The sequence below is a fragment of the Ranitomeya imitator genome, chromosome 6, assembly GCF_032444005.1.
Source record: "Ranitomeya imitator isolate aRanImi1 chromosome 6, aRanImi1.pri, whole genome shotgun sequence".
Lineage (NCBI taxonomy): Eukaryota > Metazoa > Chordata > Amphibia > Anura > Dendrobatidae > Ranitomeya > Ranitomeya imitator.
Genome location: NC_091287.1, coordinates 320,354,888 through 320,642,057, shown reverse-complemented (window position 1 = coordinate 320,642,057; position 287,170 = coordinate 320,354,888). Strand labels below are relative to the sequence as shown.

Sequence of the window (287,170 nt, the reverse complement as noted above, 5' to 3'; positions counted from 1 at the left end):
GTGGTCACAAGTGGTACTTCGGCTGATTCTGTCTATGGGCTTCCGTTGGTGGATGTGAGTGGTACTGCGGCTTCTGAGTTTCCTTCCTCAGGTGATGAGGTTAAGTCGTTAGGTGCTGCTCTATTTAACTCCACCTAGTGCTTTGATCCTGGCCTCCAGTCAATGTTCTAGTATTGGTCTTGCTTCCTCCTGGATCGTTCCTGTGGCCTGTCTATCCTGCATAAGCTAAGTTTTGCTTGTGTTGTTTTTGTTTGCTATTTTTTCTGTCCAGCTTGCTATATTGGTTTTTCTTGCTTGCTGGAAGCTCTGGGACGCAGAGGGAGCACCTCCGTACCGTTAGTCGGTGCAGAGGGTCTTTTTGCCCCCTCTGCGTGGTTGTTTGTAGGGTTTTGTGTTGACCGCAAAGCAATCTTTCCTATCCTCGGTCTATTCAGTAAGTCGGGCCTCACTTTGCTAAAATCTATTTCATCTCTGTGTTTGTATTTTCATCTTAACTCACAGTCATTATATGTGGGGGGCTGCCTTTTCCTTTGGGGAATTTCTCTGAGGCAAGGTAGGCTTATTTTTCTGTCTTCAGGGCTAGCTAGTTTCTCAGGCTGTGCCGAGTTGCATAGGGAGCGTTAGGAGCAATCCACGGCTACCTCTAGTGTGGTATGATAGGATTAGGAATTGCGGTCAGCAGAGTTCCCACGTCTCAGAGCTTGTCCTATGTTATTTGTAACTATCAGGTCACTTGTGTGCTCTTAACCACCAGGTCCATTGTGGTTCTGAATTACCTATTCATAACAGGGCCCCTGTGAAGTTTTTGGAGCAATTCACTGTCCATTACTCCGTTGTCCATTTTTAAACTTGTAACAAAGATATTTACACAAACAATAACACTTGTCATTAGTATCTCCAAGCTTTGTAGCGAAGGGGAGTCTGATTCTGGGTGCTACGTGTGGACCTCCGCAGTGCAGGGGCTGTTATGGGCCTAACAGGGCCCGCTAAGTTTGCTATCGCTGGTGTAGTGCACTGTCTTCTAGCTACACTCCTAGTGAGTCTGGGCAGTACTGGCACGTTGGAGTTCTCAAAACCACTACTACTACCGATGGGCATGGCAGATTCACCATTAGCGGAGGGAAGACTTGCCGGTTCAGCAGTTGGCATGGCATCTTCTGGTGAGGTCTGTTGTGATGGCGGATCGGGATGACCTGGCTCCACATCTAGTTCTGGCGGGGTCAGTTGGCAAAACGTCAGGACAGGTACCACGATGGCCTGATTTATTTGCGTCCAAGACTGGGGAAAGTCACCAAGAACAGTGTGTATCATCTTTTCTCCTTCCGCGGCCGGAGTCGTCCCAGGGTCGGCTTCCCCATCTCTCAGTTTATCAGGGCATATCTTAAGGTGGTCCCTGGATATTGCCGTTGAGGCTTCCCCTCCATCTTTGCTGATGAGACAGACCTTTGTATTGTCGAAATCAGATGGTAGAATGGTATACGGTTCCGCTTCCCATTGGTCATCCAGCTTGTGTAGCCTCCTCTTCCGTTTGAGTACTTGCTCTCCAGGGGACAAGGGAGCCGCAGGGGCATGCTGGTTGTAGTCCCTTTCTTGTTTCTGTCTGGCTTGGGCAAGGCTTCTTTCCACACATTCCTGTACTTTGCGGTACTTTTGCTGCCTCTCCGTATGCCAATCCGCATCGGGTGAGATATCTTCGGGGGTCAGGACCCCCATGTCCAGGTCCACAGGTAACTTACTAGACCTCCCTCGCATCAGGCATGCTGGAGTGCAATTGGTGGAATTCACTGGGATGTGGTTGTACATATCCACCAGGTCTGGCAACTTTGTGGGCCACAAGTTCCGTTCCTCCACAGGTAAGGTCTTCAGCAAGTCGATCACTACCTGGTTCATCTTCTCACACATCCCGTTGGTTTGTGGATGGTACGACGTGGTTCTGATCTTCTTACACCCGTACAGATCACAGAACTCCTGGAACACCTCCGCCTCAAATGCTGGCCCCTGATCGGTTAGTACCTTCTCCGGGTACCCATGGGGTCTACAGAAGTACTGCTGGAAGGTCTTGGCAGCTGTCCTGGCCGTTAGATCCTTGACCGGCACGACTACCAGGAATCTGGAGTAGTGGTCCACGATGGTGAGAGCGTAGGTATAGCCTGACCGGCTGGGCGTTAACTTCACGTGGTCTAACGCAACCAACTCGAGCGGTCGTTTGGTGATGATGGGTTGCAAGGGCGCCCGTTGGCTGTCACGATCCTTCCTGCGTAGGCTACAGGGGCCACACTCTCGACACCACTTCTCAATGGCTTTCTTCATGCCAATCCAGTAGAATCTCCCACGGAGTAGCCTCTCCAGCTTCTTCCATCCGAAGTGCCCCGTCCCATCGTGGTATGCCCCCAGGACCATGGGCACATCTTGTCTTGGGAGCACGATCTGCCACACCAATTCATGAGTGCGTGGGTCGATGTTCCTCCGGCACAGCTTTCCATCGTGAATAAACAGCTTGCTCCTCTCCTTCCACAGCTGTAATGTCTCTGGTGGATCATCCGGGCCGGGATGCAATCCTGCCTGCGTCAGGAGCTCTTTCACCCGACGGACCACAGGGTCACCATCCTGGTTCTCTGCCCACCCATGATGGGGCAGAGGGTTCAACGGGGCGCCCTGTTTACTCTTGCTCCTATTCTCCACCTGATGAGAACACTGAGTCGCCTTGGGGCGATGGAAAGCAGGCAGTTCCACTTCTTCAAATGCTTCTGGGTCTTCCTCCGTTTCGGGCAAGTGAGGCATGCGTGACAATGCATCGGCATTCGCATTCTTGTGCCTTGCCCGGTATTTGATGGTGAAGTCGTAGTTGGACAACCGGGCCATCCACCGCTGCTCCAGGGCACCGAGATTTGCTGTGTCCAAGTGCGTTAATGGGTTATTATCCATGAAGACAGTGAATTTCGCGGAGGCCAGGTAGTGCTTGAACCTCTCTGTCACGGCCCAAACGACGGCGAGGAACTCCAGCTTAAAGGAACTGTAGTTGTCAGGGTTCCTTTCAGTGGGACGAAGTTTCCTGCTGGCATAAGCGATTACTCTCTCCTTACCCTTCTGGACATGGGGTAGCACGGCTCCCAGTCCCACATTGCTGGCATCCGTATACAATACAAATGGCTGGTCGTACTCAGGGTAAGCCAGCACCTCTTCTCCCGTCAGCGCCGACTTTAAGCAGGTGAACGATCCTTCCAGTTCATCGTTCCAGTCGAATGGGGCATTTTTGCCCTTGGGTTTCTTGGATTGGCCCACCAACAGGTCTTGCAATGGCGCGGCCTTCTTGGTGAAGTCCTTGATAAACCTCCGGTAGTAACCTACCAACCCGAGGAATTGCTGGGCTTCATGGAGGTTACCGGGCTGCGGCCAGTCCTTGATCACCGTGACTTTGTCAGGGTCTGGGGCCACTCGTTCAGTACTCACCACTTGGCCATGGCCCAGGTACTGCACTTTGGGTTTTAGCAGATGACATTTGGACGGTTTCACCTTTAAGCCAAAATTGGACAGAGCTTCAAACACCTCGGCTAGGTGCTTCAAGTGGATTTCATAGGTCTTGGAGAAGACAATGACATCGTCCAGATATAGCAACACTATTTCAAATTTCTTATGCCCCAGACAGCACTCCATCATCCTCTGGAACGTTCCAGGAGCATTACACAATCCGAAAGGCATGTAGTTGAACTCGCAGAGGCCCATCGGTGTCGTGAAGGCCGTCTTTTCCTTGTCTGCCTCCGCCACGGGAACCTGCCAGTACCCACTGGTAAGATCTAAGGTAGAAAAGTAGTTAGCGGACTTTAAGGCAGCCAAGGACTCCTCTATCCTGGGTAGGGGATATGCCTCCTTATGTGTAATGCGGTTTAGTTGCCTATAATCCACACACATCCTCATGGTGCCATCTTTCTTCTTAACGAGAACTAATGGGGCTGTGTTATGACCTGGTGGTTAGGAGCACCCGGAATGACCTGATAGTTAAACCTCATACAGGACGAGCTCTGGGATGTGGGAGCTCTGCTGACCGCAAGCCCTAATCCTATCACACACACTAGAAATAGCCGTGGAGCGCTCCTGACCAGACCTAGGCGCCTTGTCACAGCCTAAGAACTATCTAGCCCTAGAGATAGAAAATAAAGCCTACCTTGCCTCAGAGAAATTCCCCAAAGGCAAAGGAAGCCCCCCACATATATTGACTGTGAGTAAAGATGAAAGTCACAAACGCAGAAATGAAACAGGTTTCAGCAAAGGGAGGCCAGACTTACTAAATAGACAGAGGATAGGAAAGGTAACTTTGCGATCAGCACAAAAACCTACAAAAGACCACACAGAGTATGCAAAAAAGACCTCAGCACCGACTCACGGTGCGGAGGGGCCACTCTGCATCCCAGAGCTTCTAGCTAGCAAAACAAAATCATGATAACCAGCTGGACAAGAAAACAGTGAACAAATAATGACTATCAGGAACTTAGCTTCTGCAGGAGAAGGCAGGTCACCAGAGAGATCCAGGAGCGAACTGAACCAGTGCAAAAACATTGACAGCTGGCATGGAGTAACGATCTGAGAGGAGTTAAATAGAGCAGCCAACCAAAGGATAAACCACGTCACCTGTGTAAGGAACCTCAGAAGCAGCAGCTTCGCTCATAGCCACCAGAGGGAGCCCATAGACAGAACTCGCCGAAGTACCATTCACGACCACAGGAGGGAGTCCGACAACAGAATTCACAACAGGGCTGCCCAGGGGCTACAGCTGTCCCTCACTACCCCAGCCTCTTTCATCTCTCGCAACATGTCCTTGGCGCACTGATAATGAGCTGGGGGCACAGGATGGTACCTCTTTTTTATGGGCGGGTGATCTCCTGTGGGGATGTGATGTTGAATCCCTTTTACCTGCCCGAAATCTAGAGGGTGCTTGCTGAATACCCGCTCATACTCATGAACCACCCTGTAGGCCCCCTGTTTCTGGTGAGACGGGGTAGAGTCAATGCCCACGTGCAATTCCCGGCACCAATCTTTTGACTGTCCTGCAGAGCCATTGTCCTCCGCCGGTTCGGACGGAACCAAGGGCCCAGGTGCCTGTATTACATTATTACTAACAGTGAACAGCTTGGCAAGTGTGGCGTATTTGGTCAAGTGGACTTCTTCCTCCCCACAGTTAAGGACGCGTACTGGCACCCTCCCTTGGCGGACGTCGACCACCCCTCTGGCTGTCAGGAGAGTAGGCCTGTTATCTGAATACACCGGCTCTACCAGGGCCTGATAATTTTTACCCCTAAGGCCTATGGCTGCCCGACACCATATTAACATTTCACTCCTGGGGGGTATCGCAATGGGGTTTGAATCACTCACTGTGACCCGGCCAATTTCACCACCAGTCAACTCCACCTGCTGTCTCTGCATCAGAGCTCTGATCTCTTTCTGCAAGGCACGCTGTTCGCTGTAACCAGCTGTTTCGGCTACCTGCTGCAACAAGACAATAACTTCTGCAAGACAATTTTCTATAACATTAGTACTGATAGTCATCATGGGGTTACATTCACGTCGATCAATATCAACAATAACAATGCCATGGGCCTCCAATTCTACCTGCCCCACTTTGATGGTGACCTCCTTATACCCCACTTGTGGCAGTGGCTGACCATTACTAGCTATGATGGTGAAATCGTCTTCGGGTGCCACGGGTAATGTCGGTGTCCTCCCAATAGCGTTTATAGAGGACGTAGGGCATAGTCGTCACCTGGGAACCGGTGTCCAACAGAGCGTTCATGGGGATACCATCGATCACGATGGGGAGAACTGGTCGCCCTCCGACGTATTTGGCTCTCCAATGTTGCGGGCCTGATCGTCCTATTCCTGGGGGTTGGCCCTTTGCCCCAGGGGTTGCTTGTTTAAAGGACAGTACCTTGTAAGATGGCCCACTTGGTGGCAGCGGCGGCAAATCGGTCGTCCATCCCGATGAAAGCGATCGTCGTCTCGGCCTCTGGTCGACGGGATACTCCTCTGTCGCTGCCAGGGGACATCCTCCGGTCTGGAAGCCAGCTGGATCTTCTCCTTGGGGGCCTCCTGTAGGGACTGGACGGTCCGGGCTAGGGCAGCAATGCTCTTGGTCAGCTCTTGCATCTGGAGGCGTAGTCCTGCAGGGGAGTCGTCATCCAGAGTCTGGGTATCGGCCTCAGCAGAGACGGGTGTATCTGGCGCCACCTCCTGGTGGTACGTGAGGGCTTGACGCCTGGGGAGTACAGCACGGCTGGGCTGTCGCTCTGGGAGCGCTTGGATGGCTTTATCTTTGAATTGCGCAAAGGTCAGGTCTGGGTTCTGCATGGCTAAGAAATATAACTGAGCCCTTTGGTTACTGCACAGGAGCCCCTCGATGAACCGCTCTTTCAGGAGTTTATCTTCATCTTGCATGCTGCTGGAGTCACTCTGCTTGATGGCCCGCAGTGCATCCTGAAGATTGAGGGCATAGTCCCGTAAGCTATCCTGCGGCCTCTGCTTGCACCCATAGAATGTTAATTTAATTTCCGTAGCGGTGCAGGTGTCAAAGGTGGTTTTTAGCTTTGCAAGGACCTGCTGTGCAGTTTTCTTATCCGCGGCGGGCCAGGACTTCGCATCTCTCAAAGCCGCGCCAAAGAGCTGTCCAGTTATCATATGAACCTTCTGAGGCTCTGTCAGGGGATAAAACCGAGCAGGCTGCAAATCCCCTCTTTAAAGTCAGTGAACGTGTGGGCTTCTCCGGAGTATCGCGGGAGCCAGGTGGCTCCTGGTAGGTAAGGCATGGAGAAGGGCATTTTGGCTGTTGTCGCTGCAGCAGTGTCCAGCTGGCCGATGGGAGCGGCAGGCCCCGTGGCTTCCGGCCGTGGTACCAGGCCCGCGGCTGCGTCTGCAATGGCGGATTTTGGCGGCAATTAGCAATACACAGTCTTTGCAAGGGATCACAGTTCAAGTACAATTCAACACAGTTCCAAGGCAAACATGATCTGATTCTTTCAGGCTTAAGTAAATCCTGTTTGTGACGCCAAGTTGGAGCACCCCCAGACAAAGGCCACGAGTTCTCGATACCGGGCCCCTCAGTCTCTGTATTGGGGTCGTCATGGTGGCTAGACCCGGTCCGTGACCCTGCTAAGGGGCGCCCAATGAAAGGTGATGGTGTGATGCGTGGTGCGAGGCACGATGAATGACAAGGACACAGGGTTGCAGTCTCTTTACCTCTTTACTGAAGGCTTTGGGATCCGCAATCCAGAGCACTGCTAACAGGGCTGGCTGAGACCGGCCAGTCCAAAGGCACATCCAGAGTTTCCTTTGCAGGTGGAAATCAGTGCCTACCCACTAGCGCCTGTGTGTTGTAGTCCTTCCCTGCTGAGCACCACGGGATAGTCCTCACAACTGTTGTGTCTGTGTTCGTTGTTCTTTCTCTCTCTCTTTGTCCCCCAGATGATATGGTTAGGACGCACCCGTATGACGGGTAGGCCTGGAGTTATTCTGGGACCCTAGAGACGCCCCTCTCCCACAGTTGCCTCCCTTGTCTGCTTAGGTGATTTAGGTGAGACAGCTGGCCCAAAGTATTAATGCATCTCAATAGAGGGATAAGAGAAGTTCTGAGACCATTTTTTTTTTCTGCAGTGTTTTTTGTCTTTCTTTTCCCCTTAATCTCTGGGTGGTTCAGGACACAGGTGTAGATATGGACATACAAGGTCTGTCCTCTTGTGTGGATCATCTCACTGCAAGGGTACAAAACATTCAAGATTTTATGGTTCAGAATCCGATGTTAGAGCCTAGAATTCCAATTCCTGATTTGTTTTCTGGAGATAGATCTAAGTTCCTGAATTTCAAAAATAATTGTAAACTGTTTCTAGCTTTGAAACCCCGCTCCTCTGGTGACCCCGTTCAACAAGTAAAAATCATTATTTCTTTGTTGCGTGGTGACCCTCAAGACTGGGCATTTTCCCTTGCGCCAGGAGATCCTGCATTGCGGAATGTAGATGCGTTTTTTCTGGCGCTTGGATTGCTTTATGATGAACCAAATTCAGTGGATCAGGCAGAGAAAATCTTGCTGGCTTTGTGTCAGGGTCAGGATGAAGCGGAGGTGTACTGTCAGAAGTTTAGAAAGTGTTCTGTGCTTACTCAGTGGAATGAGTGTGCCCTGGTGGCAATTTTCAGAAAGGGTCTTTCTGAAGCCCTTAAGGATGTCATGGTGGGATTTCCCACGCCTGCTGGTCTGAATGAGTCTATGTCCTTGGCCATTCAGATCGATCGGCGCTTGCGTGAGCGCAAAGCTGTGCACCATTTGGCGGTATTCTCTGAGCATAGGCCTGAGCCTACGTAATGTGATAGGACTTTGACCAGAGCTGAACGGCAAGAACACAGACGTCGGAATGGGCTGTGCTTTTACTGTGGTGAATCCACTCATGCTATCTCCGATTGTCCTAAGCGCACTAAGCGGTTCGCTAGGTCTGCCACCATTGGTACGGTACAGTCTAAATTTCTTTTGTCCGTTACTCTGATTTTCTCTCTGTCGTCCTATTCTGTTATGGCATTTGTGGATTCAGGCGCTGCCCTGAATTTGATGGACTTGGAGTTTGCCAGGCGCTGTGGTTTTTTCTTGGAGCCCTTGCAGTATCCTATTCCATTGAGAGGAATTGATGCTACGCCTTTGGCCAAGAATAAGCCTCAGTACTGGACTCAATTGACCATGTGCATGGCTCCTGCACATCAGGAGGATATTCGCTTTTTGGTGTTGCATAATCTGCATGATGTGGTCGTTTTGGGGTTGCCATGGCTACAGGTCCATAATCCAGTATTGGATTGGAAATCTATGTCTGTGTCCGGCTGGGGTTGTCAAGGGGTACATGGTGATGTTCCATTGCTGTCAATTTCGCCTTCCACTCCTTCTGAAGTCCCTGAGTTTTTGTCAGATTACCGGGATGTATTTGAAGAGCCCAAATCCGGTGCCTTACCTCCTCATAGGGATTGCGATTGTGCTATTAATTTGATTCCTGGTAGTAAGTTTCCTAAGGGCCGACTGTTTAATTTATCTGTGCCAGAGCACGCCGCTATGCGGAGTTATATAAAGGAATCCTTGGAGAAAGGTCATATTCGCCCGTCGTCATCACCGTTGGGAGCAGGGTTCTTTTTTGTGGCCAAGAAGGATGGCTCTTTGAGACCTTGTATTGATTACCGCCTTCTTAATAAAATCACAGTCAAATTTCAGTATCCTTTGCCGCTGCTATCTGATTTGTTTGCTCGGATTAAGGGGGCTAGTTGGTTCACCAAGATAGATCTTCGAGGGGCGTATAATCTTGTGCGTATTAAACAGGGCGATGAATGGAAAACAGCATTTAATACGCCCGAGGGCCATTTTGAGTACCTGGTTATATGCCATTCGGGCTTTCTAATGCTCCATCTGTGTTTCAGTCCTTTATGCATGACATCTTCTGAGAGTACCTGGATAGATTCATGATTGTACATTTGGATGATATTTTGGTCTTTTCGGATGATTGGGAGTCTCATGTGAAGCAGGTCAGAATGGTGTTCCAGGTCCTTCGTGCTAATTCCTTGTTTGTGAAGGGGTCGAAATGTCTCTTTGGGGTTCAGAAGGTTTCATTTTTGGGTTTCATTTTTTCCCCTTCTACTATCGAGATGGACCCTGTTAAAGTTCAGGCCATTTATGATTGGACTCAGCCGACATCCGTGAAGAGCCTGCAGAAGTTCCTGGGCTTTGCTAATTTTTACCGTCGCTTCATCGCTAATTTTTCTAGTGTTGTAAAACCGTTGACTGATTTAACCAAGAAAGGTGCTGATGTGGTCAATTGGTCTTCTGCGGCTGTAGAGGCATTTCAGGAGTTGAAGCGTCGTTTTGCTTCTGCCCCTGTGTTGTGCCAGCCAGATGTTTCGCTCCCGTTTCAGGTCGAGGTTGATGCTTCTGAGATTGGAGCAGGGGCTGTTTTGTCGCAAAGAAGTTCTGATGGCTCGGTGATGAAACCATGTGCCTTCTTTTCTAGAAAATTCTCGCCTGCTGAGCGCAATTATGATGTTGGCAATTGAGAGTTGTTGGCCATGAAGTGGGCATTCGAGGAGTGGCGACATTGGCTTGAAGGAGCCAAGCATCGTGTGGTGGTCTTGACGGATCACAAGAATTTGACTTATCTCGAGTCTGCCAAACGGTTGAATCCCAGACAGGCTCGATGGTCGCTGTTTTTCTCCCGTTTTGATTTTGTGGTTTCGTACCTTCCGGGCACTAAGAATGTGAAGGCTGATGCCCTGTCAAGGAGTTTTGTGCCTGACTCTCCGGGTGTTCCTGAGCCGGCGGGTATTCTCAAAGAGGGGGTAATTTTGTCTGCCATCTCCCCTGATTTGCGGCGCATGCTGCAGAAGTTTCAGGCTGATAGACCTGACCGTTGTCCAGCGGAGAAACTGTCCCTGATAGATGGACTAGTAGAGTTATCTCTGAGGTTCATTGTTCGGTGTTGGCGGGTCATCCTGGAATCTTTGGTACCAGAGATTTGGTGGCTAGATTCTTTTGGTGGCCTTCTTTGTCACGGGATGTGCGTTCTCGTTCTCGTGCCAGTGGGTTGCTTTTGCCCTTGCCGGTCCCGAAGAGGCCCTGGACGCATATTTCCATGGATTTTATTTCAGATCTCCCTGTCTCTCAAAGGATGTCGGTCATTTGGGTGGTTTGTGATCGCTTCTCTGAGATGGTCCATTTGGTACCCTTGTCTAAATTGCCTTCCTCCTCTGATTTGGTGCCATTGTTTTTCCAGCATGTGGTTCGTTTGCATGGCATTCCAGAGAACATCGTCTTGGACAGAGGTTCCCAGTTTGTTTCGAGGTTTTGGCGGTCCTTTTGCGCTAAGATGGGCATTGATTTGTCTTTTTCTTCAGCTTTTCATCCTCAGACAAATGGCCAAACCGAACGAACTAATCAGACTTTGGAAACATATCTGAGATGCTTTGTTTCTGCTGATCAGGATGATTGGGTGTCCTTCTTGCCGTTGGCTGAGTTCGCCCTTAATAATTGGGCCAGCTCGGCTACTTTGGTTTCGCCTTTTTTCTGTAATTCTGGTTTCCATCCTCGTTTCTCTTCAGGGCAGGTTGAGCCTTCGGACTGTCCTGGTGTGGATACGGTGGTGGACAGGTTGCAGCAGATTTGGACTCATGAGGTGGACAATTTGACATTGTCCCAGGAGAAGGCTCAGCGTTTCGCTAATCGCCAGCGCTGTGTTGGTCCCCTACTTCATGTTGGGGATTTGGTTTGGTTGTCATCTCGTCATGTTCCTATGAAGGTTTCCTCTCCTAAGTTTAAGCCTCGTTTCATTGGTCCGTATAAGATTTCTGAAGTTCTCAATCCTGTGTCATTTCGTTTGGCCCTTCCAGCTTCTTTTGCCATCCATAATGTGTTCCATAGGTCGTTGTTGCGAAGATACGCGGCTATGGTTCCCTCCGTTGATCCTCCTGCCCCGGTGTTGGTCGAGGGGGAGTTGGAGTATGTGGTGGAGAAGATTTTGGATTCTCGTATTTCGAGACGGAAACTCCAGTACCTGGTCAAATGGAAGGGTTATGGTCAGGAAGATAATTCCTGGGTTTTTGCCTCTGATGTTCATGCTGCCGATCTAGTTCGTGCCTTTCATTTGGCTCCTCCTGATCGGCCTGGGGGCTCTGGTGAGGGTTCGGTGACCCCTCCTCAAGGGGGTGGTACTGTTGTGAATTCTGTTATCGAGCTCCCTCCTGTGGTCATGAATGGTACTTCGGCGAGTTCTGTCCATGGACTCCCTCTGGCGGCTGTGAGTGGAGCTGCTGCTTCTGAGGTTCCTTCCACAGGTGACGTAGGTTATTCTTTGACTGGCTGCTCTATTTAACTCCACTCAGATCGTTACTCCATGCCAGCTGTCAATGTTCTTGTACTGGTTCAGTTCGCTCTTGGATCTTTCTGGTGACCTGTCTACTCCAGCAGAAGCCAAGTCCCTGATAGTTATTATTTGTTCATTGTTTCCTTGTCCAGCTTGCTATTATGATTTTGTCGTGCTAGCTGGAAGCTCTGGGATGCAGAGTGGCACCTCCGCACCGTGAGTCGGTGCGGAGGTCTTTTTTGCACACTCTGCGTGGTCTTTTTGTAGTTTTTGTGCTGACCGCAAAGATACCTTTCCTATCCTCTGTCTGTTTAGTTAGTCTGGCCTCCCTTTGCTGAAACCTGTTTCATTTCTGCGTTTGTGACTTTCATCTTATCTCACAGTCAATATATGTGGGGGGCTGCCTTTTCCTTTGGGAAATTTCTCTGAGGCAAGGTAGGCTTTATTTTCTATCTTTAGGGCTAGTTAGCTCTTAGGCTGTGAAGAGGCGTCTAGGGAGAGTCAAGTACGCTCCACGGCTATTTCTAGTTGTTGTGATAGGATCAGGGGTTGCGGTCAGCAGAGTTCCCACTTCCCAGAGCTTGTCCTGTGTGAGTTTAACTATCAGGTCGTTCCGGGTGCTCCTAACCACCAGGTCCATAACAGCCAACCTATAATTAACTGTCCTGCCGTGTTGAAGTAATGCGTAAAGTCTCTTACTTTCTCGGTGCTCCGGCCACCGCTATGCGCCTCAGAAGGATGTTGCCTCGGTCTCACGGCACGACTCCTACTGGCTCTATCTCCTTTACACTGTGATGCCGCTTCTCACTTCTTGTTAAAAATCGTTATTGCGCAAAAATATCTAATCAAGACTTAACCAGGTGCGTTATTCTTAAAAGAAAAATGTCATGATATCCTGAAGAAAGTATAGTGGTTTATTAAATTATCCACCATTGCATGTGATCTGTGTTGAACATATATAAACGTCTCTTAGGAGGGTGTGGGGGCTTTTGTCACGTGGGACGGTCACCTCCCTGCCTACACATTCATTCTCCATGGACAACAGATGAAGAAGCAACAGCTGATAACGGAAGCCATGATGACCTTCGAACTTCACACAGACAGATGACTTTTACCATTCAGGACCTTGGGAAAGATGAGTAACAAGACAAGCACTGATATTTACACATGGACACTCTGTTCGTAACTGTTTAATCTACTTTATGTTTTGCTGCAATGGTGGATAATTTAATAAACCACTATACTTTCTTCAGGATATCATGACATTTTTCTTTTAAGAATAACGCACCTGGTTAAGTCTTGATTAGATATTTTTGCGCAATAACGATTTTTAACATTGGCCTAGCCAGCCAGTTTTGATTTTTTTGTGCTATTTTTGCATGAATTTCCTTCAATCTTGCACACGGGGGGAGACAGACGAGTTCCGCTACATTGTGCAAGTTTTCAGAAATTTCACTCCAAAACTTCAAGTCACAAAGAACTCATACAAGAACCTACGAATTACGGAGACTTTAACAGGTGTCAGACGGATTGACAGCAAGCACTGGTAGTGCTGAAGATAGAAGTGCTGAAAATAGCCGTGCTGAAGTCCGGAGCCCAGCGTTGTACAGCAAAGGGATTACAAGCTGAGATTTCAAGGTAAGACAAATGGATTTGATTAATTCATATGCTAAATCAAGTTAGATAGAATTTGTAAGTTTGTACGGATCTAGCTTAGAAATATTTTGGTCTAATTTATTTTCAGAATGCAGAACCGCGAATTTGAAGTTAGATTCTAAGCTAATGTCTAGGAAAAAAGAAAAAGAGCAACTGAAAAATATTTTACATATGGTTTATGTATTTAACGAGTTTGTGACAGAGAAGTCCAAAAAAGACAGTGTAGAAAGAATTTCTAAGGAAACTAATGATGTTCCCAAGATTGACTGCAATGGGAAGAGTGAGGAAGATGTGACGCACGTATCTGAGATGACGATGACCACCCAAAGTGACATTGACTTTGTGACTCAGGATGAAAAACAAGATGGAGGAAGTGTAGGAGTCATGACAATTGACAAAGATGATCTACGAGGGACAGATGTACAAGGGCCACTAAAAATAGAAGACGACTCAGAGTCCCAACAACTCCAACCTAATTCTAGAAAAATCTTGCTAAAATTATGCAAAATCATTCCAGCATATGATGACAAAATCCATGTGTGCAGAAATTCAGAGATATTTGAGAGTTTTGCTGATAAGTTTGATTTGACTAATGTGCAGAGAAATAATTTGTTTAAAATTTGGATTCCGGGAAATTTTATGAGAAGATTTTCATTAGAAATGCAGAATGATGAGTTCCATGAAAATATGACTGATGTAGAAAGATTAAAAATTTTGATTTTCTGTGGATTAAAAGAAAATTATCCAGATCTTGATATTCTTCTAAAATTGAAGATTGGCCGGGAAGAATGTACGTTTACTTTTATGGCCATTTTTGAAAGGATTTATAAATTGGTCTGTACGAATTTGAATCAACAATCCATGATAAATTGTTTTGTAAACAAGTTTAAATTCTTAAATCCTGTATCTCGTGTTATGGCGTCACAGAAAGATTCATTATACGAATGCGCAAAATCCCTTGATTTTTCTAGAAAACACGAGAATCTTGAAAGGAAAACACATTTTACTAAGTTTTTGAAACCAGGCAGAATTCAATCTTATCAAAAGCCAAAATCAAAATCTTCAAATCTGATCCAAAATCAAATCTATGAAGTACGAAGAAAATTACATATTTGTTACAAACCCTATGAAACGATTCAGGAATCTATCAAAGAAATTCCTTTGAAAAGGTTAAAATCTGAAGGCTCAGATCTGTCGGAAATTGACAGATGGAAGCAGGTGAGTATCCCAGGGGGAGCTCAGCTGAACACTCCATTATCACAGCAGCTCTTCAAAGAGTCCATAGGGTTAAAAATGACCTTATTAAATAAAGCATTTCAACAGATTATCGACAATGAGCTAAATTTTGGGATAGGAATTGGCTAAAAATGTAATTATATTATATGATGAGTTATACAATGTATTATTTATTAATGTAATTATTCTATCTCTATATAATTCTGCAGTTACATATATTAATATAATATACAGTAAATACTGTAGCATATTTGTATAAGTAGAGATTATATTAACTGCATTTTTATATATATAGTGAAATAATTAAAATTTACTCCAGTAAAAATATTTAGAATTATTTTAATACATTTATTAAATATATACATATGTATAAGATATCTAAATTATTTTGTTTTGAAAAAATATGAAATTAACCTTTATCTTTCATTTTCCCTTAGAATTTTATTTTCAAAGCAAGGATTGAACAAAAAAATACCTGTTTCATGAATTTATATCCTATTCACACAGGAAGCTATATTAACTGCATGATTTTTATATATATTTAACACTTAAAATAATTACTAATAACCTAAAAATGTGTGTACTACATGTTTTTCTGTAACATTATGTTTTTTCCACTGCATGGTGCATGACGTGACAGCTGTGAGTTAAGGGATATCATATAGCCTTGTTTTTTAGTTTTAGGAATTTTCCTCTGCTTTACTTGCAAATGGATTCCTGTACTGAAATAGCGTTGGAACATTCAACTCGGGTTTCTTGTAAATGGAGGAGTCCTTTCTATAGGTTAAAACATAGTGTTAGATAATATTTGGGGAATATTCAAAGGAATATTAGAATACTAAATTTAATAGATTACAATGCGCATTGATTGATAATTAGGATACAATATTTTGGGTTAATATATGTGTATTCTTTGTATGTGAAATATGTAGTTTGAACGTCTATATGTGTGTCACATGTGACAGATGACAGAAGTGTATGGGCAGCTGCTAAGGGTGAATCCAATGTAAGAGTGACCAGAGCGTGGTATGTGGAATGTGGAATGTGTATGCACAGTTTGACAGAGGCCTCATGATTTATGGTATGTTTGAAAAAAAAAAAAAAAAAAAAAAAACACCTTGTGTCAATGAGAAAATAAGATTCAGTTAAATTATTAGAATATTAAGATATATTTAAATATTATTATTCAACATATATTTCTTTAGTGATTATTATTTAATAAGTACAATCACACATCAATATGTTTTATCAAGAAAATATACATTTAGAACATTTTCTCAAATGATAATTTTTTCATATTTCAGTGTTTTTTATATTTACATAGATGAGTACACATCTTCAAACAAATATATGGCACAAGTTGATATGACAGTTATAAAAATAATTATTTTTCACTTGGGTTTTTACAAATTAATTTTTTTCATGAAATAATATTTTTTGATATTAAGGGGGAAATGTGTTTTTGATCTTGATCACATCATCACATTTCATCAATACCTCTTCTTCACACATTTTAATAAAGAAGAAATATTAATAAGGTATTATTGGGTACAATAACAATAAATATTATAAATATCATTTTTTTCTCTTATGAAGATATTATATGCAAAGTTGCATAATTTCAATATTTTGGTGATCCAAGGTTATGACAACATCTACATGAGGAAAATATAAAGGAAATGTGTTACTGAGAAATAATCTCAGCATTTGTCATCAACATATAAAGGTCTTATTCTTATTTTTTATTCTCATTTTTATTTTTAATTTTTCATTTTTTTCATCAACAAATGAAGGCCTTATTTTAATTTTTCATTTTTAATTTTTTCTTCATTTTTATTTTTCATTTTTATTTTTTCATCTCAAGAAAAAATCAATATTTAATAAAGTAATGTCTACAAGCATATTGCTTTATCAAATATAGTGATCATATGGTTTACTTATTTTGGTTCATGGCTATACATACTTACATATTATTGGTCTACTGAACATAAATTAATAAAGTTTTAATACTAAATATCAGCACTTGTTACATAAAAGACACACTGACATCTATGGGTTCAAAAAGAAATTACACCTATGACATAAAAATGTCCAATCACATGAAGAATATGGTTAATAATATACTATCATTTATTATTATTATTATTATTATTTTATTTTTCCAAATATAAACTCCATTTTAATATCATTTAATAATGATATGGATATTATTGATTACGCTGTGATATTATAAGTTAGGGAAATTACCAGATTTGGTATAGAATAGGGAATGAAGACTTCAATCAAGATACTGACGTTACGTTAATAAAGATTTTCATATTTCTAAATTCAATTGATTCTTAAAAGTTGCAAGAAGAAAAGCCGTTATCCAGAAGTTCCACAAGGTAACAATGCTATGATTTCTGAGTAATAATAGACTGTGTCAAATGCAATTCATGTCACTACTGACAACAACTACAGCATCCATCACTGACAACTGAGTACAGTATCAAAGATGAACTGTGTTATTACGTTCTTATCACGTTCCAGTGGTTTCCTATCACCTATAAGACTTCCATGAAAGCTGGTGAACACTCAGGTAATTGTCAGGACGCTACAACCCTGACATGTGTCCTGTGCACTAAGGACTGGTTATGGTGCTATGTTTGGCAAGGAAGAGTCAATGTAACCCTTGCTGTGCTGACCAAAGACGTCACATCTGTCCCAAGACCAGTGCGGATGATTTGAGGATTCCAGATGATTTCCAAGGCGAGCCAATGTAAGTCCAGGTCTCTAAAGGTGACACTGCACAGATATTAAAGCGACATTTCATCTATGAACTTTGTTTTCTTATCAACATTTGAATTTATGGACTTTGATTGACACATGACACACAGTCTCTACATATCTACATGCTATCATCTATTACAAAAGACTTATAATAAAGATTGTTTTAAAAGAACCAAGAAGACATCAATATGAAGACCAGATGACATCAGATGACATCAGACCTGAGATGCTTCAAGTAGATATAGGGAAGTATAATATATATTTTATATGAATATTAGTCACGGCTTACCATAACATGAATTTACATATCATTATATTATTGAGAACATATAACAATATTATTGATATTACTATTTATTACATCATTTTGTCAAAGAAGAAAGTAGATCTTATTATTATTTTAATGTGAGGGTTCCAATCAATGTCTGTCACCCTCAAAAGGGGGAATTGTTAAATATTAATTATTCTTATTTTTATTCTGTACCGAGCACATGGTTTCTTGCTGACACTATCAAAAGCTATTTCTGTGTATGTAGCTCAGAGTATAAGTTAACTCCATATACAGATGACATGTGATCTGTGTTGAACATATCTAAACGTCTCTTAGGAGGGTGTGGGGGCTTTTGTCACGTGGGACGGTCACCTCCCTGCCTGCACATTCATTCTCCATGGACAACAGATGAAGAAGCAACAGCTGATAACGGAAGCCATGATGACCTTCGAACTTCACACAGACAGATGACTTTTACCATTCAGGACCTTGGGAAAGATGAGTAACAAGACAAGCACTGATATTTACACATGGACACTCTGTTCGTAACTGTTTAATCTACTTTTATGTTTTGCTGCAATGGTGGATAATTTAATAAACCACTATACTTTCTTCAGGATATCATGACATTTTTCTTTTAAGAATAATGCACCTGGTTAAGTCTTGATTAGATATTTTTGCGCAATAACGATTTTTAACACTTCTCCACAATCAACTTCGGGACAGGTCCTCTCCCGAACTCTCCCGGGCTCTTTCCAACCCCCAGTTTTACCAGAGTGTGAAGAGTGGCCTACTAGATAGAACCACTCCCCCTGGTGGCCGGAGTGTGAAGTGTCATGTGTGTTTGTGATACCTGGTCAGAACTCCTTTAGTGCCATCAGACGTACTATCACTCCCCTTAGCGGCAGAGTGTCATACTGCAACGACCAGATCTCTGTGGCACTGCATATGCACAGCAACTGGATCCTAGCCTATTAGTAAGGGTACCGTCACACTATACGATTTACCAACGATCACGACCAGCGATACGACCTGGCCGTGATCGTTGGTAAGTCGTAGTGTGGTCGCTGGAGAGCTGTCTCACAGACAGCTCTCCAGCGACCAACGATGTCGAGGTCCCCGGGTGACCAGGGTAAACATCGGGTCACTAAGCGCAGGACCGCGCTGTTATGAATAGGTAATTCAGAACCACAATGGACCTTGAAGTTCAGAGCACACAAGTGACCTGACAAAAACCACAAAACATAGAACGAGCTCTGAGACGTGGAAACTCTGCTGACCGCAATCCCTAAACCTATCAAACCACACTAGAGGTAGCCGTAGATTGCGCCTAACGCTCCCTATGCAACTCGGCACAGCCTGAGAAACTAGCTAGTCCTGAAGATAGAAAAATAAGCCTATCTTGCCTCAGAGAAATTCCCCAAAGGAAAAGGCAGCCCCCCACATATAATGACTGTGAGTTAAGATGAAAATACAAACACAGAGATGAAATAGATTTAGCAAAGTGAAGCCCGACTTACTGAATAGACCGAGGATAGGAAAGATAGCTTTGCGGTCAACACAAAAACCTACAAACAACCACGCAGAGGGGCAAAAAGACCCTCCGCACCGACTAACGGTACGGAGGTGCTCCCTCTGCGTCTCAGAGCTTCCAGCAAGCAAGCAAAACCAAAAAAGCAAGCTGGACAGAAAATATAGCAACAAAAGTAACACAAGCAGAACTTAGCTTATGCTGAGCAGACAGGCCACAGGAACGATCCAGGAGGAAGCAAGACCAATACTAGAACATTGACTGGAGGCCAGGATCAAAGCACTAGGTGGAGTTAAATAGAGCAGCACCTAACAACTTAACCTCATCACCTGAGGAAGGAACCTCAGAAGCCGCAGTACCACTCGTGACCACAGGAGGGAGCTTGATCACAGAATTCACAACAGTACCCCCCCCTTGAGGAGGGGTCACCGAACCCTCACCAGAGCCCCCAGGCCGACCAGGATGAGCCATATGAAAGGCACGAACAAGATCGGCAGCATGGACATCAGAGGCAAAGACCCAGGAATTATCTTCCTGACCATAACCCTTCCACTTAACCAGATACTGGAGTTTCCGTCTCGAAACACGAGAATCCAAAATCTTCTCCACTATATACTCCAACTCCCCCTCCACCAAAACCGGGGCAGGAGGATCAACAGATGGAACCACAGGCGCCACGTATCTCCGCAACAATGACCTATGGAATACGTTATGGATGGAAAAAGAATCTGGAAGGGTCAAACGAAAAGACCCAGGATTAAGAACCTCAGAAATCCTATACGGACCAATGAAACGAGGCTTAAACTTAGGAGAGGAAACCTTCATAGGAATATAACGAGATGACAACCAAACCAAATCCCCAACACGAAGTCGGGGACCCACACAGCGTCTGCGATTAGCGAAACGTTGAGCCTTCTCCTGGGACAAGGTCAAATTGTCCACTACATGAGTCCAAATCCGCTGCAACCTGTCCACCACAGTATCCACACCAGGACAGTCCGAAGACTCAACCTGCCCTGAAGAGAAACGAGGATGGAACCCAGAATTGCAGAAAAACGGTGAAACCAAGGTAGCCGAGCTGGCCCGATTATTAAGAGCGAACTCAGCCAACGGCAAAAAGGACACCCAATCATCCTGATCAGCAGAAACAAAACATCTCAGATATGTTTCCAAGGTCTGATTGGTTCGTTCAGTCTGGCCATTTGTCTGAGGATGGAAAGCCGAGGAAAAAGACAAATCAATGCCCATCCTAGCACAAAAGGCTCGCCAAAACCTCGAAACAAACTGGGAACCTCTGTCAGAAACGATGTTCTCTGGAATGCCATGTAAACGAACCACATGCTGGAAGAACAATGGCACCAAATCAGAGGAGGAAGGTAATTTAGACAAGGGTACCAAATGGATCATCTTAGAGAAGCGATCACAAACTACCCAAATGACTGACATTTTTTGAGAGACGGGGAGATCCGAAATAAAATCCATAGAGATATATGTCCAAGGCCTCTTCGGGATCGGCAAGGGCAAAAGCAACCCACTGGCACGAGAACAGCAGGGCTTAGCCCGAGCACAAATCCCACAGCACTGCACAAAAGAACGCACATCCCGCGACAGAGAGGGCCACCAAAAGGATCTAGCCACCAAATCTCTGGTACCAAAGATTCCAGGTTGACCAGCCAACACCGAACAATGAACCTCAGAGATAACTTTATTCGTCCACCTATCAGGGACAAACAGTTTCTCTGCTGGGCAACGATCAGGTTTATTAGCCTGAAATTTTTGCAGCACCCGCCGCAAATCAGGGGAGATGGCAGACACAATTACTCCCTCTTTGAGAATACCCGCCGGCTCAGGCAAACCCGGAGAGTCGGGCACAAAACTCCTAGACAGGGCATCCGCCTTCACATTCTTAGAGCCCGGAAGGTACGAAACCACAAAGTCAAAATGGGAGAAAAACAGCGACCAACGAGCCTGTCTAGGATTCAACCGTTTAGCAGACTCGAGATAAGTCAAGTTCTTGTGGTCAGTCAAGACCACCACGCGATGCTTAGCTCCTTCAAGCCAATGACGCCACTCCTCGAATGCCCACTTCATGGCCAGCAATTCTCGATTGCCAACATCATAATTTCGTTCAGCAGGCGAAAACTTCCTGGAAAAGAAGGCGCATGGCTTCATCACCGAGCAATCAGCACCTCTTTGCGACAAAACAGCCCCCGCTCCAATTTCAGAAGCATCAACCTCAACCTGGAACGGAAGCGAAACATCTGGTTGACACAACACAGGGGCAGAAGAAAAACGACGCTTTAACTCTTGAAAAGCTTCCACAGCAGCAGAAGACCAATTGACCACATCAGCACCCTTCTTGGTCAAATCGGTCAATGGTTTAGCAATACTAGAAAAATTACAGATGAAGCGACGATAAAAATTAGCAAAGCCAAGGAACTTTTGCAGACTCTTCAGAGATGTCGGCTGAGTCCAATCATAAATGGCCTGGACCTTAACAGGGTCCATCTCGATGGTAGAAGGGGAAAAAATGAACCCCAAAAATGAAACCTTCTGAACACCAAAGAGACACTTTGATCCCTTCACAAACAAAGAATTAGCACGCAGGACCTGGAACACCATTCTGACCTGCTTCACATGAGACTCCCAATCATCCGAGAAGACCAAAATATCATCCAAGTATACAATCAGGAATTTATCCAGGTACTCTCGGAAGATGTCATGCATAAAGGACTGAAATACTGATGGAGCATTGGCAAGTCCGAATGGCATAACTAGGTACTCAAAATGGCCCTCGGGCGTATTAAATGCAGTTTTCCATTCATCGCCCCGTTTAATACGCACAAGATTATATGCACCACGAAGATCTATCTTGGTGAACCAACTAGCCCCCTTAATCCGAGCAAACAAATCAGATAGCAGCGGCAAGGGGTACTGAAATTTGACCGTGATTTTATTTAGAAGGCGGTAATCAATACAAGGTCTCAGCGAACCATCCTTCTTGGCCACAAAAAAGAACCCTGCTCCCAATGGAGATGACGACGGCCGAATATGACCCTTCTCCAAGGATTCTTTTACGTAACTCCGCATAGCGGCGTGCTCAGGTACAGATAAATTAAACAGTCGACCCTTAGGAAACTTACTACCAGGAATCAACTCGATAGCACAATCACAATCCCTATGCGGAGGTAGGGCATTGGACTTGGGCTCATCGAATACATCCCGGTAATCAGACAAGAACTCTGGGACCTCAGAAGGGGTGGATGATGAGATAGACAGAAATGGAACATCACCATGTACCCCCTGACAACCCCAGCTGGACACAGACATTGATTTCCAATCTAATACTGGGTTATGGACTTGTAGCCATGGCAACCCCAACACGACCACATCATGCAGATTTTGCAACACCAGAAAGCGAATATCCTCCTGGTGAGCAGGAGCCATGCACATGGTCAGCTGGGTCCAATACTGAGGCTTATTCTTGGCCAAAGGCGTAGCATCAATTCCTCTCAATGGAATAAGACACTGCAAGGGCTCCAAGACAAACCCACAGCGCCTAGCAAACTCCAAGTCCATCAAATTCAGGGCAGCGCCTGAATCCACAAATGCCATGACAGAATAGGAAGACAAAGAGCAGATCAAAGTAACGGACAAAAGAAATTTTGACTGTACCGTACCAATGGTGGCAGACTTAGCGAACCGCTTAGTGCGCTTAGGACAATCGGAGATAGCATGAGTGGAATCACCACAGTAGAAACACAGCCCATTCTGACGTCTGTGTTCTTGCCTTTCAGCTCTGGTCAAAGTCCTATCGCACTGCATAGGCTCAGGTTTATGCTCAGATAATACCACCAAATGGTGCACAGATTTACACTCACGCAAGCGTCGACCGATCTGAATGGCCAAAGACATAGACTCATTCAAACCAGCAGGCATAGGAAATCCCACCATGACATCCTTAAGGGCTTCAGAGAGACCCTTTCTGAAGATTGCTGCCAAAGCACATTCATTCCATTGAGTGAGCACAGACCACTTTCTAAACTTCTGACAATAAATCTCTATCTCATCCTGACCCTGACACAGAGCCAGCAAATCTTTCTCTGCCTGATCCACTGAATTAGGTTCATCGTACAGTAATCCGAGCGCCAGAAAAAACGCATCAATATTACATAATGCAGGATCTCCTGGCGCAGGGGAAAATGCCCAGTCTTGAGGGTCGCCACGTAATAAAGAAATAATAATCTTAACTTGTTGAACTGGGTCACCAGAGGAGCGAGGTTTCAACGCCAGAAACAGTTTGCAATTATTTTTGAAACTCAGAAATTTAGCTCTATCTCCAGAAAACAAATCAGGAATAGGAATTCTTGGTTCTAACATAGAATTCTGAACCACAAAGTCTTGAATATTTTGTACTCTTGCAGTGAGAAGATCCACACATGAAGACAGACCTTTAATGTCCATCACCACACCTGTGTCCTGAACCACCCAAATGTCTAGGGGAAAAAAAAGGCAAAACACAGTGTAAAGAAAAAAAAATGGTCTCAGCACTTCTTTTTTCCCTCTATTGAGAAGCATAGTACTTTGGGCCTCCAGTACTGTTATGAATAGGTAATTCAGAACCACAATGGACCTTGAAGTTCAGAGCACACAAGTGACCTGACAAAAACCACAAAACATAGAACGAGCTCTGAGACGTGGAAACTCTGCTGACCGCAATCCCTAAACCTATCAAACCACACTAGAGGTAGCCGTGGATTGCGCCTAACGCTCCCTATGCAACTCGGCACAGCCTGAGAAACTAGCTAGTCCTGAAGATAGAAAAATAAGCCTACCTTGCCTCAGAGAAATTCCCCAAAGGAAAAGGCAGCCCCCCACATATAATGACTGTGAGTTAAGATGAAAATACAAACACAGAGATGAAATAGATTTAGCAAAGTGAAGCCCGACTTACTGAATAGACCGAGGATAGGAAAGATAGCTTTGTGGTCAACACAAAAACCTACAAACAACCACGCAGAGGGGCAAAAAGACCCTCCGCACCGACTAACGGTACGGAGGTGCTCCCTCTGCGTCTCAGAGCTTCCAGCAAGCAAGCAAAACCAAAAAAGCAAGCTGGACAGAAAATATAGCAACAAAAGTAACACAAGCAGAACTTAGCTTATGCTGAGCAGACAGGCTACAGGAACGATCCAGGAGGAAGCAAGACCAATACTAGAACATTGACTGGAGGCCAGGATCAAAGCACTAGGTGGAGTTAAATAGAGCAGCACCTAACGACTTAACCTCATCACCTGAGGAAGGAACCTCAGAAGCCGCAGTACCACTCGTGACCACAGGAGGGAGCTTGATCACAGAATTCACAACACCGCGCTTAGTAACCCGATGTTTACCCTGGTTACCAGCGTAAGAAAATAAAACAGTACATACTTACATTCCGGTGTCTGTCCCTTGCCGTCTGCTTCCCGCACTCACTGACTGCCGGCCGTAAAGTGAAAGCACAGCACAGCGGTGACGTCACCGCTGTGCTCTGCTTTCACTTTACGGCCGGCAGTCAGTGAGTGCGGGAAGCAGACGGCAAGGGACCTGACGGACACCGGAATGTAAGTATGTACTGTTTTTTTTTTTTTACATTTACGCTGGTAACCAGGGTAAACATCGGGTTACTAAGCGCGGTCCTGCGCTTAGTAACCCGATGTTTATCCTGGTTACAAGCGAACGCATCGCTAGCGATGACAGCGGGAGATCCAGCGACGAAAGAATGTTCCAAACGATCTGCTACGACGTACATTCTCAGCAGGATCCCTGATCGCTGCTGCGTGTCAGACACAGCGATATCGTATCGATATCGCTGGAACGTCACAAATCATACCGTCGTAGCGACAAAAGTGCCTTTGTGTGACGGTACCCTTACGCCATGTGGCGGGCTGACCAGCGCTAACTGTAATGCGTCCCGTGTGAACAGAGGCCACTACTTACAAAGCCATCAGAAGGCTTATGAAGGTGGTTCCCCTTGAAGGACAATGGGACTAATAAAAAGATCTTGTGGACTTTCCGATTATCATCAATCGCACTCCATGTATATCTAGGCTTAGAAGTATGCATTTGGTGCCGGTTAATCTATACCATTTGTTCCCACAGCTACAATGTTTATGAAGGTGGTTCCTCTTGAAGGACAATGGGACTGATAAAAAGATCTTGTGGACTCTCCGATTATCATCAATCGCACTCCATGTATATTTAATTATATGGTTGTTATGTTCCCATTGTGCTGCCAGCTGTATCCGTTTCCCCCTCCCCTTCCTCCCCTTTCTCTGTCCCCTGTTTATCTATGGATTTCCTGTTGGCTATTAGATATCTCTCTATATATTTGTTACTAGGTTTTCATCTACGTGTACACTCCTCCCACCTATATGGTGGTGTTTGGGTGTCTAGCTTATTATTTTGCTATGTTAGCACATCTACGCCTAGTGGCTGGATTAGACAGCTGAGGGTCTATTATTTGGGGTGTTATCCTGGTAGGGGGCTTAATTTGAGAAAATGGGGAGGTTGGTACGTGGGTGATGTGTGTATACTAGCTTTGGGCATCAGTTCGCATCTCTGGCCAGCCTCGCATACCCATTTGTAACTCCTCTTGCAAAATGGATAATAAAGATAACATAAAAAATGCCTTTTCATAATTAGAATCATTCGTGTGCATGTACCCGGTCCCGTAGATACAGGTCTGTTGCTTCTGGCAGGATCTTTGTTTCCTCTACGTTGGTTCTGAAACATTGATACTCATCGGCGTGGGTTCTCCTTCCTCCCCCTTTTTGTGGGCTATGCAAAATCTCCTTACTGTCATTTAATTTACATGGGCGGTAAAACACCCCCCCCCCTTCTTTTTCATGTTTAGATCTTACTAGACCTTCTCGTGTATGGCCGTGCCCGTAAGGGGGCATACCCATCTGACACAGGTGCCATTTTATATATCATTTGCCTCTTAAAGGCTTTATTTGATTGGCACTTTGGCCACCTATGATATGGGTGGAGGTTGGATGGGGACGGTCTCCATCTGGACAATATTGACTCTCTCTTACTGAGCAGGGACCCATTATAGGACCAGGCTCCCTTGGGGCGGTCGCCCATATGGTCTCTATACTTGCGTTCAGTCATTGCCGGTCGCCATTCTTCATATTTGCTTGTTTAAACCTTTAAATTCCATGCTTCTCATGGGGTTCGCTAAATGAATATTGACTTGTTGCAATTTGGACAAGCTCTCATGGTATGGATATACCATATCCACACTGTATTAACAGCGCTCATAAGTAGTGTTGAGCGATACCTTCCGATATCGGAAAGTATCGGTATCGGATTGGATCGGCCGATATTCAAAAAATATCGGATATCGCCGATACCGATACCCGATCCCAATGCAGGTCAATGGGTCCAAAATATCGGAATTAAAATAAACCCTTTCTTTCCTTGTAGGTTCATTCTACATGAAGGAAAACAACTAAGAATAATGCAGGATGTATTTGGGGAGGTGGCGGAGACATTAAAGTCATAGAGGTTTATCCCAATAAAATAGAATAGCATTATTTTTTTTTTTTTTAAAGACGTTCGGAGTGACAAAGATATTGAATATGTAATTTTTTATTTTTTTTAATTTTGTCAGATATTGATGTTTCACTATTCCACGCCCTTCCCCTTCTTTTTTTTTACTTTTCCCACACTTTCATCTTCTTCATCATCAGCATCTTTGACATCAACTTCTTCACCTTATTCATCTTCTTCTTCATCTTCTACCTATTTTTTTTTGTTTATTACATTCTTCATATTCATTTTATTCAACTATTATTATTCTTCCTATTCTACTTCTTCATCATATTCTCATTTGTGACAGGCATTCCCGTAGTTGTTATCTATAAAAGTTTGAAGATTACACCTTCCGTTCTGCCAGTCACAAAAGTTACATTTGTCCGCGTTCAGTTTGGCCTGCAGCATCAGGCTTTATCCAGGAAAACCACGAGGAGGAACGGACTCACCCCCATTCACTGCTTAGTCTTCTTCTGCATATAATTTAGATAATATCTTTTGCTCTGATATTAAGTGTTATGCTTAATGTTCTTCTGCTCTTTGTTCTGCAGCCTCTTGTTCTTCTGCTTCTCGGTCTTCCATGTCGTCGTCTCCAGGGTCGTCGTCTCCAGGGTCGTCGTCTCCGCCGTCGTCGTCTCCGCCGTCGTCGTCGTCATCGGGGTGGTCTTCCGGGTCGTCGACTTTAGGGTCTTCAACTTGGAAATGTAGCAGAAGGTACAAGAAGGCTGAGAAAATGCCAAGAACCAGCTGATGGAACTGGAACTCGGATGGCTACCCGAAGGTTCAAGAGCCTATGGAACTACCGAGGACCAGCTGACGTTACTGGAACCCGGTTACTAAGCAGGAGGTACCCGTGCTAAAAAGCACTACCAAGGACCACCTGATGTTGGTGGAACTTGGATACCCAGAAGGAGGCACCTAAGCCAAAGGCTCTGCCCGGAACCAGCTGACGGTACTGGAACCAGGATGGGGAGCAGAAGGTACAAGAGCAAAAGACACTGCCGAGAACCAGCTGACGGTGCTGGAACCAGGATGTGGACCAGAAGGTCCACAGGAGAGGAGAGAACAGCTAGGCCGCGAGGCAGCCGCAGTTACCGAACCCCAACAGTCGTACAGGGGGAGCTTGGCCTACTGGCACTACAGAACCAGCCTTGACTACCAATTCACGCAGCCCACATAGGAAGCTCCTAAACTGGAGGCACCCTGGAGTTGGCTAACCCGACCACAACACGACGGGGCAAGCATAGGCGTCTTAGTGAGCTTGACACTACCCGGAAACAGCTGACGGTGCTGGAACCAGGCTGGGCATGAGGGAGTACCCGTGACAAAAACACTGCCGAGAACCAGCTGGCGGTGCTGGAACCCGGATGCGTTGCCCCAGTGTGCAAGAGCCAATGGCACGACCGAGGACCAGCTGACGGTGCTGGAACCCGATTACTAAGCTGTAGGTGCCTGTGCTTAAAAGCACTACCAAGGACCGCCTGGCGTTGGCGTTGGCGGAACTCGGATACCCAGGAGGAGGCACCTAAGCCAAAGGCTCGGCCCGAAACCAGCTGACGGTGCTGGAACCAGGTGGTGGACCAGAAGGTCCACAGGAGAGGGGAGAACAGCTAGGCCGCGAGGCAGCCGCAGTTACCGAACCCCAACAGTCCTACAGGGGGAGCTTGGCCTACTGGCACTACAGAACCAGCCATGACTACCAATTCACGCAGCCCACTTAGGAAGCTCCTAAACTGGAGGCACCCTGGAGTTGGCTAACCCGACCACAACACGACGGGGCAAGCATAGGCGTCTCAGTGAGCTTGACACTACCCGGAAACAGCTGACGGTGCTGGAACCAGGCTGGGCACGAGGGAGTACCCGTGACAAAAACACTGCCGAGAACCAGCTGGCGGTGCTGGAACCCGGATGCGTTGCCCCAGTGTGCAAGAGCCAATGGCACGACCGAGGACCAGCTGACGGTGCTGGAACCCGGTTACTAAGCTGTAGGTGCCTGTGCTTAAAAGCACTACCAAGGACCGCCTGGCGTTGGCGGAACTCGGATACCCAGGAGGAGGCACCTAAGCCAAAGGCTCGGCCCGGAACCAGCTGACGGTGCTGGAACCAGGTGGTGGACCAGAAGGTCCACAGGAGAGGGGAGAACAGCTAGGCCGCGAGGCAGCCGCAGTTACCGAACCCCAACAGTCCTACAGGGGGAGCTTGGCCTACTGGCATTACAGAACCAGCCTTGACTACCAATTCACACAGCCCACATAGGAAGCTCCTAAACTGGAGGCACCCTGAAGTTGGCTAACTCGACCGCAACACGACGGGGCAACGCATAGGTGTCTCAGTGAGTTTGACAGTACCCGGAAACAGCAGACGGTGCTGGAACCAGGCTGGGCACGAGGGAGTACCCGTGACAAAAACACTGCCAGGAACCAGCTGGCGGTGCTGGAACCCGGATGCGTTGCCCCAGTGTGCAAGAGCCAATGGCACGACCGAGGACCAGCTGACGGTGCTGGAACCCGGTTACTAAGCTGTAGGTGCCTGCGCTTAAAAGCACTACCAAGGACCGCCTGGCGTTGACGGAACTCGGATACCCAGGAGGAGGCACCTAAGCCAAAGGCTTGGCCCGGAAACAGCTGACGGTGCTGGAACCAGGTGGTGGACCAGAAGGTCCACAGGAGAGGGGAGAACAGCTAGGCCGCGAGGCAGCCGCAGTTACCGAACCCCAACAGTCCTACAGGGGGAGCTTGGCCTACTGGCACTACAGAACCAGCCTTGACTACCAATTCACGCAGCCCACTTAGGAAGCTCCTAAACTGGAGGCACCCTGGAGTTGGCTAACCCGACCACAACACGACGGGGCAAGCATAGGCGTCTCAGTGAGCTTGACACTACCCGGAAACAGCTGACGGTGCTGGAACCAGGCTGGGCACGAGGGAGTACCCGTGACAAAAACACTGCCGAGAACCAGCTGGCGGTGCTGGAACCCGGATGCGTTGCCCCAGTGTGCAAGAGCCAATGGCACGACCGAGGACCAGCTGACGGTGCTGGAACCCGGTTACTAAGCTGTAGGTGCCTGCGCTTAAAAGCACTACCAAGGACCGCCTGGCGTTGGCGGAACTCGGATACCCAGGAGGAGGCACCTAAGCCAAAGGCTCGGCCCGGAAACAGCTGACGGTGCTGGAACCAGGTGGTGGACCAGAAGGTCCACAGGAGAGGGGAGAACAGCTAGGCCGCGAGGCAGCCGCAGTTACTGAACCCCAACAGTCCTACAGGGGGAGCTTGGCCTACTGGCACTACAGAACCAGCCTTGACTACCAATTCACGCAGCCCACATAGGAAGCTCCTAAACTGGAGGCACCCTGGAGTTGGCTAACCCGACCACAACACGACGGGGCAAGCATAGGCGTCTCAGTGAGCTTGACACTACCCGGAAACAGCTGACGGTGCTGGAACCAGGCTGGGCACGAGGGAGTACCCGTGACAAAAACACTGCCGAGAACCAGCTGGCGGTGCTGGAACCCGGATGCGTTGCCCCAGTGTGCAAGAGCCAATGGCACGACCGAGGACCAGCTGACGGTGCTGGAACCCGGTTACTAAGCTGTAGGTGCCTGCGCTTAAAAGCACTACCAAGGACCGCCTGGTGTTGGCGGAACTCGGATACCCAGGAGGAGGCACCTAAGCCAAAGGCTCGGCCCGGAACCAGCTGACGGTGCTGGAACCAGGTGGTGGACCAGAAGGTCCACAGGAGAGGGGAGAACAGCTAGGCCGCGAGGCAGCCGCAGTTACCGAACCCCAACAGTCCTACAGGGGGAGCTTGGCCTACTGGCACTACAGAACCAGCCTTGACTACCAATTCACGCAGCCCACATAGGAAGCTCCTAAACTGGAGGCACCCTGGAGTTGGCTAACTCGACCGCAACACGACGTGGCAACGCATAGGTGTCTCAGTGAGCTTGACACTACCCGGAAACAGCTGACGGTGCTGGAACCAGGATGCGTTGCCTATTAAAGATTGTCTTCCTAGAGCCCCAACTAGCGGTGTTGGAGCAAAGGGTAAGCAGGGGGAGCAGAGTGTAGGCCGAAGCCTGCACTGGAGGCAGCTTTGTGTCTGCGTTGCGTTTGCAGGACACTTTGCCGGCTACACAGTGGGGGAACAGCTGGCGTTGCTGAACCCCACTGACACATTGGCGGGTGTTTTTCTCTGTGCAGCTAGCACTTCCGGGCAAAAACTAGCGGTGTTAGAGCCCAGGGGCAGCAGGAGGAGGAGAGGAGCAGAGTGTAGGCCGAAGCCTAGTTGAACCAATTTCAAAGGAAACCTTTAACCCCCCCTCAGGTGTTACAAAGTACAAGAGCCACACCTTGTGCAGCATTAATGCTGCACAAGTAAAAGGTTGCTCTATTAATTTGTCTACTTGCACACGCTGAATGAAAGACGTACACTATTTAGCCCATTATACTGTCAAACAGTAGTGGAGGCGTGACTTGTCTTTTTAAGGAGACGCAGCACAGGTGTCCCAAATAACACCTTGGTGCTTGGCGCAGCTTCCTGAGCATTGTTATTTGCTGTACAGGAGTCTACGCTCTTGTGTTATCCCTTGGCAATGCCCTGTTAGCGCTGCCCGTCTTATGACCTCATTTCATGCTGGCCGCTGCGGTTAACGATGGCCATAAATCCCAGACCCACAGTGCCTTTTTATAAAGTCACACTGCGGTGCTGGGATTCGTGGCCTTGAGCAGTAAATTTTTTCGCCGCTCACACACGTCCTTACACCTGCTTCAGACTGGGCGGCCTCTGCTGATCCCTTCTCGCATGCCGCGGCCATGAGGCTGCACAGTCTGAAGAAGGTGGAAGGAGATGAGTGACGACAGGCGAACATATGCACTGCTCGTGCCCATAAACCACACCCTCGCTGACAAAATAAATAAGACACCGAGGGGCGTTGTTTCTAGCAGGGCGGACGCACAGGCGCAGCCAGCGAACCAATGATGTCAACAGACAGGCAGCGCTACCAAGGGTGGTGCTGAGTATCATTAGAAAGGAAAGTCACAACTCAGGGACAGTGGAATGGTCTCAATGAGACACATTTTGTACGTGTTGAGTTCCACGTGGGCAAGTAGAAAAAGTCAGCCACCTTGTACAAATGCAGCATTACTGCTGTACAAGGTGGCTGTTATACATAGAAACACCTGGGGGTGGGGGGCAGGCTCCCTTCAATTTCAGTTCATGTGCCTGTGTGGCGTTTGCAGGTCACGTTGCCGGCTACACAGCAGGGGAACAGCTGGCGGTGCTGAACCCCACTAACACATTGGCTGGTGTTCTTCTCTGTGCAGCTAGCACGTCCGGGCAAAAACAGGCGGTGTTTGAGCCCAGGGTCAGCAGGAGGAGGAGAGGAGCAGAGTGTAGGCCGAAGCCTGCACTGGTGGCAGCTTTTGGTCAGTTGTGCCAGCGTGGCTTGTGCTGGACACGATGCCGGCTACACAGCAGGGGAACAGCTGGCGGTGCTGAACCCCACTAACACATTGGCTGGTGTTTTTCTCTGTGCAGCTAGCACTTCCGGGCAAAAACTAGCAGTGTTAGAGCCCAGGGTCAGCAGGAGGAGGAGAGGAGCAGAGTGTAGGCCGAAGCCTAGTAGAACCAATTTCAAAGGTAACCTTTAACCCCCCCTCAGGTGTTGCAAGGTACAAGAGCCACACCTTGTGCAGCATTAATGCTGCACAAGTAAAAGGTTGCTCTATTAATTTTGCTCCTTGCACCCGCTGAATAAAACACGTACACTATTTAGCCCATTATACTGTCAAACAGTAGTGGAGGCGTGACTTGTCTTTTTAAGAAGACGCAGCACAGGTGTCAAACTTTACACCTAGGTGCTGGGCGCAGATTCCTGAGCGTTGTTATTTGCTGTACAGGAGTCTGCGCTCTTGTTATCCCTTGGCCATGCGCTGTGAGCGCTGCCTGTCTTCGGACCTCATTTCATGTTGGCCGGTGCGGTTAGCGATGGCCATGAAACCCAGACCCGCAGTGTCTTTTCTTTAAGTCACAGTACGGGGCTGGGATTCGTGGCCTTGCGCACTAATTTTTTTCGCCTGTCACTCATGTTCTTACACCTGCTTCAGACTGGGCGGCCTCAGCTGATCCCTTCTTGCATGCCGCGGCCATGAGGCCGCACAGTCTGAAGAAGGCGGAAGGAGATGAGTAAAGACAGGCGAAGATATGCACTGCTCGTGCCCATCAATCACACCCTCGCAGTCAAAATAAGTAAGACAACGAGGAGCGTTGTTTCAGGCAGGGCGGACGCACAGGCGCAGCCAGCAAACCAATGATGTCAGAAGACGGGCAGTGCTACCAAGGGGGGTGCTGCGTGTCATTAAAAAGGAAATATACACCTCAGGGACATTGTAATGGTCTGTAATGAGACACATTTTGTACGTGTTACATTCAACGTGGGCAAGGAGAAAAAGTCAGCCACCTTGTACAAATGCAGCAGTACTGCTGTACAAGGTGGCTGTTATACATAGAAACACCTTGGGGTGGGTGGCAGGGTTTCCCTTTAATTTCAGTTCATGTGCCTGCGAGGCGTTTGCAGGTCACGTTGCCGGCTACACAGCAGGGGAACAGCTGGCGGTGCTGAACCCCACTGACACATTGGCGGGTGTTTTTCTTTGTGCAGCTAGCAGTTCCGGGCAAAAACTAGTGGTGTTAGAGCCCAGGGTCAGCAGGAGGAGGAGAGGAGCAGAGTGTAGGCCGCAGCCTGCACTGGTGGCAGCTTTTGTTCTGTTGTGCCAGCGTGGCTTGTGCTGGACACATTGCCGACTACACAGCAGGGGAACAGCTGGTGGTGCTGAACCCCACTGACACATTGGCGGGTGTTTTTCTCTGTGCAGCTAGCACTTCCGGGCAAAAACTAGCGGTGTTAGAGCCCAGGGTCAGCAGGAGGAGGAGAGGAGCAGAGTGTAGGCCGAAGCCTGCACTGTTGGCAGCTTTTGTTCTGTTGTGCCAGCGTGGCTTGTGCTGGACACGTTGCCGACTACACAGCAGGGGAACAGCTGGCGGTGCTGAACCCCACTGACACATCAGCTAGTGTTTTTTCTGTGTAGACAACACTTCCAGGTGGCAACTTACAGTGTTGAAACCCAGGGAATCAAAGAGGAGCAGAGTGTAGGCCGAAGCCTAGTTGAACCAATTTCAAAGGTAACCTTTAACCCCCCCTCAGTTGTCACAAAGTACAAGAGCCACACCTTGTGCAGCATTAATGCTGCACAAGTCAAAGGTTGCTCTATTAATTTGTCTACTTGCACACGCTGAATGAAACACGTAAACAATTCCGCCCATTCTACAGTCAAACTGTAGTGGAGGCGTGACTTGTCTTTTTAAGGAGACGCAGCACAGGTGTCAAAATTTACACCTAGGTGCTGGGCGCATCCTCCTGAGCGTTGATATTTGCTGTACAGGAGTCTGCGCTCTTGCGTTATCCCTTGGCAATACCCTGTAAGCGCTGCCCGTCTTATGACCTCATTTCATGTAGGCCGGTGCGGTTAGCGATGGCCATGAATCCTAGACACACAGTGTGTTTTCAAAAAATCACACTGCGGGGATGGGATTCGTGGCCTTGTGCAGTAAATATGCTCGCCGCTCACACATGTCCTTACACCTGCTTCAGACTGGGCGGCCTCAGCTGATCCCTTATCGCATGCCTTGGCCATGAGGCCGCCCAGTGTGAAGAAGGCGGAAGGAGATTAGTGAAGACAGGTGAACATATGCACTGCACATGCCCATCAATCACACCCTCGCTGTCAAAATAAGTAAGACACCGTTGGGCGTTGTGTCGAGCAGGGCGGACGCACAGGCGCAGCCAGTCAACCAATGATATCAGAAGACGTGAAGCGCTACCAAGGGGGGTGCTGCGTATCATTAGAAAGGAAAGTCACACCTCAGGGACAGTGGAATGGACTCAATGAGACACATTTTGTACGTGTTGAGTTCCACGTGGGCAAGTAGAAAAAGTCAGCCACCTTGTACAAATGCAGCATTACTGCTGTACAAGGTGGCTGTTATACATAGAAACACCTGGGAGTGGGGGGCAGGCTCCCTTCAATTTCAGTTCATGTGCCTGCGTGGCGTTTGCAGGTCACGTTGCCGGCTACACAGCAGGGGAACAGCTGGCGGTGCTGAACCCCACTAACACATTGGCTGGTGTTCTTCTCTGTGCAGCTAGCACGTCCGGGCAAAAACAGGCGGTGTTTGAGCCCAGGGTCAGCAGGAGGAGGAGAGGAGCAGAGTGCAGGCCGAAGCCTGCACTGGTGGCAGCTTTTGGTCAGTTGTGCCAGCGTGGCTTCTGCTGGACACGATGCCGGCTACACAGCAGGGGAACAGCTGGCGGTGCTGAACCCCACTAACACATTGGCTGGTGCTTTTCTCTGTGCAGCCAGCACTTCCGGGCCCCAACTGGCATAGTTAGAGCCCAGGGTCTGCAGGAGGAGCAGAGTGTAGGCCGAAGCCTAATTCAACCAATTTCAAAGGTAACCTTTAACCCACCCTCAGGTGTTACAATGTTGAAGAGCCACACCTTGTGCAGCAGTAAAGCTCCACAAGTTAAAGGTTGCTCTTTAAGTTTTGCTCATTGCACACGCAGAATGAAAGACGTACACAATTTTGCCCATTGTACAGTAAAACTGTATTGGAGGCGTGACTTGTCTTTTTAAGGAGACGCAGCACAGGTGCACATAAATAACGCCTTGGTGCTGGGCGCAGCCTCCTGAGCGTTGTTATTTGCTGTACAGGAGTCTGCGCTATTGTGATCCCTTGGCCATGCGCTGTGAGCGCTGCCTGTCTTCTCTCATTTCATGTTGGCCGGTGCGGGTAGCAATGGGCATGAATCCCAGACCCGCAGTGTCTTTCAATAAAGTCACACTGCAGAGCTGGGATTTGTGGCCTGGCGCAGTAAATATGTTCGCCGCTCACACATGTCCTTACACCTGCTTCAGACTGGGCGGCCTCAGCTGATCCCTTATTGCCTACCACGGCCATGAGGCCGCACAGTCTGAAGAAGGCGGAAGGAGATGAGTGAAGACAGGCGAACATATGCACTGCACATGCCCATCAATCACACCCTCGCAGCCAAAATATATGAGACAACGAGGGGGGTTGTGTCGGGCAGGGCGGACGCACAGGCACAGGCAGCCAACCAATGATGTCAGAAGACGGGCAGCGCTACCAAGGGGGGTGCTGCGTGTCATTAAAAAGGAAAGTCACACCTCAGGGACATTGTAATGGTCTGTTATGAGACACATATTTTGTACGTGTTTAATTCAACGTGGGCAAGGAGAAAAAGTCAGCCACCTTGTACAAATGCAGCAGTACTGCTGTACAAGGTGGCTGTTATACATAGAAACACCTGGGGGGGGTGGGGGCAGGTTCCCTTTAATTTCAGTACAGGTGCCTGCATGGCGTTTGCAGGACACGTTGCCAGCTACACAGCAGGGGAACAGCTGGCGGTGCTGAACCCCACTGACACAATGACTGGTGCTTTTCTCTGTGCAGCTAGCACGTCCGGGCAGAAACTGTCGGTGTTTGAGCCCAGGGTCAGCAGGAGGAGGAGAGGAGCAGAGTGTAGGCCGCAGCCTGCACTGGTGGCAGCTTTTGTTCTGTTGTGCTAGCGTGGCTTGTGCTGGACACGATGCCGGCTACACAGCAGGGGAACAGCTGGCGGTGCTGAACCCCACTAACACATTGGCTGGTGTTCTTCTCTGTGCAGCTAGCACGTCCGGGCAGAAACTGGCGGTGTTTGAGCCCAGGGTCAGCAGGAGGAGGAGAGAAGCAGAGTGTAGGCAGAAGCCTGCACTGGTGGCAGCTTTTGGTCAGTTGTGCCAGCGTGGCTTGTGCTGGACACGATGCCGGCTACACAGCAGGGGAACAGCTGGCGGTGCTGAACCCCACTGACACAATGGTTGTTGTTTTTCTCTGTGCAGCCAGCACTTCCGGGCCCCAACTGGCGTAGTTAGAGCCCAGGGTCTGCAGGAGGATCAGAGTGTAGGCCGAAGCCTAATGCAACCAATTTCAAAGGTAACCTTTAACCCTCCCTCAGGTGTTACAATGTTGAAGAGCCACACCTTGTGCAGCAGTAAAGCTCCACAAGTTAAAGGTTGCTCTTTAAGTTTTGCTCATTGCACACGCAGAATGAAAGACGTACACAATTTTGCCCATTGTACAGTAAAACTGTATTGGAGGCGTGACTTGTCTTTTTAAGGAGACGCAGCACAGGTGCACATAAATAACGCCTTGGTGCTGGGCGCAGCCTCCTGAGCGTTGTTATTTGCTGTACAGGAGTCTGCACTATTGTGATCCCTTGGCCATGCGCTATGAGCGCTGCCTGTCTTCTCACCTCATTTCATGTTGGCCGGTGCGGGTAGCAATGGGCATGAATCCCAGACCCGCAGGTGGTGAAGAGACAGATGGCTGCTCTCCAGTGGTCTGTGCCTGAGAGGATGTGGCACTAATTGAAGTCAATGCGTTAGCTGCCATCCATCCGACAACGGCTTCAATTTGATCTTCACGCAGCAGCGGTGCACGGCGCTCTCCGACAAAGCTGCGCATGAAGGACTGTTCCCTGCTGAAACTGGGTGATGATGAGTCACCGGTGCCCGCAGCAGGCACAGAATCACCACGTCCTCTCCCTGCTCCTCTCCCTGCTCCACGCCCACGCCCACGACCCTTACTCCCTGCCCTCTTCATCTTGGTTGACAGATAAAGATAAGCAGAAAAGTACTAAGGCCTTAGTGTGCTTATTCCTGAAATGCTCCTCCTAACAGGTGTAAGAAACACTAATGTTGTAAAGTGTGGACTAGACTTTATTATTGATAAAATGTGGCCTACACAAGTGTTAAGTGGTGTTTGGTGAACTTTACTTTTTTTTGTGCAGATCGGGCTACAGAGCGAGTTTAACTCACACGGAGACCGTGCAGACAGCCGTAAACGGCGCTGCAAGGCCCAAAAACCCTCCTCTAGGTTATCCTATCTAGTGTTTTTCCACTATTTTGCTGGAGACGGGTGGAAAGACACTAATAGGAAATTGTTTACAAAATTTTCAACAGGCTGCACTAGTTGAAAAAAAAGGACAAGTTATTTAACGGTATGAGGCAGTGACAAACCCTGAGCTGAATACAACGGGCTGTGGCTGCACACAGACTACAGGGCGAGCTGCGCTCACAGGGAGACTATGCAGACAGCCGTAAACGGCGCTGCAAGGCCCAAAAACCCTCCTCTAGGTTATCCTATCTAGTGTTTTTCCACTATTTAGCTGGAGACGGGTGGAAAGACACTAATAGGAATTTTTTAAATAATTTTTAAACAGGCTGCACTAGTTGAAAAAAAGGACAAGTTATTTAACGGTATGAGGCAGTGACAAACCCTGAGCTGAATACAACGGGCTGTGGCTGCACACAGACTACAGTGCGAGCTGCGCTCACACGGAGACCGTGCAGACAGCCGTAAACGGCGCTGCAAGGCCCAAAAACCCTCCTCTAGGTTATCCTATCTAGTGTTTTTCCACTATTTAGCTGGAGACGGGTGGAAAGACACTAATAGGAATTTTTTAAATAATTTTTAAACAGGCTGCACTAGTTGAAAAAAAGGACAAGTTATTTAACGGTATGAGGCAGTGACAAACCCTGAGCTGAATACAACCGGCTGTGGCTGCACACAGACTACAGGGCGAGCTGCACTCACACGGAGACCGTGCAGACAGCCGTAAACGGCGCTGCAAGGCCCAAAAAACCCCCTCTAGGTTATCCTATGTAGTGTTTTTCCACTATTTGGCTGGAGACGGGTGGAAAGACACTAATAGGAAATTTTAGAAAAAATGTGCAGCAGGCTGCACTATGAGCACAAAAGGACAATGGATAGAACTGTGTGAGGCAGTGTGAACCCCCCCTGAGCTGAATACAACCTGGTATATGGCTGCACACAGACTACAGAGTGAGCTGCACACACACACACAGAGACCTTGCAGAACGCTGTTAAAACAGTGCTGCAAGGCAAGAGCAAGGTGAACTGAACAGTGAACACAGCGTTTGCTAAATTAGCCTTGGAAAAGCAAAATAAAGCAATTAGCTATCTCAACTGGCCCTCAGTTAGAACACAGCGTCCTGTCCCTAACTGAAATCACAGCAGAGTGAGCGCAAAATGGCGGCAGCGTTTTTTATAGTGCATGGTGACATCATTTCAGCAGCCAATCACAGCCTTGCCAGTACTTACATGCCCACCATGCTAAACAGGATGTGCCCACACTTCCATTCATTCCTCATTGGCTGCTGCGTGCAGTTTGAATTCTGGGAACTTCCGATTCCGGTATCCGATACGCGGGAAGTATCGGAATTCGGTATCAGAATTCCGATACCGCAAGTATCGGCCGATACCCGATACTTGCGGTATCGGAATGCTCAACACTACTCATAAGCGATGCATCTTTATTTTGCTATCTGCATATGTACATTTTTTTCATCAAGCCTGCATATCCGGCACCCTGGTTTTTGGACATAAGCGCGGTATAGGGCGGTGCTGTGACTACTTACGCTACTACGTATTATTTGTATATTTATTGTTTTGGGTTGTGTCCCAGATCTTCATGGCGCATGCCTGGGCCTCCTCTCCATGGCAACCTTTACGCCTGCGCACAAACCTTGTGGGTATTGCAGACTAATCAGTGTCCACTCTATGGACTGTTGCAGCGCGTGCACGGTGGAACGCTGTGGATAGGAGTGAGTAGGCTGGTGAGCAGGCGCTTATCGGCGCCCTTTATATGCGCATGTTCGGAAGTTTGCCTTAGAACTGCACACTAGCGAGTTACCGGAACGCCGCCGCAGCCTCACAGGTTATACTTACTTTTGTATAATTATGCCTGACACTTAAGGGGCATGTTTGGGAGATTGCATTCACATCCCTCCCCTGACGAAGACGCTCCAGTAGCGTCGATATGCGTTGGGCCTCCATCCCCCCTTTGTGGACCCCCTTTCTTTCGCTCTTGTGTGCCTGCTATTTTGATACTCCTCCTGAGGGCATATCCACTCACTTTTACCATCGGTGCATCGGCTCTTCAGTGGGTAGGATTTTGCCTCGTATTTGGTAATGTATAGTTTGGGGTGTCAGTATTAAGGAAGGTAACAGGCATACTATACCATCCATTTGCGTGGTTTAGCATTTGATTGATTCCTTTAGGACAGATATGTATATCGATTTTATGCCTGCTGTTTTATTAGGGAGTGCCGGTTATATTTAGGATCTGTGACATTGGGGACCTGGTCAGCTGGCAGCACAGGGCATTAAGTATTTGTACTGTTATTGCATTAACTTGCTTGCGGATTTGATGTCCTCTGTACTGTTTGCACATATTGAGTGTACTGTTACATTGATCCTTATTAATGTGTCTTGGGTGATGTGGGTTGGTCCGTCTAGTTTTTAAATGTTTTTAATTGTTTGTCTCCTTTTTTGCCCCTATGTGTAGTGACATGTTGTAATAAAATGTATTACATATGGTTGATCCGATAATCTTACTCCTGTTAATAAATTCCCCTCAACAGTTGGTCTGTCTGTTCCGTGGTGACATACTCAACCCTGCACTCTATTACACTTGGCGTAGTCGGCAGGATGTCACACGGTAGCGCGGAAAGGGCAGACCAAGCAGTTGGGGGAGGCACCAGGTCTAGCATCTCCCTGAGAGCCATGTTAGTTAACCTGCCAAATTTTTCAGGGAGCAATGTCATGTTGTGGAGTTGGACGGAGCGCATCCGAGGGATGATGCGGATGCATCCTATGACACCGGCTCTGCAGGCGGAAATAGCTGTGATGGCCCTAGAGGGGGATGCACTGGACTCTGTTATGCTCAGACCCCCCCAGGCGAGAGATACCCTGGACAAAGTATTACGTATACTTGAGGAGACGCATGGGGACCCCACTGACGTAGGGGAGCTGCGCATGCGACTGTTCCGCCGGGTGCAAAGAGAGGGGGAGACCGTGACGCAATATATGAATGCACTGCAGGAACTTCATACTGCCATTATAAGGAAGGATGGCATAGGTGTGGGGTCAGTTGACGTTGTGCTGCGAGACCAACTGGTGACAGGTGTGCGAGATGTGTTGATGAAACAGGCCCTGCGAGAGCACATGCGCGTAAAGCCAGATATGACCTTCTCTGAGGTCGGGAGTGAGGCACGCGAGCAAGAGCAATTGATGGTAGTGCCAGTGGGAAAGGTATGGAGCGGGGAGGTAACTGCCCCTCAATGGGTTGAAGACTTGAAGAAGGAGGTTAAGCGAGTCTGTGAGGAAGTAGCTGAATATAAGAAGACCCCTGCTGCAGAGTGCTGCCCTCCGGTGCGAGAAAGAGAGACCAGCCCCCAAAGTGAGACTAATGCCTCTCGGCGAAGAAGAGACTGCCTACATGCTACAACTGCGGAGCACCCAGTCAAAATGAAGAGGAGGCGATATGGACCCGAGACTCCCAGCTGAAGATAAGAAGAATCTGGGAGGAGATTGAGAGTCTGGGGAAAGACCTTACTGCCGTTTTGGGGACCAGTGGCATACCCCGAGGTAACGTACGGAAGCCGCCAGAAAGAGACAGAGGAGAGGTGCGCAGCATGAAGAAGGTTTCAGTTGTGGCCCCAGAGTGTAACTCCGTATCCTGGGGTGAAGCGCAACCGCAGATGAGAGATGTCCCCCGCCGAGGTCCACGATCCAGACTGAAGCGCCCTCCAGACAGACGCAGACGTGAGTGCTGGTCGTGCAGAAGTGAGGGACACATGTCCAGAAATTGCCCTACCCGAGAAGAATGGTGGCAGAGATCCGCTCACCCCTCTGAGGATCCTGCTAACTGGAGGGAACGTCGCTCCTGGAGAGAATGATATGGCAGGAAGAGAAGAGTTCCACCTAAGGCAAGACAGTACCACAATATCGGACGCCAAGGAGAGGTGGAGAATGTGTCAAGCATCTCCGGTGGAATGACTGCACTGTCCCAAGGCGTGAAGGCGAGCCTGGTGGATCTTCAGCCTGGGTCTGAAGGTTCTGCTTGTGAGACTCAGCCCGGAAGAAAGGAAGGGACGTTCACTCGAGAAGACCACCGAAGTGCTTTACTACCTTGCCCAGCACGAGTTCCCGAAGAAGGAGAGAAAGTGCCAAGTGCTCCTGCGACGCTCGTTTTCGAGGTCCTCGTCGATGAGAAGGAGGAACCACTAATATCATCCCCTGAGGTGAAGAGTGTGCTGGCTGTCAGCTCACAAGATCCTGATCAGACAGAGGAAATGGAACAGCTGTGTGAGACGGGGCGTGTGGCTGAGAAGCCCTGTGAAGTGATGCCCGCGGAGCTCGGCACGGATGACGAAGAATCCGACCCGCATCATCTTATTTCATCCGATTCTAGTGTTGACAAGAATGCTCCTGTCAAAGAGAGGGGGAGCTATGGGAGAAGAATTACTTGTACTAAGCCCCCAGACTGAGGAACCCGAGCTAGAAGCCCCTACGCAAACACCTGCTACCGGCAAGGCTAAGAAGAAGAAGAAAAAGAAGAAGAGGACAGCAGTTGTTGACAAAGCAGAGAAAGCATATCTCAACCTGACTGATGAGCAGCTCCTAGACCATTTAGTTTGGGAGTATGTACAAGAAGAAAGGCAGAAGGAGATGCGAGGATTGCAGGTATCTGACTCCCCTCAAAAGAACAAAGAGAAGCACGAAGAGTCCTCGCCCGTGGAATTGCGAGCTTTAAGGGAGGGGGAATGTAAGGAGGTTGCTTTCCCTGCTCCTTGCCTGGAACCACTTAGTCAGACAGCTGGGTTATTGGGGAGAGGACTTTCTACCCTGGACAGAGGGGACCAGGTGACTGCTGGGAAGAGAGAGGGGTGTGGTCAGAAAAAGTGCGGGAGAGTAGAGAGAGGGCAGCGCGCCAAAGAGAGGGCAGGCTGCAGCCCCGTGCTCCCCTAAAAGTAGTGCTCCCCGTGAGGGCACTGAGGCTGAGATACCCACCATAGTGAAGGCTGTATGTGAGGGTGTAGACTTGGAAGCCTCCTGAATCAGAGAAGACTCTTCCCCTGACAGCACAGAGACAGTGACTGGTGACCGCAGTGACAAGCAAAGATCCCTGAGTGTGATTTCTGCCCAGTGTGTGTGACATCGTTTCATACAGAGACTCCTGCAGCAGTGACTGAGACTGTGCTACTTCCTGGTTCCAGTTTCACTTTGAGAAGAAAAAGCTGCAGAGGCTTAACCCCGGAGTTTCCAGTTTCCAGGAAACAGAGAAGAGACTTCAGGATCTCAAGCCCTGCTGGTGACTGTACCCACGTTGGAATAAGGACCCTCCAGTCAGGACCTCCCTGGACTGATAAGTTACAAGAAAACTCGTTAACCCTTTTGATTCCGCTTAACTGTTTATTGTTTGATTTGTTTCTATTAACCCCCACTTTACTCCCTGCGAGGAGAATCTTACTCCTGTTAATAAATTCCACTCGACAGTCGGTCTGTCTGTTCCGTGGTGACATACTCAACCCTGCACTCTATTACATATAATGCACCCCATTAGGCAGAGTCTATTTAGTATAATGCATTTCTATAGCCAGACTCGATAGTATATTGCACCTCCCCCCACAGGCAGACTCTATAGTATATTACAGCCCCCCACCACAGGCAGACTCCATAATGCACCTCCAGGCAGACTCTATAGTATAATACAGCCCCTCTCCTCTCCTATCCCCACCGTAAGCAGACTCTATAATGCAGCTGTCCTCCGTAGTACACGCCTGAACGAGGCAATCTTACCTTGCGCAGGCATGTACTATGGAGGACAGAGAATGAACATCAATCCAATATTGCAGCCAGCATGCAGCCAGCGGGTAAGGAAAGGGTGAATCAAACACCTGAAAACCCCGCCCCTATGGCTGAAGATTGTTCCCTAAAAAATTCAGGTGACAGAGTCCCTTTAATGAGGTCATCGCTGGTCATGGACGCTGCACTCATTCTCAACCTGGATGATCACATCTTGGCACCGTCCAAGTTGGAAATTATTTATCGCAGACATGGATTACGGCGTGGGACAGAACATTGGACAGGTGAAAGATATGGTTGTTTTTTATTTTTGTTTTTTTTTTACAGGAGACGAGGGCTTCAGGGGATTAGGTGTTAAGGTTAGTATAATGTGATTTTTTTTATTGTATTCTTAATTTTATACTTGAATACAACTCTCAACATTGTCCCCTGCTTGAGATGACTGCAGGCAGAACAGGGGACAATGATGTGAGCTGCCTTCAGCACCCGACATCAGGGAAGAGTGTAAACAGTACTGCTGACACCCAGTATGTTACATTACATTGATAACACACAGATCTCTTAGTATGTGCTGGACATTTTAAAAACACTGACATCAGTGTATATTGCTCATGGACACGTGGTTGGTGGAAACGTGTGCACAGACCCAATTACTTGAATGTGTCTCTACATGTGTGTGTTTCCAGTGTGAAAACTGTCATTACACATAATGGACACACTGACGTGTGAAGGACGCCTAAAGGCCCCTTCACATTAAGCGACGCTGCAGCGATACCGACAACGATCCGGATCGCTGCAGCGTCGCTGTTTGGTCGCTGGAGAGCTGTCACACAGACCGCTCTCCAGCGACCAACGATTCCGGTAACCAGGGTAAACATCGGGTAACTAAGCGCCGGGCCGCGCTTAGTAACCCGATGTTTACCCTGGTTACCATCCTAAAAGTAAAAAAAAAAAAACAGTACATACTTACCTACAGCTGTCTGTCCTCCAGCGCTGTGCTCTGCACTCCTCCTGTACTGGCTGTGAGCACAGCGGCCGGAAAGCAGAGCGGTGACGTCACCACTCTGCTTTCCGGCTGACCGACGCTCACAGCCAGCACAGGAGGAGTGCAGAGCACAGCGCCGGGGACAGACAGCGGTAGGTAAGTATGTAGTGTTTGTTTTTTTTTTACTTTTAGGATGGTAACCAGGGTAAACATCGGGTTACTAAGCGCGGCCCTGCGCTTAGTTACCCGATGTTTACCCTGGTTACCAGTGAAGACATCGCTGGATCGGTGTCACACACGCCGATCCAGCGATGTCAGCAGGAGTCCAGCGACGAAATAAAGTTCTGGACCAACGATCTCCCAGCAGGGGCCTGAGCGTTGGTCGCTGTCACACATAACGATTTCAATAACGATATCGTTGCTACGTCACAAAAAGCAACGATATCGTTAACAATATCGTTATGTGTGAAGGTACCTTTATTCTGTTTGGTGCTGGTCAAAAAATGATCGTGTGTATTTTTTTTATTCTTTAACAATCTAAAAGCAGGAAGGAATGAAGAGCTTCCCGCTGGTCTTCAGGATTTCCCAGTTGCCATGCCTGTGATTCTCTGCACACGGACACGTATAGATAAAGTTGTCTCAGTAGTGGATGCAGCGCCACCTTGTGACCATGCAGTGCAATAGGTAAAGCGCCTCCTGTCTGGGGGACAGCGCAGGCTGATGACGCAACGGGAGAGAACCACGCCTGTTTCCGCATCAACTTTTGTATTCTCCGAGCTTTATTGCTTGTCTACACTGATGGTTTTGAACACAAATAATAACAGCAGTAAATGCGCGCCGCCGCTGGGATTTGGTGACTAATTACTATGTTATGAGTAACACATAGACGTGTGGGACAGGAGCTGCACCGGCAGAGGGCAGGGCTATGTGCTGGTGACCGGACGCCGGAGCTGCCTCACTATGCTGAGCTACGGACGTTGTGCACAGTCCTATGTGAAGTGTATGTACGCCATAGCTGTGCGGAGACCACGCAGTGGAGGTGAGAGCTGTGCGGTCAGGACTAGCGCATGCGCAGCTGCAGTCCACCGCATGGCCTGCAATGTTTGCGACCTGTACTCCCTAATTTGCGCTACAGTGACTATAATGGGATCTGTAACTAACATGCAAAAGCTGGAGATCGGTCCTGGCCACACTAAAGGGCATGAAGAAGGAAAACTAGTCTCATTAAAGGGGTCCTCTGACCTCCTGTGTGAGGGATCATCAGATCACATGTAGGGGAAGCCAAACCTGCGCTGAGACTGTACTACATGGCAATACCCCTTTAATTTTAAAGGCATGACTGGCAGGAAAGTGCTGCATGCAATGTTTTCCTGTCCCATCTAGATTGATAACGTGCAGACAATGGGGACTAGAGATCAGAACACCAGATCTCACCAACGATGTCTCTACTTTATTTCCATCATCTAATAATTATTTCTATAGCGCCAACATATTCTGCAGCAGTTGCATTACAGAGGAGACTTGCACAGATGATAAAGACATATACAAACACATAACTCAGATGCCAAGAGGAGTGACGGCCCTGCTTGCAAGCTTACAGGCTATCGTCTCGGTGCTACCCCCGATTGGCAACCACATGTCTGATTAAGGCCGACTGATTTTCATCCTTGTATCTATTTTTTTTTTTACGGCTGCGTGGCATCCGTCTTCATACATTGATTGATATTAAAAAATGTACATTATCGCATACAATTTCCTAGGTTTATAATAACTAAAATGTATCTGTAAAAATCATATGCCAATGGGATGGTCCGTGTGGGATCCTATTATTATTATTATTTTATGCACCCATAGACTTGAATCGGTGAGTTTCATCCAAGATTCGGACCAAGAGAACATTTGTTCATCTACACAGCCACTTTCAGTAACATAGGCCTGTGTGATCAAAACTTGGAAACCACACGTCCAATTTATATGTTCGTCTGTGTGAGCCCTAAAGAGGCTGATCAGCTGCAGCATTCTCATTCTGTCTTGAGCATAAAGAACAGATTCAGATGGAACAAGAAGGATGCAGTTGATCAGTGCCTTCTGATTGGCTGCAGCAGTGTCATGATGCCCCCTGCCAGATGTTGATTCTAGTAGACTGGAGAGGATGCACTATTTTCTTTCCCACACTGGCCCTATTAAAGTGGTTTTTCATGTACAACATGTTTCTAACCTGCCATCACTATCAGATCATTGTGGTCTTTGGGTTTGTGTAAGCAGGAGATGTGCTGCCAATAGTGATGTTCTATGCCAATTGAATTGTGGTTGGCCTGTCCTAAACATTGTGTTTAAAAAGGCCACAGGTGACCAGGCTAATTATGCCCTAAGATTGGCTGAACTACTCATTAGTTTTGGTGTGGCTGGCTGATTATGTAATACTAGATTGTGGCCCGATTCTAACGCATCGGGTATTCTAGAATATGCATGTCCCCGTAGTATATGGACAATGATGATTCCAGAATTCGCGGCAGACTGTGCCCGTCGCTGATTGGTCGAGGCAACCTTTATGCCATCATCGTCGCCATGGCAACCATTATGACATCTACGTCGATGCTGTGCCCGTCGCTGATTGGTCGAGGCGAATTCGTGGCAGACTGTGCCCGTCGCTGATTGGTCGAGGCAACCTTTATGACATCATCGTCGCCATGCTGTGCCCGTCGCTGATTGGTCAAGGCCTGGCGGCCTCGACCAATCAGAGAGCCGGGATTTCCAGGACAGACAGACAGACAGACGGAAAAACCCTTAGACAATTATATATATAGACTAGATGGTGGCCCGATTCTAACGCATCGGGTATTCTAGAATATGTATTTATGTATGTATATAGCAGCCACATAGTATATAGCACAGGCCACGTAGTATATAGCAGACAAATACTAGGTGGCCTGTGCTATATACTATGTGGCTGCTATATACATACATATTGTAGAATACCCGATGCGATAATACAGGCCACGCAATATATAACAGTGGCCACGCAGTATATAACAGCCACGTACTATATAACACAGCCCACGCAGTATATAGCAGCCACGCAGTATATAACACAGGCGATGTAGCATATAACAGGCCACGCAGTATATAACAGTGGCCACGTAATATATTGCACAGCCCACGGAGTATATCACACAGCCCACATAGTATATAACACTGCCTATGTAGTATATAGCAGCCACGCGGTATATAACACTGCCCACGCAGTATTTAGCAGTGTGGGCACCATATCCCTGTTAAAAAAATAATTAAAATAAAAAATAGTTATATACTCACCCCTGGGATCCACCGAAGCTCCGGCGATACACGCGCGGTTGCCGCCATTTTCCATTCCCAGGATGCATTGCGAAATTACCCAGATGACTTAGCGGTCTCACAAGACCGCTAAGTCTTCTGGGTAATTTCGCAATGCGTCGCCGGGAACAAAAGATGGCGGCAGGCACGAACGGCTCGGCGGACTACGGAGGGTGAGAATAGCAGGTTTTTATTATTTTTAACATTACGTTTTTTTTACTATTGATGCCGCATAGGCAGCATCAATAGTAAAAAGTTGGGGACACACAGGGTTAATAGCAGCGGTTACTGAGTGCGTTACCCACGGCATAACGTGGTCCGTTACCGCCGGCATTAACCCTGTGTGAGCGTTGACTGGAGGGGAGTATGCGGGCACCGGGCACTGGCTGCGGGGAGTAAGGAGCGGCCATTTTCTTCCGGACTGTGCCCGTCGCTGATTGGTTGTGGCTGTTTTGCCGCAACCAATCAGCGACTTGGATTTCCATGACAGACAGAGGCCGCGACCAATGAATATCCGTGACAGAAAGGACAGACAGAAAGACGTGGAGTGCGGTGGATTTCAATAATATTGTTATTAGACCTTACGGTCTGTCTCACCAGCACCCCGATCTAAATTTAGAGTGCAGGCCAAATTAGATATATTTATACAATGAATATCCGTGACAGAAAGAAGGACAGACAGAAAGACGGAAGTGACCCTTAGACAATTATATAGTAGATAAGTAGTGATGAGTGAACGTGCTCGGATAATGTGTTATCTGAGCATGCTGTGGTGCTAGCCGAATGTCTTCGGCATGCTTGAAGAATATGTTCGAGTCCCCGCGACGGCATATGTTGCAGCTGATCGACAGCCACGACACATGCAGGGAATGCCTAAGAGCCTCGAGGTCTAGAACATATTATTCAAGTACGTTCGCTCATCACTAATTATAGGTAATTTGCTTAATAGATGTTGGGGAGAAAAAAAGGATTGATTACAACCGTTCTGATCCTTTGTTCAGCAGAGGAAATAAGTGACCGACAGGTGTCTAACAGCAGCCTATTCCCTCCTCCTTAGACATCTGTTTTCTCTTGTGTCCCAGCCTTTTTTGTATAGGATGTCACACGGACACAGTCTAGCATTTGGCAGTTTTCACAAGTCTTGTGGATTGAAGGCCGCAAAATAAATGCAGATAGATCCAAGTTTTGTCTGATTTACCACGTATCCTTGAATAGGTCTGTGATATGAGTGGAAAGGACATGGATGCCATCCATATTGTACATGCGTCCTGTCCATTACAAATGAGGTGTGTATGAATTTAGAATTGCTTAATGCCCATTCAGACGTCTGTGCAAATCTGTCCAAGATGCAAAATTGGCCACGGGTCTCCCAACCCAAGCATAGTAACATAGTTATTAAGGTTGAAGGAAGACTTTAAGTCCATCTAGTTCAACCCATAGCCTAACCTAACATGCCCTAACATGTTGATCCAGAGGAAGGCAAAAAAAAACCCATGTGGCAAAGAGTAAGCTCCACATTGGGGAAAAAAATTCCTTCCCGACTCCACATACGGCAATCAGACTAGTTCCCTGGATCTACGCCCTATCAAGGAATCTAGTATATATACCCTGTAACATTATACTTTTGAAGAAAGGCATCCAGTCCCCTCTTAAGTAATGAATCACTCATTACAACATCATACGGCATAGAGTTCCATAGTCTCACTGCTCTTACAGTAAAGAATCCGCGTCTGTTATTATGCCTAAACCTTCTTTCCTCCAGACGTAGAGGATGCCCCCTGTCTCAGGTCTATGATTAAAAAGATCATCAGAAAGGTCTCTGTACTGTCCCCTCATATATTTATACATTAAAATAAGATCACCCATTATTCTTCGTTTTTCCAAACTAAATAGCCCCAAGTGTAATAACCTATCTTGGTATTGCAGACGCCCCAGTCCTCTAATAACCTTGGTCGCTCTTCTCTGCACACGCTCTAGTTCAGCTATGTCTTTCTTATACACCGGAGACCAGAACTGTGCTCAGTATTCTAAGTGTAGTTGAACTAATGACTTGTATAGAGGTAAAATTATGTTCTCCTCATGAGCATCTATGCCTCTTTTAATGCATTCCATTATTTTATTTGCCTTTGTAGCAGCTGCCTGACACTGGCCTCTAAATGTGAGTTTGTCATCAAGCATGACCGCTTCATAGAAATATCGGGAGAGCACTTGCCATTCTGTGCAATGCGGTCCGATCTTGGATTGATTTGCACAGATATCGGAATGCTTCCTAAACTGACTATGCTTGTGTACATGTGGATCAGAGATTATAATTGTGCTGTATTGTTCCCGTCAGACAGAGATGTAATGATAGATGTGTGTTGTATGTGGTGTGGTACAGTAGTGTGCGATCTGCTTTATTTTACAGCTTGTAATGTGTCGCGTAGATCAGCCGAGCGCACACATAAGAGGACGGTGTTTTCAGCCGTGGGAAAGAGACTCTACTTTGACACTCATGCGGTTATTCAAATCCTGGAGGCCCAAGGTAACTTAATCCGCATGGCTTGTCCTTGTACCCCATATTATCTTTCTTTAGACATTTTGCTAATTACCTCATGTTTGTTTCTCTTAGGGTTCACAACTCAGCAGTCCGAGATGATTGTATCAGCTTTGCTTAAAATCCTGAATGCCAATATGGACCTCATATATCAGGACATGGTTTCCAAAGTACAGCAGGTTAGCTGGAATGCCTTTGGGGCTAACATATGTAGACTGTTAAAATCCTCTCCATAAGGAAGAAAGTAAGTGAAATGTTTTCTTTTATTGCTACCAGGGTGAGTATGTAGTCAAAAGTGCAAGTTAGGGCCTGGGGCACTGTAACTTGTGACCAGGTAAGTGGAGCTGACCATAGCTATCAGCTGAAGGAACATTTGGCTGACATATATCTCATGTCTCTCTCTCTCAGCTCTTCAATATATGATCTTAAGGTACCGTCACACTAGACGATATCGCTAGCGATCCGTGACGTTGCAGCGTCCTGGCTAGCGATATCGTCCAGTGTGACAGGCAGCAGCGATCAGGCCCCTGCTGTGCTGTCGCTGGTCGGGGAAGAAAGTCCAGAACTTTATTTCGTCGCTGGACTCCCCGCAGACATCGCTGAATCGGCGTGTGTGACACCGATTCAGCAATGTCTTCACTGGTAACCAGGGTAAACATCGGGTAACTAAGCGCAGGGCCGCGCTTAGTAACCCGATCTTTACCCTGGTTACCATCCTAAAAGTAAAAAAAACAAACAGTACATACTTACCTACAGCCGTCTGTCCTCCAGCGCTGTGCTCTGCACTCCTCCTGCACTGACTGTGAGCGTCGGTCAGCCGGAAAGCAGAGCGGTGACGTCACCGCTCTGCTTTCCGGCCGCTGTGCTCACACAGCCAGTACAGGAGGAGAGCAGAGCACAGCGCTGGAGGACAGACGGCTGTAGGTAAGTATGTAGTGTTTGTTTTTTTTACTTTTAGGATGGTAACCAGGGTAAACATCGGGTTACTAAGCGCGGCCCTGCGCTTAGTTACCCGATGTTTACCCTGGTTACCGGCATCGTTGGTCGCTGGAGAGCTGTCTGTGTGACAGCTCTCCAGCGACCAAACAGCGACGCTGCAGTGATCCAGATCGTTGTCGGTATCGCTGCAGCGTCGCTAAGTGTGACGGTACCTTTAGGCATGTGTTTGTGTGTTTTCAACTGGGAGAGAGGAGAAATCTTCAACCGGACACCTTGTCTGCAGCTTATCTTAGAAAACAAAAGTAATTTGGTGTTGGAATACCAACTGTTATATGTCCTGACATCATGCATCAGGAGAGAGACAGGAGGTGAATGGCCAGTCCCACCAAAAAACAACAGATTCTGCCAATTTTCATCTTGAGTGTATGGGGGCCTTTATGAACTGGGACACTTTTTCCTGTGAGCAGAACAGTCCAAACCACCAGAATAAAAATTTGCCTTATATAGTCTTAAAACAACAAAATGTTGCCTCACTGGTGGTCTATCAATGTAGAGCGGTGACTGGAATATCTCCAGTTGTCAGTAGATAAGTCTTTACTAGCTACAACACGGTTCGTCAATGGCAAAGAAGGGGTTAAAGGGAACTAGTTATGAGATTAATATTGCCCGAACCCTAGTCAGCATGAAACGTACTCTGGCTGCGCGATGGAAGCATTTCGGGGAAAACATACTTTTGAACGTCGGCCAGCTCCTCCCTGCCGTACTCCAGCTGACTGACAGGTCTCTGCATAAGCATGCATTCAGACGTCTGTACTAATCGGTCCAAGATCAGACCACAATGCACGGACTGATCGCAGGTCTCCTGATCCAATGACCCGAGCTTGACAATTTGATATATTTCTAGGAAGCTGTCACTATTGGGTTGGGAAATCTGTGGCCAGTCCGTGCATAGTGGTCTGATCTTGGACCAATTTGTACAAAAGTCTGAATGCGTCCAACGTGTGTATAAAGTGAAAGACTTCTCAGTCAAACCCAGTGCATGATTCACTCTGTATGTGGTCCGGGCAGGATGAATCTCATTGCAGGATTTCTTTAATGCCAATATCCATAGTGGTATTTGGCCAGGAATGACAGTTTTCCTGGTGGTCTAAGATGGTGGTTGGGTTAATAGTAACATCCCTGGGTTCTAAGGTAGTGAAATGGTCAAGGGTAATTACAGTTGTCAGCAGGTCTTGATAATTCATGTTTTACTGAATAGGTTAATTAGCCACTGCTGTTATCTACAACAGTGGATGTGCTGGGACCTACAGAGAAAGATCATTTTGGTAGCCACTCTGCTGTTGGCCAGTAGAACATGAGCCTACCCTTTATTACGCAGAATACCCTGTGATGATATTTAATAGTTCTCTGAATATGATACACATTTACCCTATAGTCACATTTTATATGCTATTGAGCTTGTGATGAAGCTCGTTGAGGGTCTTTGCATTTCATTACAGGAGATCAGTCTTCAGCAGGTCATGTCACACATAGCCTCTACAAAAAAGGACATGATCATCTTGGAGAAAAGTGAATTTTCAGCTCTCAGAACAGAAAATGAGGTACTGTTTACTTAAAATATTAGGAATTGACTTGTATAATGCCTATGAAAATCAAAACAGGAAGGCTGTATGGTTGAGTTACTGTCTAGTCTAAGTCAAAATGTCAGATGATAGTCGGAGAATCTAACCAATACTGAAAACTTGTAGCTGTGCTTCCTGTTATAAGATTTCTTTCCTCTGTATCGAAATAAATATTCTCAAATATCTCTGGAATTAGAACATATGAGATTACTAAATTTGGGCAGCTGGGCTTCTGCTTTCTTAGTTCATGGCTGACTATGTGGTGACTAAAACTTCCATAAAGAGAATCTTTCACTGGATTTTTTTTATTTTATTTAAACTGACTAGTTCCGGAGTAGTTACACTGATTCTGGACTAGTTTTTCATCTGTGCCTTTTGTTCCAAAGTTATGTCCCCCAGTAATAAGGGCACTATCAGTATTTGGTCAGCATTTTCCATCAGTACTTGTAAGCCAAAGCCAGGAGTGGAACAGTCAGAGAAGTATAATAGAAACATGTCACCACTTCTGTATTTATCACCCACTCCTGGTTTTAGCTTACAAATACTGAGGTAAAATACTGACCAAATAATGAATGTGCTAAACAAAAACAAAGAGACAGGCAGCCATATGGTCCCATAAAAATAACTCTTTATTAGAATACATAAAAACACCAGACAAAGAACAGGGGTACAAAAAAGGAGGGATCCTGATGAAGGAGCTGCTTGCTCCGAAACGCGCGTCGGAGTCAGGCCTGCTTGTCCGTTCCCTGGACCCGTGTTGCCTGCTGTAGGTATGTCGATACACCGATAATGTATGCCAGAATTCCCTACGTGAGGGCACTTGCCCTATATATATCAGACTATTGATCGTTTACTATGTGATATGGGGAAGTGTTTGCTAGCACTGTGCTAGCACAGCAGCGCGGTCTGTGGATCGGCTTTCAGGTCTGCTGGTGCATTGCCATTTGTGCGTACCGGCATCCCCCCTTTTTTGTACCCCTGTTCTTTGTCTGGTGTTTTTATGTATTCTAATAAAGAGTTATTTTTATGGGACCATATGGCTGCCTGTCTCTTTGTTTTTGTTTAGCATATGTCAGTTGGCAGCTGGCCCCCATTCATCCATATAGCATATTTTATCTTTGTGAGATTTCACCCTATCTTACTAATATTGCCTTTCTAATATGCTGGCTTCAGTATTATTATAACAAATAATGAATGTGGCCTAATGGTGCAAATTTTCCCTTCAGCCAACTGGGCATATATACCACAGAACTTCTCTCTGGGTGCAACCGTGTTTTACTTGGCTCTTATCAGAGGTGAAAATGCAAACGCCCAGAGAAGTTCTGAGGTATACAGCCAGTTGGTTTGATGGAAAATTTGCACCATCATTACCAAAGAACATATCGTATTTTCCGGTGTATAAGACCACTTTTTAACCTCTGAAAATCTTCTTAAAAGTCGGGGGTTGTCTTATACGCCGGGTGTCGTCTTGTACGCCGGGTGCAGACACCAATGTGTATATGGTGGGTGGGCGGGAGTGGTCCCGATGATGAAGAGGGGGCGTCTCACAGGAAAGTGTGAGTGTAGTATCCCTCATTACCTCATTGTAGCTGCAGCGTGGGGTCTCTGTGCTGGGAGCGGCGGCGGCTGCTCCTCTTTGTGCCGCGTGGGTGCTGTGCTGTGGGGCGGCGGCTCCTCTTCGTGCAGCGTCGGGGCTCTGTGCTGCGGGGCGGCAGCGTATCTTAGTGCAGAGTCTGTCAGGGCTCCTCCGGCATTTCCTCAAAGCCCGGAGGCCCCGGCAGCTCCATTGCTGCGATGCGGTGGCCTCCGGGAAAATGGCCGCTGGGGGCGGCGCATGCTCAGATTCAGATCTAGTCCCGAGATCTCGGGAGACGAGATCTGAATCTGAGCATGTGCCGCCCCCAGCGGCCGTTTTCCCGGAGGCCACCGCATCGCAGCAATAGAGCTGCCAGGGCCTCCGGGCTTTGAGGAAATGCCGGAGAAGCCCTGACTGACTCTGCACTAAGACACGCTGCCGCCTCCCCACAGCACAGAGCCCCGACGCAGGAAGAGGAGCCGCCGCCCCACAGCACAGCACCCACGCGGCACAAAGAGGAACAGCCACCGCCACTCCCCAGCACAGAGACCCCACGCTGCAGCTACAATGAGGTAATGGGGGATACTCCACTCAAACTTTCTTGTGAGACGCCCCCTTTTCGTCATCGGGACCACTCCCCCCCCCAAAAGGCACATTAGTCACCGGCCCTATAAGACGACATACGGCGTATAAGAAGACCCCCGACATTTAAGAAGATTTTATATTTTAACTGGAAAAGTTGGGGGGTCGTCTTATACGCCGGAAAATACGGTAACTTTAGGACAGAAAGTACAGAAGACAAAAAACCCTGTTCCAGAATCTGCGGAGCAGTGGCAACTAGAGGAGGTACTCAGTTTATAATAAATTTAAAAAATCCATTGAAAGGTCCTCTCTAAAGAGGGTTATTCCTTGGTTGATTGCCAAGCAGTTGTTGGTATCTTGCAAATACATCCGGTATCAGGCATATGTCCTATTCGTATTAATAGGACATGATCTCTATGTATGCTGGCCATGCAGCTGAGGTATCCCATGTCAACAGTGCCTTGCACCTCCTTGGGCAAAAGAGAGAAGCGCTGGATAACACCTTTAATTGCTAGTTCTTTTATTTCTGATTATTTAGAACAGTTCTTCATTTACTAATTTGTTTTTTTTAGAGACTAAAGAGTGAGCTAGAGCAACTGAAGAAACAGTCAATTGTGAGTGTCAAATCCCATCTGCTCAACTTTTCAAATTCTGTTCTGATTTTCCATGTAGTACTCAAGCTCTTACATTTACAATATTATGATTCAATACAAAATCTAGGCAATACCACAGTCCTCACCAGTCACTGTTTTTGTATTTTCAGAACAATTTATGAAATAAAAGCTGAATGAGTACAGTGCTTTGAAAAAGTTTTCATACTTTGCCACATTTTTTCACGTTAAACCCACAAACTTAAATGTATTTAATTGGGATTTTATGTGATATACTGTAGCAACAGAAAGTAGCAAGTATGTGTGAAATGTAGAATCAGCTGTGGAGGATATCCACTACTAAAACATAGCTTTTAATAATCAACTTAAAATCTTGTACACCCAAATAAGACACAAACAACAAAAAAGTGCTCAAGTGAACCAGTGCTCAGAATTAAAATTTGGATTGATCTCGCCAAAGATGATGGACAGTAGTATACTTCCAACTGTAAATATGAGGTCCGGGGTTATGACGTAGAGGCAGGGCTGGGAACGTACCATCTACCCTGTATGCCCCTGTGTAACTCCTGTCCTCACAAGGACAGGCCCCAAGTGGACCTCACTATAGAGAACCGCCACACCAAATGTAAATGAGGGCAAATTCCTTTCTTCTCCTGGACATAAATCCTTCTCCTCCCTACGCATTTCAACTCCAATCACAGAGAATCATCAGGGGAGTTCAGTAGAGATGGGTGCCAATAGGCACAATAAGTCCAAGCTTCTGAGTCCTACATAAGAGACGCACTGACTTCCATTGCAGGGAGCATTGACTCCTCCTCATCGGCATCTTCTTCAAGGTCATCCCAATGTGATTGCTCCTCGCCTATATGCGACTCATACTCACCCTCTGTACATTCATCGGATAGCAGCGAAGAGGACTTCTCACCTAGGGGTTTAGATCTTCCCCACTTGGTTAGTTCGCTGACCCCTCCTATATCTGGAATTACACTGGAAAATTTGCAAAAAGACAGACGCACTAAAAAGCAACATGGCGAGTCTCGAGGACCACAGACGAAGAAATAACGTAAAAATAAGAGGAGTTCCGGAGTCTGCTAAACCCCCTCATTTGAAGAATTATATTCTCAAAATGATTCACAAATTCATTCCTGATGTCAGTGAACCGAACATTATTGAAAAAGCTTTCCGAATCAAAAGACCTGCGTTTCTCCCACAGGATGTGCCAAGGGACATCATTGTCTACTTTTTCCCGGCTTGGGTCAGGAGTAAATTATTTGATCTCCCCTCCGATAAGAACTTTCAGCTCTCCCCATATGGTCATCTATCATTTTTTAGAGATTTATCTAGAGACACTCTGAAAAAACAAAGAGACTTTTCATCCATTACACGGGAGCTTCGGAGGGCTCACTTTGCATATTCGTGGTCTCCCTCCTCTACTCTTACGATAAAACTTTTGTCTGGAAATGTACATGTTTGCAACATGTACATTTCCAGACAAAAGTTTTATCGTAAGAGTAGAGGAGGGCTCTAGACCCAGTGGAGGGCTTATCCTTTCTGCAGCAACACGGCCTGAATCCTCCCGGAATCTCCAAGCAACATGGCCTGAAATCTCTTAGAACCTACAATGGTCCTGCATGAACTGTAGTTTTGTTCTGCACACATTGACATTTACTTTCACAACACCCCTCACAGGTTATAGATGTACTTATTCCCAAAGATTAGCTTTAATACTGAGCCAGATATTTTGCCGCCCACATAGTCGCAGGATCACCATTGGGTGTTTCCGGACATAAGTTACTACATATCATACATTAAGCTAAAGTTTACAACAGGCCTTCGTATACTACTACCTACTAGTTAATCATTATGGTCTTAGATACTTATTCAACTAATCTACATAAAACTTTACCTGTGTCAGTTTAATAGCTTATTGCGTTATTCCATCCTAAACTACTATGTTTTAGCGAAACTGCACAAAGTACTTGTTATCTTATTATGTTTATACAATTCTACTGTATGATCGCCTGTCTCCCCTATTGCTAGGGGGTTTGTTTTTCCCTACCTCCATACCCCACCCTTTCCCCTCCTCCCTTTCCTAACCAATCCTTACCGGTTAAAGTTAAAATTCAATAAAATATTTTGAAAACAATAAGTCCAAGTATAAGTCCGTGCATATTATGGGTCCTGCAGTGGCTAGGTGCCCCAGAATGGAGGTGACTGTCTGTGTCCGCAGTCTAAGATAAGTCCTTAAGTCCTCCAGTCTTAGACTGCGGACACAGACAGTCACCTCCATTCTGGGGCACCTAGCCACTGCAGGACCCATAATATGCACGGACTTATACTTGGACTTATTGTGCCTATTGGCACCCATCTCTACTGAACTCCCCTGATGATTCTCCGCGATTGGAGTTGAAACGCGTAGGGAGGATAAGGATTTATGTCCGGGAGAAGAAAGGACTTTGCCCTCATTTACATTTGGTGTGGCGGTTCTCTATAGTGAGGTCCACTTGGGGCCTGTCCTTGTGAGGACAGGAGTTACACAGGGGCATACAGGGTAGATAGTACGTTCCCAGCCATGCCTCTACGTCATAACCCCAGACCTCATCTTTACAGTTGGAAGTATACTACTGTCCGTCATCTTTGGCGAGATCAATCCAAATTTTAATTCTGAGCACTGGTTCACTTGAGCACTTTGTTTTTTGTGTCTTATTTGGGTGTACAAGATTTTAAGTTGATTATTAAAAGCTATGTTTTAGTAGTGGATAGCCTCCACAGCTGATTCTACTTTGATCCAGAGGGTATGCTTATGGTGTGGCTATTCTACACTGTTGCTTCTTGTAGTGTATTTGTGAAATGTAAAGGAAATGATACGTGGCTTTCTAATTATTTTAAAAATTTAAATCTGAAAATTGTGAGATTTTTATTCTGTCCCTCTGAGTCGATACTTTGTAGGACCACCGTTTGCTGCAATTTCTGCTGCAATTATTTTGGATATAATTATATCGATCAGAGCTACATACAAAATTAATGCAGAAAAACTCCCAGAAATATATATATAATTAGACAATTGGAGTCAGAAAAACTGTTTGTAAGTAAAAAGATATAACGTTTATTAAGTACACAATATAATTAGTACCACAATAGAGGTTTTTTAGTACAAAATACATATAATCACAGAAGGGTCACTCTATAAGCAAAGGATCCAGGTAAAGTACCCAAGCATCCACACTAATATGTTAAGTCCGACCAGAGGTTCAAGTTCACACATATGTACATTCCAAATGATGATGCTGAACACTAGTTGTTCAACTAACAAATTGGATCATGAAAGTATCTATAGGATTAAACCTCACCCACGGTGGTCGTAGTGTGGATGTGGAAACGCCAGCCCCTACGCGCGTTTTGCGTAGGCTTCTTCGGGGGGCCGTCGCAATTTGAACCTGAACCTCTGGTCGGACTTAACGTATTAGTGTGGATGCTTGGGTACTTCACCTGGATCCTTTGCTTATAGAGTGACTCTTCTGTGATTATGTGTATTTTGTACTAAAAAACCTCTATTGCGGTACTAATTATATTGTGTACTTAATAAACGTTATATCTTTTTACTTACAAACAGTTTTTCTGACTCCAATTGTCTAATTATATATATGCAAGTATTTTGGAGTACGTTTCTATCAACTTTACACATCTAGAAGCTGAAATGTTTGCCCATTCTTCTTTGCACACTAGCTATAGCTCGGTGAGATTGGATGGTGTGCGTCTGTGAACAGCAGTTTTCAAGTCTTGGCACAGGTTGTCAATGAGATTTAGGTCTGTACTTTGACTGGCCCATTCAAACACATGAATATACATTGATCTAATCCATTCCATTGTAGCTATGGCAGTATGTTTCGGGATGTTGTCCTGCTTGATGGTGAACCTAAGTCCTAGTCTCAAGTCTTTTGCAGCTACTAACTGGTTGTCCTCCAGGATTGCCTTGTATTTCGCTCCAACAATCTTCTCATTTAAAGGGACTCTGCACAGAATGACTGTTCAGACTAAGTCCCGCCACTCTGTCCTAAACGGCAAGTCCAGCCATTTAAATATACTTACCTACCTGCTTGTTCTCCCTCAATCTCCATTACCCCCTCTCCGATTAACAGCTATGATTTCATAGAGCTAGATAAGGGTGGAGATAGATGAAAACCTAAGCAGATGGGAAGGTGTAGTTAAAGTATTGTTCCCTTTGTGAAGCATCGAGCGCCTGTACTTGCCTTGAAGAGTCATTCTGTGCTGACAGAGTCCCTTTAACTCTGATCAGCTGCCCTGTCCCTCTTGAAGAAAAGTATCCCCACCATGTTTGATGGTGGGGATGGTGTTTGCAGTCTGATGTGCAGTGTTAGTTTTCTGCTTCATAAAGCGTTTTGCGTTTAGCCCAAAAAGTTCTAGTGACCAGATAAAATCAGGTCACCTTTTTCTACATGCTAGCTGTGACTCCTACAAGGCTGTTTGCACACTTCAAACGGGACTTATAACTTGCGTTCTGAAATGGCTTTCTTCTAATTCTCCTACCTGAGCTGTGGATTTCTGCAGGTCCTCCAAAGTGACCATGGGCCACTCAGTTGCCTCTCAAATTAGTGCTCTCCTTCTTGTAATATCAGATTAGGTACCATGTCTTGGTAGGTTTCTAGTTGTGCCATACTCCTTCCGTTTTTGGATGATGACATTCAGTTCTCTGTGAGATGTTCAGAACTTAGGCTATTTTTTTATAATCTAACCTTGCTTTACTCTTCACACTTTTATCTCTGACCTGTCAGGTGTGTTCCTTGGTAACTTTTCATGATGCTGTTTGAGCCCTAATGTTCTCAAATAAACCTCTGATGCCTTCACAGAAGAGCTGTAGTTATGATGAGAATATATTACACCAAGGTCGACTCAATTTACTAATTGTGAATTCTGGAGGAAATTGGTCACTAGGAATTTTACTTAAGGGTATCTGACTATAGAGGGACGAATACAAATGCACATCACAATTTTCAGATTATATTTTTAAAATAATTAGAAACCCATGCATCATATCCATTACACTTCACAAATACTTTCTACTTTGTTTTGGTTTTTCACATAAAATCCCAATAAAATACATTTAAGTTTGTGGGTGAAAACAATGTGGAAATGTTCACGGGGTATGAATACTTTTTCAAGGAACTTTATACAGTTTTGATAAAGGGGGCAGAGTAGTTCCTTATGTGAAGACTTTTGAATCGCCCTGTGTCTTTCGACACATGTAGATTAATATTACTGTTTAACCCCTTAGTGACCTTGACAATTTTTTTAAATCTGACGTGTCCCTTTAGGTAGTAATAAATCTTGAACGTTTTAACATATCCCATTGATTTTGAGTTTGTTTTTTCGTGACACATCATTCTTTATGGTAATGGTAAAATTAGGTTGAGATGTTTTGTGTTTATAAAAATATCAGAAATTTGACAAATTAAAAAAAAATTGCAATTTTCAAACTTTGAACTATAATCCAGATAGTCATACCACACAAAAACATTATTAAATAAAATTTTCCTCATGCCTGCTTTACATCAGCACCATTTGTAAAATGTTGTTTTATTTTGTTAGCATTTTCTAAGGTTTAAAAATGTAGCAGTAATTTCTCGTTTTTTTTCAAGGAAGTTTACAAAACATATTTTTTAGGGACCTGTTCAGTTTGGAAGTGACTTTGGGGGTCCTATTTCTTGGAATCCCCCAAAACTGATACCATTTTAAAAACCACACCCCTTCACGTATGCAAGATTGCTTTCGGGTAGTTCATTAACTTTTCAAGTGCTCTTCAGGAAATAATTCAAAGTGGAATGACAGGATTGAAAAAGTTTATTTTTTACCTCCTAAAGTTTGATAACTTTTGAATGGGCCGCTATAGCCGGCAGACTCGAAGGCCGTTATTTGGCCGTGAATTGCCATAGCAAACATCAGGACCACACGATCAAGATCTCAGGGTGCCAATGGGGTTAAAGAGGGAGCCCCCACACTCTGTGAACCATATAGATGCCGTAGTAACTATTAACAGCAGCATTTAAGGGGTTAAACTACCATAGTCGGTGCCAACACTGATCATGGGTGATGCAGAAAGTTGTCAGCTATAGTATACAGCTGACTGATATAAGATTATCACCTGTCCGGGGATGATAGCGTCTTATATTGCTAGTCAGTAAAAAGACATATTGGTGGTCACTAAGGGGTCAGTATACATTGTATTCAAAAACAGGCTGCCCTTTGAGCATACTAAGAGAAATATTATTTATTTCCATCTTTTCATGATTTGTACATCATTAACATGTCTGTCGACCCTGTGAGTTTCCTAAATCAACAACTTTTTTTTTTCTTCTTGGTGCTGTAATTTTAATGTAGAGAACTTACAGTACAAGTTGGAGAATTTCATGTGCTCAGTTACATATAACCATATTCTTTTTTTTCTATAAAGATAACCACTTTGAAACCTCTGCAAACTATACATTCATATTCCTATTGGGGTCCATCTCCCTGAACAGACCCTCCGTGGTAAATTGTGAAGCAAGTGAGCTTGTTTTCTATTGTGGACTTTGCCTTTTTCCATACAAGAGATTAGTTTACTTTGGCTATGTCATATATTGTGAAAGCAAGTGAAAAAAATTGCAAGGTCAAAGATGAAGGCCCCATATGGATGATAAGCGTAGTGTCCGTCCGTACCTGGTTTTGTAAGATTTCTCATAAATTGCTTACATCAACTCCACAGTGACAGAATAATGAAATGATTGGTGTCCTAATTATTTTATACTGTAAACCCAATAAGCATTATTGGTCCTGACAAGCAGCCTTTCTTCACAAAACTACATATAAATTCTGGTCATGCTTATATGAGCTGTAGCAATACTGCTTCTTTACACTGATCCTTTTTTTTTTTTTTACCGTTAAGGATGAAATTACCAAAGTCCGCGCAAATAACAAACTAGATTTTAATTTGGAGAAAAGCAGAGTAAAAGAAATGGTAAGTATTGCCTGTGTGGTGTGTAAAATCCTTGAATTGAGCATAAGCTGTTTCTTGTAATGCAGGAATGATCTGCATGGAAATTCAGTTGCATATGATTATTTCAGTAAAATGTTCACTTTTTTTATTAAGCGTAATCCCTTAAAAGCTAATAAAACCGCGTCCTGCTTTATTATTGGGAAGCTCTAGGTTGGACCGGAAGCGATTTGTCATGAATACATTTTATTAGAAGGTAGCATGCAGGTTTTACAAATACGAACGCTACTCTACGTGGAAAAAGACAAGGCCAACTGTTGGGACTGAGTAGGGGACCCCGTGACGTAGCGGAGCATGGCCTTACACCTTGGTTGCACTGCTGGAGGAATAAGAGCGTACTCTTTTTGTGATTTCACTTGTGTTCAGCTGGGAATTTCTAATTTGACCAGAAGCCCTATTGGCATCCTCATAGTGTGATCTCATACAGTGCACAAATAACTATTGAGTAACAAAGTGTCAAAATAATTCTTCAATACAGTGTCATAAATATTAGTCCTGTTCGGTTCTGTTCGTTATCACAAAATTCTGCAAAAATATACTCTACAGTGCGTAACATAACCTTGGACAAAAACAAAATGAGGAAATATCTTGCAGTAAGTAAATAGCAGTACATGTAAATGATATGGGGTACTTGGTCGACACTCTTTTGATCAAAAAAGTGTAAAAGCCAAGGTGTACCCAACAGGATAGCCTCTCTATTAGACCGGGGCAGAGCAGGATCCAGGCCGGACTGTTTAGACACCTGGAAAGCTATATAAACTAAATGCACAGCCCAAAATTTACGGTGCATAAGTAGCCGTGCCACATGCTGTTACCGATATAATTATTATGGTGGGTGCAAGCATTGGCTGGCCGGTAATCTCTCACTGCTTTGCCAGGAGCATCTGATAAAGCCTGGAAGAAACCATAAATATCACACGCCTATGGCTATACAAGTTGTTTTTGTGGCTCTTTTTATTGCAAATAAGAAACTGCGTTTTACAGTATCAGCAAAAGCTGTGAGATTTCAGAAATCTCATGCACACACTGTTTTTTTCCTGACTGAGAACTTCAGTGTTTTTGAAATATGCAGAATTTCTTTTAGCGTTTTTTCAGTCTTTTTTTCACCCATAGAAAGCAACTAGAAAGTGCAAAAAATGCACAAAGCATGTTTTGCTGCTTTTTTGGTGAAAAAAAATTACTTTACTAAACATGTACTGTATACAAATCAAACATTTAATCCTCACCCCCGAAAAAAAAAAAACAACGCAAAGACCCAGCAAAACCTGTGTTTTGAACTCAGTGTTTTAGCTGTATAAAAAGAAATGCTGCGTGTGAACATAGCCTGTCTGGCCCTGATTGCAGCTATCACAACATAGTTGCCATTGCAGAGTGGCTGAATCAACAACACATGGCAAGAGTTTCTTTCATCTAGTGACAAAATGTCAAACTAAAATTAATCTATCTACAGAGAAGACCGCTAAGGCGCTATTTTTATGACTAACTCTCCTATGTTATTTTTTAAGGCATCTATTCATACATGTTCCAATTTTTCCAATAGTATGCCGACAATGAGCGGAAACTTGTGGAACATCGTACAGAAATAGTAGAAATGGTAAGTGCTGCATTTATTCATAATAAGCAATAACACAAACTTATTATATACACTCATCAGAAAATGAAGGGACCACATTAAGTATCAATTATAACTTGGTCAACTAATCTTCCGGGATCTCAGTCTGTCCAGTTAGGAAACATACGCGACTGTGAATCAATGTCACCAGCTTTGCTGCAAAGGAAAGTGCCAACAAATGCACTGAAGAGGATACTGTAAGACAACCTCAAAAAAGGAATGGGTTTACAGATGGTGGCCACAGATGGTTATCCTAATCCTTACTGACTGATCCCTCATGCCTTTGGCCAGTTTACTTGTCACCATTGGTAGTAGGATGTAGTGCCTGCAGCTTATTCAGGTTGCACAGGCAGTCCAGCTCCTCTAGGATGGCACATCCATACATGCCATCACTAGACTGATGTGTCTTCCAGCACAATCTCAAGAGCATGGAGCAAATACCAGGACATTGGTTGTTATACAAGCAGAGTTGGACTGGGCATTAGAAGAGCATCAGCCCATCAGGAGGTATTTTCTCCTTTTGAAAGTGCTTCTCCTGTTCCTCTTTGTACAGAGTCCTTACTGGTGTGGATGTTTCTGACCAAACTGTCATAAAAAGAGCCCATGAAGGCCCATCATCCTGTACTGCTACCTGAGCTAACAGTCCCGTGACATGCAGCTAGATTGACATTCACCAGAATTGACAGGTCCATCATTAACATCCCGTTCCGTTCCTAGATAAAAGCAGGTTCACACTAAAGACTAGTGACAGTCGTGAAAGAGTCTGGAGACATAATCTGGTATGATTAATTTGGCGGTAGGTCAGTAATAATTTGTGGAGGCATATCTTTGAAGAGTATTGAAACCTTCCAGGTGATAGCCAATGGTCCTGTGACTGCTGGTAGGTACTGGGATGAAATCCTTAGAGCTATTGTCAGACTTTTTGCTTGTGCAGTTGGACCCTGGGCTCCCCATTATGAAGGAAGTGCATGGTCTCATATGGTCAGAGTGTAGGAAATTCCTGGATGACAAAGGCATTGATGCCACTGACTGTCCTTCACATTCCCTAGACCTGCCTGAATCCAATTTAGAACCTCTGAGACACTATGTACCTGTGCATCCAACACTGTCAAGTAGAGCCACAGACTGTCTAGGAGCTTACAGAAGACCTGATCTAGGTCTGCTATGGGATCCACCAGAACACATCCTCTGTCTCATCAGGATCATGCCCAAATATTGTTTTGGAACACATTCAGGCATGTAGAGGCTGTACACACTACTGAGTTACATTATGAATTGCGGAAAGAAAATTGGATCTACCTCTGAAATTTTTTTACTTTGATTTTCATTGTTGTAATCCACCTATCCTCCATTCGTTATTAAATAGTGGTAAGTTATTGTGTATACATTTGTTGGAATCCAGCCCTCATTTGGATGATGACTTTGTTTCCAATCCACCATTGATTAGTAATTTTGTTCTCTGTGAATCTTACAAATTATATCAGTAACAATTTTCAACTTGAAGCGTTTGTTCAAGATCTGATGTGTCAACTAAGTGTTTACTTAGAGGGAACCTGTGAGCAGAATTGTGCCGAGTAACCCACGGTGTCAGGTCGGCACTGTTATACTGATTAAAATGATACCTGGGTTGATGAAATCCTTTTTTTTGGTTGTTTGTTTATTTTCAATTTTACATTAATGATATGCTCGTGCTTTGGGGCGGCCTGTGGGGGGGTCTACATGTGGTGCTCTGCTTAGCTATTCATCAGTATGGCTTCTGACAGGTCACTGATCCCTCACTGACCTGCCCCCTATTTTACATAGTGAATGTTATATATTGAAGAAAAATTAAAATCGCCTGCATCCGGCAGGCTCTTGTGGCAGCACCTGCGCTTCAATATGATCGCATGTGTAATGTGCATTTAATTGATGCTATAAATAAATTCATTAAAAAAAGTGTCTCAAAATGGCTCCAGCCGTGCCTGTGCAGTAACAGCTATCGGTGATCCGATAGATGCTACAGTGCAGACGGCGCCATCTTGCTGGAGAAGAAAAAGAAAATGGTCTCCACTAAGATGGTGCATGCCGCGTCTCCGCAGTGGCATCTATAGGCGATCGCCAATAGCTGTTACTGTGTCGGAGATGCCATCTTGGATGAGGCAATTTTTATTCTTTCTCTAGCAAGATGGCGCCGCCGGTGCCTGTGCTGTAGCATCTATCCGATCACCAATAGCTACTACTGCACAGGCACAGGTGGAGCCATTTTGATAACCTTTTTTTTTTTCGGAATACAGAACAGACCAAAAGTTTGGACACACCTTCTCATTTAAAGATTTTTCTGTATTTTCATGACTATGAAAATTGTACATTCACACTGAAGGCATCAAAACTTAACACATGTGGAATTATATACTTAACAACAAAGTGTGAAACAACTGAAAATATGTCTTATATTCTAGGTTCTTCAAAATAGCTACCTTTTGCTTTGATGACTGCTTTGCACACTCTTGGCATTCTCTTGATGGGCTTCAAGAGGTAGTCACCGGGAATGGTTTTCACTTCACAGGTGTGCCCTGTCAGGTTTAATAAGTGGCATTTCTTGCCTTATAAATGGGGATGGGACCATCAGTTGTGTTGTGCAGAAGTCTGGTGGATACACAGCTGATAGTCCAACTGAATAGGCTATTAGAATTTGTATTATGGCAAGAAAAAAGCCATTCAATCATTCAATCATTACTTTAACCCCTTCATGACCCAGCCTATTTTGACCTTAATGACCTGGCCGTTTTTTGCAATTCTGACCAGTGTCCCTTTATGAGGTAATAACTCGGGAACGCTTCAACGGATCCTAACGGTTCTGAGATTGTTTTTTCGTGACATATTGGGCTTCATGTTAGTGGTAAATTTAGGTCAATAATTTTTGCGTTTATTTGTGAAAAAAATGGAAATTTGGCTAAAATTTTGAAAATTTTGCAATTTTCAAATTTTGAATTTTTATTCTGTTAAACCAGAGCGTTATGTGACACAAAATAGTCAATAAATAACATTTCCCACATGTCTACTTTACATCAGCACAATTTTGGAAACATTTTTTTTTGCTAGGAAGTTATAAGGGTTAAAATTTGACCAGCGATTTCTCATTTTTACAACAAAATTTACAAAACCATTTTTTTTAAGGACCACCTCATATTTGAAGTCAGTTTGAGGGGTCTATATGGCTGAAAATACCCCAAAGTGACACCATTCTAAAAACTGCACCCCTCAAGGTGCTCAAAACCACATTCAAGAAGTTTATTAACCCTTCAGGTGCTTCACAGCAGCAGAAGCAACATGGAAGGAAAAAATGAACATTTAACTTTTTAGTCACAAAAATGATTTTTAGCAACATTTTTTTTATTTTCCCAAGGGTAAAAAGAGAAACTGGACCCCAAAAGTTATTGTACAATTTGTCCTGAGTACGCCGATACCCCATATGTGGGGGGAACTACTGTTTGGGCGCACGACAGGGCTCGGAAGGGAAGGAGCGCCATTTGACTTTTTCAATGAAAAATTGGCTCCAATCTTTAGCGGACACCATGTCGCGTTTGGAGAGCCCCTGTGTGCCTAAACATTGGAGCTCCCCCACAAGTGACCCCATTTTGGAAACTAGACCCCCCAAGGAAATTATCTAGATGCATAGTGAGCACTTTGAACCCCCAGGTGCTTCACAAATTGATCCGTAAAAATGAAAAAGTACTTTTTTCACAAAAAATTTCTTTTAGCCTCAATTTGTTCATTTCCACACGGGCAACAGGATAAGATGGATCCTAAAATTTATTGGGCAATTTTTCCTGAGTACACTGATACCTCACATGTGGGGGTAAACCACTGTTTGGGCACATAGCAGGGCTCGGAAGGGAAGGAGCGCCATTTGACTTTTTGAATGAAAAATTAGCTCCAATCGTTAGCAGTTTGGAGAGCCCCTGTGTGCCTAAACATTGGAGCTCCCCCACATGTGACCCCATTTTGGAAACTAGACCTCCCATGGAACTAACCTAGATGTGCGGTGGCCACTTTAAACCCCCAAGTGCTTCACAGAAGTTTATAACGCAGAGCCGTGAAAATAAAAAATCATTTTTCTTTCCTCAAAAATTATTTTTTAGCCCGCAATTTTTTATTTTCACAAGAGTAACAGGAGAAATTGGACCCCAAAAGTTGTTGTCCAGTTTGTCCTGAGTACGCTGATACCCAATATGTGGGGGGGAACCACTGTTTGGGCACACGTTGGGGCTCAGAAGGGAAGTAATGACGTTTTGGAATGCAGACTTTGATGGAATGGTCTGCGGGCATCATGTTATGTTTGCAGAGCCACTGATGTGCCTAGTAGAAACCCCCCATAAGTGACCCCATTTTGAAAACTAGACCCCCAAGGAACTTATCTTGATATGTGGTGAGCACTTTGAACCCCCAAGTGCTTCACAGAAGTTTACAACGCAGAGCCGTGAAAATAAAAAAAATATTTTTCTTTCCTCAAAAATGATGTTTTAGCAAGCATTTTTTTATTTTCACAAGGGTAACAGGAGAAATTGGACCCCAATAGTTGTTGCCCAGTTTGTACTGAGTATGCTGGTACCCCATATGTGGGGGTAAACCACTGTTTGGGCACACGTCGGGGCTCGGAAGGGAAGTAGTGATGCTTTGAAATGCAGACTTTGATGGAATGGTCTGCGGGCATCATGTTGCATTTGATGTGCCTAAACAGTAACCCCCCCCCCCACAAGTGACCCCATTTTGGAAACTAGACCCCCAAAGGAACTTATCTAGATATGTGGTGAGCACTTTGAACCCCCAAGTGCTTCACAGAAGTTTATAACGCAGAGCCGTGAAAATAAAAAAATCATTTTTCTTTCCTCAAAAATGATGTTTTAGCAAGCAGTTTTTTATTTTCACAAGGGTAGCAGGAGAAATTGGACCCCAATAGTTGTTGCCCAGTTTGTCCCAAGTATGCTGGTACCCCATATGTGGGGGTAAACCACTGTTTTGGTGCACGTCGGGGCTCGGATGGGAGGGAGCACCATTTGACTTTTTGAACGCAAGATTGGCTGGAATCAATGGTGGCGCCATGTTGCGTTTGGAGACCCCTGATGTGCCTAAACAGTGGAAACCCCTCAATTCTAACTCCAACACTAACCCCAACACACTCCTAACCCCAATCTCAACTCTAGCCTTAACCCTAATCACAACCCTAACCCCAACACAGCCCTAACCACAGCCCTAACCCCAACACACCCCTAACCCTAATCTCAACCCTAAACATAATCCTAACCCTAATCCAAACCCTAACCCCAACACACCCCTAACCACAATATAAACCGATAGAGAACAACAGAAGGTATACATGTGTAACCAATATAAATTTATTAAATACCCACATTACAATATATATACAACAATATGAAAAACACTATAACATACAAACATATGACTGTAGCAATACCCTATACCTAGGGGAGGAAATGGGATCGGCTGTGTAATATGAAAAAACCGATGAGACCACAAACCCACCCAACACCAGACACCACGTCTGTGGGTTAGAGCTCAAATACCAAAACAATATGCTGGGACCTCCCAGGAATAGTGTGTTGTCTAGGTGGTAAATAGTTGTGGCACATCCAAATATATAAAAAAGCCCACAACTAATAAAGTGCACATACACATAACAATGTCCACAAAGGACAAATGTGGGTGGATGCCACCAGCAGTACTATGCCATCTGCAAAAAGTACCACCTAAACAAATACAAAACCAATTCCTAGGAAAAGCTCCCCCTGCGGTATAGACCAGCCTATTACCTAGTGGTGGAATGATAATAATGCCCCCAAATGATAATATAAATGATAGTAGGGAATATCATACTAGGTTCAGCATATACCTGCAGCCATGGTGGAGTGTGGGCGGTAGTAGGGGTCCCGTAGCGCACCTCGACACGCGTTTCACTGCCCCCGCAGTTTCGTCAGGAGGTTAACGGGTAGTGTGTCTGTCCAGTCCTTTATACACCGCTAGTGATAACCCACCTCAGTGTCAGCTGCGTGTGGCGCGCCTCCGCCATGTTGCATTGCGGGGAGGAGAGCGGCGCTCAAGGAGCGCGTCACATGGTCACGTGATCCGGTCACTTGACCAGACCCGTAACCATGCCGACGCTACACCATGCAGAGCTGCCGCCCACCACACCGAGAGGCAGCGCATAAGCGGTGCGTGCTCCAGCCTCCAGTACTAATGCGGCGGTATGTATCCGAATCACTAAATAGAGGAAATGGTCAAATGAGTTTTAACTTAAGAGGGGCCTGTTGGATCAAAGGACTATCACCACTATAAGATGGCCTAATATGACACTACGCCAAAAGTGTGTTGTAACCCACATATCAAACATCGTACTCATACAATATGCAGTACATAATATACATGCGTATATGACTAGCCCAACATAGTCCTCATAGATTGAACAAATATATACATGAACATACTATTGCGCAATTTACATTCCATATTGTATATACAGTTAACCCCGATATTACACAGCGTAATTGGCCTCCGCTTGCAGTAATACGTATGGTGAGGGGTCCAGGTTGGCAACCACCATAGATTATCCATCTTGATATGAAGTTTGTTCAATCTGTCTCAACGGGGAATGTAAGGCAATCTTGTCATTGCATCATATGTATTTTCATTGAGGTTATGTTGTATCAGCTTGTCGAAGTCATCAGAATTTCCATAGCCATACTCATAGGTGACAGTTCTGCTAAGGATGAATATAATAATTATACATCCAAAATATAATATACATATCTCTAAGACCTTCCTCATGTGGTATATAAAGAGACTAAAAAGACAAAAGGACAACACATACATAAGACTAGACAGACACTATAAAAACATAAATTGTTCCCACATTAAAATTCGCGCTATTCACAAAAAGGATTTGAAACTCAAGGACTCATTGAGACCATAAGGGGTAACTGTATTGAGGCAGACAATCCATCTAGCCTCCTTTTTGAGGAGTTCACCCCTAACCACAACCCTAACCCCAACACACCCCTAAACATAAACCTAACCAAAAGCCTAATCTTAACCCTAATTCCAACCCTAGCCCTAATTCCAACCCTAACTCTAATTCCAACCCTAACCCTAAGGCTATGTGCCCACGTTGCGGATTTGTGTGAGATTTTTCCGCACCATTTTTGAAAAATCCGCGGGTAAAAGGCACTGCGTTTTACCTGCGGATTTACCATGGATTTCCAGTGTTTTTTGTGCAGATTTCACCTGCGGATTCCTATTGAAAACAGGTGTAAAACGCTGCGGAATCCGCACAAAGAATTGACATGCTGCGGAAAATACAACACAGCGTTCCCGCGCGGTATTTTCCGCACCATGGGCACAGCGGATTTGGTTTTCCATAGGTTTACATGGAACTGTAAAGCTGATGGAAAACTGCTACGAATCCGCAGCGGCCAATCCGCTGCGGATCCGCAGCCAAATCCGCTGCGGATCCGCAGCCAAATCCGCACCGTGTGCACATAGCCTAATTCTAAGTGAAAACCGCGGTAAATCCACAATAAATCCGCAGCGGTTTTGCACTGCGGATTTATAAAAACCGCTGCGGAAAAATCCACAGAGGACCAGAATACGTGTGCACATAACCCTAACCCTAAACCCTAACCCTAGTTCTAACTAAAAAAAATATATATATATTTTCTTTATTTTATTATTGGCCCTACCTATGGGGGTGATAAAGGGGGGGTCATTTACTATTTTTTTTTATTTTGATCACTGTGATAAGTTATATCACAGTGATCAAAATATACCTGGAACGAATCTGCCTTCCGGCAGATTCGGCGGCCACACTGCGCATGCGCCCGCCATTTTGGAAGATGGCGGCGCCCAGGGAGAAGACGGATGGACACCGGGAGGCCCGGTAAGTATAAGGGGGGGAGATCGATGCACGGGGGGGGCGTCGGAGCACGGGGGGAGCGAACATGAGGACGGGGGAGCGGAGCACAGGATGGAGGGGAGCGGACCACAGATCGGTGGGGTGGGGGGGTTCACATCAGTGTTTCCAACCATGGCCGATGATATTGCAGCATCGGCCATGGCTGGATTGTAATATTTCACCAGTTTTTTAGGTGAAATATTACAAATCGCTCTGATTGGCTGTTGAAAGTGAAACTGCCAATCAGAGCGATCGTAGCCACGGGGGGGTGAAGCCACCCCCCCGGGCTAAAGTACCACTCCCCCTGTCCCTGCAGATCGGGTGAAATTGGAGTTAACCCTTTCACCCGATCTGCAGGGACGCGATCTTTCTATGACGCCACATAGGCGTCATGGGTCGGATTGGCATCAGATGCAATATGCTAATGACCCTCGGCTCCTGCTCGCAGAAGAGCAGGAGCCGGGTGTCATGCGTCTGTGCTCCGATTCTCTCGCACAGGGAGGATCGGAGCACAGCTGCGGAGGAGGCGGAGAAATGACTTTCTCCATCTCCTCCATTGCTGGGGTCCGCTTAAAGCGCACATCACTCGGATGATATCCGAGTGGTGTGCACTGTCTCACTCGCACCCATAGGTTTATATGGGTGCGAGTGAGCCGCGAGTTTTCCTCGGTCCGAGACACTCGCAGCATGCTGCGAGTGTCTCGGACCGAGGAAAACGGCCGAGAAAAAGTCGGCTGGTGGGAGCGGCCCCATATGGTAATATTGGTCCGAGTGCAATGCGATTTTTTTATCGCATTGCACTCGGCCGTATTACGGTCTAGTGTGACCACGGCCTTAAGAGGAGACTTTGTGCCTCAGGCCTTCATGGTAAAATAGCTGCTAGGAAACCACTGCTAAAGACAGGCAACAAGCAGAAGAGACTTGTTTGGGCTAAAGAACACAAGGAATGGACATTAGACCAGTGGAAATCTGTGCTTTGTTCTGATGAGTCCAAATTTGATATCTTTGGTTCCAACCACCGTGTCTTTATGCGGCGCAGAAAAGGTGAACGGATGGACTCTACATGCCTGGTTCCCACCGTGAAGCATGGAGGAAGAGGTGTGATGTTTTGGGGGTGCTTTGCTGGTGACACTGTTGGGGATTTATTCAAAATTGAAAGCATACTGAACCACCATGGCTACCACAGCATCTTGCAGCGGCATGCTATTCCATCCGGTTTGCGTTTAGTTGGACCATCATTTATTTTTCAACAGGACAATGACCCCAAACACACCTCCAGGCTGTGTAAGGGCTATTTGACCAAGAAGGAGAGTGATGGGGTGCTACGTCAGATGACCTGGCCTCCACAATCACCAGACCTGAACCCAATCGAGATGGTTTGGGGTGAGCTGGATCGCAGAGTGAAGGCAAAAGGGCCAACACGTGCTAAGCATCTCTGGGAACTCCTTCAAGATTGTTGGAAAACCATTCCCGGTGACTACCTTTTGAAGCTCATCAAGAGAATGCCAAGAGTGTGCAAAGCAGTCATCAAAGCAAAAGGTGGCTACTTTGAAAAACCTAGAATGTAAGACATATTTTCAGTTGTTTCACACTTTTTTGTTAAGTATATAATTCCACATGTGTTAATTCATAGTTTTGATGCCTTCAGTGTGAACGTACAATTTTCATAGTCATGAAAAGACAGAAAAATCTTTAAATTAGGTGTGTCCAAACATTTGGTCTGTACTGTATATATGCATAAAACAATTTAATGCACATTACACATGCGATCATGTTCATTGCAGGCCCTTTTTTTTCTTCAATATATACAGTTGAAACCAGAAGTTTACATACACTATATAAAAAGACACATATTCATGTTTTTCTCATCATCTGACCTGAAATCAGAATAAACCTTTACCATTTTAGGTAAATTAGGATTACCATAATTATTATTTGCCAAATTCCTAGGATTACCATAATTATTATTTGCCAAATTCCAGAATAATGAGACAGAGAAAAAGTGTTAAGGTATTCTTACTGAAAAGTCAAAAGGTTACATACATTTTCATTAATATTTGGTATCATTAAACTGAATGACTTGGGTCAAACGTTTGGGATATCATTCCACAAGCTTCTCACAATAGTTGGTCAGAATTTGGGCCCATTCCTTCTGACAAAATTGGTGTAACTGATCCAGGTTTGTAGGTCACCTTGCTCGCACCGGCCTTTTCAGCTCTGCCCACAAATTTTCAATAGGATTGAGATCAAGGCTTTCTGATGGCCAATCCAAAACATTGACTTTATCCTTAACTTTGTTACCTTTTTTGCAGTATGCTCAGGTCATTGTCCATTTGGAAGACCCATTTCCGTCCAAGTTTTAACTTCCTGGCTGATGTCTTGAGATGTTGCTTCAGTATTGCCACATAATCTTCTTTTCTCATGATGCCATCTATTTTGCCACCCCTGTGTTTCACAGTCGGGATGGTGTTCTTAGGCTTCCAATCTTCTCCCTTTTTCCTCCAAACGTAACAATGGTCATTGTGCCCAAAAAGTTCAATTTTAGTTTCATCAGACCACAGTACATGTCTCCAAAAATTAAGGTCTTTATTCCTGTTTGCATTTGCAATCATTAAGATTAATGATTGCAAATGCAAACAGGAATAAAGACCTTAATTTTTGGAGACATGTACTTTTTATGTTTCTTTTGGAGTAATGCCTTCTTACTGGCAGAGTAGCCTTTCAGCCCATGTTGATACAGTACTCGTTTCACTGTAGATATTGACACAATCTTTCCAGTTTCTGCCATCATCTTCACAAAGTTATTTTTTTTTTGTCCTTGGGTTGATATGCACATGTTGGACCAAAACACGTTCATCTCTGGGACACAGAACCCATCTCCTTCCTGAGAGGTATGATGGCTGGATGACAGATGAATGAGGCACCTTGAGGTATCTTGAAATTGTACCCAAGGATGAGCCAAACTTGTGCAAGTCCACAATTCTTTTCCTGATACCTTGGCTGATTTCTTTAGACTTTCCCGTGATGCCACACAAATAAGCAGTGTATTTCAGGTGTGCATTAAAATACATCCACCGGTGTGTCTCTAACTCAGTTTTTGTTTTTTTTGGCAATATCTATCAGAAGCTTCCAAACACATGACATCATCATAGGGGCAGACCAGAATTGTGTAAAGGCATAGTAATCTTAGTGTATGTAAACTTTTCAGTTTGCAGTAAGTAATAAAAATGCCTTAAAACATTCTAAAATATTGGCAAATATAAAAAATGATGGTAATCCTAATTGACCTAAAACAGGAAAGGTTTATTCGGATTTCATGTCAGATATTGAGAATAATATGCATATGTGTCTCTTTATATAGCGTATGTAATTTTCTGGTTTCAACTGTATAATATTCATCATGTAAAATAGGAGGGAGGACACTGAGGGATCAGTTAAGTAAACAAGGCAGCACACTGCAGCGCTAGAACATGCAAACTTGAAAACACGAAATTTGAACTGCATTACTGCACTAGAAATATGAAAAATGAGAGCGTTTAGCGCATAAAAATGGCCAATTTTATGTGTACCTGGTAGCCCCTTTACGGCATCTCTCTTATACCAGGTCCTAAACTTGCCTTACCTCGCTGAGAATAAACGTCTCCATCTGAACGGGTACATGTGAAGCCTCTTCTTAGACTAAAATTCTCTCTCTCTGTGGAGGGGTATTGGACCTGCTGTAATTAAAAACCTGAAGCTAGGAGGCGGAGTGCACGATCAGAAGGCTAAAGAATACATGTCAAAAACCTGACCTGCACATCCAAACATAGACTAAGTGTGAACAGGTGCTGAACCTAGAGTCGCCAACTCGTATATAGTTAAGTAAACAAGGCAGCACACTGCAGCGCTAGAACATGCAAACTTGAAAACACGAAATTTGAACTGCATTACTGCACTAGAAATATGAAAAATGAGAGCGTTTAGCGCTACCAGGTACACATAAAATTGGCCATTTTTATGCGCTAAACGCTCTCATTTTTCATATTTCTAGTGCAGTAATGCAGTTCAAATTTCGTGTTTTCAAGTTTGCATGTTCTAGCGCTGCAGTGTGCTGCCTTGTTTACTTAACTATATACGAGTTGGCGACTCTAGGTTCAGCACCTGTTCACACTTAGTCTATGTTTGGATGTGCAGGTCAGGTTTTTGACATGTATTCTTTAGCCTTCTGATCGTGCACTCCGCCTCCTAGCTTCAGGTGTTTTAATTACAGCAAGTCCAATACCCCTCCACAGAGAGAGAGAATTTTAGTCTAAGAAGAGGTTTCACATGTACCCGTTCAGATGGAGACGTTTATTCTCAGCGAGGTGAGGCAAGTTTAGGACCTGGTATAAGAGAGATGCCGTAAAGGGGCTACCAGGTACACATAAAATTGGCCATTTTTATGCGCTAAACGCTCTCATTTTTCATATTTCTAGTGCAGTAATGCAGTTCAAATTTCGTGTTTTCAAGTTTGCATGTTCTAGCGCTGCAGTGTGTTGCCTTGTTTACTTAACTATATACGAGTTGGCGACTCTAGGTTCAGCACCTGTTCACACTTAGTCTATGTTTGGATGTGCAGGTCAGGTTTTTGACACTGAGGGATCAGTGACCTGTCAGAAGCCCATAGAGATGAATACCTAATCAGAGCACCACATGAAGACCCCCACAGGCCGCTCTGCAGCACGAGCATATCATTAACTCAAAACTGAAAATAAAGACTAAATAACAAACACAAGACGGATTTCATCAACCAAGGCAAGGTATCTTAAGGTATTTTAATTAGTATAACGGCGCCAACCTGACAGTGTCTGTAGGTTACTCGGCAAAATCCTGCTGACAGGTTCCCTTTATTTTTTTTGAGCAGGGTATGTGATAAAAGTTTACTGAAATTGTTAATGATAAATTCAGCCAGCGTTGCATATTTCAACCAGAATATTTCTTATTCATTTATGCTGGTCCACGAAATGATTAAATTTCTTTTCTGGGCTTTATGATAAAGCGAATTAAGAATATTATAGTTAAACACCCATTTGTACAAATTTTAGGGAAGTAAGAATGTATTAATTTGTTCAAAATAGCAGACTTTGCAATATTGTTTCACAATGCATTTAACCTCTTGCCTCCGCAGTCAGTTTTCGTTTTTATGTTTGCATCTTTCCCTCCCCTTCCAAGAGCCATAACATTTTTATTTTTCTGTTGACATGGCCATATGTGAGCTTGAATTTTGTGGCACTAGCTGTAGTTTTGAATGATACTATCAATTTTACCATACAATAAACTGGAAAGAAAGAAAAATATTATGAATAAGATGAAATGGGGGAATGCAATTCTTCCATTTTTTTTTGTTCTTTTTTTTTTTTTTTTTTTTATGGTATTCATTGTTTAACAAGTTACATAGTTGTTAAGGTTGAAGGAAGACTTTAAGTCCATCTAGTTCAACCCATAGCCTAACCTAACATGCCCTAACATGTTAGTGACATGGAAGCATGATGTTCCAGGTCAGTATGATTATGGTGATACCAAATGCGTTTTTTTGTGATTCTTTATTTTAAATAGGGGAAATACATGTGGGAGATTAATATTGTTTGTTTCTGATATTTTTAAAAACTTTTTTATCACTTTTTTATTTTAGCCTGTGGCTGTCAGAGAATAAATACATTCAAATAGCATGGCTAAGTGAATTGATATAGTTTACTTAAGTGACAAAGAAGTATACAGTACAAAGACAAATAAATTACATGATATCAAAAGATTTACAGCTATCAAAAGAGGTCATCAATTAAGACAAGTTTCCATTTAATCTTAGAATACCAAGCTTCAGAAGACTTGTTCAGGGTCCACTGTAGATGTCCAAGTAATCTAAACCCCTTGTCTCACACACACACACCAACATGTACATAATTGTGGCTTATAACCAATTTCAAACACTGAACTAATATCATTTATAGGGTATTAGTGTAGGTCATGAGCTACACCCTTTTGGAAAATGTTGTACTAGTTGATCATGGTGCATTTAATTGATTGGTTAAATTAAAAAAAATATTCTTACTATACAAATACTTACCCTACCAAATTTATAGATTATGTCCCCTAAAAACTTGCCTTCTATGGTATTTTTATGGGGTTGCCTAGTCAGCTGGTGCTTTTTGTAATGTGGTAAGATACATAATCAGAGTTTATCATGCTGTCCAGGTCATCAGGCTAAAAATTAGCACTTTCAAGTGCTTTGCGCTACTTCTCAGTGTCCTATGCTTGCAGCTGGTACATAAGTAGTTTCCTTAAACAGTCCTAAAAATGTTTTTATGAGAAGACCTTTGAAAAAAATCACTAACTATTCTGTCTCCGGGGCCTGTGGCTGCAAATATGGCTCTGTGAGATGCTGGATCTCTTCACCTTTCTTACAATTGGCGACGGTCACAGATAGCTTAACTCAGCTGCAGGCACACATGTTATCAAGAATCCAGAAGAGATTTTGATTTCTGTAAGATTTCTTGTTGAATGCATAAACAGCAGCAGGTAAAAAGACTTTCTTCAGACAAGCTGAAAGCACATGTGCCTCTAATGAAGCCAAGATGGAGACTGAGACACAGGGAGAAGAAGAAAGAAGTGACATGACATCCAGCAGAGGGAGACAGAAGGGACAAACTTCATGGAAAGGGAGGATTTAGCTATGCAAAACACAGGAACACATAGCAACAATATGAGAGACTGCAATACAGCATGTAAAATGTACAGGATACTGTGTAAAATGTCTCATTCATGGGACATAACGCTAACTCTGATTGCTATGGACTTTCCTACTGCTTCTAATTTTACTAGTTCATGTTGGTAACATCAGCTGACTGGGGACATTTACTGGATAAATGAGTGGACTGGCAAGTTTCATAATGTCATGATCTCTGCACATAAACAAGCACTGATTGACTATATGTGAGTTGGTCGGCGCTTGTGTACTGGACTGTTAACGTAGGCTGATGAGTACCGATGGGAGCATAACCATACAACATCATTTTATCGCCAGTATATCCCATTTACACAAGCCGATGGCCTGCCGATATCCTCTTTTTTTTGTTTTTATAAATGATCCAATCATCTGATGAAGTAGCGTTTGATATGTTTACGTGGGCCAATAATCTGAAATGAGTGATATTTACAAACTCTTATTCATCATTTGTTGGTTCATGTAAATGCATCTTAAAAAGTCATATCGGACATGTGCTTACAAAAATCCCAGTAATGTCTGACTTTTAAACGTAAGTTCTTAAATGTATGCCAAATAGTGATGGCCACGAGACTTGCTACAGCCGCGGGGACTCAATATTTTTCAAGCCCATCAAAGGCACTCTGTTAGCACCCGAGCATGCTCGGATAACACCTTATCTGAGCTTGTTCGCTCATCACTAATGCCAAATTCTAGTTCAGCACAATGAATCACACAATCTAATTTCATAGACTGTTTAATGAAGATTATTATTGCCGCACCTTGGAACGTGGCAGATTCAAAACACGCTTATCCGGTTTAATATTATCATGTGAGGAGGTTGCGGCCTGAGGCAGCACTATAATAAATTGATATGTGATACTTGCATTCCGTGTTGAGCTGCATTCCACATTTTCATGTAATGTAATATTTCATAGCACTACATTTTGGAGGTGATCTTGAATCTGATTCCTACAGTCTTTGATTGGTTGTTTGGCCCACTTTTCCTAGGAGACTGCTCCAGTTCTCCCAGGTACCAGATACGCTAGGTGCCTTCTCGCATCTTGAAGCTTGAGCTTTTTTGTGCATAGGGAAATCTTTCAGCGCAAGTTTTGAGATGAGTTCACTATTTTGCTAGTCTAATAACATGACATACAAGCTTTGCAGTTTAATTGACCTTCCATAATCACTTACAGGATAAGGATTTTCATAGGTTTCTTTTAAAGTGTTTTTATCTGATCTTTCATATAACAATTCATTATATAGCAAGGATATCCACAATGTGGTTATGAATTTACATGAAACCGCCGACTAGTCAACCCTTTATGAAACAAGTGTCTAGGAATGTTTTCTTGACTGATATCTGTCTAGAAAACTTGTATTTTTAAATATTGAATTCTGCAAAAGACACAGAAGAATAGTTAAATTAAAGTGACTGCTTTTGGCTGGTTGCATGAATGTACATATTGCAAAGCAGTACAAAGCAATGGATATCTGAAGCATAGTAATGTCCAGTGTATTTATGAGGAGTGCACCACCCCTGCCTCTCCCTTCTCTTCTCAAGACTTAATGACTTCTGTGTATCTGCATACATCCACACAGCCCATCAATCAGGGCCTTATCAACAGAGAGCCTGCTTTCTTTTTTTGAGAGCCCCTAGTAGTCAAACAGTCTAATATTTGTTGAGACTTGGACAAATAAGGGAACTGAATTGTTGAAAACTTGTGCTGTTTTTTGCCATAGCAACATACTGTAAACTCTTTAGGTTCATATAACATAAATATATTAGAATACAGATCTCCGAATAAAACTAAGGTGCCTATGGTTATGACTGTGAGAAAAACTACAACCTGCGAGCCTCATTCGGCCATCTGGCTGGTTCAGTCCGTCCCGCAGACCGAGACAGCTGAAGGGCTAAAATGGTGACCCAAGGGCCACACCATGCCCTTGCCCGCTGTCCATCCACCACTGCCTACTGTCACTGCTCTCTGCATCCTCTGGCTCCTTCATCCACCAATCGGCATGTGTGACTGAGACCGCAGATGTGATGACACCACTTCATCACGTCTGCTGTGCAGAAAGTCAACACATCGGAGACAGGAGCAGAGTGCTCAGGGAACTGGAGTGAGGTGAGTACGAGTTGTTTTTTTTGTTTTTTTTCACGTGTGTATGAGATGTTTTCATGTATATGGCTGGCTATTTGAGGGTTTATACTGTACTTCAGAGGCTTTGTTGGGACTCATACTGTATATAGGGGATTATGTAGGGGTCTCGCATTGTATATAGCATTGTATATAGAGAGGCTATGTGGGTTCTCCCCCCTGTATACCGAGGGCTATGTGGAGGCTCACATTGTGTACAGGGGGCTGTGTGGCACTCATACTGTATGTAGGGGGCTGTATGTGGGCTCTTATGGTATACTAGACGGTGGCCCGATTCTAACGCATCTGGTATTCTAGAATATGCATGTCCACGTAGTATATTGCCCAGCCACGTAGTATATTGCACAGCCCACGTAGTATATTGCCCAGCCACGTAGTATATTGCCCAGCTACGTAGTATATTGCCCAGCCAGGTTTGTCACAGTTTAAAAAATAAACATTATTCACCTTTCTGAGGGCCCCTTGTAGTCCACGGCAGCTTCCGGTCCCAGGGTTGGTATGAGCGCAGGACCTGTGATGACGTCGCGGTCACATGACCGTGACGTCATGGCAGGTCCTTCTCCCATACCATCTTTGCCACCGGAACCTGCAACGGAAGATGGTGGCCGGCGCGAGCGACTACGGAGGGTGAGTATAGCAGGTTTTTTTTTAAATTATTTTTAACATCACATTTTTTACTATTGATGCCGCAGAGGCAGCGTCAATAGTAAAAAGTTGGGGACACACAGGGTTAATAGCTGCAGTAACGGAGTGCGTTACCCGCGGCATAACGCGGTCCGTTACCACCAGCAACCCTGTGTTAGCAGTGATTGGTGGCGGCAGCCATGACAGGCAGCTGGCGAGACCAATCAGCGAATGAATATCTGTGACAGACAGACTGACAGACGGAAGTGACCCTTAAACAATTATATAGTAGATGGGGGGCTGTGTGTGGTCACAACAGTATATAGGGGGGCTGTGTGCAGGCTCATATTGTATATAGGGACATTAGCATACTTAATTCTGTTCAGTATAAGTAGTATACATCCCCCCCACAACAGTCACAGAATTTCTCGTGGCCCCTCGGGAAAATTATTTGCACACCCCCCTGATTTAAAACCATCTGGTTCAACACCTTTAGGTCAGTCTCTTAGAAAAGGCTGCTATGTTTTTAATGATCTACTATAATTTTGTTTTTTTTCAAATAAGGTAACTCTCTCATTTTGGAAGTGCTGCTGTACGCTGATTTTCTTCTTTTTTTTTTTTCTTTATTAGATGTTTCCTTGCTCCTCTATCATGGATTGCTTCTCCCTGCACAGATGAGCGGAGACAAACTTTTTTTTTTCTCTTGAGCCCATAATTTTATATAATATTCACATGTTGCGTTTTTGCTGCTTTTTTTATGCAAAGTTTAAGTTGCTTACAAAAAGCAGGTTTTGCTTAGTTTTTGTTGCGTTTGTATTGCTGCGTTTTTCTCGGGGTACATTTGTCTCTTGTGCATACTGATAAAGTTTAGTGCATGAAAAAAGAATCGGATTGAACTTCATCAGGTTTTAGCGCCAAAAATGCAGAACAACCCGATACTTGCGTTTTTTACAGCGCATTTGTAGTGGTTTTTGCACTACCCACTGCTTTTAATGGGTGAAAAACGCTGCAAAAACGCTGAAAGTGACCTGCTGCATTTTTCAAAAATGACAGTAAAAGGGCAAATTTTGATGTGGTTAAAAAACACGGTTCGTGTACAGACTGTAATGCACGTACTGACCGACGTCTCCCAGTCAGTGTGAAAAGTTTAGATCAGGAGACATGTGGCCAGTCCATGCAATGTAGTTCGTACACTGACTTTAATACACGGACATCTGAATGTGACCTAAGTCTCTGTGACATGTTTCAAAAGGTGTAGACTCCACCCTACCTCAGACGTACTACAACCATGGACTGAAGTAACATTTCTGGCTGAAGAAGCGCTGCCACTATTGATTATTTTGATGGCTGTTTGTAGCCACAACATTTCACGACTCCTTCCCACCTCCACCCATTTTGGCAGAGCTGACTAAAACTGACGTGAAAACGTTACGAGTAGCAAATTTTTTGTGCAACTTCATGGTGCAGGAAACGTTTGCTACTTTTCAAAGTGTTTTATGCCAGCTTTATGATGTAAACACTTTGATGAATCTGGGTCTATGTGTATTATTATTATTTATTTGTATAGCACCATTAATTCCATGGTGCTGTACATGAGACGGGGTTACATCAAAATACAAATATCACTTACAGTAAACAAAACTAACAATAACAGACTGATACAGAGGGACGAGGACCCTGCCCTTGCAGGCTTACATTCTACAGGATTATGGGGAAGGAGACAGTAGGTTGAGGGTTGCAGTAGCTCCAATGGTGTTGAGGTGTCCGTGTGGTCATTACAGGTTGTAAGCTTCTTTGAAGAGGTGGGTTTTCAGGTTTCTTTTGAAGGATCCAAATGTGGTGGATAACCGGACGTGTTGGGGCACAGAATTCCAGAGGATGGGGGATATTCGGGGGAAGTCTTGGAGGCGATTGGGTGAGGAGCGAATAAGCGTGGAGGAGAGAAGGAGGTCTTGGGAGGACCGGAGATTATGTGAGGGAAGATATTGAGAGATTAGTTTGGAAATATACGGAGGAGAAAGGTTATGGATGGCTTTGTAGGTCAGTGTTAGTAGTTTAAACTGGATACGCTTTGAAATTGGGAGCCACTGAAGGGATTTGCAAAGAGGGGAAGCAGGAGTGTAGCGAGGAGAGAGATTAATTAGTCGGGCAGCAGAGTTAAGGGCGGACTGGACAGGTGCAAGAGTGTTAGAAGGTAGGCTACAGAGGAGGATTTTGCAGTAGTCGGGGTGGGAAATGATTAGGGCATGCACAAGCATTTTGTAGAGTGAAGTTTGAGGAAAGGACGATTCTGGAAATATTTTTGAGCTGGAGGCAACAGGAGGTGGCGAGAGCTTGGATGTGCAGTTTGAAGATCAGGGCAGAGTCAAGGGTTACTCCGAGGCAGCGGATTTTGGGGACAGGGGAAAGTGTGATTTCATTTATTTTGATAGATAGATCAGGTAGGGAAGATATGCGAGATGGAGGAAAGATAATTAGTTCAGATTTGTCCACATTGAGCTTGAGGAAGCGAGAGGAGAAGGAGGAAGATATGGCTGATAGACACTCTGGGATTCTGGAGAGCAGAGAGGTGACGTCTGGGCCAGAGAGGTAGATCTGAGTGTCATCAGCATATAGATGGTACTGGAAGCCATAGGACCGTATGAGTTGTCCCAGGCCGAGTGTATAGATTGAAAAGAGTAAGGGACAAGGACAGAGCCTCGAGGGGAGGGACACCAACAGAGAGGGGGCAAGTGTGTATATTAACACACAACAATCAAGCCCTCACACAGCTTTATAGATGGAAAAATGGCAGCACTAACCAATTACTAAGTTCAGGTTTTCTATACCTTCTAAAATAGTAAACAAAGCAATAAATATTTGGTATCACTCTAATAGGACTGACTTCTAAAGACATGTTGTCACGTCATTTTTACTGCTCAATTATAGCTGTAAAAAGAACAAACAAACCAAAAAAACAATGGCTGAATTGTATGGGTTTTTTTCACCATCTTGCCACTCTTGAAGGTTTTTTTTTGTAATTTCCTCTTGCTCTATATGATAAAATGAATATTTTTCTTCCATTGCAAAATTCTGTGATGATATCGCAACTTTTTACCCTTTGTGTGTGTTTTAATGTGACACAATAAAAGCTATTTTTAATACCCGAGTGGTCACATTTATAGGATTTGTTTGTGTGCTGGTTATGACCACCATTTCTTTATTATTTGTCTTTACGCTGGCTTGCTGTCCACTTTGTAGGTGATATAAAATTAATGATGTCATTCAAAACTACAACTGGAACATCTGTAAAGTTAAGGCTATTTTAAAAAGAGGAGCTTGAAAAAAATGAAAACAAGAAAACTAAAATTGTCTTATCCTTAGGTGGTTAAATTCGAGCAATTTAGAGGCCAGTGAACATTTGAGTCCTGGAGTCAACAAATATCCTAATTAACTGCAGGGTGTGATTAGATTGTTTTGGCTTGTTACATTAGCAGTAAAAAAAAGAACTCCCTTTAAATATAAATTAACAAAGGGAGCAATGAACATGACAAACAGATCTTGTATCCCCAACCTTCATCACTGAACATGAACATACTGTGATCTTGTATGTCGGCTGCCTTTGACACAGTGGACCATTCCCTATTATTACAAACCCTCTCATCCCTTGGCATCGCAGACTTGGCCCTATCCTGGATCTCATCATACCTAACAGACCGGACATTCAGCGTCTCCCACTCACACACCACCTCCTCACCTCGCCCCCTATCTGTCGGAGTCCCACAAGGTTCAGTCCTTGGGCCCTTGCTCTTCTCCATTTACACCTTTGGCCTGGGACAGCTCATAGAATCTCATGGCTTTCAGTATCACCTCTATGCTGACGACACACAGATCTACATCTCTGGACCAGATATTGCCTCCCTTCTAACCAGAATCCCTCAATGTCTGTCCACTATTTCATCCTTCTTCTCCGCTAGATTTCTGAAACTTAACATGGACAAAACAGAATTCATCATCTTTCCCCCATCTCACGCGACCCCCCCCAACGAACCTATCCATTTCAGTAAATGGCTGCCCACTCACCCCAGTCCCACAAGCTCGCTGCCTCGGGGTAATCCTTGATGCTGATCTCTCCTTCAAACCACATATCCAAGCCCTTTCCACTTCCTGCCGACTTCAACTCAAAAATATTTCACGAATCCGTTCATTCCTCAACCATGAATCTGCAAAAACCCTAGTCCATGCCCTCATCATCTCTCGCCTTGACTACTGCAACCTCCTGCTCTGTGGCCTCCCCTCTAACACTCTCGCACCCCTCCAATCTATTCTAAACTCTGCTGCCCGACTAATCCACCTGTCCCCCCGCTATTCCCCGGCCTCTCCCCTCTGTCAATCCCTTCACTGGCTCCCCATTGCCCAGAGACTCCACTACAAAACCCTAACCATGACGTACAAAGCCATCCACAACCTGTCTCCTCCATACATCTGTGACCTCGTCTCCCGGTACTTACCTACCCGCAACCTCCGATCCTCACAAGATCTCCTACTCTACTCCCCTCTTATCTCCTCTTCCCACAATCGTATACAAGATTTCTCTCGCGTATCACCCCTACTCTGGAACCCTCTACCACAACACATCAGACTCTCGCCTACCATCGAAACCTTCAAAAAGAACCTGAAGACCCACCTCTTCAGACAAGCCTACAACCTGCAGTTACCACCGATCGACCAAACCGCTGCATGACCATCTCTACCCTCACCTACTGTATTCTCACCCATCCCTTGTAGATTGTGAGCCTTCGCGGGCAGGGTCCTCATTCCTCCTGTACCAGTTATGACTTGTATTGTTTAAGATTATTGTACTTGTTTTCATTATGTATACCCCTCCTCACATGTAAAGCGCCATGGAACAAATGGCGCTATAACAATAAATAATAATAATAATAATCTTTCGTCCCGCTATCATTTTTAGCTTTCAACTCCAACTTGTACAACGTGGTCTTGCAGTCGGTTGTGCAGACATTTACTGAAGTCATGCAGATTTTTCCTGACTCAAAGTCTGGAAGTACAACTTTTAATGGTGCCCACAGACAAATGTCTTATTTGAAAACTATATTTCTGTATTAATATGATATGAAGATCTAAGCTACAGACTTAATATTCTAGTCATAGCAATAATTTTTAATCACAATATATTACTTACGGCAGTAAGGGATTGATACCATGGTCAGAATCTAGTGCTTCCACGACTTGGGTAGACTGGCTTTCTTAAGGAAAGCCTGCCTGCTTTTAAAGAGTTGCCTTACAGTAATACTTTTTCCTATTTTTATATTGCCAGTACATTTTCTAAAGATTTTTATCCATATAATTTAACATGGTTTAATTTCAGCATTCCCAGCAAGATAGAGCGCTGACTCAAACCAAAAGGAAGATTGACACAGAATTAGCAGGACTAAAGACAATGTTAGAATCCAATAAACTTGATACCATCAAATACCTTGCAGGTAAGCTGGCTTTATTCCATTTATTAATTTATATTTGCTTTCCTTCTCAATGATAAAGAAATTTATATGAGCACTTACCGTATATACTCGAGTATAAGCCGACCCGAGTATAATCCGACCCCCCTAATTTTGCCACAAAAAACTGGGAAAAGTTTAATGACTCGAGTATAAGCCTAGGGTGGGAAATGCAGCAGCTACTGATAAGATGCTCCATATACAAATATGCCCCACATAATGCTCTATGCAGTTCATTATGGCCCCATAAGATGCTCCATATACAAATATGCCCCATATAATGCTCCATGCAGTTCATTATGGCCCCATAAGATGCTCCATATATCAATGTGCCACATATAATGCTCCATGCAGTTCATTATCGCCCCATAAGATGCTCCATATAAAAATATGCCCCATATAATGCTCCATGCAGTTCATTATGGCGCCATAAGATGCTCCATATACAAATGTGCCAAATATAATGCTATATGCAGTTCATTATGGCCCCATAAGATGCTCCATATACAAATATGCTCCATATAATGCTCCATGCAGTTCATTATGGCCCCATAAGATGCTCCATATAAAAATATGCCCCATATAATGCTCCATGCAGTTCATTATGGCCCCATAAGATGTTCCATATAGCAATGTGCCACATGTAATGCTGCTGCAATAAAAAAAAATGACATACCTCTCGTCGCTGCCCGCTGCTCCTCACCGCACTAATACGTCATCGCGCCATCTGACCTGAACCGTTACTGCAGAGGATGTGGATGGGGCGGCGGTGGAACGAGGAAAGGTGAATATGAAATACTCACCTGCTCCCGGCGCGGTCCCTGGCAGCTTCTCCCGGACAGATGGTCACCGGCGCCCACAGCTGCTTCTTCTGTTCAGCGGTCCCTTGGTACCGCTCATTACAGTAATGAATATGCGGCTCCACCCCTATGGGAGTGGAGTCCATATTCATTACTTTAATGAGCGGTACCACGTGACCACTGAACAGAGGAAGAAGGTGCTGGCGCCGGAGACCATGGACATGCAGGGACCGCGCCAGGAGCAGGTGAGTATTTGACAGTCGTCGCTCCCCCTCACCCGCCGACCATGACTCGAGTATAAGCCGAGAGGGGCACTTTCAGCCCCCAAAATAGACTTAAAATCTCGGCTTATACTCGAGTAAATACGGTATATGTTAAGTTCACGTAAAATACACAATATAGTGTAGTTTTGCTGTCAAAGGGAATCTGTCAGACTCAAGCCTCCTGAGCCATCTACATGGCATACAGATCAAATAAAGTTTAATAAAATGATACCTTGATGGCAGAGATCCAATGTCTAATTCCAGAAAAGTTTCCAAATTTTCTTAATATGTAAATGAGCAGTCAAGATGTATGGGCCGGACACTGATCTCCCTGAGAATTTGCTTTCAGACCTTATTTTAAATGAAATAGCTTGTTACCGAGACCTTTAATGACTGATATTTTGCTCTCATAATCACTCACAGTTCTTCAATGAGCTCAGAACTAACACAGTACAGCAGAACTGAAGTTTGTCTCATTACATTTGTGATGACACAGCATTTAATCTTAATTATCCAGATGTCTATTTTCACTAGGCCAGGAGAAATAGGCTATTGTTTGAATGTTGACTCTAGAATTGATGTGTTTCTTTTTCGGTAGGTCAAGAATCATACTAGTGTTTGAATGTTTGACTATTGATTGTTGTTTTTGAATTGATGAATGGCTGCTGTTTGTGTCTCATATCAGCTCCTACAAGTTATTGTCTGCTATCTTTGCAACACAGGGACGTACATGGGGTAATTGAACAATAGATGTTTGCTAATATGTTGATTACACAGCCCTGGCTGGAAGAATACAGATCTACTCCAGTGACCAACACTGAACACATGGAGATGTTCCGAGAAGCCAGGTTGGGACCATCCGGTCATCTGGCCACATGACTCAATGGACTGTCAGCTTCCTAAGCTTGTCTTTACCTCTTCTCTGTGGGTGCACTCCAAAAGCGGGGTGCCACTGGTTGGGGTAGTCTGCCCTGGAAGCTCAGAAGTGGCAGCTGCTTTAATTCCGGCGAGCCAGTGGGAGGATGAAACTGTGATTTGCACCATCTTGGGTATTTTTCTAGGACTGTTATATATGTTATTGAGCACCCACTGACCTCCGTGTCTCCACGCAGCTGCAATTGTCTTCTCTCTTGCTTTCAGCTCTGCTGTACTGCCCTTTCTTCCACACTAGCTCCATGGGAGATTTAAGCTGAGGCACTGCAAGAAGACCACTTCAGCTCCATATGTGTTTGTAATGAGACAAAGCTCAGTTCTGCTGTACTGTTAGATCGAATTGGTGAGCTGTGTGACTATGAAAGCAGACTGTCAGTCATTACATGCACATAAAAAGAAAAGCGTCCGCACACCTTTTTAGTATGAAATTAATGCATAGGAGCACAAAAGCACTGTGTGGGCCTGCTAAACATAAAACAATTAAAATAAAAAATACATATACTTGGTATTGCTGTGATCTATCAAAATATAAAATAAATTAGGCCATGTTCACACCATCCTTTTTTTCATGTGGAATCGCCGCGATTTTCCCGCTGCGGGTCCGCAGCTGTTTTCCATGCAGGGTACATTACAATGTACCCTATGGAAAACAGGAACTGCTGTGCCCACATTGCGGAAAATCGCGAAAAAAGCCGCACTGAATAGCCGCGGTAAAAAAGAAGTACCATGTCACTTCTTTTTGCGGAACTGCAGCGGTTCTGCACCCATAGACCTCCATTGTGAGGTCAAACCCGCAGTAAAACCCGCAGATGAAAAAAATATCTGCGGGTTTTCTGCGGTTTGTGGTGCAGAACCGCTGCAGTGTGGTTGCCCCCCTGTGCCCCAATCCCACCCCCCCGTGCTCCGATGCCACCCCCCCGTGCTCCGACGCCCCCCCCCCCGTGCTCCGACGCCCCCCCCCCCGTGCCCTCATCTCCCCCCCTTATACTTACCCGGCCTCCCGGTGTCCGTCCGGCCGTCTTCTCCCTGGGCGCCGCCATCTTGCAAAATGGCGGGCGCATGCGCAGTGCGCCCGCCGAATCGGCCGGCAGATTCGTTACAAAGTGCATTTTGATCACTGAGATAGGTTATATCTCAGTGATCAAAATAAAAAAAATAGTAAATGACCCCCCCTCCCCCTTTGTCACCCCCATAGGTAGGGACAATAAAAAAATTAAGAATTTTTTTTTTTTCCCACTAAGGTTAGAATAGGGTTAGGGGTAGGGTTAGGGTATTTTCAGCCATTTTAACCCTAAAAAACTTCCTAGAAAACACACAGACTCTGCATAGAAAACTGCATTAAAAAACGCATCAAAAAACGCATAAAAAAAACACACCAAAAAAGCACCAAAAAAAGGACCTGCGTTTTCTGCCAAGAGCTGCGGTTTTTAGTCCTGAAAAAAAAGGAGGGAAATCAGGAACGTGTGAACATAGCCATAACTGATCGGTAAACGGTGTAACGAGGAAAAAAAAAAAACTCCAGAATTAAGGGGTTTTTTTGGCCGCCGCAACATTGCACTAAAACGCAATAAGAAATTATCAAAACATCATATGTAACCCAAATTGGTATCAGTAAAAACGTCCGCTAAGGGTGCAAAAATAAGCCCCTTATCCTGAAAATGTAAAAATTCTACGGGTCTCAGAAGACTGCGACACAAGCAAAAACTTATTTTTTTTTTCTCCACCATTTAAATTTAAAAAAAAAAAAAAACTACACCAGCATAATAGTGGACTGTGACTTTTATGTATGTCATTGTAAATTCTTGATGTCATATAACTTTTTTTTTCTTTTTATTACAGGGTCCGTGTTTACATGCCTAACTATAGTTCTGGGCTTTTATCGCTTGTGGATGTGACATTATTTCCCGGCACAGATCAGAATATAGGACAGCCTTTTTCAGTGATGTGATGAGAATCATACTTTATGCTGTATATGACGATTTGATGGCATTCATTCGTATATTTAATTTGACAATGGTGACTGGGAACTTGCATGAACCATACAACATGGAGTGAATGTTAATGTTCCGTCCACTCAATAAAGAGGTGCTATGTATTCTTCTCATTTTGCTGCGGAATAACGTAAAGTTATGTATACTCGCATGAGACTCTTTCTTCTGTGGCCACAATATATCTATCCTTATTTTTTTCTGTTGGTTTGGCTAGCTTTTTCTTTCTGACATGGTATAATTAACAAAACTAAAATGAGTGGCTCAGCCATATACAATATATCAGTGGATGGTCCAGTTAACTGATACTAACCATGGTCTCTGTTCCACCAATTCAAAAAGAAGCAAAAAAAATATTCTCATCATGTTCTGTGAAATGGTGAAAACGCTGGTGGAACCACTAGCAGAAGTGGCATTTTTTATGGTGTATGTCACGTACCCACTTCTCAGCACATGACGTGGAGGCAACTGCAATCTATTTTTTTTTCTCAATTAACCCCTTTACTACCTTGTTTTTTTTTTGTTTTTTTGCTGCCTTTCTTCCCAGAGCCATACCTTTTTTATTTATAAAATGGCCATGTAAGGGCTTATTTTTGCGGGACGATATGTAGTTTTGAACGACACCATTAATTTTACCATGTAATGTGCTGGAAAATAGGAAACAAAATTCCAAGTGCTGTGAAATTGCAAAAAAAAGTGCAATTCCACAAATGTTTTTTGGTGTTTTTTTTTTAACTATGTTCACCAAATGCTAACACTGACCTGCCATTATGATTTTCCAGCAGATACCAAACATGTATAGGTTATTTTTTATTTAAATGGTGACAAAAAAATTCCAAGAGCCATAGTGTTTACATTTTTCATGATCTTGGGCTGGGTGAGGGCTTATTTTGTGCGCGCCGAGCTGACGGTTTTATTGATACCATTTTGAGATAGATAAGGGGTTTTGATTGCCTGCTATTGCACTTTATTTCAATGTTGCGGTAACCAAAAAAAGTAATTATTGCATTTTTTTTTTCGCGTTACTTATTGGATTAATTCTTTTTAGATTTTGATAGATCAGGCGTTTCTGAACTCTGCAATACCAAATGTGTGTATTTTTATTTTATTTTTTTTTGTTTGTTTTCTTTTGAATGGGGCAAAAGGGTAATTTTAACATTTTATATTTTTAATTTTTTTAAAATATTTTTAAAAACTTTGTTTTATATACTTTAATAGTTTCCTTAGGAAACTTGAAGCTGCAATTAGCTGATTGCTTGTGCTACATAAACTATGAGTGCTGGCCATGGGCGGTGCTCATGGCAGTTCGGCAATGACAACCACAGAGGTCTCCTGCAGACCCCGAGTTGTCATGCCAACCCATCAGCGCCCTGCGGTCATTTGACAGGGCCACCGATGGTTGGAACTAATGACGTGCATCTGGTTTGCACGGGTTAAAAGCCACTGTCGGAGATTGACAGTGGCATTTAATGTGTTAACAGTCGTGGTTGGATTGCGATTCCACCCGCTGCTGTTAACCCCTTTCCGACAATGGGCATAATAGTACGCCAGTGTCGAACTCCCTCCCTTTGAAGTGGGCTCCGGCGGTGAGCCCACATCTTTCCCGGCACATATCAGCTGTTTTGAACAGCTGACATGTGCCCGCAATAGCCACGGGCGCAACTGCGATCAACCCGCGGCTATTAACCCGTTTAATGCCACTGTCAAGCGCTGACAGCGTCATTTGACATGCACTTCTGGCAATCGAGCTGGAAATCCGCCCACCGGTGACCCCTGTCACGTGATCGCAGGTAACCGGTGGGTTGGCATGACAACTACAGGTCTCCTGGAGACCTCTATGGTTGTCACTGCTGGCTTGCTGTGAGCGCCACCCAGTGGTCGGCGCTCATAGCAAGTGAGTAATTCAGCTACATATAGGCAAACTGATCATCGCCTGTATGTAGCAGAACCGATCAGGTTATGGCAGCTTCTAGTCTCCCATAGAGACTATTGAAGCATGCCAAAAGTAAAAAAAAAAAAAAAATATAACAGTTCAAATCACCTCCCTTTCGCCTCATTCAACTGAAAATACCTCCGATCATGAAAGGGTTAAAGGGACTCTGTCACCTGAATTTGGAGGGAACAATTTTCAGCCATAGAGGCGGGGTTTTCAGGTGTTTGATTCACCCTTTCCTTACCCGCTGGCTGCAATATTGGATTGAAGTTCATTCTCTGTCCTCCATAGTACACGCCTGCGCAAGGCAAGATTGCGCAAGTACACGTGCGAGGTGGCTGCACGTGTACTTCTCGCTCTATTCACATTTATATATGTGATAAGTCATAAGAGTTCAAGATATCCATTCTTTGGACATGACTTTTGAAAGGAACGGTTAAATATTTTTTTTTTTACTTGAATGTATTTTGGGCCAAAATGTAATCTTTCAATAGAGTTTCAATTAATATTTTCGACTGTTTGGGTTTTACTTCTGTGCATCACGTATGTAGCTGGCTGAAGAATGAGTTAGCAGTGAAATCAGTCAGTCAGAACAGGATCCCTGTCCGATAGACTGCTGTTCAACATAGAAAATGTAAATGCTAAAATGAGTGTAAGCCTTTCTTGAGTTGAATCCAAGTTTTTATACATATTGTAATATAGCTCAGCTTTGCCATTGATAAAGTGGGTTACATTAGCCATATCATACACGTCATCCAAGTGACCAGATAGGTTATGGTCAGTGGCGTAACTTGAAACTCATGGGCCCCGATGCGAAAGCTCCAATGGGGCCCCCAAATGTTTTAAAGGGAGGGTGCCATGATTTTAGTTTTTGTATTAATAATTATTGATTATATAATAAATTATTTTTAATACAAAAGTAAATGTACTACTTTCATACTTTTTTATTTATTCATTTTTACTTTTACCACTGGAGGCCGCCATTTTCATTAGTGTGGGTGTAAGTGTCTGGGCACGACACTTGCACACCTCACTTACAGCAGCCATGGACATAGGAGCCAACGGTCGGACCCGACCGCATCTCTTTCATTGAGGCTGCTCCTCCTGCCTCTCAGCTGTGACTTGGGCACGCCCACTGAGCTGCTACATCACAGCTGTGAGAGGAGATCACGGCCATTTTGTTTTTTATTTTCCTCTGTCATTGCACACACAGCTCAGTGTGTGCGATCATAGCAGGAGCTGCCAGGGAGAAGCTGCTGCTGGGAAGCGAGGGTCCAGGGTAAGTATCTGCAGCCAGGAGCTGTGATTGCAGCCTGTACTTAGTATTACAGCACAGGCTGCAATCACTGCTCACTGCCGACCTGTTCTGAGCAGGGAGATCGTCACACTGCTCTGCCCTGAACATGAGTCAGCACTTCCTGGGAGAGGACTGAAGGTAAGTACAGAGTTTTTATTTTCTTAAGCATCTACCACTGCTACCTGTCCCTATATACCACTGCTACCAGCCCCTATATACCACTGCTACCGGCCCTATATGCCACTGCTACCTGCTCCTATATACCACTGCTACCTGCCCCTATATACCACTGCTACCTGCCCCTATATACCACTGCTACCAGCCCCTATATACCACTGCTACCTGCCCCTATATACCACTGCTACCTGCCCCTATATACCACTGCTACCTGCCCCTATATACCACTGCTACCTGCCTCTATATACTACCTACCACTGCTACCAGCCCCTATATACCACCTACCACTGCTACCAGCCCCTATATACCACTGCTACCTGCCCCTATATACCACTGCTACCTGTCCCTATATACCACTGCTACCTGCCTCTATATACTACCTACCACTGCTACCAGCCCCTATATACCACTGCTACCTGCCCCTATATACCACTGCTACCTGTCCCTATATACCACTGCTACCTGCCTCTATATACTACCTACCACTGCTACCAGCCCCTATATACCACCTACCACTGCTACCAGCCCCTATATACCACTGCTACCTGCCCCTATATACCACTGTTACCTGCCTCTATATACCATCTACCACTGCTGCCTGCCTCTATATACCATCTACCACTGCTGCCTGCCTCTATATACCATCTACCACTGCTGCCTGCCTCTATATACCATCTACCACTGCTGCCTGCCTCTATATACCATCTACCACTGCTGCCTGCCTCTATATACCATCTACCACTGCTGCCTGCCTCTATATACCATCTACCACTGCTACCTCTGTCCTGTGTAACTAATCTAGTCCTGTGCAGCTAATCCTGTCCTGTGTACAGTATCACACAAGATAGGATTAGATACACGGTGCAGCACAGTATCACACAGGACAGGATTAGATACACGGCTCAGCAGTCAGTATCTAATCCTCTCCTATGCACTCCTCTCCCCTTGCGTGTCTTTCCCCATTGTGGTTTATTATTTTTGTTGTGGGAGATGAGGGAGTCGAGGATTATGCGTTCGGTATGGTTTAAAAAAGATTAATAAAGGACTTTATTCTGGCCGAGTATTTACAATACATGTGAGATCTATGTGGCGGCATTATGGGTGATCTATATGGCGGTATTATGTGAGAAGCATATGGTGGTATGTGAGAACACTGGCGGTATCATGTATGATCTATATGGTGGTATTATGTGAGAACTGTATGACAGTATTGTGTGATCTATTTGATAGTATTGTGTGTGATCTATATGGCGGTATTATGTGAGAACATTATGGCAGTATTATCTTCAGAAAGCGGACCCATTCTATGGTGGTTCTGGCTGAGCACCTGCACGCGGGTCTGGGGTAATAGAGGGGACAGCATGACCTCCAGTTAGGTGCAGTCAGGGCTGGTGAGGTAGCTGAAGAGAGGGGTCTCATTTTTATCGTTACTATATGGCTACATTTCCTTCCCAGCGTCACCCCAGACTGCGCCTGTCGCCTCGCTTTCACACATTGCCAGGACAGGATGGGGAAGACAGGATCTGAGGAGGGGATTGGGGTCTGTATGCAAAGTCTGGATCAGAACAGGCCATCAATCCGCAGAAATGTTTCCTGGATTTCTGTGGAGCAGACAAGCAGATGGTCCATCCATGTGTATAAAAGACAGCGCTCTATGTACAATCCCTGGCTGCTCCGCGCACCGAACAGGGGGCCCCCATAGACCAGCACACTGCTCTCCTGAAATACTCTGTGCTGCTGTCACCCTGCTCCCTCCACCACATATCTCCCAGAATCCTTGCTGCCTGCCATCCTCGGTGACTGTCTACTTGTCAGTATAAGGCTGCCTTCACACTATCAGTATTTGGTCAGTATTTTACCTCAGTATTTGTAAGCCAAAACCAGGAGTGGGTGATAAATACAGAAGTGGTGCATATGTTTCTATTATACTTTTACTCTCATTGTTCCACTCCTGGTTTTGGCTTACAAATACTGATGTAAAATACTGACCATACTCTGCAGTCACCAACAAAATGGCTGCTCACTGGTTCCTGAATATCATCCTCTCTAATCCCTTAGCAAACACCCAGAAGGGGAGGAGAGGAGACATCACACACATCAGCAGACTCCGCCCATAATTACTGCAGTGCTGTAATGTGAGCTATTTGTACACTAGGTTTTTCTGAAATTTCAGCAGCTGCTCCCCCTAGTGTTTAAAAGTGGAAATTCCAAAACTTTTCAAATTATTTTTCATATTTTACTAAATTATAAACAAATGATAATATTTTTAAGAAAATGTAATCATTAATTCTTTACATTTTTACAACTTCTGAAAAAATTTTTTTTTTGATGGCACCTTCACTTTAAATCTTTAATAGCAATAGTCTTTTTTTCTATAGGCCAAAGGGACATTTAGGGCCCCTAGGCTCCAGGGCCCTGGTACGATTGCAACCCCTGCACCTGTTGTAGTTACACCCCTGGTTATGGTAATCACTATGTTTCATATGATCTGTTCCAAATACATTTCCATGAGTCAATAGGATATAACTTGTTTTATTCCTTTCTCCGAAGCATTGTCAGCTATTAGAGAAGAAAAGAATTCATGAACTCTATTTGCTACATTGTTACAAATATTATTCCATATACAGTATGTCCTGGTAACAACCAGTGTCCCAAAGTAAAACAACATGTTAGAACATTAAAGGGAACCTGTCACCCCGTTTTTTCAGATTGAGATATAAATACTGTTAAATAGGGCCTGCGCTGTGCGTTACTATAGTGTATGTAGTGTACCCTGATTCCCCATGTATGCTGAGAAATACATTACCAAAGTCGCCGTTTTCGCCTGTCAATCAGGCTGGTCAGGTCAGGTGGGCGTGGTGACATCGCTCTTTTCTTCCCCAGCTTTCCGTTGGTGGCGTAGTGGTGTGCGCATGTCGCAGTGACGAATCCACTGCGCGCACGTGAAGAAGCAGCGCGCGATCTGCGCTATTACCCCCTGTCATCGGTGGGGGCGGCCATCTTCCTGGGGCTGCGCGTGCGCAGATGGAGTGCTCTGCTGCACGGGGCTTCAGGAAAATGGCCGCGGGATACCGCGCGTACGCAGAAGAGATCGCGGCGGCCATTTTCCCAAAGCCGAGTTTGCATCTGGCGGGAGAGCCAGCGACCAAATAAAGTTCTGGCCCTCTAGCTCCGACCAACGACATCACAGCAGGATCCTGATCGCTGCTGCCTGTCACACTGAATGATATCGCTAGCCAGGACGCTGCAACGTCACGGATCGCTAGCGATCTCGTTTAGTGTGAAGGTACCTTAAGTCTGGCGTGTATTGAAACTGGAAATGCAATTCTTTTGGTTTTGAGATTGACATTTTTTGTAACTAATTTTTTTTTTTGTCCTAAAAATAGAGAACAATTCATGATGATCTGTTAACTCCTCCCAACATGGTCCATTTCTATTTTTGCTTTTTAGTTTTTTATATCAATACGGAACCTTATATATTACAGATTTTTAAAGAGATAAACCATAACTTTTATTCTATCTAAAAGTATACACAATCAATTAACTGTGCTGGCTTCCAACACCCTAATATTTGTCACCTAATAGACAAAAACCTACCTAACAGCGGAGGTTGGCACCCTAAACACAAATTGCGAGATTGGTGCCCCCGCTCCTCGATGGCTATCCCTCAGTCTCCTAGATATCCCTGTATTAGTGGGTCATGCAGACACCCATTTATGCAAACAAGGAAAAGGAGTGTATAGGGATTGCCATTTAGAGGACTGATAATGAGGTAGGCAAAATAATAGAAAAATGTGCAAAGACAGTGAAGACTACTACATAAACAAAGTGACAAGTGCAAACATTTGATCCCTTGCTGTCCTGTTCCCTGTAACTGTATGACCTACCTAAAGCAGAGGTTGGCTCCCTACTGGTCAGCGGATAGGCGCCCCCCGCTCTCATTGGCTGTCCCTTGAAATCCCTGATATCACTAGGTTGATAATACAAGGGCAGCCATTAACAAAGTGTGAGGTAAGTATACATACAGAACAATGCCATAAGCCGATGCCCTAATTAGCATTTAAAGCACAGGATAAGGGTACCGTCACACATTGGCATTTTGATCGCTACGACGGCACGATTTGTGACGTTCTAGCGATATATCCGTGACGTTCCAGCGATCTCGCTGTGTCTGACACGCTCCTGCGATCAGGGACGCTGAGAATCGTACGTCGTAGCAGATCGTTTGAAACTTTCTTTCGTCTAGTGTCCCGCTGTGGCGGCTGTTGTGAGTTCTGTTTTTGGGCTCCCTCTGGTGGTTACTGATGGTACTGGGTGACTTGTGTTCTCTGCGGTCTCTGGTGTCCACCTGTTCCATCAGGTTATGGGAGTTTCCTATTTAACCTGGCTTTTTTGTCATTTCCTCGCCGGCTATCAATGTAATCAGCGTGTCTTTTTACCTCTGCTCCCTGCGTCTGTTATCTTCAGGACAAGCTAAGTTTTTGATTTTCCTGTTCCACGTTTTGCTTAATTTTTGTCTTAGTCCAGCTTGCAGATATGTGATACCTTGCTGCTGGTTGCTCTAGTGGGCTGAAATTACTCCTCATGTTCCATGAGTTGGCACATGAGTTCAAGTAATTTCAGGATGGTTTTTTGAAGGGTTTTTCGCTGACCGCGCAGTTCACTTTTGTATCCTCTGCTATCTAGCTTTAGCGGGCCTCATTTTTGCTGATTCTATTTTCATAACTACGTATGTGCTTTCCTCTCATTTCACCGTTATTACATGTGGGGGGCTGCTATTTCTGTGGGGTGTTTCTCTGGAGGCAAGTGAGGTCTGTGTTTCTTCTGATAGGGGAAGTTAATACTTCGGCTGGCGCGAGATGTCTAGGAATCATCGTAGGCACGTTCCCCGGCTACTGCTAGTTGTGTGTTTAGGTTCAGGATCGCGGTCAGCTCAGGTTCCATCACCCTAGAGCTTGTTTTGTTTTTGTGCTTGTCCTTTTGTGATCCCCTGCCATTGGGATCATGACAGTATAGCCGGCCCTAAAAAAAAAAATTGCTCATCGTTTTGGCTGAAGTAGGAGGAAAAGTAGTCTGAGGAAGTTTTTTTTTTTTTTTTTTTCCCTTCCTCAGTGTTTGCTGCCTAGCCTTAATTGCAGCTTGGCTGCTTTTTTCCTCCTCTTAATCCTTGAATGGCTCTGACCTCAGCTGTTTATCATGGACGTCCAGAGTTTGGCTTCCAGCCTGAACAATCTTGCTGCTAAGGTTCAAAATATACAAGATTTTGTTGTACATACGCCTATGTCTGAACCTAGAATTCCTATCCCAGAGTTTTTTTCTGGAGATAGATCTAGTTTTCTGAATTTTAGGAACAATTGCAAGTTGTTTCTTTCCTTGAAATCTCGCTCCTCTGGAGACCCTGCTCAGCAGGTCAAGATTGTTATATCTTTCCTGCGGGGTGACCCTCAGAATTGGGCATTTGCATTGGCACCAGGGGATCCTGCGTTGCTCAATGTGGATGCGTTTTTTCTGGCATTGGGTTTGCTCTATGATGAACCTAACCTAGAGATTCAGGCTGAAAAAGCTTTATTGGCTCTCTCTCAGGGGCAAGATGAAGCAGAAATATATTGTCAGAAATTTCGGAAATGGTCGGTGCTTACTCAGTGGAATGAGTGCGCTCTGGCTGCAAAATTCAGAGATGGCCTTTCTGAGGCCATTAAAGATGTTATGGTGGGGTTCCCGGCGCCTACAGGTCTGAATGAGTCCATGACTATGGCTATTCAGATTGATCGGCGTTTACGGGAGCGCAAACCTGTGCACCATTTGGCGGTGTCTTCGGAACAGGCACCTGAGATAATGCAATGTGATAGAATTCAGTCCAGAAGTGAACGGCAAAATTATAGGCGGAAAAATGGATTGTGTTTTTATTGTGGTGATTCAGCTCATGTTATATCAGCATGCTCTAAACACACAAAAAAGGTTGATAAGTCTGTTGCCATTGGTACTTTACAGTCTAAGTTCATTCTGTCTGTGACGCTGATTTGTTCATTATCATCCATTTCCGTCGATGCCTATGTGGATTCAGGCGCTGCCCTGAGTCTTATGGATTGGTCATTTGCCAATCGCTGTGGGTTTAGTCTGGAACCTCTGGAAGTTCCTATTCCTTTGAAAGGAATTGACTCTACACCTTTGGCTATGAATAAACCTCAGTACTGGACACAAGTGACCATGCGTATGACTCCCGTTCATCAGGAGGTGATTCGCTTCCTGGTACTGTATAATTTACATGATGTCTTAGTGCTTGGTCTGCCATGGTTACAAACTCATAACCCAGTCCTGGACTGGAAAACAATGTCTGTGTTAAGCTGGGGATGTCAGGGGGTTCATGATGATGCATCTCCGATTTCTATCGCTTCATCTACTCCTTCTGAGGTTCCGGTATTTCTGTCTGATTATCGGGAGGTTTTTGAGGAGCCTAAGCTCAGTTCGCTTCCTCCTCACAGGGATTGCGATTGTGCTATAGATTTGATTCCTGGCAGTAAATTCCCTAAAGGTCGTTTGTTCAATCTGTCAGTGCCAGAGCATACTGCTATGCGGAATTATGTTAAGGAGTCCTTGGAAAAGGGACATATCCGTCCATCTTTGTCCCCTTTGGGAGCAGGTTTTTTCTTTGTGGCCAAAAAAGATGGTTCCTTGAGACCTTGCATAGATTATAGTCTTTTGAATAAGATTACAGTCAAATATCAGTATCCTTTGCCATTGTTGACTGATTTGTTCGCTCGCATTAAGGGGGCTAAATGGTTCACTAAGATTGATCTTCGGGGTGCGTATAATCTTGTGCGGATGAGGCAGGGTGATGAGTGGAAAACCGCATTTAATACGCCTGAGGGCCATTTCGAGTATTTAGTGATGCCTTTTGGACTTTCTAATGCTCCTTCTGTCTTCCAGTCTTTTATGCACGATATTTTCCGTGAATATCTGGATAAATTTATTATCGTGTATTTGGATGATGTTTTGGTTTTTTCTGATGACTGGGAGTCTCATGTTCAGCAGGTCAGGAAGGTGTTTCAGGTCCTGCGGGCCAATTCTTTGTTTGTAAAGGGTTCTAAATGTCTCTTTGGAGTCCAGAAGATTTCTTTTTTGGGGTATATTTTTTCCCCTTCTACTATTGAGATGGATCCCGTCAAGGTTCAGGCTATTTGTGACTGGACGCAGCCTACATCTCTTAAGAGTCTACAGAAGTTCTTAGGCTTTGCTAATTTTTATCGTCGCTTCATAACTAATTTTTCTAGTGTTGTTAAGCCTTTGACGGATTTGACTAAAAAGGGTGCTGATGTTACTGATTGGTCTCCTGCGGCTGTGGAGGCCTTTCAGGAACTTAAGCGCCGGTTTTCTTCGGCTCCTGTGTTGCGTCAGCCAGATACGTCGCTTCCTTTTCAGGTTGAGGTTGATGCTTCCGAGATCGGAGCGGGGGCGGTTTTGTCACAGAGAAGCTCCGATGGCTCAGTGATGAAGCCATGTGCGTTCTTTTCTAGAAAATTTTCGCCCGCTGAACGGAATTATGATGTTGGTAATCGGGAGCTTTTGGCCATGAAGTGGGCATTTGAGGAGTGGCGTCATTGGCTTGAGGGTGCTAGACATCGTGTGGTGGTCTTGACTGATCACAAAAATCTGATGTACCTTGAGTCTGCCAAGCGTCTGAATCCTAGACAGGCTCGTTGGTCACTGTTTTTCTCCCGTTTCAATTTTGTGGTTTCGTACCTGCCAGGTTCAAAGAATGTGAAGGCGGATGCTCTTTCTAGGAGTTTTGTGCCTGACTCCCCTGGAAATTCGGAGCCCACTGGTATCCTTAGGGATGGGGTGATTTTGTCGGCTGTCTCCCCAGACTTGCGACGTGCTTTGCAGGAGTTTCAGGTGGATAAACCTGATCGTTGTCCGCCGGAAAGACTGTTTGTTCCGGATAATTGGACCAGTAGAGTCATCTCCGAGGTCCATTCTTCTGTGTTGGCAGGTCATCCTGGAATATTTGGTACTAGAGACTTGGTGGCCAGGTCTTTTTGGTGGAATTCCTTGTCAAGGGATGTGCGTTCTTTCGTGCAGTCTTGTGGAGTTTGCGCTCGGGCTAAGCCTTGCTGTTCTCGGGCCAGTGGATTGTTGTCACCTTTGCCTATCCCGAAGAGGCCTTGGACGCACATTTCCATGGACTTTATTTCGGATCTCCCTGTCTCTCAAAAAATGTCCGTCATATGGGTTGTGTGTGACCGCTTTTCTAAGATGGTTCATCTGGTACCCTTGCCTAAGTTACCTTCCTCCTCTGAGTTGGTCCCTCTGTTTTTTCAAAACGTCCGTTTGCATGGCATTCCGGAGAACATTGTTTCTGACAGGGGATCCCAGTTTGTGTCTAGATTTTGGCGGACGTTCTGTGCTAAGATGGGCATTGATTTGTCCTTTTTGTCTGCATTCCATCCCCAGACGAATGGCCAGACGGAACGAACTAATCAGACTTTAGAAACTTATTTAAGGTGTTTTGTTTCTGCTGATCAAGATGACTGGGTTTCCTTTTTGCCGCTTGCCGAGTTTGCCCTTAATAATCGGGCTAGTTCTGCTACCTTGGTTTCTCCTTTCTTTTGTAATTCGGGGTTTCATCCTCGTTTTTCCTCTGGTCAGGTGGAGCCTTCTGATTGTCCTGGAGTGGACATGGTGGTGGATAGGTTGCATCGGATTTGGAGTCATGTGGTGGACAATTTGAAGTTGTCCCAGGAGAGGGCTCAGCAGTTTGCTAATCGCCGTCGCCGCGTGGGTCCTCGACTTCTTGTTGGGGACTTGGTGTGGTTGTCTTCTCGTTTTGTTCCTATGAAGGTCTCTTCTCCTAAGTTCAAGCCTCGGTTCATCGGTCCCTATAGGATCTTGGAAATTCTTAACCCTGTGTCGTTTCGTTTGGATCTCCCGGCATCGTTTGCTATTCATAATGTGTTCCATCGGTCGTTGTTGCGGAAGTATGAGGTACCTGTTGTTCCTTCGCTTGAGCCTCCTGCTCCGGTGCTGGTGGAGGGTGAATTGGAGTATGTTGTGGAGAAGATCTTGGATTCTCATGTTTCCAGACGGAAACTCCAGTATTTGGTCAAGTGGAAGGGTTATGGTCAGGAGGATAATTCTTGGGTGATTGCCTCTGATGTTCATGCTGCCGATTTGGTCCGTGCTTTTCATAGGGCTCATCCTGGTCGCCCTGGTGGTTCTCGTGAGGGTTCGGTGACCCCTCCTCAAGGGGGGGTACTGTTGTGAGTTCTGTTTTTGGGCTCCCTCTGGTGGTTACTGATGGTACTGGGTGACTTGTGTTCTCTGCGGTCTCTGGTGTCCACCTGTTCCATCAGGTTATGGGAGTTTCCTATTTAACCTGGCTTTTTTGTCATTTCCTCGCCGGCTATCAATGTAATCAGCGTGTCTTTTTACCTCTGCTCCCTGCGTCTGTTATCTTCAGGACAAGCTAAGTTTTTGATTTTCCTGTTCCACGTTTTGCTTAATTTTTGTAACACTAGTACACACGGCACTCAGGGCTTCTTGGCGGTGCTCAAGTTAGGTATCCAACCCGTCAAATGTAAGTAACAAATTACTTGGCACTCAGGAGATTGTGTTGCAAGATAAGAAATTAGTTTATTCAGTGCATCCAGTTCCAACTGTCCAACTTAAACGTTTTCGGTCTTAACAACAGACCTTCATCAGAAGTAGTTTTTATGGAATACTGAGAGTCTGGAGGAGGAGGAGAGGAGAAAGCGCTGTACGGGGCGAGATGCTCGCAGGGGCAGTAGCGCTGGGTGCTCAGACTGGTCCCGGGAACCTTGCGACCTCTGCAGATCGGCGCCGATGTCCTCTGAGCACCCAGCGCTACTGCCCCTGCGAGCATCTCGCCCCGTACAGCGCTTTCTCCTCTCCTCCTCCTCCAGACTCTCAGTATTCCATAAAAACTACTTCTGATGAAGGTCTGTTGTTAAGACCGAAAACGTTTAAGTTGGACAGTTGGAACTGGATGCACTGAATAAACTGATTTCTTATCTTGCAACACAATCTCCTGAGTGCCAAGTAATTTGTTGCTTAATTTTTGTCTTAGTCCAGCTTGCAGATATGTGATTCCTTGCTGCTGGTTGCTCTAGTGGGCTGAAATTACTCCTCATGTTCCATGAGTTGGCACATGAGTTCAAGTAATTTCAGGATGGTTTTTTTAAGGGTTTTTCGCTGACCGCGCAGTTCACTTTTGTATCCTCTGCTATCTAGCTTTAGCGGGCCTCATTTTTGCTGATTCAATTTTCATAACTACGTATGTGTTTTCCTCTCATTTCACCGTTATTACATGTGGGGGGCTGCTATTTCTGTGGGGTGTTTCTCTGGAGGCAAGTGAGGTCTGTGTTTCTTCTGATAGGGGAAGTTAATCCTTCGGCTGGCGCGAGACGTCTAGGAATCATCGTAGGCACGTTCCCCGGCTACTGCTAGTTGTGTGTTTAGGTTCAGGATCGCGGTCAGCTCAGGTTCCATCACCCTAGAGCTTGTTTTGTTTTTGTGCTTGTCCTTTTGTGATCCCCTGCCATTGGGATCATGACAGGTGGCATGATCGCATGGTGTAACAAAGGTGTGCACGATATTGTATATGATGTGCGCATAGTAACCAACGGCTTCTACATCGCACATACATCATGAAATTATCGCTCCAGCGTCGTACATTGCAAAGTGTGACAGCAGTCTACGACGCTGGAGCGATATTGTTACGATGCTGGAGCGTCACGGATCGTGCCGTTGTAGCGATCAAAATGCCACTGTATGACGGTACCCTAAGTGCCAAGTATTGATTACAGTAAGCTTAGGGATACTTAGGATTAGATGATAGTCATGAAACCTCAACAGGTTTCTCCATATTGGATCATCAGGAGGTGAGATATGTAGATGCTGCATGGTAGCCACGTGGAGATCTTCTGAATATATAGATAAGCCCCACAAAAAAACACAACTTCCTCCCACCATTAGAGGCTCAACACAGCGCTCCCCCCAAAAATTGCGTCAGAGCATGTATTATCAACAGCATACTAGATGGTATTTAACCCCTAGTCTTTTTACCGCTCTAGCATTTTTTGAAATCACAGATCCCCATAGGTAGAAGGGTGTCAGTATAATTACCGTCGACGATAAATACATAAGGCGTGTCCACTCTACTGCCGCGTGCGTTCCAGCTGGAGCGCATACTGACTTCCTGCATTCAGAAGATTATCCACTGTGCAAGTCCGGATGTGTGTGTAATCGCGATGCATGTCCACGCTATAGCTAAGATACAGGAATGCCCCCATTCACAGGTGTTATTGTAATGCGCATGTTGATGAGTCACAATGGTGGCATCAATATATTGGAACCTGGTATAGGTTCATTGACGATATTTTTGTTATCTGGCATGGCACCGAAATAGCTTTTGTTGAATTCGTCAGTGAACTGAATGGGGACACTGTTATCATGAAGTTCACTTGTGAATATGATAAGATCAATTTACCGTTTCTTGATGTCCGCATTCAAAGGGGAAAGGATGGGTTTTTGAAAACCGGGATCTACCAGAAACCAACCAGTACAAATAGCTTACTGCGATGGGACAGCCACCATCCAGAAGCCTTAAAACGTGGTATCCCTGAGGGTCAATTTCTAAGACTTAGGAGGAAAAGCTCGGACATGGATACCTTCATATGTCAATCAACAGACATGAGATTTTTGAATAAAGGTTACCCAAGGGGTTTAGTTGCAAAAGCATATAATCACGCTCTATCTCAGAATAGGAGTACCCTCTTGCACACGCATAGCAGAAATCCCACGGATATTCCTGACATCACTAGAATTATTGGCACTGTTGATTGCCAGAATAACAGAATACTAGGGATTCTCAATAAACATTGGGATGTCCTAACGTCAGATCCTGATCTGTCAGAAATTGTGGGACCATGACCAATGGTAACCTTTCGAAAAGGAAGATCCCTTTAGGACAATCTTGTTCACAGCTTCTTCAACAAATCAGCCCCAGCTGGAACTTGGTTGGACCAGAAACACTGTGAGTTCTTTAAATGTAGCAACTGCGTGAATTGTAAATATATGAAGCCCTGTAAGTGTATTGTAAGTTCCTCCAATGGCAAGAGATTCTTCCGTGATTTTTCCAATTGTAAGACTACTGGACTAGTATATATAGCAACTTGCAGTTGCCCAAAGGATTATGTTGGAAAAACCCTGAGGGAGTTCAGGCGAAGGGTTGGGGAACACATTGGTGACATCCGGCATAAACGTGACACCCCCATTGCTAGACATATTAATGATACCCATCAGGGTAACATTAAGGAGATCGTATTTAGTATCATTGAGGTGGTAAAAGAGAACCCCAGGGGTGGCAATTTTGACAGATTGCTCCTTCAAAAGGAATGTGCATGGATTCATAGGTTGAATTCGGTTACACCATGCCGTCTTACTGAAAATATTTCATATACATGCTTCCTATAACTTCATTTGCATATGTATACCATGGGTCTTTGATGTTTCTAGCCATTACCGGGTATGATCCCCACTATGATTGTTGGGGTTCACAAATTATTGTGAGGATCAATATTATTTTAATCAACATACTTTATAGGGATTATTGATTTTGTTTTTTGACTCTTTTGGTGAATAATATAGGTTTAAGAGTATGGTTTCTTGACCATTATCATCCAGGGTTTTGCCAATTTGCCCCTCTATGGCTATTATGCACTGCATTTTATATTCCGTTACATAAATTTCCTTCCTTTTTACTTGGAGCTTAACATCCCCTAATCATGCGCAGTACTATCTCTTTGGCTGCTGGCTTGCATTCCAGGTGGAGCGCTAGCTTTGAGGCCTCTTTGTTCTGGATCTCCGAACATACGCATTACAATAACACCTGTGAATGGGGGTGTTCCTGTATCTTAGCTATATGGCGGACATGTATCGCGATTACACACACATCCGGACTTGCGCAGTGGATAATCTTCCTAATGCAGGAAGTCAGTATGCGCTCCAGCTGGAACCCACGCGGCAATCGAGTGGGAGCGCGAATCTCGCAATTTGTGTTTAGGGTGCCAACCTCTGCTGTTAGGTAGGTTTTTGTCTATTAGGTGACAAATATTAGGTTGATTGTGTATACTTTTAGATAGAATAAAAGTTATGTTTTAACTCTTTAAAAATCTGTAATATATAAGGTTCCGTATTGACATATTTGACTCTTTGACCTTATAGGCATATATGAATACATATCTTTTCAGTTTTTTACTCCCCTTCTTCCAATAATCTTTTTTATTTTTCTGTCCACATAGGTGTATGAAGTTTTGTTTTTTTGGTTTTGCAGGACAACTTGTATTGACACCACTAATTTTACCATATAGTGTACTGGAAAATAGGAAAAAGTCCAATTGTAATGAAGTTGTCAAAAAAAAAACACTACTCTGACATTGTTCAGATCAGTATGATTATGGCAATACCAAACTTGTCCTCCTTTTATTTGTTTGAAGGATTAAAAAAAAAATTTTAAACTTATAAAAAAAAAAGTTTTGCAATTTATTTCCCAGAATATTTGACATTTACATTTTTAGGTTAATGGAGCTGTGCTGATGGCTGGTTTTGTTTTGGGGTTAGGTGACCACTTTTTTTATACCATTTTGGGTTACATTTTTTTTTTAAATTCGTTTATTAGTTGCAAAATAAATCATATAATACACACATTTGCATTTGTGTCCATCATTTTCCATTATATCTTGAAATGCAATTACTCTCATTACATTATCACTTCTAGAGTATTACAAGGGTAACAAATGGTGTATGTCGATCACTGGTATCTTGTTGTATAACCTTAACTAAACTAACTACGAAAAGAGAAAAAAAAAAGAAAAGAAAACGCCGCCAAAATAAAATTTCGTATAAATTTCACTCTGTAAGCAATGTCCCCAAAACCACGAACCCTACTTCTCACATGTATTCTAAATTATTATTAAATTATAGAGTGTGATGGGAGGAGTTCCATCTGCCCCATATTTTCTCAAATTTATCTGGACACCCTCTATTCTGATATAATGTCCGTTCATACGGAATAATTGAGTTTACTAGATCAACCCAAGCTCTAAGAGATGGGCAAGGACCACCCATCCATCGTAGCGCCAGTACCTTTCGCGCCATAAATAGTGTCTCTCGCAGAAGTATCCCAGTGTAGTGATCCCAGGCTTCCGCATCCCACACCCCAAATAAACAGGTCAATGGTTCAAGCGGTACAGGAATCGATAACAAGGATGTCAACAATGTTGTCACCTCTTTCCAGTAATGAAAAATAACAGGACATCTCCAAATCATATGAATAAAGTCCGCATCACTGGAATGACATCTTAGGCAATCTGATGACTGGAGACGACCCATTTTAAAAAGGCGGATCGGGGTCAGATAGGATTGGTACATAATGTATAATTGAGTCATCTTATTATTAATCGATGGGGAAACCTTGGTTGAAGATTCCAAAATATCTTCCCATTCTTCCCCTAGTGTATCTGGAAGCAGCCCCTCCCATTTCCCCTTAATAGAGTCTAGAATAGACCCCCCTCCTGTAGATAACAAATAGGTATATAAAGAGGAAATAAGTCCTTGAGGACCTTGCGAATTAAGAATTCCTATTAATGGTAGAGATGAAATAGCTCGACCTGTACCCATATTCCGCATGTGTGATTGAAAAGCTGACCTTAATTGTAAATAGCGGAAAAATTGAGACCTCGGGATATTGTGAGAATTTTGTAATTGTTCAAAGGAAATGAAAATCCCCTGGTTATGTATATGACCTACTGAGAGAACACCATACGATACCCAAAATTCCGTGGATGGGTGGCCCAATAGTCCCGGAAAATAACTGTTATTCCACAGTGGCATTTCCGTTGCTATATCAACAGATTTAGTTATTTTTTTAATTTGTCTCCATATTGATCGTGCCAACCGGAGCATAGGCAACAGACAAGGGACACCAACCCTCTCCAGCTCCAGAAACCCCAATGGACATTCGATTTGGGCGGAGTGGAGCAGATGGTTCTCAGAATTAGGAAGAGAGTTATTGGGCATCCATTTATTTATCATTTTTGCCTGCCCGGCAAGATAATATAAGTAAAAGTCCGGCAAGGCCGCCCCGCCCCCCTGTTTCGGTCTCTGCAGAGCAGATAATCTAAGTTTAGGCCTAGTCTTCCCCCATATGAAAGATGTTGTTAGGGAATTTAGAGTCGCAAAGAGGGATTTAGGTATTGGGACAGCACTGTGTTGGAAGCAGTAACTTAACTTGGGGAGCAGTATCATTTTGATCAGATTAATACGACCAGCCACGGAGAGCGGGAGTTTATCCCAAGTAGCAAATTTGGATTTAACCAGATCCAATAATGGGTAGATATTAAATTGTAAATCAAATTGACTATGTTGAGACATATAGATTCCCAGATACTTGAAGTTGGAGACTATGGGCAACGGCGAGAGAGTTTCGAGACGCGGCATTGGGGTATGAGAGAGAGGCATCAGGGCGGACTTATCCCAGTTTATATAAAGACCGGAGAATTTGCTAAATTTGTCTATAATCGCTATTACTTTTGGTAACGTATCCTCTGTTTGATCCATAAACACTACCATATCATCTGCATAGAGGCCAATAATGTCAACCCGATCCGCTATATGTATCCCCCTAATGTCAATGGAAGACCTCATTCGTATTGCCACAGCCTCAATCGCCAAGGCAAATAGAGCAGGAGAGAGAGGGCACCCCTGGCGGGTTCCCCTATGTAACAAAAAAGGCTCAGACATCAGGCCGTTCACAATCATACGTGCTCTAGGCTTCGCATATATTGTACCTATCCCTCTCAGAAATTTGTCCCCAAAACCGTACCTTCGCAAACATGCAGAGAGGAAGGACCACTCAAGGGAGTCAAAAGCTTTAGCTGCGTCCAGTGAAGCCAGTGCCCATCTATTATCTGCCTCTAGATAGCTATATTGGATGACCGACTGAACACGCCTAATATTGATGGAAGTACTTTTCCCAGGCATGAAGCCAGTCTGGTCCGGATGTATAAGATCTAATATAATTGTGTTCAGTCTGGTAGCCAGAATTTTAGTAAAGATTTTATAATCTACGTTCACCAAAGAAATTGGTCGGTATGATCCACAATCCAGAGGATCCTTCCCCTCCTTCCTGAGCACAATAATGTTGGCATCATAGAACGTTTCAGGCACAGACTCTCCTTCCCATATCCCCCTAAGTACCTTCAATAGAAGCGGTGCAAACTTATCCTGGTATTTCCTGTATAGCTCAATGGGAAACCCATCCGGTCCCGGGGCCTTCCCAGTAGCCATGTCCGCTATAGCGTGTTCCACTTCCTCCAAAGTAAACTCGGCCTCCATGAAGGCTTGTTGGGATGGGCTCAGTGTGGGGAATGTTATATCTGATAAGTATTCTAGACAGTCACCAACACCAAAACCGCTACTGGATTTATATAATGATTTATAATAGTCATGAAAACATTGAAGTATGTCATCCGTAGATGAGACTAATGAGCCATCGAGTGCGCAGATCTGCAATATTATATTGGCGGTGTTATGTTGGCGCACTAAGAAAGCCAAGAGTGTGCTGGCCTGATTCCCTAGTTCAAAGTAGGACTGGCGGGTAAAAAATAGCTTGCGTTTCGATTTAACGTCTAAATGTTGAGTATACATCCTCTGAGAAGTAAGCCATTCAGCCCTGTTACTGCTGGTCTGATTTGCTATATATGTGGCCTCCGAATCTTTTAATCGCTGCTCTATCTCATCATCCTCCCTCGCCGTCACCCTTTTAATATAGGAAATTGTAGAGGATAAGCACCCCCTCAAATATGCCTTTAGGGCATCCCAAAATAAACCAAGATTCTGGGGTTCTGGGTGTGTTAAAATAAAACAATCTAACTGTTCAATCGTCCTATCACTAGAATCTATTAATTTCAACCAGAAGGGATTTAATTTCCAGGATCTATTGTTATTGGGCTGCCCATATTTAAGTTTAAGAGTTATCGGACTGTGGTCCGAAATTCCCCTATTGCCATGTTCAACATCATCCACCCATAATGCCAAGCCACTAGATCCAAATATATAGTCTATACGAGATAAAGTTCGCTTAGTAGATGAGTGGCAAGTATACCCCTTAACCCCTGGGTGACTCATTCTCCACAAATCGAGGCAACCGCTGCCATCCATAAACAATGCCAGTTGGGAAGGGGACTGAGACAAAGGCTCCCCGGACACTGTGTCATCCAATCTCAATCTGTCCATGGAGTGATCCATGACCAGATTAAAGTCACCCATACAAACAACATTAGCATCCGGGTATTTTAGGGAGAAACCCAATGCCATACGGAGAACCGACATGTTAGCGGGGGGAGGGTTATAAATACACAATATCACATATTCACGCGAATTAAGAAATGCATGCACAAAGACAAAACGGCCTTCAGGATCCCGCCGTGCTTCTCTGGCCTCCCATTTAACCTCCTTGTGTATCAATAGAGAGACCCCTCTTGAATAACTGGTATGAAATGCATGGAGAGACCATTGCACCCACGGCTTTTGCATACATCGAACCGTGTCCCTAGTCAGATGTGTCTCCACTAATGCCACAACATGGGGATGATGTCTTTTAATCTGCGAGAATACCTTGACTTTCTTCTTAGGAGTCTTAATACCCCGTATGTTCCAGGTCATGCACACAATTTCAGACCCCATATATATAAAAGAGAAAATAATTGTATAGTATGTTATTTGGGCGTAGCCCACAGACATCACACAGAGCAAAAGGTTAATATTGGCGGCAACCGTACATATTAAACATCCAAACTTGATATATGAAACCAAACCAAACAAAACTGGAACAGTAGAGGAGCATGTTCCCATACTCCTACAGTCAAATAAAGAAGGGGATACCCTCACTGAATTCAGTGTCCGGTATTGTCGCCACCTTTCGCACCTATTCGAAGAGCTCTACTTATATTGCCATTAGATAAAGAACTTAGATTAGGAGTCTTTCACATTAGACGCCCCGTGCGACCGCAGCCATTCTGCCGCCTCTGCTGGATCTGTAAAGAACAAGGTGGAGCCCTCATGGACAATACGGAGCCGAGCTGGATACAGCATGGAGTAGATGATATTCTTATCCCTGAGTTGTTTCTTGATATCTATGAATCGTGCTCGCTGCTTTTGGAGTTCCATGGAGAAGTCCGGAAAGATTGATATAGTAGCATTATTGAATCTGATGGGGCCCTTCTGTCGTGCCAGGCGAAGAGTAGTATCTCTATCTCTGCAGTTGAGGAGGCGTGCCAGGAAAGGACGATGTGGAGTTCCAGGGGGAAGAGGTCTCGTTGGGACTCTATGGGCCCTCTCCACCGAGAATGTCGAGGAGAATCCATCCCCCAGGGAGGTCTTAAGCCATTCTTCCAGGAATTGTTCGGGTTGCTGACCCTCCGAGCGCTCTGGGAGACCAATAATCCGAATATTGTTGCGGCGTAGTCTGTTTTCCAAATCATCTGCCTTTTGCTTCCAAGCGTTTACGGAGCCAGCAGCTTTTGTTATTTTAGCCTCCATAGGAATGATGGTATCTTCTATATGAGACACTCTGGTTTCGACTTCCGAAATACGCCCTCTCATAGCTTGCATGTCGTGTCGCAAACGACCCACCTCTGTGTGCACATCCTCTATTTTTTCCGTGAGAGATGATCTAGTGAGGGTAATAGCCTGCATTAGCTGCTCGGATGCCTGTTTAAAGGTCAGTTCATCTTGGTCTCCCTCTTCATTACTATCAGAAGGACGGCCCTTGCGTTGGGTCGGTGCAGAGTTATTTCTGAGAGAGCGCACGTTATCAGGGGGATCATCCCTGGCATATTTCTTTAGCCTATCTGCAGCTCCTGCTCCCTTAGAGTGCTGCATGGTAGACAGTTAAAAGGGCCCCACAAATAGTCACAATTGTAGTTATGGATAAACCGAGCCCTGGTTCCAGGTCCCGTATAATGAGGCACTTGACTGTGTTCCAAAGAGGCCACTTTTCTGGCAGATAATGGGGTTTATAGAAGCAGTTCTGATAATCTTCACCTCCACGGGGGGGAGGGGGGGAACAGCAGGAAGAGGGGTTAATCCTCCTAGTATTGTGGTGCTGGTGTTAAAAGTATCTGTCTGATAGGGGGGGCGCAGGGCACACACACTACACCACCCCTTTATGTTTTCAAATATGTGCTCTCCTTTCCAGCAGCACCGCAGGTGTAAGAAGGAGCGCTGCTTTCCCTACTGCCAGGGTGCGCGCTATATTAATGGCCGCTGCTCCCCACAGGCACCGCCGTCCCCCTCAGGCCCCACAGTCACCGTACATCAGCGCAGCTCTCACCGCTGCTGTCCGGTTATCTCCGGTTCCAGGGAGGAGTAAGTCCGGCTCCCACAGAGGTTGGCGCCGCGCTCTGTGTCCCGCAGCGCGCGCCCTAAAGATGGCCGCTGCCACACGTGCAGTCTCCTGGCCGCCTCAGCCCTCGCAGCTCCCGGCACCTCAGATCACCGCAGCTGCCGCTCAGAGGGTCCACAAGGCTCCCACGATTGCTGGATCCCGGTCTCCGTCGGTACCGCCTGCGGTGGCAAGGTACTAATGGCAGGATGGGTTCAGGATGTACGGAGCTCTCACTAAGTGCGTCCTTCTTCTTCCACTACATAGCCACGCCCCCATTTTGGGTTACATTTTGATCTCTTTTTATTGCATTTTTTTGCAGCATTGCAGTGACCAAAAACAGCAATTTTGGTGTGTTTTTTTTTACAGAGTTTTCCAATCGGGTTAATTAATTTTATATTTTGATATGTTGGTCTTTTGTGGACATGCTGATACCATATCTGTGTGGTTTTTTTTTTGTCTTTATATTTAATTGGAGGGTTGTTTTTTTTAACATTTTTTTTCACTTTATAGTGTATGTGTTAGCTCGCATGATGGACTAGAACATGCAGTGATTTGATCACATGTACTATGTACCGCAATATTTCAGTAAGAGTCACAGTTTCCATTGAAGCCTGGCCACAGGCTGGATTTCATAGGAACTCTGATATAGCAGACACAGGAGTTTCCAACAGACTCCCTGCTTCCATAGAAACCCATTGGTGCATGGTGATCACTTGGCGGGGTGACTGGTGGGTGTATAGAATGACACTCCCTCATGACAGTGCACACTGTTAATGCTGCTGTTAGAGATTGACAGTGGCATTCAACAAGTTAATAGTTGCTGACAGGCCGATCAACTCATGTCTATTAGATTCAGATCCTGGCTGTGGCGAGCAGCTATTATCTGCCGGGTTTGAGGTGGCCTCCGGATGTCGGGAATGGATAAAAGGAAATTCCCCTCTACTAGGCATAACAAAGTGTATCAGTTTAGTCTAGAGTGTTTCATATCAGGTGATCGTATATTAATCTTGTATAATTAAAAAAATAAAAAACATTACACACTTTGGTCCTTGTGTTTTTTCTTAGCACTAGTACAAATCTTTGTGTATTACAATTGCAATCAAATTGTACTCCACCCACCCCCACACCCCATTACACATTGCAAATCAGGTTTATTTGCAAAATGTACAAACTTTCTACATTTTATTTGCAATAAACCAGTGAAACAAGAACAATTTAACTAGCCCAACACAACTACTATGACAAGTCATTTCTCCAAATTCAACACAAAATGCCAATTTTAATTACTACTGCAGATTCACAATTATTCAACACTTTCATGACCAGTATCTTTAGTACTTGATAGAGCACACCTTGTCGTTTATGTTCTCCTGCAAATGTGATGCATAGCCAGACACCAGATTCTGCTAGCACTCTTGAGGAATCTTAACCCATTCCTTATGGAAAATGGCCCCCAGTTCACTAATATTACAAGTTTGTCAAGAGAGTGGTCCAAATCATGAAGAAAAAAAATCATTGCCTTGCACAAACAAGAAAAATGATAAAAGAAAAAGTAAGCGCATTGAATGTTCCTAGAGGTACAGGTGGACACATAGTTTGCAAATTCAAAGTTAAGAAAATACTTGTGGTAGTACCTGGCTTTGGCAGAAAGAGGAAGCTATTATTAACTTGCACCATATTTCAGAGGAAACAGGTGGTCAAAAATCTTCAAGGGACTTCAAAAGCCCTGCACTAAGATTTGGTGGCAGTAGGCATTGGCAATTCAGTTTGCAAAGTAACACGCATACTAAACTGTGAAGGTGCCTGAACTCCAAGACTTACTGTCCCAAAACCACAATACTAGTCAGGTACAATATGGTCAAAAGCATATAAATGAGCCATTGAAGTTTTGGAACTCTCTTCTGTGGAGCATTGAAACCAAACTGTAACTTTTGAGCCTGTCAACCATACACTGAAAATATCACTCTGCCTACAGTGAAGTATGGCAGTAGTTTGATGATGCTTTGGTGCTTTTGGCTTTCTACTGCAATGGAAATTTGCAGTATGTGAAGGACAAATTGCATTCAATCAATTATCAGGAAATTGTAAGACAAAACTTAATTCCTTCTGTGAGGATGCTGAAACTTGGGCAACATTGGATCTTCTAAAAGAACAGGGATACCAAGCATAACTCAAAATCCACCAAGGCTTGATCTCAGAAGTCCAGGAACCTTTTGGAATTACCCTCACAATCGCCTGACTTAAATTCTATAGAAAATCTTGGATGGGATTTGAAAAAGGTGATTGAGAATGAAAATCCAAGAATAATAGTGATTTGAAGGCCATTTCCCATGACAAAAGTGGTTTCGGTTTCTCAGGAACAAAGACAGAAGCTGGTATCTGCTATGTATCACATTTGCAGCAGGTCATAGAAGCCAAAGAGTGCTGGGCTAATTGCTAAAGATGCTTGTCAAGAAATAGTTGAATAACTCTAAGACTTCAGTAGCCAATAAAGGTGGCATTTTGTGTTGAATTTGATCAATTTTGTTAACTGTGTTGAGTTATTGAAATAATCCATGTTTGCTTACTTTATTGAAGCAATAGGAAGTTTCTAAATGGTGTTAATAAACCTAATTTGCAATGGTAGTTGAATAATTTTGATTGCAACTATACCTTAATGTCGCCCACTACTATAAAAAAAATAACTTAAACCGTAACAGAAATACAATAGGATTAATCTTCAAAATTATTCTAGAAAACAATGCAAAGTTCCAAGTCTCCTAGTCTTGCAATATTCTCAGTTTTTTCCTCACAGACCTCTAGCGTTTACCTGCCCTGGCAAAAGCAGTGCTTTGAAGGCTTTTGCTGAAGAACATTTAGTTTGCCTACTAGATTGATTTTTATTTTGAGTCTACAATCTATCATTTGTTTTAAATATAGAACATGAGTTAATACTTCTAATGTCACTTTAACTTTTGTCTTGGAGAGGATTTGATGCTGCCTATGCTTCCTCTATATTCCCATTATCAACTACTTCTGTATGCACACTCTGTGAAAGTATTGGAGAAATTGAACCTGTGCACTCTTTCTCAACTACTCCCAATAGATGGGCCCCATCTCCCGTAGAAAAAGTCTTCCAAGCTCTTGCAAGATATTAATGCCAATGATTAACAGAATGCCTGTTAGAGCTCAGCACAGCTGGCCACCACTAACACTACTGCAAAAATATATTGTCAAACAGTTCAATATCCAGCCACGTCACACCAACCAGTGGCATTGGCAGATTCTTAGCCGCTGTCCGTATAAAATGTTTACCCAGCCCTTGGGCTCCTGAAAGTCATTCTACCTATTTTAGTGACCTCCTAAATCATATTAACCCCTTAGTGACAGAGCCAATTTGGTACTTAATGACCAGGCCAATTTTTGCAATTCTGACCACTGTCACTTTATGAGGTTATAACTCTGGAACGCTTCAACGGATCCCGCTGATTCTGAGATTGTTTTTTCGTGACATATTGTACTTCATGTTAGTGGTAACATTTCTTCGATATTACTTGCGATTATTTATGAAAAAAACGGAAATATGGCGAAAATGTTTAAAATTTTGCAATTTTCAAACTTTGTATTTTTATGCCCTTAAAGAGATATGTCACAAAAAATAGTTAATAAATAACATTTCCCACATGTCTACTTTACATCAGCACAATTTTGGAAACAAAATTTTTTTTTGTTAGGGAGTTATAAGGGTTAAAAGTTGACCAGCAATTTCTCATTTTTACAACACCATTTTTTTTTAGGGACCACATCACATTTGAAGTCATTTTGAGGGGTCTATATGATAGAAAATAATGAAGTGTGACACCATTCTAAAAACTACACCCCTCAAGGTTCTCAAAACCACATTCAAGAAGTTCATTAACCCTTTACGTGCTTCACAGGAACTGAAACAATGTGGAAGGAAAAAATGAACATTTAACTTTTTTTTGCAAACCTCTTAATTCAGAACCATTTTCACAAGTGTAAAAACAGAAATGTAACCATAAATTTTGTTACGCAATTTCTCCTGAATACGCCAATACCCCATATGTGAGGGTAAACCACTGTTTGGGCGCACTGCAGAGCTTGGAAGTGAAGGAGCGCCGTTTTACTTTTTCAATGTAGAATTGGCTGGAATTGAGATTGGACGCCATGTCATGTTTGGAGAGCCTCTGATGTGCCTAAACAGTGGAAACCCCCCACAAGTGACACCATTTTGGAAACTAGACCCCTTAAGGAGCATATCTAGATGTGTGGTGAGCACTTTGGACCCCCATGTGCTTCACAGAAGTTTATAATGTAGAGCCGTGAAAAAAAAAATCGCATTTTTTCTACAAAAATGATCTTTTTGCCCACAAATTTTTATTTTCACAAGGGTAACAGGAGAAATTAGACCACAAAAGTTGTTGTGCAATTTCTCCTGAGTACGTCGATACCCAATATGTGGGGGGTAAACCACTGTTTGGGCGCACCGCAGAGCTTGGAAGAGAAAGAGTGCCGTTTTACTTTTTCAATGTAGAATTGGCTGGAATTGAGATCGGACGCCATGTCGCGTTTGGAGAGCCCCTGATGTGCCTAAACAGTAGAAATCCCCCACAAGTGACCCCATTTTGGAAACTAGACCCCCCATGGAACTTATCTAGATGTGTGGTGAGAACCTTGAATGCCCAAGTGCTTCACAGAAGTTTATAATGCAGAGCCGTGAAAATAAAAAATATTTTTTTTTTCCACAAAAAAGATATTGTAGCCCCCAAGTTTTATTTTCACAAGGGTAAAAGGAGAAATTGGACTGCAATAGTTGTTGTCCAATTTATCCCGAGTACGCTGATGTGCCATATGTGGGGGTAAACCACTGTTTGGGCGCACGGCAGAGCTCGGAAGGGAAGGAGCGCCTTTTTGGAATGCAGACTTTGATAGAATGGTCTGTGGGCATTATGTTGCGATTGCAGAGCCCCTGATATACCTAAACTGTAGTAACCCCCTACAAGTGACCCCATTTTGGAAACTAGACCCCCCAAGGAACTTATCTAGATGTGTGGTGAGAACCTTGAATGCCCAAGTGCTTCACAGAAGTTTATAATGCAGAGCCGTGAAAATAAAAAATATTTTTTTTTTCCACAAAAAAGATATTGTAGCCCCCAAGTTTTTATTTTCACAAGGGTAACAAGAGAAATTGGACCCCAGAAGTTGTTCAATTTATCCCGAGTACGCTGATGCCCCATATGTGGGGGTAACCCACTGTTTGGGCGCACGGCAGAGCTCAGAAGGGAGGGAGCACCATTTGACTTTTTGAGCGCAAAATTGGCTGTCGTGTTTGAAGACCCCCTGATGTACCTAAACAGTGGAAACCCCCCAATTCTAGCTCCAACCCTAACCCCAACACACCCCTAACCCTAATCCCAACCTGATCCATAATCCTAATCACTAACCCTAACCATAATCACAACCCTTACCCCAAAACAACCCTAATGTCAACCCTAACCATAACCCTAATCAAAACCCTAAATCCAACACACCCCTAATCCTAATCTCAACCCTAACCTCAAACCTAACCCTAATCCCAATACACCCCTAATCACAACCCTAACCTTAACCCTAATCCCAAACCTAACCCTAATCCCAAGCGTAACCCTAATGCCAACCCTAACCCTAATACCAACCCTAATCCAAACCCTAACCCTAATCCCAGCTCTAACCCTAACTTTAGCCCCAACCCTAGCCCTAACTTTAGCCCCAACCCTAACCCTAGCCCTAAGGCTACTTTCACACTTGCGTCGTTTGGCATTCCGTCGCAATCCGTCGTTTTGGACAAGAAACGGATCCTGCAAATGTGCCCGCAGGATGCGTTTTTTGCCCATAGACTTGTATTGCCGACGGATCGTGACGGATGGCCACACGTCGCGTCCGTCGTGCACTGGATCAGTTGTGTTTTGGCGGAGCGTCGGCACAAAAAAAGTTCAATGAAACGTTTTTTTGTACGTCGCATCTGCCATTTCTGACCGCACATGCGTGGCCGTAACTCCGCCCCCTCCTCCCCAGGACATAGATTGGGCAGCGGATGCGTTGAAAAACTACAGCTGCTGCCCACGTTGTACACAATTTTCACAACGTGCGTCGGTATGTCGGGCCGACGCATTGCGACGGCCCCGTACCGACGTAAGTGTGAAAGAAGCCTAACCCTAAATTTAGCCCCAACCCTAACCCTAAATTTAGCCCCAACCCAAACCCTATATTTAGCCCCAACCCTAGCCCTAGCCCTAACCCTACCCCTAACCTAACCCTACCCCTAACCTAACCCTAACCTAACCCTACCCCTACCCCTAACCCTAACCCTACCCCTAACCCTACCCCTAACCCTAACCTAACCCTACCCCTACCCCTACCCCTAACCCTAACCCTACCCCTAACCCTAACCCTAATTTTAGCCCCAACTGCTGTTCTCCTGCCGGCCGGCAGATGGAGACAGATGGCGGGCGCACTGGGCATGCGTCCGCCATGTTCTTCTGCCGGCGGCCAGGAGGAGCAGCAAGAGGATCCAGGGACACAGGTGAGTATTGTAGGGTCCCCGAATCCCCCTATTTCTCTGTCCTCTGATGTGCGATCACATCAGAGGACAGAGAATTACACTTTACTTTTTTTTTTTTTTTTTGCGGTCGCCGGTAAACAGTTAATTACCGGCGATCGCAAAACAGGGGTCGGTAAAACCGACCCCGATCATGCTCTTTGGGGTCTCGGCTACCCCCGGCAGCCGAGACCCCAAAGATTCTCCCGGTGCCGGCCGGCGGGCGCACTGCGCATGCGCCCGCCATTTTAAAGATGGCGGCGCCCACCGGGAGACACGAGGAGCATCGGGGGAGCTAGGTGAGTATTGGGGGGCCACCTGGGACCCCTTTTCTCTGTCCTCCGATGTGCGATCACATCGGAGGACAGAGAAATTAAAGAGATCGCTTTTTTTTTTTTTTGCGATCGCCGGTAAACGGTTAATTACCGGCGATCGCAAATGCGGGGTGGGTTAAAAAACCCCCGAATCATGTTCTCTGGGGTCTCGGCTACCCCCGGCAGCCGAGACCCCGGAGAAAATCGGCCTGTGGGGGGCGCTATTGACTTTTTCCACAGCGCCGTTAATTAACGGCGCTGTGGTTTAAGTACCCTTAGCGGCCGCCGTTAAAAGGCGTATCGGCGGTCGCTAAGGGGTTAAGCAGCTCACTGTCACTACATTTATCCAGCGGAACACCACACCTCCCTGCAATTATTATTATTTATTATTATAGCGCCATTTATTCCATGGCGCTTTACATGTGAGGTGTATACATAATAAAAACAAGTACAATAATCTTGAACAATACAAGTCACAACTGGTACAGGAGGAGAGAGGATCCTGCCCACGAGGACTCAATCTACAAGGGATGGGTGAGGATACAGTAGGTGAAGATAGAGCTGGTCATGCGGTGGTTTGGTCGATCGGTGGTTACTGCAGGTAGTAGGCTTGTTGGAAGAGGTGGGTCTTCAGGTTCTTTTTGAAGATTTCGATGGTAGGTGAGAGTCTGATGTGTTGTGGTAGAGAGTTCCAAAGTAGGGGTGATGCGCGAGAGAAATCTTGTATGCGGTTGTGGAAAGAGGAGTTAGGCTACTTTCACACATCAGGTTTTTGGTTTCAGGCACAATCCGGCAAATTTGCTAAAAAACGGATCCGGTGTACATAGTGAAAAAACGGATGCAAACTGATGGACCGGATCCGTTTTTTAGCTGGGAGAGAGAGAGAGATTTCTCCATGCCAGAATCAAAAACAAAGCTTCTGGGCATGCTCAGTGTGTTAAAAACGGATTCGGTCGCTGGAAATGCTCTTTCACACATCAGTTCCATGCGTTTATTGCCGGAAACGTCCCTTCAGGCTTTTTCGCCGGACACAAAAAACGGTTGCAGGAGACGTTTTTTGTGTCTGGCAAAAAAGCCTGAAGGGACGGATCCGGCACAAAACGGATGAAGCGCATGTCCTTCAGGCACAATCCGGCAATAATACAACTCTATGGGGAAAAAACGGATCAGGCGTAAGAAAAAAACTGAACCAGATTGTGCCTGAAACTGCCGGATTGTGCCTGAAACACACACAAGGCACAATCCGGCAGTTTCAGGCACAATCTGGATCAGTTTTTTTCTGATGCCTGATCCGTTTTTTCCCCATAGAGTTGTATTACTGCCGGATTGTGCCTGAAGGACATGCGTTTCATCTGTTTTGTGCCGGATCTGTCCCTTCAGGCTTTTTTGCCGTTGCGGAGAAGTTTTTTGTGTCAGGCGAAAAAGCCTGAAAGGATGTTTCCGGCAATAAACGCATGGAACTGATGTGTGAAAGAACATTTCCGGCGACCGAATCCGTTTTTAACACACTGAGCATGCCCAGAAGTCAGTCTCTCTCTCTCTCTCTCTTTTTTCAAAAAACCATGCCCAGGAACTCAAAAAACATGCGCAGTACATAGAGCCGGATCCAGCTAAAAAACGGATCCGGTGCATCAGTTTGCATCCGTTTTTTCACTATTTAAACCGGATCCTTTTTTTAGCAAATTTGTCGGATTGTGCCTGAAACCAAAAACCTGATGTGTGAAAGCAGCCTAAGTAGAAGAGCACCGTCCCACTGTGTGTGCTGCTCCTGGTGATGATGGCTCCTGTCCTGCTGTCAGCTCCTCCTGCTCTTGTCCGCAGTCCCAGGAGAGGAGAGGGCAGGAAGGTGTCTGCTGGGAGCAGGAGGAGCTGCACCTGATAGGAGGAGCTTCACCTCCAGCATAAAGCAGTGTGTGCGTGCGTGCGTGTGTGTGTGCAGTGTATGTATGTGTGGTGTGTATAGTGTGTGGCATATGTAGAGTATGCTGTCTGTGAGCTATGTGTGTGTGTTTATGTGAATCACATGTATCAAATGAGGACTACTGAAGACTCTCAATTCTAAATATTTTTCTATCCACTGGCTAACACGGTACCAAGGTATATATCTTTCCTGTATGTATCAAATGAGCATTTTTTGTGCGTGTGTGTGTGTATAAGTGCGTGCCATGTGTGTATGTGTGTATATAAGTGCATGCCATGTATATGTGTGTATATATAAGTGCATGCCATGTATATGTGTGTATATATAAGTGCATGCCATGTATATGTGTGTATATATAAGTGCGTGCTATGTATGTGTGTGTATAAGTGTGTGCAATGTATGTGTGTGTGTGTATAAGTGCGTGCCATGTATGTGTCTGTGTATAAGTGTGTGCCGTGTATGTGTGTGTATAAGTGCGTGCCGTGTGTGTGTATAAGTGCGTGCCGTGTATGTGTGTGTATAAGTGCGTGCCGTGTATGTGTGTGTGTATAAGTGCGTGCCGTGTGTGTGTATAAGTGCGTGCCGTGTATGTGTGTGTATAAGTGCGTGCCGTGTATGTGTGTGTGTGTATAAGTGCGTGCCGTGTATGTGTGTGTGTATAAGTGCGTGCCGTGTATGTGTATAAGTGCGTGCCGTGTATGTGTCTGTGTATAAGTGTGTGCCGTGTATGTGTGTGTGTATAAGGGCGTGCCATGTATGTGTCTGTGTATAAGTGCGTGACGTGTATCTATGTGTGTATAAGCGCGTGACGTGTGTGTGTGTGTGTATATAAGTGCATGACGTGTGTGTGTGTATATAAGTGCGTGCAATGTATGGGACTGTGTATAAGTGCGTGCCGTGTATGTGTGTGTGTATAAGTGCGTGCCGTGTATGTGTATAAGTGCGTGCCGTGTATGTGTCTGTGTATAAGTGTGTGCCGTGTATGTGTGTGTGTATAAGGGCGTGCCATGTATGTGTCTGTGTATAAGTGCGTGACGTGTATCTATGTGTGTATAAGCGCGTGACGTGTGTGTGTGTGTGTGTATATAAGTGCATGACGTGTGTGTGTGTATATAAGTGCGTGCAATGTATGGGACTGTGTATAAGTGCGTGCCGTGTATCTGTGTGTTTATAAGTGCGTGATGTGTGTGTATAAGTGCGTGACATATATATGTGTGCATAAGTGTGTGCCATGTGTGTATGCATAAGTGTGTGCCATGTACATGTTTGTATGTGTGTGCCATGTATGTGCGTGTATAAGTGTGTGCCATGTACATGTAGGTATGTATGTATGTGTGTATAAGCATGTGGCATGTACGTGTGTGTTTAAGTGCGTGCATGATATATATATATATATTTTTTTTTTTTTGCATTATTCTAACTTGAATATATGTTATTAGTATTTGCAGATGGCTGAGTATAAACACACAGTGATTGTGTGTGAGTGTGTGTGTGTGCCATGCACATTTTTAAATACTGGCTGAACAGACTAGAGTTTAAATATATATACAGCCCTGCTGCTTATAACATGATACTATATCTGGACAGATTGATCTACTGGTGTTCTGTCCCCATCATTCTTCCTCAGACGGTGTAAAGAGGCCGAGAAACAAGAGCCAAACGACTTCAATATTGTCAATCACACGCATCGAACGGTCTGAACTCAACGCATGTAAATGGAACCAAAATGTTTGAGCGTCATTGTCACAGGGTCCTTCTCCGGTACCACACAATCACCAAGACCTTTATTTAGGCAAAAGTACGAAAGGTCCATATACGATCCACCACACAAAGGATAAAATATTCCAGAACACCGAATGCAGTTCAGTTACAGAATAAAAGTCCAACAATCCAGCACAGAGGATAACAGTCCATATACCTTTCTTTCTCTATCTGACGTACTGTCTTCACATCATGGTTCCACACAGGATCTGAATTCCCCCCAGCTCCTGTCCTCTCCTTATGTCCAGGAGTAGTCAGACAAGTTGGGGTGGTTTTCAGGCCTCCCACACCTGACAAAGGTGCCTGGTGGATTAAGGCACTACAGGGGGTCATTGTTTCAACAAGCTAGTTCAATATGTCATTAAGGGTACCGTCTCACAGTGGCACTTTTGTCGCTACGACGGTACGATCCGTGACGTTCCAGCGATATGCATACGATATCGCTGTGTGACACGCAGCAGCGATCAGGGACCCTGCTGAGAATCGTACGTCGTAGCAGATCGTTTGGAACTTTCTTTCGTCGCTGGATCTCCCGCTGTCATGGCTGGATCGGTGTGTGTGACACCTATCCAGCGATGCGTTCGCTTGTAACCAGGGTAAACATCGGGTTACTAAGCGCAGGGCCACGCTTAGTAACCTGATGTTTATCCTGGTTACCATCGTAAATGTAAAAAGAAAAAAAACACTACATACTTACATTCCGGTGTCCGTCAGGTCCCTTGCCGTCTGCTTTCCCGCACTGACTGACTGCCGGCCGTAAAGTGAAAGCAGAGCACAGCGGTGACGTCACCGCTGTGCTTTCACTTTACAGCCGGCAGTCAGTCAGTGCGGGAAGCAGACGGCAAGGGACAGACACCGGAATGTAAGTATGTAGTGTTTTGTTTTTTTTACGCTGGTAACCAGGGTAAACATCGGGTTACTAAGCGCGGCCCTGTGCTTAGTAACCCGATGTTTACCCTGGTTACCAGGGGACCGGCATCGTTGGTCGCTGGAGAGCTGTCTGTGTGACAGCTCTCCAGCGACCACACAGCGACTTAGGCCGGGATCACACATGCGAGAAACACGTCCGTGTCTCGCATGTGAAATCCAAGCTCTGGCACCGGCACTGTGGAGCGGAGCGTGCGGCCGCATAGCAACACATGGAGCTGCACGCTCCGCTCTGGAGTGCCGGCGCCAGAGCTTGGTTTTCACATGCGAGACACGGACATGTTTCTCGCATGTGTGATCCCGGCCTTACCAACGATCACGGCCAGGTCGTATCGCTGGTCGTGATCGTTGGTAAATCGTATAGTGTAACGGTACCCTAACATATTAGCAAACAGGTTTATTCACTGACCCTGTGGAGAGATAACAGTACAGGAATGTGGGGGCTGATATCAAATGGCAAATAACAGCAATTCATCAATTGGCAAATAACTCATCCTACAAGAGAACACCATGATAATCAGTAAAATATAAATAAACACAAAATGATACCCACATAACATATCACACCATCACAGTCATGATGCAATATGTGAGCATTAGGGGCCTCATTTTAAACTTTTGCCTAGGGCCTCACTTTGTCTAAAACCGGCCCTGTGTATGGGAGTTGCATTATACTGTATCGAGGACTATCTGTCCCCATCATTCTTCCTCAGCCGATGTAAAGAAACTCGGGAATAAACGTCAAACAACTTCAATGCTGTCCATCACGCTTGTTTAATGGCCTGAACTCTGCACCTGTAAATACAGCCAAAATGTTTGTGTGATGTGGAATATGTGAGCATTTGGGGCCCCAGTTTAAACTTTTGCTCAAGGCCCCACTCTCTCTAAAATCATCTCTGGATACTGGGATGAGTTCAGATAGAAACTATCATCTCATATAAATATCAAATTTGAGACTACACAGATTTGTTACCCTATTGTCATCTCATCATGAGGTGATGATCCAAAAGGAAAGAAGGTTGGTGGTGGCCCGTAGCTACAAGATAGGGGGCACCAAGTCCATTAACTTCTCCATAGAAACTCTAAATTTATGGAAAAGGGCAATGGCTAACAACCTAGACTTGAAAGCCCAGTTAATTCCAGGCCATTTGAACAAATTGGCAGTTTCTCTATATCAGGGAGTGAAAAATAGATCTCTTTGCATCAGAGACAACAATGTAGTTTCCTCAATATATCCAGCACTTAGAAATGTATGCCCTGTCCATTCCATGGCCCCTGTGGAAGATCCTGTTTCTTTCCACTTCCCTGCTAACTCGTGTCCTCTAGAATATGTGAGAAGATCAAGTAGATCAGATGCTTCTGGTGTACAGTTACTGGGATCCGCCAATTAAGGTTGGCTGTGCTCCCTTTCTGGTTTGTCAAACTCATTGTTAATTTTATTACTCATTATTTTTCAGCTGATGGATACATACCAAGAGATATGTCACTTGAAGGTAGACATAAGTCAAAATTAGGCCTTTCTTGCAAGACTGGCTCATATGACCTTAGATGCCCCAGGCCAGCCACAACCACATAATTATTTACTTTCCAGGAGGATTTGAAGACATCGTTTATCCCCAAAGGCTATTGTTGAGTGAATGTCCTTTTCACACAGAAGAAAAACAATAAAATGGACGGGACACCAAGCGCAATAGGGTCTTATCTGAGAGGGGAATATTGTGGTGCTCCTGAGGAAGAAGTTGCTCCAACTTCTAAATGCATAGAGAATAAACTGCTTGAACCCATATTGATGTTTCTTGAACATCCACATCAGCAATTTCGACTATCACCTTTGTTCTCCAACCAACTGAGAAAAAACTATGACATAGGTCAAAGATTCACGCAAACCATACTGGTCCCGTACTGTATCCATGGGTACCCATGCAGCAGTAGTATTATTATTATATTATTATTATACATTTTTATAGCGCCATGTATTAACATGTGAAAAGGGGGCAAATATAGACAAATACAATAAGCATGAGCAAAAAACAAGGCACTAAAGGTATGTGTCCACGTTCAGGATTGCATCAGGATTTGACGCAGATAAAATCTGCACCAAATCTGCACCTGAGGTCACTGGCAGGTCATCTGCCTTTTTCATGTGTTTTTTTTCATGCGGATTTGTGTGTGTTTTTGTAAGCTCAACAAAGATATACCAAAAAAAAAGGTGATGTCATTTCTTGTCCAACCTCTTAATTTACATACTCCATTGAAGAATAATGTTTACACACACAGACAGATGATAGATAACAGATAGATAGATAGATAGATAGATGATAGATAGATAGATAGATAGATAGATAGATAGATAGATAGATAGATAGATAGATAGATATGGGATAGATAGATATATAGATAATAGATAGATAGATAGCTAGATAGATATATCGATAGATAATAGATAGATGATAGATAATAGATAGGTACGATAGATAGATAATACCAAGCCCGATGTTTAGTATATCTATGTATCTATAAATACATCTATAGATAGATTATCCATCAATCTATATAATCATCTAAGGGGTACTTCCGTCTGTTTGTCTGTCTTTCTGTCTGTAACGGAAATCCCGAGTCGCGGCCGCGAATTGACCCCACCCTACTCCCCATCCCGGACCAACTTTTTTACTATTGATGCTGGCTATGCAGCATCAATAGTAAAAAGATATATTGGTAAAAGTAATAAAAAAAATAAACAATCATGCTATTCTGACCTTCCGTCGCCTCCGCAGCTTTCCTGCTCCTCCCGATGCTCTCGGCAGCTTCCGTTCCCAGAGATGCATTGCAAAATTACACAGATGACTTAGCGGTCTCTGGCAAAGACCGCTAAGTCATCTGGGTAATTTTGCAATGCATCTCTGGGAATGGAAGCTGCCAACCGCATCGCGAGGAGCGGGACAGCTTCGGTGGACGACGGAAGGTGAGTATATAACTATTTTTTATTTTAATTCTTTTTGGCTGTGTTATTTACTATGTGGCTGCTATATACTACGTGGCAGCTATATATTACGTGGCTGTGCTATCTACTGCATTGGCTGTGCTATATACTACGTGGCTGTGTTATATACTATGTGGGCTGTGCTATATACTACGTAGCTGTGCTATCTACTGCATGGGCTATGCTATATACTACGTGGGCTGTGTTATATAGTACATCGCTGTGCTATATACTACGTGGCTGTGCTATATACTACGTGGCTGTGCTATATACTACATGGCTGCTATATACTACGTGGCTGTGCTATCTACTGCGTGGGCTGTGTTATATACTACATCGCTGTACTATATACTACGTGGCTGTGCTATGTACTGCGCGGCCAGCCGCGACCAATCAGCGATTTTGGCGTGGAATTTAACCCCCACTCACAGTGCGACGTGCATACATACATACATACATACATATTCTAGAATACTCAATGCATTAGAATCGAGCCACCATCTAGTATTTATATAATTGTCTAAGGGTCTGTTTGTCTGTAACGGAAATCCCACGTCGCTGATTGGTCGCGAGCGGCTAGTGCGACCAATAAGCGACAGGTGCAGTTCGGCCGTGAATTGGTGCGGGTTTTAAACCACGCTTCGCTGATTGCTTGCGCCCGGCCGGCCGTGGCCAATCAGCGATATTGCAGCGGGATTTAAACACCACTTCGTAAATAAACTACATACATATTCTAGAATACCTGATGCGTTAGAATCGGGCCACCATCTAGTAGATATGTAATAGCAAGGCCGATGTTTATGAATAAACGTTTAATTTAAAAAAAAAAATGGGAAAAAAAATGGCGTGGGCTCCCGCACAATTTTCTGCACCAGAGGGGGAAAGCCGATGGCTGGGGGCCAATATTTGTAGCCTGGGAAGGGGGTAATACCCATGGACCCTCTCTACGCTATGAATATCAGCCCGCAGCTGTCTGCGTAGACTTTACTGGCTATAAAGATAGTGGGACCCCCCCCAAAAAAAGACGTGGGATCCCCCTATATTTTATAGCCAGAAAGGCTACGCAGACCGCTGCGGGCTGATATTCGTAGCCTAGAGAGGGGCCATGGCTATTGCCCCCCCCCCCCCGGCTACAAATACCAGTCCCCAGCTGCCCCAGAAGTGGTGCATCTGTCAGATTCGCCAATTCCGGCACTTAGCCCCTCTCTTCCCACTCCCATGTAGCGGTGGGATATGGGATAATAAGGGGTTAATGTCACCTTGCTATTGTAAGTTGACATTAAGCCGGGTTAATAATGGAGAGGCGTCAATAAGACGCCTCTCCATTATTAATCCTAGAGTAGTGAAAGAGTTAACAAAAAAAATAAAGACACAGCCAGAAAAAAAGTATTTTAATATTCTTAATTTAACCATACTTACCATACTCGATCACCTGCAAAAAATTAAAAATAAGTAACTGTATACTACCTGCCCACCGTAGTCCAATTAGTAACGAGTGTCCCACGACGATCTCCCCTATAGAACAGTGACATCGGATGATGTCACTGCTCTATAGACCCTCCAGTGACACACTGACAGGAGACAATGGCTCCTGCAGTGCATCACTGAGGTTACCCGAGTTCAGGGTCTCACTTTATGGCATTGCTGTGTGGGAACTTTCTCACATAGCAGTGCCACAAGTGAGACTAGGGACTATTTTTTCTAGTGGCGGAGGAATACAGTGCGGAAGGATACCTTCCTTCATTGTGTTCCTGGAACCCCTGGAAAGCAGTCACATCAGCTGATGCTGCTGCTCTCCACAGGAGATCGTCGTGGGACACTCATTTTAATTGGATTTCTGCGGATCAGGGAGTATAGTGTTTGTTTATTATTTTAATATTTTTTACAGGTGACACTGGCTTCGGGGATCAAAGTGACAAGTGATGGTGAGTATATAATCTATGTTTAATGTACTGTATGTCTATATGTATGTATTGTACTGTATGTGTTGTATGGTGTATGTTGCATGTTGTATGGTGCATGTCGTATGTTGTCACATGTCGTCACATGTTGCATGTCACATGTTGCATGTTGTCGCATGTTGCATGTCATCGCATGTTGTATGTCGCATGTTGCATGTCGTCGCATGTGGTCGCATGTTGCATGTGGTCGCATGTTGTCACATGTCGTCGCATGTTGCATTCACATGTTGTCGCATATTGCATGTCGTCGCATGTGGTCGCATGTTGCATGTTGTCGCATGTCGTCGCATGTTGCATTCACATGTTGTCGCATATTGCATGTCGTCGCATGTTGCATGTCGTCATATGTTGTATTGTGTATGTTGTATGTGCACACAGTGTAGACGAGTCCAGTCCTGCTACATCTGGATGCCTGACATCCAGATATAGCAGAGCCTGTAGATGATCGCCGAAGATAACTCTCCAGAGATCACCTACACTACAGCATTCTCACAATCAGCTGATCAGCTGTTTGCAAGAACCAGACTAGTGACCGGAGATAACTCCCGGTCATGTGCACGGCAGTTCTTGCGATAACATAAGTTATCGCGAAAACTGCAGTGGACGAGGGACTTCCGGCGGCGGGATAGGTGAGCCGGCAGACATGCGTAGTAAGCTGCATTTATGCAGTTTCTACGCATGTGACTAATCATTAGATGCGATTTTATCGCATCTAATAATAGTCTATAGTAAATTTACGGCGTGGCGACGGAGTGTTGCCGCTTTGTAAACAAACATGCTGCGTTCTGAAAAGATGCGCTGCATGTCCGTTTACGCGGGTCTGCCGCCTGCGTGTTTTAACGCATAGTGGAGACGGGATTTCATGAAATCCCCTCCACTATGCTGTAACGTTCAGGAAATACTGCATGTTTGACGCTGCGGCTCTACGCAGCGTCAAACACGCAGCGTTTCCTGAACGTGGAAACATATCCTAACAGGTACAGAAGAAGGGAGGACCCTGTCGGCGAGGGCTCACAATCTGCAGGGGATGGGTGAGAATACACTAGCAGAGGGTAGAGCTGGTTGTGCTGCGGTTCAGTAGGTTGAGGATCACTGCAGGCTGTAGGCTTGTTAGAAGAGGTGAGTCTTCAGGTTCTTTTTGAAGGTTTCTATGGAGGCGAGAGTCTGATGTGTTGGGGTAGAAAGTTCCAGAGTATGGGCTCAAACTCACTTGCGAGAAACTCGAATGAGACTCGCACGGCAATACCCGACACTGCACCCGGCACTCAGATCGGAACGTGCGCCCGCATAGGAATACATGGAGCCGCACGCTCCGCTCCTGAGTGCTGGGTGCAGTGCCGGGTATTGCTGTGCGAGACTCATCAGAGTTTCTCGCAAGCGAGTATGAGCCCTATGGGGGAAGCACGGGAGAAGTCTTGGATGCGGTTGTGGGTAGAAGAGATAAGAGGGGAGTAGAGAAGGAGATATTGTGAGAATCGAAGGTTGCGTGTAGGTAAGTACCAGGAGACCATGTCACAGATGTATGAAGGAGACAGGTTGTGGATGGCTTTGTATGCCATAGTAAGGGTTTTGAACTGTAGCCTCTGGACGATAGGAAGCAAGTGAAGGGCTTGGCATAGGGGTGGGCTGGGGAATAGCGGGGAGTCAGGTAGATTAGTTGGGCAGCAGAGTGTAGGATGGATTGGAGTGGTGTAGGGGTGCTAGATGGGAGTCCAGAGAGTAGGAGGTTGCAGTAGTCAAGGCGGGAGATGATGAAGGCGTGCACTAGTGTTTTTGTGGTTTCCTTGTCAAGGAATGTGCGGATATGGGAAATATTTTGAGCTTGAGAAGGCAGGAGGAGGCAAGGGCTTGGATATGTGGCTTGAAAGAGAGGGCAGATTCGACGATCACCCCGAGGCACCGAACATGTGGGACTAGGGAAAGTGAGCAGCCATTGACATTACATAGTAACATAGTAACATAGTTAGTAAGGCCGAAAAAAGACATTTGTCCATCCAGTTCAGCCTATATTCCATCATAATAAATCCCCAGATCTACGTCCTTCTACAGAACCTAATTGTATGATACAATATTGTTCTGCTCCAGGAAGACATCCAGGCCTCTCTTGAACCCCTCGACTGAGTTCGCCATCACCACCTCCTCAGGCAAGCAATTCCAGATTCTCACTGCCCTAACAGTAAAGAATCCTCTTCTATGTTGGTGGAAAAACCTTCTCTCCTCCAGACGCAAAGAATGACCCCTTGTGCCCGTCACCTTCCTTGGTATAAACAGATCCTCAGCGAGATATTTGTATTGTCCCCTTATATAGTTATACATGGTTATTAGATCGCCCCTCAGTCGTCTTTTTTCGAGACTAAATAATCCTAATTTCGCTAATCTATCTGGGTATTGTAGTTCTCCCATCCCCTTTATTAATTTTGTTGCCCTCCTTTGTACTCTCTCTAGTTCCATTATATCCTTCCTGAGCACCGGTGCCCAAAACTGGACACAGTACTCCATGTGCGGTCTAACTAGGGATTTGTACAGAGGCAGTATAATGCTCTCATCATGTGTATCCAGATCTCTTTTAATGCACCCCATGATCCTGTTTGCCTTGGCAGCTGCTGCCTGGCACTGGCTGCTCCAGGTAAGTTTATCATTAACTAGGATCCCCAAGTCCTTCTCCCTGTCAGATTTACCCAGTGGTTTCCCATTCAGTGTGTAATGGTGATATCGATTCCTTCTTCCCATGTGTATAACCTTACATTTATCATTGTTAAACCTCATCTGCCACCTATCAGCCCAAGTTTCCAACTTATCCAGATCCATCTGTAGCAGAATACTATCTTCTCTTGTATTAACTGCTTTACATAGTTTTGTATCATCTGCAAATATCGATATTTTACTGTGTAAACCTTCTACCAGATCATTAATGAATATGTTGAAGAGAACAGGTCCCAATACTGACCCCTGCGGTACCCCACTGGTCACAGCGACCCAGTTAGAGACTATACCATTTATAACCACCCTCTGCTTTCTATCACTAAGCCAGTTACTAACCCATTTACACACATTTTCCCCCAGACCAAGCATTCTCATTTTGTGTACCAACCTCTTGTGCGGCACGGTATCAAACGCTTTAGAAAAATCGAGATATACCACGTCCAATGACTCACCGTGGTCCAGCCTATAGCTTACCTCTTCATAAAAACTGATTAGATTGGTTTGACAGGAGCGATTTCTCATAAACCCATGCTGATATGGAGTTAAACAGTTATTCTCATTGAGATAATCCAGAATAACATCCCTCAGAAACCCTTCAAATATTTTACCAACAATAGAGGTTAGACTTACTGGCCTATAATTTCCAGGTTCACTTTTAGAGCCCTTTTTGAATATTGGCACCACAATTGCTATGCGCCAATCCTGCGGAACAGACCCTGTCGCTATATCTATTACATTACTTAGTTCTCTTAGTACTCGTGGGTGTATGCCATCCGGACCCGGAGATTTATCTATTTTAATCTTATTTAGCCGGTTTCACACCTCTTCTTGGGTTAGATTGGTGACCCTTAATATAGGGTTTTCATTGTTTCTTGGGATTTCACCTAGCATTTCATTTTCCACCGTGAATACCGTGGAGAAGAAGGTGTTTAATAGTTAGCTTTTTCCTCGTCATCTACAACCATTCTTTCCTCACTATTTTTTAAGGGGCCTACATTTTCAGTTTTTATTCTTTTACTATTGATATAGTTGAAGAACAGTTTGGGATTAGTTTTACTCTCCTTAGCAATGTGCTTCTCTGTTTCCTTTTTGGCAGCTTTAATTAGTTTTTTAGATAAAGTATTTTTCTCCCTATAGTTTTTTAGAGCTTCAATGGTGCCATCCTGCTTTAGTAGTGCAAATGCTTTCTTTTTACTGTTAATTGCCTGTCTTACTTCTTTGTTTAGCCACATTGGGTTTTTCCTATTTCTAGTCCTTTTATTCCCACATGGTATAAACCGCTTACACTGCCTATTTAGGATGTTCTTAAACATTTCCCATTTATTATCTGTATTCTTATTTCTGAGGATATTGTCCCAGTCTACCAGATTAAGGGCATCTCTAAGCTGGTCAAACTTTGCCTTCCTAAAGTTCAGTGTTTTTGTGACTCCCTGACAAGTCCCCCTAGTGAAAGACAGGTGAAACTGTACAATATTGTGGTCGCTATTTCCTAGATGCCCGACCACCTGCAGATTTGTTATTCTGTCAGGTCTATTAGATAGTATTAGGTCTAAAAGTGATGCTCCTCTGGTTGGATTCTGCACCAATTGTGAAAGATAATTTTTCTTGGTTATTAGCAGAAACCTGTTGCCTTTATGGGTTTCACAGGTTTCTGTTTCCCAGTTAATATCCGGGTAGTTAAAGTCCCCCATAACCAGGACCTCATTGTGGGTTGCAGCTTCATCTATCTGCTTTAGAAGTAGACTTTCCATGGTTTCTGTTATATTTGGGGGTTTGTAACAGACCCCAATGAGAATTTTGTTACCATTTTTCCCTCCATGAATTTCGACCCATATGGACTCGACATCCTCATTTCCTTCGCTAATATCCTCCCTTAAAGTGGACTTTAGACAAGACTTTACATAGAGACAAACCCCTCCTCCTCTCCGATTTTTACGATCCTTTCTAAACAGACTGTAACCCTGTAAGTTAACTGCCCAGTCATAGCTTTCATCTAACCATGTCTCGGTTGTTCCCACTATGTCAAAGTTACCTGTAGATATTTCTGCTTCTAGTTCTTCCATCTTGTTTGTCAGGCTTCTGGCGTTTGCGAGCATGCAGTTTAGAGGATTTTGTTTTGTTCCAATCTCCTCGCTGTGGATTGTTTTAGAAATGTTCTTACCTCCCTTCTGAGTATGTTTTCCTGGATCTTCTTTGTTCAAGTCTAATGTTTTTCTTCCCGTCCCGGACATTGATGGATAGGTCTGGTGGAGTGGTAGAGTGAGATGGGGAAAGATGATGAATTCTGTTTTGTCCGTGTTCAGTTTTAGAAAGCGAACAGAAAAGAAGGCCGAGATACCAGACAGACAGTGCGGGATTTTGGTGAGTAAGGAGGTGAGGTCAGGTCCGGATAGGTAGATTTGCGTGTCATCAGCGTAGAGATGATACTGCGAACGGTGGGATTCTATGAGCTGTCCCAGGCCGAAGGTGTAAATGTAGAAGAGTAGGGGTCCCAGAACTGAGCCTTGAGGGACACCGACAGACAAGGGGCGAGGTGAGGAGGTGGTGTGGGAGAGGGAGACACTGAAAGTTTAGTCTATTAGATATGACGAGATCCAGGATAGGGCCAAGTCTGTGATGCCAAGAGATGATAGAATCTGTAGCAGGAGGGAGTGGGCCACAGTGTCAAAGACAGAAGACAGGTCCAGGAGAAGGAGGACAGAGTAGTGTCGCTATACAGGGTATTATGCCAGTGATACTTGACAAAATTGTTGCATCAGTGCGGATGTAATGTGACATAACGTGATCACAAAATAACTTTCGCAAAAAGTCTAACCCTAATGAATTTCTTGTCACAAGTCACACACGACTTTTCCATCATGTAGTTCACTTGTGACACTGAAACTTTGTTGTCCTCTTAGACTTGGGCTATATGACAACTTTGGTTACAGGGCATAAAGTCTTCTTGAACAAGAGGAGAAACATAAAAATGAGTGTACGGTAATATGTCTGCAATTTGCACACCTTGCAATTTTCTGTAAAAATACAGCCAAATGGCAGAAAGGACACAAGCCACAGTCACATCGCAATTTACTCAAAGGTGAATGTGGCATCATGGATCTGGCAACCATAACTCCAGGTTTTGGTCGTTTCCATCACAGTCAAATTGTATCAAAGTGTTTTTTTGAGGTGTAAAAACATCTAGTTTTTCAAGCGAAAATCACTCTAGGAACCAATTTTGTAGGGGGCAGTTTGTGACGATGTTTTTTGCTTGAATCGTTTTCTGAAACATATTTTTTATCCAATTTGAAGTGTATTCTAATCGGCACTGTTTTCTTTACGTACGGGACGCTTTGAGGCCCGTGCTGCTGTTAAAAAATGGAGGACACACGGTCGGTGGAAACACACGGATGTGTGCACAGACCCATTCACTTGAATGCGTCCACGTGTGAAAACTGTCGCCACTAATACCGGACACACTGACATGTGAAGGACGCCTAACAAAGCGATTTTTTTTCCTTAATGAGGGGGAAAAAACGCACAACCCTCAAGTTTTTGGTTACGGGTTTGCTTAAAAAAATCTCTTTTAAAAAACTTGTTGAGAGCATAAACGTATGGTCACCTCGACGCCACGACATGCGACCAAAGTGACGGTGTCGCTGTCACCTAACCGCCACATCATAACTGCAACAGTCACTAGTCGCACAGTTGTTTTTTAAAGTCGCTGTGTAGCCAGTAAGTGAGATACTGAGTGACCTGGCAGCCACACTGGTCGCCCCTCACCCATATACAGTGCACCCTGGCATGACCAGTGACAGGACTGGGTAGTACTGGGCTAGTCTCTCCCTCACACTGCCTCCATCCTCTGTGTCACACGGCCGTGCTGTGGGCGGCTCCTCCCGCTTCCTGTGCCGTGTTATGTGCTCTGCTCGGCCCCAGTGTGGTTGTGTCTTGTTGTGTTGTTGTGTCTCATGTCGTCTCCTCCTCTGCTCGCCCCTGTAGTCGGGGGATCCCCGGGTCTTCTCCTCCCCCGGGACCCGCCACCCCGAGCCTGGAGTCCCCGGGACAAGTGCAGCTACCTGGGCCTGTCCCACGGTAACCTGCGGGTCCACTACAAAGGTCAGTACGGCACCGGGGAAAGTGGATGGCAGTCGGTTGGGGGATGATTCGAGGGATTCCGGGAATTTGGGGGGATTATTGGGGGCCTGGGGGTGTATGGGGGGAATAACCACTGCAGGGAGGAGGATGGGGCCGGAGGAGGGGTGCTGGCATACAGGGGGCTTGTGTTTACTAGCTGGCACATCTATACCGACGTCTACATAACAATGGAGGCTCCGCACCGAGCAGACGTGCTGCTACACGATCGTTCTCAGGGAGCCCCACTGCTGAGCTGCGGATCACACACCAGGGAGGGGGATGGGGTGTTTGTCAGGCTCCTGCAGTGCTAACCTCCCTGTGACTCACTACAACCCCCATCATCCTGATCCCAGCTGATGTGTACGGGCTGTCACTTGGCCCGCAGATGACTGACCCTACACTCTATTTTGGGGAATAGGTGACATCTGTGCGGCTATGTTTTTCAGGCCTCGTTCACACACACAGGCTTTGTTGTAGAGGGGGCATTTGCAGTAAACCCCATCTTCATTGTGTGATCCCTCCTCAGCTGTGATCTGCACATTACACAATCACATGCCTGTGTGGGGTGACTGCAGATTTGCTGTGTCACTATCCCAAACTAAAGATAATCCACAAAAGCTGTTTATTCTCCCATCCGAGCCCGTCACCCCCCTCGGCTGTGTGTCATCTGTCATCATCGCACATTGCGGTCACATATGTCTGATTTTGCTTTTTCTTCCTGTCCGGGCCTTTAATTCTGTGTAAGCAGTTAGAGGTATATTTCATATCTATGGATGGTGAAATATGTGATAAATTCCCCATCTGGACACGGATCAGCCCTGGTGGTCCCTGCGTATGGAAGACTTGGTGTGATGTCACTGATTTCATCATGGATTGCCGCAGAAAGGCTTGGGCCTGCGGCTCCTGAGTTTAGGGTCAGGGAAGGATTTAGTAGGCCCTTCTGCTGGGAGCTTGGATACTCCAGGCCAAGGAAATGTGGCTTCTGAATAATGACCCTATGTAGAGTTATGAGAGGTCAAGAGGGGCTTATGGAGGTCGATTGACCCCATGATTACATAGGCATTTGACTTCACAGCTGCCCCTGGTGTATTCTGGCACAATGTGGTGTTGGTAGATACAGCCAGATAACATCTCTGCTGTCAGAGAACTTTCCCTGGACAGGCTCTACACAAATGGCTGGGGTCCTGCTAGAAAGGAACTGTTGTCACCATAAAGCCATGTTAACCCTCTGCGTAACTCTGCGTTTTAATCACAATTTGGAGCAGTTAGGGATAGCGCATGGCTAACCCATCCTAATTTATTATCCGCCCCATTCCTATTTTAATATAGTTGGCCAATCTGGTGAAATAACTGGTTGAGATCATGACTTTTGATAAATGTTTATCGAGTTATCTAGGTTTAGAAGATTGAAAACAGATACAAGGGTATTCCAGTGTCTGGTATATCCGGAGGTTATGCCATGGATGTTTCATAGCTGCGGCTCTCTGCATAGTCAAAAATGGGACTTTGGAGCATTGTAGAGACAGGAGGAACGTGTTGATCAAAGATTTACGGCAAATTCGGTGGAGTTGTGACTTTGCTTAGACAGTTTTTCTTTGCTTGCAGATTTTCTGCACATCGTAATCACAACATAAGACAGTATTTACACTAATTGGGAAATGGCATTAGGTTTTGCCCATATTTTTGAGTTCGAGTCGGGAGATCCACGGCCAGGCCAGATATTGCTTTCCATACTCAGACCGTGAATGTCGGAGTGTGTAAAACCAGCCTTTGTCAAGGTCTGAGTTTGGGCCATGATTCATGGCCCGGATGCTTGTCTCTCTTGTCCCAAACTTGACAGCCTCAGACATTATTTATGAGCATTTTCGATTTTGTGCGAAATTCATGAACCTTGTGTGCATTTTTAAGAATTTGGCATGGAAAACGTCAACCAATACAAGAAAAAAGAAAAGTGACTTCAAGAGATCGCAAATAATGGATCGAGCCCATATGTCATTCTGTGTGGCTGCAATGGGTTTCAAGAACGCAACCAAATCCTTCAATATTGACATGCGAGTATCTGGAAATTATTGTTTTGGCCACCAGAAAAGGAGAAAAATGTCACAAACATGTGACCCAGACTCTGAATACATCCTTATATTGTGTTCACGCAAGGCCGACATGTATAGATTTTCTGGGCAAAAATCTGCAGTGTATAAGGGTATGTGCACACGTTGCGCAAAGGTGTGCGGATTTTTCCACACTGATTTTAGTAAATCCGCAGGAAATCCGCACTGCAGATTTACTGCGGAATTATAGCTGATTTACCGCTGGTTTTTTTTGCGTTTTTTTGTGCAGATTCCACCTGCGGTTTTACACCTGCGGATTCCTATTATGGAGCAAGTGTAAACCGCTGCAGAATCCGCACAAAGAATTGTCATGCTGCGGAATAAACAAAGCAACGTTTATGCGCGTTTTTTTTCCGCAGCATGTGCACTGCGGATTTTGTTTTCCATAGGTTTACTTGGTACTGTAAACTCATGGAAAACTGCTGCGAATCCGCAGCGGCCAATCCGCTGTGTATCCGCAGCGAAATTCGCGACATGTGCACATAGCCTTATAGGCTTGCCCTACATGGTGACTTTGGCCGCGACTTCTGTTGTGCAGTCAGAGTTTTCTGTGTCGCTGCTGTATCACAGTGCAATGCAAGTGAATGGGATCACATTGCCACCGCAAGAGCATTATGATAAGTCGTATAAAAAAAAGTCCAACTGCGTCAAATTTTTTCTAACTTTCTTGTCACTGTCTCAGTAACCTCGGGGTGACGAAGACTTGTATTGTTGTAGCGAAATTCGCATTGTAGCCTCAGCCTTACAGTAGCAGCGAAGTGGATGAGATAATACTAGTCGACACTGAAATGATTCTGGTTTTTAAGGTGTAGCAGCCAATCATACTAAATTGTACGAGGCACCCAACTTTTGCCAGTGAATCCTTTTACTTTTTTTCCCCAGTTTTTTTTCCAGGTTGCGTTTTGTCTGCAGGACAATACATGAAGCTCAAGGCAAAACTACCAAAATGCATGCTTGACAGATGGCTGTGACTATGGAATCTTCTTACAGTTTGTTTATGACCATTTTCTTCGGAGTAAACAACTCATACTTATTAGGGTACCGTCACACAGTGGCACTTTGGTCGCTAGGACGGCACGATCCGTGATGTTCCAGCGATATAATTACGATCTCGCTGTGTCTGATACGCTACTGCGATCAGGGACCCCGCTGAGAATCGTACGTCGTAGCAGATCGTTTGAAACTTTATTTCGTCGCTGGATCTCCCACTGACATCGCTGAATCGGCGTGTGTGACGCCGATTCAGCAATGTCTTCACTGGTAACCAGGGTAAACATCGGGTTACTAAGCGCAGGGCCACGCTTAGTAACCCGATATTTACCCTGGTTACCAGTGTAAATGTGAAAAAAAACAAACACTACATACTTACATTCCCGGTGTCTGGTCACGTCCCTCGCCTTCAGCTTCCCGCACTGACTGGTGAGCGCCGGCCAGCCGTAAAGTACAGCGGTGACGTCACCGCTGTGCTTTCAGGCTGTCCGGCACTCACTGTCAGTGCAGAGAAGCACAGCGCTGGGGGACAGACACCGGAATGTAAGTATGTAGTTTTTTTTTTTTTACGTTTACGCTGGTAACCAGGGTAAACATCGGGTTACTATGCGCGGCCCTGTCTGTGTGACAGCTCTCCAGCGACCAAACAGCGACGCTGCAGCGATCGACATCGTTGTCGTGTCGCTGCAGCATCGTTTTAGTGTGACGGTACCCTTAGATAATTACTTAAGCTCAGACTACGCCAGTAAAGTGCATGAAAATGGGTATAACGCCTTTAAACATCTTCTTCGTTGAGGGCTAAGAATTAGAACATAGTAACATAGTTATTAAGGTTGAAGAAAGACTTTAAGTCCATCTAGTTCAACCCATAGCCTAACCTAACATGCCCTATCATGTTGATCCAGAGGAAGGCAAAAAAAAAACCCATGTGGCAAATTGTAAGCTCCACATTGGGGAAAAAATTCCTTCCCGACTCCACATACGGCAATCAGACTAGTTCCCTGGATCAACACCCGATCAAGGAATCTAGTGTATATACCCTGTAACATTATACTTTTCAAGAAAGGCATCCAGACCCCTCTTAAATTTTAGTAATGAATCACTCATTACAACATCATACGGCAGAGAGTTCCATAGTCTCACTGCTCTTACAGTAAAGAATCCTCATCTGTTATTATGCTTAAACCTTCTTTCCTCCAGACGTAGAGGATGCGCCCTTGACCCTGTCTCAGGTCTATGACTAAAAAGAACAAATGGCTGTAGACTTCAGATGTTTAGCTCAGTGTGTCCACAACTCAGCCCTAGTTTTGGTTCCTCCTCTGTGACCTTCCTATTAATGTCCCATCATAAAGAGGTCATGGGAGCAGCAGATCGATGGTGTTAATCTGCCATTTTTAACCTAGCAAGACCTGTTTGGGTGGCAATAGTGTTTAGCTCATTAGAGCAAGCGAAGCTTGTCAGTAATTACGAGACATTTTACCCAAGCCTTGTATCCAGAATGGTCTGCACACCATAAGAGAACGCTCTCTAATGCTGCTGTTTGGTAATAAGGTCATGCACACAGACCAGATCCTTAGCAGCTCTTCTTTACAGGCTTTACCCGATAACGTGAAAATTGGAGTGATGGGAAAAGGGAATATGTCATATTCATATAGAAGGCCGATCTTTAAGACAGGCATTTTCGTCACTTACAATTATTGGCCTCTTCACACACTTTATGTAAACTTAGTACATGGGATTTTTAATTTTACTCTCCTTTTTTCCCATGGCTCCTGCATCAAAGTGTAGTGGATGAGCTGTTTTCTATCATAGGCAGCCTTAGAGTATGTGCACACAATAATAATCTTTATTTTTATATAGCGCTAACATATTCCGCAGAGCTTTACAGTTTTGCACACATTATCATCGCTGTCCCCGATGGGGCTCACAATCTAAATTCCCTATCAGTATGTCTTTAGAATGTGGGAGGAAACCGGAGAACCCGGAGGAAACCCACGCAAACACGGAGAGAACATACAAACTCTTTGCAGATGTTGTGGGAAACCATCTAACTTTTCATCAGAAAGATCCTTCTGGACACGGCAGTGTCTTTTGTCCTGAAGCCTTGTTTTTTTGTTTTTCCTTACTTTTTTTGGTTGTTTTTTTTTTTTTTTTTTTGCAACATTTTTGGCTTCCAACATTTAAAAAAAAAAAATATTTCTTATTGAATAATCAAATGAGTGACTTGCAAGAAGTAGGCGCCTGAAGATTGGTCAGGTCACTTTTTGTAACTGCTTCACGGCTTTGGAAACTTGAAGCGTTGAAAGAAGCGCCAACGACTATACATATAAACAGCAAGTTGTTTTTACATGACAGTGCATATAATCATTATTTTTAATGGTTATTTAGACGTCATGTGCACATACACTTGTATTACCATTCTCCCCCAAGTTACCACGTCCATAGATTTAGCTAAAGCTAGGTTTATGGTAGTAGCCATCAGCTAGCGTAAGCACTCAGTGAGACGGCCGTGTAATTTGGTCCGACTTTGGATCCCAATGCTTGGATTGTCCACTGTTCTCCAGTCCTGAGCGTGACAGCTACATAGTAATATAGAAGCTCTCATGCTCGGGTCGGGAGAGCCACCGGCTTGTCCGCGCATTGCTTTCCGATCTTGGTCCAATTTATTTGGCCATATATATATATATATAAACGTATATCGTGGCACAGCTGTAGTGGTGCTCAAAAGAAGGTTCCCACACCAGAATACTTATATAATAAATTTTGGCACTCAACTTGTAGAATGAATACGTTTTATTGGCAGTCACTGGTAAACGTTTCGGTCAATACAACAGACCTTCCTCAGTACACTCACTGCAGTACGTGAGAAAATAAGGCCAAGAGTATGTGGCTCACACCATGGATTGAAGAGGGTCCTAGGATGGACCCTATAGCTTACTATAGGTCAGGAATAACTTAATGGTCCAGTCTTGATCCTCTATAGAATGTGAGGATTCAAGTCCAAATAATTTGTCAGTAAATAGGCTTCAGTGCCTGTGAAATGATGGGACCGCTATATTTCCTTATATATTGCTCAGATCTAGGTGGTGGACCAATGTGATATCTCCGCTATTGGTGGTGGATAGCGGTATCGCTTGCCAGACGGGAACGCGGTGTCCGCCACTTGCTCCAGGCGAATTTTGTAAAAAATAGATTCAGCAAAAGCTGCCGCCGGATCCGTTTTTCTCTCACAGACTTGTATTAGCGACGGATGACCTCACGTTTCATCCGTATTCTCTCTCTCGGGTTAAAAAAAGGATCAGTGGTATCAGATTTTCACCATTTCCGCCGGATCCGTTTTTTTTTTTTTTTGTTTTTTTTTCAAAATTTGCTGGATTGTGCCTGACAGTAAAAAAAACCTGATGTGTGAAAGTAGCTTTAGCTTTGTTCTGTTCTTGTACAAGATTCCTCTTTTTTTGTAATTTTATATTTTCTGTTTATTAGTTTGTGTATGGTCTCATTTTACTTATCTGACCCGCATTCCATATTAACTTTATCAATATACTGAAATACTACACTGTACTATTGACCAGATATTATTATTTGTGCCTGATTTGTGGGGTAGGCCGGGTTCACACTGTGTTAGCAGCAGCCCGTTGAGGACATACGCTAACGGGCTGCTGTAACGCAAGTGCCGACGTTTACATCGCGCTAGCGCAGATAGAGCATCTGCTAGCTCTATCTGCGCTAACAGTGACTGACCCGGAAACGCTGCAGCCACTCAATGACGGCACATCCCATTGTGGGCGTGCACTAGCGATGCGTCCGACATTGCAGTCAATGGCGGCCTTAATGAACTACGTTACACCGCGTTTATGCCGCGGTGTAACGTAGTCTGTCTAACGGACCACCATAACGCAATGTGAACCCAGCCTTATTTGGATTATTATATCTATCTTGTTTCTTGATTTTTATTTTTATTTTAGTGTGTATGTGTTTGTTAGTGTTACTTAAATCATGTTTAATTATTGAATATTGGGTGTGCACTCATATGCTGTGCAGCGGTTTTTTTTCTTTCCTGTGTCTTTCATCTTTAGATAGTTTCTGTAGTACCCCTTTTTTCACTTATTTATGTTACCTTTATGGTGCCCACTATATTTTTCACACCAATGTAATATTAAGCGCTGCTTATGCTTATCATATTACTGTATGTCTCCTATAAGATGAATGCTGGATCAGGGAGCAAAATTGGACCAATAATGAAGAGGTGGTACACAATAATGTAAATCATTACTCAATGGACAATTTGCAATACTTTATTTCCCCAGGCACACATAGTATGGTAATTGGCTGTTTTTCCCAGTGGTGTACTTTCATGGAGGGAGTTATTAGCAAAAGGTATCTTTTACATGTCCACAAACTCTTTTGCATTAATAGTATTTGAGTTATATACCTTTCTTGCTTTTCCACATTTTGCAGACGTGTTGCTGTGTGATGACTTCACTAACCTCTGTTCCATTTACTGCATTTATACCTGTTTTCTTGTTGACCTATTGCCTTGTCTTTTTATTGTTACGCGTCTGTTTTTTTTTTTTTGTTTTTTTTTTTCACTCCTACCCTGAATTTTGCCATTGTTTCCTCCTTCTGCATTGCCATTTCAACATCAGGTCCATATGCCAACCAGTGATTGCTCTGAGAACCATAAACCAGTTAAGTTCAGACTCCTGATTGAGAGGCCCTTGTGTTTATGTACTTTTCTGCATTCGCATCTTTATGTACACTACTAGTGATGAGCGAATATACTCGTTGCTCGGGTTTTCCCAAGCACGCCCGGGTGGTCTCCAAGTATTTGTTAGTGTTCGGAGATTTAGTTTTTCTTGCCGCAGCTAGATGATTTGCGAATATTAGACAGCTTGATTGTCATGATATGTACTTTTGCCCTGTATTTGAATAATATGCCATTTGATGTATGTAACTGTTCTCTGGTCTATCTGTAATTTATGTATTTTCTTGGCTGGGAGTTCACCTGTAACAATGTCTCCTTCCCCCAATACTTGCAGCCCTAAGCTCTAATGTAATTAAGCTTTGTCAACATCACTAGTGGAGGAATAGCCATTCTTCCTCACAGCAGGTGGCTAGTCAAATGTACATATTACATAGACTGCCTGGAGCCCACCAGTCTAGAATCTTCTGGTGGACCCAACCATTGAATAGAAGGTGTAACCCCCTACCCCTTCATGGGCGGATCCCAGGAGCTCAGACAATCCATTCTTGAGATCAGATGTGAGTTGATCCTTGAAGGAGAAGGAGTGGGGATTCTTAGCTGAGGCAAGACCCCATGTCCATCTGGGACTGCGGAAGCGAACGGGGTGAGACTTGAGCTGAGGACATATCTCGTCGTTTGTGAGATTGTTTTGGGATCTATTGGACTCGTGTGGACTATTGCTTTGTTACCTGGCACAAGGATTATCAGGAGGTGCCCCCGAACCTGTTCCATTGGACTAATTGTGGACTCTTTAGATCTACCTGCATGTGTTATTCCAGCGTTCTTGATAATAAATCTGTTGAATCATCCCTCGGCCTTTTGTCCCTTCTTGCTCTGCCGTACACCCCGTCACAAACTGGTGGCATGCAGTGGGACCAGAGCAGAAGGAATGGAGGACAACGGCCCATCAACATCGAGAACCAGCACCACAGAGTACAAGAACTGGAGTTTGGGGAGCCTACAATCAAAGGCCCGGGAAGTAGGAGTCCGTTTTAAAGGACTCTCCAAGGAGCAGCTTATTGAGGCTTTGGAAGGAGTTCGCCTGCAAGATGACGCTGAGGAAGGATCCTCACAGCAAATGGAGGAAAGAAGGCGGCCGGAGGTAAATACCCAAAAAAGTCAGTGGGTTATGTGGTACGAGGAGGAGTTGGCATTGCTGGGAGAAGAGGCCACCATGGACGATAAGAGGGAGGCCATTCACAGAGCTCAGGAGAGGGAGGCCATTCACAGAGCTCAGGAGAGGGAGGCCATTCACAGAGCCGAGGAGAGGGAGGCCATTCACAGAGCCGAGGAGAGGGAGAGGGAGGCCATTCACAGAGCCGAGGACAGAGCTCAGGAGATGGCATTGCTGGAGAGGCAGATCACTTTGGAAGCAGCTAGAAGCTCCAGACAGACTGTAACCCCAGCACCCACCATGAGGGAACTCCCCAGAGTGTCCCGCAAAGACTTCAAGCCCTTTAATGAGGCTGCAGGCGACATTGAGGGCTTCTTCCGGGACTTTGAGCATCAGTGCCGATTAATGGAAGTCCCGGAAAGGGAGCGAGTCCGACATCTGGTGGGGCTCTTAGAGGGTGGAGCTGCCGCAGCCTATAGAGCTATGGACCCTCAGGGGAACTGTGAGTATGCGGAGATTAAATGGACTATTCTAGAACATTATGCTGTTACCCCAGACACTTACAGGACTCAGTTCCGTACTTTAGCCTGTGATGAGGAAGTGTCTTTCAAGATGTATGCCCACAGACTCAAACAAATATGTCATCGCTGGCTGGAGGCAGAGGAGGCCTTAACCTGGGAGACCTTCCTCCAGATCATCTTAAAAGAGCAGTTTTACTTCAAGTGCCCTGCTGAGATCCGGGAATGGGTGCGTGAGAGGAGACCAGCCACTGTGGAGGAAGCTGCAGCTCTAGCTGATGAGGCTCTCACCATCAAGCCTCAGTGGAGGGTTCTGTTGGAGGATGGAGAGAGGCCTACCAGCTCCACAACACCGGTGGCCCCCTGTTCTTCTGTCCCCATTGTTCCCCGTTCCTCTAAGCCACCACCTCATGCTGATACCCGTGTAAATGTGCCTCCAGTTGCTTCTACTGCGTTTTCTGGAATACGACGAGGAGAGGAAGTAGCAGAGCGCAGGTGTTATGGTTGTGGGCATCTGCAGGCCTCATGCCCAGCCAGCTCATGGAGAAGTCGTCCTCAAACCCCTACAGCACCTTCAGGTGGGAGCCGGCCTCCAGGTTCCCTTACCCCTCGCCCAAGAGGACGCCTTGGATGGAGTGAGACCCAGCAGAGATGCTATCGATGTGGACAGCCGGGGCACCTGCTAGTCAAATGTACATATTACATAGACTGCCTGGAGCCCACCAGTCTAGAATCTTCTGGTGGACCCAACCATTGAATAGAAGGTGTAACCCCTACCCCTTCATGGGCGGATCCCAGGAGCTCAGACAATCCATTCTTGAGATCAGATGTGAGTTGATCCTTGAAGAAGAAGGAGTGGGGATTCTTAGCTGAGGCAAGACCCCATGTCCATCTGGGACTGCGGAAGCGAACGGGGCGAGACTTGAGCTGAGGACATATCTCGTCGTTTGTGAGATTGTTTTGGGATCTATTGGACTCGTGTGGACTATTGCTTTGTTACCTGGCACAAGGATTATCGGGAGGTGCCCCCGAACCTGTTCCATTGGACTAATTGTGGACTCTTTAGATCTACCTGCATGTGTTATTCCAGCGTTCTTGATAATAAATCTGTTGAATCATCCCTCGGCCTGTTGTCCCTTCTTGCTCTGCCGTACACCCCGTCACATTGATTACATGTGGGGATAACCCTAGCAACCAGGCAACCCCCACATGTACTTAGGCTGGCTAATAGCTGTAAATCAAGCAGCTGAATCAACAAAAACTAAATCTCCGAACACTAACATACTCGGAGATCACCCAAGCGTGCTCTGGAAATCTCGAGCAACGAGTATACTCGCTTATCACTATACACTACCGTTCAAAAGTTTAGGGTCACCCAGACAATTTTGTGTTTTCCATGTGTCTTTCGTCAAAGAATGCTCCCTTTGCAGCAATTACAGCACTGCTGACTTTTGGCATTCTAGCAGTTAATTTGCTGAGGTAATCTGGAGAAATTTCCCCCCATGCTTCCAGAAGCCCCTCCCACAAGTTGGTTTGGCTTGATGGGCACTTTTTGCGTTCCGCAGCATGTCACTTCTTTCTGCGGATTCCACAGCTGTTTTACACCTGCTCCAATAGAAAACCACAGTTGTAAAACCGCATTAAAATCCACGGTAAATCTGCAGCAAAAGCGCAGCATTTTTGCCCTGCAGATTTATCAAATCCACTGTGGAAAAATCCGCAGTGGACCATTCTACAGGTGCACATACCCTTATACAGTTAGCAAACACAAAGAACCATAAGAACACTGGAATGATGGTTGTACGAAATGGGCCTCTATTCACCTGTGAAGATATTGCATTACAAACCAAGACGTTTGCAGCTAAAATAGTCATTAACCACATTAACAATGTATAGAGTGTATTTCTCAATCATTTAACCTTTCTGACATTAGACGTACTATTCCGTCGAGGTGATATTGGCCCTTATGACCATCGACTGGATAGTACGTCTAACGCGATCAGCCGCACTCACGGGGTGAGCGCGGCCGGGTGTCAGCTGATTATCACAGCTGACATCCGGCACTATGTGCCATGAGCGGTCACGGACCGCTCCCGGCACATTAACCCCCGGAACATTGTGATCAAACATGATCGCAGCGTTCCGGCAGCATAGAGAAGCATCGCGCAGGGAGGGGGCTCCCTGCATGCTTCCCTGAGACCTTCGGAGCAACGCGATGTGATCGTGTTGCTCCGAGCGTCTCCTCCGTCCTCCTCCCTGCAGGCCCCGGATCCAAGATGGCCGCGGGGCTCCTTCCGGGTCCTGAAGGGAGGTGGCTTGCAAGCACCTGATCAGAGCAGGCGCCAGCAAGGCTCCTGCAGTGCCTGTCAGATCGCTGATCTGACACAGTGCACTGCAAAGTGTCAGATCAGCGATCTGACACTTTACCATGATGTCCCACACTGGGACAAAGTAAAATATATATATATATATATATATATATATATATATATATATATATATATATATATATATATATATATATATATATATATATATATATATATATATTAGTTCCAATGAATACATTTCTTTATGCAAATTTAAAAAACAATAAAAGTACACATATTTTGTATCGCCGCGTCCGTAACGACCCGGCCTATAAAACTGTCCCACTAGTTAACCTCTTCAGTGAACACAGTAAAAAAAACTAGGCAAAAAACAATTCTTTATCATCATACCGCGGAACAAAAAGTGGAATAACACGCGATCAAAAAGACGGATATAAATACACATTGTACAGCCGAAAACGTCCTCTTGTCCCACAAAAAATGAGCCGCCATACAGCGTCATCAGCGAAAAAATAAAAAATAGCCCTCAGAATAAAGCGATGCAAAAATATTATTATTTTTTTTATAAAATAGTTTTTATTGTATAAAAGCGCCAAAACATAAAAAAATGATATAAATGAGGTATCGCTGTAATCGTACTGACCCGAAGAATAAAACTGCTTTATTCATTTTACCAAACGTGGAATGGTTTAAACGCCTCCCCCAAAAGAAATTCACAAATTGCTGGTTTTTGTTCATTCTGCCTCACAAAAATCGGAATAAAGAGCGATCAAAAAAATGTCATGTGCCCGAAATGATATGGGGAGATTGGGAGATTTCCACTGTTTAGGCACACCAGGGGCTCTGCAAAAGCAACATGACGTCCGATCTCAATCCATACAATTCTGCGTTGAAAAAGAAAAACGGTGCTCCTTCCCTTCCGAGCTCTGCCGTGCGCCCAAACAGTGGTTTACGCCCACAAAAGGGGTATCAGCGTACTCGGGACTAATTGGACAATAACTTTTGGGGTCCAATTTCTCCTGTTACCCATGGGAAAATACAAAACTGGGGGCTAAAAAATCATTTTTGTGAAAAAAAATAAATTTATTTTTGCGGCTCTGCACTATAAACTTCAGTGAAACACTTGGGGGTTCAAAGTTCTCACCACACATCTAGATAAGTTCCTTGGGGGGTCTAGTTTCCAAAATGGGGTCACTTGTGGGGAGTTTCTACTGTTTAGGTACATCAGGGGCTCTGCAAACGCAACGTGACGCCTGCAGACCATTCCATCAAATTCTGCATTCCAAAACGCCACTTCTTCCCTTCCGAGCTCTGCCATGCTCCCAAACAGTGGTTTGCCCCCACATATGAGGTATCAGTGTACTCAGAGGTCCAATTTCTCCTGTTACCCTTGGTAAAATAAAACAAATTGGATCAGAAGTAAATTTTTTGTGGAAAAAAAAAAAAGTTAAATGTTCATTTTTTTTAAACATTCCAAAAATTCCTCTGAAACACCTGAAGGGTGAATAAACTTCTTGAATGTGGTTTTGAGCACCTTGAAGGGTGTAGTTTTTAGAATGGTGTCACACTTGGGTATTTTCTATCATATAGACCCCTCAAAATGACTTCAAATGAGATGTGGTCCCTTAAAAAAAAAAAAAAAAAAAAAAAAAAAAAAAATGGTGTTGTACAAATGATAAATTGTTGGTCAACTTTTAACCCTTAACTCCCTAACAAAAGAAAATTTCTGTAATGAGTGGTACGTGACCGCTGAACACAGGAAGGTGCCGCCGGCTCCCGGAGACCATCTGACAGTGAGATGCTGCCAGGGACCACGCCGGGAGCAGGTGAGTATATCTGGGGAGGAGAGCATTGCGCGATAGTCACCTTCCTCGTTCCACCGCTGCGCGCCCCTCTGTCTTCCATCCTCTGCACTTACTGTTCAGGTCAGAGGGCACGATGACGCGATTAGTGTGCGCGCCACCCTCTGCCTGAACAGTAAGTGCAGAGGATGGAAGACAGAGCAGCACGTGGAACGAGGAAGGTGACTATCGCAAGTGCCGGGGGCCTGAGCGAAGAGAGGTGAGTATGTGATTTTTTTTTTTTTTTTTTTTTTTAATCGCAGCAACAGCATATGGGGCCACAATGTATGGAGCATCATATGTGGCCACAATGTATGGAGCATCGTATGTGGCCACAATGTATGGAGCATCGTATGGGGCCACAATGTATGGAGCATCGTATGGGGCCACAATGTATGGAGCATCGTATGGGGCCACAATGTATGGAGCATCGTATGGGGCCACAATGTATGAAGCATCGTATGGGGCCACAATGTATGGAGCATCGTATGGGGCCAAAATGTATGGGGCATCGTATGGGGCCACAGTGTATGGGGCATCGTATGGGGCCACAATGTATGGGGCATCGTATGGGGCCACAATGTATGGGGCATCGTATGGGGCCACAATGTATGGGGCATCGTATGGGGCCACAATGTATGGGGCATCGTATGGGGCCACAATGTATGGGGCATCGTATGGGGCCACAATGTATGGGGCATCGTATGGGGCCACAATGTATGGGGCATCGTATGGGGCCACAATGTATGGGGCATCGTATGGGGCCACAATGTATGGGGCATCGTATGGGGCCACAATGTATGGGGCATCGTATGGGGCCACAATGTATGGAGCATCGTATGGGGCCACAATGTATGGGGCATCGTATGGGGCCACAATGTATGGGGCATCGTATGGGGCCACAATGTATGGGGCATCGTATGGGGCCACAATGTATGGGGCATCGTATGGGGCCACAATGTATGGGGCATCGTATGGGGCCACAATGTATGGGGCATCGTATGGGGCCACAATGTATGGGGCATCGTATGGGGCCACAATGTATGGGGCATCGTATGGGGCCACAATGTATGGGGCATCGTATGGGGCCACAATGTATGGGGCATCGTATGGGGCCACAATGTATGGGGCATCGTATGGGGCCACAATGTATGGGGCATCGTATGGGGCCACAATGTATGGGGCATCGTATGGGGCCACAATGTATGGGGCATCGTATGGGGCATCGTATGGGGCCACAATGTATGGGGCATCGTATGGGGCCACAATGTATGGGGCATCGTATGGGGCCACAATGTATGGGGCCACAATGTATGGGGCATCGTATGGGGCCACAATGTATGGGGCATCGTATGGGGCCACAATGTATGGGGCATCGTATGGGGCCACAATGTATGGGGCATCGTATGGGGCCACAATGTATGGGGCATCGTATGGGGCCACAATGTATGGGGCATCGTATGGGGCCACAATGTATGGGGCATCGTATGGGGCCACAATGTATGGGGCATCGTATGGGGCCACAATGTATGGGGCATCGTATGGGGCCACAATGTATGGGGCATCGTATGGGGCCACAATGTATGGGGCATCGTATGGGGCCACAATGTATGGGGCATCGTATGGGGCCACAATGTGTGGGGCATCGTATGGGGCCACAATGTGTGGGGCATCGTATGGGGCCACAATGTGTGGGGCATCGTATGGGGCCACAATGTGTGGGGCATCGTATGGGGCCACAATGTGTGGGGCATCGTATGGGGCCACAATGTGTGGGGCATCGTATGGGGCCACAATGTGTGGGGCATCGTATGGGGCCACAATGTGTGGGGCATCGTATGGGGCCACAATGTGTGGGGCATCGTATGGGGCCACAATGTGTGGGGCATCGTATGGGGCCACAATGTGTGGGGCATCGTATGGGGCCACAATGTGTGGGGCATCGTATGGGGCCACAATGTGTGGGGCATCGTATGGGGCCACAATGTGTGGGGCATCGTATGGGGCCACAATGTGTGGGGCATCGTATGGGGCCACAATGTGTGGGGCATCGTATGGGGCCACAATGTGTGGGGCATCGTATGGGGCCACAATGTGTGGGGCATCGTATGGGGCCACAATGTGTGGGGCATCGTATGGGGCCACAATGTGTGGGGCATCGTATGGGGCCACAATGTGTGGGGCATCGTATGGGGCCACAATGTGTGGGGCATCGTATGGGGCCACAATGTGTGGGGCATCGTATGGGGCCACAATGTGTGGGGCATCGTATGGGGCCACAATGTGTGGGGCATCGTATGGGGCCACAATGTGTGGGGCATCGTATGGGGCCACAATGTGTGGGGCATCGTATGGGGCCACAATGTGTGGGGCATCGTATGGGGCCACAATGTGTGGGGCATCGTATGGGGCCACAATGTGTGGGGCATCGTATGGGGCCACAATGTGTGGGGCATCGTATGGGGCCACAATGTGTGGGGCATCGTATGGGGCCACAATGTGTGGGGCATCGTATGGGGCCACAATGTGTGGGGCATCGTATGGGGCCACAATGTGTGGGGCATCGTATGGGGCCACAATGTGTGGGGCATCGTATGGGGCCACAATGTGTGGGGCATCGTATGGGGCCACAATGTGTGGGGCATCGTATGGGGCCACAATGTGTGGGGCATCGTATGGGGCCACAATGTGTGGGGCATCGTATGGGGCCACAATGTGTGGGGCATCGTATGGGGCCACAATGTGTGGGGCATCGTATGGGGCCACAATGTGTGGGGCATCGTATGGGGCCACAATGTGTGGGGCATCGTATGGGGCCACAATGTGTGGGGCATCGTATGGGGCCATCAACCTTTGTGCTGCATTATATGGGGCATATTTTGTATGGAGCATCTTATGGGGCCCATCATGAACTGTATGGAGCATTATATGGGGCTCCTGATTCAATATGGATATTCAAAAACACTTAACTACTGATGTCTCAATTAATTTTACTTTTATTGGTATCTATTTTTATTTTTGACATTTACTGGTAGCTGCAGCATTTTATACCCTAGGCTTATACTCAAGTCAATAAGTTTTCCCAGTTTTTTGTGGCAAAATTAGGGGGGTCGGCTTATACTCGAGTATATACAGTGTTGTGAATTCTGTGGCAGAGCTCCCTCCTGTGGTCACAAGTGGTACTTCGGCTGATTCTCTCTGTGAGCTTCCGTTGGTGGAGGAGAGTGGTACTGCGGCTTCTGAGTTTCCTTGCTCAGGTGATGTGGTGAAGTCGTTAGGTGCTGCTCTATTTAACTCCACCTAGTGCTTTGATCCTGGCCTCCAGTCAATGTTCTAGTATTGGACCTGTTTCCTCCTGGATCGTTCCTGTGGCCTGCTGCTCTGCATAGCTAAGTTCCGCTTTTGCTATTTGTTTGCTGTTTTTTTCTGTCCAGCTTGCTTATTTGTTTTTTCTTGCTTGCTGGAAGCTCTGGGACGCAGAGGGTGTACCTCCGTGCCGTTAGTTCGGTACGGAGGGTCCTTTTGCCCCCTTTGCGTGGTTGTTTGTAGGGTTTTGTGTTGACCGCAAAGTTACCTTTCCTATCCTCGCTCTGTTCAGAAAGTCGGGCCTCACTTTGCTAAATCTATTTCATCTCTACGTTTGTCTTTTCATCTTAACTCAGTCATTATATGTGGGGGCTGCCTTTTCCTTTTGGGGTATTTCTCTGAGGCAAGGTAGGCTTATTTTCTATCTTCAGGCTAGCTAGTTTCTCAGGCTGTACCGAGTTGCATAGGGAGCGTTAGGCGCAATCCACGGCTGCCTCTAGTGTGGTTGGAGAGGATTAGGGATTGCGGTCAGCAGAGTTCCCACGTCTCAGAGCTCGTTCTATGTTTTTGGGTTATTGTCAGGTCACTGTATGTGCTCTGACTTCTATGTCCATTGTGGTACTGAATTACCAGATCATAACAATACAGGTAAGTATTTTGTGTGACATACAGTTAGGGCCAGAAATATTTGGACAGTGACACAATTTTCGCGAGTTGGGCTCTGCATGCCACCACATTGGATTTGAAATGAAACCTCTACAACAGAATTCAAGTGCAGATTGTAACGTTTAATTTGAAGGGTTGAACAAAAATATCTTATAGAAAATGTAGGAATTGTACACATTTCTTTACAAACACTCCACATTTTAGGAGGTCAAAAGTAATTGGACAAATAAACATAACCCAAACAAAATATTTTTATTTTCAATATTTTGTTGCAAATCCTTTGGAGGCAATCACTGCCTTAAGTCTGGAACCCATGGACATCACCAAACACTGGGTTTCCTCCTTCTTAATGCTTTGCCAGGCCTTTACAGCCGCAGCCTTCAGGTCTTGCTTGTTTGTGGGTCTTTCCGTCTTAAGTCTGGATTTGAGCAAGTGAAATGCATGCTCAATTGGGTTTAGATCTGGAGATTGACTTGGCCATTGCAGAATGGTCCACTTTTTGGCACTCATGAACTCCTGGGTAGCTTTAGTAACATAGTAACATAGTTATTAAGGCCGAAAAAAGACATTTGTCCATCCAGTTCAGCCTATATTCCATCATAATAAATACCCAGATCTACGTCCTTCTACAGAACCTAATAATTGTATGATACAATATTGTTCTGCTCCAGGAAGACATCCAGGCCTCTCTTGAACCCCTCGACTGAGTTCACCATCACCACCTCCTCAGGCAAGCAATTCCAGATTCTCACTGCCCTAACAGTAAAGAATCCTTTGGCTGTATGCTTGGGGTCATTGTCCATCTGTACTATGAAGCGCCGTCCAATCAACTTTGCAGCATTTGGCTGAATCTGGGCTGAAAGTATATCCCGGTACACTTCAGAATTCATCCGGCTACTCTTGTCTGCTCTTATGTCATCAATAAACACAAGTGACCCAGTGCCATTGAAAGCCATGCATGCCCATGCCATCACGTTGCCTCCACCACGTTTTACAGAGGATGTGGTGTGCCTTGGATCATGTGCCGTTCCCTTTCTTCTCCAAACTTTTTTCTTCCCATCATTCTGGTACAGGTTGATCTTTGTCTCATCTGTCCATAGAATACTTTTCCAGAACTGAGCTGGCTTCTTGAGGTGTTTTTCTGCAAATTTAACTCTGGCCTGTCTATTTTTGGTATTGATGAATGGTTTGCATCTAGATGTGAACCCTTTGTATTTACTGTCATGGAGTCTTCTCTTTACTGTTGACTTAGAGACAGATACACCTACTTCACTGAGAGTGTTCTGGACTTCAGTTGATGTTGTGAACGGGTTCTTCTTCACCAAATTAAGTATGCGGCGATCGTCCACCACTGTTGTCATCCGTGGACGCCCAGGCCTTTTTGAGTTCCCAAGCTCACCAGTCAATTCCTTTTTTCTCAGAATGTACCCAACTGTTGATTTTGCTACTCCAAGCATGTCTGCTATCTCTCTGATGGATTTTTTCTTTTTTTTCAGCCTCAGGATGTTCTGCTTCACCTCAATTGAGAGTTCCTTTGACCGCATGTTGTCTGCTCACAGCAACAGCTTCCAAATGCAAAACCACACACCTGGAATCCACCCCTGACCTTTTAACTACTTCATTGATTACAGGTTAACGAGGGAGACACCTTCAGAGTTAATTGCAGCCCTTAGAGTCCATTGTTCAATTACTTTTGGTCCCTTGAAAAAGAGGACGCTATGCATTACAGAGCTATGATTCCTAAACCCTTTCTCCGATTTGGATGTGGAAACTATCATATTGCAGCTGGGAGTGTGCACTTTCAGCCCATATTATATATATATAATTGTATTTCTGAACATGTTTTTGTAAACAGCTAAAATAACAAAACTTGTGTCACTGTCCAAATATTTCTGGCCCTAACTGTATCTCTGTGATTTAAGGGCATGAAAATTCAAAGTGGAAAATTGTGAAATTTTCGCCAAATTTCCGTTTTTTTTATTTCCCCAAATTCAAGTAATAACAAGGAAATTTTACCACTAACATGAAATACAATATTTCACGAGAAAACAATGTCAGAATCACCGGGATCCGTTGAAGCGTTCCAGAGTTATAACCTCATAAAGGAACAGTGGTCAGAATTGTAAAAATTGGCCCGGTCAATAACTTGCAAACCACCCTTGGGGGTAAAGGGGTTAATGTTAGCGTCATTGGAAAAAACTATGCTTTTCTTTCAAAAATAAGGAAACTTCTAAGTGACCCTAAACTTTTGAACGGTAGTATACGTTAGCAACATTCTTCTCTTTTTCAAAGTCCTTTCTTTATGAAAAACAGGAGAAATTCTGTTTCGAGATGTTTTGAGAGGCTTAAACTTTCCTCTCTTGGGCATTTCATCTCCACTCAAGATTTATGATAAATCAACATGCTGTTTGCTTATATAAAAGCCAAATTATTGAGTGGCGCACTCCTTCCATTCTACATACTCCTCACACACTAAGGGAGTTGGTACACTAATTAATAAGTCACCAATTAATAAGTCAATTCCCTTTCATTGTGGCTCATCGTAGGGCATGTTTATTTGCCTTCCTTGCCCAATATTTTGGCACAAATGTATTATTGTGGGTATATACAACTCAAATGTCCCCAAAATTGGGATGCTGTGTAGAATGTAAAGAAAACACCAAAGTAATTATTTGTAAATCTCTTATAACTATAGTTTTTCCATTTAGTTTGAAAAAAATAACTCATCTAGATATTCATGGCATCTGCACATCTCAAAAAAGTTGTCACAGGGTTAGCTAAAGGCAGGAAAAGTAAGTGCTACTAACTGTTGTATCAGTTTTCAACTACATCACATGACTATAATAGCATGTTACAGAGGTTGAGTTTCTGGGAAGCAAAGATGGTCTGAGGATCACCAATCTGAACAACTGTTTCTAAAAAAAAAAAAAAAAAAATGTTCCTCAATGTAAAATTGCAAAGATTTTGAATATTCCACCATCTACAGTACATGATATCATCAAAAGATTCAGAGATTCTTGGGAAATCCATGTGGACAAGGCTGAAGGTCAATATTGGATTCTTGTAATCTATGGACTTTCAAGTGATTCCGTCCTGCAAACCGCTGCATAGGCTCAGGAATGCTTCCAGAAATCATTATCTGTGAACACATTTGTGCAATCCATGAAAGAAGTTTAAAGATCTGTCATGCAAACAAGAAGCCATTAATCAGCACAATCCAGAAACATTGTCATCTTCTCCTGGTAAATCTAGAATGGCCTGAGATGCAATGGAAAACTGTTCTGTGGTCAGATGAATCAAAATGTGAAACTATTTATGGAAATCACAGATGCCATGTCCTGCGGACTACAGAGGAGCGGGACCATCCAGCTTGTTATCAGCACATAGTTCAAAAACCTGCATATCAATGCTGAGCATTATACAGAGGCTTTAGAACAATATTTCCTCCCATGCAGACAAAATATACAATAAAAAAGAAAAAGCAATACAGAAGTAAAATTAAAAAAAAAAAATATATAAATATATATATATATATATATATATATACATATACATACAGTGGGGCAAAAAAGTATTTAGTCAGTCAGCAATAGTGCAAGTTCCACCACTTAAAAAGATGAGAGGCGTCTGTAATTTACATCATAGGTAGACCTCAACTATGGGAGACAAACTGAGAAAAAAAAATCCAGAAAATCACATTGTCTGTTTTTTTAACATTTTATTTGCATATTATGGTGGAAAATAAGTATTTGGTCTGAAACAAAATTTCATCTCAATACTTTGTAATATATCCTTTGTTGGCAATGACAGAGGTCAAACGTTTTCTGTAAGTCTTCACAAGGTTGCCACACACTGTTGTTGGTATGTTGGCCCATTCCTCCATGCAGATCTCCTCTAGAGCAGTGATGTTTTTGGCTTTTCGCTTCGCAACACGGACTTTCAACTCCCTCCAAAGGTTTTCTATAGGGTTGAGATCTGGAGACTGGCTAGGCCACTCCAGGACCTTGAAATGCTTCTTACGAAGCCACTCCTTCGTTGCCCTGGCGGTGTGCTTTGGATCATTGTCATGTTGAAAGACCCAGCCACGTTTCATCTTCAATGCCCTTGCTGATGGAAGGAGGTTTGCACTCAAAATCTCGCGATACGTGGCCCCATTCATTCTTTCATGTACCTGGAACAGTCGTCCTGGCCCCTTTGCAGAGAAACAGCCCCAAAGCATGATGTTTCCACCACCATGCTTTACAGTAGGTATGGTGTTTGATGGATGCAACTCAGTATTCTTTTTCCTCCAAACACGACAAGTTGTGTTTCTACCAAACAGTTCCAGTTTGGTTTCATCAGACCATAGGACATTCTCCCAAAACTCCTCTGGATCATCCAAATGCTCTCTAGCAAACTTCAGACAGGCCTGGACATGTACTGGCTTAAGCAGTGGGACACGTCTGGCACTGCAGGATCTGAGTCCATGGTGGCGTAGTGTGTTACTTATGGTAGGCCTTGTTACATTGGTCCCAACTCTCTGCAGTTCATTCACTAGGTCCCCCCGCGTGGTTCTGGGATTTTTGCTCACCGTTCTTGTGATCATTCTGACCCCACGGGGTGGGATTTTGCGTGGAGCCCCAGATCGAGGGAGATTATCAGTGGTCTTGTATGTCTTCCATTTTCTAATTATTGCTCCCACTGTTGATTTCTTCACTCCAAGCTGGTTGGCTATTGCAGATTCAGTCTTCCCAGCCTGGTACAGGGCTACAATTTTGTTTCTGGTGTCCTTTGACAGCTCTTTGGTCTTCATCATAGTGGAGTTTGGAATCAGACTGTTTGAGGGTGTGCACAGGTGTCTTTTTATACTGATAACAAGTTTAAACAGGTGCCATTACTACAGGTAATGAGTGGAGGAAAGAGGAGACTCTTAAAGAAGAAGTTACAGGTCTGTGAGAGCCAGAAATCTTGATTGTTTGTTTCTGACCAAATACTTATTTTCCACCATAATATGCAAATAAAATGATAAAAAAAACAGACAATGTGATTTTCTGGAATTTTTTTCTCAGTTTGTCTCCCATAGTTGAGGTCTACCTATGATGTAAATTACAGACGCCTTTCATCTTTTTAAGTGGTGGAACTTGCACTATTGCTGACTGACTAAATACTTTTTTGCCCCACTGTGTATGTATGTATATATATATATATATATATATATATATATATATATATATATATATATATATATATATATATATATTATAATAAATTTATATTTCAGGGATGGTCCTGCACATTTCAGCAAGACAATGCTGAACCACATGCTGCATCCATCACACACCATGGCTTCACAGGAGAAGAGTTCAAGTGATGAAATGGCCGCCTGCAGTCCAGACCTTTCACAATTACTAAACATTTGGCACTTTATGAAACAAAAAATCTGGCAAAGAAGACCCAGGACTGTTGAGCAGCTAGAATCCTACATCAGGCAAGGATGGGACAACATTACTCTCCCAAAACTCCTGCAGTTGGCCTACTCACTTCCAGACATTTACAGACTATTATAAAAAGGGTTTGCTATACAACTATAGACACAATATATGTCCTCGAAAGCAATAGTATAACCCCAATAATTCAAAGAATAAATACTAGAATGTATTAATGCAATACAGGTACAATAAAATACAGTTTTATAAAATATAGAAGGCGAGAAAAGACAGGAACACATATAAGGGTTTCAAGAACACAACTGACAAAGAGCTAGTGAATTTGGCTACTTTCACGCATTTTTCCTGCGCATCCGCTGCCCCATTGTGAGGTGGGGGAGGAGGAGTTCCGGCCGCGCATGCGCGGTCGGAAATGGCGGACCGTCGGAAGCAAAAAACGTTACATGTAACGTTTTTTGCTCCCGGCGGTCCGCCACAACACAGCGCAACCGTCGCACGACGGTTGCGACGTGTCAATGCGTCGCTAAGGCTAGGTTCAGATTGCGTTGGTGCAATCCGTTTAGCGCCTAGCGCTAGCGGATTGCGCTAACGCAATGTGTTGTAAGGGGGTCGCGTTAAACGTCACCGAGATCTGCGAGAGCGGGGAACGGACCGCGGGCGCGCCTCGGACGCTGCAAGCAGCGTCCGCGGCGCGCCACAAAACACCGGCACATCGCTAGCGCGTGCCGAAAATGGCACGCGCTAGTGATGCGCGTCCCCATTGCTGTTAATGGGCGCGCTAACGGACGCGTTGCACGGCGTTAATTTCGCCGTGCAACGCTGTCCGTTAGCACGGTCCCATTAACGCAATGGGAACCAAGCCTTATGTTAGTCTACAGGGCAAAAACGCATCCTGCAGACAACTTTGCACGATGCGTTTTTTCCCCTAAATGACGCATTGCGACGTATTGAAAAAAACGCTAGTGTGAAAGTAGCCTTAGAGTAGTCTCATACAGTTGTCAAAAAAATGGCCAAATTAGCAGTGACGATACATCATAAGAAGAGTGAAATACAATTATGATTGCTGTACACTAGAGTGATGGGAATATAATATATTTCATTGATATGAAAATATGACTTATTGTTGGTTTGCCTGAGAGAAATATATCAATATAAAAATAAGGTAAGTAACAATGGTATTAAATTAGATCTAAAATGGCCATAGATGGTATCGTAAATACGACCAATAGTATAATATATCTGAGCAGAATAAAAAATCAGTGCTAATTAGCATAGACAATATAGTAAAACATAATTTATAACGTGCACACAAAAATGGCATATCTTGCCCAAAGGTGGATATTAACACTAGTGATGAGCGAATATACTTGTTACTCGAGATTTCTCGAGCACGCGTGGGGGTCCTCCAAGTATTTTTTTTTAGTGCTCGGAGATTTAGTCTTTCTTGCCGCAGCTGAATGATTTACATCTGTTAGCCAGCATAAGTGCATGTGGGGATTCCCTAGCAACCAGGCACCCCCACATGTACTTATGCTGGCTAACAAATGTAAATCAGTCAGCTGCGGAGCAGAAGACTAAATCTCCGAGCACTAAAAAATACTGAGGACCCCCCAGCATGCTCGAGAAATCTCGAGTAACGAGTATATTCACTCATCACTAATTAACACATAGATGAATATCCTCAATAAAATAGTGCGAGAGAAAAGAGTATAACTGCAGCAAGTGTGACAAGGATAGAGACTATAGCCTCAAGAACCCCACCGTGACGCGCGTTTCACCGCCACCTGTGGCTTCGTCAAGAGGTCAATTGTAAGGGGCCCAGTCCCAACTTTTTAAAGATGTTTTGCTGCCATCAATTTATACATGAGTTAAGCATTTTTCCATTTCATATGAAAAAATAAACTTTCATTTTCTGGTATGTGCTCTTTCTTAGGTTGTGAATAAATATGGCTAATATATACCTATAAGAGATTTCCTAATCACTGCATTGTTGTTTTCTTTATATTTTACACAGCGTCCTCACTTTTTTGGAATTGCAGTTGTATATTCTGCCACCATAGTCTTGTACATAATTTAAACTAGTGATAGCATCTGTGTTGGCTTCTCTATGGCTCATGTCTGGTGACGGCCTGCAATAATTATGTCACCTTTTCTGGACCAGCTTACTTTTGGCACAATATCTGCTACTGTACCCAACTAAGTTGCCTGGCTCTTTCCAGAGGTTGGTATGTGTTATCTAAAGCCAGGAATCCAATGTCTAAGCAATATTCCTGTTATTCCAGTTTCCACTATTCCTTGGTGAAGATGGACCTAACAGTGTTTTTTTTTTTGTTTGTTTGTTTTAATAAATGCTGTTGTACATATAAAAACTTTAAAATATCTGTTGGGTCTCTTTCCCACTTCCGTCTTTACAGATCCGTCGCAATGCGTCGTTTTGGGAAAAAAACGGATCCTGCAAATGTGCCTGCAGGATCTGATTTTTTCCCATAGACTTGTATTAGCGACGGATGGCCACACGTCGCATCCGTCGTGCGACGGATCCGTCTTGTTTTGGCGGACCGTCGTCACAAAAAAAGTTCAATGTAACTTTTTTGTATGTCGCGTCCGCCATTTTCGACCGCGCATGCGCGGCCAAAACTCCGCCCCCTCCTCCCCGGACTGCAGAATGGGCAGCGGATGCATCGAAAAACTGCATCCGCTGCCCACGTCATGCAACAAATTCACAACGTCCGTCGGTACGTCGGCCCGACGCATTGCGACGGACCCGTACCTATTGAAATGTGAAAGAGGCCTTAGTGTCATCCTTCAACACTGGTTTAATATCGGAAGGGGAAAAGCAATCTAATGGTGGAAAATAAAGATTGGATCTTTATTCTGGGTCATCATCAGTACAAAATGAATGGGAGACCGTAAATTCATATACCGAGTGGAATATATATTCAGAAAATGAATGATCACCGCAAAGAGTAGAGCTCTCCAGACTGCTCTACAGCAGCAGGCTATAGTCCTGAGAGACTATTGAAACCCCTCAAAGGCACGTTGATCGGAAGCCTAGTGCCAAGTAAAAGACCTCATACAAGTAGTGTAAAACAAATGCTTTTTTACCAAGTAAAGGTAGATCCAAATGAGGTTTCTGGCATCTTTTACTCCCCTTGTTCGACAGGTTCAAAAGCTTTTAATGCTTTCTGGGATTTTCTAATTACCATTAGCAATGCATTTACAGCTTTTCTTCTCTGGTGGCTCCTCTTGCCGCTCTCTTATGTGAAGAGGCCACTTGTCGCTCTTGTTCTGAAGCTGTAGTTCATGCCTTTCTTTCTGCTCTGGTTCTCTCACACTCAGATTTTTTTTGCTGCCTTTTTCTTAAAGTACGATGCCTTTTCAGTAGGTGTAGGAGTCCTCTTTTTCTCGCAAAAATTATCGCACAGGTACGGTAATTCCTCACAAAGGCCATTTTCTCCAAAATGTTCAGAACTTTATTCAAATGAAGTTTGGAAGTATCTAGCTGTGAAGTCTGTTTTAGCAGAATGGCTACATCTGCTGGATGGGGCTAAAAAATCTGTTGCCACCTATACAAATCTAGAGAAATCTAGAGTATCCGCAGCTCAACCAGAAATGAAGCCATCGACAAGCACATACTCTCGCACATATGCCAGTTAACAAGTATTGTATGGTTCCTGCTCGGTCTTGCTTCTTTAATACATCCAACTCCTATTCAGGCAATTCAGTCCTAGATCATCCACATATTCTCGCTAATGTGGGGTCTTTTCTTTGTCATCTTCCAATGGTTTGAACCTTCTGCCGCTGGGTTCTACGCTGGGCATTCCTCTGTGCTGTTTAGTCCCGGAGGCAGGTTTTGCAGCACTGTGTACCATGTTACAAGTTTCTATTGGAGATGAGATTATAGACTCCATGTCAACCTGTTCCGCTAGCTCTGTAGTCAGATCTTTACGTCAAGCACTTTTTCTTCTGTGGAAGACAGCTTCTGTGCCGGATAGCTCCTTTAACCCCTTCATGACCAGGGGTATTTTTGTGTCTTCGTTTTTCGATCCCCTCCTTCCCAGACCCATACTTTTTTTAAAATTTTTCCGTCAATATGGCCATGTGAGGGCTTATTTTTTGCGGGACAAGCTGTACTTTTGAACCACATCATTAGTTTTAGCATGTCGTGTAATAGAAAACGGGGGAAAAAAAAGTGCAATTCCACACTTTGTTTTTTGTTTGGCTTTTTTGCTAAGTTCAGTAAATGCTGAAACTGACCTGCCATTTTTAATCTCCAGGTCATTATGAGTTCATAGACACCAAACATGTCTAGGTTATTTTTTATCTAAGTGGTGAAAAAAAAAAAATTCCAAACTTTGAAAAAAAAAAGAAAAATTGCACTATTTTACGATACCCGTAGTGTCTCCATTTTTCGTGATCTCGGGTCAAGTGAGGGCTTATTTTTTGCATGCCGAGCTGACGTTTTTAATGATACCATTTTGGTGCAGATACGTTCTTTTGATCGCCTGTTATTGTATTTTAATGCAATGTCATGGCGACCAAAAACAACTGAATTCTGGCTTTTCCAAAAAATTTTCTCGCTACACTATTTAGCGATCAAGTTAATCCTTTTTTTTTTTTTTTTTTAATTATTTTTAATCGGGCGATTCTGAACCCGGCGATACCAAATGTATATGTTTATTTTATTTTTTTTAATCGTTTTATTTTGAATAGGGCGAAAGGGGGGTGATTTGAACTTTTATATTTTTTTGAATTTTTTTTCATATTTTTAAAAACTTTTTTTTAACTTTTGCCATGCTTCAAAAGCCTCCATGGGAGGCTAAAAGCTGGCACAACTCGATCGCCTCTGCTACAAAGGAGCGAAGCTCAGATCGCTCCTATGTAGTAGAATTGTTGCATTGCCATGAGCACCGACCACAGGGTGGCGCTCACAGCAAGCCGGCAACAACCATAGAGGTCTCAAGGAAACCTCTGGTTGTTATGCCGACGCATCGCTGACCCCCGATCATGTGATGGGGGTCAGAGATGCACTCATTTCCGGCCTAATGGCCGGAAGCGCTAGTTAAATGCCGCTGTCAGCGGCATTTAACTAGTTAATAGCAGCAAATGAATCGCGATTCCACCCGACCCTATTGCAGGCACATGTCAGCTGTTCAAAACAGGTGGTGATGCGCTTTTCTAGTAAGCTGACCACAGCAACCTAGGTAAACAGAAAACCAGCCTGGAGAATAGAACTGGGTGAGTACATATTACCGTATTTTTCAGACTATAAAACACACCCCAAATTTTGGGGTGGAAAATAGCAGAAAAAAAGATTTTTATTAGATGGGGGTCCGTCTTGCTGTCTGAATTTAAGGTATCTTACCTGAGAGCCGGCGGTGGTACAGCAGGGTCACAGAAGGCAGGGTCCCCTCCTCAGGAAGCCAGCGGCAGAAGTGGGGCAATGCTGCAGTCCCGGGGTGCGATGCTGCGGCTCCGTTGTCGGTGCTGAGGCAGAGCTGGAGCTAGGTCCCATCCTCAGGTTGCCTGCGGCGGCAGAAGTGGGGCAATGCTGCAGTCCTGGGGTGTGATGCTGTGGATCATGGAGCAAGGTCTCTTCTTCAGGATGCCGGCGGCAGAAATGTGGCGACGCCGTGGCCCGGTGTCCATGGTGAGCAGAGCCGAATGCATCACCGGTTTCACTGTGGCCATCTTCCTGAAGCTGTGGGTCACCGGAGGCTTCAGGAAAATGGCTGCCGGAGGCCGCGCGTGCACAGATTGAGATCTCGGCGGCCATTTTCCTGAAGCAAAGTGCCGCCGAGATTTCAATCTGAGCACGTGCGGCCTTCTTCGGCCATCTTCCTGAAGCCTCCAGCTGCCCACGGCTTCAGGAACATGGCAGCAGGGAAAGCGGTGATGCACTCTGCTCACCGTGGACCTGCCACATCTGCCGCCGTGATCCTGAAGAAGGAACCCTGCTCAGGTGCACTCTGCACTGCCCATCGCCACACCTCTGCCGCAAGCCCCCTGCGTTCGCACTATAAGAAGCACTCCCCCATTTTCCTCCCAAATTTTTTTTTGGGAAAAGTGCATCTTATAGTCCGAAAAATACGGTATATACTTAAAAAAAAAAAAAAAAGCTGTATTTCTGCCTGTGTAAAGCTTTTTATCATTTACTTGAACAACACCCTTTTAAATTTTTTTCTGGCCCAGTACATTAAGAATATTTGAGGCCGAATGCATGAAGCTTTGTAGCCATGATTTTTTTCTGTTCTGAGTAATTCTGTTACTAGGCTGGTGTCTTGAGTAGCTGTGAGCACAGTTTCCTCTTTTAGGTCCAGGCAGTTTTAGGCCAGTCTCACACGTCCAGATAATTCTGGTACCGGAATTATCCGTGTCCGTGTGCCGATGCGTTTCTGTGGCACACGTGTGCCGCCCGTGTGCCCACTGGGTACCACACGCACCGTGCAGGAGACAGCGCTAAAGTTTAGCGCTGTCCCCTGCATCTGGTGCTGAAGCCGCGATTCATATCTTTCCTGCAGCAGCGTTTGCTGTAGAGAAGATATGAATAATCGTGTTTAAAATAAAGGTCCATGTTCCCACCCCCCTCCCACCCCCTGTGCGCCCGCCCGCTGTTCTTAAAATACTCACCCGGCTCCCTCGCTGGCTGGCGCTGCTTCCTGTCCTGGCCGCACCTTCTACTGTATGAGCGGTCACGTGGGGCCGCCCGTTACAATCATGAATATGCGGCTCCACCTCCCATAGGGGTGGAGCCGCATATTCATTACTGTAAATGAGCGGCCCCACGTGACCGCTCATACAGTAAGAAGGTGTGGCCAGGACAGAAAGCAGCACCAGCCAGCGAGGGAGCTGGGTGAGTATTTTAAGAACAGCGGGCGGGAACATGGACCTTTATTTTAAACACGATTATTCATATCTTCTCTACAGCAAACGCTGCTGCAGGAAAGATATAAATCGCGGCTTCAGCACCAGTGGGGGGGACAGCGCTTACAGTAGCGCTTTCTCCTGCACGGCACACGGACAATGTCCGTGTGTGGTACGTGTTTTACACGGACCCATTGACTTTAATGGGTCCGTGTAATCCGTGCGCTCCCATGAACACCGACATGTCTCCGTGTTTGGCACACGGAGACACGGTCCGCAAAAAATCAATGACATCTGCACAGATGCATTGATTTCACTGTGTCTACGTGTGTCAGTGGCTCCGGTATGTGAGGAAACTGTCATCTCACGTATCGGAGCCACTGACATGTGAAACCGGCCTTATATGGGGTCTCTTAGGCTACTTTCACACTAGCGTTTTTTGCAATGCGTCGTTTATGGGAAAAAACGCATCCTGCAAAGTTGTCTGCAGGATGCATTTTTGCCCCATAGATTAACATTAGCGACGCATTGCGACACGTCGCAACCGTCGTGCGACGGTTGCTCCGTGTTGTGGCGGACTGCCGGGAGCAAAAAACGTTACATTTAACGTTTTTTGCTGCCGACGGACCGCTTTTTCCAACCGCGCATGCGCGGCCGGAACTCCGCCCCCACCTCCCCGCACCTTACAATGGGGCAGCGGATGCGCAGGAAAAATGCACCGCTGCCTCCGTTGTGTGGCGCATTCACTGCTATCGTCGGAACCTAGTGTGAAAGTAGCCTTAGGCCGCCGTCACACTTGCGAGTTTTACGGACGTAAGAGCGCAGAATCTACGTCCGTAAAACTCGCAAAAAATACGGCACAATTATTCTCTATGCCCCTGCTCCTATTTGCCGTATTTTACTGATCAGTATTATACGGCTTTCTACGGCCGTACAAAATCGCAGCATGCTGCGTTTGTCACCGTACTGCGCAAGAAATACGCCAATGAAAGTCTATGGAACCGTGAAAAATACGGATTACACACGGACAAGCAGTGTGACTTGCGAGAAATACGCAGCGCTGTTAGAGAGAAAAGCTGGTAATTCAGTGCGGTGTACAGTAAAATCACACTGACAGCTTACAGTAGAATAGGTAGAATAAATGTGTACACATAGAATAGGTATATATATATATATATATGTCAGTGAGACACATATATGTATATATATTAATATTTATTCCAGCGCTATACAGCTTGAAAGACGGTAATTCAATTACCGGCTTTTTCCTTCTCCTTCCTAAAACCCGACATGATTTGAGACATGGTTTACATACAGTAAACCATGTCTTCTCTCCATTTTTTTTGCAGATTCCACACTACTAATGTCAGTAGTGTGTATCTGCAAAATTTGGCCGTTCTAGCTCTTAAAATAAAGGGTTAAATGGCGGAAAAAATTGGCGTGGGCTCCCGCGCAATTTTCTCCGCCAGAGTAGTAAAGCCAGTGACTGAGGGCAGATATTAATAGCCTGGAGAGGGTCCACGGTTATTGGCCCCCCCCTGGCTAAAAATATCTGCCCCCAGCCACCCCAGAAAAGGCACATCTGGAAGATGCGCCTATTCTGGCACTTGGCCACTCTCTTCCCATTCCCGTGTAGCAGTGGGATATGGGGTAATGAAGGGTTAATGCCACCTTGCTATTGTAAGGTGACATTAAGCCTAATTAATAATGGAGAGGCGTCAATTATGACACCTATCCATTATTAATCCAAAACTAGTAAAGGGTTAAATAAAACACAAACACATTTTTTAAAATTATTTTAATGAAATAAAAACAATGGTTGTTGCAGTATTTTATTCAACGCCCAATCCAGTCACTGAAGACCCTCGTTCTGTGAGTAAAAAAACATAATAAACCAACAATATACTTACCCTCCGCAGATCTGTAACGTCCAACGATGTAAATCCTTCTGAAGGGGTTAAAACATTTTGCAGCAAGGAGCTTTGCTAATGCAGGCTGCTCCTCGCTGCAAAACCCCAGGGAATGAGGCTAAAAATAGATCAATGATCTATATTTAGCTTCATTTGCGGTGAGGCGCCCTCTGCTGGATGTTTATAGATCGTGGGAACTTGCCTAGAAAGCCTGGGAGCTTTCTAGGTAATTTCCCACGATCTATGAACAGCCAGCAGAGGGCGCCTCACCGCAAATGAAGCTAAATATAGCTCATTGATCTATTTTTAGCCTCATTCCCTGGGGTTTTGCAGCGAGGAGCAGCCTGCATTAGCAAAGCTCCTTGCTGCAAAATGTTTTAACCCCTTCAGAAGGATTTACATCGTTGGACGTTACAGATCTGCGGAGGGTAAGTATATTGTTGGTTTATTATGTTTTTTTACTCACAGAACGAGGGTCTTCAGTGACTGGATTGGGCGTTGAATAAAATACTGCAACAACCATTGTTTTTATTTCATTAAAATAATTTTAAAAAATGTGTTTGTGTTTTATTTAACCCTTTACTAGTTTTGGATTAATAATGGATAGGTGTCATAATTGACGCCTCTCCATTATTAATTAGGCTTAATGTCACCTTACAATAGCAAGGTGGCATTAACCCTTCATTACCCCATATCCCACCGCTACACGGGAATGGGAAGAGAGTGGCCAAGTGCCAGAATAGGCGCATCTTCCAGATGTGCCTTTTCTGGGGTGGCTGGGGGCAGATATTTTTAGCCGGGGGGGGGGGGGCAATAACCATGGACCCTCTCCAGGCTATTAATATCTGCCCTCAGTCACTGGCTTTACTACTCTGGCGGAGAAAATTGCGCGGGAGCCCACGCCAATTTTTTCCGCCATTTAACCCTTTATTTTAAGAGCTAGAACGGCCAAATTTTGCAGATACACACTACTGACATTAGTAGTGTGGAATCTGCAAAAAAAATGGAGAGAAGACATGGTTTACTGTATGTAAAACATGTCTCAAATCATGTCGGGTTTTAGGAAGGAGAAGGAAAAAGCCGGTAATTGAATTACCGGCTTTCAAGCTGTATAGCGCTGGAATAAATATTAATATATATACATATATGTGTCTCACTGACATATATATATATACCTATTCTATGTGTACACATTTATTCTACCTATTCTACTGTAAGCTGTCAGTGTGATTTTACTGTACACTGCACTGAATTACCGGCTTTTCTCTCTAATATATGTGTCTACTGATATATATATATATATATATATATATATATATATATATATATATATATATATATATATATATATATATATATATATATATATATATATATATGACAGTATATATATATTTTCTTTTCTTTTTGGGACACATGGATCACTTCTATAGCGGTATGTTGGTTTTGCTAGCCTGCGAGAAAACCACGCAGTACGGATACCATACGGATTACATACGGAGGATGCCATGCGCAAAAAACGCTGACACACCCTGCCTACGGAGGAGCTACGGACCACTTTTTTCGGGACTTTTCAGCGTATTACGGCCGTAATATACGGACCGTATTGTTTTACGCTGTGTGTGACGCCGGCCTTATTGTTGTTTTTTTATTTATTTATTTTTTAAACACTTTTATTAAACCGACCTGCAGAGCTTCTTGGAAAGCTCTTGGGCATTTCTAGCTTGCCTAAGAGTCAGTTGATTGACATTTTGTGACTAGTACATTTTATTTTTCAAATTTGGTAAATATTGATTATTTAGTAATGGTTTAGGGAGAGACCACATTGAGCAGCTATATCTTCACCAACCCGCCACATAGTTTCCAAATCGTACAACTGTTGGCTCTTTCACTCTAGATAGAAATCTAATAACTAGTTAAAGGGACTGTCTTATGTTCAAAAACTTTATGCCAAATGCTTCTTTTGCTCTAAAAAAACAAACTAGTTACTAGTTACCCTTCCTGTATCCAGCGCCAGATATGTTCCCCTGAGTGTGGGGAACTGGTGACATCACATCCACAATGATACAGCAAATTACAGCTACCATGATCCTAATCTTAGGCTATGTGGACACATTGCAGGTTTGTCTCTGGAATTTTCTGTGCGGATTCTGCATCTCTTGGCAGAAAACGCAGGTGCGGATTTGATGCGTTTTTCTTGCCGATTTTGTGCGGATTTCATGCATTTTCACCCGTGTGGATTTCTATAATGGAATGGGTGCAGAAACGTTGCAGATGCGCACAAAATAAGTGACATGCTCCTTTTTTTGAATCTGCTGGGTTTTCAGTGCAGATTTTTCCGCACCATTAGCACAGCGGTTTTTTTTTTGCCATTGATTTACATTGTACTGTAAATCACTTGCAGATCTGCAGCGTTTCTGCGCGGAAAAAAACGCAGTTCTGCAGGAAATCGGAAACGTGTGCACATACCCTGAACATTCGAATGTCCTCAGAGTTGAAGACTGTTGCTTAAAGTGGTATTGCCAGTTTGTAAAGTGATGGCACTCTTCCCTCCACCCAATCCCCTCCATTGTTTCTTCATGCACTGCAGCATGCCCGGTCACCTGGCTAATCAGGAAATTAATGCTTGAATGGAGCTAACCTAAAAGTCCTCATAGAGTTTCAACTACCATCGATTATTGATGGTACATTCTAGTGATGTGCTGTCACGCTAGGAGATCGAATAGCTTAAACTTACCAATTATCAGTAAATAAGATAAAAGTGGCATGACCCCCACCAATTTCAGAAGATGTCATGGTACAAAGAAATCGGCCATGTAGGATTTCAACGTGCTGTAAGGTCCGTTAACATGGACGGGTCGATGGTTGTTTAGTAGCCTGTGTACACAGGCAGACTACGGTAAACAATCTGTAAGGCTACTTTCACACTTCCGTTTATTTATATCCGTCACAATGCGTCGTTTTGGGAAAAAAACGCATCCTGCAAATTTGCCCTCAGGATGCGTTTTTTTCCCATAGACTTGTATTGCCGACGGATCTCGACATATGGCCACAAGTTGCGTCCGTCGTGCACTGGATGCATTGGGTCTTGGCGGACCGTCGTCTCGGAAAAACGTTCAAGGGAACGTTTTTCTGTACGTCGCATCCAGTTTTCCCGTCTGCGCATGCCGGCAGGAAATGTCTCTCTCTGACTCTTTTTCTGCCCGGCAACACAGACGGAAATGTGAAAGCAAACACTTCCCTTGGTACGTCGCGCCGACGCTTTGTGATGGGCGACTACCGACGGAAGTGTGAAAGAAGCCTAACAGATCGTATAGGGCAAATAACGCAGCCATTGTTCTCTGCAGCACATGTGGATGATGCACTGTTGAGAATGATGATTTTTAAACTCATTCATCGGATGATCGGCAATCTGATTACACTGAAAGATTCTAGAAAGATTATCTGGAAATTGTATTCTTTCAGTGTAATTATCCCTTAATGGGGTATTCCCATCTCCAAGATCCTATCCCAATATGTAATAGCAAATGCCTCTAACCAGAAATGTAGTATATTTCTTCTTCTGATTCGCTATGTCACTTGCCCCATCTGCAGGGTGTTGCGGTAGCTTGGGTATCCATGGTTACAACCACTACTATAGTGAAAGTTGTTAGTGGTCGTAAACAGGTTGTAAGCGACATAGCGAATCAGAAGAACTATACAACCTTTTTAATTTTGGGGGGAAAATGGGGGTGCGTCTTATGGTCGGAATATACCGTTATTACAAAGACGGCGGTAATCCCAGTCCAACGCTGCAGGGCGACGCAGCCTCCCTTCCCAGGCTGGTGCGGCGGTGGTGCTCTGTGGGGCTCCGCCGGCATTTCGTGAAATCCCAGAGGCCCCCGCAAATCCAGTGCTGCAATGCGGTGGCCGCCGGGGGTGGCGCATGCTCAGATTCAGATCTCTGCAACGAGATCTCTTCCCCCTCAAGACGAGATTTCGTTGTCGAGATCTGAATCTGAGCATGCGCTGAGCCACACCGCATTTGATAATGTACCACATAACAGCCTTATACTGCAGCTACAGAAGCAAGGACTGGGGAAACTGTATGCAGATGGGTACAGAATTGGCTAAATGAGAGGAAACGGAGTCATCATAAATGATACATTCTCTAAATGGGATATAGTCAGCAGTGGGGTACCGCAGGGATCTATACTTGGACCGATTCTTTTGAATCTTTTTATTAATGACTGGATGGGATTGAAAGTAAAGTGTCAGTCTTTGCTGACGACACCAAACGATGTAGGATATTAAAATCTGACCTTGACATTACGATATTGCAAAACTATCTGGATAAGATGACTGAATGGGCAAATGAGGTCTACTGCAGATAAATGTTGAGTAATGCACATGGGACGGAGTAATCCTATTGCTGCATATACATGAAATGGGACCATACCATACTTGGGACTACAGAACAGGAGAAGGACTTGGGTATTCTCCTTACAAGTAAGCTGAGCAGCAGTACTCGATGTCAAGCAGCAGGTTCAAAAGTAAACAAGATTTTAGGATGTATAAAGAGAGAGAGAAAGTCCCGCAATCCCCACGTATTATTACCCATTTATAAATCATTGGTGAGGCCACATCTAGAATATGGATCCAGTTTTGGGCTCCACATTTTTAAAAAGGATATTCAGAAGTTAGAGGCAGTTCAAATGTGGGTAACTAGATTATTACAAGGGATGGAAGGCCTCTGATATGATGAGAGGTTGAACTTGTTTCGCTTAGAAAAAAAGACCCCTCAGAGTATATCTCATTTACATGTATAAATACACTGCTCAAAAAAATAGTTGGAACACTTAAACAACACAATTTAACTCCAAGTCCATCTCACTTCTGTGAAATCAACCTGTCCAGTTATGAAGCAACAACAATTGTGAATCAATTTATCATGCTATTGTGCAAATAAAACAGACAACAGGTAGAAATGCTAGGCAATTAGCAAGACAACCACCTATAAAGGAATGGTTCCTACGGAGGTGACCACATTCCCTTTCTCTATTCTCCTTCTCTTTGGCTGTTGTTTTGGTCACATTAGCATTTTGTCATTGCTCTCACACCTAGAGGTACTGTACAGTAGCATGAGACAGTGTCTACAACCCACAGAAGCTGCTCAGGTAGTGCAGCTCATCCAGGATGGCACATCAATGCGAGCTGTAGCAAGAAGGGTAGCTTTGTTTGTCCAGAGCATGGAACAGACCAGGAGACGTGGATTGGGCCCATAGGAGGGCAACAACCCAGCAGCAGGACCGCTACCTCCTTTGTGCAAAGAGGACCAGTGCCTTGCAAAATTACCTCCAGCAGGCGACTAACATCCATGTGTCTGCTCAAACTGTCAAAACAGACTCTATGAGGGTGGTATGTGGGCCTGACCTCTATAAGTTGGTGTTATGCTTACAGCCCAATACTGTGCAATTTGCCATACAACTCAGATTCGACATTGGAGTCTTGTTCTCTACATGGATGGAAGCAGGTTTACACTGAGCACATGTGACAGAGCCTGGAGACGCCATGAAAAACGTTCTGCCTGCAACATGCTCCAGCATGACCGGTTGGCAGTGACACAGTAATGGTGTGGTAGGCATTTATTTGGAGAGCCGCACAGTCCTCCATGTGCTAGCCAGAGGAACCCTGACTGCCATTAGATACCGGGATGAGATCCTCAGATCGATTGTGAGATAATATGCAGGAGGCCCTGGGTTCCTTCTCATGCATAATAATGACAGGCGTCATGTGGCTGAAGTGTGCCAGCAGTTCCTGCATGATGAAGGCTTTGATGCTATGGATTGGCCTGACCTGCTCATTCCCCTGACTTAAATCGAATTGAGATCATCTGAGACATCATGTCTCATTCCATCCACCAAGGTCATGTTGCACTGCAGACTGTCTAGATGACTGATTCTTTAATCCATGTCTGGGAGGAGATCCTTCAAGCTATGTGCCCACATTCTGGATTTACCTGCTTTCTATTGAACACAGGTAAATCTGCATGTGTTCACTGAATCATGTGAATTTATCAAGTTCAATTCATTCTATGGATGTAATTTCTCTTGCGGAGGAGATGACATGCTGCGGTCTTGAAAGACGCACCAGATGTCGCTTTCAGCGGGTGTTCCGCATGTGCACAGTCATATATTGGACATGGAATTTCTAGAAATCCCATCCACTATGCTGTAACATCTGGCTGCTGCAGGTTTAACACAGCATAAATCCACAGCATCAAACCCTGCAGCAATTCCTGAACGTGGGAACGTACTGTCAGGAGAATATCCGCCGCCTCATCAGGAGTAGGCCTATACCTTTTAGGGAAGACATGGAGGCCACACACACTACTGAGCATCCTTTCCTTGTCTTGAGGCTTTCATACTGAATCTAGATTAGCCTATAATTTGACTTTCCATATTGTTTTTGAGTATAATTCCAAATCCAGACCTTTGTATGGGATATTAATTTTGATATACATTGATCATTTTTGTTTTGTTGTCAACGCATTCCACTATGTAATGAATATAGATTTGCAACTGGAATATTTTAAGTGATGTCTAGGATGTGGGAGTTTAGTGTTCCCTTTATTTTTTTGAGCAGTTTACATGTGTGGTCAGTGGAAAATACTAGCACATGACTTATTCCTTCCAACGACCATACTAAGGAGCAGGTGGCAATCATTATAGGTGGAAGAAAGGCGATTCCGGCTGTCAGACTGTGGAATGCCCTACCACAAGAGCTAGTAATGACAAACACTATGACGGCTTTTAAAAAAGTGCGGATTATTTCCTCGATTACATACATTGTGGTTTCTAGTTAAATTAGTGACAAAATGTACAATTGTTGGAGAAAGGCTGAACTTTATGGACCTAGGTCTTTTTTTCAACCTATGTAACCATAATTTGTATCTGCAGAACTTGTCTACATTTCTCAGGGAGCACAGTACTATCTAAGAAGCCTCTCACATTTCTCACTTGTTTTTCCTTTATTTTTTAGGGAATTGGTCACTAAATCTTCCTTTTTTTTCCTTTCTTAATAGATCATCGCATAAATTATAACATTGAAATCGTTTTTCTGTCCTGAGATTTAGCAGTGCTGTTACTCCAAGGGTAGAGAAGGTATATTTACTTCTGCTTGTGATCACTAATCCCTATTTATAGCACATCCCAGGCCCCATCTGTGTTCTGTGCGATGAACAGAAAGCTACAGATAGCAGTGGTACGCTTCTAAATCCTAGCTAATGCGGGCAGTGAACCACTAGATCTTTACACCCGGTTTTACCATGTCATTGGAAAATGCGCGTACTTCGATCTTGTAGATGAATGCTCGTTACAGTTGGGTGAGGGTGCACTTTCAATCTTCCTGCATTAGGACAATTGTGATTCTGTGATACAACCTGACATATACCATAATGGAATATGACAGACTTCAAGTGACATCATCTTCTGGACCTTCAGAGCCTAGGCCCACTAGAGGATCTTCTGACACTTGTGGGCAAGACCCTGTAAGTGCACACCAGTCAATGCTCTATTTTGCCTACTATGTTAAAATGTCTTCTTTTGAACCCATGGCGTCTACTGTGTTAATTTCCTCCATCACTTCCATAGCCTGTGATCCCATGTGTTTCACAGCTTAGTTTTTACATTGATCTCTGTTCTCACTGCCTTTTCCTACTGGGTAATATAAAAGGTTCCTGAACTTCTGTGGCATCCCCCTCACCCACTTTAGAGGGCCATGGGATCCAGATGGCTGACCTATTACCATTGTTAGAAGTAGTTATATATAAAAGAAGGATTTTCCAATACTTGTACAATATGCAATAAGCTGTGAGGACCAGGTTTTTCTAAATACCGGTACTTAAAAAATAAAGTAGCCGATACATGCCAGCTTGTTCAAAACCAAAATAATGTTATATTTACCTCTTGGGTGAATGTGAAGAGCATAATGCCTCCCTATATCTAATATTCCAATATGTGCTCCGGGGGCCTATTATACAGTAATAAGAAATAGTTGCACAGAGAGCAGCTATACATAAGTAGTGGCAAGCCAATGTAAAGCCATTTCCTAAAGCAATAATCTAAGAGAATTCTACCAATCCAAAAGTTTTAAATGCAGCAAGGTAGAAATGGTGCTAAATTGGACTAAAATTTAACCTTTAATATTAATAATTAAAACCAAATTTTGACAAGAACAACAAAACAGACAGTAAACTACAAACACTACTGTGCACCCAAAGTTACGTACACACCTTCTATTGGTATATCAAAATATTTACTCAAAGAGTTCCTGAATCTTAATCTCTTAATTAATAGACTCATACAACTTGAGCAATATCATAACACTAGATGGTGGCCCGATTCTAACGCATTGGGTATTCTAGAATATGCATGTCCACGTAGTATATTGCCCAGTGACGTAGTATACAGCACAGAGCCACGTAGCATATTGCACAGCGAAGTAGTATACAGCACAGAGCCCTGTAGTATATTGCCCAGCCAGGTTTGTCACAGGTTAAAAAATAAAAAATAAACATATACTCACCTTTCCGAGGGCCCCTTGTAGTCCACGGCAGCTTCCGGTCCCAGGGTTGGTATGAGCGCTGGACCTGTGATGACGTCGCGGTCACATGACCGTGACATCATGGCAGGTCTTTGTAGCGCAGGGCCTGTGATGACGTCGTGGTGATGACCGTGACATCATGGCAGGTCCTTCTCCCATACCATCTTTGCCACCGGAGCCTGCAACGAAAGATGGCGGCCGGTGCGAGCGACTACGGAGGGTGAGTTTAGCAGGTTCTTTTTTAAATTATTATTCTTAACATTACATTTTTTGCTATTGATGCCGCATAGGCAGCGTCAATAGTAAAAAGTTGGGGACACACAGGGTTAATAGCGGCGGTAACAGAGTGCGTTACCCGCGACATAACGTGATCCGTTACCGCCGGCATTAACCCTGTGTTAGCGGTGACCGATGTAGCTGTATTATTCAAATATCACATATTGCATAGTAGCCATAAATATCAACCAAAAAAGGGCATCTGCTTAAAATAATGGAACAATCTCTCCCAGATTCATATACATCAATTCCTGGTCTCTCGGACAGCTCCAAAAAGATGTTTCTGTTATTCCAAAGGTGGGGAACGGGTATACATCAGTCCCCATAAGCTTCAAGACCCACCATTAGGATTTTCAAGCATCAAATATTATCCCCGTGGCCTCCCGACGCGTTTCATCTCTCAAATCATCAGGGGAGGATTAATAGGATAGATATGGATAAATAATTTGCCAGGTTGGGGAAGGAAGGTGTTTTCCTCATAAGGAATAAACCGCCTTCTTGTTCAAAATCATCTTGCAGTCAAGATGAAGAAAACACCTTCCTTCCCCAGCCTGGCAAATTATTTATCCATATCTATCCATTTAATCCTGATGGGCTTGCACCAGGTGTTTAATCAGTTCCCCCATGTTGCCTGACGTCGCTCCCTGGCTTCTAGCCACCTTCATCCAAGACAGGCAGTACTTATGTAGCAGTCACACGTGTTCCCTGGGAATGCTGCCCTGACTTCTAACACAAAATGTAATAATGCTACTCACTTGGGAGCAGGATGAGCTATCGCAGGAACCATTTCTATTTTAAAGTCCAGCTGGTTTATTTCGTTCCTCATAAACCACATAACAGGAAAACTTAAATACAGCCCTTGTCCGGTATAAAGTGAAACCTAAAGTAGAGTCCATACAATAGTGTGAGTTCTCTCGCTTGGGTTACAGTCCGTCTTCGTAGGCTTTTAACAAAGGCACACAATCCTGGAGGTCTGCACTCCTCCACCCACAGACCATGTGTGAGACAAACAATGTGAATCACACCCAGGGGTAGAGATATGATGAACAGCTGTCTCGCCCAGCAGTTCAGCTGGTATAGGTGGAAGAAAGACAATTCCAGCAGCAAAATAGGTAAGGGCTCTTTACAGTTAGAGCACTCAAAATGTGGAATGCCCTATCACAGGAGGTAGTAATGGCAGACAAAATAACAGCCTTTAAAAATGGTTTGGACACTTTCCACAATACACATAACATTAAGGGGATATAGGTAATTTAGTGAAAAAATGTGCAATTGGTGGAGAAAGTTTGAGCTTGATGGACCTAGGTCTTTTTTTCAACCTATGCAACATTAAACACGGCCCTGTCATGGCCGATTAACCCTTCTTAGTACTGTGTCTACTAGAGCATTATTCCAGGTTTACTATTCCAGGTTTACATCAAAGAGGACATCCACCTCTGCAATACATATCTCACATCCACTATGTGTCTGGCAGCCACCTATATATTATATTACACACACACACAGTCACTGTCAACTCCACAGTAACAAAGAAGAACTACTAGCCAATACCAACAATTGTTTATACAGTCCGATTGGACACCCGTTGCAGGTAGTGAACGACTTCAGTGGTGCTGTTTACACAACAAGAGGAACAGAGCAATTAGGTGAGGGGGAGTGACGGTGGTCACATACTCACCTGCTGCTGACTCGGTCCCTGCGTGTCCCATTGTCTCCGGCGCCGGCACCTTCTTCCTCTGAGCGGTCGCGTGGTACCGCTCATTAAAGTAATGAGTATAGACTCCACTCCCATAGGGGTGGAGCCGCATATTCATTACTGTAATGAGCGGTACCAGTGACCGCTCAATACAAGAAGAAGCTGCGGGTGCCGGAGACCATCTGTTCGGGAGAAGCTACCAGGGACCGCGCCGGGAGCAGGTGAGTATTAAATATTCACCTGTCCCTCGTTCCAGCGTCAGCACCGCTCCGTCAATTTTAGGACAAATTTATTCAGAAATATAAGAAATTCTGAAGGGCTCACAAACTTTCAAGCACTACTATATCTAGCCAAGTTAGCCGCCTTCTCCCCAGTAAAGTGATACATACAGGTATGTCAGGTCCTCATTAGGTCTTTATAAAAGCTGCAGCCTCCTTACTTGGCTATAAGTAGTAGTTTATTGCTGGCTGATGAAAATCCAGCAGGACCTGTTCATGATTCAGACATGAAGCTCCTAAAGTACGTAACATGGGTACTCCTTTAGATGTTGACACTTTTTATTTTTTTATCTACTTACCTGTAGTGAAGCTAGCAGAAAAAAATCAATCACAATCCTGCCTGTTACCTAAGACCAAGTTCACATGTGGCCTACAATGAACATCCACAAATAAGACAATACAAGTGGGTGTGGCTTTAAAAAACCTTTTTCACTAGCTGCTTAAAAAAATCACACGGATGTAGGGCACGGGCAGGCTTAGAAATAATACAGTTCTGGCAAAAATTAAAAGACCACTGCAAAATGTTCAGTTTTGTCTGATGTTTCTCTTTATAGGTATATTGTTGAGTAAAGTGTAAATTGTTCTTTTATTCTTTAAACTTCTGCCAACATGTTTCTGAATTTCCAAGCAATAAATGTTGTTTTTTTTTTCTAGCAAAGAAAAATGGTCAAAATAAAAACCCAGTACTTTAAGACCTCAAATAATGAAAAGAAAACAAGTTCATAATCATATAGAAACAACAGTACTAATGTTTTAACTCGGGAAGAGTTCAGAAATCAATATTTTGAGGAATAACCATGATTTTTAATCACAGCTTTCATGCGTCTTGGCATGCTTTCCACCAGTCTTTCACACTGCTTATGGCTCAAAAATTTAAGCAGTTCTTTTTTGTTTGATGGCTTGTGAATATCCATCATCCTCTTGATTACGTTCCAGAGGTTTTCAATGGGGATCAGGTCTGGAGATTGGGCTGCCCATGACAGCATTTTGATGTGGTGGTCTCTTAATATTTAATATAATAAGCCACATTTGTAACATCACGGCCCTGATTTTTTTTTGTGTGTGTGTGTATATATATATATATATATATATATATATATATATATATATATATATATATATATATATTAGCTATTGAGCCCGTTCTACGCCCGGGTGGCGAGCATTTATATTGGTATATGGTCTCCATCCTGGTATGTGCTGCTCCATCCTGCGCCCCCATCCTGTCTTGTGCTGCTCCCATCCTGCGCCTCCATTCTGTCATTTGCTGCTGCCATCCTGCGCCCGTTCTGTCATGTGCTGCTGCCATCCTGCGCCCGTTCTGTCATGTGCTGCTCCCATCCTGTGCCACCATTGTATTATATGCCCCCCGCTCCATTGTGTATGCCCCCGAATGCTGCTGCCATATAAAAAAAAAAAAAATACCATACTCACCTATCGTCCGGCTCCACTGCAGGTATGTCTTCAAGAAAATGGCGCCGGAAAGCGGGGACTGCGCAGGCGCCGATTCCGGCAGCAGGAATCGGCGCCTGCGCAGTCCGCGCTTTCCGGCGCCATTTTCTTGAAGACACACCTGCAGTGGAGCCGGAGTGTGTCTTCAAGAAAATGGCGCCGGAAAGCGCGGACTGCGCAGGCGCTGATTCCGGCAGCAGGAATCGGCGCCTGCGCAGTCCGCGCCCTCCGGAGCCGGGAGACGGAGCCGCAAGCAGCGCTGGAACCGGGAAAGGTGAGTATACTTACCCTCCCTCCTGGCGGTCCCTGACTCTCCGGTGGAGATGGCGGTATGCGTTCAGTGCTTACGCATACCGCGATCTCCCGGGAGCGTCGCTCTGTGAGGCCCAGACTGCGCCGGCGCTTGCGCAGTCTATAGAGGCTTCGGACAGAGTGATGCTCCCAGCGTTATATTATAGATATATATATATATATATATATATATATATATATTATTTGCATTTTTATGTTTGTGCCACACTCCTGACTTTTGAACTATTTATAGACTTTATTTTCAGTCCATCTAATTTTCTAAATTGTCTACTACAGAGACAATATCATGGGTGTGGGGAGCAGTGAATATTCATTCCCTTTAATAGTGGGCACATGTGGTCTCCCAGCGGCTGTGGCTACTGTGCCCGCTATGAAAGATCAATGAATATTCGCTGCACCACACACCCATGAGAGTGGAGAGTAGTGAATATTCATCCTCTTTAGTAGCGGGCACACGTGATCGCCCACCTGCTTCAGGAAGCCGCAGCTGCGGCTAACCGTGTGCCTGCTATTAAAGAGAAATTAATATTCACTGCTCTCCACTGCCACAGTCCCTCCCACCTCTCGACGCCAGCTTCAGTGCATAGATGTGGGAGGGATTATGGGCGTAGGGAGCAGAGAATATTCATTTCTCTTTAACAGGGCACAAGAAAAAAGTGGAGGAAAAAAGTGCGTCTTATAGTTGGAAAAATATGGTAGCTATCTGTCTCTCAGTATGGATTCGCTCCTAGGTAGCATTCACACAGGCATTGTGGTTTGGTCCAAACATGTGCAGTTTTATTGCTTTTATAAAACTCCAAGGAATTCAAAACTTCTTGGCACAAAGAAACCGTTCATTTAGCAGTCACATATGTCAGTGTGGGCTCATACGAACAAATTACACTCCTTTCTCCCCGAACAAACGTCATACACAGAAGAGGCACGATCCCACCAGTCGCATATCCCCTTCAGCCCGCGCTCCAGCTACTCCCAGCCCCAAACGGAAGTGTTCAACTCTTGGTTGGTACATTTCACACTACGCAGGATGCAGCTTCCACACAGTTGTCTGCAGCTCTAACACACAGACTGATCAGCTTTCCTGGCTGACCCATGCAGTCTCTATTCTGAGAGACACCCAGGAACATCGCCCTGTCACGTACAGCTTACATTTTGGCTGGTCACTTATTGCATGGTGCTGCAAATCACTGCTCTCGGCTTTTCCTGCATCCCTACAGGAAATTAATGGACCTGCAATCTGGTATCTGACCTAACTCTCCATTTTGTAAAGAAGGTACCGGTAATTTTCCTGATTGGGATAATTCTGCCAATCAGCGCAGGTCCTAGCGATGGGACACTCACCGATGTTCAAGTTATCACCTTTGCAGTGATCTCATGGTTCACGTAGGTCCAAATCCCACCAAGGACAACCTCTACAAAGAGTTTATATGCTCTTCTCCTTTTTGCTTGGGTTTACTCCGTTTTCCTCCCACACTCCAAAGAAATACTGGTATGGAGTGCAGATTGTGAGCCCCTATGGGGACAGCTACGATGATGTCTTTAACCCCTTTCTGACCTCGGACGGGATAGTATGTCCGAGGTCAAATCCCCTGCTTTGATGTGGGCTCCGGTGCTGAGCCCACATCAAAGCCGCGACATGTCAGCTGTTTTGAACAGCTGACATGTGCGCACAATAGAGGCAAGTGGAATCGCGATCCACCGGCAGCTATTAACTAGTTAAATGCCCCTGTCAAACATTGACAGCGGCACTTAACTACCGCTTCCGGCCGCGTGGCCAGAAATGAGTGCATCGCCGACCCCCGTCACATGATCGGGGGTCAGCGATGCGTCAGAATGGTAACCATAGAGGTCCTTGAGACCTCTATGGTTACTGATGCCGGCTTGCCACCCTGTGGTCAGCGCTCATAGAAAGCCTGTAATAAAGCTACATAGGAGCGATCTGATGATCGCTGCTATGTAGCAGAGCCGATCAGGCTATGCCAGCTTCTGGCCTCTCATGAAGGCTATTGAAGCATGGAAAAAGTAAAAAAAAAAAAAAAGTTTAAAAAAATATGAAATATATAAAAAATAAATAAAAGTTTAAATCGCCCCTCTTCCAAAATAAAACAATAAAAATAAAATCAAATATACACACATTTGGTATCGCCGCGTTCAGAATTGCCCGATCTATTAATAAAAAAATGATTAACCTGATCGCTAAATGGTGTAGCGAGAAAAAAATTAGAAACGCCAAAATGACGTTTTATTGGTCGCCTCGACATTGCATTAAAATGCAATAACGGGCGATCAAAAGAACGTATCTGCCCCAAAATGGTATCACTAAAAATTTCATCTCGGCACGCAAAAAATAAGCTCTCACCCGACCCCAGATCATGAAAAATGGAGACGTTACGGGTATCAGAAAATGGCTCAATTGTTTTGGGGGTTTTTTTTAGCAAAGTTTGCAATTTTTTTTCACCACTTGGATAAAAAATAACCTAGGCATGTTTGGTGTCTATGAACTCGTAATGACCTGGAGAATCATAATGGCAGGTCGGTTTTAGCATTTAGTGAAGCTAGCAAAAAAGCCAAGCAAAAAACATGCATGGGATTGTACTTTTTTTTTTGCAATTTCACCACACTTGGAATTTTTTTTCCCATTTTCTAGTACATGACATGGTAAAACCAATGATGTCGTTCAAAAGTACAACTCGTTCCACAAAAAATAAGCCCTCACATGGCGATATTGACGGAAAAATAAAAAAGTTATGGCTCTGGGAAGGAGGGGAGCGAAAAACGAACACGGAAAATCCCAAGGTCATGAAGGAGATAAAAGCTCTGTGAAATTAATGTCGCTATATAAAAAAGTAAAATAGCTGACAACTTCTTTCCAATGGACAACCCCTTCAAAAGCTGATCATTGTTTTCCTTCAAAATTCCATAACCAGGATTTGCAGAACAGAAAAGTAGGTATAGCATTTTCCTCCTGTCCTCTCCAATGCATGTTTTTTCACTCTAATGCTTCTGCTTATCACTGTTGTGTCTCTGACTTATCAGACGCTTTAGGCTATGTTCTCACAGAAAATTTTCTGCATGCGTTTTTGCCGCGTTTTTTATGCGTTTTTTTCCAGACATTTCCCAATGCATTTTGTAGTGGGAAATCCGCAAAAAAAAACGCAAAATTAATGAACATGCTGCGTTTTTTTACCGCAATGCGTTTTTTTCGCAGAAAAAAGCGCATCATGTGCACAAAACATGTGGAATTCATTCTAAATGATGGGATGCTTATTGCATGCTGCTTTTTTTTGCGGTTTTATAGCTTTTTTTATCGGGAAAAAAACGCGAAAAAACAGCAACGTGTGCACACAGCCTTAATGTGCCTGGATCCTGAGGCCCCACTGTTCCTGAGGGGAAAAAAGAGGAAGAACCATTTCATTGAAATATTTAGTTTTTTTTCTCTCCCTTTTTACTAATGGTCAGATTAATTTTTGTGTAGTCTCCAGTATTTACATAGCTTGTACATTTCTCCCAAGAATCTATATATATGAGGCAATGTGATTACTCGCTAATCCCGCCCCCTGCACAGTAGCTTGCCCCCCACCACATCACCACACATAATCCTGCCCCCAACCCATCACCACACATAATCCCGCCCCCCAACACATCACCACACATAATCTCGACCCCCACCCCATTACCACACATAATCCTGCCCCCCCACCACATCACCACACACAATCCCACCCCCCACCACATTACCACGCATAATCCCACCCCCCACCACATTACCACACATAATCCCGCCCCCCACATTACCACTCGAGGCTCCGTCCCCACACATTACCACTCGAGGCTCCGTCCCCACACATTACCACTCGAGGCTCCGTCCCCACACATTACCACACGTTAATTTACTACATGCGTAAGCGCTATTGAATGTTGTCATTATTTACTTTAGTTTAATCACCAGCTGCGTTAATTAGATAGTAATGAGCGTGCCGAGCATTAGCTGGCTGGAAACACCTAGTTGCAATATAAAGCTAATCAACTCCAAAGGGGTCAAGTATTTTTCCCTCAATTTATTGGCAACTAAATGACTTTTTTACATTTTTTTTATCTCTAAATTGAAACATTGAAGCCAACTGGAGTCAAAGTAATGCTGTTGCTTTACCATACTTGCCGTGGAGCCATGGCCTTTGGAAAAAAATTATTTTCTCTTTTGGTTTGCCGTAATCATTATTGCAGTGAATTTCACATCTGTCGAATTGGTTCTGGGCCTGGTGGCACTTGCTTCTAAAGTCAACGTTATTTTCTCCATTCCAGCTATTATATTAATTTTCCTTGATCTCTATCTGTTCCCTGTAATACTTTAATCTTCCCTGAAGCCGTCCTGTGAATCGTGCCTCAAAAACCAAAGACCTGTCACAATACTTTGGCTTCCGGTGATAATCCCCAGACAACGAAATAGCTTGGACTTGTGGATATAACAAAGGATAGTATTGTGGGTGCTACCTGTATTCTCAGTGGTGTTAATAAAAGAGGGCGCACTACTCCTAAACACAACGAAGCAATACAATTGGTGAGTATGAATTCTGTGCTAGGCACAGTTCAGACAAGCTTTTTGTTTCCTACTGCACATGGACCAATGGTAGTGCGTGGGCCAGTTCATGAGCGATTTGTCCACTAGCCTTGCCCCATGGATTATAATGATGCCATAAATCCAGTGGACTGTCATATTCATAGTATTTTTATTGGTCCGCCTCAGGTCTGGCTTCTGGTCTCTGTAGATCTGTGGGTAACAGCCATTCGCGTGAATCAAACGAGTGCCATTAAATTAATCAAGGAGCACGTCTGACAGAATCGACTATCAGACCGTTCTCCTCTTTCGTGCACACCTATTCCCATGGTTCCCCATCTATCACACAGATCTATCTATAATAATAATCTTTATTTTTATATAGCGCTAACATATTCCGCAGCGCTTTACACACATTATCATCGCTGTCCCCGATGGGGCTCACAATCTAGAATCCCTATCAGTATGTCTTTGGAATGTGGGAGGAAACCGGAGTGCCCGGAGGAAACCCACGCAAACACGGAGAGAACATACAAACTCTTTGCAGATGTCGTCCTGGGTGGGATTAGAACCCAGGACCCCAGCGCTGCAAGGCTAACCACTGCGCCACCGTGCTGCCCACCTATCTATCTTATCTCTCTCTCTCTCTCTCTCTCTCTCTCTCTCTCTCTCTCTCTCTCTCTCTCTCTCTCTCTCTCTCTCTCTCTCTCTCTCTCTCTCTCTCTCTCTCTCTCTCTCTCTCTCTCTCTCTCTCTCGACTGATTGTAAAAAAACGGAAGTGTGAAAGAGGCCTTAGGGGACGTTCTTGCAGGAATAATTGGGAGGTCTTAGGTCGAAGAGTAGAAAGGTGGTCATAACTTGTTTTCACCCAACAACCTGTTTATCGCCTCTCGGTGGGATACGTGATTAACTTGTTGATTGGCGGAGGTCTAAGCTGCACCGATTGGGGTATTGTTATACCTATTAGAATGGAGCAGCAGTGCACGTGCTGAACCACTTCACTAATTTTCCTCCTCCTAATTTTCGAGGAGGCGCCAAGCGCCGTGCTTGGCTATTTTCAGTTGTCTCATTGTAAATGCGTTGAGCTGCAGTCGGGCTTCTGACCTGCCGTGCCATTTTGTACCTGGGATAAAAGTTCCCACAATATTACAATCAGTATGGGTTCCGGTGGCTCAGTTAATCCCTTTTTAAGGACTAGCTTAGGTGGGTTTATTTTAGGATCCACATGAGTAGAGCAAAGTCCAAGCCTGGTCTTCCTGTGCTGTGTCATGGCACTGCACTCCAGGTAAATGCAGTTTTCTGGTCGACCCAGGATATTCATGCCTGGGCACAATGGCTGAACGACAGTCCGGCGGCCGCTTGGTGGGTCAAGTGTGGCAAACTAGCATGGCTGACCTGGTATAAAATGTGAGTTGTTTCCTGATGGGCTCCAGCTCAGGGAGTCCTGTGTTAGTACAGGCTGCTCCTCTCCTATTAAAGGGAACTTGTCACCCCCCAGGGCGTTTTTAAGTAAAAGAGCCACCTTCAGCAGTACTAAGGCTGCATTCTGTGAAGGTGGCTCTTATGTTTCTGATCCTTAGTAACAGTGAAATAATGACTTTTATAAATTGCACCCCATACCTGTATGGAGTCCCAGAGGTATGGTGTCTCCCCGCATTTCAGCCGCCTCCCAGCCGTCCATCATCCAGCTCTTGCGTCTTTGCGCCGCCTCCTGTGTTGCTGTTACATGCCCTTCGCCTGCCCCCATCTCCCTCGGAAGCGTCTGATGAGCTGAGCTCCCCACACACAGTTCACTGGCAGATCATCTCATCAGACGCTGCCGAGGGAGGAAAGAGAAAGAGGATGGAGATGGGGCATGCGCCGGGCATGTAACAGCAACACAGTAGACGGTGCACAGACGCAAAAAGGAGATGATAGACGACTGGGCGGCGGCTGAAAGGGGGAGACACCATACCTCTGGGACTCAATACAGGTATTGGGCACAATTTATAAAAGTCATTATTTCAGTGTTACTAGGGATCAGAAACATAAGAGCCACCTTCACAGAATGCAGCCTAAGTGCTGCTGAGGGTGGGTCTTTTACTTAAAAACGCCCTGGGGGGGGGGGGGGGTGACAAGTACCCTTTAAAGGGAATCTGTCACGAGGCTGTTGCCACCTAATCTGAGAGCAGTATAATGTAGAGACAGAGACCCTGATTCCTATGATGTGTCACTGGGCTGCTTGCTGTAGCTATTATAAAATCAGAGTTTTATCAGCAGGAGATTATCACTAGAAGACTAGTAAGCCTGATTCCACTTAAGGTACCGTCATATTAAGTGACGCTGCAGCGATATAGACAAAGATGCCGATCGCTGCAGCGTCGCTGTGTGGTCCCTGGAGAGCTGTCACACAGACAGCTCTCCAGTGGCCAACGATGCCGAAGTCCCCGGGTAACCAGGGTAAACATCGGGTTACTAAGCGCAGGGCCGCGCTTAGTAACCCGATGTTTACCCTGGTTACCATTGTAAATGTTAAAAAAAAAAAAAAAAAACACATACTCACATTCCGGTGCCTGTCACTTCCCCGGCGTCTGCTTCCCTGCACTCCTCCTGCATCCTGTGTAAGCGCCGGCCGTAAAGCAGAGCGGTGACATCACCGCTGTGCTCTGCTTTACGGCCGGCCGGCGCTGACACAGGATGCAGGAGGAGTGCAGGGAAGCGGACGCTGGGGGACGCGACAGACACCGGAATGTAAGTATGTAGTGTTTTTTTGTTTTTGTTTTTTTACATTTACAATGGTAACCAGGGTAAATATCGGGTTACTAAGCGCGGCCCTGCGCATAGTAACCCGATGTTTACCCTGGTTACCAGTGAAGACATCGCTGGATCGGCGTCACACACACCGATTCAGCGATGTCAGCGGGTGATCCAGCGACAAAATAAGGTGCTGGCCTTCTATCTCCGACTAACGATGTCACAGCAGGATCCTGATCGCTGCTGCGTGTCAAACACAACGATATCGCTATCCAGGACGCTGCAACGTCACGGATCGCGATCGTTATCGTTCTAAAGTCGCTCAGTGTGAAGGTACTTTAAGTCCTCCATATTCATGAGTTCTGTTTAACCCATCCCCGCCACTGACTGACAGCTTTTTGTGTACACAGTAAATCGTCAGAAAGCTACCAACTCGTGCTGTGGGTGGGGTTATACAGAGCTCAGCATTCAGAGAACTGCTAGAGCTGCTGCAGCTAAAACTGTAATTTTGATCAAAACGACATCAAGCACCCATAACGTGATACATTGCTGGAATCGGGCTTTCTCTCTACATTATGTTGCTCTGATGGGACAGCAAAAACCTGGTGACAGATTTCCTTTTAAATCATTGGCTAAGTCTAAGGCCGGGGTCACACTTGCGAGTTCAATGCGAGAAACGCACGCAAATCTCTCGCATCAAGTCCCGGCACTGCCGCCTGCACTCGGGATCAGAGCGTGCGGCTGCATGTATTTCTATAGTCCCGAGTGCCGGCGTCAGTGCCGGGACTCGATGCGAGAGACTTGCGTGCGTTTCTCGCATTGAACTCGCAAGTGTGACCCGGCTTTTGCAAGAAGCCAAATTTTATAAGATAGATTGTTTTGAGTTTCCTTTATGGTGTTTTTTGTTTGGCCTGTGCACACTTTGTCGCCAAAGGCCCTGCACTTCTATTTGTACTTTTCCTTCAACTTTCATGCAAAAAATGGGAGCGCCATGTGCCCAATGTCTACAGCAAAACTGCTGTCGCTTTGCACAGTATATATAGATCTGTGTCAGAAACAACCATGCTTTGTGCAAATCGCTGTAAAGTCTAAAGGTACCTTCACACTAAACGATATCGCTAGCGATATCGTTCAGTTTGACAGGCAGCAGCGATCAGAATCCTGCTGTGATGTCGTTGGTCGGGGCTAGAAGGCCAGCACTTTCTTTGGTCGCTGGCTCTCCCGCTGACATCGCTGAATCGGCGTGTGTGACACCGATTCAGCGATGTCTTCGCTGGTAACCAGGGTAAACATCGGGTTACTAAGCGCAGGGCCGCGCTTAGTAACCCGATGTTTACCCTGGATACCATCCTAAAAGTAAAAAAAACAAACGCTTCATACTTACCTTCGGCTGTCTGTCCCCGGCGCTCTGCTTTCCTGCACTCACTGTGAGCACAGCGGCCGGAAAGCAGCGCGGTGACGTCACCGCTCTGCTTTCCGACCGCTGTGCTCACAGCCAGTACAGAGAAGCAGAGCGCCGGGGACAGACAGGGGAAGGTAAGTATGAAGCGTTTGTTTTTTTTACTTTTAGGATGGTATCCAGGGTAAACATCGGGTTTCTAAGCGCGGCCCTGCGCTTAGTAACCCGATGTTTACCCTGGTTACCGGCATCGTTGGTCGCTGGAGAGCTGTCTGTGTGACAGCTCTCCAGCGACCAAACAGCGACGCTGCAGCAATCCGGATCATTGTCTGGATCGCTGCAGCGTCGTTTAGTGTGAAGGTACCTTTAAGAATATGCCAGAACTAGGTGTCTACTGCTACCTGCACCGTGGCCCCCTAGTTTTAGCATATTTTTGGATTTTACAGCAATCAATGAGATTTGCCAATTACAGACACCAACCCTGGCCCTTGCCGGTTGTAAAGTGTGCATGAAATGCAGCAATGCATGATGGCGCGTGTGCAGGCCAAGATGGCGCGTGTGCAGGCCAAGATGGCGCGTGTGCAGGTCAAGATGGCGTGTGTGCAGGCCATAATAGCGTGTGTGCAGACCAAGATGGCGCGTGTGCAGGTTCTAAAGTGTCCGTTAGAGCTGCTGAGTACACATTTCTAGCAAGTATAGCAATGATGACGATAAATGTGTTGGGGCAGTCGTGGCCTTCATATCTGCTCACGTCGTTCCCTGCATACCTATTGTCCACCGGAATCTAGAACGAGGACATGACTCCCACAGAGCAGTCACAATCCATACGTTTGTGTGTACTTCTGATAGCTTGCCGAGCGTTCATTACAGTTAATAGGGTCTGGCAAGGCCCCCTAAGATCTGAAGTTCACTGGGGCATGTCATCCCTGTGATTTTACGGGTTATTACAGCCCATGCTGTGTATCAGGCAGCAGGTTGGTCTGCACATTGCGCTCAGCTTCTGTTACATTTCTTTGAGGTCACCAAAGTTGTAAGTAGAACCAGTCCTTTCCAGTGTAGAAAACTATACTTTGCAGTGCGGCTCTGCTATTTTTAGTCAGCCTTCACAAAATGGTTTCCTGCGTACAGTCTGAGCACTGGTTGTGTGGAAGGTGTGGTGTTCTCACAGTTTGTTATTGTAGCCATACAATGTGCTCTTTGGTGGATAACAGCTGTGCCTTCTCCTGTCTGCGCAGTCCTATGCCCGGCCCCATCCGTTCCTAAAATCCAGAGATAAAGGCAGCAGTTAGTAAATATTTCAGTGGTCACAGCATATACACTACTCACAAAAAATAGGGATTCTTGGCTTTTGGGTGAAATTTGAGGATGATCCAAAAATGCACGCTAATGTGACCTTCTCTATACTTTTCAATACACATGTCCAACTGTTCAATGTTTCTGTACTTTTTGCACAACTTGCTGCTCTCTAACAAGGAGCTTAATGGCAAGATTAACAGGTGTTCGATCCATGAATCGCCCAGTAAATGTTGGGGTTCAATTAGAATTGGTATTAAACACACATCATGCTGTTCACATTTTGACATCGTGAAACGAAAACACCTAACAGTTGATCAACATTGTCGTCATTACGACGCTTCATGCAGGACGTTTTCAGATGGAAGTGGCCACTGCGCGTAGTGTTAGTGTCCTCAGTAGGTTACAACAGAGATACAGAGATCTTGGAAGAGTCCCAGAAAGTCAGACAAGTGGACATCCTTTGGCCACATCCCAAACTGATGAACGCTTGATTGTTAACAATCCTCTTTGGAACTGGATGGGGAATGCCACAGAATTACTGGAACATTTATGGGAGGTGAGAGGCACCCAAATGTCACGTCTGATCATTTGAAACTGTTTACATAAGCGTGATGTGCTAGACAACCTGCAAGAGTACCTGACCACACCACCAGGTACAGGCATCATCATCTTCCATGGGCCAGAGTGCATCTATGCAGCACGAAGGACTAGTGGGCCTCAGTGCTTTTCACTTATGAAAGTTGATTGACGCTGAGCAGAAATGATGGCGGAAGATGTCAAGGAGAGCGCTATGCATCAGCCACTGTTTTTTCACCAGACGAGCCTTTTTTGGGGGTGGTGGTGATGTTAGTGTGGACAGGTGTGTGTAGTCAATACACAACCTCCCTATACTTTGTGAATGGTACAGTGACAAGCCCCTACTACTTGCCAAACATCATTAATCCAGTCATTATGCCTCTGTATGAGCAACACAGGCCTAATTTCATCTCCACGGACAACAATGCTCCTGCTTATTGAGGTCGCATCATTAGGGAATGACTGCGGTACCTCAAATGGAGTGGCCTACAGTTTCTCCACACATGAATCCCATAGAAAACCTATGGTATGAGCTGAGTCGCCAACTCTGTACCGCAGAACCTCAATGTCCTGTGGGCCACCCTTCAAGACGAGTGGGATGCCATGCCTTCGCAGACAATAACTCGACTTGAGAACAGCATGAGACGTGGTTGTTAAGCTGTAATTGATGCTCAAGGCCACATGACAAGTTATTGAGACATTGAAATTTTTTGTGGTTATGCCAACCACTGTTGCTGGGATTTGCTTTAATAAATTGTTTGGGAAGAGGAAATTGCCATTTCATACTTCTAATTATATGCCCTACTTTCATGATAAAATGTTTTCTATAAATGTTCCTTGAAAGGCAAATATCCCTACCTTTTTGTAAGTAGTGTATCTTTACAAGCAAGCATCTCCAAGGTTGTCAAAATATAACACTGCTTTTCTTATTCTAAAAACTTTGGTCCAGTGTTTACAGCGTAAGAGTTTTTAAAATTTGGCACATGATGTTATGCAGGAATTGTGACCAGATTTTGTACAAATCAATTCATAGCACTCTGTCCATCCGCCACATCAGTAATCTGTGGTCGCTGGATGGGAGCCCTAAAAACTGTCTTTTAGCTGTCTGCATCCTCCGCTCTTCTTTTGAATAGTTGGCCTGGCGCACCGTCACGTGTGTCATGGCAGTTTGGCCAATCAGGTGAAGACACGCAGATGCTCTCAGGTAAGAGGTGGCTCTCGGGGCTTCCGTGAATCGATTTTCACATCCCCTTTTGTGGCCAGTGATTGTTTGCGAGAGTAATGTGACAGCAAGGAGTGGTGTAGGACAGCCGTGATCAATACCCACCATTGTAAGCCATTGGAATACAGGGCTTCGGAGTCTGTGTCCATTTTGGTGGAGTCGGAGTTGGTATAGAATGGACCGACTCCTAAAATATATAATACATTGGGTACAGTAGTACAATGCAGGATGTGCTGTAAAGGTTTTCATTTGGGAAAGTTTTGAAATGTTCTATAAATGTCGGTCCTGTTCCTGATCTAGGGATTTGGGCTTTTAGTTGAGATGAATCTGTGCTGCACTTTATGCACATGCTCAGTAGTGAGGCAGTGCTGTGGAGTCGGAGAGTCGGTGAAATTGAGGAGTCGGAGTCTGTGGTTTGGCTTACAGACCCCACAGCCCTGATCTCAAGGCTTCCCCTATATATTACTGTGTTAATCATGAATATCGCACAGACTTTACCCTGGTGATTCATCCGTGTACTATTCGGACCCATAGACTTGTATGGTTGAAATTGAGCCATAAATCGGATAAAAAATACACATCTCCATAATTTTTTGCAGACGCAAGATCTGCAAAAAATCCCACGGACATGTGAATAGCACCATAGACTTTAAAGGGAACCTGTCACCTGAATTTGGCGGTACCGGTTTTGGGTCATATCGGTGGAGTTTTCGGGTGTTTGATTCACCCTTTCCTTACCTGCTGGCTGCAATATTGGATTGAAGTTCATTCTCTGTCCTCCGTAGTACACGCCTGCGCAAGGCAATATTGGATTGAAGTTCATTCTCTGTCCTCCGTAGTACACGCCTGCGCAAGGCAATCTTGCCTTGCGCAGGCGTGTACTACGGAGGACAGAGAATGAACTTCAATCCAATATTGCGGCCAGCATGCAGCCAGTGGGTCAGGAAAGGGTGAATCAAACACCCGAAAACTCCACCCATATGACCCAAAACCGGTCCCGCTAAATTCTGGTGACAGGTTCCCTTTAATGGTTATGAGTTCTATCCATAACCATCATTCACAGGCTACTGAATGAGGTCTTTGCCAAATGAGGACTATCAGTAACGCAAAGTCCACTGTGGGTTTTGTAAACAGTCGCATCTTTGCACTTTTCACTGTATATAATGCCAGACACGAAGGGGACATCAGGAACCGCTTTCACAACGCATCATCAAACGGCTGAATTTGGTTTGTGCGATCATGGCCAGCCGGCTGCTGGATTGGAAATAGTATTACAATGTGGCCATCAGATCTTCCCGGAACCATCCAAAATGCTCGCTACTCTTGTAGACTCCGGCCATGTCTCATGCAGCTAAAAGCTATGTAGATTCTGTAGTCAGTATAAAGCATGGAAATGACTGATTGCATTCTTTGACTCGCTGATACATAGAAAGAACTTCCTGCCAACATCTGTTCCTCCTCCTACATGGTAAATTGACACTTTGTACTTGTGTTGGAGTCTGGTAACACAAGGTGAACTGTTTCAGATAGGACTGACTATTGCACAACCCTGAGCTGGGAGTGACCAATTCCTGGTTCACTGCCCCTGACAGCCTGCAGTCCCAGGTAATCTGAGGCGTTGCAGGCTAGATTTGGCTATTTTTACATGTCACAACTTTTGTTTTAGCAGGATGCCCTGAGTTAATGAAATGTACTTTGTGTCTCTGGTTATGCTCAGTACAACAAATGGTCTCAATTTTGTATCTGCAGACAGTGCATAAACCTAAGGACATAATAATTAACATTGCTTTTTGTTTTATTACGGATATTTTTCTCCGTTTCGTTAAACTCACGACATGTAATAATCGTAATCAACCAATCAGTGAATCGGGATCCATTAACCCCTTCATGACGTGCCGTACTAGTACTTGTCTCCCCCTTTTGATATGGGGTCTGGCGTTGCGCCCACATCTTTCCCGGGACATGTCGGCTGTTTTGAACAGGGTTGGGATGACAGCCAGAGGTCTCCTGCAGACCTCTGATTGTCAATGCCAGATTGCTGTGAGTGTCGCTCGATGGTCGGCGCTCATAGCAAGTCAGCAATTCAGCTACATACAGGCGATCTGATCATCGCCTGTATGTAGCAGAGGCGATCAGGTTATGGCAGCTTCTAGACTCCAATGGAGACTATTGAAGCATGAAAAAAAGTAAAAAATATATATACGGTATATATATATATATATATATATATATATATATATATATATATATATATATATATATATATATATATATATATATATATATGTTCAAATCACCTCCCTTTCACCCCTCTTAAAATAAAACGACAAAAAAACCCGCAAACATACACATATTTGGTATCGTCACGTTCAGAATCGCCCGATCTATCAATATAAAAAAAAAGAATTTACCCAATGCAACAATGGGTGATCAAAAGATCGTATCTGCGCCAAAATGGTATCATTAAAAACGTCAGCTCGGCACGCAAAAAATATGCCCTCACCCAGCCCGAGATCGCGAAAAATGGAGACACTACGGGTATCGGAAAATGACACAATTTTTCATTTTATTTTATTTTTTTAACAAACTTTGGATTTTTTTTCACCACTTAAATAAAAAAGAACCTAGACATGTTTGGTGTCCATGTACTCGTAATCACTCATACAAAAAAGGCAGCACTCTGTAGCGCCATAGCATGCAAACATAAAATATGAAAATTGAATTACCTCACTGCATTAGGAATATGAAAAATTGAGAAACTTTAGCGCATAAATTGGCCAACTCATGTGTACCTGGAAGCCGCGTGAAGGCATTTCTTGTTTCCAGGACCTGCATATTTCTAATGCAGTGATGTAATTCAGTTTTCATATTTCATGTTTGCATGCTATGACGCCACAGTGTGCCGCCTTTTTTGTTTGAGTGTATAGGAGTTGGTGACTCTAGGACCTGTTCACACTTAGTCTATGTTTGGATGTGACTGTCAGTTTTTTAAAATTTATGGACTCATAATGACCTGGAGGATCATAATGGCCAATCAGTTTTAGCATTTGGTGAACATGGTGAGAAAAAAATTTTAAAAAATGTTGTGGAATTGCACTTTTTTTTTTTTTTTTTTGCAATTTCACCGCACTTGGAATTCTTTCCCCATTTTTGAGTACACTGTATGGTAAAACCAATGGTGTCTTTCAAAAGTACAAGTTGTCCCGCGAAAACAAGCCCACACATTGCCATATTGACGGAAAAAAACGGAAAAATTAAAAAGTTATGTCTCTGGGAAGGTGAGCAAAAAATGTAGACGCAAAAACGGAGATACCTCAGGTCATGAAGGGTTAAATATCAATGGCACATGGAAACCATTTGTTTTTTAGGGTGTCTGCTTTTTGCATTTTCAAAAACGGACATGGTCATCTGAATGTGCCTTTAAAATTGGCAAAGATGTCTGTATTAATGAGGGGAACCAGGCCACTATTTTAAGTGCTTGGGATTCTGCCGCCTGTCCCCGGATGGCAGATGTCAGGGGAAGGAAGGATCAAGCATGTTGGATTATAACCTCCATTATTCTCACAAGAGATACGGTAAGATGTCACCAAAGGTCATTGGCAGATTGCATGTATCTCGATTTATCTTGCCATGTAAACCGGCTGCCGATCACACGATTAATGAGCCAAACACTCGTTCTTCAGGTGATCTTGTGTGCAGCACAAAAGATTGTCGTTCTCGGTGGTGCATCGTCCTGTGTAAATAGGACCTGTGCTGCCGAGACCCATTGCAGCCTGTGTGCACTGAGCGATCCATTCTAGATTGTTCTGTGCACATTATTTGCTTCTTAGAGTCTGTGTAAACAGGTAAATAAACGACCACCGATCAGTAAAGGTTTACCGATGAGTGGTTACCTGCCGTTTATGAATGTCAACGTGGACTCTCGTTTAAGCAATTCCAAGGAGATGTTTCCCCCTCTAATATTTGTCTGTATGGCCTCCAGGCCATCACCCTAATGCCTGAGCTACAACCATTATGTTCCTGTAGGAAATGTGTTGCCACCGGGGTCAAGGTTTATCCTTTGGCCAAATCTGTTTTATCTGTATTAATATTAGAGAGGTGCTGTTGGATTCTCTGCCTAAGTTCTTGTGTGGTTTGTCCCACATAGATCTTATGACACTTACAGATTAATCCGTACACCAAGTTTTTTTTTACCTACAATTGAAAAATGTTTTTGAAAAAACTGTCGAGTCAGAGTAGGGAGAGACACCCCTTCACTACCAATAGTTAGGTGGCAGATATTACATCTGCCACAAGCAAAGGTGCCCCGTAATTGCATGCCCCTATTCAGATTTTGTGTAGGCCTTTTAAAATGTCTGTGGCAAAAGGAGACCTTCAAAGATTGGGCCTTCCTAGCAATCAGAGTGGGCTTGGGGGCTATTTGAGGTACCAATTTCGGTTCATTAACTAGTATCCCCCAATATTTAGATAAAATGCCCCGAATGTCTTGCCACTGATTGTTATATGTTGTTACCAACCCCAAAGGTGTGGAAGCCTTTTTTTAGCTGTGGACTTAAAAGCTGTGCACGATCACCGTCCTTAGCTGTTATGAAGGCTTTGGTAATTACCTTCTTTGGATATCCTCTGTTCCTGAAGCGACAAGTCCCTTGCTTGTCAAAAAGTGTTATTGATTGGCGCAATTTCTTTACTCGATTGATGTGTGGGCTACAGTGGGGATGAGATGTACATATGATATATTTAGAAGATTACAGTCTATACAGTAACAGCGCACAGCATCACCTATGAGATTGGGAAATAGTTAAATGTTTTTCGAATGTAAAGAAATCACATGCTTCGGTTACTGTGAGAAAGATCTGCAAACAGATTTGTGGGACACTGAGCCCTGCTAACCGCAGCGCCTCCTACCTTTCCTGACTAGTAGGCCGACACATGGCTGATGTCACGAGGCCTACTGGCAGTGCCATGGTCCAGCAGCCATGGAATAACAATGTGTGTCTGCACTAAGTCCTGCAAATCTTATTGATCAGCTCTAATGTATTTTCACTTAGCAAATAATAGTTATTACCGTAATAGTAATGATAGTAATGATAGATTTTGTTTTTTATGTCTGCCAGGACATGGAAAAACCTCTAGAGATGCTGCATCCGTGCGGGCTACTCATCCTATTCCGGCAGCATGTGGCATATACTATTTTGAAGTGAAGATTATAAGTAAAGGGAGAGATGGGTAAGTAGTATGTGCATGTACATTTTCTGCAATTCTCGCTAATACCAGTAGGACCAATATCTGCAGTAGGCCGCTCTGTTCATCCTTTCGGACAGCCTACTTTTCTACCTTGTGCGTTGAACAGATCTCCTTGCATTGTCCACTGCTTTAGTAGGCTGCGTAGGACATCAGGTGCAATGGCAGATGGCTCACTAACCTTCCTCCAAATTTCTCCAGGCCCCCTCATCCCTTCTTTTTGCCACTGGAGCCACAACTTTTCATCTTGCAGCTACTTGAACATTTCCATGCCATCTGCCCTCATTCTTCATTACGAGTGAATGCATGATGGCGCGATTGGCTCATAGAGCTGAGGACAGTCAAAAATGGTAAGGCCTAAGGCAAGGAGCAAACCGCAAGCAAAAGAATGTGCAAACGATGAGAACACGTTGAGTACAGCTTAAAGAGGATATCTGGGACTTCAGAAAAAGGCATGTAGTTGCTAACAGTGTTGTACCCGGCACCGGTCATTGACCGCTCCTGCCAGAGATTCAACTTCTCCTTATTCAACACAGTAGCAGTTTGTCTTCCTGTTGACAGGGCAGGACTACTGGCGTCATGCTGAATGACAACCGGCTTTCCCCAATTAGCCAGCAGAGAGGCTGCTGTCATTCAGCATGACACCAGTAGTCCCACCCTGTCAACAGGATCTCTGTCCCTGTATGCTACTAAGGGAATGTGAAGCATAAACCTGTTGACATAAATCCTTCAAGTGAGTTTTAACAAGTATAAACGTTTACTGGCTATCAATAGTGCTCAAGATAACTGATGGATTGCTTGGCGTCTGACGTTTTGACTCACACCAGTCCTGAGAATGGAGCTCTACAAAGCCCTTTCTGAATGTAATGGAGGTGTGCTCCATTCAGATGGTTTCCTGCAGTGCCCTGTTCTGAGGATCAGTAGGTGCCCAAGTGTTTTTGTAATAGCTTGCTTCGTATCCTGACAATAGGAGTACAACGCCTTTAAGTTTCAGTCCTCATGTGCCCTAATAGTAAATTAATGTGGATAGGAAATGTTCTGCTGAGAGAACCTGTTTATTAATAATAATATTATTATTATTATTATTATTTAAGAAAAAAATGTAATTCTGTATAGCCCCTCAACCTTTTTTCGGTTTACAGTTGAGGATGGGATTGTGTGAGTACTACTGCACCTAATATTTATACTGTCTTTATAAGAAATTCTCCCTCGTGTGTTTGAATCGTTGTAATTTTGCACATTCCTTTGACAAGCCAGCTTTCATCCCCGTTTTGAGAGTTTTTTGCTATATGTAATAATACTGGTATCTGATATTGGTTATATACCGTAATTGTGTGGTTGCAAAACGTGGTAGAAGTGTGGAGGGTCTGAAAATAGTGGAAGACTGCTTTAAAATAAGTGTACAATTAAAAAATAAACAAAAACATAACCTGTATAAGGAGAAAAGATAAAACAAAAAAAAAAAAGAATATCCTGTATACGATCAGTACACAGTACAGTAGGAAAGTACAGGCATATCATCACTCATGGCTACTGAAAGCATAACAAACTCCCGTGTCTAGGGCCAGTGAAGAACAATAGGATGTGAAGCGAAGCTCCGGCATTTTCCATATAGAGACCTTAAAGGAAAGACGCCCAAATATGAAGTTGAAAAAAAGCAAACCAAGGGTATATGGCTGAAGAAGCAAAAAAGTAACAGAAGAATGGAAAGGGAAGAGGCACTATTGCGCATTATTCCTTGTATGTATGCATGCATATACAGTCATGGCTGAAAGTGTTAGCACTCTTGAAATTGTTTCAGAAAAATAAGTGGTTCTCCCAGAAAATTATTGCAACTATACATGTTTTGTTATAAACATGTTTATTTCCTTTGTGTATTGGAACAACACAAAAAAACCCTGAGAAAACAAGGCAAATTGGACGTCATTTCACACAAAACCCCCAAAATGGGTTGGGCAAAATTGTTAGCATCTTCAGCTTAATATTTGGTTGCACACCCTTTGGAATATATAACTGTAATCACTTCTTGAAACCATCAAGAAGCTTCTTACACCTCTCTACTGGAATTTTGGATAACTCTTTTGCAAACTGCTCCAGGTCTCTCATAATTTGAAGGGTGCCTTCTCCCAACAGCAATTTTAAGATCTCTCCACAGGTGTTCAATGGGATTTAGATCTGGACTCTTTGCTGGCCACTTCAAAACTCTTAAACGGTTTGTTTCCATCAATTTCTGGGTGCTTCTTGAAGTATGTTTGTTTGGGGTCATTGTTCTGCTGGAAGACCCATGACCTAGGACAGAAATCCAGCTTTCTGACACGGAGCTCTACATTGTGACCCAAAATCCTTTGGTAATCTTCAGATTTCAAGATGCCTTGCACACAGTCAAGGCACCCAGTGCCAGAGGCAACAAAACAACCCCAAAACATCTTATAACCTCCACCATATTTGACTGTGGGTAGTGTGTTCTTCTCTTTGTCGTCCTCATTCCATTTCTGGTAAACAGTAGAATGATGTGCTTTACAAAAAAGCTCTATCTTGGTCTCATATGTCCACAAAGAAGGGTTTTGGTTTACGTACATTTTGGCAAACTGCAGTCTCGCATTTTTAGTCATTGACTGAGCTAAATTTTGTTTTTCACAATTTTCTGCTTCAATTTTTCAAGTGGCAATTTGCATTAACTCTAGATTATGAAGAGTTATCAGGTGAATTGTAAAATTTGCAGTCATTTCTTGCTATGAAAATTAACTTGATCCCCAAAATCCCATTTTCACTTAGTTTCAGCAGTGTCGCAAAATGACCGGCTTATATAATTTTAGTGATTTTTCTCATTCACTTAGGAGAAAGTATTCACAAGGACAAGAAAGCGTATATCAATTGGTAATGCTGATTTGAATTAAAAGAGCAGAATGGTTGTTTTAAGCAGGGTCTGGTGCTTGAAATCATTATCATCTGTTAAATGGTTACCTCCAAGGAAACGTGTGGAGTCATTATTGTGTTACTTCAAAATTACTTTATAGTCAAGGACATTGCTGCTTATAATATTGCACCTAAATCAATCATTTATCGTATTATCAGAAACTTCAAAAAGAGAGGTTCAATTGCTGCAAAGAAGGCTTCAGGGTACCTGAGAAAGTCCAGCAATTGCCTGGACTGTCTCATAAAGAGGGATTCAGTTATGGACTCGTCCAACAGCAGGTCTGAGCTTGCTCATGAATGGCAGCAGGCAGATGTCAGTGCAAGTGCATGCTCAGTGAAATGAAAGCTGTTGGTGCCTGTCCTGGTCACAGGAAGAACAGCAAAGAAGCCACTTATCTCCAAGAACAATGTCAAGGACTGACTAACATTCTGCAGGAAGTACAGGAATTCGACTGCAGATTACTGGGAAAAGCTTTTTTTCTCTGAAGCCTCCTACTGTTTGGGACATCTGGAAGAATGATTGTCTGGAGAACAAAAAGAGACCACTACCATGAGTCCTTTTGTAATGTCAACAGTAAAGTATCCTGAGATCATTCAAGGGGGTGGATTCACTCACAATTGTGCCTAAAGGTGCCTTCACACTGAACAACTATTGAACGATAACGATAGCGATCCGTGACGTTGTAGCGTCCTGGATAGCGATCTCGTTGTGTTTGACACGCAGCAGCGATCAGGATCCTGCTATGACATCGCTGGTCGGAGCTAGAAGGCCAGAACTTTATTTCGTCGCTGGATCACCCGCTGACATCGCTGGATCGGCGTGTGTGACGCCGATCCAGCGATGTGTTCACTTGTAACCAGGGTAAACATCGGGTTACTAAGCGCAGGGCCACGCTTAGTAACCCAGTGTTTACCCTGGTTACCATTGTAAATGTAAAAAAAAAAAACACTACATACTCACATTCCGGTGTCGGTCACGTGCCGCGCCGTCAGTTTACCAGACTGACTGTGTCAGAGCCGGCCAGCCGTAAAGCAGAGCACAGCGGTGACGTCATGCATCGTTGGTCGCTGGAGAGCTGTCTCTCCAGCGACCACACAACGACTTACCAACGATCACGGCCAGGTCGTATCGCTGGTCGTGATCGTTGGTAAATCGTTTAGTGTAACGGTACCTTAAGAACATCATCGTGAATAAACAATGGCATCTAAGCATCCCCCAAGAGCAACTTCTTCCAACAATTGAGGCGTAATTTGGAGATGACCAATGCTTTTTCCAACATGATAGAGCACCATGCAAAAGAGGTAACTAAGTGGCTCAATGAGCTAAACATTGACAATTTGGGTCCATCAACAGGAAACTCCCCAGATCTCAATCCTATTGCAAACCTTTAGTCAATCCTCAAAAAACTGGGGACAAACAAAAACAAAGAGTGTGATAAGCTCCAAGCACTGACTGGGTATAATGGGTTTTCATCAATCAGAGTGCATCAAACTTCATGGAAACAAACGTGTGTCAGTCTAAAAACGTAAGTTTCAGGAAAAATTCCTGCAAATTAAGAATACCTTAAAAAATGTGTTGGTTTATTTTTGTCAAATAACAAAATGTAAGGTGAGTCAACAAAACGAGAGATCTACCTCTAATCAATTTTTGGTGTGACCTCCCTTTGCCTTTAAAATAGCATCAATACATTCAATCTAATTACACATGCACACAGTTTTCAAAGGAACTCAGCAGGGATGTTATTCCATTACGTTTTGGGCAACTAACCACAAATCTTCTGTGGATTTAGGCTTGTGCAAATCCTTCTGTCTCTTCGTGTAATCCCACACATACTCAATGTTGAGATCCGAGCTCTGTGTGGGTTATATTATCAATTTCAGGACTTCTTGTTCTTTATGCTGAATATTGTTCTTAAAGATATTGGCTGTATGATTGGGATTGTTGTCTCGATGGTTCTAAATTTATTCATCAATCAGACCCCTCTCTGATGGTATTGCCTGATAGATGAGTATCTGCTTGTATTTCTTAGCATTAAGGATGCCATTCATATTGTTCAAATCGCCATCTTTTTTTTTTGTTCAAATGCATCCCAACATTTGCAAGGAGCAGACATTCATTATTGTACTGCTTACCAGCCCTTCAACTAACAATCTGCCTTCTGTTACAGCCAACTATTTAAGGTTTAGTCTCCTCAATCCAGAGAACTTGCTGTTATTTTTCTGCACCCCAGTTCCTATGCTTTTATGCATAGTTGAGTCAATTGCCTTGTTTCTGTGTTGAAAAGGTATATATTTTTGGGCTGCAATACTTCTATGGAGACTACTTCTGGACAGACTTCTCCGAACAGCAGATTGGTGTAGCTGGATCTTGCTGGTTACTGCCAGTTCTGAGCTGGCCCTGTTGGACATCTCCCGATTTCGATGGTAAGCATAATGTGTCTTTCATCTGCTGCACATAGTTTACTTGGCTGACCATTGGGCCTGCAGTCCTCAACATTGCTCATTTCATGGTGTCCTCAATGCTCAGAAATACAGACCGATATTGATTCATCTTGTAATGCCATCAGTGAGTCGTCTGGCTCCAAATTAATTCTGTAGCAGGACAACAACTCTAAACATACAACTAATGTTATTCAGACATATATTTTCAGCATAAAGAAGAGCAAGGAGTTCTGGAAGCATTGAGATTGTCATACAGAGCCCTGATCTCAGCTTCATCAAGCCTCTGGGATTACATCAAGAGGCGAATGTATTTTGAACAAGCCTACATCCTCACTAGATCTGTGGTTAGTTCTCTAAAATATTTGGAGCAGCCTCCCTCCCGAGTTGCTTCAAAAACTGTTTGCAAGTGTATTGAGAACAATTGATGCTGTTTTGAAACCAAAGAGTAGTCACATCAAATATGGATTTTTTTTTATTGATTAAGAAAAACTATTAACATGTTTGTTTATTGTGATGACACATTATTTAATCTTAATTACGCCAGACGTATATCTTCAGTAGGTCAAGAAACATTGACTGAAGTTCATATGAATCTGAATGTTGACTCGTGAATTGTTGAATGGCTGCTATTTACCTCTTTATCAGCTCTTATTGTTTGTCTGCTATCTATGGAATACAGGGATGCAGGGTCATTGTACAATTTGTTTGCTAATTTGTTAATTACACATTGTATAAGTCTCTGTAGCTTGTTGACCAACAAAACCGTGAAAGACAAACTATGCAGATTGATTAAATACTCAAACAATGAACGTTAATCTCATCCCATCTTCCCTTTGATCTGTGGTTTATGGCCTGAACCATATATGTGGGTATACAAAGGGATCTCTATCTTTCTGCAAAGAGACTCTACAGAACAACAGCCAAGGCACCATGGCTCCATCAAAAGGAATTGATTTGACATTCCACAGGATGTCAGCTTAAGGGACCATGGCATTGGCTGGGAGAATACAGATCTGCTCCATTGACCATCACTAAACCCATGAATGCGTTAGGGAAAGCAAGGTTGGAACCCTCCGGTCACTTGGCTCCATGGAGACGTTCAGAGAAACCAGGTTGGGATCCTCCATTCAGCTGGCCATGTGCCTCAATGGGACTGTCAGCTTCCTAAGCTTGTCGTTACCACCTCTCTGTAGGAGCCCCCCAAAAGTGGGGTGCCACTGGTTGGGGTAGTCTGCCCTGGAAGCCTGAAAGTCACAGATGCTCTAATCACGGTGAGTCAGCGGAAGGGTGAGACTCTATAATTTTTCACCATCTTTGGTATTCTGCTGGGACTTTTCTATGTGTTATTGTCTGTTGGTGGTTTTACCCTCACACTGTGTTGTCTGAGTAGTATTCTGCCCACGGGCAAGGAGTGCGGGCGTTTAGTGGGATGAACCCTGGTCCATAAGGTCTTTTAAAAAGACAACCAGCTGACCCTTGTGTCTCAACATATATCATTTTTTAAGCATTCTTACTTTGCAGCATTATTTGCACACCTGCCTAAAACATTACCGCGTGTTTATATAACCTTTAGTCCAATGAGTAAAGTCACCCTAAGGGTATTGTGGTGAAAAAAAAAAAAAAAAAAATATATATATATATATATATATATATATATATATATATATATATATATATATAGTCACAAATATATATATATATATATTAGACACTAGTCACACATATAACCCTAGACATATGTCCCCACACATAACCCTAGACATATGTTCCCACACACATATAGATTATATATATATATATATATAAAGTATATTTTCTATATGTGTGCAGGGTTATATGTGTGACTAGTGATAATGTAACGTCTGTCCTGAAGGCAAGTCGCACCTAGGTGTTAATAAGTACTTCCTTGGGACTAGTAGAAATTCTGTCTCCATATCTCACCAGGGGGTCTAGCTAGGGCCGAGAAGAAAAGCAACATTTGGCACCTTCCAGGTCTTGGAGGGGAGACGCTAATTGCGGCCTTAGGGTTAGCTGTCCCTGGGAACCACCTCACAAGTGTCTCCAGAGGAAAATAATATATGTTCATTAGTATTAGTACAGTGGCCGTGCCCAACCAAACAGACCGCAATTATGATATTAACCTGGGAGGCCGGTCTAGAAACCTGACCTCAGACCAAAGTTATAAAGTTAGGCTGCAGACAGAGAATTGTGTTCACATGATGGGGGCAGCCTGAGAAGCTGATGTGATCCGATCTACATTCTTCCTTCCCTCAGGGAGCAGAAAGCAACTACCAGTTAGATAATTTCTGTAAGTTTTCTCCTGTTTATTTTGACACTGTTTTGCATAAGTTGTATGTCTTTTTATTATCATATTTTTATACCTTTTTCTTATTGTAAGCATTGAACCTTTTGCTATTAAAGTATAAAACTTTAACAAGTTGAACCTTGAATGTTCTAAAAGAATCCATAGCCTAAAGGTGTGTGAGCCTTGAATGATAGACATATTTTTATTAGTATTATTGTTAGTTCCGGGACTCATCGCCCGTGTATTCGATGAGTGGTGGCAGCGCGTATGAGCGGGTATGTGGCCTGGGTCGGTGTGTGATTTATGCTCCCATTACAGCATAGGACAAAGGTTGAATGCTGGGACTGAGAGTGGGGAGCTAGATTAACCCTTGCAGGCACAACCCCAAGTCACGTGTGAGAGCAGGCACGTGACGAATAAGTGACACCACGGGGAAGGGATCCGTGACAGGTATGTGCACATGTTATGGATTTTGCTGCGGATCCGCAGCGTTTCCGCAGCAGTTTCCCATGAGTTTACAGTACAATGTAAACCTATGGGAAACCAAAAACGCTGTGCCCATGCTGCAGAAAAAAACGCGCGTAAACGCAGCGTTTTTTTTTCCGCAGCATGTCAATTCTTTGTGCGGAATCCGCAGCGGTTTTACATCTGCTCCAATAGAAAACTGCAGATGTAAATCCGATTTATCAAATCCGCTGCGGAAAAATCTGCAGAGGAGCTCTATACGTGTGCACATACCCTAAGTCTCATGGGTATCACTTCCTAAAGATAAAGCTAAACAATATAATAACACAGGTATATATTTATACCCAGGTATATAGGAAGTGTCTCAATGTTTAGAGTAAAAAATGTTTTTTTTATTGCTCTAAAAAGTAAAACAAGTTAAAAACTCAAGAAAGATACTGAATTAAGAAAAGAGGGACTAAGACTTGAATAACTATTCGCATGTCAGGAAGAATTATCACCAAATTAGTAGAATGAAGAAGCTGATGCCAACAATAGATGAAACATCAGTAGGCTATTTCATTGAAATGCATGGGTTGGATACACGGTATAAAGTGCTAAGCGCAGACCGTTCTTCCTAAAAATCTACAGACCTTATCTACATATATGCTGACCAAAGTACCATTATATAGTCATACACGCAGACATGAAATGCTCGGTCCTATACAGAGTTTTTAACTTGTTTTACTGTCTATATCAATAAAAAATTATTTTTTTATCTAAACTTTGAGTTCCTTCCTATATACCTGGGTATAACTATATACCAGAGTTATTATATTATATAACATTACTGTGTGTGTATAATTTTGACCTTTGCTCTAAATATTGTTGAAGAAGCCAGAAGAAATCCTTCTTGTATGGTTATATAGGGTAGTCTCCTATCTGCAGGTGATGGAGGCGATGTGCTGTATGCCTATCACTGGAAGGCAGGAGCAGAATTGCACGGTCACCCTGATAGTATGACCTTGCTACACTCCTCCAGATAAGTCTACTACTCTGGGGCTGACACAGCGTTCCCATTCTCTGGAAATGTCTAGTTTTACATCTATTAGTTGATTCTGATTACAATTCGGGAGCAGTGAGAATGTAAAAGTAGGAATACACGCACCACCAAATGTTACTAGTCTGAACATCATTATTATTCATTATTATAGCGCCATTTATTCCATGGTGCTTTACATGTGAGGAGGGGTATACATAATAAAAACAAGTACAGTAATCTTGAACAATACAAGTCACAACTGGTCCAGGAGGAGAGAGGACCCTGCCCGCGAAGGCTCACCATCTACAAGGGGTGAGGATACAGTAGGTGATAATTCAGAATTAATATCTGTGGTCTTTTGTTCATTATTAGGGCTGTTCCAAAAATGTTCTCAGGACTTCAGCCATTGTATATAGTAGGTATAGGGCTGCTGAGGCCAGTGACTGCTTGCAGTGGTGACATGGGGTATACAGGATGTCCCTGCTGAAGCTGCGAGGACTTGGGATGCCGTACTGCAATGGTGGAGATCAAATGGGAGTCTTTCATCAGTATCCGTGGATGTAGGTTGTTCTTTAAAATAATGTTGGAAACCCCTTTCATGCTAACCATCCCTGGCTCAAGAGTCCGTGATTACCAGGATATTATAGCTAGTTCTTTTACATTAAAGGGGATTCTTCCAATGCATCTAAAATAAAATTAAGGACTGAAACTGCAGTGCAAGAATCCACCATGATTGACCATCTCCTACAGTTCTGTTTATAGAGGATCTATATGCGTCCATGTGTAGTCTGATCCTGCGGTCACCGGCCGCTCCACTCTCTGTCCCAACTTCTGGATGTAGATATGACAGATGGAGCAGAGTAACCCATGACTTCACACTGTGGTTATAACTGGGGGTGTGCATGGGAGCCGATGGGACATCCCTAAGATTTATTGAAGGTTGCACACATGAGAAGTCTCCAAAATGTCATCTTCTAACCTCATCACCCAACATTATTCTGTTCCTCAAAGTTATTCCCATCTCCAAGATCCTATGTCAGCATAAAGTAGATGTAATAATTATAACAGCAAATCCCTCCAAATAGAAATGTAGTATAGTTTTTCTGATTAGCTATGGCTCTTTCCTCATGTACAGGCATTGCAGGACCTTAGGTATCCATGGTTACAACCACTAGCAACTAGCTGTCACTATATCAGGAGTCGCAACCATGGATACCTAAGGTCCTGCAGTTCCTGCACATGAGACATAGCAAATCTGAAAAACTATACTACATTTCTAATTGGAGGGATTTGATGACATTATTATTACACCAACTACATATTGGGATAGGATCTTGGAGATGGGAGCACCCCTTTAAGTGTAGTTAGTATTTCCAAAGTCCTGCTGCCATCACACCACTTTGCTGACATTATGCGGCATCTACTTCCTTTATGTATCATGTCTGTAAAGGGGTTATCGATATAGAGATACATAATGTTTTAAAGCATTTATGGGCTTAAAATAAAAATGGTAGCATGCTCACCTTCCAGTGCTCGCGTACTTCTAGTGTTGGCCACCGTGGAAGCGATGTTGGCTTTGTTCAAAATTCAGAACACATTTTAGAGAAAAAGCTGTTGACTGTCTCTTTTAGTCACCTGACCACTACTGCCAATCACAGTCTGCAGCGGTCCTGTGACCTCCGAACATAGCAGGCATTGCTCCCGGAGATGGCAGAGACCTATGGAGCAGCCTGCTGTGGATCTAAGGAGGCGCAGGAAAGGCAAGTATACCACCATTTTTTATTTTAAGTCCATCCATGCCCTTGTTTTTATTTTCTTGTATTGGACAATTCCTTTAAAGGAAATTATACCGTTGGCCGCTGTAAAGGTTTTTAAAGACTTGTCCTCATTTATTTAATTTGCTTGGAATATTTTACTAATTTTGTAAAAATGTATTTTGATTTATTTTAATTATTTTTAATGATTGTAATTCTTTCATTACAGCTATATGGGCATTGGGCTATCCACACAGGGCGTCAATCTGAACAGACTCCCAGGTACGTGCTGGACAAGTGTAATATGTAGAGATGGAGGAGTAGAGATTCTGAATGTATAGATTTACTTGTACATGTCTGTAATTCTTCACTTCTCACCTCCATAGGAGCATTGCCATCTTTCACGTGTGCTGTTCTGTAGGATCCACTACTATATTAATGACGTACAGAGTATATAGATCTGACTGATCTGATAATGCATCACCCTCTACTTGTTGTTGTTCTTCCAATAAATCATTACTGAGAAATGAGAAATGTTCATTTAACCTGTGTAGTAATATTTTTTTTCTTTCTTTTTGCTTCTCACTTTGGCACCGAAAAGGTTGGGATAAGCATTCCTATGGATATCATGGAGATGACGGACATTCATTTTGCTCTTCTGGAACTGGCCAACCTTATGGGCCGACCTTTACCACTGGCGATGTCATTGGATGCTGTGTTAACCTAATTGACAATACATGCTTCTATACTAAAAATGGCCACAGCCTAGGTAAATAAGCCGATATTCCTGTGCTACCTGCTGGGGGATTTCTCTATGTATATAGCCGTGCGGAGGCTTCTGAATGGAGGCCATTCAGTGATTGCTAATGGCAGTCTTCGAGGAAGAATACTCTCATTATTCCAACTTCCAATCACTTATTCTTTGAATGCAAAGATGTGTGCATTCAGCAGACATTTCTACACTCCCGAGGAACTGCTTTGGCCATTGGCTACTTAGAGGGTGGTGGTATTTATATTTGGAGGAGGCACAAAATTATATATATATATATATATATATATATATATATATATATATATATATACCTCCTCCAAAATATAAATACCACCACCCTCTAAACTTTTCATGTGTAAATCATTGTTGCTGTGGTTCTAATATGTCTTCTAAAAGAACATTTTCTTACTAATCTAATGTAATTTTACTTCTTCTTTTTCCTCCTTAACAGGAATTGCGTTCACAGATCTTCCGGTAAGTCTTATCCTCGTTAAGGTCTTTTATGGTGTAGATGAGCGGATAGTACTCATGGGTTTGCTTTGTTATAAAGTATCTTTGTACTTCATTTATGTAGTAGTTTTATTCCTTTTGAGCAAATCTCTAGCGCTGCAGAATATGTTGGCGCCATGTAATTACCTGGTAAAAATAATGTAAATATCTCTGTTTTCCAAAATGGCTTACAGTTTCTATAAATGCACATTGTCTGGGACAGTCCTGACAGGTTAAGGAATTTTGCGTAGAATTGCAAAAAAACAGACCATGTCGCCAAAATATGAGCCATCAAATACGAGTCAGGCATTCGGCAGGAGCCGTAATAATATGGCGCTACATAGAGTACCATATCTACGTCACGGCCGTTTAATAAAGGTGTCCCATGATCCTTTCAGCACACAGATACCCTAATATTTCAGATCTTTCCTAACAATGCTATTGCTATCTTCTCCTTTATCCTGGCCAAGAATAATCCTTGTAACATGAACACGGGCCATGTGCTTGGGAGAAAGGTGTAGCGTCATTTACCATCTGGAGAAAAATTTGAGTCTTGTGCTGTTAAAAAATACAGGCAGGTCGGGAGCTTTGCAGAGTGCAGCCATTTCACGTTCAAAAACACAGATCTACAGTACGTCGTAAAGCCGTTGACTCATTTTTGAACACAAAACGACTGCCGTTTGGCTGCACTCTGCAAACTCCCAACCTGCCTGTATTTTTTAACGGTACATAGTCAAGACTCAAATTTTTCTCCAGATGGTGAGTGCTGCTACATCTTTCTCACAATGAGTATTAATCTTTCCATTTTATGGACATATTAGTTGAGGACCACTTCTGGTTTTCTGGTTTGTAGCCATTTTCCAGCATTGCTCTCCACACCATTGGTTGAAGATAGTGCCGATTCTTCCTTAACATTTTACTTTAGGCCTTGTGTTTGTTGGCAAAACCAAGTATTAACAGTTAATTGATGTCTTCTTACCATTGTAGCCAATGCCGTGTTAACTTCCCACTTTGACTCTTGCATTGTACACAATTTGTAGAACGAAATATGGTTCCCAGATCTAAGAGAATTTTGTCTTTGTGTTCAGCCCAACTTGTACCCAACAGTTGGACTTCAGACTCCAGGAGAAGTGGTGGATGCAAATTTTGGACAGAGTCCTTTTGTCTTTGACATAGAAGACTACATTCGAGAGTGGAGAACTAAAATCCAGGCACAGATTGAGCGGTTCCCTGTTGCTGGAGACTGGCAGTCTATAATACAGAGGTAAGGAGACTTTTAGGACGTTTTGTATTTGCAATCCTTAGAGAATTTCTGTTTGGGTGTAAGACTAGAGGTTAAAATCAGTTGATGTACTGCTCACACCAACGTACACTGCAGCCATAAAAGTAGTATTTTTCTAAGGATAAGTGGTCTGTCTTGTCTAACATCATATATACAGAGGAAAATGAGCTCCGTTGAGAGAGCCCAAAGAATCCACGTTGACTGAGAAATGGAGTATCTTTGCACTCATGAGCTCCGGGCCGCTGCCCCTCTTGTTGATTGTCAGCTTTGTGTCTGTTCACGGTGTAGGGAGAAAGCGCTCAATGAATGGAGGGGTAGAAAGCATAGCTGGAGCTTATGAATACCTAGGACTGCATAGCCTTAGCAGGAGCTCTTCACTGAGAGGACTAGCAGATCTGCAGCAGCTCACAGTGATTTATCCAACCTACTACAAGGAGCCAGTAACAGACAAACGACTGGAATCGGGGTTCATTGCCCCTACTGCAGTCAGATCGGCCAAAGATGGTGATACATTCCCCGATGACTTGCACATTTCTGTTTACGTGTGAATATTGACATGAGTATGTGCGCTTGTTTCTCTCCTATTGCTTATGTAGAAGCTTATGAGTGCTAAGACGAATCACTCTTCAAAGGGATATTGGTGGTTACTGCAGGTTGTAGGCTTGTCAGAAGAGGTGGGTCTTCAGGTTCTTTTTGAATGTTTCAATGGTAGGTGAGAGTCTGATATGTTGTGGTAGAGAGTTCCAGAGTAGGGGTGATGCGCGAGAGAAATCTTGTATGCGATTGTGGGAAGAGGAGATAAGAGGGGAGTAGAGAAGGGGATTTTCTGAGGATCGGAGGTTGCATGTAGGAAAGTACTGGGAGACGAGGTCACAGATGTATGGAGGCGACAGGTTGTGGATGGCTTTGTAAGTCATGGTTAGGCTTTTGCACTGGAGTCTCTGGGTAATGGGGAGCCAGTGAAGGGGAGGGGACAGAGGGGAGAGGCCAGGGAATAGCGGGGGGGACAGGTGGATTAGTCGAGCAGCTGAGTTTAGAATAGATTGGAGGGGTGCGAGAGTGTTAGAGGGGAGGCCACAGAGCAGGAGGTTGCAGTAGTCAAGGCGGGAGATGATGAGGGCATGGACTAGGGTTTTTGCAGATTCTTGGCTTAGGAATGTACGAATCCGTGAAATATTTTTGAGTTGAAGATGGCAGGAAGTGGAAAGGGTTTGGATATGTGGTTTGAAAGAGAGATCAGTGTCAAGGATTACCCCAAGACAGCAAGCTTGTGGGACTGGGGAGAGTGGGCAGCCATTTACTGTAATGGATAGGTTCGTTCGTTGGGGGAGTCGCGTGAGATGGGGGAAAGACGATGAATTCTGTTTTGTCCATGTTAAGTTTTAGAAATCTAGTGGAGAAGAAGGATGAAATAGCGGATAGACATTCAGGGATTCTGGTTAGTAAGGTAGTGATATCTGGTCCAGAGATGCAGATCTGTGTATCATCAGCATAGAGATGATACTGAAAACCGTGAGATTCTATGAGCTGTCCCACGCCAAAAGTGTAAATGGAGAAGAGGAGGGGCCCTAGAACTGAGCCTTGCGGGACTCCGACAGATAGGGGGCGAGGTGAGGAGGTGGTGTGTGAGTGGGAAATGCTGAATGTCCGGTCAGTTAGGTATGACGAGATCCAGGATAGGGTCAAGTCTGTGATGCCAAGGGATGAGAGGGTCCGCAGCAACAGGGAATGGTCCACTGTGTCAAAGGCAGAGGACAGGTCCAGGAGGAGGATAAAGTAGTGTCGCTTGCTCTTGACGGTTAATAGGTCATTGGTGACCTTAGATAGGGCAGTTTCAGTGGAGTGGTGTGACCGGAAGCCTTGGTATGTGTGAGGGGCAAGAGATTCCAAAGCTACAGCTATTGTGGTGTTATATAGAGCGGTGGCGTCATCCGCATTGTGTAGCGAACGTATGTCTGTGAGAGGGAGGAGGGATTCAGAGAGTGAATGTAGATCAAGGTGTTTAGGATTTCTGCGAGGGTGTGCAAGTTTGTGGGGTGGGGATAGTAGACAAGGAGTGGAGAGGGAAGAGAAGGTGAGTAGATTGTGGTCATAAAGAGGAAGAAGAGGTGAGCTAGAGAGGTTAGATAGGTAGCAGAGGCGGGTGAAGATGAGGTCCAGTGTGTGACTATCTTTGTGAGTGGCTGCAGAAGACCATTGAGTGAGGCCGAAGGAGGAAGTGAGAGGTAGAAGTTTAGTGGCAGCTGAGAGGGTAGTGTCAATGGGAATGTTGAAGTCGCCCATGATGATAGTGGGGATGTCCGCAGAAAGGAAATGAAGTAGCCAGGCGGTGAAGTGGTCAAAGAAGATGGTGGCTGGCCCTGGGGGGCGGTAAATGACAGCCAGTTGGAGGTTAGAGGGGGAGTAGATGCGCACAGAGTGCACCTCAAAGGAAGGGAGGGTAACAGAGGGTGGAAGTGGGGTGAAGGAGCAGTTATCTGACAGGAGAAAACCAACTCCACCGCCATGCTTGCTGCTGGGGCGGGGTGTGTGAGGAAGGTGGAAGCCACCATATGAAAGTGCTGCAGGAGATGCTGTGTCAGAAGGGGTGAGCCAGGTTTTGGTAATGGCGAGGAAGGAAAGTTTGTTAGTAATAAAAAGATCATGGATGTAGGAAAGTTTGTTGCAGACAGAACGAGCGTTCCATAGAGCTCCTGTTAGTGGGACTGGGGAAGTGGGGGCCGGGCAAATGGGTATAAGGTTAGAGGGGTTACGGAAATTTGTGATAGAGCGTGGTTGGGAGGAAGAACTGACTGGGGATGTGGTGAGGAGGACCAGGATTTGGAGAGATCTCACCAGCAGTGAGAAGGAGCAGAGAAAGTGTTAGCAGGTGGGAGCAGGAGAGGGCATGAGGTGGCTGTCTGTGTTTGAAGACAGAGGATTGTATGTTTGGAACAGTTCTGAGGAGGAGGTGAGAGGGATGGGGAGGATTGAGAGATGAACATTTCCTTACTAGGAGTAGGGATTAGGGGAGTTTGCAGAAAGTGAAGGATTATAGGGGTGAAAGTGGAAACAAACAGAAACATTGTTTACAGTGACTGGCCAGTTACCTTCAGTTCCCTTCTGGTCCAATTCTGGTTTTAATTCTACATAATCTTCACACTTATAGGAATCACACTGCAGACTAAAGTCACTGCAGACTTGAGCTATGCAATATGTGTACAACTAAGTGCATTCAGGTGTGAAGCAGAGAGAAGTGGTCTCTGCTCATCTTGGTCAGAGAATTAAGGGTGGACCAGATGCATACAATCAAGCCAAAGTAAATAAGGTCATAAATAACACTGGGGTAAGCTGGGGTTAGGCTTCTTTCACACTTCCATCGGTACTCGGCCGTCACCAGGCGGCGCGACGTACCAGCGGAAGCTTATGATATTTTGAGTGACGTGAGCAGCGGAAGCAGTGTTTCAACGCGTCCGCTGCTCATTGTAAAGTCCCAGGGAGGAGGGGGTGGAGTTCTGGCCGGGCATGCGCATTAAAAAATGCAGGAGAGGACGTACGAAAAAAAGTTCCCTTGAACGTTTTTTCGCAACGACAGACCGCCAAATACCGACGCATCCAGTGCACGACATATGGAATGTGTGTCCATATGTCGCGATGCGTCGGTAATACAAGTCTATGTGAAAAACGCATCCTGCGGGCAACTTTGCAGGATGCGTTTTTTTCACAAAACTACGCATTGTGACGGTGCAAGATAAACGGAAATGTGAAAGTAGCATTAGCTGAAAGGCATACCATGTGAATGCTAGGAGCAGAAGAAAGTCTGTGTGGAAAGTTGGGTGATGTCTGTCTATGAAGTGCATATAATACAAGTCAGAAGAGCAGGCTGGCGAGCTGGGTGCGTGAACATACCATATGAATTCTAGGAGCAGAGGAAAGTCTGTGTGGAAAGTTGGGTGATGTATTATATGCACTTCATAGACAAGGCAGGAGAGCAGGCTGGAGAGCTGGGTGCATGAACATACCATGTGAATGCTAAGAGCAGAGGAAAGTCTGTGTGGAAAGTTGGGTGATGTATTATATACACTTCATAGACAGACAAGGCAGGAGAGCAGGCTGGACTTCAATGAAACCAATGAACGCGAATACTGTACCCTGCTGGTTTGTTCCTACCATGCCCTCATCTACCTCTTCCAGTGGTTCATCTGCTAACAGACCGAGCAAGTGTAATTCTCTTCTGCCATCTCTCTTGCTGTCCCCACTGCACAATGGTGGAGTGTGCACTAAAGGTACCGTTACACTAAACGATTTACCAACGATCACGACCAGCGATACGACCTGGCCGTGATCGTTGGTAAGTCGTTGTGTGGTCGCTGGGGAGCTGTCACACAGATAGCTCTCTCCAGCGACCAACGATCAGGGGAAAGACTTCGGCATCGTTGAAACTGTCTTCAACGATGCCGAAGTCCCCGGGTAACCAGGGTAAACATCAGGTTACTAAGTGCAGGGCCGCGCTTAGTAACCCGATATTTACCCTGGTTACCATTGTAAAGTAAAAAAAAAAAACACTACATACTCACATTCCGGTGTCTGTCAGCTTCCCGCACTGACTGTCAGCGCCGGCCGTAAAGCAGAGCACAGCGGTGACAGACCGCTTTCATTGCATTCATTACACTAATAACTAATTGTTATTAGTATTGCTTTTATTATTTTTTTATGTTTTTTTGGTTTGTGGTGTACATTCCTTTAATGTAATTTAATTGTCTTGGTTGCAGTAAAAGCAAAACTAGTGTGTGACCATGGCTGTAAACCGGCTGTTTGTGTATGGCTGCTGTAACTTGTCTTATTACTCCTGTTTAGGATGGTGTCTTCTTATCTTGTCCATCATGGCTACTGTTCTACTGCGGAGGCTTTCGCCAAGTCCACAGATCAGACTGTTCAGGAAGAGCTGGCCTCCATTAAAAATAGACAAAGTGAGTTTGTACCTGTGTGTAGTAAGACGGCGTCGCACATTACAGCAGTCAGTATTCTACTTGATCAGACTGTCGGCATTTTACCTGCACAACCAGCCATGATACTACGGCCTCTGTGATGTGGATGAATGACTTCATACAATGGACAGAAGACTGAGCGTTATTAGGCGGGGTGGGGTTCTGTGTAAAACTCCGACCAGGACACATGGATTTCAGAAGTTAACGCTTTCAATTATAAAATATATTATTCTACCTATTTACTGGAGACACTGAAGCCTTTCAGGTGGAATTTTCATTAATGCCAAGGATAGTGGGTGTCCGTGCACTGCCCATTCTCACATGTGGATGTCTTAAGGGGGTTGTCTGATCTTTTGGTAAAAGTCTGCAGTCACTCTATATGACCGCAGACGTCTGAATACTTCTAGGTCGTGCCCCGCTCATGCCAGGGAGAGCAAGCGTTTATGTGGCCTCTAGTTGGTTACGTGCAGAGAGAAAAACGACGAAAAAGACCCGAACACAAGTCCAACAATTCACTAAATGAAAATATGTATTGGAAATATACAAAAAATGTAGGGTAGGGGGGAATACCAAAGAAGAAGCGCTATACCAGGGGACAAAAACATTATTAATACAGAGTTGATGTGGTAATAATTAATATAATTAATAAACTGGCAAATTTATATAGCCAGATACTTATTCATATATATTATACACATACCGCACACCAGCAGGATAATATAGCAGGTAAGTATATATGCCAAAATAGATAGATTATAAAGTGCAGGTGCAAGTACCACCAGTGGCCAAATCTGCTGCTATGTAAGAAATAAGCACTAATTGTGTGCAAAAGAATTAGATCCTGACTAAGGGCCACATCATAATTACCTGTTGCTGGGGTAAGAGAAGTCCCCTGGATGCGCCTTCCCTACGTTTTTTTTTTGTATATTCCCAATAAATATTTTCATTTAGTGAATTGTTGGACTTGTGTTCGGTCTTTTTCGTCGTTTTTCTTTCTGTAATTACTGAGTGGTCCGTTTGATAGTCCATCTGGTATACATTGTGGCGATAGTGCCATTACTTTGTTCTAATTTTGTTTAATTGATTTTTTTCTGATTAATTTATGTGTATACTTTGCCTTGAGATTTGTTTCTTTTTTGGTTACATGCAGACTAGAGGTGCTCAGCCTCGCTCTATACAAGTGAATTGCGCCAGGCTGAGCACGTCTAGTCTGAATGTGGCTGAAAAGTATGCAAACCACATGTGTGGTCACATGACTCTCTGGTGCGTGAACTGTAAGGTTTCAGAAGCCTGCAGTTATGTAGATCTGATAACTCCTTTAATCTCATCTTGTATCCGTTTTGTCTGCTGTGCAACTACAGTAAGCGTCACGGTATATACTGATATATATAATTTATTATACTACTGTGGTACTGTACAATTATCTGTAAATTGACTATTTGTCTTTATTTAATAGGGATTCAGAAATTGGTGTTGGCAGGAAGAATGGGAGAGGCAATCGAGACCACCCAGCAGTTATACCCCAACCTGCTAGAAAGGAATCCTAATCTGTTCTTTACCTTAAAGTGAGTGTCCAGCGTTGTGTGGAATCGGCATCTCCCAACCAGCCGCCAATGTGACGTTTTTTATTATTGGATTATATTTCTCTGGGCCCTGTTAGGTATTGTGGCTCCGGCCCATTTTCTTATAATATCAGTCCTATCCCAAGGACAAGAGTAGTGCTGTATTAGGGTTAGGCCACGCTTTTATCATTTCTACTCTCAAATGACCCTTTTCATCATCTTTCAGGATTGTTAACACTGACTGCACATGGTAATTGCTGCATGCATGAAATAACTACATTTATAGGTAAATGACAAATGGCTAAAACCAAATTCCATAACATACAGACCCTCTGTGAGAAAATATGTAGGACGTAACAGGTCTGAAATTTGACCTGCATGACTGCTGACTACTGTACAGCGAGGAGAAGACAAGTGGCAGTGGAGTGCTGTCTAGTGATGAGCGAGTGTACTCGTTGCTCAGGTTTTCCAGAGCACGCTCGCGTGGTCTCCGAGTATTTGTTAGTGTTCAGAGATTTAGTTTTCGTTGCCTCTGCTGCATAATTTACAGCTGATAGACAGCTTGAATACATGTGGGGATTCCCTAGCAACCAGGCAACCCCCACATGCATGTGCTTAGCCTGTCTAGGAGCCGTAAATCATGCAGCTGCGTAAAAAAAAAAAACAATCTCCGAGCAGTTACAAATACTCGGAGACCACGCGAGCGTGCTCGGGAAAACCTGAGCAACGAGTATACTCGCTCATCACTAGTGCTGTCCCCTCAGCAGCCATGATTTGTGCAGTCAGCCGGCTTGTACTGTCCTAGCCGCAACAATAAGGATATAAATCTAAAACTGAAGAACGGTTACAGATACATAAAGTTCAGCCATTGTGCGTGTGTCGATGTGTATTCTCTCTAACGAAATCCTCCTCTTCCTCACAGAGTTAGGCAATTCATAGAGATGGTGAACGGGACCGACAGTGAAGTGAGATGTCTGGGAGGTCGCAGTCCTAAGTCACAAGACAGTTATTCAGGTAGGCCACAACATGAGCCCGTCTATCCACAGGCACAGACTTCACAAAGAGCTGAGGCTCAGGTGCCACAAAAAGAGCCATGTTTTTTTTTATTTTTTTTATCCTGTATACCCCTATTAGGGTGTGTCGGGGTCTAGCATTGTAAGCCAATAAAAAGTATTGATCTGTTACCAGCAATGGAATAAAAGAACACAGAATGTGCAACATATCCATAATAATAGTAACCACAACAAGAAGTGATGACATATCCCTATAATACGCAATTATGTCTGATCTCAGACTGTCAAGATCCCATCAACACTCAGAATAAAGCTGTCCGGGTGCTAGGTAATCCCTGTGGCTACTTTGTAGGTTCTCCTTCTACAGCTGAGGTCCGACCACACCACGTGCCAAGACTGACAACACATCCCCATTCACTTAAATGGAATCTGTCACCCCTGGATGATTTTGATCTCTTACTATGGGCATACAGGTAATCGAATGGTTAAACCAGTGTTACCTGTATGCCTCATAACTGCGGTGTATCTTGAGAAATTCATTTATAATGTTTTATGTTAATGATTTTTTCCAGGCTCCAGAGCGTGTGGTGCCTGGAAAAAATCCCTGCACCCTGACTTCATATAATGGTACCCCCCTCTCATTAACGTCACACTGACCTGTTCGGTGCTGTAGTATCGCTCATGCGCAAAACCTTGTCCGCTGTCCTATGGGTAATGTCTGCATTGATCTTCTGCTCAGGCGCTGTGAGTCACTGCCCCACTGGTCTAGACATATCAAGTCATTTATTGCTCATTTACTACATTTTATAGGTTTCAATAATTCTGTGGTTTTCCTATGAATGTTTATTATTCCCCCACCCTGTGCAGTTTCTATTAGAAGTGACAGGCAAATGCCTATCTAACTATGGGAATAACAAAAGACCACCATGTCATTGGTTGCTGGGCAGGCATGAATTGGCCAAATTATGTGCTAAGCGTCTCATTTTTTCTAGTATTCAGACATTGACATGCTTTAGCACTACAGAGTGCAACTTTTTTTTAATTATTGTATATGGAGGTAGCTGCACCTAGATGGCACCTGTTCACATTAGCTTGGAAGTGCCAGTCATCCATTTTGTCAATGATAGTTCTTATGTCATCTGATCGCTGGGCTTGTTCACACTGGAAATTGCTCTGGTGATTACCGCCACAGGGAACAAGACCCTTAAATGGCTTTTTTTTTGCTGTTTTATTGTGATTAGTCATTCGTCTAAAGGCTGCCAAATAGACCGATATCTGCGGGCTCGACAGTCAAATATCTCGACCCTTCCCCAACAGGTGGTGTCAAGGGAGAGAAGGATCCATCATGTCTGAATTGTAAGCGCACCTATGTCTGGAATGAAGGCTGTCAGCTGAACGGTCGGCCGAACCATCACTCGGCTGACCGCTATCTATTGTGTATGAGGTCCTAAGGCCGTATAAATAGCGGCATGTAGCCTTTGTGTGGTAATGAAGTGGCCCTGTCCTCCATGTCCCCACCCGGGATAATGCGCTAACTGGATTTTGGTTTGTACAAGTAGTGAATTCCTGACAATGATGAGGAGTCCAGGCCCGAGCCTCCGTCCTACAAGGCTGACTGATTTGTTTTCCCCACTTATAGCCTCGGCTTTCTCTTCTCAGGTTCGGATAGCAATTGCAGTAATGGTGTAATATCCAACAAAAGTCACCAGTCCCACAGTCGTAGTAAACACCAGCCTTCCAGCCTAAATGTAACGGAACTGAACAGTATAAACATGACGATGTCACAGCAGATTAACAACTACACCAGGTACGCAGCTCCTGCTGAGCGTCGGTCTGATCGCACGCCGTGCCTGAAATCTGTCAGCATGAATCTGTGCATCGCCTCTAGAGCCGCATGGCTTGTGACTCGTCTCCCACTGCGGCAAGGAGACACCGCACGGAAGGCGGAATGATGCCGCTCGGCTGGAGTGTGCACGTGTGGGTGACATGCCTCGCCAGGATGCTGATATTGGGCACTTACAACCACACAGATATTTCATTGAGATTTTCGCTTTGGTGACATCTGTTAACACTGCGTATAGTGATATTGGTGACTGATTATTAAGCCGTTCATATGCCTTTCCTTTTTTTTTTTTTCTTTTTCTCTCCTAAGAATTGATTTGCCCATTTACTTGCCTCAATTTTTAGATTTATATCTTCTCAGTCCCGCGTTTGAGTGCTAAATCTGACCACGTTTTTTTGTGTTAAATAAACAGAACATTAACAGATACAAACCATCATTTCTTTACAGATCTTCGTGCCGATTACTAGTGATGAGCAAACGTGCTGGGATAAGGTGTTATCTGTGCATGCACGGCTGCTAACCGAGTGACTTTGGCGCGCTCGAATATTATGTTCGAGTCCCCGCGGCTGCATGTCTTGTGGCTTTTCAACAGCCGAAACACATGCAGGGATTCCCTATTTGTTATGCAATCCTCAATACTATCGATTACATTTATATTACTATTGAAAATAATCTATGGTATATGAGAGATGATCGGCTGGTCCGGCATCAGGTCAGTAATCTGGGGTCTCTGGACAGGAGTCCTGTGAACCACCTCCTACCTGGCAGCATCTACGCCTCCTCTTCTAAAGAAATGGCTTAGTGCGACGTCACGCAAGACAAGCCAATCTAAAGCAGAGCCGACGATGCCGTCAGGTTGGAGGCGGCTGACAGGGCTCACCTTCAGTGGCCATGGAAGACTGACCCGACTGCTGGACCAGGGTCCTCCGAAACGATTTGCCCATCTTATTGTATATCAAAAATAAGAAGGATGGTAAGACGATTTTTTTTTTTTTTCAGCAATGATGTAGAAATGGAGACAGATCACTATTCCAACGGTTTTGCCGCTGCTTCATCTAATGGATTTCTTAATGGCAGTACAAAGCATGACAACGAATTGGAAGAATGTGACACCGAAATGGGTTTGTGCTTATGTTTATTGCCTTACAAACAGTAGCAGCAGATCGTTTATCCACACGATGCCCATTTTATTAGAGACTCCAGCCTTAAAGTGCAGCATCAAGTGAGCAAGGTTCCCTTGGATCAGATTAGAATGGGAAATTCAAGTGACCTGAGCGACTTCGAAAGCGTCATGGTCATGGATTTCGCTCTAAAAATCTGCGCCATGCTAGTGAATGGGCTTTTACAAAATCAAATTCCCATGTGGTGGACACGTGCATTCTGCTGGGTTCTGGCAATTCTGTTATGTGCTTGTGTTTAGAACTTAAAAATAAAATAAATGTTCTTTATGATGCAGAACTATGCCAATCCCTGCGCGGGTGCCACCTTCTATGGCACGTCACCCCTGAGACGAGACAGTGGCTGCAGTAGTCTTCTGCCTATACGTGATGTCTTTGCCCCAGACAACTACGTCCCTTAGGGGGTTTTTTTGGTTCTCAAAGACCAGTAAGCTTTAAAGGGTCACCAGGGCAATGGCGCAATATAACTTGCTTCTTTCCTCTTTTGGCAGAGGTAGATTCAACTCAGGTGAGACGCCAACTGTGTGGAGGAAGCCAAGCTGCTGTTGAGAGGATGATATGTTTTGGGAGAGAACTACAAGCCATGAGTGAGCAACTAAGGAGAGAACGTGGAAAAAATGCCACAAACAAAAATATGCTGAAGGTAAATCTCTGGCTGAGTCAAGATGGCTTCTCTAATTCCTTCCCTTTACGAGTGAAGGCCTTACTTTTCCGTTTCTCTCAATGCCAGGAATGTTGGACACAGATACTGGGCTGTTGTGAGCTGATATACATTTTAAGAGGTTCTTTGATATTTTTTTTTAAATGGAGTCTGTCAGCAACATAACGACTGTTCAAACCAAACACGTGTGCTCGGTACATCATGGCGTGGCCAATCGTTCGGTGCACTCTCCCATCTACTTGTTTTCCATCTCTCTTCCCTTTGGCTCCTGGAAAACCCAGAGCTGACAATCAAGGAATAGCGGACTGAGAAGATGCAGATGGAAAACAGGTTAGAGTGTTTTCACACTGTGTCCTTGGTCCCACCGGGGCTCGCATTCGGACATATGCACCAATGGAGCCATAGTGTCAGCAGAGTGGTCATGTGCTCTGACGTGCATCATTTTTGGGCATATCCGCCTACTGGAGGCGGACTCTCAGGTGCAGTCTACTACGTCTCAGTGTCCGCCTGCAGTAGGCATATACACCTAAAAATGATGCACTTCAGACTATGTGTCGACTGTCAGCACCATTATAGTCTGGCCCCATTGACGCACATGGCCAAATCCTGTTTGCGGTGGGGGATGGGGGTACACCAAGCACCTGTACTTGGTTTGAAGAGGAATTTTGTGCTGACAGGCTTCCTTTAAACTTCACGGGGGAAGGTAAGCATTGAGAAAGAGATGACCTGATTTCCAGAATCCCGTCCAGCACTGCAGGTGTGGAAGTGATGACATCATGACCACCAGTGATCTGACAACTGAGACCAGCGATTGGCTGCAGGGTCCAGGTGACGGGTGGTCAGGACATCATTTCTCCAGGCTGACTTCCAGCGGAGAACTATAGTAACATTATTTAATGTAACATTCAGCAGGTACCCGGCTCATATGTCAGAGCTGAGAACCTGATCTCTGCTGGTAGTATATATGGACTATATCAGGTGCTTATAGCCGGTGGTGGTATGGCTGACAAGCCTGTCGGGGTATACTTTTGTATACAGTGCAGCCTACTAGAGGAGAGCTAGGTGTGCTACATTGGTGTTTTGGACTTTTCTCCAATTTCTTGTCTTTATTTTATATATTGTATTTGTTCTTTCTTTAACCAGGACGCATTTAGTTTACTTGCATACTCCGACCCCTGGAACAGCCCAGTGGGCTACCAGCTTGATCCTATACAGAGGGAACATGTGTGCTCATCCCTTAATAGTGCAATACTAGGTAAGACGTGCGCCCAGCACATCCCTACAATCTCCATTCAGTACATTTTGCCCATACCACAGTAATTCACAGATTCCCATTGCTTGTATGCCTGAAAAAGAGATTGACCCAGCCGGGAGAAGGGACAGGAGGTGACACTAGTGAGGGAAGTTTTCCCTTGTTAGTTTTAAAAGCAAAGAAAAGTTATTTAACACTGTCCTTCCATCAGACCCGTCCCTCTGCTCTCACATTCACTGCTGCTATCTCCCAGCGCACACTGCACCCATTTTAAACACAAAGACTGATATTTTATACAGTAGTTTGTCATGTTGCGCTATGGTTACCATAGAAACAGTCTGGGAATTCTGCCAAATCCAATGCAGCATTTAAGTGTATGTGGGATCAGAGCCGTGAGAGGGATGTCTGTTCACATAAACCAGCCATGGCCATGTCGGACTAGTGTTGTTTATACCCATGGACCCCACTGGATCTTTAAACTGTTTTCTCTGAAATGTCGATAAAACATTCCTGGCTTCAATTCTGCGTCCAGGCTCTGATTCGCGCTATCTGTTGTTTGGTGACAATATAGTGATCTGTATAATGGATAGGATTGTGTGTGCTAGAATATGACCATAGCCGACCTTGGCACTGAAGAGTTTCCCAGAAAAATCTTGTGCTGGGCCCACTGACCACAAGGCGCTCTGCTAGTACAGACGCTGTTAGACTTCTGGTGGTGTTCTTCTTTTCAGAATGAGTGTATGTAGTAATCCCCAATCCCAAAATAACTGTTTTGCCTATATTAAAGGGGTTTTCCAGTCTAAAGCTACAAGTCTGCAGTTACTTTATGTGACTGCAGACTTGTGAATTCTCACATCGAATGCGATGGTGCACTGTGATGATTCTCAGATGCCATTGCGAATGTGACCCAAAGTATGAGATTTGCATACTCCTGGTCACATTCCGACTAGACTGTTTCTGAATATGGCCGGGAGTATGTCTGCCGACACCAGAGATTCTTCACCGTGCACAGTACACGGATTGTGAGCATTCATATTAACGTGACTGCAGACTTGTAGATTTAAGACCGGACAACCCCTTCGAATCTTGTCGTCTAGGAGAGTTGGATCGTCTTGTCATTGGTCTGGTACGTTCCTAACCATATTTTCTTTAATTCTATAGATATTCACAACCTGCCAAAGCAGCCGCCCCTGTCCCTGGCTTTAGAGCAAGCTGCGCAGTGTCTAGAGATGATGGCCCACTCAGGCATCGGATCCTGTGCTTTTGCCAGGTTGAGTGATTACTTACATTAGCTATGCAGTAGAAGAAGTCAACAGCCTACGTGCAGTATGGAAATGCTGTAAGACACATAGACCAGCTCTAGTTACTTGGAACTCATTTGTTTCCTTTATTACGTTTGTAACAAGCACGTCCCTATCATTTGACTTTAAATAGCCTTTTTTTTTTTAATTATTATTTCATTCAGTTTTAAGAGGATGTTGCTATGGAATTCTGGTTTGCCATACCAGCAATAATTTGATTTGACTATATTAATCTATGTTAATCCTCTTACAATATGTGAGGTACAGTGAAGAATAGCGAATCACAGGGCGAGGCTTACATACGAGCAACCTGCTTGCAGCAGTCCTGTGTTTTTTGGGTTTTTTAGTATTATTTTGGGATGCATTATAGACACTTATATGCTGTGCTGCAAGGATCCTTGTGATTGCAGGCCGTGCCGTTTATTTTTTTCTTTTTATGCGCAGTTTATGGCTTCCGGAGCCTCGCTGACCAAGCTGTGTATCTTGAAACTGCACGCACTGTGAATGAAATCACAGGACATATGTAATACTTATCTACGACTGCCAGTGTACAGGTTGTGTATGGCACGTCTCATGTGTAGACATCAATCTGCTTTTGTTTTCCCACTGAGGACGCCGTTAAAGGTAATGACATACAGTGTAGACTGCAGTTTCCATCCGTGTTACAAGACTTGAAATTCCCCCCCCCTGCCCCCCCCCCAAGTGTTTTGGTTTTTTTTTCTCCTTTTCTTTCTTTTTAATCTGCACCTCAACTGTAGTCCCAGGACACGTTGATATGGCCAGCTTCAACATTTGTACTTGCTATGGGCTGTGTCATTGTTTTTCCTGTTGTGTGATAATCTCTTTATTGTAACATGTCAGCACAGCGTGTGACGTGAAGAATTCTTCTCTACTCCTTCTGTAACAACAGGACAGCTTCTTCACACTATATTTAGATAGGGATTGGTGTGTCTTTAATCATTTATTTATAGAAAAGAACCAAATATTTAGTCTTCTTCTAGGTATCTTAATTTCACCTTTGTACACTTTAATTTTTAAGTGCTAAAATATTGAATAAAAATGTTACTGTACTTAAATTAATCTGCCAATAAAAATTTAATTCGGAAACAAATCTGGCGTGGTTCATTGACTTGACAGCAAATTTTCATATTCATTGGTAAGTTTTATAAATGCAGTAGTGGCCAATAATGTTACAAAATATACTGACTGATCACTTTATTAGAGACGCTCGTCTGGAAGCGACCTAGACCTCCTTTAGCCTTTCAGAACGTCGGCAAGATCATGGCATAGATTCCACGTTGTGTAGGAATCTGTCCGGTCCATGTAGCTGGAGGTGGAGATATTCTCTGAACAACCCGTTCTACCTCGTGCCAGAGATGTTCTATTGGGTTAAAGGGGTTGTCCGGTCAAAACCAATAAGTCTGCAGTCACGCTGTGTGACTGCAGAATAATGAATCCCCCAAGTGTACGACCTCTTTGCTTCACTGCGGGGATTCAATGGATTCAGATCTTGAATCAGAGGGCATGTAAGGCTACGTCACATTTGCGTTGTTGGGCGCAGCGTCGGCGACGCAACCAACAACGCATGTACACAACGCAGCGTTTTGCGATGTATGCATTGTCATAAGATCCTACAGATCAGGAATTTCGGCGCAGGGAAAACGCTACAAGTAGCGTCCTCTGCGCACTTTCATGAGCGTCTATATGACGCATGCGTCGTACAACGCATACCGGCGCATGTCCATGCGCCCCCCATGTTAAAGATAGGGACGCATGCGTCGCCGATGCTGCGCCCAACAATGCAAATGTGAACGTAGCCTAAGAGTTATACATACACCAGGCCACTGGCCTCACTCCCAGACACTTGTATTGAACTGAGGCCACGCCTCTACCAATGACACGGACGGCCAGTGGGCGTGCCTGACTAGAGGGCGTGGCTTCACACCATACTAGTGTATTGGAGCAAGGCTGCGCCCGCTAGCTGGGGGGAGGTATAGCTCATACCTACCCTCTATTCCTGGGTCTAAAAGAGGTGAATCCCAGCATCGCACAATGAATGCAGACTTATGTATTTTGACCGGACAACGACATCTGAGGACTGTGAATGCTGGGGAAGGTAAAATCGGTCATAATTCTGAAACCAATCCATGACTTTATGACCCTTGTTGATCAGAGGAGTATGGGGTCGGGTACCACCAATATAAATGAGCTCTGTGCTATACACCCGGGAAAAAAAAATGATAGGAAGAAAGGATGGTGTATGGATGACACCAGTAGCCCAAAATGTATTGTTCTGATCATAACAGCTGGCATGAACAGATGAACTTGGTCACAATGCCTAGGCAAGACCTACTGTCCAATTGTCCAGCCATACGTACCAGAGGTCCCAGCGTGTGCCAATAACATTCCCCACACAGTTACTCCACATCTTCATCCTGGGCCATCAATACTTATCAGGAAAGGGTTCATAAATTAATGTAGCATGTGCCATATTCTGACCCAATCTGCATGATGCAGCAGAAATCAAGATTCATCTGACCCTGCAATGGTTTTTTCTGCCGCTCAGGGATCATTTTCGCAATCTTTTGTCCACTATAGTCATGTTAATTGAGGCCCCAGTGTTCTATTTGTCAGTGATTTACTCGGCTGTGCACCGTCTGGATGTCATAACATCTTCCGATGACTTTTTTGTTGTTGTTGAATTGTTCACATCTTCAGGATCCTTTGTGCATTGCACTGCAGTTAGTATTTTAGACACATTCCAGATGGACTTTCGACAAGAGGGAGTGGCCTATTGGAAAGTGGGTAGTGACTGGGGTGTGGGCAAAATCTTGGTCTTGTGCTTTGAAATCACTTTACAGTTTGGCATGTTAGATGACCAAAGTAAGCTGATCCACAGATGGTGTAAACTTTAAGAGTAAGGCTACGTTCCCACAATGAACTTTTGGTGCGTTTTTGACAATGCATATTTTTGCTGCCTTAAAAACGCAGCGTCTAACAGTTACAGCAAAGTGGATGGGATTTAAAGAGATCTTGTGCCGACTGTGCTTCTTTTTAACACAGCGTAAACTCATCTGCGGTGCAAACCCACAGCATGTCAATTTCTCTTGCAGGTATGGTGGGTTTTCTGTGCAGATTTTTCCCATAGACTTTCATTAGGTATGAAATATTGGCTCTCAGCTGTTTGCTTTGCCTTTACTAGTTATTGTAGATGAGACCACCCCAAAACATGGCGCATCCAGACCTCAGCCACCCCAAAAAATGGCGCATTCATTAGATGTGCCAGTTCTGGCGCTTAGCCGCCGCTCTTCCCACTTGCCCTGGTGGTGTGGCAAATGGGGTAATAGTTGTGGAGTTGATATCAGCGAACATAAAACCGCTGACATCAAGCCCAGGATTTAGTAATGGACAGGCATCTATAAGATGCCCCCATTACTAACCCCATCAAATGTAATAAAGAAACAGACAGGTCCTCCTTATTTAGTGAAAGTATAAAGGATTGAGCTTTGTTTTCTTGTATAACAATATATATATATATTTTTTTTACAAAATTAAGATTTTGCACCCATGTAAGTAAAAATGGATAAGCCAGATTCTTTTTTTTTTTTCTCTTTTGCTTAAGGTGGATGAAAAAGAATGAAGAACAAGTTGAACTAGATGGACTTAAAAGCGATTGTCTGGTGCTTTTATATTGATGGATTATATTATAGGATAGATAATACCAGATTGGAGGCATACAGTACCCCCACTATTCAGCTGGTTGGCAGGGGGTGCTGTGTGTCACACCCATCTGGTATTGATGAGCGATAGGCCACCAGTATAAAAGCACGAGACAACCTCTTTAATAAAATGTAGATGTTGAATTTAGGAAAACTACAGATTCCATATGATAAAATGGTTATTTTCACTTTATAAACAGTCACTTATATACGTAAAACTACTGGACGATATTAGTTAACAAAAAGTGTCAGTGCCAGCTATTTAGATGTATGATTAATTGCCACTGTTGTGGGTATAAGACAAAGTACTTAAATCCAGATGGCATGACTGTGATTTCCACCTACTGTTACACACTGGCAGAGAGACGAACATCGTTCTCATATGTGCAGGGCATGGTACTTGCCATGACATATGTACTTTTCTAAAAGGCCTCTGGAAAAATGATTATCAAAACTAGATCGTGGCACACAATTGCCTCTGCACGAGATTTGATTCAGCTTTCCAGCTGGGCACAGATCCTTGCATGGCAGCAAAATAAAGTGACAGGCAATAGGTTTCTGAGGATACACAGTGTCATATGATTGGGCTTTAAAATTAACTGTGCAATGAGACACGTATAGTAGTGTTTCAAATAATAGCAGTCCGATATGACTAAGCAGATTAGTCACTGGTTTTGGTATAAATTATATCACGTCATACAATTTACCAGTTGGTGCAGTAGAATCTAAGAAAACCAACAGACTCCACATTCATGATCTGCATGTTTTTGAGTCTGTGTATAAGAATAATTAAAGAAGAACTGCATACTTTGATTAAAACGTTGATTGGAGATGGTAAAACTTATAAAGAAGTGCAGACAATGATAGGCTGTTCAGCTAAAATGGTCTCCAGTGCTGTAAAATGGAAAGCCAATCCAGAGAGACATGGAAGAAAACAGAAGTCTGCCATTCGAATGGATGGAGGAATAGCCAGAGTGGCAAAGGCTCAGCCAGTGATCAGCTTCAGGATGATCAAAGGCTACGTTCACATTAGCGTTGCGCGCCGTTGCGTCGGCGACGCGACGCACCAAAAACGCTGCGTTTTGCGACGCGTGCGTCGTTTTTTGACGAAAATCGGACGCACGAAAAATGCAACTTGTTGCATTTTCGTGCGTCTGACGCTAGCGTCGAAAACGACGCACATGTCAAAAAACGCAAACAAAAAAAACGCACGCGTCCCCTATGTTAAACATAGGGGCGCGTCGCCGCTGCGTCGCCGACGCAACAGCGACGCACATTAGCGTAACGCTAATGTGAACGTAGCCAAAGAGAGTTTCAAGTTACCTGTGAGTACTGTGACCGCTACAAGTGAAGCCAAGTCAAAGTCCCACTGTTACAATTTGCCAAAGAACACATCAACTGGCCTTAGGGTACCGTCACACTAGAAGATATCGCTAGCGATCCGTGACGTTGCAGCGTCCTGGCTAGCGATATCGTCCAGTGTGACAGGCAGCAGCGATCAGGCCCCTGCTGTGATGTCGCTGGTCGGGGCAGAAAGGCCAGAACTTTGTTTCGTCGCTGGCTCTCCCGCTGACATCGCTGAATCGGCGTGTGTGATGCCGATTCAGCGATGTCTTCGCTGGTAACCAGGGTAAACATCGGGTTACTAAGCGCAGGGCCGCGCTTAGTAACCCGATGTTTACCCTGGTTACCATCGTTAAAGTAAAAAAAACAACCACTACATACTTACCTACCGCTGTCTGTCCCCGGCGCTGGGCTGCTCTGCTCTGGCTGTGAGCGCCGGGCAGCCGGAAAGCACAGCGGTGACGTCACCGCTCTGCTTTCCGGCCGCTGTGCTCACAGCTAGAGCAGAGAAGCCCAGCGCCGGGGACAGACAGCGGTAGGTAAGTATGTAGTGGTTGTTTTTTTTACTTTAACGATGGTAACCAGGGTAAACATCGGGTTACTAAGCGCTGCCCTGCGCTTAGTAACCCGATGTTACCCTGGTTACCGGCATCGTTGGTCGCTGGAGAGCTGTCTGTGTGACAGCTCTCCAGCGACCAAACAGCGACGCTGCAGCGATCCGGATCGTTGTTGGTATCGCTGCAGCGTCGCTTAGTGTGACGGTACCTTAAGGAGAAATATTTTGTGGACTGATTAAAGTAATTGTTATTTTTGGGTCCAAGGACTGCAGACAGTTCGTCAGATGACCCCCAAACTTTGCATCCAAGCCACATTACACTCTGAAGACAGTGAAGCATGGTGGTGCAAGCATTATAATATGGACGTTTCTCTTACTATGGTGCCGGACTTATTTCCTGCAGACCATGAATCATGGACCAGTTTGCATATATTAAAATACTTGAAGAGGACGTGTTCCCTAATGCTGAAGAGAATATGCCCTTTACATGGGTGTTTCAACAAGACAACAACCCTAAACATACCAGTAAACAAGCAAAATCTTGGTTCCAGTCCAACAAAATTGAGGTTATGGAGTGACCAGCCCAATCACCGGACCTTAAACAGAACACTTGTGGGGTGACATAAAAAATGAAGTTTCTGAGGCCAAAACAATTGGCAGGATGTAGTCCAACAGATGCCAGAAGTTGGTTGAATGTATGCAACATGGATGTCAAGCAGTTCTTTTTAAAAAAAAAAAAAAAACCCTGTGGTTATACAACTAAATATTAGGTTAGGGATTCACAGGAATGCTAAATCCACAAAATGTACATATTGTGAGTTTGTAAAGACAAATGCAGACACTGCTGTTCTTTTTATAACTACCCAATGGTCATTTTTTATTTTCTGTAAAGTTGTTAAAATTCTATACATTTCTCTTCATGTTTTGAATTAGAAACAAAAACTGGTATAAAGATTTTGTGATTAACTTGTGTTTCTGCACACACTGCTATTATTTTGAGCACTACTGCATCTGCAAAAAAAAATGGTTAAATGTGATGTCTTAATTTATTACGTATACCAGCTGCTGCCAAGGCAAACAGGATCATGGGGTGCATTAAAAGAGGTCTGGATACACATGATGAGAGCATTATACTGCCTCTGTACAAATCCCTAGTTAGACCGCACATGGAGTACTGTGTCCAGTTTTGGGCACCAGTGCTCAGGAAGGATATAATGGAACTAGAGAGAGTACAAAGGAGGGCAACAAAATTAATAAAGGGGATGGGAGAACTACAATACCCAGATAGATTAGCGAAATTAGGATTATTTAGTCTAGAAAAAAGACGACTGAGGGGCGATCTAATAACCATGTATAAGTATATAAGGGGACAATACAAATATCTCGCTGAGGATCTGTTTATACCAAGGAAGGTGACGGGCACAAGGGGGCATTCTTTGCGTCTGGAGGAGAGAAGGTTTTTCCACCAACATAGAAGAGGATTCTTTACTGTTAGGGCAGTGAGAATCTGGAATTGCTTGCCTGAGGAGGTGGTGATGGCGAACTCAGTCGAGGGGTTCAAGAGAGGTCTGGATGTCTTCCTGGAGCAGAACAATATTGTATCATACAATTAGGTTCTGTAGAAGGACGTAGATCTGGGGATTTATTATGATGGAATATAGGCTGAACTGGATGGACAAATGTCTTTTTTCGGCCTTACTAACTATGTTACTATGTTACCATTTAACTTAAATTTTTTTCAGAGGGAAGTTACTTTCTAGAATTGATTGGAATGCCACAAATGATCTTACGTTGGAAATGGCTCATGGCCACAGGCACCTTGGATCTATAGAGCGTGTTGTGGGGTGTTGATAGTAGAGCGGTATTGTTTGCAGTCACCACCCACGCTGACTATACCTGGCATGTAACAGTCACGTTGACTCACACGGTTGGATTACTTTGTGGGATCTCAATGGTTCACTGTTATTGACTCTTGTCACGAAACCTGTCTGCCTTATGACAGCAGCTGTTCCTACAAAAGCAAGTGAATCATTATGGCGGCGGTCTGCGTAATCCAGACAACAGGAGATTCACCAGGCCTTAACCAACTCGTTGTCTTGCTCAACCTAGTACATAAAGATGCCACAGCTGTCTTCAGGGGAAGACACAAAGCACAGGGCCCATGTACACTAAATGCCTTCCTCATTGTTATTTCCCTCATTGGAGAGGTTACGCTGGGAGGGAGCAAGTGAACACCTCCGTTTTTACTGCTACATTCTGGACACACGTCCCCAAGGCGGGGGAGGTGACAGATCTTCTTTAATATATAATGAAGGAAGAATTGGGATGTAGTCAACTCCACATACTCCGAGATCTGATCCATAAAGCACTTACTTGACCTTCCAAATCCAGGATACTCAGGTATCAGTAAACCTAGAAGTGACATTACTACACACCGACCTGCCAGCTAAACCAAGCAGCGTGCAATAAGAGGAGAGTGAAAAAGAGAATAAACTGGAAGACGCAAACGGCAAAGTTTCAATCGTTATTTTCTGCCATATGAGCAAATAATAAATTTGCAGGACTTTCCGCCGACATGCATGGCTCCTCTTCTGATTAGCTGGCCTTGTGCAACATTGCGTGTGCATCTTACCACGAAGACGTTGCGCCAGGACGGCAAATAAAAGCAGCAGCAGATAACAGGTAGGAGACTGACCAGTGGCCACAAGGACCGGTCCAGAGTAACTGCTAGACCATTTTCACATTGTCATAGAATGGTCAGTACGTGGAAGCCAAAATGGAAAGATTTCGGGCCATTTCGTTCTGGGCTTTCAAAAACGGATGCTAAATGGTGCCATGTAAAAATGGGTATTATTACCTACCGATAATTCGGTTTCCAGGAGTCCATCCTGACAGCACATTGGAGGACGTCCTCCTCCTCCTTGCAGGGACAGGAAACACAACACGAGAGGTTAAAAGGTCGCACTCCACCCCCTTTTCCTCAGTGTTTTGACAAGTACCACACCATGGATAGATATACTTTTGAAAACTTTATTTGACCAAACATATTACAGCATATGAACTGGCATGCATAGGGGGGAAATAACGGTGCTGTCAGGATGGACTCCTGGAAACCGAATTATCGGTAGGTAATAATACCCATTTTCCAGGACGTCCCCCTGACAGCACATTGGAGAATACCAAAGAAAACTACGTTTAGGGTGGGACAACTGCTTGGAGAACTTTCCTCCCATAAGACGTCTGCTGAGCTGCTACTACGTCTAGCTTATAGTGCTTACAGAACGTGTTTACTCTGGCCCAAGTTGCTGCCTTGCAAATCTGATCTAGTGACGCTCCTGCTCGCTCAGCCCATGATGCTGAAACAGCCCTAGTAGAGTGAGCTTTAATCCCTGTTGGGCACGCTATCCCTTCTGATGCGTAGCCTTTTGAAATTATAGTAGTAATCCATCTAGCTATAGACGCCTTGGAAGCTTTTTTACCTTTATTCTTACCTCCAAATAGGATAAAAAGATTAGAATCCTTCCTCCAGGAGCTAGTGGCCTCTAGATAGTTTAATACTGCCTGCCTAACATCCAGGGAGTGTAAAGCCTGTTCTTTTTCATTAGAAGGGTTCTCACAAAAGGAAGGTAAAATTATTTCCTGATCTCGATTTTTTGCTGAAGCTATTTTTGGGATAAAAGCTGGGTCTAATTTTAGGATTATATGATCCTCTCTGACTTGAAGATATGGATCTTTAATTGATAGAGCCTGAATTTCCCCTACGCGTTTAGCTGTTGTAATCGCTACCAGGAAGGCCGTCTTCCAGGTACGAACTGAAATAGGCATGTCCTCCTCTAGAGAATAGGGATCTTTACATAGAGCCCTAAGGACTAAATTTAAGTCCCATGTGGGAGCTAGCTGTCTCAAGGTAGGCCGTAATCTTTGGATAGCCCTCACAAATCTGATTATCCAGGGGTGGGAAGCTAATGGATAATCCAGAAAAGTACTAAGGGCCGAGATCTGGACTTTAATTGTACCTGGCCTGAGCCCCAAGTCAAAGCCTGCCTGTAAGAATTTTAAGACTCTAGGAACATCTAAGACCCCCGGAATCACAGCTGACCCGCCACTTCCCATACAAAATTTTTTCCAGATTTTGTGGTAGATGGCTGAGGTGACAGGCTTCCTACTAGCCTGGATGGTTGTAATTACTTCATCTGAAAGACCTCTGGATTTCAAGATGTCCCTCTCAGGATCCATGCTGATAGATGCAGTCTCTCCGGGTTTTGGTGTAAAACAGGCCCTTGATGAATTATATCCTTCCATAACGGGAGTATGATAGGGTCTTCCGTTGCCATGGCCCCCAACAATGGGAACCAACTTCTCTTTGGCCAGAATGGTACAATCGTCAGCACTGTTGCCTGGTCTTCCTGAATCTTCCTGAGCACTACTGGAATTAGTGCTATTGGTGGAAATGCGTAAGTCTAAGTTCACATTTGCGTTGTGCGCCGCAGCGTCGTCGCCGCAACGCACAATGCAAACAAAAACGCAGCAAAACGCATGCACATGCGGCCCCATGCGGCGCCAATGTTAAAGATAGGGCCGCACGACGCATGCGTTTTTTAAAAGGTCGGCGCCGCACAAAAAATCCAACATGTTGCGTTGCCGCGCCCAGACAGGTGCGCCCTAACGCCGCATGCGGCGTAAAACACAACACAACGCATGCACATGCGGCCCCATGCGGCGCCAATGTTAAAGATAGGGCCGCACGACGCATGCGTTTTGTTGCGGTGGCGACGCTGCGGCGCAGACCGCAAATGTGAACGTACCCTAAGACAGAGGTTTGCTCCATGCTTGACCTAAGGCGTCGACTGCTTCCGGCATGTCTAGAGGGTTGAGGGAATAAAATCTGGGAACCTTTGAATTTTGAATCTATCCTGGGCGTTCCCCAACAGTGGCAAAGAATTTGGAACATTTCTTGACTTAGTTCCCATTCGGTTGGAGAAACTTTCTTTCTGCTTAGATAGTCGGCTAGTATGTTCTGTGACCCTTCTAGATGCACTGCTGTTATAGATAAGATAACGTCTTCTGCCCAGGCAAATATTCTCTGCGCTAGACCTTGAAGCGCTTTGTGTTTGGAACCTCCCTGATGCCTCAAAAAGGATACTGCTGTTACATTGTCGGATAGGATTCTTACATGTTTGTCCTTTAGGCGTGAACGGTTTCTTCTGAGAGCTTCCCAGACTGCGTATAATTCTCTGTAATTTGACGACATCTGACTGATCTCCTCGGGCCACTTGTCCTGAAAGAATTTTCCGTCCAGGTGCGCTCCCCATCCCCACTGACTTGCATCTGTGGTGATTATCACACAAGGGGTTGATATCCAAGGGATGCCCTTTTTTAGATTGTAGTCCTGGATCCACCATCGTAGTGATCTTCTTGTCTTCATTGATAGCTCTAGCCTCTTGTCTAATGTGGAACGACGTCGATCCCATACCATGAGTATCTGTTCTTGTAAAGGCCTTGAGTGAGCCTGAGCCCATCTGACACACGGAATGCATGCTGTCATCTTCCCCAAGACTTTCATAGCTGCTCTTATCGTCACTGGACTTCTTTGGAATTCTAAGATCATCTTTTTTAATGAGGTTCGTTTGTCCCTTGGTAAGAAGGACTGCCTGGTTGTAGAATCCAAGAGTACTCCTAGAAATATCTTCTGGGATTCTGGCTTTAAATGTGACTTTTTCCTGTTGACCACCCATCCTATTTCCTCTAACACTGCTATGACCCGATCTCTGTGTTGTAGCAGAATGGCCCTTGATCGTGCCACAACCAGAAAATCGTCCAAATATGGAATTATTGTTATTCCTTGGTTTCTTAAGAAAGCCACCACCTCTGCTACCAATTTGGTGAAAATTCTTGGGGCGGATGCTAGACCGAAAGGGAGGCATTGAAATTGGAAGTGGCAGGTCATGTCCGAGAGACTTACCGAGAATCTCAGAAGCTCCTGAGAAGAGAGATGTATCGGGACCTGATAATACGCACTCTTCAGATCGAGAGTGCACATTACCGAATCTTTGTTTATAAGATGAATGATGGACCTGATCGACTCCATTCTGAACCGTTTGTATTTGACGAAAACGTTCAGAGGTTTTAAATTTATTATTGTACGGGATTCCCCTGACGGTCTTGGAATAGAAAAAAGAGAGGAATAGTGACCTGCACCTATTTCTGGAGTAGGAACCCAAACTATAACCCCGGAGTCGAACAGTTTTTGTAGGTCTAGAAACATAGGGGAATCTTTGGCTAACATTGTTGGTAAGATACACCTTTGAGGTACGTGGGATGTTAACTCTATTCTGTAACCCTCTGAGATTATCTTGAGGACATAATCGTTGTCTGAGATCTGATTCCATTGTTTGAGGAAGAAACTTAATCTCCCGCCTATCCCTATGGCGTCATTGTTTCCTTGGTCTATAGCCAGAACCGAACAAGGAATTCCTACCCCTTCTATTCTGAGCGTAGGAACTCCTAAAAGATCCTCTACCTGATCTCCATTGTTCTCTATACTCTGGAAATCTGCGAGGGGGAGGGGGGAGAGGCCTCCTCCGAAAGGGCTGAAACTTCTTGGGTTTATCCTCGGGAAACCCTCTTTTACTATCAGCTGCTGACTCTAGGATGTCATCTAAAGCCTGACCAAATATTCTGGAACCTGAAAATGGAATGGCGCATAATTTATTTTTGGATGCATTATCCCCCGACCAAGATCTAAGCCAAATAGCCCTTCGTGTTGCATTGGACAAGGAGCTATTCCTAGCCGCAAATCTCACAGATTCAGCTGATGTATCTGCCATAAAGGCCGTGGCTGACTTAATGATAGGCAGAGAAGCAATTATATCCGCCCGTGAAGTCTTATTAATTAAATGTTCTTCCAGCTGTTCCATCCACAGGAACATGGATCTCGCTACAGAAGTAGCTGCAATGTTAGTTTTTATTAAAGCTGCTGAAGTCTCCCAGGCTCGACGTAAAAGGATATCCACCTTGCGATCCATTGCATCCTTAAGACTAGATGAATCTTCGAAAGGTATGGATGTTTTCTTTGCCACCTTGGCTAAAGGGACATCTACCTTCGGAATCTCTTCCCATGTCTTGATCTCTTCTGAATCAAACGGAAGACGGTTTTTAAACTCTCTGGACATCACCAATCTTCGCTCCGCATCTTTCCATTCTTGTGAGATCATCTTACGTATGTGTTCACTCACCGGGAACACCGTCCGTTCCTGATATGTGAGCCCTCCGAACATCTGATCTTGTCTAGATCTCGGCTGTGGATCTTCTTTCACCTGCATAGAAGAACTGGTCCAGGCGGTCAGACGTACTGTTTCTTCAACTGGAAAGTAGTACCTTTTTCCCTTCTTGTTCTTCTACTGGCAGTTCTCCTTCTTCTTGATCAGAACCTCTATATTCTGATTCCGCCTCTGACGAACCATCCTGAATCTCCTGTTCTGGATCTTTCCTTGGTCTTTTACGAGCCGGGCCCGGACTGTACACTTCCCGTTGTGACATTGAAGCTAAGGAATTCTGGACCTCCTCCCGGATTATATTCCTCATTTCGGACAACATTGATGGTTGTTCTTCTCTGACAATTTTCTTAATACAAGAGCTGCACAGATCCTTCTTGTATGTTTCTGACAGTTTTGTGTTACAAAGAGAGCACCTCTTAGATTTAGTCAATACCTTGCCAGACTTTTTAGACTGAGGGAGGGGAGCTTGACTGGCCTCTTTATCCTAAATGTAAGAATAAGGACAAGAACGGCTCAGTGTGTGCAGGCGTATATTTGAGTACTCTGCGCATTGCGCACTTACCCCTATCTCCTCCTTCCTGTTCTCCATATCTTCTGTGGAGAAATACTACTATAAGTACATGATCTCATATGATCCCATATGTATAAAAGGGATATAGCAGCGTCTGCTGCACTCACCCTTGGTCTCCGGCATGTCTGCAGCAGACTGCTCGCACGGACCCTTCTGTCCTGCAGCAAATATTCTCCAGGGATTCACTCCGGCGCTCTCCTACCACCAGAGGAAGTGCTGGATAACCATCTGCGAGTGCCCTGAGCTTTGCGCCCTTAAAGCTGCATACTTCCGCGTTCCACCAGGTGGAACGCACGCCGAGATGGCCCCGTCCCCGGATGTGACGTCACCTTACCTGCGCCTGACACCGGACGTACTGCACTCGGTCTAACAATCCTACTTCCGCGTTCCACTCAGTGGAACGCACGCTGCTGCCGCTGGCGCCGGACCTCTTGCGGCGCCTCTTCTCCTGGCGCCCGAACCGAGAGCCCCCCACCGGGAGGAAGCGGTTCGACCCAGGAGCTCATCCGCTCGACTGGTCTTTTGGCAGAGGGACTCCCCACCGGGAAGTTTCTGCCTGGGGCTTAGTGATGCGGGGAAAGGATATTGGCGTTAGCCGCACGATCCCCCGAGCCCTCCGGACTGGTGAGTCTTCCCGCTTGTATAGCGCTGTATCCTCTCGTGTGTCCCTCCATGCAGGGACAGGAAAAACACTGAGGAAAAGGGGGTGGAGTGGGACCTTTTAACCTCTCGTGTTGTGTTTCCTGTCCCTGCAAGGAGGAGGAGGACGTCCTCCAATGTGCTGTCAGGGGGACGTCCTGGAAAATGACCTTAGTACTCATGTACACAGCCATATTAGTAGTATGCCACCTTACAGTTGTACAGACCCAATATTGCACCCCTAAAGGCCCAATGTCATACATAGCCTTTAACTCTTATGTCTCCAACCACACAACTGTTTGTTTTTATACTAATGGTTTATTCACAAAAACCTCTTTTATTACGACAAGCAGCTAGTGGTGGAAATTTGGCAGCTGTGATCCTCATTGCTGCCAAAAATACATGAGCTCTGGCCTGTTCTCCATGGACACAGATGACCCACCCAATAAAATGCATGGGGGTAAAGGAAACCATTCAGGTCATTCTCAGGGGTTATTGTCACCCCCACTGCATAGCTACTTTTCACCAGAAAGGACCTGTAAGAGAAAATGCTAATGTGAAAGTACTAATGGTAAAACCAGTTTCTTCCCTATATACAGTATGTCACAAAAGTGAGTACACCCCTCACATTTTTCATTTTATTATAGTGTGGAAAATAAACTTTTGATACAAAGTTTTCAAACCTACAAAGAATAGAAAGGTCTGTAATTTTTATCGTAGGTACACCAACTGTGAGAGACAGAATCTAAGAATAAAAACAGAAAATCACTTTGGAAGATTTTTACATAATTAAATAGCATTTTATTACATGAAATTAGTATTTGATCACCTACCAACCAGCAAGAATTCTGGCTCTCACTGACCTGTTAAGTTTTTCTTAAAGAAGCTCTTACTCTGCAATCATTACCTGTATTAATTGCACCTGTTTGAACTCGTTACCTGCATAAAAGATACCCGTCCACACACTCAACTAATCACATTCCAACCTCTCCACCATGGCCAAGACTAAAGAGCCAAGGACACAATTGTAGACCTGCACAAGGCTGGGATGGGCTGCAGGACAATAGGCGAGAAGGCAGCAACTGTTGGCACAAATATTAGAAAATGTAAGAAACACAAGATGATTGGCAATCTATCTCAGTCTGGGGCTCGTTGCAACATCTAGTCTTGTGGGGTAAGGAGGATTCTGAGAAAGATCAGGAATCAGCCAAAACTAAAAACAGGAAGAGCTGGTCAATGATCTGAAGAGAGGTGGGACAACACTCTCAAACAGTACTGTTTGCCTTCATGGATTAAAATCCTGCAGGGCATGCAAGGTCCCCTTGCTCACACCAGCACATGTCCAGGCCTGTTTGAAGTTCGCCAATGACTATCTGGATAATCTAGAGGAGACATGGGAGATGGCCATGTGGCCAGATGATACCAAAATAGAACTTTTTGTTAAAAATAATTAAAAAAAAAAAAAAATAAATCATGATATTCTCACCTTCCGGCGTCCCCGACAGCCTTTCCCGCTCCTCGCGATGCTCCGGTCCCAGTAATGCTTTGCGGCATGACTCCAGATGACATAGCTGTCTCGCGAGACCGCACATCATCACAGGTCAATTTCGCAAAGCATTATTGGGAACGGGAGCATCGCAGGGAACGGGAGCATCGCAAGGAGCGGGAAAGGCTGTCGGGGACGCCGGAAGGTGAGAATATCATGATTTTTTATTTTAATTCTTTTTTTTAACAATTACCGTATATGGTTCCCAGGGTCTGGAGGAGAGTCTCCTCTCCTCCACCCTGGGTACCAACCGCACATGATCCGCTTACTTCCCGCATGGTGGGCATAGCCCCATGCAGGAAGCAAGCAGATCAATGCATTCCTATGTGTGCGGAATCACCGAGATTAATGAACATGCGTTTTTTTTTCCAGAATGCGATTCCGCCGCAGGAAAAAAGCAACATGTGCACAAAAAATGCAACTGCATTTTAAATATAGGATGCTTAATGTATGCGTTTTTAATCGCGGTTTTATCACGTTTTTATAGCAAAAAAACGCAAAAATTCCTAAACGTGTGCACATAGCCTAAAGACAGGGATTACTGGAACCATGTTTTATGGTTTGATAAGACCAAGATAAACTTATTTGATTCAGATAATGTCAAGCAGGTGTTGTGGCAACCAGGTGAGGAGTGCAAAGACAAGTGGGTCCTGTCTACTGTCAGGCATGGGGGTGGAGTGTGATGGTTTGGGGCTGCATGAGTGCTGCCGGCTGAGGGGGCTACAGTTCACTGAAGGAACCATGAATGCCCACCTGTACTGTGACATACTGAAGCAGAGCATTAACCCTGCAACATAAGATTCTAAACAACTCCAGGACAAACACCGTCTTATAAAGAAACAGAGGGTAAAGGTGCTGGACTGGCCAAGCATGTCTCCAGACCTAAACCCTGTTTATCTGTGGGGCATCCTCAAACACGAGGTGGAGAAAGCAAGATCTCTAAAATCCACCCGCAATTGACAATTGGTGGAGCAGCTTAGTATACTTTTTTTGCAAAAAAACATATCAACTAAATACCCTGTATTTTCCATCTTTTGACTAGCACTTGCATATTACTGTGATTTTTTTTACAACAGAGTATTTTTGACCTCACTGTGCTCTTTTGTGTCTTCAAGTTTCTTGGTGGTGTGAACAGGTTCCTACAGACATGTTCAATGTGCAAGTAGCCCATGTGTTTCTGGTGTACTCAATTTTGTGATATACTGTATTATAGTCCACCTACTCTAGGCCAGTAAACGGGCTGCGGTCTACTGATGAAGCCTGCAATGCCTACAAATCCTTTCACCAGGTGTAGGATGCCCTGGTTCCCACTGACCAATGTCGTCATTGTCAGGAAATAATGACTTATTCAGTTGTCATTTTCACAGAGTTGTGTTTTGTACAGAACACATACTGCGAGGCGGAATTATTAGTGCCGCAAGACACAATTCAAGCTGCTTACAGCAAATCTGGCTGACAGCCCAAATAAAATCCTTTGCCTGTAGATTGAGCAAGAAGAAAGTCTAGAAGCATGTGAGCTGCCTTCAGCGCCCCATCTGCTAGGATGTGCTTAGCCGCTTATCTCTAGTGTCTGGTGAAAGGTCGGCAGCAGACAGCAATTCTATTCTCAGCCTCCATCCGCACAGGTTACTGTGGAGCAGCTCCAGGCAGACAGACCACTCAGTCACTTACCATGGCAGCCGGCAGAGGTCCCCAAAAATCTTCACTATGGGAACAGTGACATACGCACGCCTGGATGCATTATAGTAGAAGGTACAACAAATGAACCAAAAATAGTTTTCTTTTTATATAAAAGCTGGTGACAATTTTACAAGTTTATTTCTCACAAATGAAACAGTCCAGGTAGCAGAGGCGAAGCTTCAGATGGACCAGGGCACTTGGTAAAACCTCCCTTACCGAATAGGGCATCGAATGCAGCTGCGGGTATTCAACAGAAGTCAGGAGACCGTAACTCACAGTCACACATCACATTAGACCACGCCACAGATGAGAGTCAATATTCACGATTCTTGTTCCTCAAAAGGGTCAAAGCTTATTTTTGTCCACCCATTTTAGATTAAACTTTGCTGCTCGCTGTTTCTCCTCTTCTCCTGCAGTAATAAAGACACATGAATGTGGGTTACAACTATGTATAAGAAAGCAAAGGCGGCATTCACTGGATGTCCACAATGGCAATTACCTAAAATCAGAACTGCTCTCCATCTGGTAGCCATGCGGCTTGTTAATGTTGGTCAGTCCGGCAGGCACCTGCGCAGCATTTACCATAGGGCAGAAGAACGTAGGCTGCACGTTCCTACACACAGGGCCAGTGCAAAAGTCAAAGAACTTCTACCATGCTGCTTCCACCATGTGCCTCTGGGCTTGGACAGATAGCAGGGGTATTTACACCAGACGGAAGCCAAAAATTAAACGTGCACTTGGCCCAACATGTACCACAGGTACAGTACGAGGCACATTTATTTCTAGTGTTATCTGTGATTGATGGATAGGGGTATTACTTTCAGAATTTGGGGGCACATGAACTGTATGAGGTGTTTCTTCAGTATGGGATAGTGAGATGTCATACTGTAAGTGTCAGTAAGTGGTCAGTGCTGTGTGTGAAAGGGGCTGGCTGACTTCTCATTTGCATAGCTAGGCCAGCCACCTCTATTGAATCATGGTCTATATATACGCAGAGAATGGGCCCGGCTTAGCTACAGAAATGAGACTGCCATCTTCTGTCACACACAACATTGGTCATGGGGAAATTTCCTTACCTGAAATATAACTCTGGGTGCCCACGATCCAGAAGTAGCAGCACTTTGGAAGCAGCGCATGTTCACTGTGTCCAAAGGGCAGCCATCTATTGAACGCAGATAAATCCGCATGTGTTCAGTTAACCTTGCGGTTTCACATGTTCAATACATTCTATGGGTGACATTTGTCTTACGGAGACGCTAGTTGAAATGCTGGAAAGACGCGCCGCATGTCCGTCTCCGCCGGTGATCCACAGGAGTTTGTGCATGCATAGTGGATATGGAATTTCTTGATATCCCATGCACTGTTCTGTAACATCTGCCCGCTGTGGGTTTGATGCTGCAGAAATACGCACCGTCAAATCCACAGCAACTCCAGATCGTGGGCACATATACTTCTTAGGGTGTTACACTGTTACTTTGAATGTCAATAAGAATTATTTTAAGCTCTACAACCCCTTTAAGAAAAACGTTTGTACAAACATTTTGCAGAAAAAGTAAAAAAAAAAAAAAAAATCATGATGTGAAAAAAGCTATAGAAAGCATGATAAAAACAAGATTATGGGCATCAAATGTCTCCTGATAATCAGACTAGCCGATGGCATACATTATGCACTAGCGAACATACAGAAAGTAGACATCATACCACACGCACCCCAATTGGTGTCAGCGAATTGAACGGCCGGCCTTTTAATTACAGCCCTTTTCCTTGAAATTGAGAGAAATTCATTAGCTGCAAAAAGAGAAACACATAGGCAATTAGGGTAAATTCATACAGGACGGAATTTTACAAGATTCAGCCAAAGTCTGCTGACTTTATCTGCATAGAAATGGACATAAATGGTCCCCTAAAGCATAAGGACGATGAATGATAAGCATCAACACACAGCAACTAAAAGCTTTTCCACTGCTGAATAAAAAAAAAATAAAAGTTGTTTGTTATTTAAACTGCTTGTCTGGGATTAGAAAACATGGCTGCTTTATACAAGAAGCCGCACCACACCGATGCACAGAATAGCTGGTGCCCTTAAAAGTCAATGGATGAACTGCAATACTACAAACAACCTGAAGTCAGGTGGTGGCAATGTTCTGTAAGAAAAAAAAAAACATGTTTTTCTAATCCTGGATAAGACCTTTACGTTTTGGGAATATAACAGTTGAAAAAATAAGTAATGTGCATACTAAGAGGTGATAAAAGGTGCTGTCTAATACTTTTGATATTGATAGCCCATACTTAGAATAGGTCATCAATCAGATCAATGGGGGTGCGACATGTGACAATCCCAACGATCAGCTGTCGGAGCGGAACAGCACTGCTCCATCAACTGTATAGTACCCGCGGCGGTAACTGCAGATCCTCCCCCATTCAAATAGGAATGGGTGGGCCATACCCGGCCACTATACAGTTGAATAAGGTACACACCTGCAGCCGAAAAATACTGGCAAATGTACCGGTCGACAACTCGAAGATAGGATCCGAATATGAGACCCCTCTGTATCAGTGGCTCACGATGCCAGGTCATGTGCAAATGGACAAAGCATCATCTAACCCTCACACCTTAAACCGAGGACTGTGCAGACCTACGTAGACAAGCCATACAGGTGGGCACAATATTCACCTGTAGTCCGATTCATGGTCTCCCCATACAACCGCTCCTGGATGAAAGATTTGGCTCTTTGCTGCAGTAAATCTTTTCCACTGTACTCATCCAACTGGACTACCTTGTAGTTATCTTGCAATCTAAGCCAAAAGAAACAAATGATCAGCGCCCTACGAGGACAGCGCCACACTATTATTAGAGTAGTAAACAGGGGGCTTAATCGGCAGCAGAACAGCCTGGCTGTCAGACTAAACACTTGCAGGCTTCCAGTGAAACATGAGGACATTCCGCAGATCAGTGACAATGTTCTGGTTACTATGCTCGGTACAAGATACAATTTCAGATGTCAGGATAAAACTACACCATCTTCTGCTAGTGACTTAATAACCACTACTCATTGCGGACAATTATTCTCTTCATCCCCGCCTTCCATAGAGTCGTATGAGGACTTGTAGTTTAAACGACGCCAATGAATTCACTATGTACCGTAATATAATGAAAGGAAAGAGGAAAAAAAAAATTGGACTGGGAAATTGTAGAAAAAATATGCAATTCTGCCATTGTTGCTCGGGTTTCCTTTTACTGGTATTATTGGAGCAGTAAATTTACGTTTTGTTTGTCGACAATTCTACATTTTTGGAGTTTAATTTTTTTTTTAAGCAGTAATGTATCAAATTGCAATTTTTTTGTGTGTGTTGAAAACTCAGACCCCAAATTTTTCTTTTTTGGCAAACTTAGAAGTACAAATTACTTTTTGATCTCTTTTTATTAAAATTTTTGGGGTGAGTTGAACAAAATACATAAATTCTGGCATTATTTTCTATGGCCTTCAATGTGTGGGATAAATAATATGTTATCTTTACATTTCTGATCTCAAAATGTGGTAGGAACAAATATTTATAATATGCAATAAATTATTTTTGCAATTTGCGGAATGGGATAAAGTTTAATATTTGTTTAGATTTAGTTTTTTGCAACCACTTAATCGCTTGTACAATATACTTCTGTATTGCAGTGTATTGTAATTTTATCTCCTAGAATAAGGCATGACAGCACAAAATGACAGTAGACATAGGGGCATTTAATAGGGCCTCAACTGTAAAGCCAACCTATCAGCATCACACAATCATGTCACTAGACAAAGGAGTGACAGAGGGGTCCACTCCTAGATGTATATCAACCAAAACAAGAAAACAGAGATCCCTAAAAAATAACTTTTAATAATGAATTTAAAAAGACTATATTTACCCACAAAATTAATAAAACAGTGTTAAATGTACCTAGTAGACCCTAGATTGAACTACAATGAGTCCTACCTGGCAGTGGAGGTTGGCACCCTACTTTACTGCGGTTGGCGCCCCCACTCCTCGACGGCTCACCCTTACAAGCCCTAAAAGGACCTATACTATAGGAAAGGCTAAGTAGGCCCTACTCTTAATACCTAAAATAATAACCTGCCTATCAGTGGAGGTTGGCACCCTAATTTACTGCGGTAGGCGCCCCCACTCAACGACGGCTTACCCTAGGGTCCCTAATAATCCCTATAATACGGGATAGACAAAGAAGATTTTGTCCCACAAACACCACCGATACCCGTAGAAGAGAAAAAAACAAAACAAAATAGAAAAATAAACCTAAGCAAAATAATATAAGTATGAAAAAAAGTAACACTATACTTGACTGATGTACTATATTGAGTAAGCAAATAATGCTATGATAGATAGAATACTATAACCCATATACGGGTACACTGGGTGCAATAATATTTATGTCCACAAAATAGAGACCCAGCACTCAGATAAAGTCCACTCTTGTGACACTATATGATATACATATGCTTAATAACAAATAGTATATGTCCATAAATATGGCTCAGCAACCATGGCAAGAAGTGGACAAAAGAAAAAATCTTCAAGGCAGCCAATATAACCACAGCCACCACTAGATGAACAATAATAACAACTCCTCTGAATATCTAGCATGAGGATTAGAGGACACAATCGTCCTAGTGGTGCAAAATAGACAGTCAGGATTATATATCACCAGTGTACTCATCCATTTACTGCGATTTTTATGGCGTGGATCCAGCTGCCAAGAATACAGAGCGGTTTCATGTGGATAAACACAACCAGCCCCACAAGGCAGCCCATGTGACCACAACCACTACTAGATGAAAAAAATGATAACAACTCCTCAGAAAATCTAACATGAGGATTTAAAGGACACAATCGTCCCAATGGTGCAGAATAGACAGTAAGGATTACATATCACCAGTGTACTCATCTATTTGCTGCGGTTTTCATGGCGTGGAACATGAATGCTTGGGCATTGCTTGGGGACTATTTGACAGATGCCGGTTATGTTCATCCATATGAAACCGCTCTGTACTCTTGGCAGCAGCTGGATCCACGCCATGAAAACCGCAGCAAATAGATGAGTACACTGGTGATATGTAATCCTTACTGTCTATTCTGCACCATTGGGACGATTGTGTCCTTTAAATCCTCATGTTAGATTTTCTCAGGAGTTGTTATCATTTTTTTCATCTAGTAGTGGTTGTGGTCACATGGGCTGCCTTGTGGGGCTGGTTGTGTTTATCCACATGAAACCGCTCTGTATTCTTGGCAGCTGGATCCACGCCATAAAAATCGCAGTAAATGGATGAGTACACTGGTGATATATAATCCTGACTGTCTATTTTGCACCACTAGGACGATTGTGTCCTCTAATCCTCATGCTAGATATTCAGAGGAGTTGTTATTATTGTTCATCTAGTGGTGGCTGTGGTTATATTGGCTACCTTGAAGATTTTTTCTTTTGTCCACTTCTTGCCATGGTTGCTGAGCCATATTTATGGACATATACTATTTGTTATTAAGCATATGTATATCATATAGTGTCACAAGAGTGGACTTTATCTGAGTGCTGGGTCTCTATTTTGTGGACATAAATATTATTGCACCCAGTGTACCCGTATATGGGTTATAGTATTCTATCTATCATAGCATTATTTGCTTGCTCAATATAGTACATCAGTCAAGTATAGTGTTACTTTTTTTCGCTACTTATATTATTTTGCTTAGGTTTATTTTTCTATTTTGTTTTGTTTTTTTCTCTTCTACGGGTATCGGTGGTGTTTGTGGGACAAAATCTTCTTTGTCCATCCCGTATTATAGGGATTATTAGGGACCCTAGGGTAAGCCGTCGTTGAGTGGGGGCGCCTACCGCAGTAAATTAGGGTGCCAACCTCCACTGATAGGCAGGTTATTATTTTAGGTATTAAGAGTAGGGCCTACTTAGCCTTTACTATAGTATAGGTCCTTTTAGAGCTTGTAAGGGTGAGCCGTCGAGGAGTGGGGGCGCCAACCGCAGTAAAGTAGGGTGCCAACCTACACTGCCAGGTATGACTCATTGTAGTTCAATCTAGGGTCTACTAGGTACATTTAATACTGTTTTATTAATTTTGTGGGTAAATATAGTCTTTTTAAATTCATTATTAAAAGTTATTTTTTAGGGATCTCTGTTTTCTTGTTTTGGTTGATATACTTTTTTCTGGGATTCCGTATTATTGTGCTTAGGTGTTTCCACTCCTAGATGCCATGGTCGCATCTGAGCATTGTACATGGCACCCAAGGAGCTAAACTACAGCGGCCACTGAAATTACAGTATATTTCCATTGTATAACACCACTTTCTATAGAAGAGTAATGACTTACACAAAAAGGACATGTCACTAATAGAGATGTAAATATGAAGAAGTCTAGCACTCAACTTAAGCGGCGATAGATTTGATTTATTTGTAGCACTTGAAACGTTTCAGTCCATAAGGACTTTCATCACGTGCCGTTAGAAGCCCATAGGGCTGGGTTCAGAAAGAGCAGGGATGCACAGAATGTGCAAAAAGCGCCGCCAGAGCTTGCGTTATAGAGAATGGAGGTAAACTAGAGCTTAATTAGAGTGCTGTAATGGTGGGGCAATGGCCACACATCAGGATGTAGCACCCACAAGCTGAAAGCGCTGGTGTTCGGGATGAGGGGCACTGCCTCCAGACACAGTATCCACCGCTAGTCTCACACGGTGGATACCGTGTCTGGAGGCAGTGCCCCTCATCCCGAACACCAGCGCTTTCAGCTTGTGGGTGCTACATCCTGATGTGTGGCCATTGCCCCACCATTACAGCACTCTAAGCTCTATTTTACCTCCACTCTCTATAACGCAAGCTGTGGCGGCGCTTTTTGCACATTCTGTGCATCCCTGCTCTTTCTGAACCCAGCCCTATGGGCTTCTAACGGCACGTGACTGATGAAAGTCCTTATGGACTGAAACGTTTCAAGTGCTACAAATAAATCAAATCTATCGCCGCTTAAGTTGAGTGCTAGACTTCTTTATATTTATATTGAAGATCTGGGAACCTAGTCTAAGCACCACAGTATAGCTGTGCACACGGTGTTTTCTCTCACTAATAGAGATGGGCGGACACCTGGATGTTCGGGTCCAGGCGAACAGTTACAAAAAGTTCGGGTACCAGAACAGTACCCGGAACAAACTTCATTCATTTGAATGGGGGGCAAACATCCAGTACTTGCCATGCTGGCTGTAATGTGCATGTCAGCGCAGCAAACACCGCTTCTGATCGGCAGTAAAATCGTCACCGCCTGTCAGACAGCTGCAGTTCCCACACTGTCCAGAGACAGCGCGAGTGCTCAGCTGTGATTGAAGGCATAAGGCTTACCTCCGGTCACTGGTGTCCGCTGATGGGACTACTGCTCCCATCAGCTGACACCTGCTGCCACTAATATCAGTGAGGGCAGGAGCGGCTGATGGGAGTATTCATCAGCTGGCTCCTGCTCTGCAAATAAACAATAAAAAAAACGAGTGGGTTCCCTTGTGTTTTTGATAACCAGCCAGGCAAAACTCACAGCTGGGGGCTGCAATCCTCAGCTTCAGCAAGACTGGTTATCAAGAATAATACAAAGGTGACATCAACCCCACAAATATGAACCTCACTTGCCACCGGTACAGGGCAAGTGGGAAGAGCTGGGTAAAGCAACAAAATATCTATGGCCCCTTACCAGCCTGAGAATACCAGCCCTCAGCTGTCTGCTTTAGCAAGGCTGGTTGTCAAAAATGACGGGGACCCCACTTTTTTAAAAAATAATTAAAAAACAAAAAAACAGCGTGGGGACCCCTCTATTCTTGCTAACCAGCATGGCTAATGCCGACAGCTGAGGGTTGCAGCCCCCAGCTTTGAGTTTTGCCTGGCTGGATATCAAAAACACAGGGGAGCCCACACCTTTTATTTTTTTTTTAATTTATTTACTCCCATCAGCTGCTCCTGCTCTCTCTGTTATTAGCGGCAGAAGGCGGCAGCTGATGGGAGCAGTAGTCTCATTAGCTGATACCAGTAACCAAAGGTAAACTTTATACCTCCAATCACAGCTGCACGCTCACGCTGTCATTTGACAGCGTGGGAACTGCGGATGTCTGGCTGGCAGGGATTATTTTACTGCCGATCAGAAGTGGAGTTTGCTGTGCTGGTGAAGTCCGCATTTGGTGTCCGTACCCGAACAGTAGGTGTTCAGTACGGATGCTGAACATTACTATTTTAGTGTGCCCATCTCTAGTCACTATGCCAAGGCATATACAAACAACATGAAACACATACTGTATACAGACTGAAATTACTGAAGTCAGGAAATTTACCACTTGGGTTTTACTTTAGGGCACATAAAATAGTTTCTTGTCTTCGTATCAAACTTATAGAACTGGTACCTTTTTCGAGGTAGCAACTCCTTTGTGTGTTTCTTCTTGACACGTCCTTCATTCCCTGTCAATATGAAAAGGTTATTAAGGTTTAATTTACATACTCATTCTCTTAACAATAACAAAGTAGAATTTGAGCAAGACATTTTATAACCCTGATTCAACTTGGGACAATATTACGCAAGTATTTTTTTTTTTTTATTGTTTCAGCTCTAAATGCTGGGGCATCAAAATATTCAGAGACTAGAACCTCGCTCCTCCCTGCTCAGCATTGCTGGAGAGTGATAAATCTGAAAATGTACATAGCCTGCATGCAGGAGAGGGGCACTACGGGCGGGTGGAAAGCGAAGAAGACATCAATCCATATCCAATCCATCAATATTATACGATTGTTTTATGTGTCAACATGTTCTACAGAGTTTGGGGGAAAAAATAGGAAACAAGATCTGTAAAACCACATCAAACAATCATGGCAGTTATAAGTACTATTTAGTGGTACCTGCTTTATTCTGGCCTTCTAGCTGTTTACTTGGTTCCTCCCTTGAAAAAGAATAAAGAATGATTACTTTTGAATTAATGATGAAACATTTATAAAGCAGGCGAGAATGAGCAGCATCCTTTGTACCGGCCTGATCGAGCCCATCAGATACTGCAGTCACCTAGAATCTGCCGCTTACTTACTGATCCCCCCCTTCCACTCCCAGCATAGCCATATGCCCATAATGATATTGGTCTCTTCCCTCTTACGGAAACATTTGTCCCAATGATTGCATAATAATCCATGTACCGTTTCTCTGAAGCAGAGCTGATGATTTGCAGGACGTCGTCTGGAAGTAATTTCTTTTTCTAAAACAGGAAAACGGAAGTGTACATGAGACGACCGTATAAGGGACACAACAAAGAACGACCTGCTGTCTGATCAGTCATGTATTCCCTACTGTATGAAGTGAGGACAGTCATTGTGGCAGGAAGCACTGCGTCGCATTCAGAACTATGTAAGGTGTGAGGCCTCATTAACACGTCCATGTTGCACGAGTGTGTTGTATTCATTTTTTTTATGGATACAGCACGTACGCATTTTAATCTATGCTGCTATTCACAAGTCTGAGTTTTTTCACCGAATGTCCGTCCATGTAAACATCAAGGAGACATGTCTGTTAGGCAATCCCTAGGGTCAAACAGGAGTGAGACCTGCAGCCGCGGAGATTCAAACATATTATTCGCGAATAGCTTCGGCTCCCTCCTTATCCGAATAGCTATAACACTTCCCGAATGGCTGTCTCGGTATCGCGGATATCTGGAGCGCTCCCGATAATCAACTGATCGGCGCCTCAGCTGTGTGACAGTCACAATACATGCATGGAGAGCCCAGCACACAGCGCCGAACAGCTGATTATCGGGAGCGGTCCAGGTATTCGGTTACCGAGGCAGCCATTCGAGAAGCGCTATTCAGATAAGGAGGGAGCCAAAGCTATTCGCTCTTCCCTAGTTATTAGCACTCAAGCATGCCAAGATAACACCTTATCCAAGCACACTCGCTCATCACTACACTATTATTATTATTTATTTATATAGCACCATTAATTCCATGGTGCTGTACATGAGAAAGGGGTTACATACAAAGTTATAGATATCATTTACAGTAAACAAATTTACAGTGAGAGACTGGTACAGAGGGGAGAGGACCCTGTCCTTGCGGACTTACATTCTATGGGATAGTGGGGAAGAAGCAGAAGGTAGGGGCGAGGCGGCGGTGAGGCAGCAGAATGGTTATTGCAGGCTGTAAGCTTTCTTGAAGAGATGATGGGTTTTCAGGTTCCATCTGAAGGATCCGAGGGTGGTCGATAGTCGGACGTGTTGAGGCATGGAATTCCAGAGGATGGGGGATATTCGGGAGAAAACACATCTACTATAACCAGCTTAGCAGAATAATATCTATTACGTCGGATTTTACAGATTTTATACCTTTTGCTCTTTGAATAGCTCTTCTTTGCGTTTCCTCTTCTCCTTCAGTAAAGCCTTTTCTCTGGTCACAAAATAGAGGGGGAACAACAAGTCAACATTAAAAATGTACAGATCATTGTATACATACAGTACATGGTGATGAGGCACTACGACATTGCACGTACAGATTTCAATGGAGTCGCGACTTATCAAAACATTTAGTCACAGATGGAACGCCACATGGACATTTGCTTAAATCAGTTTATTGATTATATGGTAATTTTCATGGTAAGGAATTACCGTATATACTCGAGAATAAGCCGAGATTTTGAGCCCACTTTTTTGGGCTGAAAGTCCCCCTCTCAGCTTATACTCGAGTCATACCCAGGGGTCGGCAGGTGAGGGGGAGCGGGGGCTGTCTAATTATACTCACCTACTCCTGGCGTGGTCCATGCAGGTCCCTGGTTTCCTGGCGCCGGCAGCTTCCTCCTGTACTGAGCGGTCACATGGTACCGCTCATTACAGCAATGAATATGCGGCTCACTACGGTGACCGCTCACTACAGGAAGAAGCTGCGGCGCCGGGAAGCCAGGGACTGTATGGAGCATCTATGGGGCCATAACGTTTGTGCAGCACTATATGGGGCCATAACGTTTGTGCAGCACTGTATGGGGCCATAACATTTGTGCAGCACTATAAGGGGCCATAACATTTGTGCAGCACTATAAGGGGCCATAACGTTTGTGCAGCACTATAGGGGGCCATAACATTTGTGCAGCACTATAGGGGGCCATAACATTTGTGCAGCACTATAGGGGGCCATAACGTTTGTGCAGCACTATATGGGGCCATAACGTTTGTGCAGCACTATATGGGGCCATAACGTTTGCGCAGCACTATATGGGGCCATAACATTTGCGCAGCACTATATGGGGCCATAACATTTGCGCAGCACTATAAGGGGCCATAACATTTGTGCAGCACTATAAGGGGCCATAACGTTTGTGCAGCACTATATGGGGCCATAACGTTTGTGCAGCATTGTATGGGGCCATAATGTTTGTGCAGCACTATATGGGGCAAGTGTCTGTATGGGGCCATAATCAATGTTTGTGCAGCACTATATGGGGCAAATATCCTTATGGAGCATCTTATGGGGCCATAATCAACATTTGTGCAGCATTATATGGGCAAATGTGTCTATGGAGCATCTTATGGGGCCATTATTAACCTTTATGCAGGATTATATAGGGCATATTTTAATATGGAGCATCTTATGGGGCCATAATGAAATTTAAGGAGCATTATATGGGGCTCCTGATTCAATATGGATATTCAAAAACACTTAACCTACTGATGTCTCAATTAATTTTACTTTTATTGGTATCTATTTTTACTTTTGACATTTACCGGTAGCTGCTGCATTTCCCACCCTAGGCTTATACTCCACCCTAGGCTTATACTCGAGTCATTAAGTTTTCCCAGTTTTTTGTGGCAAAATTGAGGGGGGGGAGGGGTCAGCTTATACTCGAGTATATACGGTACTCTGGAATTTGTCTGGTCACTCTTTAGAACAATCTAGTTAATGCAAATTGAGGCTAAAGAACCTGTAGCAGCAGAATTTGTGAAAACCAAAATTAGAGACAATCTCAAAACTTTTGGCCACAACTGTATACAGAAATAATAACCAGTCTGTATACACAGCAGCCTATAAATCCCTGCCATTAAGGGTGAACAGAGCTTTCCTATCAGAAATACACCAGCTAACACCAAGTCCAATGTATCCTCACATTGATACAAGTAGCCATAACACACGTTTGTGCTGCTTTTCTACAAGAAGTACAAACTTTCATCTGTAATTAACTGCACTGTTTAACCCCTTCATGACCCAGCCTATTTTGACCTTAAAGGGAACCTGTCACCCCGAAAATCCCGGGTGAGGTAAGCCCACCGGCATCAGGGGCTTATCTGCAGCATTCTGTAATGCTGTAGATAAGCCCCCGATGTTACCTGAAAAAGGAGAAAAAGAGGTTATATTATACTCACCCAGGGGCGGTCCCGCTGCTGGTCAGGTCGGATGGGCGTCTCCGGTCCGCTGCGGCGCCTCCTATCTTCTTTCCATGACGTCCTCTTCTGATCTTCAGCCACGGCTCCGGCGCAGGCGTACTTTGCTCTGCCCTCTTGAGGGCAGAGGATAGTACTGCAGTGCGCAGGCGCCGGAAAGGTCAGAAGCCCGGCGCCTGTGCACTGCAGTACTTTGTCTGCCCTCAACAGGGCAGAGCAAAGTACGCCTGCGCCGGAGCCGTGGCTGAAGATCAGAAGAGGACGTCATGGAAAGAAGATAGGAGGCGCCGCAGCGGACCGGAGACGCCCATCCGACCTGACCAGCAGCGGGACCGCCCCTGGGTGAGTATAATATAACCTCTTTTTCTCCTTTTTGCTTCACATAAGTTTATAACGCAGAGCCATGAAAATAAAAAAATAAAAATATTTTCTCAAAAATGATCTTTTAGCCTGCAATTTTTTATTTTCCCAAGGGTAACAGGAGAAATTTGACCCCAAAAGTTGTTGTCCAGTTTCTCCTGAGTACGGTGATACCCCATATGTGGGGGTAAACTACTGTTTGGGCAGATGCCGGGGCTCAGAAGGGAAGTAGTGACTTTTGAAATGCAGACTTTGATGGAATGCTCTGCGGGCGTCACGTTGCGTTTGCAGAGCCCTGGTGTGCCTAAACAGTAGAAACCCCCCACAAGTGACCCCATTTTAGAAACTAGACCCCCCAAGGAACTTATCTAGATATGTGGTGAGCACTTTGAACCCCCAAGTGCTTCACAGACGTTTTACAACGCAGAGCCGTGAAAATAAAAAATCATTTTTCTTTCCTCAAAAATTATGTTTTAGCAAGCAATTTTTTATTTTCACAAGGGTAACAGGAGAAATTGGACCCCAGTAATTGTTGCGCAGTTTGTGCTGAGTACACTGATACCCCATATGTGGGGGTAAACCACTGTTTGGGCGCACGTCGCGGCTCGGAAGTGAGGGAGCACCATTTGACTTTTTGTATACAAGATTGGCTGGAATCAATGGTGGCGCCATGTTGCGTTTGGAGACCCCTGATGTGCCTAAACAGTGGAAACCCCTCAATTCTACCTCCAACACTAACCCCAACACACCCCTAACCCTTATCCCAACTGTAGCCATAACCCTAATCACAACCCTAACCACAACCCTAATTCCAACCCTAACCCTAAGGCTATGTGCCCACGTTGCGGATTCGTGTGAGATTTTTCAGCATTATTTTTGAAAAATCCGCGGGTAAAAGGCACTGCGTTTTACCTGCGGATTTACCGCGGATTGCCAGTGTTTTTTGTGCGGATTTCACCTGCAGATTCCTATTGAGGAACAGGTGTAAAACGCTGCGGAATCTGCACAAAGAATTGACATGCTGCGGAAAATACAACGCAGCGTTTCCGCGCGGTATTTTCCGCACCATGGGCACAGCGGATTTGGTTTTCCATAGGTTTACTTGGTACTGTAAACCTGATGGAACACTGCTGCGAATCCGCAGCGGCCAATCCGCTGCGGATCCGCAACCAAATCCGCACCGTGTGCACATAGCCTAATTCTAAAGGTATGTGCACACGCTGCAGAAAACGCTGCGGATTCGCAGCAGTTTCCCATGAGTTTACAGTTCAATGTAAACCTATGGGAAACAAAAATCGCTGTACACATGCTGCAGAAAAACTGCACGGAAACGCAGCGGTTTACATTCTGCAGCATGTCACTTCTTTCTTCAGATTCCGCAGCGGTTTTACAACTGCTCCAATAGAAAATCGCAGTTGTAAAACCGCAGTGAAATGCGCAGAAAAACCGCGGTAAATCCGCCAAAAATCCGCAGCGGTTTAGCACTGCGGATTTATCAAATCCGCAGAGGAACAGAATATGTGCGCACATACCGAAACCCTAACCCTAAGGTTAGGTTCAGATTGCGTTAGGGCAATCCGTTTAGCGCTAAGCGCTAGCGGATTGCACTAACGCAATGTCTTTTTCGGGGTCGCGTTTAACGTCCCCGCTCTCGCAGATCCCCGATCTGCGAGAGCGGGGAACGGACCTCGGGCGCGCCGCGGACGCTGCAAGCCGCGTCCGAGGCGCGTCACAAAACACCGACACATCGCTAGCGCGTGCCGAAAATGGCACGCGCTAGCGATGCGAGTTCCCATTGCTGCCAATGGGCGCGCTAACGGACGCGTTGCACGGCGTTAATTTCGCCGTGCAACGCTGTTCGTTAGCGCGGTCCCATTAACGCAATCTGAACCTAGCGTAACCCTAACCCTATTCTAACCTTAGTGGAAAAAAAAAATTATTTATTTTTTTATTGTCCCTACCTATGGGGGTGACAAAGGGAGGGGGGGGGGGTCATTTATTTTTTTTTTTATTTTGATCACTGTGATAGATTATATTTCAGTGATCAAAATGCACTTTGGAACGAATCTGCCGGCCGATTCGGCGGGCGCACTGCGCATGCGCCCGCCATTTTGGAAGATGGCGGTGCCCAGGGAGAAGACGGACGGACCCCGGCAGGATCGGTAAGTATGATGGGATGGGGGGGAGCACGGGAGAGAGGATCGGAGTATGGGGGGGTGGATCGGAGCAAGGGGGGGTGGAACAGAGCAAAGTGGGGGTGGAACGGAGCAAAGGGGGGGTGGAACGGAGCACGGGGGGGGGGGGGGTTCGGAGTACAGGGGGTGGGGTGGATCGGAGTGCAGGGGGGTTGGATCGGAGCACGGGGGGGTGATTGGAGCACGGGGGGAGCGGACAAGAGCATGGGGGGAGTGGAGCACATGACGGAGGGGAGCCGGAGCAGTGTACCGGACAGATCGGTGGCTTGGGGGGGCGATCGGTGGGGTGGGGGCACATTAGTGTTTCCAGTCATGGCCGATGATATTGCAGCATCGGCCATGGCTGGATTGTAATATTTCACCAGTTTTAATAGGTGAAATATTACAAATCGCTCTGATTGGCAGTTTCACTTTCAACAGCCAATCAGAGCGTTTGTAGCCACTGAAGGGTGAAGCCACACCCCCTGGGCTAAACTACCACTCCCCCTGTCCCTGCAGATCGGGTGAAATGGGAGTTAACCCTTTCACCGATCTGCAGGGACGCGATCTTTCCATGACGCCACATAGGCGTCATGGGTCGGATTGGCACCGACTTTCATGACGCCTACGTGGCGTCATGGGTCGGGAAGGGGTTAAAGGGAACAAGTTGGTAGATCCAGTTTAACAGCAGACATGAATTTTCATTTCATGCAGAATTTCACTTAACCCCTTCACCCCCAAGCCTGTTTTCACCTTCCTGGCCGGGAAAAAATGTACAATTCTGACCACTGTCACTTTATTTGGTTATTACTCTGGAACACTTCAATACATCCCACTAAGGCTGGTTTCACATTTGCGTTTAAAAACGCAGCGTTTTAAACGCAAACGCATGTGGTGAAAAAAAGCATGTAAACGCGTGCAAACGCTGCGGTTTTTTGACGCATGCGTTTTTGCATGTGAAAAAATGCAGCGTTTTGACGCGTTTACATGCATTTTTTGCCTACGTTTGCGTTTTTAAAACGCATGCTGAGAAGTGTGTGACAGCTGCCAATCATCAAAATCAAGTAAAGAACCCACTATAAACAGAAATAGCTAGGGTTAGGGGTTGGATCCCTATGGATCCTAACCATAACCCTAAAGGGATCCTAACCCTAACCTTAACCCTACCCCTTCCCCTAACCCTACCCCTAAAGGGATCCTGATCCTAACCCTTAGGGTTAGGGTTAGGATCCCTTTAGGTTTAGGGTTAGGATCCCTTTAGGGTTAGGGTTAGGATCCCCTTTATCACCTTTATGGTGGGGGGTGGCATATCAGTGTGTTTTCTGTTTTTTTTTTCTACAAAAACGCATGCGTTTTTAACGCAACCAAACGCATGTGCTTAAAAACGCATGCGTTTACATAGACAGCAATACTTTTTTTGCCGCAAAAAAACGCCACTAGAAATTACTACATGTTGCATTTCTGCAACACAACGCATGCATAGAAAAGACGCATGCGGCGGCAAAACGCATGCGTTTTTTATGTTAAGTATAGGAAAAAAAAACGCATGCTTTTTTTTGCGCTAAAATGCAGCGGCAAAAAACGCAAATATGAAACCAGCCTTATTCGGAGATTGCGTTTTGCCACATACCCATAAACCAGAGAGTGATATCAAATAAATAGTTATTAAAAAAATAACATTTTCCACATGTCTACTTTGCATCTGCATCATTTGAAACATTTTTGTTAGGAGGGTTGAAAGCTGTTCAGCAATTACTCATTTTTCCCACAACATTTACTAAACCGTTTTTTTTTTAGGACCACATCACATTTAAAAACTTTGGGAGGACTATAACAGAAAATATCCAAAAGTGATACCATTCTAAGAACTGAACCCTTCAAAACTAAATTCAAGAAGAACATTTCATTTTTTCCACAACACTTATTTTAGCCCTACATTTATTATTTTCACAAGGATAAAAGGAGAAAATGGACCCCAAAATGTATTGTGCAATTTATCCTGAGTACACTGACACCCCATAAGTGGGGGACAACTACTGTTTAGGCGCATGGCAGGGCAGAAGCAGAGCTTGACTTTTTAAACTCAAAAATGGTTGGAATTGAGAGCAGTCGCCATGTTGCAACTGCAGAGGCCCTCTTGTGCCTAAACCAAGGTGGTGGAGTCGGAGTCTCTTGCCATTTTGGTGGAGTTGGTATAAAATGGACCAACTCCTAAAATATATAATACATTGGGTACAGTAGTACAATGCAGGATGTGCTGTAAAATTTTCATTTGGGAAAGTTATGAAATGTCCTATAAATGTCAGTTCTGTTCCTGATCTAAGGATATCGGCTTTTAGCGGAGATGAATCTGTGCTGCACTTTATGTACATGCTCAGTAGTAACCAGGGCTGTGGAGTTGGAAAGTCAGGGAAATTGAGGAGTCAGAGTCGCAAGTTGACTTACAGACTCCACAGCCCTAGCCTAAACAGTGGAAACCCCCACAACTGACCCCATTTTGGAAAACCGACTCCTCAAGGAATTTATCTACACATGTGGTGAGCATCTTGAACCCACAGGTGCTTCACAGAATTTTGCAACGTTGAACTGTGAAAATGAGTGAAAAGCTCAGAAAAGAAGAAGCACCATATTGGAGTTCAGATTTTGCTGGACCGATTTGAGGGTGTTGTGACCCACTGGGAGAGCCCCTAAGGTGCCAGAGCAGCAGAACCCCCCATAAGTGACCCCATTTTATAATCATCTAGGGGTGCAGTGATCATATTGACAACACATTCACTCACCATTGGGGAGTGAAGAAAATTAATTTACATTTTTACCACTAAAATGTTGTTTTAGCCACAGATTTTACATTTTCATAAGGGAAAATGGGTAAAAATGGCATAAAAATTCGTTCCACAATTTCTGCAGGAATACCCCATAAGTGCCTGTACAGTACTGCTTAGCCATACAGACAGATTCGGGAGGAAAGGAGCGCTATTTGCCTCCTGGAGGGCAGATTTTACTAGCGTAGTTTGTCCTACTGCTCTTGGCAGGGGATTGCTCATGACTTGTATATATACTGCATTGGTCAGGAAGTCCTTCCCAATCATGACGTATCTATAATGTAAATGTCAGGAAGGGGTTAAAGGGAGTCTGTCACCAGGTTCTTGCCATCTAATTTTAGAGCAACATGACAGACAGGAACACAGATTTCATATGTTTGGTGTAGTTTAGATACAATCACTGTTTTATCAGAGGATTATAACTAGCAGAATAGTAACCCTGTTGCCAAGTACTGTAGTCCTCCATACACATGAGCTCTATATGACCTGTCCCACCACTGATAGGCAGTTTTCTGCCTATGCACAGTGCACACAGAAAGCTGCCAATCAGTGGTGTGGTTTGGCTTATACAGAACTCAGCATTCAGACAACCAGTAGATCTGCAGAAAGTAAAACTGTAGCAAGCAGCCCAGTAAGAGACACATTGCTGGAATCAGGGTCTCTACTCCTACATTATGCAGATCTCAGATTGGGTAGAAAAACCTGGCGACAAAATCCCTTTAAGTATGGTTAAATCAACAACGTTCCACCTACATTATGAGCACACTACAGAACTGAAAGTATGTATACTACTGTGGATTTGCGGTCCTGTAAAAAAGTTAGCCCTTTTCACCAATGTGTATCAGACAATTCTGATCTGATATACAAGAGGAAAAAAAAAGGATTGCTTTTTAGATACAAGTCAATAAAAATGTGAGAGAAAACTCATTGAAAATCCATAATCCAATATATCATCACTGTCTAAGGCTAAGTTCACACTAGGCATTTTTGCAGCTTGTTTTGCACGTTTTTTAATGCAAATTTTCAGCCACGTTTTACAGTATCAGCAAAGTCTATGGGATTTCAGAAATCTCATGCACACAGCTTGTTTTTTGTTATCAGGATTTTGTGCTGGGCTTGGTGTTATGCACAATAGAGTATGTCACTTTCAGAGTTTTTTTACTCATCGAAATGTATGGGTGGTGAAAAAAAAAGCACCAAAAACACAGGTGTCAAGTTTTGCTGTGTGTTTTGGGCCAAAACCTGATTCTGTAGAAAAGGACTTTGTTTCTCAAACACTAAACTTTATCAGCATGCACAAGAGACAAATCTAACATTCCAAAGTCGCAGCAAAAAACGCAAGAAAAAACAAGTAAAACGTCCTTTTTTTTCCCCTGCGGCTCCTTTGCTGCCAAGAGATCAGGTTTTGCAGCAGAAAAAAAATATGAAAAAGCGCCTAGTGTGAACTTAGCCTTAAAACTATTCATGGAAAACCTCTTCTCCCCTTCCTTCCCGGGCTCGTTTCTCTTATTTTCCATCAGTATAACGTAGGAGGGCTGATTTTTGCTGGACCAGTTGCACTTTTGAATGACTTTATTCATTTTATCATGGAATGGACTGGAAAATTGGAAAAAAAAGTGCAACTCCACTATTTTTTTTCTACATTTTATTTAGAATGTTCAAACTGACAATATGATTCTCCAGGTCAGTACAATTCCGCAGATACCAAAGTGGTAAAAAAAAAATTGGGAATTTGTAAAAAAATATTGTTTTGCCCGAGTCATCATTTTCCGAGATCCATAACGTTTTGAGGGCTTTTTTTGCACCCCGGGATGACATTTTTACTGATTCTATTTTGGGGTAGATATAGTGCTCTGATTGCCTCTTATTGTATTTTATTGCAATGTTGTGATGGCTTTTTGCTTCTTTTTTTTTTTTTTGCTACACTGCTTACTGATTGGATTAATGTAGTTTATATTTTGATAGATGTAGATAGAGCATTTTTGAACTGAGCGATACCAAAGAGGGGTATATTTGCAAGGCTTTGTTCTCACAATGAGTTTTTTTTAAGCAGCGCATTCTAAAACAATGCAAGTAAGTAACCTATCTTACTTAATGGGTGCATAAATGTTGAAGAAAATCCTCAACATAAAAAACTCACCAAAAGCACATTGTGAGAATGTAGCCTAAATGTTGTATTTTTAAGGGGGCAAAAGGGGAGTGATCTGAACTTTTAAGTTTTGTGTTTATTTTTTCACTTTTTACTATATCCTCCTGATCGCTAATGCTATACATTGCAGTGCTGATGCACTAAAATCTCAATCTCCTATGAACGTCGGCTACAGGCTGGCTTTCACAGGAGGATCGTCATGACAAGCATGGAGGTCTTTAGCAGACCCACAGTTGATACGGCAAATCATCAGCACCTTGTGATCGTACCATAGGTACACCGAGGGAATTATGTAATTCCTACCAGCGCTGTTAAATGTCGCTGCAGTGATGGTCACCGACATTTAACAAGATAACAGCCAAGGGCACATGATGGCTGATTAAACAAGGCCATCATCTGCCAGGCAAAGACACAAAGTCCTTTGACTTTGTGTCTTTGCCTGGCAGATGATGGCCTTGTTTAATCAGCTAGTGATGAGCGAATGTACTCGTTGCTCGGGTTTTCCTGAGCACGCTCGGGTGATCTGAATATTTATGACTGCTCGGAGATTAAGTTTTCATCGCCTCAGTAGGATGATTTACAGCTACTAGCCAGCTTGATTACATGTGGGGATTACCTAGCAACCAGGCAACCCCCTCATGTACTCAGCCTGGCTAATAGCTGTAAATCATTCAGTTGCCGTGATGAAAACTAAATCTCCGAACACTAACAAATACTCGGGAGGTCACCTGATCGTGCTCGGCAAAACCCGAGCAACGAGTACACTCGCTCATCACTAAAAGATACGCATGAAGGAGTATTAAAAAAATAAATAAATCAAAACTCCGCTTTCCTCACCTTCCGCTTCTGGTCTCTGCTGATTGGCTGCAGCGGTCATTTGTTCTTAAATAGTAAAGTCACTGCTGTATGCAGGCAACAAAGACTGGGAATTGCAGCAGGGACGAGTCACTGGAGCAGCAAAGGTGACTAAAGCCAATTTTATTATTTTTATCTAAAGCACATGGGAATAAAAATCCCTTTAACCCCTTTGTGGCCATTTCAGGTAAGGTATGTGTCATAAAGGCACACGAGTTGTATCGAGTGGGCTGCGGAGATTTTCCAGCTCCATATACTTGGGATGATGCCTTAGTTACACAGCCAGCACCTAACTAAGAGCAGCGACCAGAGCTAGCTCCGACAGTTATTTCTGCTATATACTGCAACTCTCAAGAGATCACACGATCGCAGGTTCAAGGCCCTGAGGGGGACTAACAAAAAGAGAAATTTAAAGGGGTTGTTTAAATAAAAACAACTATTAGTAGCATCTGCCAACTATCATGTGCACATTGCATGCCAATGGTCTGCAGTGCTCAACCCTCTCACAGGCCTCTAAGGAAAGTGGCATTTTTTTTGTCACAGCATATCCGCCATAACATTAAATAAGAAGCAAACAAAACGTAATGTGTCCCAATCTAATATATAAAGCTGAATGTGTGTATGTGTGTGTGTGTGTGTGTGTGTGTGTGTGTGTATGTGTGTATGTATGTCTGGGATTGGCATCTGCACCGTCGCAGCTACAGCCACCAAATCTTGCACAGTCACACGTCTGGACCCCGAGAGCGTCATAGGCTATGTTGTGAGGCGAAATTTTAACCCCGCGCGTTCCAATTCACCAAACAATTTTGCCCCTATCTACATAATGGGGAAAAAAGTGAAAGGAAAAGTGTTGGAGGCGTCGAAACTACAGCCACAAAATCTTGCACAGTCACACGTCTGGAACCTGAGAGCGTCATAGGCTATGTTGTGAGGTGAAAGTTTAACCCCGTGCTTTCCAATTCGCCAAACAATTTTCCCCATATCTACATAATGGGAAAAAAAATGAAAGGAAAAGTGTAGGAGGCAAATTGACAGCTGCCAGATGTGAACAAGGGGGACGTAAAGAGCGAGAGCGATGGCGCCAAAGAGTATATACCGTACAGTTGCTAAGGTGGGGCCCCGACATGGGATACTCACCACACACGGGGATATGAACACACACACAAAATGCGCCACACACTACCACGTGCTTGAACACATATCACCCTCAGCACACATTTCACCACACATTCTCCAACCTCGCCACATAAAAGTCGAAACACAAAAGTCGCCGCTCAAAACTCGCCACGCGCAGAACTCGCCACAAGTGCAAAACTCACCTCATGGAAAACTCGCCACACGCAAAACTTGCACACGCGGAAAAATTGCCACATGCACAAAAGTTGCAACACATGCAAAATTTGCCTCACAAAACTTGCACATATTCAAAAGGCACCACACAAAACTCGCCACGCGCAAAACTCGCCATGCGCAAAACTTGCTGCACACAAGTTGCTACACTAACCTGTCACATGCAACTCGACACACAAAAAGTTGCTACACGCATGTTGCCACACAAAACTCATCTCACAAAAGTCGCTACATGCATGTCGCCACACGCAACTCAACACACACAACTTGACAAACGAAACTCGCCCTAAAACACACACAAGTCTGGTCTTATCCTTCAAAAATAAAAATCTGATTAATAAGCAGACAAACTACAACAAATGTACCATATAGGAAATACGGCAGCTGTCAGTCACATGACCTGTCTATTATGTGTATGTGTGAGCTAATATATACTGCCAGGGGGAGGGCTTCCTGTTGGCTGGGGATTTATCAGGCTGCCAATTTAGCTTACAAATACTGAGGTAAAAATACTGAGCAAATAACGTGTGAACGAGGTCTAATACAGGAGGAGATGACACAGGTATATACTATATACAGGGGAGATGACACACAGATATATACTATATACAGGAGAGATGACACAGGTATATACTATATAGAGGAGGAGATGACATACAGGTATATACTATATCAGTGTTCGCCAACTCCAGTCCTCAAGGCCCACCAACAGATCATGTTTTCAGGTTTTCCTTTGTTTTGCACAGGTAATGCAATTATCACCTGGGCAATACTAAGGAAATCCTGAAAACATGACCTGTTGGTGGGCCTTGAGGACTGGAGTTGGGGACCCCTGTACTATATACAGGAGGAGATGACATACAGATATATACTATATACAGGGGAGATGACACACCGGTATATACTATACAGGAGGAGATGACATACAGGTATATGCTACCGTGTTTCCCCGAAAGTAAGACAGTGTCTTACATTCTTTTACCACTCAAAAGTCCCACTATGTCTTACTTTCGGGGTATGTCTTACATTGGAAAAAAAAACGCTGCGTTTTTTTTTCCAACGTACAGTTTACTACCGTACTAGTGTTGAGCGATATCGTCCGATACTTGAAAGTATCGGTATCGGATAGTATCAGCCGATACCCGAAAAATATCGGATATCGCCGATACCAATACAAGTCAATGGGACACAAGTATCGGAAGGTATCCCTGGATGGTTCCCAGGATCTGAAGGAGAGGAAACTCTCCTTCAGGCCCTGCGATCCATATTTAAGTGTAAAATAAAGAATTAAAATAAAAAATATCGCTATACTTACCCTCTGACGCGCCCTGGTACTAACCGGGAACCTTCCTTCCTTCGAATCAGCGCTTCCAGGACCTGCGGTGACGTCGCGGCTTGTGATTGGTCGCGCGACCGCCCATGTGACCGCTTGCACGACCAATCAGAAGCCGCGACGTCACCGCAGGTCCTGGAAGCGCTGATTCGAAGGAAGGAAGGTTCCCGGTTAGTACCAGGGCGCGTCAAAGGGTAAGTATAGCGATATTTTTTATTTTAATTCTTTATTTTACACTTAAATATGGATCGCAGGGCCTGAAGGAGAGTTTCCTCTCCTTCAGACCCTGGGAACCATCGAGTTTCGGCCGACCCCGACACTACTCAGCACTACGGTATTTACTACGTCTTACTTTCGGGGTACGTCTTACATTAGCCGACCCCGCTAAAACCCCCACTACGTCTTACTTTCGGGGGTGTCTTACTATCGGGGAAACACGGTATATATACAAGATGACATGCAGGTATATACTATATACAGGAGGAGATGACAGATATATACTATATACAGGGGAGATGACACAGGTATATACTATATACAGGAGGAGATGACATACAGGTATATACTATATACAGGAGATGACATACAGATGTATACTATATATAAGGGAGATGACAAACATGTATATACTGAGGTGATGAGGTGAAAATGAGAGGTGTGAGGTGAAAATGAAAAGGTGTGAGTGCAAAATGAGAGGAGTGAGGAAAAATAGTGGAGTGATCAGAAAATGACAGATGTGAGGTCGAAATGACAAGTGTTAGGGGGGAATGAGAGGTGTGAGGGAGAAAATGAGAGATGTGAGGGAGAAAATGAAAGATGTGATTGGGAAAATAAGAGAAGTGAGGTGCTATAACTAACCACAGATATTTACTATGCCCAGGCAACGCCGGGCTCTTCAGCTAGTTCATTATATAATAAATAAAAATAAAAAACAGCTTAGTATCATGCAAAGGAAAATAAACAGCCCTAGAAAAGTTCATCAATGGAAAAAGAAGGAATTTGTGGTCTGGGAAACTGACAACAGCTACTGCGCGGTACCACCAGCGGAACACCGTCACGAACACGCCGCCGCCGGGATTAGCCGAATGATTCACTGACTGCCGCCATCTTTGTACAGGAGGAGTGCATGCGCAGTTTTAATGTGACCGCCGCTATCTGCACAAAGATGGCAGCGGTCTGATTTACTGCGCCTGCGCGAATTCCGCGTAGGTGCAGTGACTCATTCGGCTGATCCCGGCAGCAGATGTTTACAGGCAGAGGAGGCCGGTCATATTACAGGGGTTTTCCCACGAACAAAAGTTCATTTTAAAAATTGTCTGTGTCTGACCGTGTACGGAGCATCCCACAGCTCCTGGGCAGGGGAGGAAGCAAAAGAGAATACTGACATTACAGCAGGGGATCACAGAGGATTCATTTTGTGAGGTAAAATATTTCACTGACAGTTTTAAAAAATATTTTACCTCACAAAATGTATCCTCTGCGATTTCCTGCTGTAATGTCAGTATTGTCTTTGAGGGGAGAACACAGCACCGGAAGGAGAGCGACAGGGGAGGATAGCACATGAGGTAGACAGGTCAAAGAAGATGGGAGAAGTTAGCACATGGGTAAAGAGTGGATAGGTGGGTCAGCATATGGGGGAGAGATTCTCAATGCTGCCAAGCCTGCCCCATCGCATCATTACTGCCCTCCCGATGCGATAGCATCGAGTCTCCATCTAGTGTGTATATTATATAAATAAAAAAAACTATAATCAAGGCAGTGGAGTCAGAGTCATGGAGTCAGTATAAAATGGACCGACTCCTAAAATATATAATACATTGGGTACAGTAGTACAATGCAGGATGTGCTGTAAAGGTTTTCATTTGGGAAAGTTATGAAATGTTCTATAAATGTCAGTTATGTTCCTGATCTGGGCTTTTAGTTTAGATGAATCTGTGCTGCACTTTATGCACATGCTCAGTAGTGAGTGGGAGTTGTGGAGTCGGAGGTTTGCTTTAGCCCTGCCTATAAGGCTATGTGCCCACAATCAGGAATAGCAGCGTCTTGGATGCAGCACATTTGCGCTGTGTCCAAAACGCTGCGTTCTAGGTTACAAGCAGTGGAAGGGATTTATAGGAAGCCCATGCCCACTGTGCTTCTATCTGACGCTACGTGATCACACATGTGAACCCGTGTGCACTAACAAACAAGTGCAGCAATTAGAACGCAGCGAAAAGACGCTACGTCCAAAACGTTGCTATTCCTGATCATGGGGGCATAGCCTTATGGTTAGATATTGTGGTAATCATATGAATCACAGCACAATGAACACAACACAAAACTCCGAAAACAATAGCAGAACTGCAGCTCTTTTCACCATTTCACTCAACTTGGAATTTTGCATCCGTTTTTCAGTACAGTATCATAAAATGAATGGAGTCATTCACTACATCTCGTCCCACAACAAAACCCAAGACCTCATACGACCACATAAAGGAGCACAAGAGTGCCAACATGAAAAAAGGCACAGTTCTGAAAGGGTTAACTACTGGTGAGCCGGTCTGTAAAATAGTTCATGGCAGACAGGTAAATTCTTAGTACAGTCTTGTTTCTTACAGAGTCTTTGTCTGTAAACTGGACTGATGAAGGAGCGTCAGTGCTCTGAAAGCTGAAAAATATTTTCCTGGTTATTTACGGTAATAAAGGCGTCACTCTGAGAAGAATAAGGCTATGTGCACACGTCAGGATACTTTGTAAAAATTTCCTAAACAAAACCAGACTTTTTCTGCAGGAAATCTGCATGAGTTTTTTGCGCGTTTTTCTCGGAGCTTCCAAATGCATTAAATAGCGGGACATCCGCGAAAAAATCCGCAAAATTAATGAACATGCTGTGTTTTTTACCGCAATGTGTTTTTTTTTCACGAAAAAAAAAAAAAAACACACAACATGTGCACGAAAATTTCGGATTGCATTCTATTAACAGGATACTTAACCCCTTTCTGACCTCAGACGGGATTGTATGTCCGAAGTCAGAACCCCCGCTTTGATGTGGGCTCCGGTGGTGAGTCCGCATCAAAGCTGGGACATGTCAGCTGTTTTGAACAGCTGACATGTGCCCACAATAGCGGCGGGTGAAATGGCGATTAACCCGCTGCTATTAACTAGTTAAATGCCGCTGTCAAACACTGACAGCGGCATTTAACCGGCGCTTCCGGCCGGAGATGAGCGCATTGCCGACCCCCGTCACATGATCGGGGGTCAGCGATGCTTCTGCAGAGTAACCATAGAGGTCCTTGAGACCTCTATGGTTACTGATCCCCGGTAGCTGTGAGCACAACCCTGTAGTCGGCGCTCATGGCACACCTGCATTTCAGCAGCATAGCAGCGATCTAATGATTGCTGCTATGTAGCAGAGCTGATCGAGTTGTGCCAGCTTCTAGCCTCCTATGGAGGCTATCTAGATTGTGAGCCCAATCGGGGACAGTGATGATAATGTGTGCAACCTGTAAAGCGCTGCGGAATATGCTAGCGCTATATAAAAATAAAGATTATTATTATTATTGAAGCATGGCAGAAGTAAAAAAAAAAAAAAAAAATATATAAAAGTTTAAATCACCCCCCCTTTCGCCTCATTCAAAATCAATCAAAAAAAAAAAAAAAAAAAAAAAAATCAAACCTACACATATTTGGTATTGCCGCATTCAGAATCACCCGATCAATAAAAAAAGCATTAACCTGATCGCTAAACAGCGTAGCGAGAAAAAAAATTTGAAATGCCAGAATTACGTTTTTTGGTCGACGCAACATTGCATTAAAATGCAATAACGGGCAACCAAAAGAACGTATGTGCACCAAAATGGTATCATTAAAAACGTCAGCTCGGTACACAAAAAATAAGCCCTCAACCGACCCCAGATCACGAAAAATGGAGACGCTACGGGTATCGGAAAATGGCGCAATTTTTTTTTAGCAAAGTTTGGAATTTTTTTCACCACTTAGATAAAAAATAACCTAGTCATGTTAGGTGTCTATGAACTCGTACTGACCTGGAGAATCATAATGGCAGGTCAGTTTAAGCATTTAGTGAACCTAGCAAAAAAGCCAGACAAAAAACAAGTGTGGGATTGCACTTTTTGCAATTTCACTGCACTTGGAATTTTTTTCCCGTTTTATAGTACACAACATGCTAAAACCAATGGTGTCGTTCAAAATTACAACTTGTTTCGCAAAAAATAAGCCCTCACATGGCCAAATTGACGGAAAAATAAAAAAGTTATGGCTCTGGGAAGGAGGGGAGTGAAAAACGAACACGGAAAAACAGAAAATCCCAAGGTCCTGAAGGGGTTAATGGATGCGTTTTTTTTCCACGGTATTATAGTGGAAAAACGCAAAAAATCCAGAACGTGTGCACACAGCCTAAAAGTGTTCAGACTACAAGCAATGGGATAAAAGTGAATGGGACACAGATTAGATATTAGAAAAAACTTGTTGATAGTGAGGGTGATCAATGAGTGGAACAGGCTGATGTGGAGAGTTCTCCTTCCAAGGAAGTCTTCAGAGGCTGGACTGACATCTGTCTGGGATGATTTAGTGAATCCTGCTTTGAGCAGAGGGTTGGACCAGATGACCCAGGAGAGCCCCTTCCAACTCTACCATTCTATGAAGTGGCTGCACATGTAAATGTTGAATCTTCAGCTGCCCCTGGCGGCCTCTCTCAGAATGCAATGTGTTACACACGCAGCGCCCCCTGCCGGCCTCTCTCAGAATGCAATGTGTTACACACGCAGCGCCCCCTGCCGGCCTCTCTCAGAATGTGATGCGTTACACACACAGCGCCCCCTGCCGGCATCTCTCAGAATGCAATGTGTTACACACGCAGCGCCCCCTGCCGGCCTCTCTCAGAATGCAATGTGTTACACACGCAGCGCCCCCTGCCGGCCTCTCTCAGAATGCAATGTGTTACACACGCAGCGCCCCCTGCCGGCCTCTCTCAGAATGTGATGCGTTACACACACAGCGCCCCCTGCCGGCATCTCTCAGAATGCAATGTGTTACACACACAGCGCCCCCTGCCGGCCTCTCTCAGAATGCAATGTGTTACACACGCAGCGCCCCCTGCCGGCCTCTCTCAGGATGTGATGTTACACACGCAGCGCCCCCTGCCGGCCTCTCTCAGAATGTGATGCGTTACACACACAGCGCCCCCTGCCGGCATCTCTCAGAATGCAATGTGTTACACACACAGCGCCCCCTGCCGGCCTCTCTCAGAATGCAATGTGTTACACACGCAGCGCCCCCTGCCGGCCTCTCTCAGAATGCAATGTGTTACACACGCAGCGCCCCCTGCCGGCATCTCTCAGGATGTGATGTTACACACGCAGCGCCCCCTGCCGGCCTCTCAGAATGTGATGCGTTACACACGCAGCGCCCCCTGCCGGCCTCTCTCAGGATGTGATGCGTTACACACAGCGCCCCCTGCCGGCCTCTCTCAGAATGTGATGCGTTACACACGCAGCGCCCCCTGCCGGCCTCTCTCAGGATGTGATGTTACACACGCAGCTCCCCCGCTGTTGAGGGCCCAGACAAAACCACAATAGCCATCGCATGCAGATATACGACCTGTTAGTCAGCTGATCACTAGGAAATACACCTTCAACCACAGGAAGGCTCGATGATAAGGGAGCTCTTACCTGCTGGCCGCATGCCGCCTGACCCGCGCACTCTCCTCCGCCCGGCTCTTAGCGCTCTGAAAGGTCACCTCTTCGGGCGCTTCATCCTCCTCACTCTCCAGTTCGTGCTCAGGAGTCATGCTTCTCCACTAACAACAACTGAGCACCGGAAGAGGAAGACAATAAACCAACGATCAACACCAGTGTGATCAACGTGATAGTGAACGCAGAGCGCCCTCTGCTGCACTGGAGGAACAGTATACGGCAATCTACACAGCAAGTGCGCTGCAGTGTACGGAATACTACTATGCAGGAGCGCCCTCTGCTGTACAGGAGGAGCACTGAAGTGTACGGAATACTACTGTGCAGGAGCGCCCTCTGCTGTACTGGAGGAGCGCTGAAGTGTACGGAATACTACTGTGCAGGAGCGCCCTCTGCTGTACTGGAGGAGCGCTGAAGTGTACGGAATACTACTGTGCAGGAGCGCCCTCTGCTGTACTGGAGGAGCGCTGAAGTGTACGGAATACTACTGTGCAGGAGCGCCCTCTGCTGTACTGGAGGAGCGCTGAAGTGTACGGAATACTACTGTGCAGGAGCGCCCTCTGCTGTACTGGAGGAGCACTGAAGTGTACGGAATACTACTGTGCAGGAGCGCCCTCTGCTGTACTGGAGGAGCGCTGAAGTGTACGGAATACTACTATGCAGGAGCGCCCTCTGCTGCACTGGAGGAGCACTGAAGTGTACGGAATACTACTATGCAGGAGCGCCCTCTGCTGCACTGGAGGAGCACTGAAGTGTACGGAATACTACTATGCAGGAGCGCCCTCTGCTGTACTGGAGGAGCACTGAAGTGTACGGAATACTACTATGCAGGAGCGCCCTCTGCTGCACAGGAGAACCACTGAAGTGTACGGAATACTACTATGCAGGAGCGCCCTCTGCTGCACAGGAGGAGCGCTGAAGTGTACGGAATACTACAATGCAGGAGCGCCCTCTGCTGCACTGGAGGAGCACTGAAGTGTACGGAATACTACTATGCAGGAGCGCCCTCTGCTGCACAGGAGGAGCGCTGAAGTGTACGGAATACTACTATGCAGGAGCGCCCTCTGCTGCACTGGAGGAGCACTGAAGTGTACGGAATACTACTATGCAGGAGCGCCCTCTGCTGCACAGGAGAACCACTGAAGTGTACGGAATACTACTATGCAGGAGCGCCCTCTGCTGCACTGGAGGAGCACTGAAGTGTACGGAATACTACTATGCAGGAGCGCCCTCTGCTGCACAGGAGAAGCACTGAAGTGTACGGAATACTACTATGCAGGAGCGCCCTCTGCTGCACAGGAGAAGCACTGCAGTGTACGGAATACTACTATGCAGGAGCGCCCTCTGCTGCACTGGAGGAGCGCTGAAGTGTACGGAATACTACTATGCAGGAGCGCCCTCTGCTGCACAGGAGGAGCGCTGAAGTGTACGGAATACTACTATGCAGGAGCGCCCTCTGCTGCACAGGAGAAGCACTGAAGTGTACGGAATACTACTATGCAGGAGCGCCCTCTGCTGTACTGGAGGAGCACTGAAGTGTACGGAATACTACTATGCAGGAGCGCCCTCTGCTGTACTGGAGGAGCACTGAAGTGTACGGAATACTACTGTGCAGGAGCGCCCTCTGCTGTACTGGAGGAGCGCTGAAGTGTACGGAATACTACTGTGCAGGAGCGCCCTCTGATGCACTGGAGGAGCCCTGAAGTGTACGGAATACTACTATGCAGGAGCGCCCTCTGCTGCACTGGAGGAGCACTGAAGTGTACGGAATACTACTATGCAGGAGCGCCCTCTGCTGCACAGGAGAAGCACTGAAGTGTACGGAATACTACTATGCAGGAGCGCCCTCTGCTGCACAGGAGAAGCACTGCAGTGTACGGAATACTACTATGCAGGAGCGCCCTCTGCTGCACTGGAGGAGCACTGAAGTGTACGGAATACTACTATGCAGGAGCGCCCTCTGCTGCACAGGAGGAGCGCTGAAGTGTACGGAATACTACTATGCAGGAGCGCCCTCTGCTGCACTGGAGGAGCACTGAAGTGTACGGAATACTACTATGCAGGAGCGCCCTCTGCTGCACAGGAGAAGCACTGAAGTGTACGGAATACTACTATGCAGGAGCGCCCTCTGCTGTACTGGAGGAGCACTGAAGTGTACGGAATACTACTATGCAGGAGCGCCCTCTGCTGTACTGGAGGAGCACTGAAGTGTACGGAATACTACTGTGCAGGAGCGCCCTCTGCTGTACTGGAGGAGCACTGAAGTGTACGGAATACTACTGTGCAGGAGCGCCCTCTGATGCACTGGAGGAGCGCTGAAGTGTACGGAATACTACTATGCAGTAGCGCCCTCTGCTGCACTGGAGGAGCACTGAAGTGTACGGAATACTACTATGCAGGAGCGCCCTCTGCTGCACAGGAGAAGCACTGAAGTGTACGGAATACTACTATGCAGGAGCGCCCTCTGCTGTACTGGAGGAGCACTGAAGTGTACGGAATACTACTATGCAGGAGCGCCCTCTGCTGCACTGGAGAAGCACTGAAGTGTACGGAATACTACTGTGCAGGAGCGCCCTCTGCTGCACTGGAGGAGCACTGAAGTGTACGGAATACTACTATGCAGGAGCGCCCTCTGCTCACTGGAGGAGCACTGAAGTGTACGGAATACTACTATGCAGGAGCGCCCTCTGCTGCACAGGAGAAGCACTGAAGTGTACGGAATACTACTATGCAGGAGCGCCCTCTGCTGCACTGGAGGAGCACTGAAGTGTACGGAATACTACTATGCAGGAGCGCCCTCTGCTGCACTGGAGGAGCACTGAAGTGTACGGAATACTACTATGCAGGAGCGCCCTCTGCTGTACTGGAGGAGCACTGAAGTGTACGGAATACTACTATGCAGGAGCGCCCTCTGCTGTACTGGAGGAGCACTGAAGTGTACGGAATACTACTATGCAGGAGCGCCCTCTGCTGCACTGGAGGAGCGCTGAAGTGTACGGAATACTACTGTGCAGGAGCGCCCTCTGCTGCACTGGAGGAGCGCTGAAGTGTACGGAATACTACTGTGCAGGAGCGCCCTCTGCTGTACTGGAGGAGCACTGAAGTGTACGGAATACTACTGTGCAGGAGCGCCCTCTGCTGTACTGGAGGAGCGCTGAAGTGTACGGAATACTACTATGCAGGAGCGCCCTCTGCTGCACTGGAGGAGCACTGAAGTGTACGGAATACTACTATGCAGGAGCGCCCTCTGCTGCACAGGAGAACCACTGAAGTGTACGGAATACTACTATGCAGGAGCGCCCTCTGCTGCACTGGAGGAGCACTGAAGTGTACGGAATACTACTATGCAGGAGCGCCCTCTGCTGCACAGGAGAAGCACTGAAGTGTACGGAATACTACTATGCAGGAGCGCCCTCTGCTGCACAGGAGAAGCACTGCAGTGTACGGAATACTACTATGCAGGAGCGCCCTCTGCTGCACTGGAGGAGCGCTGAAGTGTACGGAATACTACTATGCAGGAGCGCCCTCTGCTGCACAGGAGGAGCGCTGAAGTGTACGGAATACTACTATGCAGGAGCGCCCTCTGCTGCACAGGAGAAGCACTGAAGTGTACGGAATACTACTATGCAGGAGCGCCCTCTGCTGTACTGGAGGAGCACTGAAGTGTACGGAATACTACTATGCAGGAGCGCCCTCTGCTGTACTGGAGGAGCACTGAAGTGTACGGAATACTACTGTGCAGGAGCGCCCTCTGCTGTACTGGAGGAGCGCTGAAGTGTACGGAATACTACTGTGCAGGAGCGCCCTCTGATGCACTGGAGGAGCCCTGAAGTGTACGGAATACTACTATGCAGGAGCGCCCTCTGCTGCACTGGAGGAGCACTGAAGTGTACGGAATACTACTATGCAGGAGCGCCCTCTGCTGCACAGGAGAAGCACTGAAGTGTACGGAATACTACTATGCAGGAGCGCCCTCTGCTGCACAGGAGAAGCACTGCAGTGTACGGAATACTACTATGCAGGAGCGCCCTCTGCTGCACTGGAGGAGCACTGAAGTGTACGGAATACTACTATGCAGGAGCGCCCTCTGCTGCACAGGAGGAGCGCTGAAGTGTACGGAATACTACTATGCAGGAGCGCCCTCTGCTGCACTGGAGGAGCACTGAAGTGTACGGAATACTACTATGCAGGAGCGCCCTCTGCTGCACAGGAGAAGCACTGAAGTGTACGGAATACTACTATGCAGGAGCGCCCTCTGCTGTACTGGAGGAGCACTGAAGTGTACGGAATACTACTATGCAGGAGCGCCCTCTGCTGTACTGGAGGAGCACTGAAGTGTACGGAATACTACTGTGCAGGAGCGCCCTCTGCTGTACTGGAGGAGCACTGAAGTGTACGGAATACTACTGTGCAGGAGCGCCCTCTGATGCACTGGAGGAGCGCTGAAGTGTACGGAATACTACTATGCAGTAGCGCCCTCTGCTGCACTGGAGGAGCACTGAAGTGTACGGAATACTACTATGCAGGAGCGCCCTCTGCTGCACAGGAGAAGCACTGAAGTGTACGGAATACTACTATGCAGGAGCGCCCTCTGCTGTACTGGAGGAGCACTGAAGTGTACGGAATACTACTATGCAGGAGCGCCCTCTGCTGCACTGGAGAAGCACTGAAGTGTACGGAATACTACTGTGCAGGAGCGCCCTCTGCTGCACTGGAGGAGCACTGAAGTGTACGGAATACTACTATGCAGGAGCGCCCTCTGCTGCACTGGAGGAGCACTGAAGTGTACGGAATACTACTATGCAGGAGCGCCCTCTGCTGCACAGGAGAAGCACTGAAGTGTACGGAATACTACTATGCAGGAGCGCCCTCTGCTGCACTGGAGGAGCACTGAAGTGTACGGAATACTACTATGCAGGAGCGCCCTCTGCTGCAGAGGAGGAGCACTGAAGTGTACGGAATACTACTATGCAGGAGCGCCCTCTGCTGCACTGAAGGAGCACTGAAGTGTACGGAATACTACTATGCAGGAGCGCCCTCTGCTGCACTGGAGGAGCACTGAAGTGTACGGAATACTACTATGCAGGAGCGCCCTCTGCTGCACAGGAGAAGCACTGAAGTGTAAGGAATACTACTATGCAGGAGCGCCCTCTGCTGCACAGGAGGAGCACTGAAGTGTAAGGAATACTACTATGCAGGAGCGCCCTCTGCTGCACAGGAGAAGCACTGAAGTGTACGGAATACTACTATGCAGGAGCGCCCTCTGCTGCACTGGAGGAGCACTGAAGTGTACGGAATACTACTATGCAGGAGCGCCCTCTGCTGCACTGGAGGAGCGTTGCAGTGTACGGAATACTACTATGCAGGAGCGCCCTCTGCTGCACAGGAGGAGCGCTGAAGTGTACGGAATACTATTATGCAGGAGCGCCCTCTGCTGCACTGGAGGAGCACTGAAGTGTACGGAATACTACTATGCAGGAGCGCCCTCTGCTGTACTGGAGGAGCACTGAAGTGTACGGAATACTACTGTGCAGGAGCGCCCTCTGCTGCACTGGAGGAGCACTGAAGTGTAAGGAATACTACTATGCAGGAGCGCCCTCTGCTGCACAGGAGAAGCACTGAAGTGTACGGAATACTACTATGCAGGAGCGCCCTCTGCTGCACAGGAGGAGCGTTGCAGTGTACGGAATACTACTATGCAGGAGCGCCCTCTGCTGCACAGGAGGAGCGCTGAAGTGTACGGAATACTATTATGCAGGAGCGCCCTCTGCTGCACTGGAGGAGCACTGAAGTGTACGGAATACTACTATGCAGGAGCGCCCCCTGCTGCACAGGAGGAGCACTGAAGTGTACGGAATACTACTATGCAGGAGCGCCCTCTGCTGCACAGGAGGAGCACTGAAGTGTACGGAATACTACTATACAGGAGCGCCCTCTGATGCACAGGAGGAGCGCTGAAGTGTACGGAATACTACTATGCAGGAGCGCCCTCTGATGCACTGAAGTGTACAGAATACTACTATGCAAGAGCGCCCTCTGCTGCACTGGAGGATCACTGAAGTGTACGGAATACTACTATGCAGGAGCGCCCTCTGCTGCACAGGATGATCACTGAAGTGTACGGAATACTACTATGCAGGAGCGCCCTCTGCTGCACAGGAGGAGCACTGAAGTGTACAGAACACTACTATGCAGGAGCGCCATCTGCTGTACTGGAGGAGCACTAAATGGTACGGAATACTACTATGCAGGAGCGCCCTCTGCTGTACTGGAGGAGCACTGAAGTGTACAGAATACTACTATGCAGGAGCGCCCTCTGCTGTACTGGAGGAGCACTAAATGGTATGGAATACTACTATGCAGGAGCGCCCTCTGCTGCACAGGAGGAGCACTGAAGTGTACGGAATACTACTATGCAGGAGCGCCCTCTGCTGCACTGGAGGAGCGTTGCAGTGTACGGAATACTACTATGCAGGAGCGCCCTCTGCTGCACAGGAGGAGCGCTGAAGTGTACGGAATACTATTATGCAGGAGCGCCCTCTGCTGCACTGGAGGAGCACTGAAGTGTACGGAATACTACTATGCAGGAGCGCCCTCTGCTGTACTGGAGGAGCACTGAAGTGTACGGAATACTACTGTGCAGGAGCGCCCTCTGCTGCACTGGAGGAGCACTGAAGTGTACGGAATACTACTATGCAGGAGCGCCCTCTGCTGCACAGGAGAAGCACTGAAGTGTACGGAATACTACTATGCAGGAGCGCCCTCTGCTGCACAGGAGCGTTGCAGTGTACGGAATACTACTATGCAGGAACGCCCTCTGCTGCACAGGAGGAGCGCTGAAGTGTACCGAATACTATTATGCAGGAGCGCCCTCTGCTGCACTGGAGGAGCACTGAAGTGTACGGAATACTACTATGCAGGAGCGCCCTCTGCTGCACAGGAGGAGCACTGAAGTGTACGGAATACTACTATACAGGAGCGCCCTCTGATGCACAGGAGGAGCGCTGAAGTGTACGGAATACTATTATGCAGGAGCGCCCTCTGATGCACTGGAGGAGCACTGGAGTGTACGGAATACTACTATGCAAGAGCGCCCTCTGCTGCACTGGAGGATCACTGAAGTGTACGGAATACTACTATGCAGCAGCGCCCTCTGCTGCACAGGAGGAGCACTGAAGTGTACGGAATACTACTATGCAGGAGCGCCCTCTGCTGTACTGGAGGAGCACTAAATGGTACGGAATACTACTATGCAGGAGCGCCCTCTGCTGTACTGGAGGAGCACTGAAGTGTACGGAATACTACTATACAGGAGCGCCCTCTGCTGCACAGGAGGAGCACTGAAGTGTACGGAATACTACTATGCAGGAGCGCCCTCTGCTGTACTGGAGGAGCACTGAAGTGTACGGAATACTACTATGCAGGAGCGCCCTCTGCTGCACAGGAGGAGCGTTGCAGTGTACGGAATACTACTATGCAGGAGCGCCCTCTGCTGCACAGGAGGAGCACTGAAGTGTACGGAATACTACTATGCAGGAGCGCCCTCTGATGCACTGGAGGAGCACTGAAGTGTACGGAATACTACTATGCAGGAGCGCCCTCTGCTGCACAGGAGGAGCGCTGAAGTGTACGGAATACTACAATGCAGGAGCGCCCTCTGCTGCACAGGAGGAGCACTGAAGTGTACGGAATACTACTATGCAGGAGCGCCCTCTGCTACACAGGAGGAGCGCTGTAGTGTACGGAATACTACTATGCAGAAGCGCCCTCTGCTGCACAGGAGAAGCACTGAAGTGTACGGAATACTACTATGCAGGAGCGCCCTCTGCTGCACAGGAGGAGCGTTGCAGTGTACGGAATACTACTATGCAGGAGCGCCCTCTGCTGCACAGGAGGAGCGCTGAAGTGTACGGAATACTATTATGCAGGAGCGCCCTCTGCTGCACTGGAGGAGCACTGAAGTGTACGGAATACTACTATGCAGGAGCGCCCTCTGCTGCACAGGAGGAGCACTGAAGTGTACGGAATACTACTATGCAGGAGCGCCCTCTGATGCACAGGAGGAGCATTGCAGTGTACGGAATACTACTATGCAGGAGCGCCCTCTGCTGCACAGGAGGAGCACTGAAGTGTACGGAATACTATTATGAAGGAGCGCCCTCTGATGCACTGGAGGAGCACTGAAGTGTACGGAATACTACTATGCAAGAGCGCCCTCTGCTGCACTGGAGGAGCACTGAAGTGTACGGAATACTACTATGCAGGAGCGCCCTCTGCTGTACTGGAGGAGCACTGAAGTGTACGAAATACTACTATGCAGGAGCGCCCTCTGAGGCACAGGAGGAGCACTGAAGTGTACGGAATACTACTATGCAGGAGCGCCCTCTGCTGTACTGGAGGAGCACTGAAGTGTACGGAATACTACTATGCAGTAGCGCCCTCTGCTGCACAGGAGGAGCACTGAAGTGTACGGAATACTACTATGCAGGAGCGCCCTCTGCTGTACTGGAGGAGTACTGAAGTGTACGGAATACTACTATGCAGGAGCGCCCTCTGCTGTACTGGAGGAGAACTGAAGTGTACGGAATACTACTATGCAGGAGCGCCCTCTGATGCACAGGAGGAGCACTGAAGTGTACGGAATACTACTATGCAGGAGCGCCCTCTGCTGCACAGGAGGAGCACTGAAGTGTACGGAATACTACTATGCAGGAGCGCCCTCTGCTGTACTGGAGGAGCACTGAAGTGTACGGAATACTACTATGCAAGAGCGCCCTCTGCTGTACTGGAGGAGCACTGAAGTGTACGGAATACTACTATGCAGGAGCGCCCTCTGCTGTACTGGAAGAGCACTGAAGTGTACGGAATACTACTATGCAAGAGCGCCCTCTGCTGCACAGGAGGAGCGCTGAAGTGTACGGAATACTATTATGCAGGAGCGCCCTCTGCTGCACTGGAGGAGCACTGAAGTGTACGGAATACTACTATGCAGGAGCGCCCTCTGCTGCACAGGAGGAGCACTGAAGTGTACGGAATACTACTATGCAGGAGCGCCCTCTGCTGCACAGGAGGAGCACTGAAGTGTACGGAATACTACTATGCAAGAGCGCCCTCTGAGGCACAGGAGGAGCACTGAAGTGTACGGAATACTACTATGCAGGAGCGCCCTCTGCTGTACTGGAGGAGCACTGAAGTGTACGGAATACTACTATGCAGGAGCGCCCTCTGCTGCACAGGAGCACTGAAGTGTATGGAATACTACTATGCAGGAGCGCCCTCTGCTGTACTGGAGGAGCACTGAAGTGTACGGAATACTACTATGCAGGGGCGCCCTCTGCTGTACTGGAGGAGCACTGAAGTGTACGGAATACTACTATGCAGGAGCGCCCTCTGATGCACAGGAGGAGCACTGAAGTGTACGGAATACTACTATGCAGGAGCGCCCTCTGATGCACAGGAGGAGCACTGAAGTGTACGGAATACTACTATGCAGGAGCGCCCTCTGCTGTACTGGAGGAGCGCTGAAGTGTACGGAATACTACTATGCAAGAGCGCCCTCTGCTGTACTGGAGGAGCACTGAAGTGTACGGAATACTACTATGCAGGAGCGCCCTCTGCTGTACTGGAGGAGCACTGAAGTGTACGGAATACTACTATGCAAGAGCGCCCTCTGATGCACAGGAGGAGCACTGAAGTGTACGGAATACTACTATGCAGGAGCGCCCTCTGCTGCACAGGAGGAGCACTGAAGTGTACGGAATACTACTATGCAGGAGCGCCCTCTGATGCACAGGAGGAGCACTGAAGTGTACGGAATACTACTATGCAGGAGCGCCCTCTGCTGTACTGGAGGAGCGCTGAAGTGTACGGAATACTATTATGCAGGAGCGCCCTCTGCTGCACAGGAGGAGCGCTGTAGTGTATGGAATACTATTATGCAGGAGCGCCCTCTGCTGCACAGGAGGAGCACTGAAATGTACGGATTACTACTATGCAGGAGCGCCCTATGCCGCAATGGAGGAGCGCTGTAGTGTACGGAATACTGTTATGCAGGAGCGCCCTCTGCTGCACAGAAACGCTGTAGTGTACGGAATACTACTGTGCAGGAGCGCCCTACTATTATGCAGGAGCGCCCTCTGCTGCACAGGAGCAGCACTGTGGTGCACGGAATATTACTATGTAGGAGCGCCCTCTGCTGCACAGGAGGCGCTGTAGTGTAAAATACAATATTGTTCTGCTCCAGGAAGACATCTAGGCCTTTCTTGAACACATTGACTTAGTTCGCCATTACCACCTCCTCAGGCAAGGAATTCCAGATTCTCACGGCCCTAACAGTAAAGAATCCTCTTCTGTTGGTGGAAAAACCTTCGCTCCTCCAGACGCAGAGAATGCCGCCTTGTGACCGTCACCTTCCTTGGTATAAACAGATCCTCTGAGAGATATTTGTATTGTGCCCTTATATACTTATACATGGTGATTAGATCGCCCCTCAGTCATCTTTTTTCTAGACTAAATAATCCTAATTTTGCTAATTTCTCTGGGTATTGAAGTTTCCCCATCCCCTTTATTAATTTTGCTGCCCTCCTTTGTACTCGCTCTAGTTCCATTATATCCTTCCTGAGCACCTCGATCGTCAATACAGGGTCAGGGTGATTCATCCTTTTTCTTAACAAAGAAAAACCCGGCCACAGCAGGAGAGGAGGATTTCTGAATGAACCTCCTGGCCAAATTCTCCTGAATGTAGCAAGACATAGCTTGAGTCTCAACTGGGGACAGAGGGTAAATTTCGCCTCTAGGGGATATAGATCTGGGAATCAAGTCGATAGGGCAGTCATACGGCCTGTGGGGCAGCAAAGTCTCTGCTTCATTCTTGTCCAAAACATCAGCAAAGGACCAATAGGCAGACGGCAAACTGGGCAGCGATGCCGGACAAGATGGGGCCTTAGCCTGATGCACTGGAGCCAGACACTTCTGATGACAAGAATGTCCCCAGCGAAGCACTTCTCCAGTTCTCCAGTCTAACACAGGTTCGTGCTGCGGTAGCCATGGTAGGTCTAAGAGAAAGGTGTTAGACATGTGGGAAAGAACATAGAAGGCAATGCTCTCAGTATGAAGCATCCCAATACGGACCTTAAGCGGCTCAGTAGCCAGACAAACTGTCTCCAGAAGAGTTCTCCTATCGACAGATGTTATTGCCAGGGGGTTCTTGAGTGGATGAACTGGGATTTGGAACCAATCCACTACAGCCTGGAGGATAAAATTTCCGGCTGCTCCGGAATCCAAATATGCCGACTCAATGAACTGGGATTCACCGGTTGTCACGGCCACAGTAAAGGTCAGGGGTAGGTAGATGTCTTTTCCATCTAGGGAGGCCTCTCCTACCGACCCTAGATGTCGAAGTTTCTCCACTTTACCAGACAGTCTCAAATGGAGTGGCCCATGTCTCTGCAATACAGGCACTAGCCTTTAGCTCATTGATCCTTTAGTCGCTGTCTAGCGAGAGCAAGATGGTCGATCTGCATGGGTTAAGATAAGTCCTCGACAAGGGAGGACAAAGGAACAAGCAACCTTTGAAAAGACAGAGCCAGACTCCACGGTTCTCTTTCACATACCACCTCACAGGCACGCTCACGGAAATGAAGGTCACCGAAGATACTTGGTAAGTCTCAACCAGCTGGCTCATACTTTATGTTTATGGAGAGGCCCTCCCAGAATATTGCCACCAATGCTTCATTATTCCAACTGAGCTTGGACGCCAGAGTACAGAAGCGTACTGCATAATGTCCCACAGACGAGTTGGACTGCCGTAAGTGAAGAAGAGCGGAAGCTGCAGAGGTGGTTCACCCAGGTTCATCAAATACTTTGTGAAAGGCTTCCAAGAATACGAACAAGTTGCAGATGATAGATTCCTCTCTCTCCCATAATGGATTCAACCACGCCAGTTCCTCACCTCCAAGATGTGACATAAGAAATGCCACCTTTGCTAGATCTGAAGAGAAGTGATGAGGAAGGAGTTCAATTGTAGCCGGCACCGATTAACGAACCCGCGGCAGAGCTTCGGATTGCTGTCAAAACATGGTGGAGCTGTGAGTCGGTAACTGGATCTTGGACCAAGCAGACTGGGAAGTCTCAGGAGAAGACACTGCTGCTTGAACAGTCTGGAACTCTGGAGGGATGTTTAAGGTCTCCATCTTAGTGGTTAAGGACTGCAACTGTATGGACAGCTCTTCCTGTGTGTCTTTCTGTCAGCCAAGCTCCTGGTACATGGTCCGAAAAGGCAGGATCCGGGGTCCAGCGGAATCCATGGCCTGAGCAAACTGTCACAGATGTGGTTTGTGGAACCACTGTGCCACGGACCGTGAAAGCCCACCTGACTGTTCACTATAGCCTCTGATGTGAGAATAGACTTGGCTCCCAATGAACGCCAGGTGCCACTCCAGGACAGACCAACGGACGCGCAGCAGCTGGACCCAGAGGACAGACAGGAGGGAGCAGCTGGCAGAGATTGATTTAGAATGCAGCAGACAGAATTTGCACCGAAGTACAGCAGAGTTCGCACCAGAGTGCAGCAGGTAGGATCTGCATCGGAGTGCAGCAGGGACAGGTTTGCAACCTTACACAACTTAGACTACAAAACAGGAAGGTTGCTCAGGCATCTCCCCAGTGGGGAGGAAGCAATATATACATAATGTCCCCCAGCTATTGGTTTGGGAGGAAATAGCAAGTGCGCACACTGACCCTTTAAGAGGGCAGGAGTGCATGCACTTGTGCCCTAAAGACATGGCTAGAGGACCAGCTGGAATCATGCAGAGCATGGGGAAGGGAAGAACTTACCGCAGCATGGTTGAGTGAAGTGACACGCCGGAGACCCTGCCTGTCAGAGCAGGACTCCGGCATGGTGCTAACACCTTTCTGTTCTTCTCTCCTTGTATTCTCACCCGAACCTTTTCTACAGAGCTACCAGTCTCTGAAGCTTGGATCTCTGTGGAGTTATACTTTTTTGTAAGATACAATGCAACACCACCTCCCCTCTTGGTAATCCTGTTTCTAATTAATAATTATAGCCTTCAAGGTTTGTATTCCAATAATGTGTTTCATCCCACCAAATTTCAGTGATGTCTATGACATAATTTCTCTCTTCTTGTGTTAGCTGTACCAATTCTCCTTGTTTATATCCTATGCTCTGTGCATTTGAATATACATTTTAGTTTGTAGTCTGTTTCTCTTCTATTTTCATTCAGAATTTGGTGTTTTTCCTTTCCACTTCTAATAGCAGGGTTCTCAAAAAAATTAATTAATTAGTTACATATTTTTTCCTAGCCGCATATTTCCCATCCCATATTGCTCAAGCTTAAAGCTCTCCCGATGAGTGTGGCAAGACGTCTACCAAATATGTGTTTTCCTGTTTATGCAAGATGCAACCCATCTCTATCTAGCAAGTAGTCCATCATACAGGCAATTCACTCCATGGCCAAAATTTCCTTAGTATTGCACAGGTGATTGAACTGGGGATCAAAAAGCCAAAATTGCCACTCTGACCACTGAAGTTCCTTCATTTTGTTCATTATTTCTTTTCCTCAGTACTAGGTTGCTTTTTAGTTTTGCTATATTAAAAAGGCAGAACTATGCTCTATGTCTACAGCTATAGTGTCTACAGGAAACCTAAGGCAGTCCACGAGGCCTCCTGCCCGATCACTAGTGCCATCTGCTGCTCTGAATTGCTGAGCTGCAAGAACCTCATTCAGGATATGGGAAGCCAATTTCTCTTAAGAGAGGAGCACAAACTAAGGCTAAGTTCACATTAGCGCTTGGGGGCTTTGCGGAGGGCTGCGTACATCCGCATGTCCTGCGTACCCAATGTTAAAGATAGGTACGCAGGACACATGCAGAAGTAGGCGGGGCTTAACAGAGGATGTACGCATCCCTCCGCAAAGCCACCGAACACAAATCTGACCCCGGCCTAATACAGTACTAACAAGTAAATTATAAAATGACAGTTATTGTGAGAATTATTTGTACAAATTAATTATAAATTAAAATTTGTACCTGAAAATCAATTTAATTGTAGCGTGGACCAAAAAAAACAAAAAACAGTGGGCCAGTAATCTGTGGCTTTTAGACCACTGTGAAAATCGTCCCATCTGCTAGCATTTCAATCAGTAGGCACTTTACATCATCATTGCGGAAAGATGCATGCATGACATCACATCAGGACTACTAATCAGAAGGGAAGGAAAATAATGCTGAAAATGTATTCGATTTACTTGATACGGCAATAGGATATACAGATATTGTCTGTAATTTTGACATATACCTTTTTCAAGGACATCTGTATTTGACTCATTTACATACAAAAAGGTTTTTGAAGAACATCTGCATTGGTCAAAATGTCAGACAAGATCTGTGTATCCTATATTGTACGATC

At 44.8% G+C, this 287,170-nt stretch overlaps 3 protein-coding genes across 3 annotated transcripts; 2 read left to right on the top strand and 1 right to left on the bottom strand.

Annotated features, from left to right (window-relative positions):
• Positions 1-45,419: 45,419 nt before the first annotated feature.
• Positions 45,420-91,582, top strand: MCUR1 (mitochondrial calcium uniporter regulator 1). The gene is made up of 9 exons (XM_069730818.1): positions 45,420-45,715; positions 50,417-50,533; positions 50,621-50,724; positions 52,984-53,085; positions 55,837-55,878; positions 62,816-62,887; positions 64,464-64,517; positions 87,353-87,467; positions 91,318-91,582. Exons 1-9 carry the CDS (start codon positions 45,637-45,639, stop codon positions 91,371-91,373), a joined length of 741 nt encoding a protein of 246 aa, XP_069586919.1. The 5' UTR covers positions 45,420-45,636; the 3' UTR covers positions 91,374-91,582.
• Positions 91,583-137,195: 45,613 nt separating this feature from the next.
• On the top strand, positions 137,196-227,365 carry RANBP9 (RAN binding protein 9). Its single transcript, XM_069730817.1, has 14 exons — positions 137,196-137,580; positions 198,905-199,016; positions 210,164-210,216; positions 210,536-210,703; positions 211,158-211,180; positions 212,284-212,459; positions 217,314-217,426; positions 218,901-219,009; positions 219,929-220,020; positions 221,679-221,826; positions 222,862-222,983; positions 223,532-223,683; positions 224,845-224,956; positions 226,115-227,365. The coding sequence occupies exons 1-14, from the start codon at positions 137,433-137,435 to the stop codon at positions 226,243-226,245; spliced, it is 1,659 nt and encodes a 552-aa protein (XP_069586918.1). The 5' UTR covers positions 137,196-137,432; the 3' UTR covers positions 226,246-227,365.
• Positions 227,366-243,668: 16,303 nt separating this feature from the next.
• On the bottom strand, positions 243,669-272,906 carry NOL7 (nucleolar protein 7). Its single transcript, XM_069730815.1, has 8 exons — positions 272,725-272,906; positions 253,970-254,030; positions 252,792-252,850; positions 252,504-252,544; positions 252,014-252,068; positions 246,261-246,382; positions 245,297-245,374; positions 243,669-243,996 (listed from the first exon to the last, which is right to left on the bottom strand). Exons 1-8 carry the CDS (start codon positions 272,841-272,843, stop codon positions 243,932-243,934), a joined length of 600 nt encoding a protein of 199 aa, XP_069586916.1. The 5' UTR covers positions 272,844-272,906; the 3' UTR covers positions 243,669-243,931.
• Positions 272,907-287,170: the final 14,264 nt, after the last annotated feature.

Coding starts and splice junctions, on each gene's coding strand:
- NOL7 (XM_069730815.1), bottom strand. CDS start 272,843: ATGACTCCTGAGCACGAACTGGAGAGTGAGGAGGATGAAGCGCCCGAA. Junction 254,031..272,724: donor AGGCGGCATGCGGCCAGCAG/GTAAGAGCTCCC, acceptor TTTTGTGACCAG/AGAAAAGGCTTTACTGAAGG. Junction 252,545..252,791: donor AGCTCTGCTTCAGAGAAACG/GTACATGGATTA, acceptor TTCTTTTTCAAG/GGAGGAACCAAGTAAACAGC.
- RANBP9 (XM_069730817.1), top strand. CDS start 137,433: ATGTCGTCTCCTCCTCTGCTCGCCCCTGTAGTCGGGGGATCCCCGGGT. Junction 199,017..210,163: donor ATAAGTAAAGGGAGAGATGG/GTAAGTAGTATG, acceptor CTTTCATTACAG/CTATATGGGCATTGGGCTAT. Junction 210,217..210,535: donor CAATCTGAACAGACTCCCAG/GTACGTGCTGGA, acceptor GGCACCGAAAAG/GTTGGGATAAGCATTCCTAT.
- MCUR1 (XM_069730818.1), top strand. CDS start 45,637: ATGCTGAGCTACGGACGTTGTGCACAGTCCTATGTGAAGTGTATGTAC. Junction 45,716..50,416: donor GCGGAGACCACGCAGTGGAG/GTGAGAGCTGTG, acceptor TTTATTTTACAG/CTTGTAATGTGTCGCGTAGA. Junction 55,879..62,815: donor AACTGAAGAAACAGTCAATT/GTGAGTGTCAAA, acceptor TTTACCGTTAAG/GATGAAATTACCAAAGTCCG.